We start from the raw sequence: 286,958 nt of genomic DNA on the forward strand, positions 1-286,958 counted from the left end.
TTTTTTTCTTTCTTTCTTTTCTTTTCTTTTCTTTCTGTCTTTTTTTTTTTTGTCAAGGTGATGTACAGAAGGGTTTCAGTTACATAAGTAAGGTAATGAATACATTCCTTTTTTTTTTTTTCTTTTTCTTTTTTTTTTTTTTGTCAGTTGTGGGGCTTGAACTCTGGGCCTGGGCAATGTCCCTCTCCTCTTTAGCTCTAGGCGAGCACTCTACCACTTAAGCCACAGCACCACTTCTGGTTTTCTAGTGAGTGGTTTATTGGAGATAAGAGTCTCATGGACTTTCCTGCCCAGTCTGGCTTTGAACTGTGATCTTCAGATCTCAGCCTCCTAAGTTAAGCTAGGATTGTAGCCATGAGCCACCAGCATCTGGCCCTTCCTTCTTTCTTTCTGTGCTGGTCTTGGGGTTTGAATTCAGGGCCTGGGTACTGTCTCAGGTTTTTTTGTTTGTTTTTCTGCTCAGGGTAGTGCTTTATCACTTGAACCACAGCTCCTGTCCCAACTTTTTAGTAATTAATTGGAGAGAAGAGTCTCATGGATACAAAGCCCCAGCTGGCTTTGAACCTTGATGCTCAGATCTCAGCCTCCTGAGTAGCTAGGGTTATAAGTGTGAGCCACTGGCAGTGCCTGACCACACAAGATTTCTTAAAATGATTTCATTCCCAGGCAGCCAGTGTTGCATGTCCTCTCCAGAGGCACTGAAGGCAACCTAGTTTGGGTCTGTTAAAGTTACAGCAAACGGGAAAGCCCCAACAGTACTGCTCCCATGAGTCCTGGTGATTTTTTTCTGCTCTAAATTATGTGAGTTCTAAATTCCAAAATAACATCTTCGTTTTCTCAGAGTTGGAAACTAAAAATATCATTGTTTGTTTCCATAGTTCTTGAAGACACTAAGCAGGCAGAAATAGATTCTGAAGAGTATCAGCTGGCTACGGTAGAGCTGCTTTTGGGAGGCAGAAATGAATGTTTTCACCAAAAGGAGAATAAATGAAAATACCCTTAAGTTAGGTATTGCTAGCTGGGCACTGATGGCCCACACCTATGATACTAACTACTCAGGAAGCTGAGAGCTGAGGATCATGGTTCGAAACCAACCCAAGCAGGAAAGTCCATAAGACTTATCTCCAATTAACCACCAGAAAACCAGAAGGGGTGCTGTGGCCCAAAGTGGTAGAGCACTAACCTTGAGCAAAAAAGCTCAAAGACAGTGCCCAGGCCCTGAGTTCAGGCCCCACAACCAACTAAATAAATAATGCTGTCCCTGTAAGCTGGGAGCTGTGGCTCATGCGTGTAATCCTAGCCACTCAAGAAGCTCAGATTTGAGGATTGCAGTTTACAGTCAGCCTAAGCAGGAAAATCTGTAAGCATCTCTCCAATTCCAGCAAAAAGCTGGAAGTGGAGGTATGGCTCAAGTAATAGGACACTAGTGTTGAGTGAAAAAGCTAAGAAACAGCTCCCAGGCCCTGAGTTCAAGCCCCAGTAATTGCACCAAAACAAAACAAAATCCCTTCTGCAAAATGATGTAATCTGTGAGGCAATGAGCCACATAGCTTCTAGTTACTACTCGAAAAGTCCTCCCCTCATCCAGGGCAATTAAGTGTGCTGAGTCTCAACCTTCCCTTTCTTACCCTGCTGGCACTCAGAAGGAAAATGGCTCTGCCTCACTTCAATCCTGGAAGTCCTCCCTAAACCCAGTCTCCTCCCACCCCCCATCAGGAGCCAGCTCTGTATCCAAACAAGGCCCTCATGAAATAAGCACCTAGTAGCTAGATGTGGGGAACCACCCAATAGATGAAACTGCCTAGTGCTTGACACGTGCTGTCGACCTCGACTTGCCATGTGGCCTCTGAAGACTGAAGAGGTCCTTGTGAATTGAGAACACTTAACTGTTCTGCATAAGGCTGGCAGATAGCACTTATATACATGAAAGCCTGTGCTCCCAAGACTTCATTTGGATTCTCTGTTTTACTAACAGGCCTGGAAAGTCCAAGTCTCCTACTCACAAGGCATGTTTGACTCTTTTCACTTGTCACAGTTTTTGTTTTTACCACCCCTGGAGCTTGAACTCAGGGCCTGGGAGCTGTCCCTGAGCTCCTTTTTGCTCAAGTCTAGTGCTCCACCACTTGAGCCACAGCACCACTTCTGGCTTTTTCTGTGACTGATTAGAGGTAAGAGTCTTGGGCTTTCCTGCTTGGGCTAGCTTCTAACCATTATCCTCAGATCTCAGCCTCCTGAGTAGCTAGGCTTACAAGCATGAGCCATCAGCACTCCACTGTCATGGATATTTAACAGGAAAAGAAACACTAGAGATAAGGGAAAACATTTGAGCAGCATGTTTAGATGGTAGAAGAGGCGGGGAAGATGTAAGTGGAACGCAGTCAGTGAGTATAGTGAAGACCACATGGAATGGTTTAACATCAAACTGCTCTGGGTCCCAGGGAGCCAGTAAATCAGTTATGAAGCACTGGGTCAGTCTGAAGAATGATTACCTCATCTTTCAGCTTCACATACAGACAGCACCCCTGAATGCCATGCTCCTTGGATCTGGCCCTCTATGATAACCTCTGAACAGGCCAACCCACAAGGTTAGAGATTAGGAAGGACTAGGGATGAGAAGGGATGAGGCTGGAAGCCAACAGAGTTATCATTTAGAAACCCAGAAGTGTAGAGAGAGTTCAAAGGTTCAAGCTTTGATTTCAGGATGGGCCACAGGCATGGTTGCCCAGTTAGGAGAAAAACATGGTGAAACTCCACCAAGAAAGGGTACAGGAGAGAATATGGGCATCTTTAAAGAAAAAAAAAAATCTCAGAGTTCTACCATCTTTTTTTTCTTTCTTTCTTTTGCCAGTCCTGGAGCTTGAATGCTAGGCCTAGGCTCTGTTCCTGAGTGTCTTTTGTTCAAGCCTAGTACTCCACCAATCGAACTACAGAGCCACTTCCAGCTTTTTCTGAGTAGTTTATTGGAGATAAGAGTCTCACGGACTTGCCTGCCCTAGCTGGCTTCAAACTGCAATCCTCAGATCTTGCCCTCCTGAGTAGCTAGGATTATAGGCATGAGCTACTGGCACCTGGCTACCATCTGTTTTATATTGTGCCTGTCCTGGGGCTTGAATTCAAGGTCTTGGTGCTGTCCCTGAGCTTTTTTTTTTTTTTTTTTTTTTTTTTTTTTTGCTCAAAGCTAGCTCTCTACCACTTGAGCCACAGCTCCACTTCTGACTTTTTGCTGGTTAAATGGAGATAGGAGTCTCATGGACTTTCCTTCCCCAGGCTGATTTCAAACTATAATACTTAGGTTTCACACCAGTACCCATCTGTTTTTAGGAGCAAAAAGGCACCTTGTGGACACATTCAGAACTCTCAAACTGGCAGTGATACCCAGTTCCCTCACTTGGCTGCTCCTAGAAATGGCATTAACAGTAACAAACCCATCTTTGTGCTTGCTAGTTTGAGTCCTGTTTTCCATTTGAGTGTGTTCGCCATAACTTAATCAACACTACTTACAGATGGATTTTTTAAAATCTACAATGAGATTGTACATAAAGGGAACACAAATCTGAGTTCTCCAAAACAAAAGGCACTAGTGTGTTTAATGGAGTTATCATTTATTGAACTGAGACAGAGGTTTAGCAAGAAATTAAAAAATACCAGCCAGGTGCCAGTGGCTCATGCCTGTGATCTGAGGATCATAGTTCGAAGCCAGCCTGAACAGGAAAGTCTGTGAACTCTTACCTCCAAACACACACATGCACACACACACAAAAGCTGAAAGTGGAGCTGTGGCTCAAGTGGTAGAGCACTAGCCTTGAGCAAAAAAGCTCAGGGACAGTGCCCAGGCCCTGAGTACAACCCCAGAACCAGCACATGTGCATGCACACACACACACACACACGCCACACACCAAATCAAGTGATAAACGACAGCTGTTTCCTACTGCCTGTGTTTTATTCCCATTTATTACCAAGGCTGAGGAGAATGAAGAGGCAAATCAAGGCATCAGAAAGAGCCTGCCAGAGCTGCCTGAACTTAAATGCTAAATCAGCAAATTGCTGCCTCACCTCAGGCTCAAGCAAAGCCAGAGGAAAAGGAATCCTGGGAGAAATTATCTATTCAAGGCCACTGGGCCTTGAGATGAGTTGAGTTCAGGTCAGCACAGAGCTGGTTTTGTATCCTGTTCCATGGCTTGAGACCACTTGGGCAATACCTTATATGTGTATGTTAGTACTCTAGATTGAATTCAGGGCCTTGGTGCTGTCCCTGATCAGCTTTGATCAACACTAGCACTCTACCACTTGAGCCATAGCTCTATTTCTAATGTGTGTTTTTTAATTTGTGTGTGTGTGTGTGTGTGTGTGTGTGTGTGTGTGTGTGTGTGTGTGTGTGTGTGTGTGTGTGTGTGTGTGTGTGTGTGTGTGTGTGTGTGTGTGTGTGTGTGTGTGTGTGGTTAATTGGACTTAAGAGTCTCACAGATGTTCCTGCCTAGGCTGGCTTCAGATCAGGCTGTGAGTTTCAGATCAGCCTCTTCTTGAATAGCTAGGATTACAAGCATAAGCCATGTGCCTGGTTTCTTTTGAAAGGAAAATCCCAAATCCCATTGTCCTGGAGGCCATAGGTTGTATATGTAGCCATAAAGGTCCACACATAAAAGACAAAATACAAGCCAGGTGATAGTGGCTTCTGCCTGTAATCCTAACTACTCAGGAGGCTGGGGATCACAGTTCAAAGCCAACCCAGGCAGTAACACTCATGAATCTCTTATGTCCAATAAATAACAAAGAAAGCCAGAAGTGGAGCTGTGGCTCAAGTGGTAGAATGCTAGCCTTGAGCAAAAGAAGCCAGGGACAGGACCTAGGCCCTGAGTTCAAACCCCAGGGCCTGGAAAAAAAGACAGTCAGGACCTGCCTAGCAAATGCAGGCCTTGACTTCAAAGTCTTAGTCCTGCAAGAAAGAAAAAGAAGAGGGAAAAAAAGGGGGCGTGGGGGAGAGAAAATACATCTGTTGCTTGGACAGACTATCCACAAAGAAACCCTAGCAATTGTTCCAATGTCCTTCATCTGTGCACAGGAAGTAAAAAGTTTTGTCAACGCTACTCAGATTTCACTTTTAAGCAAAGCATTTGGATTTACTGCTGAATGCAAGTGGAAAAGAGCACAGAATTTTGCCCCTGTGCCTGGCAGTAGATGTATATCCAGGTACCTCAGCCTTCATCCCTTCCACAGAAGACTTAAGGCAGCAGCACAGTGCTCCCTGACAAGTCCAGAGGAAAGCTGATGATGGGAGGTAAGCCATACATAGATGGTGTGTGTGTGTGTGTGTGTGTGTGTGTGTGTGTGTGTGTGGTTTCATCTCCAGGGCCTCTCTGGGCATGATGGGCCAGAGGAATGAAGAGATCATGGCTCCTAGTGGAGATGAGGGTAAAGATACAGGGCTGGAGGTAAGGCCTGATCTGCTTGCAGCTCAGGATCTGGAAAAGAACCTTCCCAGTAAACTCTCAGACTCACAAATTAAACATTAAACTCCCAGGTGCCTGTCTTGGAATTATAGAACCTTTACAACTTCAGCAAGTTGGGTTTTCAGGGGCTAATTTCATCCTACACCTCACACATTTTACCTCTACTGGCTTCTAAATGCTTTGTTTTTTCCATTTATCCACCAAAGTTTTTGTTCATCACTGTAACTTTTTTTTCCCCCTTTTTTTGGTTGGTCTTGGGGTTTGAATTCAGGTCTTGGGTGCTGTCCCTGTGCTTTTTCACTCAAGGCTGGTGCTCTACCACTTTGAACAACAGCCCCACTTCTGGTGATTAAGTGGAGATAAGTCTCACGGACTTTCCTGCCTGGGCTGGCATTGAATTGTGATCTTCAGCTTTCAGCTTCCTGAGTAGCTAGGATTATAGGCATGAGCCACCAGTGCCTGGCTGGTAACTTTATTGGGCCGGACTATTTCTTACTTTCCATTCCTTGTTTTATGACCTTAAAAACATTTTCTTTTTTTTCTTTTTTTAATGTGACGCTTTATTTATTTATTTATTTATTTATTTTTTGGTTCCGGTCATGGGGCCTGAACTCTGGACCTGGGCGCTGTCCCTCAGCTCTTCAGCTCAAGGCTAGCGCTCTACCACTTGAGCCACAGCGCCACTTCCGGCTTTTTTCTTTTTGCTCATGTGGTGCTGAAGAATCGAACCCAGGGCCTCAGGCATGCAAGGCAAGCGCTCTACCACTGAGCCACCTTCTCAGCCCCCTTAAAAACATTTTCTTAAACTTGTGGTTTTACCATACCTTGTATTAGGGGACCTCTCAATCTTAAGCAGGCCACTAATGGTTCACACTTACGGTCCTAGCTATTCAGGAGGCTCGGATTTGAGATTCAAGGTTTGAAGACCCTCACAGGAAGACAGATCCAAAATTTCTTATTTTCAGTTAAACAGCAAAAAAAAATCTGGAAGTGGAGATGTGTCTCAAGTGGTAGAGCACCAGCCATGAGTGAAAAAACACTGGGCAAGAGCTAGAGGCCCTGAATTCAAGCACCAGTACAAGCACCACCACCCCCTGCCCAAAAAAGCCAAGCACTAATAGCTCACACCAGTCATCCTACTACTCAGGAGGCCAATATCTGAGAATCATGATTCCAAAGCCAGCCTAGGCAGGAAAGTCTGTGAGACTCTAATCTCCAATTAACCATCAAAGGGCCAGAAATGGAGCACTAGCCTTGAGCTAAAAAAGCTCAAAGACAGCACTCAGGCCCTGAATTCAAGCCCCAGGACTGGCACCAAAGAAAAAGAGAGTAGAGTAGAAAGAAAGAAGGAAAGGAGGAAGGAAGGAAGGAAGGGAGGGAGGGAGGAAAGGAAGGAAAGAAAGGAAGGAAGGAAGGAAGGAAAAAAGAAAAGAGAAGAAAGAAAGAAAAACATAAACAGAGCCTGTGCAGTCAACTTTCTGTGGCACTAGGAAGATTTGAGAGGAGCTTTGGCTTTCTGGAAAGGAAATACAATGTCCTCAAATGGATCATAATGTCCCCCCTAACACTCACTGTTCTTACCATCGTTAAAGAAATTGCTGACATGGAAGTGGAGCTATGGTTCGAGTGGTCAAGTCTCATCCTTGAGCAAAAAAGCCAAAAGCACAAGGCCCTGGTTTCAAGCCCCAGTACCAGTGTGTGTGCGTGCGACCATGTGCACATGCGCGCGCACACACACACACACACACAGATTACTGACAAAACCCAGTTGGGTTACCTGGTTTTAGAACACTCCCTAACAGCCTCCCTGGGCCTTGGGTGGCTCTAGTTAATCCATTCCTTTCAAGAGAGATGAGAATAGGGTCGTGTGCAAAGCGAACTGGGTCTCCATGCTGCTCATGTGAACAGTTGGGAGTAGAGCGGGAACCCTCCCTTCACCAGCTTTAACCCCTACCTAAGAAAGATAAAGCACTGCTGATCAACAATGGATTCTTCATTTTAGATGGAAAAGACCCAGCCTTAAGAATTAATTCCACCTCTCTCTCTGCTCTTTTCTAGCTCTTTCTCAACTCTTTCCTTCTCTTCTCCTTCCCAGCTCTCTTTCCTAGCTTGCTCTTTCCCACCTCTTTCCCAGATGCTCTCTTTTCTAACTCTTTTCTCTCTTTTCTAGCTCTTTTCTCTCTCTTTCCCAGCTCTCTTTCTCAGCTCTCTCTCTTTCCCAGATCTCCCACCTCTTTTTCCCAGGCCTTTCCCCACCGCGTGGAGGACCAAGATGGCCTGGTGCCAGCCGGAACGATGAATAAACCTACTCCTTACCTGAAAAAAAAAAAGAATTAATTCCAGTGTACATAGCGGCAATAGATGTGTGTTGTGCATTTAAAGAACTATGTAAATTTTTGCAGCTGACTTACAAATTCAAGTGAAAAGCTATGTGCCACATTTGGATACAGGGTTACTAGGTAAATAAGCCACATGGGCACCTGCCATAAGAACCTAGAAATGCATACACATAGATTTAGAGTTGGGCTTTGTTGCTATTACAAGGGGAAGGGAAAGGAAGGATAGAAGAAGACCGTGGAAGGGAAAACATTGGTCAAGATTTAATGTACTCAAACTGTCATGTTGACACCCTTTTGTACAACTACTTTTAAGATAATATAAACAATTAAAAAATAGAGAAAGCTGTGCACAGGTGGTTCACACCTGTAATCCTAGCTGCTTAGGAGGCTGAGATCTGAAGATGGTGGTTCAAAGCCAGCCTGGGCAGGAAAGTCCATGAGACTCTTCAATGAAGCACCAAAAAAAAAAACAAGTGAAGAGGTGGCTTTACTTCTGTGTTTTTGAAACATACCATGTCTTGGGTCACTGCCAGTAGCCTTCAAGCCCTGAGTTCAAGCCTCTGCACCAGAACAGAAAATAAAAATCTACAAAGGAAGAAAAGACAGCACAGTTTGGAGGAGGAAAAAACAAAACAAAAGCCACACTTGTTTTCCATGTATTTTGCCTGTGTCTATATGTAAGATGTTTTACTTAAAACTTCATTTTTTATTCAAAAGCTTTTCATATCCACTTTTCTGTGTACATATGGCTTGCCTAGTCTCCATGGTTATCATTATGAAATAACATTCTTTCTAGTAAATGTACCATAACATTGAGCATTTAGGCTATTTCTGATTTTTTTGCTCATAATTAGGACTTGTTTGAGATTCTTTGCAATGTAGATATTTTCCAACTTGTGGAGTAATGCCAACATATCATTTAAGAAAAAGCTATGTTCTCTAAGGATGGGCATAACCTAATTATAGTGTGAAGCTGTACTTAAATAGTGATTCCCATTCTAGCCAGGACTGACACTTCCAGGCTTTGGATTCAAGAAGGAGGAGGAGAAGGAGGATTCAAGAAGGGGGGATAAAAAGAAAAGAAACAAAGCACTTTCCCCAAACTAGTTAGGGTAGATCCTTTAAAAGCTCTAAGCCAGGTGCTGGTGGTTCACACCTGTAATCCTAGTTACTCAGGAGGCTGAGATCTGAGAATCACAGTTCTAAGCCAGCTCAAGCAGGAAAGTCCCTGAGACTCTTTTCTCCACCCACTAGAAAACTGGAAGTAGAACTGTGGCTCAAAGTGGTAGAATGATAGCCTTGAGCAGAAGAGGTCATGGACAGCACACAGGCCCTGAGTTCAAGCCCTGTGACCAACAACAACCAAAAGATTTCTAGCCCCACAGACTGAGAGTGTCATTGAGTGGTAATGCACTTGTCTAGCAGGCCTGAGCCCTGCATTCCATCCCCAGCATTAGGCCTTGAATTTAGGGCCTTATCTTCTCTCTAGTTTATTCAAGGCCAGCAAGGTCCATTAAATACCCTACCACTTGAGCCACAGCTCCACCTCTGGAGTTTTGCTGGGTAACTGGAGATAAGAGTCTCACAGAATTTTTTTTTCCCCTGGACTGGCTTTGAACAACAATGCTCAGATCTCAGCCGCCTGAGTTGCTGGGATTACAGGCATGAGCCGCAGCACCTGGCTAGATAAAAATATTTTGAAAATAAACTCTAGTTCCATATATATACCCTCTGCTTTACTCCCTCCTCCTTGTCCCCACCCCAATAAAAACATCACAACCGGATTTTAAGTTGTACATTCTCTGTGGCCAGTCCTTCCTGTAAACAGACCCCAGGGTTGGTAAAAGTGAATGCTGGGTAGCTGGGCTGTGACCAGGGCCTCAGGTTTGGGAGGACTCTTTAATTACTAGTTAATGAACATGGAGGAGGGAAGCAGGCATAAAGAAAATGTAACTCCTACCGTCAAGAAAGCAGCTTAGAGTGTGAATACAATCCAGGCTTTGAAGTAAGAACAGAATTTAAAAGCTACCCTTTGCCACTTACTGGCTCTGTGACTTCAAGCTACTTATCTCTAATTGTTTCTTCATCTGTCAAATGAAGAGGATAATCACTGCCTCATAAAACTCAGTTTTCCCAACACAGCCAGTTCCCAAAGGACAACTTCCATTGTTGTGCTGTTATTGAAACATAACACACCTTGGATCGCTGCCTGCAGCCCCAGGTCCCCCTCTCAAGTCCTCCCTTGCCTCTTCCCTACTTACCCATAAGGCTGTCACAGTGTACCATCTTCATCAAGCCTGCCAACCCTGAGTGGACAAAGTGATACTTCCTTTGTTTGCCCTTTAGGACTAAAATCCAGCGTTGGTTAGAAAGTAAAACATTCCCACTACAGGAGAGAGAGGAGAGGACAGAGCAGACCCCAAGAGACCAACCAGACCAACCACCACCAACTCTCCAAAGAGCCACCCCTTCCTCCACAGGGGATTATGGGGGATTGTTTCCAGGGTCAGGTTTCCTTGGTTAGATTTCTCAATGACACTGTGAAAACCCAGCTCCCTTGCTCTCAGACCCTGGTAAGGTTACCTGGGTCATCTGAATGATGTTGTCTTCAAAAAGTACTGCTATAAATGTGCCAGTGGCTCACACCTATAATCATCACTATGCAGGAGGCTGAGATCGGAGGATCACGGTTTGAAGGCAGCCTGGGAAGAAAAGTCATGAGACTGTCATCTCCAGTAAACCAGTAAAAAGTAGAGGAAGTAGAGGTAAGGCTCAAGTGGCAGAGCACCAGCCTTGAGTGAATAAGTTAAGGGAAGAGGGCAAGGCCCTGAGTTCAAGCCCCAGTATCAGCACAAACATAATCATACTGTTTCAATGGCTCCCTGTGGAGCTTTGTGGCTCCTGCCTCTAACTAAAATTTAGCTTTAAAGCCAGGAGTGGGCAGGAGGAAGCAGGCTGTGTTCAGTCAGAACAGGTTGTGGCTATGTCAGAGGATGTAAGGGCTTGAAGTTCTTAGCTATGGCTTTTGCCTAGAGAGCATGTGTGTGATATGGGGCAGGATGCAGGGCTCCCGCCGGCACCAGGAATAAAGCCAAGCGTCTGCTCTGTGCTCTTTGGTCTGGCTAGCTGAGGTATCTGACACCAACACCCAGCTACAGCTCTCATTTCACACACTATTTTTCCTGGCACTTCCATTACATGCTTGACTAGATTGCCCCAGAGTAGGGGACAGTGGGAGACATTTGGGAAGTCCTTAAGACGGTGGCTTACATGTGCTTTTGAGGCTTACCCTTCCTGCCCAGCTATGGTGGGCTTCCAAGTACAGGGGGGTCACAGCCAGCATCCTTATTTTCTAGGTTTTTGTTTTCATGGGTTTTTTTTTCTTTTTTGTTGGTTGTTTTTGTTGTCGTTGTTGTTGTTTGTTTTGCCAGTCCTGGGGCTTGAACTCTGGGCCTAGACACTGTCCCTGAGTTCCTTTTGCCCAAGGCTAGTGCTCTACCACTTGAGCCACAACACCTTCTTTCAGCCTTTTTCTGTGATTAATTAGAGATAAGAATCTCAGGGACTTTCCTACCCATGCTGGCTTTGAACCTTGGTCCTCAGATCTCAGCCTCCTGAGTAGCTAGGATTACAGGCATGAGCCACTGGCACCTGACAACCATCCTCAGTTTTAAGTGCATCTGTTGCAAAGAGAATTTTTTGTGTATGCCAGTCATGGGATCTGTCAGGTCTCAAAGCCTGGGCACTGTCCCTGAACATTTTTGCTCAAGACTGATACTCTACCACTTGAGCTACAGCTCCATTTCTGACTTTTTAGTGGTCAGTTGAAGAGTATCTGCCTGTGCTGGCTTCAAACTGGGCTCCTTAGATCTCAGCCTGAGTCATTGGATTACAAGCATGAGCTACCCGTGCCTGGCTGCAAGGAGAATCTTAAGTTTGATCACCAAGGTTCACCACTGTAAACTGCAGGGTCCCTCCACAAGCTTCTCTTCTGCACCCTTGACTCTACCAAGGTCCTAAATCACCTTCCTCCAACATATATCCACTAAACCCCTGTGTGTGTGTGGGGGGGGGGGGGGTTGGGAGGGATACCAGCATATTTATACCAAACCTGTTCCATTTCCTGTGCTTTGTGAATCTAACACTGGTCAAATTCAGGTTCAATACCTAGTTCTTACCAGGTAACCATTGGGGAATTTGAGGCCTGTCTGATTTTTGGTTTCCTCCTTGGTAAATGTTTGCCCTGTGTGCATGTGCTGAGGAATTAAAGAGAAAGTATGTGCAAGGCCTGGCACATGCTGAGCTGTCATCAAATACTGGGCTGTTAATACTTCGCTCTTCACTTAGGCCCCTACAAGAAGAACAAGTCACAGGGGTCCCTCCTCTAAAAAAGGGGCCATTAGTTAGGTGCTGTGGTTCATGCCTATAATCCTAGCTACTCAGGAGGCTGAGATCTGAGGATTGAGGCTCCAGGCCAACCTAGGCAGACAAATCCAAAAGTCTTATCTCCAATTAAGCAACAAAAAGGTGAAGTTGAGGTATGATTCAAGTGGCAGAGCACTAGCCTTGAGCAAAAATGCCAAGTGGGAGTATGAGGCTCTGAGTTCAAGCACCAGTACTGGCAATTACTTGGTGTGTGTGTGTGTGTGTGTGTGTGTGTGTGTGTGTGTGTGTGTGTGTGTGTGTGTGTGTGTGTGTGTGTGTGTGTGTGTGTGTGTGTGTGTGTGTGTGTATCCACTGGGAATCTTCTAAATCAGAGCTATAACTTGTGGGCCAAACTCAGCCTACCACTTTTTTTTTGTATGATCTGTAAGAAAAAAAAAAGTAGCTTGGAAAATTTCAAATGATTAGAAAAAAAGAAAAAATCCCCAAATTAAGAATAATGAGAGCCAGGTGCCGGTGGCTCATGCCTATAATCCTAGCTACTCAGGAAGCTGAAATCTGAAGATTGCAGTTCAAAGCCAACCTGGGCAGGAAAGTCCATGAGACTCCAAATAACCACCAGAAAACTGGAAGTGGCACTGTGGCACAAATGGTAGAGCACTAGCCTTGAGCCAAAGAGCTCAGAGGCAGTGCTCAGGCCCTGAGTTCAAGCCCAAGAACCAGCGAGAAAAGGAAGAGAAAAAAAAAGAATAATGGTTCAGCCAGGTGGCTCAAGCCTGTAATCCTAGGTACTGAAGAGTCTGAGGTCTGACGATTGCAGTTTGAAGGCGGCATTGGCAGGAAAGTAGGTGAGACTCTTATGTCCAATTAACCACCAAAAAAGCTAGAAGGGGAGCTGTGGTTCTCATGATAGAACTCTAGCCTTGAGCTAAAGGAGCTCAGAGACAGTGTCTAGGCCCAGAGTTCCAGACCCCAGGAATGGAAAGAAAAGACAGAGGGGAGGGGGGGATCATGATATGTGAAAATTATGTGAGCTGTAGATTTTGGTGTTTATAAGGTTTTAAATTGTAGCCCAGACACCATTCATTCATTCACATAATGTGAGTTGTGACAGAGAACTTGTGGCCTATAGAGTTTAAGGTATTATCTGGCACATTACAGGAAGCATTTGTTGACTGTAAAGGGAAGTTGTTTGTGTTCCTTATATTTCTCCATCAATTAATCCTGTACTTTATACTAAATTCTGGATATAAGTTAGAGCTGCATAGATGCCCAGAAAGTTATCTGTACATTGAAGTCTTATGAATAAAGTAGTATTTTCAACATTTGTATCTCTGCATTAAAATTTATTTAGGTTTAGAGAAATGGAAAGAATATGTCAGCAGGAGCTCTGTTAGTCCAAGTCTCTCTCTTCTTTGCCTTGTCTATCACTGTTCATAATTCTTAGAGCTCAGGCTCATGGGGCACCAGTGTCTTCCATACTTGGCCTCTGAGTCCCGCTCAGTGGAGGCAGGCTGCTTGAATTATGTTCCAAGCAAGGCAGAGATTTCCCAGAGGCAGGAAGGAAATTATTTACTCTGGGAAGCTCCAAGTACCTGCCAGGAGTAGGTAGAATGAAGAGGCCTGGATAGGGCTTCTAGCAGTGGTTCACCTCCCATTCCCTCCTCCCAAGGCTCACACCCCAAGCTTATTGGTAAGTGTGTGATTATCATTTTAACTCCTCCCCCTCCCCCCCCCCCCCACCATGTTCTGTCTCTCTGGCTCCTGCTTTTATAGCTGGTCCACTTTAAGGAGCTAAGTGGCCAGCACTGGGCTTTTTCAAATCTGCTCTGGTGTGAACTGGAGATTTTCCTGAATTTGCTGAAGGGATTTTTTTTTTGGTCTCTGCTGTCAGACTTGCACAGAAAGTCCCTTGTCATAGCAGGGGGATGTATGAGAATTCTCCAGGTAGTAGAGGAATTGGGCCCTCTGCTTTGCTCTGAATAGTTGGGCACTTTTTTTGTTTGTTGTTTTTTCCCAGTTCTGAGGTTTGAACTCAGTGCCTGCGAACTGGCCCTGAGCTTGTTTGCCACTTGAGCCACACTCTCTCTTACTTCTGGTTTTTGGTGGTTGATTGGAGATAAAAGTCTCCTGGACTTTCCTGCCCAGACTGGCTTCAAATTGTGATCTCAGTCTACTGAGATTATAGACATGAGCCACCAGTGCCTGACTCTGTGTGTGTGTGTGTGTGCGCGCGCGCGCACACACACACGTGTTCTAGGGCTTTTGAATTCAGAATCTGGGTGCTGTCCCTGAGTTTTTTTTTTGATTCAGGCTAACTCTTTACCACTTGAGCCACAGCTCCATTTCCAGCATATTTGGTTAATTGAAGATAGGAGTCTCATGGACTTTCCTGCCCAGGCTGACTTTCAAAATGTGATTGATCCTCAGATCTCAGCCTTCTGAGTAGCTAGGATTACATTCAAGAGCCATCCCCAGGGTGTTATCTTTTTCCAATGAGCTGCTTTGGGGGAGGGAGGATCCCAGGGCTGGTGATCAGTTTAAGAATGAGCCATGCAAAGATTCTTTGTCTTCTGCTGTACTGTCCATCTGTCCTTCTTGAGGAAAGAATCCAAAGGAGAAAGTAGATAGAACTGGTGCCAACCTGCAGACCACTGTCTAGGTTGTACTTGTTCTGATGCAGCCGTACCTGCTGACTCAATTGGAACTAAAAAAAAAAAAATCTGATCCTAAGGTGGGCAAAGCTATTAGGGTTTGCTGTTATGTCAGATCTATGCTACTTTCCACTTTGGAGTAAGAAACAATCACTACTGTCTGTATTTGGGTATTTGGAACCAGAACATGCTGAGGGACAACCTCAAGCTCCCAGGACACTGCTGCCACCTGCCGTTCACACATTCAACAACCAGCAGCGCTCTCCAACACCACACAGGATGCTCAAGGTCTTCAGCACCATCTCCCCCAGGCCCATTCTGCAGCCAGGGGAATGCACTTCAAGCTCTGCTCAAGTTCAGGTGCTGGATGGACAGATCCTCAGGGGGGTAGAAGGGTTGAATTAGAGTCTGGATGTATATCTGAGCCTGGAACCTCAGGATCAGACCTTTAACTTCCTGGAGTCCATTTCCTCATGGGTAAAACAAAAAAAACACACAATCATTTTCTGGTTCATATTAATTACTGCTTGTCAAGTGAAATAAGATTTTTTTTTGTCTTCTGCAATTTACCTTTCTATGAAAAAAAATGTTTATATGAAAAGGGTAAGCCAGGATGGGCATAAATATCCCTAAATTCACCAAACTGTCTCTGTGTTACATTGGCATGTTGTACAGTGATCTTTCCCTCTCTCTCTACTGTCCCCCCCCCGTATGTATATGTGTACGTGTGTGTACTATCAGACTGTCCTTAGCTTTCTCACTCAAGGCTAGTGAGCACAGCTCCACTTCTAGCTTTTTTTTTTCTGGTTAATTGGGGATAAGAGGCTCATGATTTTCCTGCCTGAGCTGGCTTCAAACCATAGTCCTTAGACCCTAGAATCCAGAGTAGCTGGGATTACAGACATAAAACACCAGCACCCAGCAATAATGGAGCAAAGGTAGCTCAGGGATAGTGCCCTGGCCCTGAGTTAAAGCCCAAGGACTGACAAAAAAAATTTATCAGTTTTCTGATTCCAAGCTGAGCGCCAGTGGCTCAGGCCTGTAATCCTAGCTACTCAGGAGGCTGAGATCTGAGGATCGAGGTTCAAAGCCAGCCCGGGCAGGAAAGCCCATGAGACTCTTCTCTCCAATAAACCACTAGAAAATCGGAAGTGGTGCTGTGGCTAAAGTGGTAGAGCACTCATCTTGAGCTGAAGAGCACAGGGACAGCACCCAAGACCAGAGTTCAAGCCCCACGACCGACTAAAAAAAAATTTTTCATCTAAAAAAACTCTGATTCCTTTCTTTCTTTCTTTCTTTCTTTCTTCCTTCCTTCCTTCCCTTTCCTCCCCCTCCCTCTCTTTCTTTCTTCCTTCCTTTCTTTCCTATACCGGAGAGCCTCATACTCTTATATAGCTTTCTTTCTTCGGTCTGGCACCATTTGAGCTATGCCTCCTGTTCAGTTTTTTGCTGGTTAATTGACAATAGTTTCTTGTGCTTTTCTGCCTAGGGTGGCTTCAGACCTCAATCCTCTAAGTCTAAGCTTCCTGAATAGCTAGGATTACAGACGTGAGCTAGTGATGTCTAGTCCTAGCCTTTTTTTCATTTCTATAAATATTATTTTATATAATCAGAAGCACAGAACCATTGCCCTTTTGTGTTCCTCCTTTAGTCCTAACCTTTTTAGCCTTAGTTATTTTTTCAGGTAGAGTCTCCAGTTTTTGCCCAATCCCTGCCTCAGATCTCTGTCCTCCTACTTAGGCCTTTTATGTAGCTGGAATCACCTATTTGTGCCACTATACCTGTCTTATTGGTTGAGATGTGGTGGAGGGGGGGGGGGTCTCATTAACTTAGGGCTAGCTTTGTATTGAGATCCTCTAGATCTTTACCTCCTCTTAGTTCAGATTTCATACCATTCACTATACCTAGCCTCATTGCATTTTATTAAGAGTATCTGAACCTGACTATCAAATAGTGAAGTGTATCTGTTTTTGGGGAAAAAAAAAAACTTTCCTAATTGTCCCTTCCATCTGCAATAGTCAGACTAGTTCCAGGATTCTGAGTCACAGATTTCTCACCACTACTTTCCAAGCAAATGGGCAACTGAGAATTGAAAAGGAAAAAAAAAATAGCAGGCTTTTCCCACCCCAGTTCCTTTAGGAATAGATACAAATAGTAAAGCTAAGAGGCCTAGCTCCCTCTAAGCTGCTATAAACATCACACCAGATTCTGTTTGCGTGAAAATTCCTGCTGACTGGGTCTACATGCCAGTCTTCAGATGGAAATCAACTTGCACTTTGCTAGGCTGATATTCCTTTCTAGATCCTTAACGTCTGTTGGTGGTTTTGAAATTCAACAACACTGAAACTGTCTGTGGGTGAGTTCCAGCTTATTTTTAATACTATCCATTTAAGCTGGGTACTGGTGAATCACACCTATAATCTTAGCTACTGAAGAGGCTGAGACCTGGAGGAGGACTGAAATCCAAAGCCAGCCTGGAAAAGAAAAATAGAAAGACTCCATTTCCCAATTAGCCAACAATAAAAGCTTGACTAGAGACATGGTTCAGGTGGTAGAATGCTAACTGTGATCAAGAAAGCTGAGCAAGAGCAGAAGGCTCTGATACTCCAGGTATATTATTCTATTTTTAGGTAAGTCTAGTTAGTACAGATAATTGGGTTATAATTTTTGTGCTTTTCAAATAAAATCAGGATAATGGATTCCCTGTGTTATAGGGTGAAGAGCAATAATATTTCAGAGCTGAGCAGTTATCTATGAGTCACTTAGCCTCTCTGAATATTGGTATCCCCAACTGTCAAATAGGAAACAGATTTGTCACTGCTTCAAAAACTGCTGGCCTGGCTCCAGTAGCTCATTCTTGTAATCCTAGCTACTCAAGAGGCTGAGATCTGAGGACTGGGGTTCAAAGCTAGCCTGGGCAGGAAAGTCTGGGAGACTTTTATTTCCAATTAATCAGCAAAATGCCAGAAGTGGAGCTATGGTGAAATGGTAGAATGCCAGGCTTGAGGGCAACAAAAGCTCAGGGACAGACCCAGGCTCTGAGTTCAAGTCCTAGTACCAGTGTGGGAGGAGAGGAGCAAATTCAGAGCACACTCACTAGATTTCATGTCTGAAAGCCTTCAGCCTCAGCCTACCACCCCCACATTTCTCCCCCACTGCCTCTCTGCTGAGCTTCAAGTATAAGATGGGTTATTGGATGGACCACTTGCTTTAACAATAACTTTAATTCGGTCACTTAATTTAGGTAACTTAAGTGCTATCATCAGGAGGCTTCAACCAAAGACTCAAATTTGAAGTCTTAGAAATTCTCTCCCAAGGAAGCAATTCAATGTCTTATAGAAAACTATAGATTCCTACTAAACCAGAGAATGTTTTTAATTTATTTATTTTTAAATTATGATCATTATTATTTTGGTGCTGGTCCTGAGGCTCGAACTCTTGGCCTGTCCTTTTTGCTCAAGGCTAGCACTCTACCAGTTGAGCCACAGCTCCACTTCCACTTTTTGAGGATTAATTGGAGATAAGAGTCTCACGGGTTTTTCTACCTGGGCTGGTTTTGAACCACCATTCTCAGATCTCAGCCTCCTGAGTAGCTAGGATTACCAGCTAAACCAGAGAATCTTGTTCATTAGAAACATCCAGTTTAGGGTTGGGATGTAGCTCAGTGGCAAAGCGCTTGCCTAGCAAGTACAATGTCCTGGGTTCGATTCCCAGTACCAAAGAAGAAAAGACAAAAAAAAAAAAAAAATACAGTTAAAAAAAAAAAAAAACATCCAGTCTGAAGCAGTAGAAAGGAGATTGTTCTGGACTCTTTTTAACTCCTGCACCCAGCGTTATTTGCTTTGACTGACTGCCAAATCCTAAAGTTCATAAGTGGAGAAAGGGGCCCGGCATTCCTGGGGTTGGATTCCCAGAATTCTCCAGTTTAAGTCTCACTTCAAGGTCAGCTTCTCTCCATGGTGGTTTGGTTTTAGAGACAGCCTCTCTCTCTCTCTTTCTCTCTCTCTCCCTCCCTCTCTCTCTCTGCCTCAAAGAATGCTGGTTGATTTTGATGGTAGAATGTTGACCACCCACAGACTTGAACTTTGTATGAAAACTACCCTCCCCCATTCCCCCAGTCACCACTACAGGCATATCTGAGGCTCTCAGGATGAACAATTCCACAAGTTTTTAGGCAGCTGGGTTCTTAAGCCCATCATAAAATACACAAGAGCTGGTATTTCCTTCCTCCTTTTGAAAAATATTGCATTGCAATTAAATGTAAACATCAGTCTAGTTAATAGTAACTTACAATGACTTTGGAATTTAGTTTCTTTTTGTGTGTATGTGTGCCAGTACTGGGGCTTGAACTCAGGCCTTGGATACACTCTTTTATGGTTGTTGTTTTTTTTTTCCCTCAAAGCTTGTGTTCTAACACTTGAGTCACAACTCCACTTCTGGCTGGTGTGTGTATGTGTGTGTGTGTGTGTGTATGGTGTTGTTGTTGTTTTGTTGTTTGGCTGTTAGATGGAACTTAGAGTATCACAGACTTTCCTGCCTGGGCTGGATTTGAAATCTGATCCTTAGATCTCAGCCTCCTGAGTAGCTATGATTACAGGCATGTGCTACTAGCACCCAATTTGAAGTCCTACTCTCTTCAGCCATATTCAGAGTTTTCACTGTGTCCCATTGGGGTTTTGACTCCAAATTTCAAGAAGCCAGTTACTTTTGCTGGGCATCTGTGGATAATCCTGTCTACTCGGGAGGCTGAGATCTGAGGATTGTAGTCTGAGGCTAACTCAGGCAGATAAATATGAGGGACTCATTTCCAATTGACATAAAAGTCCTATCTCTTGGTCCTTCCTCTCATCTTCCCTTTGAACAGTCAGGCTCACCTCCCAGCTCCCCCCAATTCCCTGCCCCTCCCCCCAAACCACAGTTCCTTGGGGGACATTTCCCTTGAGAAACCCAATGTAGAACAAGTCTCTTGTTTCCAGATTTTCTTCGTCATAATTCCTCCTCCCCTCTTGGGGACAATTATCTCCATTTTTTAATTACATGATCATGAATGTAGTTATTTGATAAAGATCACCCTCCTTACTGGTCCCTAGGCTCCCTGAGAACAGAGGCTCACTCTTGAATCCCCAGGGTTTTTTTTTTTACCAGTATCATTCATTTATATTGAATGACTTCTCAGAGATGTAGTCATTGAAGGAGAAACACAGAAAACTAGGAATCCTAATTTTTGTGTGTACGCCAGTCCTGGGGTTTGAACTCAGAGCCTAGGCACTGTCCCTGAGGTTTTGTTGTTGTTTTTTTTTTTTGCTCAAGGCTAATGCCTACCACTTAAACCACAGTTCCACTTCTGGCATTTTTGCTGGTTAATTGGAGATTAATTGGAGTCTCATGGGCTCTCCTACCTGGGCAGGCTTTGAACTGAGATTCTCAGATTTCAGCCTCCTGAGTAACTAGGATTATAGGCATGAGCCATTGTACCCAGCCCAGGAATCCTGCTTTAAAATAATAATAATAATGAAGCTGAAGCCAAACATTTCCAAAACTTCTCAACAATATTACTCATCCAGCTCAACACACAAAGGATGGGATGCTCCATGCACAGAATTCAGAGGTAAACATCCATGTGACCAACATATCAACAAGCATATGACCTACAGTCATATGACTGAGGAGAAAGGTGAGCAGTGTTTGGAACCTTGAGGATGTGGTCAAAAGTCAGAGAAATGGCTCATGCCTGTAATCCTAGCTACTCAGGAGGCTTGAGGTCTGAGCACTGTGGTTCAAAGCCAGCCAAGGCAGGAAATTCTGCGAGACTCATCTCCAATTAACTTTCAAAAAAAGTCAGAAATAGAGCTGTAGCTCAAGTGGTAGAGTGCTGGCCTTAAGAAAAATGTTCAGGGGGGCTGGGAAGGTGGCTCAGTGGTAGAGCGCTTGCTTTGCATGCATGAGGCCCTGGGTTCGATTCCTGTGCACCACATAAGCAGAAAAAGCTGGAAGTGGTGTTGTGATTCAAGTGGTAGAGCACTAGCCTTGAGCTGAAGAGCTGAGGGACAGTGCCCAGGCCCAGAGTTCAGGCACCATGACTGGCAAAAAAAGAAAAAAGAAAAAGAAAAATGTTCAGGGACAACCTAGGCCCTGAATTCAAGCCCCAGGACCTGCACACACACAAGAAAAAAGTCAAAGAGGAAGTTGGGGAGGGAGCTTTGAGGCCTAGGGACAAATGTCAAATCACATGCTGTCTATTCCCAGATCTTACTCTGTCATTAGCCTCTCAGGTAGGTTGCGAGCCACAGTGAAATGGCCTTCCTTCAAGCAGTAATAACAGTTGACTATTATGGGATAGAGTTGGGAGTAAAATACTTCAGGAACTTGACAATCACAGGGAGCCTGACCTAGTACAGGACTCCTGAAAGAAGGGCAGAAAGCCCAAGAGTTAGAAATGCTCACTTCCTGTTGATTGGAGATAGACTGGTATTCAGCTGATTGACAACTGACTGATAACTGTGTGTGGACATCCACAGTCTTGTACTCTCTGGTTTTGGATTTCTCAGGCAGACTGAGAAACAGGGTATCAGAGACAGGCTTCAGTGTAGCTTTTCCTGCTATAAAGGAGACAAAATCTGACTCTCTGGGGAAGGTGGAAGAACAGTTCTTCCAGATGTCAATAGGGACTTTGCAGAAATGATTAAACTAAAGATCTTTAAATAAAGAGATTATCTAGGATTATCCAGATGAGCCAAACAGGAAGCGGAGGGAGGGAGCGAGGGGGGGGGGAAGAGAGAGAGAGAAAGATAAAGAGAGAGAGAGAAAGAGACAGAGAGACAGACCGACAGACAGAGACAGAGACAGAGACAGAGACAGACAGACAGAGACAGACTGGAAGATAGATGCTATGAGGCATATGAAGCTGGGCATCAGTGGCACATGCCTGTAATCTTAGCTAATCAGGAGGCTGAGTCCTGAGGATTACAGTTTGAAGCCAGTCTGGGCAGAAAAGTCTTCCAGACTTTTATCTTGAATTAAGCAGCAAAATGTCAGCATCGCTCAAGTAGTAGAGCACCAGCAAAGGAAAAGCAAGCAAGTGCAAGGCCCTGAGTTCAAGACCCAGTACTGGGTGGGGGTAAGGGGAGCTAGCTAGGATTATAGGCGTGAGCTCCCAGAACCCGACCTTTAATTATTTTTTGGACACAGTCTCTCTTGCTATAGACAGCGATTCTCCCATCTCCTTCTCCCAAGGAGATTACAGGAATACACCATGCTCGCATGTGGTTCTAACACATAAGACAGAGATCCTGTGTGCCCTTTGCCAAGTTCTTTGGGTGATAACATCTTGCAGAAACTGTCCTACAATGCCACCACTGGGAAAGTGACAAGGACAGAGTCAAGAGGCAGAATGTTCCTGTCACCAAGAATGCATGAGGGGTTCCCTCTGAGTTCTAAGTTTCCACACAAAAATCACAGGTCTTTCCTTGAGAACCACTCATGAAAAGCATTTCAGGGTATCTCACCTAAAGGAAGAGGGGAGACGAGAGAGAAAGAGAGGAGAGGAGGGAAAGTCAGGGCAGGGGTAGGGGAAAAGGAGAGGATCGATGCGATCGGCACTCCGACCACCAGGCATCGATCGACTGCACGGGTCTCATCGCGGCCCCGCCCCCGGACGCGGCCCCGCCCCCGGACGCGGCCCCGCCCCCGGACGCGGCCCCGCCCCCGGACGCGGCCCCGCCTTCCCCGCGCCTCCGGCGGGCCGGGCCTGAGCGAGCTTGGAGGCGACCGGAGGGAGCCCCAGACGCCATGTACCGGCTCCTGTCAGCGGCGACGGCGGGGGCCTCGGCCACTGGAGGCCGGGCCCAGTGCTGCGGGCGGCGCGGGACTCACCGGTGGGCTGGGCTGCCACCACTCAGCCACGGCTGGGTCGGGGGCCTGGGGCTGGGCCTGGGGCTGGCGTTGGGGGCGAAGCTGGCGGGCGCGCTGAAGGGCGCCGTCCCCGTTCCGCCTCCCGTGGACCCGGAGACGCCCCCTCAAGCCGAGTCCCCGCTGGAGCCGCCCTTAGCCACCGGGTGTCCGCAGGCCCGGGCCCCGCCCCCCTCCAGGTGCTTCGCCAAGGCCATTGCCAGCAGCCGCGACCTGCTACACAGGATCAAGGTGCGGGCGGACGACGCGGGGAAGGGAGGCGCCCCCGCCCCGCTCCGAGCGGAGCCCCTCGGTCTCTTGGGTCTGAACGGATCCCATCCAGGGTGGGGTGCGCAGGCTGTGGTACTTCTGAGAAGGACTTCCCATTTCCCGACTGCGGGGCCCGCTGTCACACCCTTGGGGTTGCCCAAGTCGGTTGAGGTCACCGTCTCGTAGCTGTGCTGCCCGGGGGCGCGCTTCTCGGAGACCCGCGGGGCGTGGCCTGAGCGAGAGTGGGCGTGGCCCCGAGTGCTGGGTGGGCGTGGTTAGGGGCGGGGCCACGCGGGCAGGGCGGCCCCCAGCTCAGAGCCTTTGAAGTATGGGGTTATGCGAGGTTATTAGGTTCTTATTCCTGTCATTTTTTGTTTGTTTGTTTGTTTTCGTGCCTAGGACTTGAACTCAGTGCTGCCTGGCCGCCCTCCCTGAGCTTCTTTGGCTCAAGGCTGCCACTGGAGCCACAGATTGTTTGACGATTTTTTTTTTAAAGTAATTTATTGGAGACTATAGTTTCCCAGACTTTCCTGGCCCCGGGCTGAGTTTGAATCTCAATCCTTAGATCTCAGGTTCTTCTGAGTAGATAGGATTTACAAGCATGAGCCACCGGCATCTTTTGCCTGTTTTTGATCTGTGTTCTTTTACATTTTGCTCTTAGGATGAGGTGGGTGCACCAGGCATAGTGGTTGGAGTTTCTGTAGATGGAAAAGAAGTCTGGTCAGAAGGTGAGCTCGGGAGAGGGATTTTAGTGACTTATTTTGTGATAGTTGACGTTTTGCTGGTTGAGTGAGTCCCATTGCTGTTGCATTTATATAAACCTAAAGAATGAAGAATCAGGTGTTACTATTATGGATAATGATAATAAAGTTTAAAATGTGGGACTAACAGGGATGAGAGAATAGCTTCGTGGTAGAGCCTTTGCTTAGTTAGCATCTTCAAGGCCTGGATTCAGTCCTTACCACCAAAAACAAAGAATTAAAAGTGACATAAAAAATGGAGTCTTGCCAGGCACTGGTGGCTCATACCTGTGATCCTAGCTACTAAAGAAGGTGAGATCTGAGGATTGCAGCTCAGTACCAGCTTAGGCAGGAAAGTCTGTGAGATTCTTGGCTCCAATTAACCACCAGAAAAACAGAAATCGTGCTGTGGCTCAAAGTGGTAGAGCACTAGCTTTGAGCAAAAGAGCTCAGGGACAACATCCAGCTGCAAGTTTAGGCCCCAGGACAGACAAAAAAAAAAATTGGCGTAAGACTGAATTTGTTGGTCTGAACATTTTATATAGAACCACCCATTAAATACATTATCACATATTGTAAATAATCCTTATGGATATCAAATTGGTCCAGTTGGCCACCCCAGATTTTTGGAGGATCCTACTTTTAGTAAATAACATGTCAAACATTATAAGAAAAATGCAGTGTTAGAAGTTGGTAGGAGCAGAAAGGTTTTGAAAAAAGAATTCTTTCCCTAAGTGTAAGTATAGACTAATCAATATAACTAAAATTTATATATATATTTTTAAATTTTTTGGTCAGTTGTAGGGCTTGAACTCAGGGCCTGGGTGCTGTCCCTGAGCTCTTTTGCTCAAGGCTAGTGCTCTACCACTTTGAACCACAGCATCACTTCCAGTTTCTGGTGGTTAATTGGAGAAAAGAGTCTCATGGACTTTCCTGACCAGTCTGACTTTGAACCATGATCCTCAGATCTCAGCCTTCTGAAGAGCTAGGATTGTAGGTGTGAGCCACCAGTGCCAGGCTTAAAACAACAACGTATAATCAAATGTTTAAAAATGTTACTTTCGTGGGTGAGGGTTTTATTTTTATTTTTATTATTTTATCTTTTTAACTTTTTTTTCCCTCCCAGTCCTGGGGCTTGAACTCAGAGCCTGGGCACTGTCTCTGAGCCACTTTGTGCTCAAGGCTAGTGCTCTACCACTTGAGTCACGGCGCCATTTCCAGCATTTTCTGAGTGTTTGTTGGACATAAGAGTCTCACAGACTTTGTTCAAGCTGGCTTTGAACCACAATCCTCAGATGTCAGCCTCTTGAGTAGCTAGGATTATAGGCATGAGCCACTGGCACCCAGCAAGGGTTTTATTTTTGGGAGGCTGGGAAGGTGGCTCAGTGGTAGAGCGCTTGCCTTGCATGCATGAGGCCCTGGGTTCGATTCCTCAGCACCACAGAAGCAAAAAGAAAAAAGCCAGAAGTGGCGCTGTGGCTCAGGTGGTAGAGCGTTAGCCTTGAGCTGAAGAGCTGAGGGACAGCACCCAGGCCCAGAGTTCAGGTCCACTACTGAACCCCCCCCCCAAAAAAAAGGGGTTTATTTTTGAAAAATATTTTTGCAGTTGAATTGAGGATGTGACTAATGAAATAGAGGACTTACTTTCCCAAGTTCTAACTCCAGTACCACCAGAATATATCTATGTAGGTATATGTATATATATGTATTCATATGTGTATATATTTGCATATTCATATATTCATTCATATATTCATAATCATTTACAACTTAAATCATTGGGAACCAGGTGTAGTAGCTCACAACTGGAATTTCAGCATTCAGGGCACTGATGGTGATTTTGAAGCCAGCCTGGACCACATACCTACTACACCCTGCCTCTCAAAAAAAAAAAGGCACCAAAGTCTCATGGCTGTAATCTTAGCTACTCAAGAGGCTGAGATCTGAGGATCATGTTTGGAAGCCAGCCAAGGCAGAGAAAGATCTGTACACACACACACACACACACACCCCTACACAACTAACTAAATAAATGAACAACAATTGTATTCACACCCCTACACAACTAACTAAATAAATGAACAACAATTGTATTCCCTTTCTTTTTTAGAATCTGTCTCTGATCTGATTTCACACTTTCACCCAATACAGGAGATGCAAATCAAAATTGTCTCTAGAGGCAGTTTTTTTTTTTGTTTTTTTTTTTTTGCCAGTCCTGAGGCTTGAACTCAGGGGCTGGGCACTATCCCTCAGCTTCTTTTGCTCAAGGCTAGCACTCTACCACTTGAGCCACAGCACTACTTCCAGCTTTTTCTGTTTATGTGGTACTGAGGAATCGAATCCAGGGCTTCAGGCATGCCAGGCAAGCACTTTATCACTAAGCCACATTCCCAGACTTCTAGAAGTAGCTTTTTAATAATAATAGAACATTGTGTTTCTTATGGTTTATAATTAATTTGATAGCCGGATTTCATTTGTAGGAGATCTTCCTACACACATTCTTATTGGGTTTTTTGTTGAAAGGAATTTAGTGGAAATTTGCTCAAAAATCAGTAATGAATACCATCTAAAGAATGATAATATTTTCTTTTCCTTCTTTTTTTTTCTTTTTTGGTGCCAGTCCTGGGGCTGTCTGGGCTACTCCAGACCTGGGTGCTGTTCCTGAGCTTGTTTGCTCAAGGCTAGCACTTTACCACTTGAGTCACAGTCCCACTTACAGCTTTTTTTGGCAGTTAACGGGAGATAAGAGTCTCATGGACTTTCCTTTTCTGGCTGGCTATAGATCATGATCCTCAGATCTCAACCTCTTGAGTAACTAGGCATGAACCACAGGCACCCAGCAATTGTGTTTTCTTTAAAGATTGTAATTGATTTAAAATGTGGAATAGCCAAATAAGGTAATCTGGGAAAAACTAAGGTTCAAATCACATGGAAAATTATTGTGTGTAGGATAAAGTTAGGCTTATGTTGTCTGTATACTGAGACTTTCATTCTTGTACATCCTGTTTTCCATAACATAAAAATCAGGGTGCATTTTCCTGTCAATAAATCTACATTATGTTTTCAGATGTTATTAATTCCATTTCTGAAGACTTTTTGACAATGAAGATGTTTTGCTTCATTTCCCCTGAAGGCTTAGGTTATGCAGATGTGGAGAACCGTGTGCCTTGTAAACCAGAGACAGTCATGAGAATTGCCAGCATCAGCAAAAGCCTCACCATGGTTGCTCTGGCCAAATTGTGGGAGGCTGGGAAGCTGGATCTTGATGTTCCAGTACAGCACTATGTCCCTGAGTTCCCAGAGAAAGAATATGAAGGTGAAAAGGTAATGAAACTCACACTTCATTTTTACTAATGACACATTAAATGCTTTATACTGGAGGTCAGATTTAGGATGCTTCGCAGGATTTTGTGGTTTGATTGCTTTGCAGTGACTGTGCTACTGGCTGGGCTAAGTACTTTTATCTCCAGATGATAATCTGCTATTCTCCTGAAAGAGGAGGGTAAGATTTCTTACAGGACATTTCTCTTACAGCCTTTTAAAATGCATAGTTAGTGAGACATTCCTCCAAAGGCCATTAACTTGTGACTATAGGGTTTACTATTGTAATTGTATTTTCATTTTTGACAATTAGGTTTCTGTCACAACAAGATTACTGATTTCCCATTTAAGTGGGATCCGTCACTATGAAAAGGACATTAAAAAGGTGAAGGAAGAGAAAGCTTATAAAGCCTTGAAGATGTTGAGAGAGACCATGTCATCCGACCAAGAAAAAGACTTGAAGGGAAAAGGAGAGAAAAATAATGAAAAGCAAGACTGTGCTAAGACTAAAACTGAGCAGGATAATGAAGCCAAATACCGGAATGCAAAACCTTGCAAGAAAAAAAATGATTTTGAACAAGGCGAATTATATTTGAAGGAAAAGTTTGAAAATTCAATTGAATCCCTAAGATTATTTAAAAACGATCCTTTATTCTTTAAACCTGGTGAGTATTAACACCTTCTCTTAGTGACGTCATTACTGGAGAGTTCCTTTTCAGGAGTCCCAAAATGATAGAATAGGGAGCGCCTTCAGAGAGGTAGATGGGCCACTGGAAAGTGGGCCACTCTGATACCTGCCTTTCTGTCTGCTTAGATTGAGTCTCATGGAAGGCCACTGAGTTACTTGAGGATTCTCAGGACCAAAATATTCATGAAAAATTGTGGAGAAGGTTGGAATGATACCTCTCCATATAAAGCCTGGGACCAAAGTTAGAAAGGATGAAGTATCACTAATATTCTCATGTGTAGTTAGAATTTAAATTGCTCAACTTCATTCTTGCTAGTGTTCATCAACTTAATTTCCAAACAATGATAATCTGTATAATAAATACCATCTTTTTATTTCTCCCTTTCTGATATTGGGCTTCAACTTGGCTAGTACTCTACTACTTGTGCCACACCTCCAGACTAGCTTTTTTTCTGGTTAATTGGAGAGGGAGTCTTTCAGACTTTTCTGCCCAGGCTTTCTTCAAACCTTAATCCTCTGTTTCTCAGTCTCCTAAATAACTAAGATTATAGATGTTAGCGCCTGGCACCTGGCTAAAATATTATCTTTTCATTTAATTTTTTGGCAATACTGTGGTTTGAACTCAGGGATCTGTGAGTACTAGCCAGGCACCCTGCCTCATTTGAGTCACATTCTGGCCTTGAATTCTTGATCATCCTGCCTCAGCCTCCTGAGTACTAGGAGGAGTGCCACCATGCCTGACTCTATCTTTGTTTTTATGATGTTTATTGAAACTACTTTATACCATTATGTTACTACGCTATATGCACTGATTTTTGTTGTTGTTGTTGGTTTGGGTTTTTTATTTTTATTTTTGGTTCATGAGGCTTGAACTCAGGGACTGGGAGGTGCCTCTGAGCTTTTTTGCTCAAAGCTAGCACTATTACCACTTTGAGCCACAGCTCAAAGTGGCTAATTGGAGATAAGAATCTCATAGGGACTTTTCTGCCCAGGCTGGCTTCCAACCTCAATCCTCAGATCTCAGCCTCCTGAGTAGCTAGGATTACAGTTCTGAGTCACTAGTGCCCAGCATTGGGTGTGTAGATGTGGGTGTGGGTGTTAGGCTTGAACTCAGGGCCTGGATCAGTCCCTGAGGGTTTTTGCTCAAGAGTAGCGCTCTACCATTTGAGCCACATCTCCACTTAGGGCTTTTGGTGATTAATTGGAGATAAAAATCTCACAGGCTTTCCTGCCCTCACTGCCTTTGAACTGTGATTCTCAGATCTCAGTCTTCTGAATAGCTAGGATTATAGGTGTGAGCCACTGTCACACCATGGTCTATGTACTTTTATTCCAGTTTCATTTTGAATGTTTTTTTTTTTTTTACTGTGAATAGATGTACAGATATAACTAATAAAGGTAAATAAAATGTAATTATGTATTTTGTCTTTAAAAATTAGGTTTCCACTTTTAAAATTTTTTTATAGGTCAAAATTTTTAAGCTCTCAGAACCCAAAGTGATCTAATGTCATATACTTGAAACTACATTTTTATATATATAGATAGTACATTTGCCTTTATGTATTTGAAAGAAACCTTTAATGCCTACATATGCTTAATAAAATAAGAATTTGTACACCTATTTCTACCTTTCTACCCAGTAGGTGACAGTTCATCAAAGAAATCATATTTGCTTCTCCCACCATTTTTTTTTTTTTTTTTTTTGGTCAGTGGTAGGGCCTGAACTCTGGGCCTGGGTGCTTTCCCTCAGCTCTTCAACTCGAGGCTAGTGCTCTATCACTTGAGTCACAGCGCCACTTCCAGCTTTTTCTGCTTATGTGGTGGTGAGGAATCAAACCCAGGGCCTCATGCATGCAAGGCAAGCAGTCTACCACTGAGCCACCTTCCCAGCCCTCCCACCATTCCTTTTTGATTGACAGCATGAAGGATTTTTGTTTTCTTTCATGGTCAGTCTTAGACTTAAGGAACAGATTTGTTTGAAAATCTAAGTCTGCATACTGACTATTATTTTTATCCTTGCAGCAAGGAAATAGAGTACAAAGCTAACTCAATTTGTTGATATAGTAGCTATGGTCTCCTCAATGTTGAAGTATAAAGTATTATAGTTTTAAAGGTATGCCTATTTGCAAAGTAAAGTATTTTGCATCTTTTTAAATACTAATCAAGCATTTTTTTCTTCCCATCCCCTTTACAATGATGTCTCAAGGTAGTCAGTTTTTGTATTCAACTTTTGGCTATACCCTCCTGGCAGCCATAGTAGAAAGAGCTTCAGGATATAAATATTTGGACTATATGCAGAAAATATTCCATGACTTGGATATGCTGACAACTGTGCAAGAAGAAAATGAGCCTGTGATTTACAATAGAGCAAGGTAAACCAGTCCCTCTGCTGTGTCTAGCTTTCAAGCCCAACACTGCCCTTGTCCATTGAAAATCAGATTTACCTTGTCTCCATGTCAACGTCAACTTGCTGTAATGCGCAAGCTTCTCTCCATGTCTTTGTGTGTTTGTAAAGCACCCCAGATGCTCAGGTAAACAATCACCAGAGTAACCACTCATCAGTTACTAAACCAGGCTTACAGCTCACATGTGTGCCTGCAGTGTGCTCCTACTCATCCCTTCTCTTTCCCTCAGCTCATTTCGTCTTTTGATTTGAGATGTTTATTTGGGGATAATTTCATTCTTGGAGGAAAGCTGGAATAATATCGAAGAGTTCACATCTACCCCGCACCCAGATTCTCCTGTGTCAGGTCACTACACACTTGTGTCCTCTCTCTCTCTCTCTCTTTCTCTCTCTCTCTTTCCCTCCCCTCTTTCTTTTCTCTCTCCTCTCTTCTCTCCTCTCTTCTCTCTCTTTCTCTCTTTGAAATCAAAGGTTCAGACTTGCTATCCATTCCTAATAAATACTTTTACCTTCTAAAAAATCACGAGTACATTCAACAAACTGATATTGACATAATCTTTTGCAGACTTTATTCCAATTTTGCCAATTGTCCCAACGATGTCCTGATGTCCTTCATAGAAAAGAAAAAAGAAAAATCCAGTCTACACTATGGGGTCCCTACTCCATTTAGTTGTCACAGCTTTTTCAGTTGGCTCATCATTGGTGATTGTATTTTGTGGCTTTGTTGGAATAGGGCCTGTCTGCTTGCTTTACCGTAAACTTTTTTCTTTTCCTTATTAGCAAGTGTATTTTGGGGAGATGCCATGTAAAAACTCCTGCTTCTCATCAAGCTTGATGACTAATGACTGAATCAGTTGTTACAATATAGAAATGGTGGCCCGATGGTGACTTCCTCGTTCCATTATATTTTCTCTATTTATTCTAGGAAGTCCTTTGTCTTTTGTGTTTATTTGTTCATTCCAGTATGTACTTCTGGATTATTATTTTAGTCAATGAACTATAATCTGCCACTGCCATTCTTTAGTATCTTGCTATTGAAATAATAAGCATATAAAACACTAAAAGAAAACTAAGTGGTTATTAGATTGCTTACACATAGGTACATATTTTTATTTTCTTTTTTTTGTGTGTTTTGAAACAAGGTCTCCCTACAGAACCCCAGCTGTCCCCAAACTCAAAATCATCCTGCCTCAGCCTCCCAAGTGCTAAGATTATAGGCATGGACTACCATACCCAGCTTTTTTTCTTTTTCTTTTTTAAAAAATCCATCCTGGAGCTTGAACTCAGGGTCTAGGTGCTGTCCCTGAGCTCTTTTGCTCAAGGCTAGTGATCTACCACTTTGAGCCACAGCTCTACTTCTGGTTTTTCTGGTGGTTAATTGGAGTCACACATAACTTTCCTGCCCTGGCTGGCTTTGAATCACGATCCTCAGGTATCAGCCTCCTTAGTAGCTAGTATTACAGGCATGCGCCACCAGGGCCTGACTTCTAATCAACACTTTTTGTTGTTGTTGTTGGTCATGGGACCTGAACTCTGGGCCTGGACGCTGTCCCTCAGCTCTTCAGCTCAAGACTAGCACTCTACCACTTGAGTCACAGCACCACCTCTGGCCTTTTCTGTTTATGTGGTGCTGAGGCATCAAACCCAGGGCCTCATGCATGCAAGGCAAGCACTCTACCACTGAGCCACCTTCCCAGCCCTAATCAGCACATTATTGTTTGTTTTTGCCAATCCCGGGGCTTAAACTCAGGGCCTGAGCACTGTCCCTGAGCTTCTCTGTACTCAAGGCTAGTGCTCTACCACTTGAGCCACAGCACCACTTCCAGCTTTTTCTGTTTATGTGGTACTGAGGAATCAAACCCAGGGCTTCATACATGCTAGGCAAGCACTCTATATTTAAGCCACATTCCCAGCCCTCAGCATATATATATATATATTTTTTTTTTTTTTTGGGGGGGGTCCGGTTGTGGGACCTGAACTCTGGGCCTGGACGCTGTCCCTCAGCTCTTCAGCTCAAGGCTAGCGCTCTACCACTTGAGCCACAGCGCCACTTCTGGCTTTTTTTCTTTTTGCTTATGTGGTGCTGAGGAATCGAACCCAGGGCCTCTTCCATGCAAGGCAAGCGCTCTACCACTGAGCCACCTTCCCAGCCCCTCAGCATATATTTTTTTTTTTTTTTTTTTTTTTTTTTTTTAGCTTTTTTCTTTTTTTTATTTTTTATTTTATTTTTTTTATTGTAAAGCTACTATACAGAGGGTCACAGTTACATGAGTGAGGTTATGAGTACACTTCCTCTTGAACATTGTTACCCCCTCCATTGTTTTCCCCCTACCATCCCCTCCCTCCCTCCCTTCCCCGAGGTTCTTTTTTTTTTTTTTTTGATTGTGATTAAATGATTACATAATTTCAAAGTCACAAGTTCATTCTAACTTCCCTGGAGCAAATTGTCTACCACAGTCTGTAATATATAACAGTGTTCACATGTTATATACCATATTTGTGATCAGCAGCATGAGGATATTTAGTAGTGGTTCAACCAGATGAGCGGGAGTTCTTTGTTTCTTAAGTCCTGTTAGTTTTGTCGTATCACTAACCTTTTGGATTTAGCATCCACTTATGAGGGAGACCATGTACCGTTTGTCTCTTCGTTCTTGGCTTACCTCGCTCAACATGATTCCTTCTAGCTCCATCCATTTCCCTGCAAATGCCATTATTTTGTCATTTCTAATGGCTGCATAATATTCCCTTGTGTATAGATACCACAATTTTTGGATCCATTCATCTGTGGTGGGGCACCTAGGTTGTTTCCATATCCTATCAGCATATATTTTTAATCAGAGTTTGGTATTTGATTTTTTTACATGTTCATAAAGAACATTAAAATACTCTTCTGGTTTGGATTATGTAGACTTCTGCTGCTGCTGCTGCTGCTGCTGCTGCTTTTTTTTTTTTTGTCGGTCATGGGGCCTGAACTCTGGGCCTGGGTGCTGTCCCTCAGCTCTTCAGCTGAAGGGTAGCACTCTACCACTTGCACGTCAGCCCCACTTCCAGCTTTTTCTGCTTATGTGATAGGAATCGAACCCAGGGCCTCATGCATACAAGGCAAGCACTCTACCACTGAACCACCTTCCTGGCCCCCACCCCTGCTTCTTGTTTTTTGACAAAATGACAAAATTTTTTATGTGTTCTAAAAATAATACTAAATAATTAACTATTTAAAATATATCTAGATTTAAGAACTGTTTTATAGGGCTGGGAAGGTGGCTCAATGGTAGAGTGCTTGCCTCGCATGCATGAGGCTCTAGGTTTGATTTCTCAACATCACATAAACAGAAAAAGCTGAAAGTGGCACTGTGGCTCATGTGGTAAGGTGCTAGCCTTGAGCTGAAGAGCTGAAGGACAGTGTCCAGGCCCAGAGTTCAAGCTCCACGACCGACCAAAAAAAGAAAAAAAAAAAGAACTGTTTTATAATTAGGAATCCTTAGGCACCATATTATTATAAAAATTAATATTTAAGGGCTGGGAAGGTGGCTCAGTGGTAGAGCGCTTGCCTTGCATGCATGAGGCCCTGGGTTCGATTCCTCAGCACTGCATAAGCAAAAAGAAAAAAGCCAGAAGTGGCGCTGTGGCTCAGGTGGTAGAGCGCTGGCCTTGAGCTGAAATGCTGAGGGACAGTGCCCAGGCCCAGAGTTCAGCCCCAAGACCGGACCAAAAAAAAAATTAATATTTAAACCATAGTTTCTCTGAGTGTTCTTTGTGGTAGCAGTGGGCATCAGACCAGGATCTTGGCCTGCTAGGCAAGCCTCTACCACTTGAGCCACACCCAGCCCTTTTGTTTGTGTTTGGATACAGCTGGACACAGTGTTAACAAATGGAGTAAAGATTCAACTTCTGTTTCTTCAAAGTTATTTGGAGATTGTTTTGTTTTGAGACATAGTCTTGCTATGTAACCCAGACTAGTGTTGAGCTCTTGATCCTCTTGGATCAGTTTCTCCAGGGCTGGGATTACAGATGTGTGCCACCAGGCAGGGTTCTTATTTGAAGGTTTTTAATTCAGGAAGAATACCAATGAAAGGGCAATTGTGTCAGATCTTGGGAACTTGATAAATAACTTTATTAATTAGTCAGTTTGGTTATTACTTGACTGTTAGGTTAAAATTATTGTTTGTTAGGTATGTTCTTTTCTGTTGTTTTTTTTTTCTTTTCATACCTTTTTCTTCGTAGTATGGCTACAGTTACTGAGTTGAGTGGGTTACCAGCATTTCTTTTTAATATACTTTAGTACATGGCATGAAGCAAGACTAGAAAGTTTCAAGGTAAAGGTTAGATTACTATAGCAAAAGACAGCAAAATAGAGTGACTGGGAAAAACTAGAAGTTCAGTTGTCCCATATAACATTTCCTAGGTGAGCAGTTCCGACTGGGGACAAGGCTGCTGTACACAAGGCTCTGAGGACCTATAGGCTTTAGTCTTAGTGTTCCTCTCTTCCAAGTAGTATTCCCCTCTGCAAGGTAGAAGTTAGATGACAGCCACTGGAGCTAGATGGCCCCTTCATGGTGTGGAGGAGCATGCACACAGCCTGAGCACCAGACCCAAGGTGCACTCCACTCTGTCCTGTTGGCAAAAACTTAGCAGAACAGAGGCCAAGGTATGTGTCTTGCTATCTAATTGTACTATTAAGGAAGAAGAGAAACATTTGAGAAACATCTATTCAACCAGCTATTTCAAACATCTATTTTAAGAAACATCTATTTAACCAGCTGTCTGTGTTACTGTATTATTTCATAAAACTTACATTCCTCATGTGTGTGTGTGTGTGTATGTGTGTATGTGTGTGTGTGTGTGTGTGTGTGTTTTCAGAGTTCTGTGTTCATTTGGTCAAAATGAGAAATATACTCCTTATACTAAGTTGAGGTTAAAAAAAGTTTGAAAGTTACTCAATGAACTATATCAATCAAAATTTGGTTATGATGTTTGTTAGTAACTTGAAAAAGGGGCTTTGGCTAATTGCTGGGTTTTATTGTTGTGATATTTTCTGTTTTATTTTTATTTGATTTCTTAGAAAGTGCACTTTTAACAAACCAACTGCTAGTTTTCCCTGGCGTAGTTCCATTCTACATGCTTTCCAAGTGCCTAAATGGCAGATACTGTGAAGAGACATATGAAATGATGGTTTTTGTTTCTTTTTTTTTTAAAAGCTTTATGTTCCTATGTCCACATTAGTCCTATTCAGCTTTCTATTTAGCTAAATTATCATTACAAATTACTAGCTTATTTAAAAGATTAAATATGCATTGTAAATTAGTCTATGGCTTGAAAGAGACTTGAGGGAGACCCAGTGGGAATTAGGTCAGCATCAAGCAATGCATTTTAATTCTTTAGGAAGGCTTGTTTTTCTTAATCATTTCAGATTCTGTGTGTGTGTGTGTATGTGTGTGTTGAAAATAGTGTTACCTGATTATTATTTTTAGATTTAACATATTCTAGTGGCAATCATAAAAATGGAGAAATACAATGCCAGAGGTTGCCCATTGAGTGTGAGATGTGTTGGGCATAGCTGAGATTTTTCTTCTTTTTCACGTGTGTGTGTGTGTGTGTGTGTGTGTGTGTGTGTGTGTGTGTGTGTTTAGTATAGTGCCATCAACTGAGATGAAGGCATTTGAACATCTAGATCTACTGAGGAAGACACTGGATATGCTGAGCCTCATGTCTAACACAAAGATTAAGGCTCTGAATGCAGACTGTGGAACAGCTATCTTCTGCTGCTTCTTTATAAGTCACTTGCAAAAAAGAAAAACATGGTGGCAAGTTAACTTTGTATTGGTTCTCATTCCTTAAAAAGAAAAGACAATGAGTTTCCATTTCTAGTGTGAAAGGATCCCATTTACTTAGAGGTTTGTTTGGTTTGTTGGTTGGTTTTTGATAGAACCCAATGCTTCCAAGGTGGTTGTTGATTCATTTTAGTTAAATGCTCTGCTGAAGTAAAATAAAACCATAAAGAAGGATATATTGTTTTGCCCACTTGCTTTTTTTTTTTGATTCAGTGTCTATTTGGACCACCATTGTCTATTTTTTTTTTGTAACAGCAATTTATTTTTTATTTTTTTATTTTTTGTTGGTCATGGGGCCTGAACTCTGGGCCTGGGCGCTGTCCCTCAGCTCTTCAGTTCAAGGCTAGTGCTCTACCACTTGAACCACAGAACCACTTCCAGCTTTTTCTGCTTATGTGGTGCTGAGGAATCGAACCCAGGGCCCTATGCATACAAGGCAAGCATTCTACCACTGAGCCACTTTCCCAGCTCAGGAAGTCAATCTTTTAAGAGATAAGAACCTTAAACAAAAAACCTTAAAGTAGGCTGGAAGTATGGTTCAAGTAGTAGAATGTATGCCTTGAGCAAAAAGGCTGAGCAAGAACATGAACATATATATGTATGTATGTTTAGAATAGTGCCAGTTAAGGCTGGATATCTGTAATCCTAGTACTTGGAAGGTGAAGGCCAGAATCTCCCATGTTCAAGACCAGCCTAGGCTACACAGGAAATTCGAGGCTAACTTGGACTACAAAGTGAGGCCTGTGTCAAGAAATAAGTAGCTGGGTGCAATGGCTTGCATTTATAATCTCAGCTATTTGGGATGTAAAGATCAGAAAGATCATCTTAAGCAAAAAACTAGCAAGACTGCATTTTAATAAGCCAGGCATAGTGCCCACGCCTGTATAGGCAACTACATGCGAGGCCACAGGTAGGAAGACCGAGGTTTAAGACCTGGAAACTATAAGAGATCCTACTGAAAAATAACTAAGGAAACAAAGACTGGAGGGGTGGCTTACGTGCTTGCCTAGAAAGCATAGGCTCTTAAGTTCAAGACCTAGTACTGCCCCCAAATAAAATCTAGTGGCTGTCAGCAGGGCTGCAGGGACAAACCAGGGAAGGATTGCAGAGGGAACTAGAAATGCCTGTTGACAACAACGGGACTGCTGTGCAGTAATTGTGGGGAAGATGGTAGATCATAAGGGGTTGAAGAGCCAATGCATGGAGGAGCAGATGTGTACTATGGGGTGCTATTCAGCAGGTAAGGAGACAGGACACTGGTAGGTAGAAACTGTGACCTATTGAGGCAACTGTAGTCTTTTGTGAACTGGGGTAATGGAATGGGCATTCTTAGCACATCCCAGGAAGTTCAACCATAGCTAAAGTAGTTGAAATTGCTGGGATACAGTTCAGGCTAAAACAAACAAAGGTAAAATGAGCCAGAATAGGAAGATGTTAGAGTAGAGGAAAGAAAATAAATGGGAGGGTACAATAGGGGATAGAGCACAGGGTTGATTGGGAGCCATAGTCATGAGCAGAAACTTCTGGAGTTTGAGATGTTAGGAGTCAGATCATTTTAAAGTCATAGTGAGATTCAAGTGGGAGAGAGCATGGGAGAGAGAAGCTCAAAGGAGATTGCAAATCAATGGAGGGAGGCAGTCAGCAAACTCAAAGCCTAGGAGCAACAGTTCATTATGACTTGAAAGAACAGGCCCACAGGAGGGAAGCTTATTGCTTGTTCGGTTATCTGTGATTTCATTGTGCCTGTAGTAGAATAGAAACCCCATTAGGCCAGCGACTTTGTCTCTCCTCAACTCTGTTCCAGCATCAAAGCAATCCCTAGCATATAGTAAGGGATCCATTGAGAATGTGAGATACTTCAGTAAGAAACAAATCATTTACTTATAAAGCACCTGCCAGAAACCAGGCACTGGTGGCTCACACCTGTAACCCTAGCTATTCAGGAGGTTGAGATCTGAGGATCATGTTTCAAAGTGAGCTGGAGCAGCAACGTTTAAGAGACCCTATCTCCATTTAATCAGTAAAAAGTGGAGCTTGTGGCTCAAGTGGTAGCGTGCCAGCCCTGAGGCAAAAAAAAAAAAAGGAGGGGGACAATGCCTAGGCCCTAAGTTAAAGTTCCTGCACTGTGCGCGCGCGTGTACACACACACACACACACAAATGTTAATTAAAGCACACACATGCACACACTCACAATGTTAATTAAAGCACCTGTCAACAATGTGCAATGTTTTATATACATATTCCAAACGCTGCAATACAGGTGTTTTGATTCCTAGATCACAAACTAAAGTGACTAAGATGCTGAGACACACGCAGCATAGGATAGCCATCACTGGCTGTCTGGATTCGATCCCCAAACCCTGTTATTCCCAAGCTGTATGATTTTTTTTTTGCCAGTCATGGGGCTTGAATTCAGAGCCTGGGCACTGTCCCTGACCTTCTTTTGCTCAAGGCTAGCACTCTACCACTTGAGCCACAGCACCATTTTTGGCTTTTTCTGTGTATGTGGTACTGAGGAATCAAACCCAAGGCTTCATCCATGCTAGGCAAGCACTCTACCACTGAGCCACATTTCCAGCCCCTGTGTGACTTTATCATTTGTCAAGTAAGCATGTCCAATAATGCTATAAGAATGGACGAGGTCATGTTAAAACAGTGCCTGATGTATAATAAGAACTATATGAAAATATTTGTCAAATAAAATAAGCATAGTAGTAAGAGTGTCTGGGATTCAAACTGACTTAAACACCATCAAGAAAGTACCATGTTCCAATGGTTCTACATGAAGTTGGAAATTTAGTCTTTCATATATATATGTATATGTATATGTGTATATATATGTATAATTTTGTTTTGCCAGTTCTGGGGCTTGAACTCAGGGCCTGAGCACTGTCCCTGAGCTTCTTTTGCTCAAGGATGGCATTCTACCACTTGAGCCACAATGCCACTTCCAGCTTTTTCTATTTCTGTGGTACTAAGGAATCAAACCCAGGGCTTCACGCATGCTAGGCAAGCACTCTACCACTAAGCCACATTCCTAGCCCCAAATAATCTTGTTTCTAAACATTACATGGCTGTAGTTATGAAATTCACTTGTGGCTCTGACTCAACTTTAAGTCCAAGGGCTAGGAATAGCTACCAACTGATAAATGTTTCCTGTCCATACACAGAACACATGTGTAATGAGAAAGCTGTACCCTAGAAAAATAGTTTCTATACTGTAGTTCACAGATTACCCAGCAGTCTGTCTCATTAGGTTATTTGTGCTGAATGTATTATCATTACATTGAGACGCAACTTGTCTTCTGTATACATTTTTCCTAGTTGTAAGTCAAGAATCGACTACTGAACTTTTAATGACCATTCTTATTTCATTTTAGATTTTATGTTTACAATAAGAAGAGACGTCTTATCAACACGCCTTACGTGGATAACTCCTATAAGTGGGCTGGTGGTGGATTTCTGTCCACAGTGGGTGACATGCTAAAATTTGGGAATGCAATGCTGTACGGTTACCAGGTCAGGCTGTTTAAGAACACCAATGAAAACCTCTTACCTGGATATCTCAAGCCAGAAACAATGGTTATGATGTGGACACCAGTCCCTAACACAGAAATGTCTTGGGATAAAGAGGGTCAATATGCAATGGCATGGGGCGTTGTGGAGAAGAAGCAGACATATGGCTCTTGTAGAAAGCAGCGGCATTATGCCTCACATACTGGCGGTGCAGTGGGGGCCAGCAGCGTCCTCCTGATCCTGCCTGAAGAACTGGATACGGAGGCCTTGAGTGACAAGGTTCCCCCACGAGGGGTGATTGTTTCTATCATCTGTAACATGCAGTCTGTTGGCCTAAACAGCACGGCCCTGAAGATTGCCCTGGAATTTGATAAAGACCGATTTGACTGTTAACAAACACTGACCTTCCAAGATACATGGAATTCTTAAGTTTTTAATAGAGTAAAATACTGAGAATTATGTACTTCTAATTGCTTAATTGTGTAACTATTTTAGAATGAGTTCTTTACACTCAGGGAAGTAACCTATTATTTCTACTTTTTTCAAAGTGTAAGCTCTTGAAATAAAATATTCTGATAGAAATGTAGTATTTGAATATGTAATAGAGAAAAATCACATTCCACAAGAGCCTCTACATAATATGACAGCAGAAAACAAGATCATGAGGAATTGTGTTGCTGTGTGTATGGCAGCCAAGAGAACAGCACTTATACCACCTCAGCACCTGAGGCTCAGGGATGGAGAAAGAATGGGGAAGATGGTCCCAGTGTAGAGTCTGCAAGGAGGCTACAGACAAGGTATTCTAGTTGTGTGACTCTGAACCAGAGGAGATGCTTCCAGTGTGGCTTACTCATGGGCCTGGACTCAGTTCTTCGTTTATGACCACATGGGCTCCTCTACAGAGATGCTTAGCTGCCAGAGCAAGTGACAGAGGATGAACCAGTACAAGCTCAGAGACCGTTTATTTTATAAGGGAGCCTCAAGCGTTACATGATGGCACATGGCCTTTTCCCATAAGTCCAATGGGACCCAATAGTATTGGAAAAAAGTTAGGAATCACTGAAAGACAGCTTGGATGTTTGCAGCCACACTCTGACCTGGATCCTCAATGATTGCTCTTCCTGAGTGTTAAATACACATAGTTCCTTTCAACCCTGATTCAGTGTTGGGGGAGGGCTGTACAAACAAACACATGGATGAATACTGGAAGTGGGGAGTTATGGGCACATGTTGGAGAATGGCTTCACACATTTATTCTAGCGTTGACCTTGCGATATCTGTTGTAGAACTCATAGGTGTGTATTGGAGATTACCACTGTGCCACTGCAGTTAGGAAAAAAATCAAAGTTTTAGATACTCTAATAAAAGTGGGATTTTTGTGTAGATCTGAGACCTAAGCCTGTTTCTTCATGTTCTACATTACAAAAGGATGGATATCCCTGGATTGTATTAAGTATAAAGAGCAGTTCCCTACAGCAAATCCATTTCATGTCTTAGTTCTTGGGTGTTCATGTTCGACAAGCATTACAATCCATGTCCTTTCTGATAAACATAAAAATGTCATGCCTTCCATTTGTGTGTGGCGGGGGGGTTGTTTGTTTTTTGTTTTTGGCAGTCATGGGGCTTGAACTCTGAACCTGGGCTCTGTCCCTGAGCTCTTCAACTCAAGATGAGCACTCTGCCACTTGAGCCACAGCATCACTTCCAGTTTTCTGGTGGTTATTTGGATATGAGTCCCATGGACTTTCCTGCCTGGGCTGGCTTTGACCTGTAATCCTCAGATCTCAGCCTCCTGAGTAACTAGAATTACAAGTGTGAGCAATCGGAGCCTGGCTCCTTTCATGTTACTCTAAAATATAAATATAAACAAGAGTAAATCAAATAACGATTTCTAAAGAAAACAGCTCCTTATTGTGATAAAGAGTGCTTCTTAACTATTGCAGAGACTACAGGCCGAAAGACCAAACACCTAGAGCTACCAGAGAAGCAGCATTTCAGTTGGAAGAGCGTTGTCTGGACATCAGAGACAAGTTCAGTGTGCTGAACCCTAATAAAAGAGGATCACCACAAAGAGCCCTGTGAAGGTAGTGTGTATAATGAACAAGACCCTTGTTTCCAACTAATTGATTTTTTTTTCATTCTTGCTCAAGCTCTGGCAAGAGTACTGAACCTTCTTAAAAATGAGACAAGCCAGATGCTGGTGGCTCATACCCGTAATTCTACCTACTTGGGAGGTCTGAGATCTGAAGATCGTGGTTTAAAGCCAGGCCAGGGGCTGGGAAGGTGGCTCAGTGATAGAGTGCTTGCCTTGCATGCATGAGGCCCTGGGTTTGTTTCCTCAGCACCACAAAAACAGAAAAAGCCAGAATTGGGGCTGATACTCAAGTGGTAGAGCGCTAGCCTTCAGCTGAAGAGCTGAGGGACAGCACCCAGGCCCCATGACCGACCAAAAAAAAAAAAAAAAAAAAAGCCAGGCGAGGCAGGAAAATTGTGACGGACTCATCTCTAATTAACGACCCCGAAAACTGCCAGAAGTGGAGGTGTAGCTCAAGTGGTAGAGTTGGTAGAGTACTAGCCTTTGGTTAAAAAGCTCAGAGACCAAGCCTAGCCTTTGAGTTCAAGCCCCAGGTCCAACACCAGGAAAAAAAAAAAATCAGGCACTGTGGTTCCTACCTATAATTTCAACTATTTAAGAAGCAGAGAAAAGGGGAAAAAAAATTGCAGATATTGGGAGGATTGTGATTTAAAGCTAGACCAGACAAAAGATCCCATCTCAATCAAAAACTGAGTGCAGTAGTGCACACTTGCCATCCTTGCTAGTTAGAAGGCATAAATAGGATCGTGATCCAGGCCAAGCAAAAAGGTGAGACTCTTAAAAAAATAACAAAAGCAAAAGAGATAGGGATGTGGCTCAACTTGCAGAGCACCTGCCTAGCAAGTTGAAGGCCAAGTTCAAACCTGAGTACCACCAAGAAAAAGCCAAACTAACCAATCAAACAAAAACACATACAACTATCAGTGGCTCACGAATCTCCAATTAAGAATTTGACTTAAGGGGCTGGGAAGGTGGCTCAGTGGTAGAGCACTTGCTTTGCATGCCTGAGGCCCTGGGTTCGATTCCTCAGCACCACATAAGCAAAAAGAAAAAAGCCGGAAGTGGCGCTGTGGCTCAAGTGGTAGAGCGCTAGCCTTGAGCTGAAGAGCTGAGGGACAGCGCCCAGGCCCAGAGTTCAGGCCCCACGACCGGACCAAAAAAAAAAAAAAAAAAGAATTTGACTTAAGTTAGCTGCCAGTGTTCAGGCCTGTAATTCTAGTTACTCAGGAGGCTGAGATCTGAGAATTGCAGTTCAAAGCCAGCCTGGGCAGAAAAGTCTGAGATCTCCAATTACCACCACCAAAAAAAAAGAAAAAAAAATGGAGCTGTGATGCAAGTGGTAGAGTATTAGCCTTGAACAAAATGCTCAGTCAGCACCCAAGTCCTTAATTCAAGCCCTGGGGCATGTACCAAAACAAGGAAAAAGATTTAAAAAAAAAAAAAAAGAATTGTACTAGCTGGATGCTGGTGGCTCATGCCTACAAACCAAGATACTTAGGCTGAAAATGGAAGGACTGAGTCAAGGCCAGCCTGGACCAAAAAGATGGTTATGAGACCCTATCTTGGTAATAACCAGCAAAATGTCAGGTCCACCAGACACTGGTAGCTCACACCTGCAATCCTAGCTACACAGGAGGCTGAAATCTGAGGCTTATGGTTCAAATCCAGATCAAGCAGAGAAGTCCATGAGCCTAAACTCTATAGTTTGTATGTATAGCAACACTTTAAAATATCTGGCCCTGACTACAGATAGAATGGATGGAAATCCCAAATCCTTTGGGATTTTTTCTACTGTAAATTTCCCACTTAGTCTGTACTTATTCTGACCAGGAAAAAGAAAGCATTTCTCTAAGACTTGGTTATGGACTAGTTCCTAGGTTAGGGAATGAATAACCATACTACTAAGTATCAGAGTTCTTCTAAAGGTAGTAAATTAATGGCCAGTTTCCTGTCATCCCACTACACATGCATCTCTTCGATGTGATTTTTGCCTCTTCCCATCAAAAGGTGGAGCTGTTCTCTACTCCCTAAAATAGCCAACTTGGCTATGACTTCCTCTTAAGCATAAGATGGGGTAGAAATAATGCTACACAGTTCCTGCTCTTGGACTTTCAGATCTCTAAGCCTGTGCCATGTAAGAAAACTAGAGTAGCTTCCTATGGAACTGAGATGGAACTTCTTGCTGGCTGGCACCAGCTGCAGACACATGACTAAAGCCATCATGGGCTTTCCAACCTAGTTCTGTCTCCAGCTAAGGGAAGTTACAAGCCAGGAAAGTAACTAACCAATCTAATCATGACAAATAAACCATCATCACTCTATGTCATTCAGTGTGGGGGTGCCTTGTACAAATAACAGTTAACACTCAATTATGTTCCTGGAACAACACAGGAAAATATAGAACTCTTAATAGTGCTTGATTTTGAAGACTTTAAAGCCATAGCTGGGAAAACAGGTGTCTATCATCACACCTGGTTTATTGTAATGGCATCTTTTAAATTTTTTTGCCTTGAAATGCATTCCTTTGGATCTCCACCTTTTGATGAATGCAAGCAAAAAAAAAAAAAAAAAAAAAAAAAAAACAAAAACCCTCTTAGCTCTATTTACTGTGTGAATTATCCTGCCTTCCCTTATCTTAGAAAATTTACAAACCTACAAAAGTCACAATAAAAAAATTGCATGAAATTTTATCAATAGTTTAGTAAAAAGGGAGTCACATAAGTTTTAGGGGCTTGAGATAACAGGTTTAGTGGTACAGCACTTGCCACATATATGCAAGTACTGGGTTTAATCCCCAGGGATTTTAATAACTGTAAATAAAACATAATTTTCAAATCAATGCACAAGTAAAACACAGACGACACATTACAGTTATGCTCATATATCTCCTCTGCTCTTACTCAGCTTTCTTGCTCACAGCTGGCATTCTACTATAAGCCAAGCCTCCAGTCCCAAAACACACTTCTTAAATGTTTAAGCTAAAAATCCCATACACAATATAAGTAAATGTATATCTTACACATTTAAAGAAAAACAGGGATTTTTCCATAATCAAAACTTTATTGAAAAACAGACACCAAAATAGGAAATCATTGTTATGTACCTTACAAAATCAAACATAATTATATTATCTTGGTAGAGTCACTGAACTTCTGGTAAGGCTTTCTGTGAGGAAATGTAAATTCAGAAAGTTGTATAGATCATTAGTGTTGCTTTCTTCTAAAGGAACAACCTGTAAAAGAATCATGAGTATGTAGTGAACAAGTTTATTACACTTTTGGTGTTATTTTAGTAGCAGTAAGTACTTCTTTAAGTAAAAAGTTAAGTTTAGGGAATATTCAGTTAACATATACAAATTATATATTCTTTTATATCATAAAATCTGCTATAATGTTATATGAGTTATATTTCAATAGGAGCAAAATTGACACTATAGTTTTAGTCATGATAGAAAGAAACAATTTACTACCATGAACCTGAAAATTCAATGACTAAATAGTTTGAAGACTCACTGAATTTTTAGCAATTATTTTGATTAATTCCCTAGCTTTTATTTTCCTTTTAAAAGTAGCATGTACTAACTGTACAAAATAGGTTTCACTGTGATGTTTTCACATGTAATTTGACCATTCTGGTCCACCTTCCTTTTTCCCAAATAGTTCACTCAAAGCTAAAGAGAACTTAGTAAAGCTTAGTAGAGTTCTAAATAGAACTCTGTTAGGAACTATGAAGAAAACCCTGCTATGGAGAGTCTGTCAGCACAAGTATCCAAGATTCTAGCTTACTAACATAAAGGTTTCACAAATCTTTCAAGTATATTGTGAGAATAATTAAACATCTTGTGCTGATCAAACAGACCATAGATTTATTTTGTCTAGTCCTTTGGCAACTCTCACAGAAAGAACATGGAACCCACAGATCCCCAAGATATCACAGCCTCTTTCAAGTACTTGAAATCTGAAAATATTACTAAAAAAACCCCAGTGCCACTTCCAGCCTTTCCTGGTTATGTGGTACTGAGGAATGGGGCCCAGTGTATGCTAGGCAAGCACTCTACCAGCAAGCCACATTCCCAGCCTGATAAAAAAATTTTTTTAAAGAACTGTCTTAAGTCATATGTACTGAATACATATCAAACAAAATATGAGAAAAATTTAATTATGTTTTTTTAAAAATCCTGTGTCCTAGCCAGGAGTTGGTGGTTCACACCTGTAAATCCTAGCTGCTCAGAATGCTGAGATCTGAGGATAGTGATTTGAAGGCAATTATGGCAGGAAAGTTGGTCAGATTCTTATCTCCAAATTACCAGCAAGATGCCAGAAGTTGTGACATAAGTGGTAGAGTGCCAGCCTTGAACGAAAAGCTAAATGTGTTCAAACCCCAGTACCAGCATGAATAGAAGAGAATAAACTCATGGCTGGGTCAGAAATTCCATAGTCTATACCTTCTGTAAGCCTGGCTTTCCCTCCTGTAGGTTGGCACAGCACTGTGGAACAGCCTACACAAAGAACCACTGTCTGAGCATGGCTGAAAACCGTGGTAATCTTGTAGCAACCTTTAAAAAAAATAAATAAAGGTAACATTAAGTATGAAAATATAGCACCTGTTCAACATACTTCTAATATTACCTCAAAGTCTAGGGTTTATTTTACCCTTAAATATTATCTCTTCTGCCAGGTACCTAAGTACCTAAGTTTGAACTTAGGGTCTTGTTCTTGCTGGGGCAGGTGCTCGATCACTTGAGGCACTTAGCCATCCCTCAGCTCTACTTTGACCAGTCACCTTTCAAGTACACAGTAGCCATATGGCTGGCAGCCACCATTCCGGGCAAACAGATTCAGACAGAAGAGCCAACAGACTTTTCACTGCATTATGAGAAAGAAGACTCATCTGAACAGTGTAAAGACTTAATCTGAAGGTCCATCTTCACTCCCCATCCCCAACAGGTTTCTACTCTGGTTTCATCATATTTATTATTCTGACATGGCTGCGATCTCACTCTGAGTCAACGGAGGCACCATATGAGTTTGAAAGTACACACCAAAACAGCAATAATAGCCAATGTGCACAGACGTTTCCGTAAGGGAAAAAAAAAAAAAATTAAGGTTTTTTTACCTGGACATTTTACATCCATAAAATAAGAATTTGGACTTTGAACTAGCCGTTTCTTTTTATGCTTTTTCTTCTCGTCTTCCAAGGACGGATGGAGTAAATCTCTAGCCAACTGGATTTAAACACAAAACAAAACACTGGAATTAAGCCTCAAAGCTCGAAGGTTTAACCGTATGGAAAAACACAACACAACAAATCATAACAACAGTCCTACCCCGCGGGGGGAACACGTCAGCTATCGAAAGTTACCTTAAAAAAGCCTGATCACTGCCATCCACACTTTTGTGTCCCCCCCCCCCCCCCCGCATGTCCCCCTGCGATGGGGCGCATTATGATGCCCGGGGCGCAGACCGGGAACCGTTAATCCCGTTCTTCACTAAATTGAACCAAATCTCATCTCTGACGAGGAGACTGATTCCAGGCTCGCTGGGGAGGGGAGGGGGGGTAGGGGGGAGCCAAGTACCCCGAGGCCAGGGTACCCCCCACCCCCAATTCCATCCGATCGGACCCGGAGACTGAGCTCGGACGGCCCCCGAATGCCCAAATCATCGCAGCCAAGCCAAACCTGCTGAACCCCGGCAGGAATTCCCCGTCCCCGCCGACTAGGCGCGGTGAGGCCGGGAGGGCGCTTCCCCGTCCCCACCCCCCCCGTCCGCCGCGGGCCGGCCTCCCCCGCGCAGGGCCCCGCCACGAGCACGGAGGAGGGGTGCGGGCAGCCCCGGCCACCCCGCCGCGCTCGCCCGGGAACACCCTGAGACCCTTCGACCGACGGAACGCCCGAGGTAAACAACTCACGGGCATGGCGCCGCCTCTCGCCGGGCTCCCGGCCGCGCGCTCCAGCTGCGGCTACCTCCGGCGAGCCCTCGCACGCGACTTCCGAGAGCGGAGGGGTGGAGCGGAGCGGCGGCACGCGCGTCCGTCCTCTCTAGGCGCTCTTCTCGGTGGTGCGGGAGGTCCGGCTTGGTCAGTGGGGCCCCGCCCAGGGCGGTGTTGAGGACGGCGGGGGCGGGCTGCTCTGCGCGTGCGCGGTGTCCCTTCTTTCGGGTGCTGCTGAAGGTGAGCCCGGGCACCTCCCCGCCTTCTATGGTTTCTAAGTCCTTTGCAGGCCGTGCCTGTGCCTTAGGTTTGCTTTGCTCTGAAGTCATATTTTGTTTGGGTTTTGCAGCAGAAGGGTTGAACCCTCCTTAGCTGTGTCACTCAGCTAACACTGCAGCCTTCCCTCCCCTCCCCCAAATTGAGCCTCTCTCTTTCTAAATTGCCCAAACTGGAAATGCACCGGCCTCAGTTCCCGGAGTAGCTGGGATTACAGGCGTGTTCCACAACACCCGGCCTTGCGATCTCTTTTAAGCAGTAGCCAATTCCCTGCTAGGCTCGGTGCTTTTTAAAGAGACCCTTTGCTTCCCTTCCAGAAGTGAGCTCCCCTTGAGTAAGGAAGGATCCCTCCCAGGATCGTGAACACCTTCCAGACCAGATAACTCCAGCCTAAAACAGTGGCGAATGCCCACATTCCCTGACATTAAAGGCATATCTCATGTGGACAAGTTTGAAGGATGCATATGTGAATGAAAACTGAAAAGCCCTGGAGTCACCTGAGCAGAAAAATGTCCCATTGAATCACCTTTCTATTGCTCTTTGCAAAAGCAATTCACATATAATAATTTTGGAAAACAGAACAGAGAGAAATTAAAATGACCTCCTAGAAATAAACATCACTGTAAGGTTTTAGGTGAAGAAAAAACACGCAGGAAAAGGTAAAAGTGAATAAAAAGAAAAGTTTATTAGAGTGCGCTCCTGGGTAAACTCCCTGGTCAGGATCAGAGAGGTTGCCCCGAGTCTGTTTGTGGCAGGGTTTATATGGCCGAGGTCAGCAGGAACTTTTAGCATGTAACTTGTTTTGCAAGTTTGAGCAATTTCAGGCTAGTGACCCCGAAGAATGATTGGGACAGGTGGTGTATAAGGAAGTGGCTTTTCTTGGCTGCTTCTGCCCCTCAGCAGCCTGACAATCACTACTTTTTTTTTTTCCATTTTCATTTTTTTTGTGCTGGCCCTGGGGCTTGAACTCAGGGGCCTGAGCACTGCCCCCAAGCTCTTTTGCTCAAACCTAGCACTCTACCACTTGAGCCATAGCTCCATTTCTGACTTTTTGCTGGTTAATTAGAAATAAGAATCTCATGGACTTTCCTACCCAAGCTGGCTTCAAAACAAGACCCTCCAATCTCAGCCTCCTGAGCAGCTAGGATTACAAATGTGAGCTACCAGCACTCCCTAATCTTTCTTGATGCCTGCCTTTGATGTTCTTCTGTCTCAAGTTAGTGTGATGAAAAGAAACCAAGGGACTATTGAATTCTGACTCTGCCTCAGCCAACTTATCTCTAAACTTAGGAAGACAACTTGTGTTCATTTGGGGATGAATGAACTTACTGTAGAGAGCCCTGTTTTTCTCCTTGGAACGTGTACACAGGCACACATATATGAAATACTTGTTTTTCCATTTGAAAAAAACTGATTAAAAGGCTAATAGTTAAAGGATTCAGTATTAAGAATAGGGCTCTATTTATTCACACTGGAGAACTTACTGAACTATTTATGGAATGCCTGCTATATACGAAGCAGCAAATAATGTAATGGCTCCTCCCTAAAAGCACAGGAAGTATACAGAATCTCCCTGAATTGCTTCCCCATTTATAAAATTTTAAAAATCGATACCTTTTTCATAAGGTTATATATATGAAGATAAAATAAAACTGTGCATACTTTACCCTAAATGTTCAACCAATGCTAAGTGTAATTTCTTGTGCTTATTAACAATAAAGAAATTAGCCAAGTGCCTGTGGCTCACACCTGTAATCCTACCTACTCAGGAGGCTGAGATCTGAGGGTGCAGGTTCAAAGCCAGTCTAGGCAGGAAAGTTTGTGTCTTTCTTATCTCTAATTAACTACCAGAAAGGGGGGAAAGCCTTGGAAAATGCAATGTTTTAACAACAAGGCTATTGTATCTGCAGAAGATGACTTGCCTTTGATAAAAGCTGAGAGACTGTTCTTTCAAAACCCAATAGGTGGTACAAGGAGCCACTAGTACAGGACTAGTGCTGGTCAAACAAGAGCCTGAACATCCTGCTTGGGGAGACAGCTTTTGGAGCACCTTCCTGGCAGGAGGTTTGTTTGTTTGTTTGTTGTTGTTGTTGTCAGCCCTGGGGCTTGAACTCTGAGCCTGAGCACTGTTCCTGAGCTCCTTTGCTCAAGGCTAGCATTCTACCACTTTGAGTCACAGTGACACTTCTGTTTTTCTGGTAGTTAACTGGAGATGAGTCTTATGGACTTTTCTTTTTCTTTTCTTCTTTTTTTCTTTTTCTTTTTTTGTAGTCATGGGGCTTGAACTCTGGGCCTGGGCGCCATCCCTGAGCTCTTCAGCTCAAGGCTAGGGCTCTACCACTTGAGCCATAGTACCACTTCCGGTTTTTCTGGCGGTTTATTGGAGATACGAGTCTCACAGATTTTCCTGCCCTGGCTGGCTTTGAGCCTTGATCCTCAGATCTCAGCCTCCTGAGTAGCTAGGATTACAGATGTGAGCCATCAGCACCTGGCTCATTAGGAATATCTTTATTATCCATCCATACGGGCACTTCTGAGCTTTTTTTTTTTTTTTTTATTACAAGGCAGGAAACAGTGTAACTCTTCATACATATAGCTCTGTGGCAGTGTTATTTTATTCCCAGAATAAAAGAGAGGGGCAGACAACAGAAATAGAAAATGTGAGAAACAGTTGGACCACCATAGCAGTCTACATATGGCATAACTGACCTTGAGGAAAGAAGAGTTGATCTACTTGATCATTTTACTAAGCTTAATGTATCACATAGAATAAGAGCTCAATAAGGGAGCACATTCTGATATGTGCTCACATTCTGATGTATATGGTACTGGGACTGAATTTAGGACCCCACCTGCTTGCTAGGCAGGTATTTTTTTCCCAATGAGCTATGCCTTTGGTCTTTTAGTTTTTGTTGGTTTATTTCAGATAGGGTCTCACACTAACCAGGCTGGACTAAAACTGTGATCCTCCTACTTCTACTTCCTAAGTAGCTGGAATTACGGGAATGTACTACCATGCTCAATCTGATTTGTTAACTATATAGTAATATAGAATTTCAGGTTAAGAAGGGACAATCTGCTCCAATTTTATAGACAGCTTCAATTTTTCTTTATATTATATCAAGATCTACTTGTTTAAGTTAAATTCAGCTTTTTTGGTTCTGGCTGAGGGATGAAACATAGAAACACAGGTTGTTTTTTCTAAACAAAGCTGAATAAAGATGCTGTTTTTCTTCTTAGGCTGAACTAGCATTATACCAGTGAATTACATAAACATAGCTAACTGAAATCTTGTCTTTTTTAAATGTTACAAAACCTCATATCTTTCCTGCTATATTGGCATTTTAAGAAATCTGAGGAAGACTGGGTACCAGTGGCTCACACCTATAATCCTAGCAACTCAGACAGAGACCAGAAGATCTTGGGTCAAAGCCAGCTCAAGTAGAAGCCTCTTAATTCCAAACAACCAGCAAAAAGCCAGGAGTAAAAGTGTGGCTCGAGTGGTAGAACAGTAAAAAAGTTAAGGAAGAGCATGAAGCTCTGAGTTCAAGATCCAGTACTAACACACACACACACACACACACACACACACAATTCTATGTTAGACCAAATTCTAGTCTGCCATCAATAATGTCATTCACTTTCTTGTTCCACAAGCAAGTGCCCCAGGAAATGACTAAGAAGAATAGTGCTTCAGGGAGACCCATGGATCTATTGCATCCAATCATCATCAGCAAAATTTCCCTGTGTGCTTCTCATAGACCACCAGGTGGACATTAGGCAGCAGACCCTTTCCACGCAAGCCGGAGCCCTGGCCTGGCCCCTCTCCCTGCCACCCCACTGTCTTAGCCAAGGCTCCTTGGGTTTCAAATAACCAAGATATCTCATCCTTGCCTGAGCTAAAGTGGACAGTGCACTGGACATGGGCCAGGGCAGGAAGGGCAGCCAGGCCCCATGGGGGTGGCAACAAAACTCTGAGAGGCCACTAGGAGTGGGGACAGCAATACTCTTGCCCCTCCTTTTGTCTCGCAGGGCGACCCAGTTTCTCATCTCTCCCTCTGACACAGCTTCAGTCTCTTCTTGTAGCCCAGTTTTCTCTGACTTGCAGGGCACATCAGGAAACAGCCATGGCCACTGTTTTAGGCTGTCCTCATTCCACAGCTACTTGTGGCTGGCCAGAGGCCAGTGTCCCAATTCCAAATGGTCTACAGTGAATCTGGTGATCTTAACTTAGGGAAGGGTGACTACCCCTCATTATCCCTGGCCAGGGCAGCTACTTGAATAATGCGCTCTGTACAGGGGCTTAGGAAACACCACAGAGTACCTATTTTTTTCTTTTTCTTTTTCTTTTCTGATCGTGGGACTTGAATTCAGGGCCCAGGCAACTCTGAGATTTTTTTTTTTTTGCTCAAGGCTAACATTCTACCACTTGAGCTCCACTTCTGGCTTTTTTTAATTGGCCAAGTGGAGATAAGACTCTCACAGATTTGGGCTGGGAAGGTGGCTCAGTGGTAGAATGCTTGCCTTACATGCATGAGGCCCTGGGTTCGATTCCTCAGCACCACATAAGCAAAAAGAAAAAAGCTGGAAGTGGCACTGTGGCTCAAGTGGTAGAGTGCTAGCCTTGAGCTGAAGAGCTGAGGGACAGCGCCCCCACGACCAGACCAAAAAAAAAAAAAGACTCTCACAGATTTTTCTGCCCAGGCTGGCTTGGAACCTCAATTCTCAGATCTCAGCCTCTTAAGTAGCCAGGAATACAGGCATGAGCCACTGGCGTCCAGCTGACTTCCTCGGATTTATTGCCACAGCTGCCTGGGGCCTAATAGCTGGTGACTCTAAGTTCTCTTTCCTCCTTCAGGCAGTTTCTCTACTGCTCTACCTTCTCCCTAAGCCGTAGAGCATGAATTAGATGTAGTATGTTCATTGAAAACTATTTTCTCCATGAAGGTTAGCAAACTAGTAATACTACAACAAAAACTTCTTTTTTTTTCATAGAGAATAATGAAACCTGAGGGGAGACACACCACACCTGTGATCCTAGCTACCTGGGAGGCAGAGATCAGGAGATCAGAGTTCAAGGTCAGTATTGGGGCATAGAAATTCATAAAACTCCATCTCAACCGATGTCTGGGCGCAATGGTGTGCACCTGATACCCAGCTATAGGGAAAGCACAATGGCTAGGTACACTGGAGCATGGCTATTATTCCCAGCAATTTGGAGAAGCAGAAGTAGGAAGATTGCAGGCCACACCAGCCTGAGCATAAAATGAAATCCTACATTCAAAAGAACCAATGTAAAAGGGGCAGGAAGGGTGGCTCAAGTGGCAGAGTACCTACTTAGCAGGTACAAGGCTCTGAGTTCAATCCTCATTACTTGCCCCCCCCCCAAGAAGAAGAATTAGAGGAAGAAGAAGAAGGAAGAGGAGGAGGAGGAAGAAGAGGAGGAAGAGGAGGAGGAGGAGGAAGAAGAGGAGGAAGAGGAGGAGAAAAGAGAAGTTACTGATGTTAGGGCAATATAAAAAGAATTAAGACTCTCTCATAGTTTTTAAGGAACCCAAGGTCATCTAATGTTAAGGCAGAATCCGTATAACACGTTCACAACACAATGGCATGCTACACTAGAAATACTAGAGACTAAGAGAAAGCAATCATGTATCAGTCAGCTTTTTGTCCCTATAACAAAACACCAGAGGGAAACCAATGCAAAGGTGAAAGAATTGTTTGCAGAGGTTTCAGTCCATGATTGACTGGCTCCAAGGCCCAAATTGATGCAGAGCATCATGGTATGAGGAGCATGTAGCTTTGGAGACTATCAGTAACTAGAGAAGGGAAAAGAACCTCGGATAAGAGTTAGCCTTCAAAGGCACAGCCCAGTCATCTACTTCCTCAAGCTAGGCCCTTTCTCTTAACAGCCCATCAATCCATAATCAATGGATTAATGAATGAAGTCTGAAGTCAATGATCCAGTACTCTCTCAGTAATTCTCATGATCCAGTAATCTCTCAGTAATGCCACTAGCTGGGGGCTACACCTCAACACAGGAGCCTTTGGGAATATTTTATATCCAAGCTATAATATCCAGGAAATAATACGTTACAATTTGCTACAAGCGTGTGTTGTTAGTGGAACCTATTTGAGAGGCAGAAACCCCACATTACTCAAACTAATCAACAATTCTCTGATGTGATTCGTGTGTGTGTGTGTGTGTGTGTGTGTGTGTGTGTGTGTATGTGTGTGTGCCAGGATCAGGATTTGAACTCAGGGCCTCATGGTCATGCTGGGCTTGCTTGCTCATATTTGGTGCTCTACCACTTAGGACATGCATGGAGTCCAGCATTTTACTAATTAATTACAAATGGACTCTCACAGGCTTTTCTGCTTAGGTTGACTTCAAACCATGATCCCCCAGGTCTCAACCTCCTGAGTACTTAGTATTACAGATCAGTATCCAGCTCCATAGTGTGATTCTAAAAAGCACTAGTATGACTTAATTTGAACTCAAGGCTGCACAACTAAATAGGCAGTCTACCACTTGAGCTACATCTTCAGACCTTTTTCCTTTAACTATTTTTCAGATAGGATCTTGAGCTTTTGCCTGGTGTTGGTCTCCTGCATAGCTGGGATGACAGGTTTCACCAACTTTTTGCTTGGCTGGGCTTCAAACTGAAATTCTAATCTGCCTCCCAAGTAGCTGGGATTATAGGCATGAGTCACCACTCCCAGTATGGTTTCAGGTAAATCATGTAACCATATCTTTTAGTAAACAGTGAAATAGAGCCCATTTGAGTAAGACTCAGACTCCCTTCCTTCCTTCCTTCCTTCCTTCCTTCCTTCCTTCCTTCCTTCCTTCCTTCCTTCCTTCCTTCCTCCCCACCCCCCCACCCCGCTTTTCTTTCTGCTAGTCCTGGGGCTTGAATTTAGGGCCTGGGCACTCCCCCTGAGCCTCTTTGAGCTCAAGGCTAGTAGTCTACCACTTGAGCCACAGCACCACTTCTGGCTTTTTCTGAGTGGTTTATTGGTGATAAGAGTCTCACGGACTTTTTTGCCTGCTGGCTTCAAACTGTGATCCTCAGATCTCAGCCTCCTGAGTATCTAGAATTACAGTGTGAGCCACTGGCACCCAGCAGACTCAGACTTGAAATAAGGAAAGATAGCTTACACAGTGCTGATCTTGTTGCAGACTTTGTATACTGCTATCCCTAGCAGTCTCAGACAGTTCCTCACCTGCCACCAGCAGGACTCAATAGATCTTGGTGCTACGCTCCAGCCAGACATCTGAGACATGCACTGACTCCAGGCTTGTCTCTGCACGTCAGTGCCAAATCCATTCTCTGTCCAGGTATTGGGAGCCCAATTGGGCTCTTTTACATTAGCAAGTCTGCACTCAGGAAACAGAGCCTTAACCACGGTAACAGAATAGAGGATATACTCCAAACTTAGGAAATTTGGGGTTAAAAAAAAAAAAAAAGCTCCAATTCTCCTTTTTCATTTCTGTGTAACTTTACATGACAAAACCTGTCACGGTCATCATTAATTAAAACTGCCTCTCATTGCCCTCTGAAATGGGGCTGAATTAGCCTATTCATTTTACAGCTGACAACACATATAGAAAGGCTTAAGGATTTGCTGAAGTAGAGTTCAATCCAGGAAGTCTGGCCTCATTCCCTTTCTAGCCCATTCTTCTTCAAAGTGGCCAGCTCTTAACTCTAAGCAGCTTAAAGAAGTCAGCTGGGCAGAAGGGTTTGGCAAGGCAAGGGCAGGGACATGGACCAAGGACGCAGCCTGAATCTTTGGAAACAGCCATGTCCTATATTTTCTGCTTTCCAGGAAGAAAAATTATTCACCCTCCACCCTGACTTTGTTCTGTTGAATCAGGGAGCCAAGACTGAGCAGGACATTGGGGCAGAGTTGGAACATTGCTCCATTTGGTCTGATAAGAAAATGGCCTGCCCACAATCCATATTCCAACCTCATTGAACTCAAGGCCTGGTGTTTGCTAGGCAAATGCTCTACTACTTGAGCCATACTTCCCAATTCTTCCCCCCCCCTTCCCTCCCCTCCCCTGCCAGTTGTGGGTCCTGAACTCAAGGCCTGGGCACTGTCCCTGAGCTTCTTTGTGCTCAAGGCTAGTGCTCCACTACATGAACCACAAGATCACTTCTGGTTTTTGAGTGGTTAATTGGAGATAAGAGTCTCATGGGGACTTTTCTGCCCAGGCTGGCTTCCAGCCTCGATCCTCAGATCTTAGCCTCCTGGGTAGCTAGGATTATAGGCATGAGACACAGGGGCCAGCTCCTTTTTTGTTTTTTTTTTTTAAAAAATGCTTTTTGCCCAGGGTTGGCTTGGGGCAGCCATCCTCAAACCTACAGCCTCTTGTGTAGCTGGGATGACAGCCTTATGTAACTGTGGTTGTTCTTATTTTTTATTTTTTGGCCAATCCTAAGGCTTGAACTCAGGGCCTGGGCACTGTCCCTGAGCTTCTTTTGCTCAAGGATAGTTCTCTACCACTTGAGCTACAACACCATTTCTGGCTTTTTTTGTTTATGGGGTACTGAGGAATTGAACCCAGGGCTTCATGCATGCTAGGCAAGCACTCTACCACTGAGCCACATTCCCAGTTCTCTGTGGGTTTTATATCTGCAGATTCAATCAACCACAATCAAAAATATTTGAGGGCTGGGAAGGTGGCTCAGCGGTAGAGTGCTTGCCTTGCAGGCATGAGGCCCTGAGTTCAATTCCTCAGTATCACAAAAGCAGAAAAAGCCGGAAGTGGTGTTGTGGCTCAAGTGGTAGAGCGCTAGAGTGCTGCCTTGAGCTAAGAGCTGAGGGACAGCGCCCAGGCCCGGAGTGCAGGCCCCATGACTGACCAAAAAAAAAAAAAAAAATTGAAAAAAATTGCATCTGTACTGAACTTGTGCTGACTATTTTATTGTCATGATTCTGTAATACACTGTAACAACTATTTGCATAGCATTTACTTTATAGTAGGTATCATAACTCATCTGGATGACTGAAGTTATATAAATAGATGTAAATTATATATTAATACTATATAAATTATATATAAATATATAAATACTATACTATATCTGAAAGTGGTCCTGGAGCCCATTTCCATGAATGCTAAGGGATAGTTGTTCATTAAATAATGATGATTGTATATTAAATATTTCAAAATCAAAGCTGAGTGCCAGTGGCTCATGCCTGTAGTCCTAGTAACCCAGGAGGCTGAGATTTGAGGATCACATTTCAAAGCCAGTCCAAGCAGGAAAGCCTGTGAGACTCTAATCTCCAATTAAAAACCAAAAGAAACTGGAAGTGGAGCTCTGGTTCAAATGTTAGAGTGCTAGCCTTGAGCAAAAGAAACTCAGGGACAGTGCCCAGGCCCTGAGTTCAAGCCCCAGGACTGGCCAAAACAACAACAACAACAACAACAAAAACCTCAAAATCAAAACTATTCTAAGAGTAGACCCAGGCCCATATTAGTAAAAGCCAAATAAGGCTCATGTATCATGTTGAAACACTTAGAAGTTAGGAATGAGCCAAGCACCAGTGGCTCATGTCTATAATAGTAGCTATTTGGGAGCCTGAGATCTCAAGGATCAAGGTCTGAAGCAAAACTTCAGAAAAAGCCCAAAAGATCCCATCTCCAATTAAGTAGCAAAAAGCAATGCCAGAAGCATGGTTCAAGTGCCAACAATGAGCAAGAAAGCTAAGTGAGTGCAAGGCCCTTAGTTGAAACTCTACCACCAGCAAAGCAATAAATAAATAAGGACTGAAGCCAACAAATGTGTTTCCTGCCTTGACTGATAATACATTTATAATGACCTAGAAAACCATCAGAGCACCGCACTAGAATGTGGTGGTTCAGGAAGAACAGTCCTATATATGATACCCCCAAAAAATGGACCCCACCAAACTTTGATCATCCCTATATCCACTTTGGCCTGTGGTGCTATGCCAATGATAAATTCCACTCTGAGAAGGATTGATCGGGGATGGAACCCGCACAGTCCTAGTTGACATATCAAGACCTTGTCTCAAAGAAAAGAAAAGGCAGTTGTTAAATGAGTGAAATATGCAGAACACAAACTATAATTTATCCACATGACTCAATCTTGCTTTGATGACTCACAGGTCCTTTCAAGGATCATGCATTTCTCAGCATTATTCCACGTGTCATCTTGGGGTGTTTACATGTGGCCAAGTGGCTGAAAGGGAGAATTCTACAGTGCCTGGAAGATAGGCTTTGGTATCTACCAACACATTAAGTCTGTGTGTTTAAATGTCAAGTATAGAAATATTACCTTTCATTACCATCTAAAGAGATACATCACAAGGCAGTTGTTTATGAAACCAGAAGATCCCAAATGAGGAGTGTTAAAATGGCCTGTATTTATAAGACTTAACCAGAATTCATGGCCCTTGACCCTCACAGGAGAATATTAGAACAGTTAATGTATTATTGCCATTATTTAATCTTGTTAAAACCAATCATGAGATTATCATTTGCTAATTAATGCAAACATATTTAGCACTGTGTGGCTAATCTATGCCCAGCCCTGTGTTAGTCATGAAGGTAACAATGTGAATATAAGTCATCCTCTCAAGAAATTTAAATAATTCATCTCTAATAATGTTTCATTGTGTAGATCATTTTATAACATTTTAAATGTCATTGGAAATTAGCCTGGGCCCATGTGAGTGTTGATAATTCTATAATTCTCCAACTACAGAACACTACAAAAGAAAAATGACAAATGTTAGCTTGACATTAGTCTTTTTTTCTCCTTCTCGAATACAAAACACACATACATACAAAAACAAAACATACAGAATATTATTGAGAAATCAAGGGTTTGATTCTTTGCATTGTCATAAGTCTGGGTAGATATACTTCTCTTTTTAGGTGATTGATTTGTGTGTGTCCATCCTCAAGCTTGAACTCAGGGCCTGGGTGCTGTCCCAGAGCTCTTTGGCTCAAGGCTAGCTCTCTACCACTTGAGCCACAACTCTACTTCTGGCTTTGGCTTTCTAGTGTGGCTAATTGGAGATAAGAGTCTCATGAGGACTGGGAATGTGGCTACGTGGTAGCCTTGGGTTTGATTCCTCAGTGCTACATAAACAGAAAAGGCCAGAAGTGGCACCGTGGCTCAAGTTAGTAGAGTGCTAGTCTTGAGCACAGAGAGGCTCAGGGACAGTGTCCAGGCCCTGAGTTCAAGCCCTAGTACTGGAAAAAAAGAAAAAAAAAAGAGTCTCATGAACTTTTCCTGCTGGGGATAGCTTTGAACCATGATCCTCAGGTCTCAGCCACCTGAGTAGCTAGGATTACACTGTGAGCCACTGGCTCCTGGCTTCTAGTTGAATTTTATTTCAGCTTAGTATCCCCAGGTAGGGAGGATATAACTACTATACTTTCCCTAAGTCCTGAAGTTATGATGGTGGGGGGGGGGGGTGGGCAGCAGAGGTTCCTGCCCTGGGACTCAAGAGAACCTGGAAGGCAGAGACAGGGAGGCAGGGACAAGTTTCTGAGTCTAGTTTGTCTGGAACTGTGGGAAAAGACCCTGCCAACTTTCCTGAGAGCTTACAGTAAACCTGCTGATTCTGATCTTGACAGCAGGCCTTGTCCATCTGACATCTTTCTACTTAAACAAAAGGGTTTAGATTAAGTCAGCTTCCCAATGAATATTCTGCAGAACACAGGTGCCATAAGACCAAAAAAGGAGTTTGTCATGCCCGGTTGTGGGCAGGCTCAGGCACCTCAGTGTATTAAAGCTTTGGAGAGGTTGAAGAACTGTGTCCAGGGAATGTTTTCCCTTCCTCCCATCACCTCCTCACCGCTGTGTATTCATCGGATGCTCTGAGGCACCCGTACTTTGACAAACACTGGAATAAACACTCTCTCCAGTCACTGGTATGATGGCATCTTAAGCAAAAAATAATCTTCTAGAAAAAAAGAGGTCCCTTACATGAGTCAACTTCTCTTTTTAATCTTTTTTTTTTCTTTTTGCCAGTCTTGGGGCTTGAACTCAGGGCCTGGGCACTGTCCCTGAGCTTCTTTTTTTATGCTCAAGGCTAGCACTCTACCACTTGAGCCACAGCACCACTTATGTAGTGCTGAGGAATTGAACCCAGGGCTTTGTGCATGCTAGGCAAACACTCTACCACTAAGCCACATTCCCAGCCCTCATTAGTCAACTTCTTACATTCTATGTTCTAATTATAGCAGTGAGAGAAATTATAAGGAAAGTTAGAAATAGCATCAGTAATCCAAGTGCTGGTGGTATAAAGTTGTAATCCTAGTTACTCAGGAGGCTGAGATATGAGGATTGTGGTTTGAATCCAGCCCAAGCAGAAAAGTCCATGAGACTCTTGTGTCCAATTAACTACAAAAAAATCCAGAAGTGGAGCCCTGGCTCAAGTGACAGAGTGCTAGCCTTGAGCACAAAAGCTCAGGGACAGTACCCAGGTCCTGAGTTCAAATCCCAGAACTGGCACCAAAAAAAAAAAAGGACAAAGAATTTTAGTATTCAGTTTCTTTACATGGTATTTGCTTATTAAAAATAAAAATTCTTTGATTTAGTGGCTAAGTAAACTACTTCTCCCAGCAGTGAATTGGCTGCCCAAGGTCCCAACTCTAGTGTGGCCTAGTCCCAAAGTAATTAAAGAGCCAGGCAATTTGCATTTCTTTTTTTCACAAAACTACTCCTGAGTAGCAGATGGGAAACACAAATGTTTTGCTCTCGAGACATATGGAAACCTCTCTGTTTCTTTCATAAAAATCTCAATGAATATTAAGCCCCAATGATGCTATTCACGGCAGCAAGATTAAGATGTTGTAATAATCCTTCAAACAGGCCTAATCAGGCGATTGAACTACTTGGATTTCTGCAAGTAATAGGTGGAAAATTACTATGTGATTGGGATTTCATTAGCAGTTTTTCTTAATTTGAATTTTCATCCTGACCCAAAGAAATTCTGTTTGTTTGTTTTTGTTTTAGCATTCTACTAGATTAGCATCATCATTTTCTAATTGTTTAGTCTTTGAAAACAAAGTAAGCAAGCCTGATGATATGGCTCATTCCTGTTATCCTAGCTACTCCAAAGCCTAAGATCAGAAGATCATGGCTCAAAGTCAGTCAGGGCAGAAAAAGAACACGAGACTCATCTCCAATTAGGCAGCAAAAAGCTGAAAGTGGAGCTGTGGCTCAAGTGGTATGGGGCCAACTTGAGCAACCAAGCTAAGTGACAGTGCTTAATCCCCAAGTTCAATCCTCAGTACTGGCAGACACACACACACACACACAAAACAATAATCAAAGCTCTTAGCTTAATTTCATGTTAACTCCTCAGAACTGTGCAGTTCTGTCTAAACAAGCAATGTTGCAAAGAGACAGAACGTTTTATCAGATGTTCTGGAGCTGTTGGACACATTCTCTGATTTAACACTGTTTGTAAGTCTTGGCTGTTTAATTACGAAATAACCTCTCCAAGTTTTTCAAGAAATGATTAGCCATATGAAGCAGGAATCAGAGGCAAGAATCTGGTTGGGTTTGGCTCAAAAGACAAAGCAGACTTTCTTTTTTTTTCTATGTCTTTAATTCAGTACTGTAGTGACTGTAAATCACTGCCTCGGGAAGGACTGAAACTTTGTACTTCTTGGGAAGACAGAAGTACCAATGACTTGAGTCATAAGGGTGAACTAAATGTACCTTAGAACAAGGAACTAGGTGCCTCGGGGCCCCATTTCCCAGAACTACACCCTGTCTGGGACCCCAAAAGTCCTCTGAGGCTACTGGAAAATCCCTCCATCCACCAAGGGATTTTGGTGAGGGCAGGCTTGGGAGACCATGCTGTGAGACCAGAATCTCCAATCCTCAGGTATTTTGTCACGGGAGCATGGATCAGCAACCTGAGAGACTTTACAGTTGGAAAGGAATTTTCTGATCCAGTCCCCTAATATTCATTTACTTGTTCCAGTAATGGGGTTTGGACTCAGAGCCTGTCCCTTAGCTTTTTCTGTTCAAGGCCAGTGCCCTACCACTTGAGCTATGGCTCCACTTCTGGTTTTTTGATCGTTAATTGGAGATAAGGATCTCAAGGATTTTCTTGCCCAGGCTGGCTTTAAACCTAAAGTCGTAGGTCCAGTCTCCTGAGTAGCTAGGATTATAGGTGTCAGCCACTGGTATCTGGCTTATTTAAACTCTCTATTCCAATCTGTTTGAATCTGGAAGCAAGGGACCCAGGAGTTTCAGGAAGACATTTTACTACTGCATACTACTTTGAAGAGCAGAGAGATGGAGATAGAGATACAGATGTGAGAGGTGGGGGTGTGGGGAGAAAACAGCTCTCAGACAGGTCATAAACTCTCTCCTTAATGAACTCTTAATGACCTATATGTGATTCTTTCACATATAGATGATCAAATAAGTCTTTTCACTAATTTAAGTCATAAAATACATTTTATTAATACTATAAGCATCCCGACATCAGTTAGGATTCTGATTGGGACTTTCAGTAATCTGGACTCAGCTATTGGATCAAAGTCCCTTTTAAGGTTGACTAGCAAAGACTTCCTTAGGTAGAAGATAGTAGCTTAGTAGTACAGTGCTTGCCTACTGTGCAGGACTCTGGGTTCTATCCTTACCACTAAGAAAAAGAAAGACTTTCAAAACTTTTTCAAGATGTTCTACCCCAATAACTGGTAATGGCTCATGCCTATAATCCTAGCTACTCAGGAGCCTGAGATTTGAAGATCAAGGTTCAAAGTCACACTGGGAAGACAATTAACCACCTATTAGCTGGAAGTGATCTGTGGCTCAAGTGGCAGAGTGTCTTTAAACGAAAAAGCTAAGGTTCCCAGGCTCTGAGTTCAAGTCCCAGTACCACACCCCACACACAGGCCAAAACTTGTTTACAAGAAGCTCTACCCAAAATACATGGCAATGCCTAGGTTAATGTAAAGGAATGAATTTTGCTAACATTTTATCCTCAGAAACCTTTTTCTGTTGTGACAAGGGCTCTCAATTCAGCAAGTCAGAATATGGGTACAATGCATCTTGATCACTGTCTCCCCTTCACTGTTTACTTATATTTTTATTAGCACATAGTAGTTGTACAAAGAGGAGTTTGCATTGTGACTCTGTGAGATGATTCCTGTCCAGAAGTGGAACCATTCAGAAGAGTTGCAACTTAAGGGCTTCTTTTGGGAGTGGTGTGTGTGTGTGTGTGTGTGTGTGTGTGTGTGTGTGTGTGTGTGTGTGTGTGTGTGTGTGTGTGTGTGTGTGTGTGTGTGTGTATGCAGCACTGGGGCTTAAGCTGAGAGCCTCATGTTCTTGCTTGGCTTTTCTACTCAAGGCTAGCTCTACTCTGGCTTTTTGGTGACTAATTGGAGATAAGAGTCTCATGGACTTTCCTGTTCAGTCTGGCTTGAAACCGTGATCCTCAGATCTCAGCCTCCTTAGTATCTTGAATTACAGGTGTGAAATACTATTGATTAAAAGGGACTTCTTTTTTATTCTGAGTGCCTAGGGATTCACCACTGGCCCCAAGAGAAGAAGTGTCTTCATCTGGCCATTGGCCTTGATCCTTGCCCAAGTTTATGGGGCTTATGGGAGAGGTAGTCTTACCTTGGTCGTGTTCAGCCCTCCTTCACCTTCTTTGCACCATGGCTTTGTCATAGAACCTGAGCTAGGAAAGACTCATTCATCAAGCAGATACAATAATTTTAAAAATTGTCATCCCATATTTAAAAAGTATTGCATCCAGTGGCAATCTACAAATTTTTAATAAGCAGTGTCTAATCAAAGTAGAAGCCTGGACAATCAGGATGGATGGTGAAGTAACCAAGAGACTTCTGACCAATCAGAATAGGTGCTTCAGTGATCTGAATTAAAAACCAGCCAAACAGAATTGGCATTTGACCCCCATCACCCTAAATGCAATGCATACCAGTGAAGTATCTACCTTCCATATTGAACTTTTCACTTGTGTGTGCTCTTCCCTCAATTAGCTGAGAGAAAACAGAGGCCAGGAACCACATGACAGATTTCTCCAGGTGGCTTGCTGATCTGGCTTCATAATGGGAGCTTAATGAATATTTGTTTGAGTGGACATTATTCACTCAGTGATCACTCAGGGACTGTCAGTGGGTGGAAGACTACAGTTCCTCCCTCTCTGATGAGGATAATTATAGAATTCTAACACCAGAATAGCACTAAACAAATAGCATGTCTTTAGACGATGCACAGATGATAGAATAAATTGGTATTTTTAAGGGCTTATCCTTCAAAGTGATCTTGACAAGCTAGAAAAATAACAGATAGGCACACTAATTGGTTAAAGACACAATGAATGGTGTGCTCGCCCAGAATGAATAACATTTGAATACAAGTTGGAATATAAATCAGTGGGTACCTGCCTAAATCTTAACAGCAAATCATAAACTAAATGATCCCATATGCTTTATAAATTTGCCGATGTCTAGTCACTCATCCAACAGTGCCTACTATGTGGAAAGCGTCCTTCCAGAAGCTTGATGGCGATGCCATGAGAAATTCACAAGGTCTCTTTTCTCACAGAGATCAGTGTTGTTTTTGTTTTGTTTTTGTGATACGAGGGTTTGAACTCAAGACTTCACACTTTCTAGGCAGGTACTTCTACCATCTGAGCCATGGGCCCCAGCCACCATTTGTTTTGCTTGAGTTCTTTTCCAGATAGTGTCTTGCTTTTTTCCCCAGGGTTGGCCTTGGATAGCCATCCTCCTATCTATGCCCCGTAGTTGAGATTATAGATGACCATGACCAACTTGTTGGTTAAGATGGGGTGTTGCTAACATTTTACCCAGGGTTGGCTTTGAACCTCAATCATCTTAATTTTCATCTTCCATGTATAGCTGGGATTACAGGCAAAAGAACTCAAGGGTCAAGAGAGAGAGAGAGACAAAGAATAACACATGCCATGCTACAACAGAGAGAACTTATTCAACAGCTGAGTTATCATTCCATGAGGACAAGCACCATGAAGGACATCTTTGTAGCTCACCGGGACAGCTGTGCCCAACAGATGGCTCAGCGCCAGCACCCAAGAATACTGGACAGAAGCATCAAATTGATGGCACAGACCAATGGCTAGGGACAAGTTTCAGGCACAAGTTGATGCCTGGTTTGCTTTTCTTTTTGTGCAGATACTGGGGCTTGAACTCAGGGCCTGGCAGTGCCTGGGTTCTTGATGAATACAACTACTGGGAGGAAATATCCCAATGATGACTGATTCCAGTTTTATCAGCCCTTGACAAGTGGGGGGGGGGGGCCTCCCCGACATTTTTGTAGTTTCACTTATGCAATTTCAAAAAGGTGACATTTCTTGCACTCAAATGTCTTGAAGCAATTTGAGCTTGTTTAAACATTCTAATAATAATTCATAAATGACATGCAAATAATACAATAATTTGCATATGGAACACACAAACCTTCAAGAATATGTTTGTAGAGTCTTCATGGGCTGCCCCAAAATGAACAACTATGTGAGAGGTAAACAGTTCCCTTGGAATTGTACAGCATGGCCATGTTGATTGTGACATTGAAGAAAGCCAGCCTGAAGGCCAAATGAACACAGATAGGTCAGGAAGAAGAAGGTAAAAAATCAACTCAAGGGCTAGGAATATGGCTTAGTGGTAGATTGCTTGCCTAGCATGCATGAAGCCCTGGGTTCGATTTCTCAGTAACACATAAACAGAAAAAGCCAGAAGTGGCACAGTAGCTCAGGTGTAGAGAGCTAGCCTTGAGCAAAAGAAGCTCAGGGACAGTGCCCAGGCCAACTTCAAGCCCAGGACTGGCAAAGAAAGAAAGAAAGAAAGAAAGAAAAGAAAGAAAGAAGGAAATAAAGAAAGAAAGTAGGAAAGTAGGAAAGAAGGAAAGGAGAAGGAAGGAAGGAAGGAAGGAAGGAACTCAAGCTGTAATCCAAATCAACCTAAGCCAGGTTCAAGTGGCTTCTGTATGTAATCCTAGCTATTCAGGAGGCTGAGATCTGAGGATCAAGGTTCACAGCCAGCCTGGGCAGGAAAGTCCATGAGACTCTCCAATTAACCAGCAAAAAGCCAGAAGAGGAGTCATGCCTTGAAAAAGCTAAGGGACAGCACCCACATCCTGCATTCAAGCCCCAGTGCCAATGTGTGTACACGGGCACGCACGCACACGCATGCGCGTGCGTGCACACACACACACACACACACACACACTCACAAACCTGAAGCTCACCTAATCCTCCCATCAAAAAGATGACCTTGGAGTACCATCACCAGAGAGTTTGCTATGTGGGAATCAGACCACTCAGCCTGGCTCCTGAGTCCCCTCCAGGAATAGAAGAGTAAGTACCATTATTCTAAATCACCTGTAGGGAAAAATAGCTTCCTCAAATCAAAGTAAAAATGCACACCAGGTGCCTTGGATTTCTGTAATCAAAGAAGCATGCACAATGCTCTGTAGGGGCTTCAACAGCATTCTTTTAATCAAACTGACTGTGCCTGCCTATCTGCCTAGTGCCTGCCAGGGGTACAGCATGTTGAAGTTGGGTTTTAGCAACTGGCACAAACTCAGTTTGCGATCCAGTAGTTGGATCACTTATATTGTGAGCCAAATGTCTTCAATCAATGGTACCTAGTTGCTACCTCAAATCTATTGTTGCACAAAAGAATTAATGCATAAAAGAAAAAAGTTCCTTTTGAAATAGTATCAATATATCAAAACACCTGAATGGTGCAGAAGTGGTACACAAATCTACCAAAGAGCAAGACTCAATTTACATACACTTAGCATCACAGAAAAGCTAAGGAAATGAAAATAAGACCCAATTAAAAGAAAATTCCTGTCAGTGTACAAAATTCCCCTAAGGAAATTTAGGGGACATTAAAATTCTCTTTTGAACTTAAATTCATATTAGAATGAAACTTTTTTTTTTAGTGGTACTGGGCTTGAACTCAGAGATTTTTTTGGCTCACAATTGGAGCTCTATTACTCGAGACACACCTCTAGTCCAGTTTTTTTTTGCTGGTTAACTGGAGATGTGGTCTTTCAGACTTTTCTGCCTGGGCTGGCTTTGAACCTGCTATCTTCAGATTTCAACCTCCTGAGAAGCTAGGATAATAGGTGTGAGCTACCAGTGCCCAGCTTAAAAAGTTCCTTTAGTATGTACACATCTTAAAAAAAGAGTCCACTGATCTTTGAAGATAATTCTGCTATGCTCCAAGAATGAGGATAAAGCAACTGAGCTTTCTACACCTGAAAAGACTCTGAGAGAAATCAAGTCCAGAGGTTTGCCTGAATATTGGCCTGGGCAAAGAGGCTCAGCCTGTGCTAGAGAGTGGAAACCTTCTTCATTATCATGACTTTGACTTCTGAATAACTTTGTCCTCATCAAGCGGGCTCTAGAAATCACATATTTGGCTAACAGCAGCAGCCAATGCTCTGTGGCCACTGCATAATCAATAAATATGAGTTAATGGGGATGTAGTACACCTTTCGTCACGTAGAGGTGAAAGTCCATGGGCCAACCAAGATTTCTATGAAATTGTACTCAGAATGTAACACCATTGCCTTCTGTGTCCATGTAATCCCAAGCCACTAAGATGTGTCAGAAGAGCCTGATGACTTGTTCAAAGAGCTGCCCAAGTATTTTTCTTGTTGCATCAATGGTTGAATTTATTCGATAACCTGTCTCTTTCAGAAAGGATTTCCTTACATCCAATGTCAATATTTGTATTAGCATCTCTCCAGTATTTTGGTCAAAGGAACTTGTTTTATTTATTTATTTATTTATTTATTTTTGTGCTAGTCCTGGGGCTTGAATTCAGGTCCTGGGCATTGTCCTTGAGATTTTGTACTTAAGGCTACTGTTCTACTATTTTAAGGCATAGCTCCATTTCTGGCTTTTTGGACGTTACCCATTGATACAAGTCTCAGAGATTTTCCTGTCCAGGTTGGCTTTGAACTGAGATCAGCCTCCTGAGTAGGTAGGATTGAAGCTATGAATCACCAGCGATTGGTGCAGAAACTCTTTATTCATTTAAAAATTACTTATGGATCCAAGGAGCTTTTATTAATGTTTAAAAAAATCCTGGGGGTTTTAGCTTTTGGTATTATACATATTACAAGTGACAATTGGGGTGTTGGGTATAAGAAGACATGAGAAAACAGATCAGGGACAGGATGTCTCCTCTGGTCTTCTCAACTATTCCTCCCACCAGGTTACGTAACTCCTGAACCCCACTCTCACAGGAGTTTTATCTGGTTAGATCCTGGGTACCAGCAAATAAAAGGAGGACTGAGCAACACATCCTCAAGACAATGAAGTATTCTCAGGCAAAAAATATCGAAGAATCGAGTTGGATATAACAGAATGCTCCTTCCTCCCTTCCTTTGTCACCTTACTTGAGAGCCTAATTGACAGGCTACAAATACACTGTTGAGACCAGGTGACTGATGTTTGTAATCCTAGCACAAAGGAGGCTGAGATCTGAAGATCGAGGTTCAAAGCCAGCCCAGGCAGGCAAATTCTGGAGACTCTTATCTCCAATTAACCACCAAAAAAACTAGAAGTGGAGCTGTGGGGCAAGTGGAGGAGCACTAGCTTTAAGTGAATGAAGGTAAGCGGTAGTGCCCAAGCCCTGAGTTCAAGCCTCAGTACCAGCACAAATACAAAAATAATAATAATAATTCTGACACTTTCACAATGACTTACTGGTTTCAGAGTGCTTTCACATTCGGTACTTCATTTTTTGCTACAACCAATGAAGGATATAGTTTTATATCTATTTTACAGAATAGAAAGCCGAGGTTTACAGAAGCTGCATGACCCGTCCCAAGGGTTAAATGACTGAGCTGAGACCAAACCCAAATCTAATTTTCTAAATATCCGTGGCCAAAGTTCCAGTGCCAGGTGAAGCTTACTATTTTATAAGACACAGAACCTTAAAAGAGCCTCTTCCTGCTCCTTCTTTTCCTCCTCCTCCTCTGCCTTTTCTTTCTCCTCCTCCTCCTTTTCCTTCTTCTTTTCTTTCCTCCTCCCCTCCCCTCCTTTTAAAAATCCTTTTCTGTTTTTCTTGTCCATCTTCCTACGGGGTGAGGGAAGCCCCGTCTGTGTAGGTGATCCTGTAAGAAAACAGTTGCTGTATTTGGCTTTGGTCTGTGTGGTGTGAAGGGGGTGAAAGTGGGTTCAAGTTGGCGAGGTAATCATCCCTTTCCAGCTCGGTGATGAAAAGGGGGTCTGGGCGGGAGCTGGAGGGAAAGCCGGCAGGTCCCCCCGCGGGTAACGCGAGGCTGCGCCGAGCACCCTCGCTTCGGGATGCAGCAAGTCCTGGGCTTGAAAGGCTCCCCTAAACAAAGAAACAACGAAGTAAAAGTTCAGCAGCAGGTTTAGCAGAGTTCACAAAGAGGTCGCCCATCCCTGCTAGAGCGGAAGCGCCTAGGTCACTCCACCCGGGAACAGAGCTTTAAAAAGCCGGGTCTGGACAGTCCGCGCTGGGCACGCCCGAGACTCCTCAAAATTAAAAAAAAAAAAGAACTACAACTCCCATGAAGCCTGGCGGCGCGGGCGCGGATGACGTAGCCTTCACGGATTGGCCCCCTCGGGGCGGGGCGCGCAGGCCTTCTCCGTGGGGCGGGGCGCAGGGCGGGGCGCGGGCGGCTCGGCGGACACGCCCCCTCTCCCGCGGCCCCTTCGGCGCCTCGCTCCGCCGCCGCCTCCTCCGCGCTCGGCGGTCGGTCAGAGGGCCGGAGCGAGAAGATGGCGAAGACGTACGACTATCTGTTCAAGCTGCTGCTGATCGGAGACTCGGGCGTGGGCAAGACCTGCCTCCTGTTCCGCTTCTCGGAGGACGCCTTCAACACCACCTTCATCTCCACCATCGGTGAGGGAGGGGCCGGGGCTCTGGACGCCGGCGGGGCGGGAGGCTGGGGGGGGGGGGTGACAAATGGGGGGCGGATACTGGGAGAGGGCAAGCTAGGGCTTGGGGCCGGGGGGAGATCGGGGAGCTCGGGGGCCACCGGGAGGCCGAGCGATGGGAACCGTGGGAGAGGGAGAGGCAGAGGGGCGAGGGCGTGAGGCAGAGGGGCGGAGGGGCAACCAGGACTCAGGGGGGCTTGGGGGCAGTGAGGGGGTTCAGGGCCGACCAGGAGGGGGTTCCGAGGGGACCCAGTGCGTATGCCTGTGTGTGTGTGTGTGTTTGGTGTGTGTGCGGGGGGGGTAACGGGAAATCTCAGGGACAGAGAAGGGGATGCGAACATGGTGTGAAAAAGACAGGAAAGAGGAAGGAAGCGTGAAAGGGGGGAAATGAAGGTTTGAGGAATGAGAGGGGACCCCGGAGTCCAGGGACCGGAGGACACGAGGGAGGAGAGAGGCGCGACCAGGCCATCGGAAGGGAGTGGAGGGGAAATGAATGAGAGACGAGGGGGGTTGGGGGGGGGGGGACACTGGTTATAAGAGGTCTGGGCAGAGATGCCACGGGAGAGGACGGGGAAGCGTGTGTGTGTGGGGGGGGGGGGGTTAGGGGGAGCAGAGGACCACCGGAGGCTACTTGGGCAAAGTCAAAAGAAGCTGAGGATGCCCCCCCCCCCCCAAAAGGAAAGGGGAAAGCCAGCATATGTAGTAAAGAGAGGTGGAAAGGGAGAGGAAGTGGAAAGCGATGGGGGGTGCTGGACTTTCCCAGTAACTGGGGAGGGGACAGTGGTGGCTCTTTCCTCTGTACTTTGGGGCTAGGTTAAGTGCTGGAGAAGGTAAAAAGTGACTCTTGGTGGAATAATGTGTATGGAGCGTGGAATTGTTTGGAGGGTTAAATCGGCATGAAGGAGATTGGTGACTTTGGGGGGAAATGATGTTGTCAGGAAGAGATGGATTCACTCCTTTCCTCCCATCTCCGGAAAAGCAACACCTCAATTGTTTAAATTCTTGAACTCGAACGCTTACTAAACTCCCCAAGCCAAGGAATCGATCCTAATTTCTGCTTACTATCCTATACATTTTGCTTTGGTTCTAATTATTACTTGTTAAATGAATCACAACGTGTGACATAACCCCTAATTACTTCCAATTTATTCGAGATTTTTTTTTTTCTTTTCTTTTCTGATCTTGGCTAGGAGCTGCCTTTCCTTACATTTGTAGAGAAAGACATGGTGTTCAGGTAACAAAACCTCTCACTGAGCCATACATTAAGAGCAAATAAAAACTGATTGTAAACCACTTGTGGATGTGATCGTACCATCATTTCCCTTGTTAAATAGCTTCAGTTAATTAAGTACCTCAAGATTTTTAGCTTTTGGTTGTCTGGGTGATATTTCAAGCCTCTCATAGCAGCTTATTTAGACATCTTTCCAATCCCTGTTACAGCCTATTTCGCCATGATTTCTGGTTTGGGAAGTAATTAGGAGCTTGAGATTTGGCAATACGTGTGTTTACATATTTCTGTTGTAAGGATAGTTTGTCTGTTTTTTTAAAAAGGGTATTTGGGTATAGAGCACTTTTCAATTCAAGTATTGGGAAATGCTCTTACTGGTTTATTCTGATCTCTTTCGTGCAGATTGAATGGTTTAAAGCTTCCTGGCTGGCTGTTGTGATGTCTGGATTTAGGGGAAGTTTGAGTTTCAAGTTCTTGGCAGTCAGTCTTGAGTGGGACTTTTTCTTTTCTGAGGAAGCAGATTTTTAAATGTCATCTCTCAAGTGTATTTGTTAGAGATTTGTTGGGAGCTGGTACAGCAGCTAAAAGGACATTGGTTTTTGACACTGGTGGTAATCTCAAAATCCTCAGTAACGCTTCTCCATTGGTGATTGAATACTGAATTACAGATGATAAGTTAGAATTTCTAACAGGTGGAGTGGGTAGCCTTGGTCCAGCCTATGTGTGTCCCTCCCAGAAGTTATCTCTTGCTTTGAAAGTGAGCAAATGTCACTGATCCAGTTTCTGTTAAATTCCATGGATGATTTTTGCTTTTTAATAATAAGTTTGTTTGTTTTTTCTTAATTTTTGTCCCACATTTTCTGTAAAGATATCTGCTACCATATAAAATAGTAGTAAAATAGTAAAATAGCTTTTAAAAATTACTTTTCTAGCCTAGTGCTGGTGGCTCATCCCTGTAATCCTAGCTACTCTTGAGGTTGAGATCTGAGGATCATAGTTTGAAACCAGCCTGGGCAGGAAAGTCTGTGAGATTATCTGCAATTAAGCACCAAAAACGCTGGAAGTGGAACTGTGGCTCAAGTAGTAGGGTACTAGCTTTGGTCAAAATGGTTCAGGGACAGTGTCTAGGCTCTGGGTTTAAGCCCTAGGACCAACACATACATACAAGAAAATTACTTTTCTAAGCCAGGTACTGATGGTTCATTCCTTACAATCCTAGCTACTCAAGAAGCTGAGATCTGAGGATTGCAGTTTGAAGCCACCAGACAAAAAAACTCTGAGACTCTTATTACCAATTAACCAACAAGAAGCCAAAAGTGGAAATATGACTCAAGTAGTAGAGTACCAGCCTTGAGCAGAAAAAGCCAAATAGAGCATAGGGCCTTGACTTCAAGCCCCAAATACCAGCACACTCATCAAAAATTTCTGGAAAAGGAGTATAGCCTAGTAATCTAGCATGCACTCAACATATATAAGTTCAATCACTAGTACCCTTGACAATAATAAAACCATATTTTTTCACTCTGAAGGATTAGAATCTTGCTTGTGGATTTTTAAAGAGATGATTGAAATGAGCTTCTTTGTAGGGTCAAAACTATTAAAATGTGTCCTGCCACAATGTGGAATAGGAGGTAGACATGAATGGGCTGAGTCTCATGGGAGCTCTTGGGCTTTGTACTTCCTGTATGGTAGATGTGCTAAAGAGACTGTGAGCTGTGTCTTCAGTTGACAGGGAGGAGGGGGCATCCCTTACCTCTTATTCAGCCCGAGAGCACCAACCAGAAGTAGTCACACCACCTTCAAATAGTAGAAGAATTTATATACTTGACACTCAATGCCTTAGTTGTTGAAATCAAACCACCTTCAAATAGTAGAAGAATTTATATACCTGACACTCAATGCCTTAGTTGTTGAAATCAAACCGGGAAAATAAGATGAATGTGTGCATCCCTCCACTAAAAAGTTTCACATATTCTTCACTGACAAAAAACATAGACTTCTGTGGTATGCGTATCTCTAGCAGTCATGTCCTTCACCCAATATCTAGGACTGGAAGTTGAAATGACAGTTGGTGGCCCATTTCTTTCCCAGTCATATTGTTTCTCAAATGACTGACGTGTGTAACTTCCTCGTTTTTTTTTTTTGTGACTGGGAGTTGACAAGATCTGACCCAGCATGGCTGACAAAACCTGATAAGCTCTCCATCACTGGAGAGATCATTTCTTAATGCCTGGGTTTGTGTGTATTTGATAAGATGGGTACTTGGTTTGGTTTCTTACCATGGAGGTACATTTTAAATCTTCAGTTTGCCTTTTTAAAGTGGAAGTAGTTTTCTTCAGAAACTGTCAATAGTAGTTCTGTCATGAGGAAAGAGAGACGGTCATTTTGATTCTAGATACAGAAGTCTCTCTCATGGTACTAAGGTCTTACCCCTTGCAGTCCTTTCCTTTCTAGTCTCTGGGGTGGCGAAAGGTAGATCTTTTCTCTGACATATTGGTGATCTTCCAGCATATCAGTTAAATAATATTTGTTAACCATGGAAGAGGGGTATTTTTTTAATGTACTTGAAATTATAGGCCCAGAGTAGGACCAACTGGATTTTCAGTACAAATGTTTGAAAAGTTTTTGAAATCTCTCTAACTCCCCTTACACAATTGTAATGAACATTTTTGTTGTTGTTGTTCAGTGGTGGGGCTTGAACTCTGGGCCTTGTTAACTGGAGGTGAGTTTCATGGACTGGCTTTGAACCAAGATCCTCAGATCTCAGCCTCCTGAGTAGCTAGGATTGCAGGTGTGAGCCACTGGGGCCTGGCTTATTGTTGTGATTTTTTATTAGCATACATTAGTTGTACAAGGAAAGTCTCATTGTGTCATTTCCACACATACCTGCAATGTATGGGGATCAAACTTACCCCCTCTATCAGTTTCCTTTATTCCTTTGCCATTTCTTTAAACAATCTCAGCAGTTTTCATGGTTCTGTTTACATCCATGCAAATAAACTACTTAAACTATATTCATTCTCTCTCACCCTGTCCCTAGTCTCACCCCCTAATTAGCGTTCAGCTAAATGCCTGTAGAATATAACCTTAAAACACTAACAGTGTTCTTTATGGGATATGGACATTTTAATATTGATATGAGGCCATGCTAGTGTATTGAAGTAGCATTGTTTTTAAAAAGAAAAGAAAAGAAAAAAGATAGCCCAGCTCTGCCCTCCAACAGGACAATCTAAATGGCTTCTCCTTGCCTCTCTCCACTGCCCTGCCCCCTTCTTCCTGTTAGGTATTTCCTGAGTGGTTTCATTATTTAGTATAGTCATAGTGTGACATCAGAAAAGAGTCTTAGAAATGATCTACTTTATGCCCTAAGTCACTCTTATAAATGAGAAGGTGAGGACTTCATTGACACCCTCAAAGTCTCATACCCAGCCTCAGGTAGACCCCAGATCAATTTGCCACTTCAGTAGGAGCGATTTCTGATCAGTATGATCATCTCCAGAAATATTAGTCATCTGTCTTTTCCAAAGAGGAACTAGATTTTGTATATATGTCTTTGTAAAGTTAAGCTGTTTCCACTTTGATTAGTGGTGTTTAGGGAAATGTTAGTGTCCTCAGTGGCAGGGAGCCCTATAAGTTTATACTGGGATAACTCAATAAATGGCTGGTGGCCTTTGCCCTTTCTTTCCATGTCTGTAGTTTCAGGTTAAAAGATCAAAGTGCATTCTGCCATTAAAATTCCTTCCACGTGCAAAATAACTAATGTAATCATTTTAATAGCTGCAAGGTGGTAATTATGGTGCAGCTATGTCTCATTAGAACAGTTTTAGATCTTTTATTTGGTAACTAACATTGCATATTTTCCTTGGGTTCACTTTCCTTAAAATCAGGGTTAGTGCACAATGGTCTGTGAGCCAGATGTGGCCAAGGGGTAAGAATGGTTTGTGTGTGTGTGTGTGTGTGTGTGTGTGTGTTCCTGCACATACACATGTCAGTATGGGGCTTGAACTCAGTGCTTGGACACACTGTTCCTTAACTTTTGATGAAGTGTGACACTCTGCCACTTGTCACAGCTCTACTTCTGACTTTTTGCTAGTTAATTGGGAGGTAAGAGTCTCACAGACTCTTTTGCCTTGGTAGGCTTTGAACTGTAACCCTCAGATCTCAGCCTCCTGAGTAGCTAAAATTACATTTGTGCAACTAAAAACACAACTAAACCAACCAACCAAACAAGAACAACAGTAACAACAACAAAATGGTTCCCAGCCTTTGGTTCTTCCATTCTTTGAAAAAAGGTCATTTAGAGTATAACAAAACAATGAAGAGTATGTAGCAGATTGTATGTGTCCCTCAGAGCTCAAAAATATTTACCAACTGTTCTTTGTAGAAGAAGTTTTGTTGACCCTTGCTGAAAATTAAAAACTGTTTTTGGCTGGTAGCTTTTCTCAAGACTTACTGACTGAAAAACAAACTCTGTCATATTTACATTTTTATCCAAGATGATATCAACATTTGGCTGAGCATAATCCAGATATGTAGAGCAAGTTGATTTTAATTTTCCGAGTTGTTTTCCTTGGTTTCAAGTTCTCAAACAAAAATATGCAGGGAACAGGCAAGTTCAAATTGAACATTTTGTGCACCACAACTTCATTGAATGTCATTTAATGTCATTCAAAGCTGTCAGAAAACTTCCATCTAAGTCATAGCGAGGATAACAAGAATGGATCAGAAAACTAATTCAGTACTGGAAGATGAAGGGTTAAAGTCATCTCCATTTGTGTTGCAGTGAATGAAAACGGCCTTTGTGCAAATGAAGGATGGGTGTGGGGAAACTGAGTCTTGGGTACAGATGTGGATCTGTCTTAAGACGTAAGTGTACTTTGATGAAGAGTTTCACCAGCTGTTGGGCGGGCGGACAAGGCAGAGGGGCTTCACTTGGCAACAACAGCAGCATTGTTTGGATTCACTGAGAAAAAGCTAGTGCAGAATAGGTTTGGCTGTTGACCCAGAGAGGAATAAGTCTAATCTTTGAAGACCTGGAGAAATTCAGTGCTTGGTTTTTTGAGTTGAACCTGAAAACTGACTCTGAAAAGAATGCAGGAGGAATGGACGCAGACCAGGCTGCTACGGGCAGGGCTCAGGTCCGGCTCTCCTTTGTGTCATATAGGGAAAATTTATAGGCAAGTACATTTCATAGCAGAGTGAGAAGAGGGTTGGAGTGGGGCTGAGGAAGTGGGTTTTAGCCAGCGAAAGTGCTGTAGTGATCGATAGGATGTAGATCAGCAGCATCTGAAATGTAAGTAGCATGGAAAGATGAACCAGGAAATGCAGGATAAGAGTAATGACTGTTGGAAAATGGGTCAGGACTGCAAAAGCAAATGGGTCAGGTAGGAGCTGTGAATTAAGGAAGAGGGCCAGGTGCTGGTAGCTCACACCTGTAATCCTAGCTACTGAGGATTGTGGTTTGAAGCCAGCCTGGGCAGGAAAGCTGTAAGACTTTTCCAAGCAATCACCCCAAACCACCAAACAGTTGCTCAAGTGGTAGAGCACCAGCCTTGAGCAGAAAATAAAAAATAAAATTTAAAAAGCTAAGGGAGCAAGATGCTGGTGCTAGCTACTCTGGAGGCTGAGCGCTGAGGATTTTGGTTTGAAACCAGCTCCGGCAGGGAAGTCCATGAGACTCTTATCTTGAATTAACCACTGAAAAGCCAGAAGTGGAATTGTGGCTCAAGGGGTACTAGACTTGAGCATGCGCGCATGCGCGCGCTGCGCGCACACACACACACGCGCACACACACACACACACACACGCAGACACTCTGACCCTGCAAGTATTGGCCCAATGAGAGTGGCAGGGGGTGAGGGGGTGGGGAGAGTGTGTTATAGCTCAAGGTAGCCTGAAAATTTCTCATAAAAACCCCAAATTTAAGCCAGGGGCTGGTGGTTCATATCTGTAATTCTAGCTGCTCAGGAGTCTGGGATCTGAGGATCATGGTTTGAAGCTAGTTTGGGCAGAAAAGTCTGTGAAACACTTTTTTTTTTTTGTCAGTCGTGGGGTTTAAACTCTGGGCCTGGGTGCTATCCCTCAGCTCTTCAGCTTAAGGCTAGGGCTCTACCACTTGAACCATAGCGCCACTTCCGGCTTTTTCTGTTTCTGTGGTGCTGAGGAATCAAACCAAGGGCCTCATGCATGCAAGGCAAGCACTCTACCACTGAGCCACCTTCCCAGCCCTGTGAAACTCTTTATCTCTAATAAACTACTCAGAAAAAAAGCCCGAAATGGTACTGTGGCTCAAGTGGTAGAGCACTAGCCTTGAACAAAAAAAGCTCAGGGACAGTGCCCAGGCCCTGAGTTTAAGCCCTTGGACCAGCATATCCAGAAAAAAACTACAACAACAACAACAAAAATCCAAGTTTATGGGCAAGTAAAAGAACAAAACTGAGGGTATTTAATCTGTGCCTCAGAAAGCTACCAATTTATTAAAGAAACTCAATGGCCAAGACTATATGGAGGTTACAGCACCCTTTATCAGAGCTATTGTTTGCATTGTAAAAGAAAAGAAAACTTTCTAAATTCTTCTCATCTTCCAGGTAGATGATCATGTCCTGCATCTACCTGCCTTTCCTGGCTTTGTGGTCTTGTGGGAGTAGTTTGTTCTTTGGAGGTCCTTACTTCCTCCATCTGTGATAGATTACAGTGATCGGTACCTACTGTTCAGGATTGCTGAGAGTTCCCTAAGGGAAGTGTCAAGCCTGCATTAAACAGCTGCATAGTGCATGAATGACTGGATAGTTGGGTGACTTGTGAAAGCATCGTTGAAGCTATAAAGCATTGCATGGCTTCGTTATTCTTTCATAGTGAGTGTGAGAGATGATCAGATCATGTCTGAGTTCAGATGAAAAGTACTTAATTTCAATTGTTAGCCCCCCCCCCCCCCCAAAGCATCTCCCTCAGGAGAAAATGCTGTTTCTCTTCCTATAATTACTTTGCGAGGGTTGTTTTGGAATATGAAAGATATTTCACTTATCTCTCAGTCTGCATAATGAGCTGTTTTAATGTCCTGCTTCTATGCCCCCCCCCCCCAACATAAATAGCAAATAGAAACTGAGTGAAATCACTGGGTTTGCATTAGAAGAACCATTTCAGCTTTGTCTCTGCCCATTAGCTTCCAACAATGCAACAGATGCCTGTTAACAGTCTCATGCCCAGTTTTAATTAGCAGATGGTGCTGTGTTTGTGTCTGTGATCTGTCGGCCCTTGTTTGAGTGACAAGCTAGTGAGTAGAACTGGACTGGGTGTTTGGGCCAAACACAGCCGGATCCTATATTTTCAAAAGATGTGAATAAACATTTTATATATATAGAACCACTCATCTACCTCATGGGAGAAGAGTAAAACTGATTTGTATCATTATATTTTCTACCCTTAAGATAAGAAAGAAATGACAATATAGTTGAAAAGGAATGGCCATTTGATAGTTTCACTTTTGTCTTGAGATTGGCCTGAAGTGGCTTTCATTAAAGACTTGATCTAATATTTTGGCAAGATATATGAAGGGAAACTAGGATAAAGAGACTTTAATAGCAAGCACAAGAATATGCAAAGCTGGGGTGAAAATGTCAGTTTTGGTGGACTGGCAGTGGCTCCCCAAAATGTTGTATCCTAAAAAGCTCAGGTCTTTTCTGAGGGCTGTGATGGGTTCCTGACCTCTTCTATTGGACAAGGAGGTAGCAACATCTTATATACATGTTCACCTCTTCCCTTCCCTCCCCTACTTTGCTCTCTCCTTCTTTCCCTTCTCCTTCTTCTTTCCTTTTTGGTACCTGTACCAGGGCTTAAACTCTTAGATTCACCCTCTGGCTCAGCTTTCTTTCTCACTGTTTATGCTCTACCACTTGAGCTATACTTCCAGTCTAGCATTTTGCTGGTTAATTGGAGATAGAGTCTTTCAGACTTTTTTTTAATTTTTGGCCTGGCCTGCCTTTGAACTTCAACCCTCCAAGTCTCAGCCTCTTGAGTAGCTAGGATTACAAGCAGAAGCCACAGGTGCCTGACTACCTGTGTTGTTTCTAATGTGAACAGTTTGCTCTCCAACATGTTATGACTAAAAAAAAATCTCAGTATTAACAGTATTATTAGATATGACACTCTAGACATATGTCCTTTTCCTATATCTAGTTTTATGTTTTGGATTTTTCTTTTGGATTGAAATGCATAAAAATCTGAAAGGAATTTCACCTAATTCCTGAAGAGGAAGAAAGAAACGTGCTCTTTTTGTAGTTATTTAGTTACTGAGGACTGTCTTGTACAGTGGTAAGAACAGTTAAGAAGCCACCCTGCTAGATATATCCCCGCCCCTCCCTCCCCCATTTCTCTCAGATTGAACTCAGGGCCTGGGTGCTTTCCCTGAGTGTTTTTGCTCAAGGCTAGTAGTGCTCTGGCACTTTGAGCCACAGCTCCACTTCCCATTTTTCTGGTGGGTAATTAGAGGTAAGAGTCTCAGGGACTTTCCTGCCTAGGCTAGCTTTGAACCACAGTACTCAGAGCTCAGCTTTCCAAGTAGCTAGGATTATAGGCATGAGCCACCAGTACCCAGCTATGGTGGTGTTTTCTTGTTGACATACCTGTAGCATTTTAGCATGCTGAATGAAGTGCTTTGTTGTGTGCCTTTAGCTTCACCTTTGACCATTTTCCTAAGAGTTGCTATCCTTCTCAGCCCAGAGTTTTATTTCTTGGTTCCTGGGATAAATGGTAAAGCTCTATGTGACATGTTCACCAAATTGAGACTTGCTGTCAACTAAGGCAGTGCTCATTGTTGTTGGTATCTGGGGACAGCATTGCAGGATTTCAGAACTCATTGCAAAAGTTGGCTTAGGTGTGGAATCCCGCCTGCACGTGCTAAAACCGAACCCTGGAGCAATGAGGCAGTGTGTAGTGTTGCCCAGCTTTCTACTTTCAGAGCTGGGACTGGGGACTGGCAGACCTGCTTATATCACATTCTAGTTTTGCATAGTTTGGCCAAGAATGTGACAGTAATTGTTTGAATATATCATAAATTGCAAGGACACTCTCTGAAGATAAATGGTCAGGAAGTGTGTGTGTGTGTATGTGTGTGTGTGTGTGTGTGTGTGTGCGCGTGTGTGTGTGTGCGTGTGTGCGCGCGTGCCAGTCCTGGGCTTGAACTCAGGACCTGGGCCCTGCCCTTGAGCTTTTTGCTCAAGGCTAACACTCTACCCCTTGAGCCACAGCTCCACTTCTTGTTTTTGGTGGTTAATTGAGTTTCACGGATTTTCCTGCATGGGTTAACTTTGAACCATGATCCTCAGCTCTCAGCCTCTTGGGTAGCTAGGCTTATAGGCATGAGTTACTACCACCAAGCTTGTTTTGTTTTTGTGCTGGTACTGGGACTTGAAGTTGGGTGGGGTCTTGAGTTCTTGCTCAGTTTGCTTGTTTGGCAGGCACTCTGCCACTTGAGCCACACTTCCAGCCCAGATCCATGACAGCTACATCTTTCAGAACAGGGACTGGAGTATACCATGGGACTCTGTGTTGGGCACTTAGCCCTGATCCCTTTCAGTGGTCTGGGAGAGCTATGGAACTGACCCACAAGCCCTTGGGAAGTATGTCTGGTTGGAAGATGAACAGCCCCTTTGGACAGGCCTCAGTAATAGCTAATGCTATTGTCTGTTGGCCCAAGAGGTCAGTGGACTTGTGGTTTTGGGCTGTCTCTTGGCCTGCAACCTAGTCCCTTAGGAAGCCATAGAATATGTACACAGCAGAGTGGGGCCTAAAGGACAGAGCTTAATTATGAATCTGACTCTTGTGAAAAGGAAACTAATTAGATCAGAAGTCTCGGCATTGTCTCCCCACATGGGGCCATTGGTTTGTTATGCTTGTCTGCTCTTGGCCTTAGATACACTGTCATTTTGCAAAGCAGCTCCTTTAATTGTGAGCTTCCTTCCTTTAGTAAATTAGGTTTAATTTTCATGTTAGCCTGTCCTTTTTTGGGGAGTGAAATTATATCTACTGTACCTTCTGTTTCTGAGAGTCTGCGTGGCCAAGTTTCCCTCCCTCTCACAGTGCATTGTCAAGCAGACCAACACTTGTTTTGTTTGTTAACTCCGAAGTCTTCAGAAGGCCACTGTGAGCCAAGAAGAAAAGCCCGAGCTGCTAACTTGATTGGCAAAGTTGACTTGCTCAAAGCTGTGAACTTGGCCCTAGGGCAGGCTCTGGGTCTCGCTCATTCAGCCTCTACTGTCATGATTTCTCCTTTGGCACTGGCTTTTTCTCTTCTGCCCCTCAGACATCGGGGCAGTGCTGAGGGCCTCCTGGAGGCAGCCTGTGGCCTGCTGACAGGAGAATGAGTGTGTGCTACAGTGGAAAAGACACTGATAGATTTCAGCCTTAGCCTGTCATTTCACACACAAATATTCCCTTGAAAACTCTGGTCCTGAGATAACCAGTGGAAAAAGTAGGCACAAGAACTCAACAGATGGCTGAGTGTAGGTGGCTCATGCGTACAGTCCTTAGCCACTCAGGAGGCTGAAATCTAAGGATCGTGGTTCAAAGCCAGCCCGGGCAGGAAAGGCCATGAGACTCTTATCTCTAATAAACCACCAGAAAACTAGAAATGGCAACTGTCTTCAAGTGGTAGAGCACTAGCCTTGAGCTGAAGAGCTGAGGGACAGTGCACAGGCCCAGAGTTCAAGCCTCATGACCAACAACAACAACAAAAGAACTCAACAGATATATACATATTAAAAAAAAGTTGGAGTTTTTGACACAGAAATTGTCAAGTTCAAATACTCATTCTAAGCCAGGCAACTGGTGGCTCACGCCTATAATCCTAGCTATATGGAGGCTGAGATCTGAGCATCAAGGTTCAAAACCAGCCTGGACAGGAAAATCTGTGAGACTCTTTATCTCCAATTAACCAACAGAAAACTGGAAGTAGTGCTGTGGCTCAAAGTGGTAGAGCACTAACCTTGAGCAAAAGAGCTGAGGGACAGTGCTCAGGCCCAGAGTTCAGGCCCTATGACCAGACCCCCCCCCCCCCAAAAAAAAAAAAACAACAAATTGTATACCTTTATTGGCATTATTAATTAATACATAACATTTTTATATTAGACATATTCACAGTTCAGAAAGAACCACAGCCTCCAAAAGTCACAATTATTTGTTGTGTATTTGTCTTAAGGAAACAAAGCTGGTGAATGCCTTAGACAAAGGCATTTGTAGCTATTTAATTTATTTAAAAATTTTTTTTATTATTATGAAAATACCGTACAGAGGAGTTACAATTACATGGGCAAGATGAGTACATTTCTTATCAAGCATTGTGGCTTCCTCCTTTGTTTTCCCTTCCCATCCCTTCCCATATCCCCTCCTCCCCCAAGAGCTGACATTTATGGAGTGCTAGTTCTATTTTTGATGTTAACATTTCTCATGGGCCAACATAGTTCATCATCATCATGTTTTTCCTGCGCTCTTTGGTGGTTATCCCCATTTTCTAGGCAAGACCATTGACGCAACTAATTGTTGAATGTCTAAAAGGGACCAATGTTTCAGTTTATATATTTCAGCTTGGTGCTCTCTGACTTTTATTTTTTCCTTCCTTCCTTCCTTCCTTCCTTCCTTCCTTCCTTCCTTCCTTCCTTCCTTCCTTCCTTCCTTCCTTCCTTCCTTCCTTCCTTCCTTCCTTCCTTCCTTCCTTTTTCTTTCTTTCTTTTTTTTGTCGGTCGTGGGGCTTGAATTCTGGGCCTGGGTTCTGTCCCTGCACTCTTCAGCTAAGGCAAGCGCTCTACCGCTTGAGCCGCAGCGCAACCTCCAGTTTTCTAGTAGTTTATTGGAGATAAGAGTATCACAGAGTTTCCTGCTCGGGCTGGCTTTGAACTGTGATCCTCAGATCTCAGCCTCCTGAATAGTTAGAATTACAGGCATGAGCCACCAGTACCTGGCAGGTCAGTGACTTTCTGAATGAAGTCTCCTGAGTTTTAATGAGTTTGTTTGCATATACTGGACAATATTTTAAATCATGACATTCTTAGTAGCTGATTTTTAATATGGAATAAATTACCCAACTTGGAAGTTAGTTAATAGGTTTGGCTTTATCTAATTATCAAGATGATGATACTTTAATCTTAGAGAAGTCATTAATCATACTTTTATGGTGTCTTGATACATGCTATTTCTTTTTAATCATTAAACTGTCATTAAGAAAATTGGGGAATTAAATGTTGTCAGCATAAGCATAAAACATAACCCTCTTCCCAACTCTTCTTCTTGTGATATTTAGCAATAATCTTCATGGGAGGAAGAAAACCCAAATTTGGTATGATTCTGTATAGTGCTACCATAATCCCAGTACTCATTGGGAGGTGGAGACAGGAGGATTTTGAGTTTGAAATCAGCCTGAGCTATGTTGTTAAGATCCTATCTCCAAAAACAAAAGAAATATGGGTAAGTAGGTAGATAGACAAGATTTTGCAGGACCAAGAGTCATAAAGGGCCTCAAAGGCAGTGGAATAAAGTAGATTTTATCCCAACAATAGTTTTTACCTGCAGGGAGGTAGAACATTTGATTTACAATGGCAAAGGCAGTAATTGTTCAAAAGCACTGAAAAAAAAACATGCTGTGGAACTTTCGGGTCCAGTTATTTCCCTAAAATGATATCCCCCCAAATTATGTTGCTTAAAATGTCCAGATTCTTCCAGATGCTGGTGGCTCACACTTGTAATCCTAGTCACCCAGGAGGTTGAAGTTTGAGGATGATGGTTGAAAGTAATTGAGTCAGGAAAGTCCATGAGACTCTTACCGACAATTAGCAACCAAAAAGCTGGCAGTGAAGATATGGCTCCAGTGGAAGAGCACCAGCCTTGAACAAAACAGCTAAGGGATAGTACCCCAGACCCTGAATTCAAGCTTCAGTACTGGTACACACACACACACACACACACACACACACACACACACACAATGTCTAGATGTTGAGAGTTGTCTATTCTTTTGAAGTTTTAAGATATGTGATATTCACTCAGTACCATAAGAGCAGGAAGAGCAGAAGCTTGCAGGTCATATGTTGGAGGTCAGAAAGCACCGATCGCCTCTGCAGAGTTCACACATCTGTGCTCAGCCACATGGTATCTGTTGTGGAGTAAATACACCCGCACTGTCTCTAACTTCCTCCTGAGAATGGATCTTGGGTCCCCTCTGCAGAAGTGACAGTTCATCCTGAAGCACTTATACACGCTTCAAAGGACTTGTCATTGCCCATCCATGGTCTTCTTCTAGATGAGACATTGATAAAATCAACCTGATTCTTTTCCACCCTAAGTATTCACAGTAATAAATGCCTGCCAACTTCATTTATGCACAGGCGTAAATGTACTGCTCCGGCACGTAGGAAGCCCTCAGGCAACACTAGTGCAGTGGTTCTACAGTTGACTGGCAGCCAGTGGCAGTCTCCGTATGTCCTTCTCATCCCAACAGATGACTCCCCCAACCCCCATTTTCCTGAAATCAGGTGTTTGCTTAGCATCTTTTCTTGCCATCTCTGATTTCTGTTTGTTTTTCTCATTTCTCATGTTTCCTTTACCCTTCTCTCCAGGAGCCTGTGCTTAACTCAATGGAGATTCTTTTTTTTTTTTTGTCGGTCCTGGGGCTTGAACTCTGGGCCTGGGCGCTGTCCCTCAGCTCTTCAGCTCAAGGCTAGCGCTCTACCACTTGAGCCACAGCGCCACTTCTGGTTTTCTGGTGGTTTATTAGAGATAAGAGTCTCTCAAACTTTCCTGCCCAGGCTGGCTTTGAACCGAGATCCTCCGATCTCAGCCTCCTGAGTAGATAGGATTGCAGGCGTGAGCCACCGGCAACCAGTGTCAGTGGAGATTCTTGGTGCAATACCTCCCCACCTCCCGATGCCTGGTTCTGGTGGTTGTTCCCTTTCTTTCCTCCATCGGTCATAGCTCTTTCTCTCTTGGTTCTCTTAGCTCTGCTTTCAATCTTGTTCAAATTGTCCCTGTTGTTTTTGCTTTTTTCTTTTGTATGCTGGAACTAGGGCTTGAACTTAGGGCCTGGGCAGTGACTCTTAGTTTTTTTTCACTCAAGGCTACCACATGAACCACAGCTTCTTTTCTGGCCTCTTTGGTGGTTCATTGGAGATGAGTCTCATGGCCTTTCTTGCCTGTGCTGGCTTCTAATCATGATGCTCAGATCTCAGCCTCCTGACTGGCCTAGGATTAACAGGTGTGAGCCACTGACACCCACCCTGTCCCAATTCTTTTTTTTTTTTTTTTAGGTTGGTTGGTTGTGGGGCTTGAGCTCTGGGCATAGGCACTGTCCCTGAGCTCTTCACCTCAAGACAAGTACTCTACCATTAAGCCACAACCCCACGTCCGGTTTTCTGGTGGTTAACTGGAGCTAAGAGTCTCGTGGACTCTCCTGCCCAGGCTAGCTTTGAGCCATAATTCTTAGATCTCAGCCTCCTGAATAGCTCAGATTATAGGCGTGAGCCACCTGCGCCCAACCTGTCCCCATTCTTTTTTTTTTTTGGGGGGGGGGGGTCCGGTCGTGGGGCCTGAACTCTGGGCCTAGGCACTGTCCCTCAGCTCTTCAGCTCAAGGCTAGCGCTCTACCACTTGAGCCACAGAGCCACTTCCGGCTTTTTTTCTTTTTGCTTATGTGGTGCTGAGGAATCAAACCCAGGGCCTCATGCATGCAAGGCAAGCGCTCTACCACTGAGCCACCTTCCCAGCCCCCCTGTCCCTATTCTTATAAAGCAGTCCTGCAAACTTAATAGTCTCTGAGGTCTCCCATCTTCCCTCCTTGCCTTTGTGAACGAATTTTATTTATTTATTTTTATTTTATTATTTATTTACTTACTGGTCAGTCATGGGGCCTGCACTCAGGGCCTGGGCGCTGTCCCCGAACTCTTTTGCTCAAGGCTAGCACTCTTACCACTTTGAGCCACAGTGCTACTTCCAGTTTTCTGGTGGTTAATTGGCAATAAGAGTCTTATGGACTTTCCTACCTTGGCTGGCTTTGAACTCTGATCTTCAGATCTCAGCCTCCTGAGTAGCTAGGATTATAGGCATGAGCCTGTACCTGCACCTGTCTGCCTTCTCATTCATCAGCCCCTCAGCATCCTGTTCCACCCCCTTAGAACTGTGCTGTCCTGTCCTCATGTCCTCTAGTCTTTGTCTTTTGGCTGAACAGCAGTCAGCAGCCAGTGGTCCTTTCTCAGCTCTGCCCTACTTCGCCGCAACAGCAGTTGGCACCTTGTGATCAGCTGCTCACTCACTTTTAGGAATTGTCTACTCTGACTTCCTTAGTCTCTGGTCTCATTTGACCTTCCATGAAAGCCATTTTCCAAGGGTCTTGTCTTCTTTTTTTCTCTCTCTCTTGGAAATTAGACGCTAATGCAATTTGCAATCATGCCTATCTGTGTGATTCTCACACTACTGCATGTCTCCTGTCGGATCACCTGCCCCAGGAGCAGGTAATGAGTGTGTTACTGTTCTCCATAGCATCTATGGAAGCTAGACCGGCTAGACCTCATAGCTCCAAAGCGCTCAAAAGCCCTCCCCCCCCCCCCCCCCAGTCAGGTACTGGTGGCTCACACCTGTAATCCTAGCTACTCAGGAGGCTGAGATCTGAGGATCATGGTTCAAAGCCAGCCCGGGCAGGAAAGGCCGTGAGACTCTTATCTCCAATAAACCACTCAGAAAACCAGAAGTGGTGCTGTGGCTCCACAAGACCAAAAATAAATAAATAAATAAATAACTAGTCCCCCCCAGTGATGAAGATGTCAACTCCTTCCACCTGTGACTCCCCAACTTTCTAGATTACACCTCTACCCTCTTTTTGTGGTAGTTGTTGGGGTTTTTTTTTTCCCCTTTCGGTCGTGAGGTCTGAACTCTGGCCTGGGCACTGTCCTTCAGCTCTTCAGCTCAAGGCTAGCGCTCTACCACTTGAGCCACAGTGCCACTTCTTGCTTTTTCTGCTTATGTGGTGCTAGGAATCAAACCCAGGGCTTCATGCATTCAAGGTAAGCACTCTACCACTGAGCCACCTTCCCAGCCCAACCTCTGCCCTCTTAAGTGGTCTGAGCCTTTCCAGTCTCACCAGGGCCACGTGATTTGCCCATTCCATCCAATACACTGAGCAGGTGAGTTTTAGAGTGCAGCCCTGATTTTGGTTACTTCCTTACTCAGCCATTAATAATCTTAACTTTACCTTTGCTTAATTGAATACATTGTCCCTTTGCTTAATTGAATACATTGTCCTCAGTGGCTCATTCTATTCCTTCTCTCACAATGTGGCTTTGTTGAAAAATTGATTTCGATTTCAATTCAACAGAGGAGGCCCTGAAAATCGATTTCCCCAAGAATAGGTCTTAGAGCCTGTCACTTGCATTCTTAAATTCAGTTTTTCTTTCTTCTTTGTCTACCTCTACCCTCAGCCTCAAATTCTTTCTTATTTTATTTTTTCCAGTACTGGGAATTGGACCCAGGGTCTCACCCTTGCTGGGCAAGGACTCTACCACTGAGCTACATCAACAGCCCTATGTTTGAGCATTCTTAATTTTGAGACAGGTTATAATCAGATTGTCCAGGCAGGCCTCAAATACCTAATTTTCCTGCATCAACTTCTAAATGAGCTAGTATTACAGGTGTGTACCACTATGCCCAGTTAGAATAAGCACTTGGAGAGATAGATAGGAATACACCAAGGCCTACTGAGATATGTCTGAGGTTACCTTCAGTGCCATCCAAGTACCTTCTACTTCTAGTTCCTGGCCTCCTTTGTAGATATTTTCAGCTTAAAAAAAATTTTTTTTTTACCAAAGTGCTGAGATTGCTTAAAAGATTTCAATTAATTAATTAATTAATTGATGCATGCTAAGCACCTTTGAGTCAGCATCCCAAGCCCCTGAGATCATTCTGGACTTGGGGAAGAAGACAGGTTTCTGCCATGGAAGACCCTAAAAGAAGTAGGAAGAGTATGCCACTGTGCCCCTCCCCCATCTTGTCCTGCCCTCTGAGAAGAGGTGGATGGTTAGAGAAAATATCACCATTTTGGTGCTGATGGTGGGTTACAGCTATGGGCCACTTTTTAATCTTCTTTTTCTAAGGTAGTGGCTGGTTTCATGTCAGGTGACAAGGAAGCAAATAAAAGATGAAAAACTGTATTGTCTCTTGTAGAGAAGGAAGGTCTAACCTCCCAAGTATTTCTTAGCATCACTATACAATCCTGCCTGGTCAGCTTCTAATTAGCTTTGGAGAGCCCAGAGGTCAGCTCAGTCTGAGGTAACTCGGGGCCATATGGTGTCACTACATAAGTGAGCCACCAGATAGTTTTTACAGCATCAAAAGCTAAAAGCAGTAAGAGTGGGGGAGAGCTCTAGTGTTGGTTTGAAAGTGTGTCTTCTCTGCAAAAGCCCAAGTAAAATGGAAAGATCAACTCTGCTTTTAGCCTCCTGTTTTGTGTTGAAATCTTTTTGGCTCTATGGCTAACTTTTTTTTTTTTTTTTTTTAACAAGGAAACAAATAATAGAATATCCTTTGTAGACCAGAAATAGAGAAAGTACTGAGCTCATGGGGAAACACTTCACAGATGGTCTTGAAACATAGGCCTCATTTGGGTGAATTTTTGTCTCCTTACGTGTTGGGAGATTGGAGGATTACTGTTTCCCTTCCTCAAACATCGAAACTGGGATCTACCCCACACTGTACCCACTCCCCACTGGATTACTTCCTCAGCTTTTCTTTTTTCTTTTTTTGCTGGTCATGGAGCCTGAACTCTGGGCCTGGGCCCTGTCCCTGAGCTCTTCAGCTCAAGGCGAGCGCTCTATCAGTAGAGCCACAGTGCCACTTCCAGCCTTTTCCGCTTATGTGGTGCTGAGGAATCGAACCCAGGGCCTCATGTATGCAAGGCAAGCACTTTACCACTGAGCCACCTTCCCAGCCCACTTCCTCATCTTTGATGGGCCTTTGAGCAGGAAAGAATATTTTAAGTAAAACGACTTCAGAGCAAGCCTGAGTTTGAAATTCTTGTCACAGAACTTTTTGGCATTGTACTTAGCAAACGATTCCTTTAAATATGTCTTGCAGGGCTGAGGGTGTGGCTTACGGGGTAGAACACTGGTCTAGAATGTGTGAGGCCCTGAATTCCATCCCCAGTTCTGCAAAAAAAAAAAAAAAAAAAAGTATCTTGTTAAAAGTAAAAATTAGCTGTGTAGAGTTCAAAATCAATCTTCACTTCAAATAATGTGTGTGTGTGTGTGTGTGTGTGTGTGTGTGTTTTGATCAGCTTCACATTTTCTTTCTTTCTTTTTTATTGTGAACATACTGTACAGAGGAGTTACAATTACATGGGCAAGATAATGAGTACATTTCCTATCAAGCATTGTAACCTCCTCCTTTGTTTACCCTTCACATCCCTTCCCAGCCTCCCCCTGCCCCCCCCATCCTTCCCCCCCCCCAAAGTTGTGAAGTTCGTTTTCAACATGACAACTTGTACTTCTCATTGTTGCAACGGGTCCACCTGTATCCTTATTTAAACGACTTGTTTTTCCCCTTCCCCTCCACAAATTATACCGACATCAAATCTAGTGAAAGCAGGGGTTATACTGTGGGGGAGGGACACATTTTATTTAATGTCACATAGTGCGGGATAGTGGAATGTCCTAGTTGAACATTGAATATCATTGACAGGCTGTCTTGCCTCACAGGACATTGGTGTCCTTCCTTGTGAGCTGGTGTAGATCACAGAAAACTACCAACCACAGAAACTGGATCCCCAAGTTGTTCTTGGATAGGGCACCTTGCTTTCAGTTTTGAAAACCTGGGGTTGTAAGACAGAGTTGTTAGAGAGGGATTTCACCAGTACATTTTCTGTTTCAGTTCAATGTGCAACAGTGACTCATTTTGCTTGGAAATTTTTAGTACTAGAAAATATCACTTTCAGCCAGGATGAAAGGAAATAATAATTCTTATTCTTTTTCTTCTTTCTCCTTTTTCTTTTCTTCCTTCTTCCTTTCCTCCTTCTCCTCCTCCTCCTTCTCCTCCTCCTCCTCCTCCTCCTCCTCCTCCTCCTCCTCCTCCTCCTCCTCCTCCTCCTCCTCCTCCTCCTCCTCCTCCTCCTCCTCCTCCTCCTCCACCTCTACCTTCTCCACCTCCTTCACCTCCTCTTCCTTCTCCTCCTTTTCCTCTTCCTCCATACCAGCACTGGGGCTTGAACTCATGGCCTGGGGCACTGTCCCTTAGACTTTTCACTCAGAGTTTTATCACTTGAGCTACACCTCTACTTCCAGCTTTTTGGTGGGTAATAGGTGAAAGGGGTCTCACAGGCTTTCCTTCTGGAGCTTCAATTTGAAACATGTTCCTCAGATCTCAGTCTCCTGAGTAGCTAGGATTATAGAGCCACCAGCACCCAGTTATGGGAAGGGAAATTCTGATTGGGGATCAGAGGGAGCTAAGAGGTAATACTGGTGATTTGCCCTTTCAATTTTGATTCAGATTAAAAAAAACAAAACAAAACCGAATCCTAACAATGGAAAGTCTTATAAAATACAAAGTGATTTTCTCAGTAGACAGGAAAATAGAAAAGTCACCTCTGAGATTGACCAAAGGATGGGGGGGGGAGGGACAAGGAAATTATTATGTATTTTTTTTATACATGGTATATAGCTTCTGGTCTTTCCCCAATGTCTTCCTAGTCACTAATATTTCCAGTGAGTTGCTCCTAGATGCATGTATGAGTAGAGTAAGACCAAGAACGTTGAAACCTGCTCTCGGAAGGCCTGGCCTCATGTCTAACCATTGCCAGCTGTTTGTATATGATTCACTGTCCCTTCAGAGAGGGAGTGACATATGGGAATGAAGCATGATGTCATTTAGCCTGGCTTGCTTGCACGTTTGCAGAATGTAATTAAAAGCACATGTCATTATCAATAGTTAACTCTGACTCTGTGTTAGGTTTTTACGAGACTCTGCCAGAAACTAAATCATGTTTTAGTGTCTCGCTCTCCCTTCCTTCTCCTCCCCCCCTCTTTGGAATCAAAAGGGAACTTTCTAAGTCCTGGCTGCTCTTATTTCAAAACTAGGGACATTTCCAACTTGTACGCAGATCCAATGTATATTGTATCTGAAATTGTAAGTTGTACTAGGTAATTTCTTTCTGACTTCTGCACTCAAATAAAGTTGGGTAGAGAGAAATGTCTTTTAGGTACTAGTTTATTGCAGGTGGGGGTGTGGAGGGTAGCTGTGAGGAGGATTAGCGTGTAGTCCTGTGATTTATGTCTCTAGATTGGTGCCGGGTAAATTATAGTTCTCCACATAGCACCACTGCACTGCCTGAAGAATTCCTTGTCCAGACCAGAAAGGGCTAGGGACGTGGCTCAAGTGGGAAAGTATCTGTTTTGCAAAGCGTGAGGTCTTGGGTTAAAACCCAACATCAGCAACAGGGTTTTTTGGGGTCCAGATTTCTTCAATCGCTAAGTTTATCCTTCACCTGAAATTCAGGCCTCCTTTAAATTCAGCAAGCAGTGTCCTTTTGACTGGAGGTGATAGGGATTTTATTTTAAATATAATGATAACTTGAAGCTGTTATGTGGACATGCACATACCATACACACACACCACCAGCAGCAGCAGCAACAACAACTACAAACTTCCTTTTGGTTATAAAGAATTCCCCAACTGATTTTATTTACACGGTATTAAAGCTGAAAATGGGTAAATCTCTTTCAGGTACTTTTCCACACCTTCCCCCCCTCCCCTTCACACACTTAGTTCCATTTTTCCTATCTTCTTCCTCTCTACCAACATTGTGAACTGTAGAGATTTTTCAGTGTTTCAAAACTTCAGCTTGTCATTTCTTTCTGGATTTCCCATTGTGGGAGGTTGAGGGTCTACTTCTGTTATCTAAGAGCTTAACCTCAGCCCACCGAGGTGTTAGCTTCCTCAAAGATGGGTGTGTCAGTGTCCAGCCCTGTCCAGAGCCCTTGCTCTGACAATGGATGTGACCAGGGAAGTTCTCCAGTTTCAGCAAAGTTCATTTCTCTGCTCTTATGTAACTCTTGAGAGAGGAGTTTCTGCTTTTGAGAGGTCATGTTTCTTATTTTCTTTCCCTCCTGACTGCATACCGTGGTGTTTTTTCCCCCAAATAAACAGAAAAATATTTTTAATTGAACATGCATATGATATCTCGATGCTTTTATTTGTTGGTTGTGTTTTGTGCCAGGACAGGGGCTTGAACTCAAATCCTTGGTGCTGTCCCTTAGCTTTTTCAAAAAGCTCAAGGCTAGTGCTCTAGCACTTTTGAGCCACATCTCCACTTGTGGTATTTTGCTGGTCAACTGGAAATAAGAGTCTCAGGGACTTCCCTGCCTGGGCTGGTTTTGAACATGGAACCACAGATCTCATCCTTCTAAGTAGCTAGGATTAAAGATGTCTCTGTTTACTAAGGATTTTGTAATTGAGCAGAGAGCCTAGAGCTCTTCAGCCTTCAGCATCACTGGGCTGAGTCTACAATCTCCACACAATTCTGAGCTGCTTCCCCATTCCAGACTCCAGGGATCCGGGCTGTTGCTGTGTGGGATGGTTGCAACGTGGGCCAGGGAACCTAGACATCACTTGTGATTACTCAATGCCAGGGCCCAACCTCCCTTGTGTTCCCCCTCCCCGTCCCTGTCTTAGACTTCTTTCCTCTCTGTGAGGTACTTTCATGCTAAATCTCATCAATGCACTGATCTTATTTTAAAATTCATTTGGATACTTCTATTCTGTTGATGTGAGTGTTCCAAAAGTTGTCTTTGGATTTCTTGCACTTGAGTTTAAAGCCATCAAATATGAAACTGCTTATGGTTAGTGTCAAGTTTGCAAAGATGAGGAGGTAGTTTCCATGATCGTGTGAAACTGTGCTGGATTTGACTAATCCCTTTGCTGTATTATATTTCTATGTAATCTCAGAGATGAGAGCTCCTGTGTGATCGACTCTGATGTTTGTGAAATGAACTATCAAAAGGAATGTTCTTTGTAGTTTATTCTGAAAACTACCCTAGATCCTCAGCATTTTCCCTCCCTCCTTCCCTCCATCCTTCCCTCCCTCCTTCCCTCCCTCTTTCCCTCCCTCCCTCTCTTCCTTCCTTTTATGCTAGTGCTAAAGTTTGAACTCAGGGCCTGGGCACTGTCCCTTAGCTTTTTCATTCAAGGCTCTACCACTTGAGCCATACTTCTACTTCTAGCTTTTCTAGTAGTTAATAGGAGACTGGACCATGAGCCTCATTTTTCAGCCTGATGAGTAGCTAGAATTGCAGTTAAGCCACCAACCAGCACTTGGCAATCATTTTCAATTTTTATTAAGCACAATGAGTATCAGAATTGTCCAACCTAATTATTATTTTTTGGGTTTGGTCGTGGGGCCTGAACTCTGGGCCTGGGCACTGTCCCTCAGCTCTTCAGCTCAAGGCTAGCACTCTATTTGAGTTACAGCACCACTTCTGGCTTTTTTTTCTGCTTATGTGGTGCTGAGGAATCGAACCCAGGGCCTCAAGCATGCAAGGCAAGTGCTCTACCACTGAGCCACCTTCCCAGCCCGAACCTATCTTATTTTTAAAATTACATTTTTATTATCTTTTTGTTGTTGTTGCCAGTCCTGGGGCTTGAACTTAGGGCCTGGGCACTGTGCCTGAGCTTCTTTTGCTCAAGGCTAGCATTTTACCACTTGAGCCACAGCACCACTTCTGGCTGTTTCTGTTTCTGTGGTATTGAGGAATTGAACCTAGGTCTTCATGCATGCTAGGCAAGCACTCAACCACTAAGCCACATTCTTAGCCCTATTTTTATTATCTTTAAGCAGTTGTACAAAGGGATTACCATTAAACAAATCAGTTGATAAGTACACTTCATCTTGATCAACCATCTTATCCCTTTTCTCATTCCCCCCACCCCCCATCCCAACTGATCTTACTTTTACAACTCTTTACTTTGTAATGAAAGCTGAAGTGTTAAATTGGCAGATGAAGCAGAGGAAAGAGGAACCATGTTATCTCTTCACTTAGAACTTTACCCTACCAGAGCCCATACAGAAGCCAGCATCTCTAACCAAACACCAGGATGTGGTTTCCGGCTCTGCAGTTTTCATATGTGTTATCTACCCCAACTTCTCCTTTAAATGTCCATATAAGTATTAGAGTCTACTTTGTAAGTACTGAGTTCTACTGATCTCAGTAGAACTGACAAGGATGCTGGTCCAGTATCTTTTCTCCTTCAGTCTTGAAATGGTAGACTAATGATTGTGAACATGTCTAAGTGATTTCAGTTTGATTCTGTAAAGTTGCTTGGTGTGCCAGTGGATTCCCCAATGGAAAATTAAAGCATTGCATTTAATAAGAAGCACTTTGTTTTTTTTTTTTACTTCACCTTTTAATCCCTCCCCCCAATTTGAAGAAAAAAATATTTAGTTTATAAACAATTTAAAATCTCATAGAGTTTTTTTTCCCCAGAGAAAAGAGGGACTAGATTCCTATATTTGTGCAACTTAGTGTCAGTATCCAAAGTAACCTCCCATTTTGAAATTCCCCTTCCTTCTAGTGAGATGCTTTTCCCCGTGGACAGTGTAGAGCTCAAAAAGTAATCACTGACAGTAACATAGACAGGGTAGCAGTCCTTAAAACTGATCTCCTACCTTAAGGTTTTCTGAAATAATTTAAAAGGAACAATTCCTTTTTTCCCCCCTCTTTCCTTCCCTTCCTATTCTTCCATGTAAATTGTGCATTTGGTTATCAATAATATTATTATTATTATTTATTTGTTGTTGTTGGTTGTGGGGCCTGATGCTGTCTCTGAGTTCTTTTGCTCAAGGCTAGCACTCTACCACCTAGAGCCACAGGTCCACTTCCAGTTTTCTGGGGGTTAATTGGAGTTAAGAGTCTCACAGACTTTCCTGTGCAGGCTGGCTTTGAACCTTGATCCTCAGATCTCAGCCTCCAGCATAACTAGGATTACAGGCATGCGCCACCAGTGCCCGATAATATTACATTTTATACTCATACTCCTTATGTAGGCAAACAAATGTGCCACTGGGGGAAGACAATTCAGACTATCATAGTTGATCTGCCAGCTCTGTAACTTTCTAGGTGCATCTCCTGGGTACAGTGTGGACAGTGTTCTGCATGCAAGCTTGCTTGTTTAGAGAATAGTGACAAGTGTATTAAGTATCTAGCATGGCGCCTGGCACTAAATGGGCTCTGGAGAAGTGGTAGTTACTTTTATTAATGAGAACCTGTTCTATTGTAGCCATTAGCATCATTCTGTGCTGAGCTCAGAGGATATTATTTGATTTCATTATACGAGGCTTTCTAAAGTCATGCTCATTTTGTGTGGTTACGTGTTCTTCGTACAATCTGTACTCTAACCATTCTGGACTGACTGAAGCTGAAGTTCATGGTTTTGCAGGCAGTCATTCCCTTACTTAAAGGGTCTGGTCCCATTCCATTCATTTAAACAAGGTCATTTACCAAACTCTTGAATTCTTTAGCCTTTTTTTTTTTTTTTTTTTGATAGGTTCTCCTCACTCTTGCTTCTGGGCCTCAAGGTTTATATAGTAAGGCATCGCAGGTAATGTAGGAAGCAGACCTAGGTACTATAATGTCATACTCAGAACCCTGAGCCTGTTTTCAGGCAGTATTTCGAATTCCGGAGTTTTTAAACTTTTAGCCTCCCAGCTGCTTTCTTGGTTACTTCATCACTCACCAAGTGAAGAGAGATATGTTGTTGAATGACCTCTTAAGTTTGAAGTTTGACAGATACGCTAGTGCTTACTGGAATTGTTATTCTTTGTGATCTCTTACCCCTCCCCCGCATTGAAGACTTAAGCTAGCATGACCTTTCTTTTTCTTTTCTTTTTTTTCCTTTAGTTCTGGTCTTGGGGTTTTGAACTCAGGGCCTAGGTGCTGTCCCTGAACATTGTTGCTCAAAGCTAGTCTTCTGCCACATGAGCCATAGCTCCATTTCTGGCTTTTTCCTAGTTAATTGGAGATAAGAGTCTCATAGAAATTTTTGCCTGGGCTAGCTTAAACCCTTGATCCTCCTGTGTCAAGCTCCTTGAGTAACTAGGATTATAGGTGTAAGCCACTGGCAACCAGTTTAGCATGATCTTTCTTTTTTATTATTATTATTATCTTTAAGTAGTTGTACAAAGCTCCCATTCAACAAAACAGTATAAGAGTATGAAGTGTCTGACAACATTGTCATCCAAGCATGATCTTTCTTGATCAACAATGCATTCTTTAAAGCTGACTTCTGGCTGACTTCTTTAGGCCCTTTTTAAAAAAAGAAAATGTGATTTGCAACTCATTATTGGGTTATGAAGTCAACTTAGTGATTTCAGATCAAGTTTTTTTTTTTTTTAATCGAGGGGAAGAAACTAAACCAATACATAAAAATAGGAAAAGTACTGAATCCACAGCATATACAAGAAGAAGTGTCAAGTATGATGATAATAAAACTTTTGGTTTAGGCCGGGCACCCATGGCTCACGCCTGTAATTCTAGCTACTTAGGAGGCCTAGATCTGAGGATCGCCGTTCACAACCAGCCTGGACAAGAAAGTCTGTGAGACTCTTATCTCCAATTAACCACCAGAAAACGGGAAGTGATGCTGTGGCTCAAGTGGTAGAGTCCTTGCTTTGAGTCCTTGCTTTGAGCTGAAGAGCTCAGGGACAGTGCTCAGGCCTAGAGTTCAAGCCCCACAACTGACAAAAAAACAAAACAAAACAAAAAAACACTTTTGGATTAGCTATGTAAGAATGTACATATGTGCAAGGAATTATGATATAATACCTTTGGCCACGGGTTTTAAAAAAGCTAGAAAGCTACTTGGTTTGCCAATGAACTCTCTCCCTCTCTCTCTCTCTCTCTCTCTCTCTGTCTGTCTGTCTGTCTCTCTCTCTCTCTCTCTCTCTCGCTCTCTCTCTCCCCCTCCTTCTCTCCCTCTCCCTCTCCCTCTCCTTCCCTCCCTCCCTGTCTCGACAGACTAATGCTATAGGCTGCCTTTGACTGGACAAATCCCTTTCTCTCCCTGAAAGAAAACTGTGCATGCATTATTGATGGAAAGCCTATGTTTTTTGTTCAGGTCTCTTGGGTAATGAGTTTATTCTCCCTCTTTCTCTCTGTTTTCAGTTTCTTGCTTTTTGGTCTTTCTCCATGGGCCTGACAAGCCATTCTGGCTGTTGACGTGGTAGCAGAAGTATGGTCATGGGATTGTTTTTCCAAGTGTTAAGAAAATGATGGTTTCTGGGGAAAGTAAAACTTCCTAACCCACAGGAATTAGCCCGTTATTGTTCCTCCCTGGTGGCAGCACTGATGTGTCAGTACTAATATAATTACAGACTTGGCATTTACTTCTTTGCATGTGGCGTTTTTAAAAATCGCCCAATCCCCTAAGCCTGTGTAAATCATGATTTTAAAGGTTGGAATTGACTCATTGATAGCAGAACCTTCCATTCCATTCATTTACTCTAGAAGAGACTTCCTGTTGTCTTTTCCTTCATTCTTAAATGAAGACGTCTGCTTTATGTATATTTCGTACTGGGCTCTGATCTGTGCTTTTTCTGAGAATTTTAATAGCCTACTGGCTTTTGTATGTATTTTACTTGTTGAAAGTGTATCTCTCTTAGAGCTGTCCAAATGTGTGACTTCAGTTGAGTGCATCTTTGAGATGCATGCAGTGGAAACCTGATTGTATTCCAGAGTCATTAATCAATGTCAAGAAGGATTTATTGAGGGCTTGTTACTCTCCTGGCAGACAGAACTGAGGCTGCAGAGTGCTGTAAGTAAAAGATGAGGCACTTGCTTTTCTAGGACTCGTTTTTCTATTCACTCCTTTAAACAAATATATCAGGTAGCTACTCAGTCAGCCAATCACAGTGCTGGGTTTCTGCTCAGGCTTAATTGGGAAGGCGAAACTCACCACAGGAAACAACAGAAATGATTGTCATCTGTGATTCAAGCTTTTATTGTAAGGTGTCTAGGATTAGGATTTGAGAGCAGCAGCCTGGCATAGAATAAGAGGACTAGAGACACTGTCAGGATGCATGCAGGAAGGATGAAGAATATTCCACACAGTGGGAGGTTCCTGTGTCTCCACAGAATAGAGTATAGAGTGGGTATTTCTGAGGCTGTGTATTAAGGAATCTTGAAAGATAAGCTTGGGCTCATGCCTGTAATCCTAGCTACTCAGGAGGCTGAGATCTGAGGATCATGGTTCGAAACCATCCCAGGCAGCAAAGTCCTTAAGACTCGTATATCTTCCATAAAACTACTCACAAAAAGCTGGAAGTGATGCTGTGGCTCAAGTGGTAGAGTGCTAGCCTTGAGCCAAAGAAGCTCAGGGACATTTATGCCTCAGGATAGGCCAAAAAAAAAAAAAAAGTCAGTGTCTATGGTGCTTACAGTCTACTTTGGGAGCAGGAAGGAAGTGAGAAGAGCAGAGGAGGCCGTGCGTGAGGACGATGAGGGAAGCTGGTACTCGGATGGAAGTGGTGTAAGCAGAAAGCTTGGAGTCATACCCACACCCCACCCTCTTGTCAGTGGCTGCAGTGAGCTATATTGGTTCCGCTCTAGCTTAGAGTGTGGCCACATCGCTGACTCAGTGACAGACTTCCTTTCTGGAAGGCTGGCAAATGACACTCCCAGTTCACTAGGTCACCCTGTCCCAAATTGCCCAGTTGTGTGCCAAGGGGCAAGACATGGTGGCCAGGGCTTCTTCTCACCTCCCTTTGAGGATCCCACCACATTCCTAGGTTCCTGAGTGGGCCTCAACTTCAGCCTGGTTGAGAGAGTGTCTATGTGTTGGCCCTCTACCCTGGGGTCGCGAATTAATATGCAAATGTTTTCCTCAAAGCAGTTACTGAAAATAATTATTCCTTAAGATTCTATTTATTTCATTTTTCTTGCCTTTATGTCTGTACCTTCGTGCTGTTCATGGAGGCCTGCATCTCAACTTTTGCTTGCGTGTGACAACCCCCAATCTCAGGAGCCTATAACAGTAGCACACATACAGCACACATAGGACAAGTAGCAGAGGGTCCTTGGTCAGTCTGCCCTAAATCCATTCCTTTTCCCTCTTCCCCTACCCAGCCTCCTGGGGAGCTGGCCTCAGACTGGCCTCAGCTGATCTGAGATACTGGCAGGAGATTGTGCAACAGGAGAACACCAGAATCCAGAGTTTCTCTTCCCTTTTTGCCTCAGGTGGTTTCTTCTGCAGACACTTTAGTTCTGTGTGGCTCCAAGTGCCACTGGACATGGTTCTGTGCTTCTATCCAGGCAACTATGCCTTCAGCTGCAATGATAACATCTCCTTTTGCGTCTGTAGTGTCCATAGGAGGGGCTTTCTCCTGATGCTGAAACCTTTTACTGTTCCTCATTTTACTCTGTTACTTCTATAGCCAATTCCCTCTATTCAATTCCTTCTTTTGTGGACTGAGGATGGAGCTCAGTAGAGAACTTGCCTAACTCCCATGAGGCCCTGGTTCTGTTCTTAGCACCACAAAATAAATAAAATATGCCTATTTCAAAATAAATAAAGTGTATAAACCAGTGGCTTAGAGGATACATATAAATTCCTTTTTTTTTTTTGTCTGATTAGACCTTCACTGAGGTATCCCTCTAAAGAGACTGTTCTTTTGCCTTTGAAGTTTTTCCCAAAGGCATAGCCTCAGAAGCAACCTGCTTTATTCATGCACAAAATGTCTGAGAATGGAGCAGCATGCTGCTGTTGAAGCACTGGGTTTAGAGCCTTCATACCAGGTTAGGAACCTTGCCCTGCTACTTACAACATTGTGGCCTTGTTCTTAGTCTCTCTGAGTGGTGCTATCCCTGAGCTTTTTTGCTCAAGGCTAGTGTTACACCACTTCTTTGAGCCATGACACCACGTCCGGTTTTCTGGTGGTTAATTGGAGATAAGTTTCACAGACTTTACCACTTGCACAGGCTTCAAACTGCGATCCTCAGATCTCAGCTCCTGAATAGTTTCTATATTTGCCATTTGTGAAAAACACATGTCACTTGTTTATCATCAGTCTTCGGGGAGAATTAAATTCTTGGTGGAATAACAGAATTAAAACAGTTTCATAATCTAGAAAGTCATATTTTCTGATGGTTCATGATTGTCTGTTTCTGTTCCTGAAGAATGAACCTTGGAATATTATCTTTAATCGAAGACCTGGGAGAGAGTAGGCACTTTACATTCTGAAATTCTAATGCCTGTAGATAGCTCAGGAACCCCTTAAAGTCCATGTCTGCGTCTCTATATTCCTCAGTTAAGGTGCCAGGTGGATGGAGGTGCACACTAAGTCTTTGTCACATTTATCCTTCCAATAGGAAGTTTGATTTTCACTCACGGTGACTTACATTCGTACACTGCATTATACATTTGTTACAAGCATACTAAATACGCTGTACTTATCATACATGGTCAGGCAGTCTTTTTTAACCATAGCTAGTGTGAAGCTAAAATGAAAACAACTTTGATCAGTTCTCTATTGTATGATTTGACACACACCAAGGAAGTGGCTGGAAAAGCCTGAGAAGGGTCAAGGCTGCCACTTGCCCGACTTCAGTATCATCATCTCCAGACATATCCTTAGGCCTCCATGTTTGAGGCCTGTAAGAGCGTATTGCTTATCCAAAGTAGAATAAATTCAATTTGTTAGAGTGTGCACATTTTCTCCACTTTCTTCTGTCTCTCTCAGAAATTCATGCAAAGACCCAGGCACAGGTGGCTTGTAATGTAATCCTTAGCTACTCAGGAGACTGAGTTCTCAGGACTGCAGTTCAGAGCTAGCCCGGGGAAGAAAGTCCATGAGACTCTTACCTTCAATGAACCACCAGAAAAGCCAGAAGTAGTGCTGTGGCTCAAGTGGTAGAATGCCAGTGTTGAGCAAAAAAGCCAAGCTAGAGCTTGAGGCCTTGAGTTCAAGCTGCAGAATTAGCATGTGCGCGTGCGCGCATACAGACACAGATACAGAATTCATGTCAAGAATTGCCATAATAGCTGTGATCTCCTTCATTCCCCAAATGTCCAGTGGGATTTTGTGTGTTTTGCCTCATGCTTCTCATTCTGCTGACAGACTGTTTGGGGTTAAAAATACCCAGTCATTGTGTTTCATGTTTCCTAACTTTTGTGTAACATTATTGTGCACTTCCTGACTGATGACTAGGACCACTAAAATTGTGACCATCCAGTGTGGAAATCCTGCACGGGATGGCGCTTGAAATCACATGCTCACGTGAGTGAAGAGTTCTGTTTATGTGGTTCATGGTAGTAACTTAGGGTCACAGCTTTAGATCTGTCACAAACTGGGGGATGAATTGAACATTGGAAACCATCACCCTTTCATTCATTTACAGAGGCAAACTTTGCAACTTGATTGTTTATTTTAACCTATTGTTTTCTTCTTCAACTATATATGACAACATTCTGGTTATGTTTGTGCTTCTATATACCCAAGAACAACTCAGCACCCCTGAATTGACTTTTGAAATACTCTATGTACATTTGCTGGTTTCCTTTTCTTTTTCTTGTTCTTATGGCTCACACTTGTAATCATAGCTGCTCAGGATGCTGAGATTGGAGGCTCAGAGTTCAAAGCCAGTCCATGCAGGAATCTATGAGATTAACCACCAAAAGCCAGAAATAGAAATGTAGCTCAAATGGCAGATCATTAGCTTTGAGTGGAAAAAGCTAAAGGAAAGCACCCAGACGCTTGTGCTGGAACTGTGCTCCACTTCTGAAACACACATACAAAAACACCCCACTACTGTATGGGACCTTAGGACCACAATACAGTACACAAAGTTAGCTGGGCATGGTAGCACCATGATCCTCAGCTGAGCAAATTTTAAAATTGGATGAATGGGGCTGGGATGTTACTCAGTGGCAAAGGCTTGCCTAGCGAGTGTGTGCAACGTCCTGGGTTCCATCCCCAGTACCAAAAAAAAAAAAAAATTGAATGAGCTCACTTTATTAAAGCTTGAACTATTGCCCTCTCCTGTTTTGTAGCTGATTAGATTAATTTGCTATGATTAATAAATTATAGTCCAGCAAACTTTGAATTCTGTACTTTAATTAGGGACAGGAATCACATGGGCAAATGACATCTGTGGATGATGGCCGGCCTCCTGAGTTTGTTTCTGCAGATGCCACAGAATGCATCAAGTGAGAGACGTCCCCATGTCTCTGGCCCATTTGTTGTGGCCACATTTTCTCTTGCAGGCGACAGCAAATAAGCTGGATCTGTGGGATTGGAGAATGAAAAATGAATTTTCTGGACTGTTTGACCAAACTATATGGTCAGTCTCATTCGAGGTAGTCTTTGTAGGAAATAAAGGCATTGCTGCCCCCCGCTACCACACTTCTTTTCTCTTCTCCTTGCTTCTGGTCTAATTAATTATGTATTTTCTTCTTCTTCCTTATTTGATTTTTATTAGCTATACTTATATATTAGCCATCTAGTTTTCTCAAGCACAATAACAATAAAAATACTAACAAATAAAGACCTAACAACTCCCCAAATAGCATTCTCTTTTAGATGGCTTATGTGAGCTTGCTGTTTGATGTGTTTTTTTATGCTTTCTTTTGACCGCCTGTGGAAAATAATTGTATATTCAGTTCAGTTCAGATCCTGTAAGGGTAGTCCCTTGAAGTTCCTGGAATCCAGAATTTGAAGTGTTATTTATAGTCAATACAGCTCCTTTACCACTTGGCTTTTTTTTTTTTTTTCCCCCTACCCACATGTGCTTTCTTCTTCTTTGGAGACACAGTTCATTTTATATCATGCTACTTCTATAAGGCTAGAACAAATAACTTTCAAGTTTCTGTCTGACCTTGGTAGTGATCAAGGATCATTTGTGTGTATGTGTGCATGCATGCATGTGCATGGGTGCTTGTGTCAGTACTGGGGCCTGAACTCAGGGTCCTTGCACTCTTGCTTGGCTTTTTTTCAAAAGCCCAAGGCTGGTGCTCTGCCGCCTGAGCCAGCATAAACTATTTCTGGCTGTTTGCTAATTGGAGATAACATTTCATGGGCTTTTCTGTCCAAGCTGGCTTCAAACCTCAATCCTTAAATCTCAGTCTCCTGCGTAGCTAGGATTACGGGTACAAGCCACTAGCAGTGACTTCAAGGATCACTTTGAATCACTCAAAATATTATTCATGGTGGATTAAACAGTCTTCAGTGGCAAAGCCATTTTCTAGGAAGTATGTCTGTGCTTGCTAAGAAAAGACAGAGTGCTGGCTTAGTTGTTCCAGGTATTTTGTAGGAACTAAAAGCCATTGTTCTCTGCAACTCGAAGTCAAGAATTCCACCTGAGTCTTTTATAGCTTACATTCCTATCACCTGGGTCATCATGACCTGTTTAAAAAGCATATTTTGTGGCTGAAGAACCTGCCCGAGGCTCACACATGCTCACAGATACTGATAAACTTTGGCACACTTCTCCAGGATTTGGGAAGAATTGTCCATTCTGTAGGACTGGGTGAAGGGGAACAGGTGAGTCATTTTGTCCACTTCTGGGGACGGGGGTGAGGATGGGGATGAGTCAGGAAAAATGGGTTTGTTGAACTAACCCCTGAGGGCTTCTTGTCATCAGAGGGGAAGGAGGGCCTCTTACAGGATGTTCTACTTCTAATTTGGTTTTGTAAAAATAAGTTGAACAAATATTAATTTAAAAACACTCTTCAAGGCCAGCTGCTGGTGGCTCATGCCTGTAATCCTAGCTATGCAGAAGGCTGAGATCTAAGGATCATGGTTCCAAACCAGCCTGGACAGGAAAAGCCCATGACACTTTTATCTCCAGTTAACCATCAAAACCCCAGAAATGGATTTGTGGTTCAAGTGGTAGAGTGCCAGCCTTGAGGGAAAAAACTAAGGGACAGCATCTACACCCTGAGTTCAAGCCCCAGTACTTGCACAAAAACAAAGTAAAAAGACTTTTAACTGTTACTTTTTGTTTTGTTTTTTTGTCTTGTCTTTTTTGGTATTGGGGATCAAATGGAGCACTTGCTTGGCAAGTGCTTTGCCACTGAGCTATACATCCCAGCCCCAGGGGGAAAGAAAGTCCTAAAGAAAAATTATTCTATGTAGTACTGAATGGTTCTTTAAAGCATTAAGATATGAGAATGGCTTTGTAAAACTTGTCTCTTGTGAACATCCTTTAGGTTTTATATTTTCCTTTTCCATTGCCTCTTAAACACAGGATCTAGAAGAAGGAAGATAAGAATTAAAAGTGAAATCACCCTCACAGGAATTGACAAGCCCTTTATTTTATGATTTGAATAAGTTGTTACCAGTTTATTGTGTATTGAAAGTTTCCAGAGGTATTTGGCTTGGTTACAAAGGAAAATTAGTGTCCTTCCTTCTTCTTGGTCTAGACTGGATCCCTAGCACTACAATTTGGGATTAAGATCTTAGGTTTTGTCAAGTCAGTTATAACATTGTATTGCTTTCAAAACTTAATTGTTCTAAGGTGAATGGCTACCTATATATAGATAGGCGAGATTGGTTTGTGTAAGCATTTACTGTGTGCATGGAAGTTATATAGTCAGGTTTAAACTGGTACCATGGGACATTTTTACTTACAAAATAAGATGATACAGTTGTATATGTTTGTGTTTGTGTGCATGCATGCTGGTATAAGACTTAAACACAAGGCCCTAAGCTCTCATTTAGCTTTTCATTCAAGGCTGGCACTCTACTACTTGAGCTACAGCTCCATTTCCAGCTTTTTGCTGGGTAATTGGAGATAAGAGTATCATGTGTTTTCTTGCCGAGACGGGCTTCAAACTAGAATCTCCAGATCTTAGCCTCCTAAGTAGATTGGATTACAGGCATGAAACACCGGTGCCTGACTGTTTTTTTTTTTTTTTTAAACATTGAGAAAAACATATAGGCTGTTTGTGCCACTTTTGTTTATTTTTGTCTCATCTTCTACTTGCATATATACTCTCTATTTGTTTTAGCTTTCATGATTTGCAACAGCTCATTACAATTAGCCATCCATTGCACTGGCTGCATTGAGCTATAAATGAACTAAAGATCATATGTGCAGCATGGATTTGTTTTTTGGTAAATAGAAGGTCCTTGCTACCTCCATTCAGAACACTGTGAGTTTTTCCTGTAATCTCTAGTCACTTTCCATTTTATTTAGAGAAAAGTTGGGTGAAAGAATGGATGGGGCTAGGCGTCAGTGGTTCATGCCTATAATCCTAGCTACTCAGGAGGCTGAGATCTGAGGATCATGGTTCAAGGTCAGCCCAGGCAGGAAACTCCAGGAGACTCTTAGAAAACCAGAAATGGTGCTATGGCTCAAGTGGTAGTGCGCGTGCCTTGAGCTGAAGAGCTGAGGGATAGTGTCCAGGCCCAGAGTTCAAGCCCCATGACTGACCAAAAAAAGAAAAAAAGAATAGGAAGACAGGGAGAATGTTTCCAGTAATTTGGTAAAGACCTTCCCTCCTTACTCTCTCCCATTTGTTGATTGGTCCTAAATTTACATTGTATACTCATACAACCTGAAATCCTTCTAAAACAAAAATTATAGCTAACGTTTATTTCAGGCCCGGTTCTGATCTATTACACGAATAACAATATTTTTTCCACCCCTCTTGTTAAGAACTTATTCCAAAAGGGAACAAAGGGATCCTTTGTTTTTACTTAGTTGCACCATCGAACTTTGTGACTAAGCTCTATTACTTCCTAATCTTTTTCTCTGCAGCTTTCACTTACCTCTTAATGAATGGAAAATGTGATAGTGGTCAGTACTGGGGAGGATCCAAGGAATCAGTGTGCAGCATCATTGGAATGTAGCAGTAACTTTTTCCAGTAATAATTCCAGTGATTGGGTGGTATGATCTTCTCATAGCAATCATGTGTAAAAGGAGGGCTTTGCTTTTTTCCATTCTCTCTCTCTCTTTCTCTCCCCCCATCTCTTTTCCTTCAGTGACTACAGTTTTCCCTTCACCCTTAAGTGAAAGGGCTTGACTCCAAGTTGTCAGAGTTCAGACAAGGAATTCCAGGCTTAGGATAGTGATGATGATACACACTGGAATCTGTGTGTAAGTGCGCGTGCGCACTAGTAATGGGGCTTGAACTCCAGGCCTTGTACTTTTTTTTTTTTTTTTTTTTTTGGTCGGTTGTGGGGCTTGAACTCTGGGCCTGGGTGCTGTCCCTCAGCTCTTCAGCTCAAGGCTAGCCCTCTAGCGCTTGAGCCACATTGCCACTTCCAGTTTTCTGAGTAGTTTATTGGAGATGAGTCTCATGGCCTTTCCTGCCTGGGCAGGCTTTGAACCAAGATCCTCAGATCTCAGCCTCCTGAGTAGCTAGGATTATAAGTGTGAGCCACCAGAGCCCGGCTCAGGCCTTGTACTTTTTTGCCTTTTTCTGCTCTGCTTTTTTCACTCACAGCTGCTGCTCTACCCCTTGAGCCATGCCTCTACTTCCTGATTTTTCTGGCTAATTGGAGATAAGACGCTCTCAAGAGTTGTCTGCCCTGGGCTGGCTTCAAACTGAGATCATCAGATCTCAGTTTCCTGATTAGCTAGGATTACAGGCAGGAGCCACTAGCACCTGGCTTACATACTGGAGTCTTTTTTTTTTTGGTCGTGGGGCTTGAACTCTGGGCCTGAATGCTGTCCTTCAGCTCCTCAGTTCAAGGCGAGCGCTCTACCACTTGAACTACAGCACCACTTCCGGTTTTCTAGTGGTTTATTGGAGATAAGAGTTTCACGGACTTTCCTGCCCAGGCTGGCTTTGAACGGAGATCCTCAGATCTCAGCCTCCTGAGTAGCTAGGATTACAGGTGTGAGCCACTGGCGCCCGGTTCTGGAGTCTTTTCTTGCTGCAGAAGTATGTTTTTAGCAACTACAAATGGACTGATCAGAGAAGATGGATTTGGTCTCATGTAGGAACAGTTCTTGAAATGATCATGAACCATAGTGAGGGGAACATGGACTCTTAGAGGCTTCTGAACTGCAATGCTTTGAATAAGGTTAGTTCACAAATCAGGCCCTTGTTGAACACAGATTTTTATTGAAGACAAAACGTATCATTGGGAATCTAAAGTCCACAAGTTCATTGCTATCTGCAAATTGAGTAGCACTTAAGACACAGGGCCTTTGGAAAGGACAGGATTTTTAAGAGCCTTGTCATTCCTTCACTTGGCCACTCTCCAGTGGTGAATTGAACACTGGGTAATTTCTTTAATCAAATTATAATTTCTCAGCACTTCCTAGATGTTTCTGCATATAGTATCTGAGTTGTATGCTTTGTTTGCTATTTCAGTCTTTCTTGACATCAGTTATTTGGTTATGTCTGATTTGTTCTTTATCTTTTATTTCCCAGAAACATTTGAAGAGTTAGATTTTTTTTTTTCTTTTGGTACCAGTATTAGGGCTTGAACTTAGGGCCTGAGCACTGTCCCTTAGCTTTTAAACTCAAGGTTGGTGCTTTAACATTGAACCACATCTCCACATCTAGATTTTTGGTAGTTAATGGGAAATAATAATCCTCATGGGCTTTCCTGCCAAGGCTGGCTTTGAACCATGATCCTGAGATCTCAGCTTTCTGTGTAGCTAAGATTACAGGTGTGAGCTACCGGGCCTGGTATTAGATGATTATATTTTGATCTTACATGTTACAGACCTTTGCGACTCTCAAATATAAACATTATTTAAACCTAAACTAAACTTGGACTGAGGATGTAACTCTGTGGTTCAGTGTGCTTGCCTAACATGTACAAGGTTTAGGATTTGATCCTCAGTATCCCAAAACAAACAGATGAATCTATACTTAACTGTAGTATTTTTTGTATCTGTTGTGCGTGTTCTGGCGCAGAGGAAAAAAATTCAGTAATTTTTTTCCCCTAATGCTTGTAGTTCCTGAGTTTATGAGTTCATTACAGTGTATGGTTAGACCTTATGGGATAGGAAGGGCTCTCCTGAAGAATGTCATTAAATTTGACAGTGTAACCCAGTGACAACTAGAAAAAATTCTACAACAGTGGAAGCTGTGCACCTTTTTCAGCAGGAAGTGGCAATGTGTGTCACTGTTAATTTTGGCAATAAATAGAGGTGTTTTTTTTTTTCTTTGCCACTTCCTATTCATAGGTTAGAGAAGAAATCTGAAGTTCTACTTTATCTTCTCAGTATATCAGACCATTTTTTTTCCTACCACCCTCCACCCATCAGATGTCTTTTTAAAGGGAAAATTACATTTGGAACCATTTGTGATTGTACCTTAAAAAAAAACTCCTGCTTTTTACTGGAGTCTATGGCTTATGTCTGCAATCCTAGCTACTTAGGGAGCTGAGATCTGATGATCACAGTTCAAAGCGAGTTTGAGAAGGAAAATCTATGAGACTCTTATCTTCAACTAACCACCAAAAATTCAGAAGTAAAGCTGTAGTTCAAGTGGTAGAGCACTATCCTTGAGCAAAAAAAGATTAGAGACAGCACCCAGGGTCTGAGTTCAAGCCCTAGGATTGACCCAAACAAACAAACAACAAATTCCTGCTTTTCCTTTGTTGGATTCACTGAATTCATAGAAACTGATTTGGCTGTCCATTGTTTTTTTTTTTTCCTTTTTCTTTTCTTTTTTTTTTTTTTTTTTTGCCGGTTGTGGACCTGAAATCTGGGCCTAGGCGCTGTCCCTCAGCTCTTCAGCTCAAGGCTAGCCCTCTACCACTTGAGCCACAGCGCCACTTCCGGCTTTTTTCTTTTTGCTTACGTGGTGCTGAGGAATCGAACCCAGGGCCTCAGACATGCAAGGCAAGCACTCTACCACTGAGCCACCTTCCCAGCCCTTGGCTGTCCATTGTTAAATTACATTTGATTATCTAAAATTACATTTGATGTTTTCCTCTCAAACTTCAGGATCATAATTTTTAATATAAATAAACAAAATTAAATAGGAAAACACTAGTCAGAAACTAGCTTTCACATTGACAGAACACGTATTTCAAAAGAATAATACCCTTCTCACTCTTCTCTCTCAGTTCAAGTAATATTCTTTTTTTTTTTGTCAGGACAATATTGCTATGCTTTTATTTTCAATAATGTAAGGAAATACCAAGTAATATTCTTAATTTTAATTCTACTTTCATATGTGTTCTCCACATTTTTATTTATTTTGGAAAAAATTCAAATTTCAGAATATAACTCATTTTTCCTACTTGGATAATCTGTTTTTCTAATTAGAGATTTCAACTAAATTATCCTGAAGTCAGCTATTCAAAAATTTAATTATTTTCCATGTTTAAAATCATATACTCACACACACAGACTGGGCGCTGGTTGCTTACACCTGTAATCCTAGTTACTCAGGAGGCTGAGATCTGAGGATTGCGGTTTAAAGCCAGTCCAGGCAGGAAGGTTGGTGAGACTCTTATCTGCAATTAACTACCAGAAAACCGGAAGTGGCACTGTGGCTCAAAGTGGTAGAACACTAGCCTTGAGCTGAAGAGCTGAGGGACAGCACCTAGGCCCAGCGTTCAAGCCCCATGACAGACCAAAAAAAAAAAAAAAAAGCACCCATACATGACATAAGTGTGTGGTTATCATTGAAAATTTCAAAACTGGCAGTATCAATTTATACCATGTATTCATTGTTAATAACAAAAGCCTTTTATAATCCCAGCAATCAGGAGGCTGGGGAGGAGAATTGGGAATTCAAGACCAGCCTGGCTTTCCTAGTGAGACTGTCTCAAAAAAGAAAACCAAACAAAAATGGGGGGAAAAAAAAGAAAAAAGAAAAAAAACCCTTGAGTAGGAAGTGAACGTAGCATTTTTTTAAAAGCATTTCAATAGTTGGGATACTTCTTTTTCTATTTCTGGAGTATCTCAGAAGTGTAAATAGACAAACCACATAACCTACATTCAGATAGCTTGGGACCACAGATGTTTCCAAGTGTACTTTAGAAACAAAGAAAATCTTTCCCTGTTTTAATTGTAAAAGCACAGTGTTGACTTCTTGCTACTTCATGTGGGTCAGAGGGGGATAGATAATCCATGTAGGAAAAATGTGCAGTGATCTGAATAAACCTAGCCTTGAAATCATGTGTTGGTGGCATTCACTGGAAGGTGGAATGATCCAGAAATCAGAATTTTTTTTTTTAATATAGTTTTGTGACTGCAGCCAAAAGAACTTTTTGAAGAACTTCAGTGGTCATCAGATGTCAAAAAGTGGCTTGATGGTCCTTTAGCACTGATTTTCCTGGGCCAGGCCACAGGCTTCCCCAAGTGACCCTGAAGAACTTGTGTGTTGTTCTAAGCTGCAGCACCCAAAGGGCAAAATACATCAGGTCACAGCTCAGACTGAAGGTCGGGAGAGTTGGCCAGCCTGAGAAAGCGTTCCCAAGGCCAGGAAAAGAAATGTTTCCCACACTCAGGCAATGGTATCTCTGCACCCATTCACAAACCCCGGGGCCAACCTCCCCATTCATTCTCTTGGGAGAAAAATAGTCATGTAATTCACATCTGCTGATGGACTAATTTGACTGTAGCATATCTGAGTGGTGTCAGTCTGTGCCTTGTCCATGTGAAATTTCCAACTGTGGAATGAAAGGTGACACAGTACTTGCTCATTCAAGCTTTTCCTTGTGTGTTCTGTTCACTGTGGGTTTGGGCCAGGCCCAACATTCCCTTTCTTCTGTGTTCTGTCCTCCAGATACCTTACTGCCCCTCTGGTTTCTGGGAATCGCCGTCTAAACTGTCCTCTGGATAAGTGCTTGTCACATGTCTCTTACTAGTGCCTCATTGACAGGTGTCCCAGATGCTCCACACTGAAGCAAGACCTGCTCCCCTCTCATACTAAAGTTTCTAAGGTGCTTGCCATGACTAAACTTCAGCTGGATTTTTCTACTACTGTTAGTGAATGCGTGTCTCCATATCCTACTTATCCATATAACAAATACTTGCTTTGAAAAATGTCCAGCACATAAAAGTATTGTTAACAGAAAACATTCTCCTGTAATCCTAGCTACACAGGAGGCTGAGATCTGAGGATCGTGGTTCAAAGCCAGCTCACGCAGGAAAACCTGAGATGTGAGACTCTTATCTCCAGTTAACCACTAGAAAACTGGAAGTGGTACTGTCTCCCAAAGTAGTGGAGCACTAGCCTTGAGCAAAAGAGCTCAGGGACAGTGCCCAGGCCCTGAATTCAAGCCCCATGACTGACCAAAAAAAAAAAAAATTCACTCTTATGTCCATTTGATGTTAGAAATGACAAATTATAGGTCGAATCAAAGTCTCCTGTTAACAGGAAAGTTCTGTTTCTCCCCAGAGGTAATAGTTACTCTTGTTAATAGTCATTCTTATACATGTTGTATGCTTCAATTATATGGAGATATACGTATAGATTTTAATTATTTACACTGGATAGATTAGTAAATGTTGCACACTGTAGTTTTGGCTTTTTTTCTCAATGCTGGCACTTTACCACTGTACCACAACTCATTTCCTGCTTTTTGTTGGGAAATTGGATATAAGAATTTCATGGACTTTCTTGCCCTGACTGGCTTTGAACAGTGATCCTAAGATCTCAGCCTCCTGAGTAGCAAGGATTATAGGCCTGAGCCATTGGCACCCAGCTTGGTTTCAGCATTTTAAAATACTTTTCAGAAATGATGTCTCCTTCTGATTATTGTGCAGGTCCTGGGGCTTGAACTCAGGGCCTGGACACTGTCACTGAACTTTTTTGCTAGCGCTTTACTGCTTAACCACAGCTCCATTTCTGGCTTTTTGGTGGTTAATTGGAAAGAAAGAGTTTAGCAGACTTGCCTGCCTAGGCTGGGTTTTAATCCTGATCCTCAGATCTCAGCCTCCTGAGTAGCTAGGACTACAGGTGTGAACCACCAGCACCTGGCTGACTTATTATTTCTGCAGTGTGTTCTTTTCTCTTGGATTCAGCTATGTTGATCCTCGTGGCCCTCTTTGTATACCAAAGTGCCCTCCCACTGGTGGGCATTTCAGTTGTTGCCACAGTTTTTCTTTGACCTTTATAGAGCAGGCTTCCCCCGTGAGACCTGGTTCTATCTCCTTGAGAAAGCAAGATTTTTAAGTGCCAACATTTTAGTTTAACCCTTCTTGTGTTGGTCTTTGTGAATCTGAGTTCATTGCGGACTCTATCTTGGCGTCAATTTTCTTAGCTCCAAAGGCAAGTCGTGCTTCCTGTCTATAATTCTGTGACTCTCTTTCATACTTCCTCTCCAGCCTTCCAGTAATAAAGAAAAGACAGCAGTGGTGAGCAAACCATTAGCATAAGAACCAATTCTCAAAAACAAAAAGACCCGTTACAATGAATGTATGTAATTGTGGACTTCAATTGCAAATGGAAATGGAGATAATCCCCCCTTGGTGATAATAGATTCAGGAATTTGGCCTGGCCACCAGCATGTTATATTCCCATGGGTCTACCCTACACTTGAAGGAACAGCCAGAGGCTTTGGGGGAAAGGCAGTGTCACTGTTAGACACAGGAAGACAATCTTTTCTCAATAGTGTTGCTGTTGTGGTCAGAACCTGCTATCAGTCGGAGGAAGAAACTGATCCTCCCAGAAGGGCGGAGACAAGGGAGGTGCAGGGAATTGAGCCAGAGCCATTACCCAGCCACTCCTAAACCCCAAGTCACCACTGGGTTTCTTGGGTCAAGAAATTACCTTAAACTAGTTTGCTTTGAGGTTTCTGTTCTTAGCTGTTGAAAGCACCCTAATTGATGTAATTCTCAAGTAATTATTCTTTTCACCCCAGAATACATGTAAGAGTAAATGTCAATCTATTGCATATTCCTACGAATATAATTGTCAAGTTAATTATGCCCGTATCTCCATTTTCTTCTAGGAATAAGATTTCTCATCAACGTAACTATTGCCACTTGTGCCCATTAAGAAAACCGAATTTTGTTGTTTTGTAGAATTTCTCCACTTTGTAATAACCTTTTCCTAAACATCTAAGAGTACTTGACTTTGAATTTAGAGTGTGCTGTATACATGCTTCTGTGTCCAGGAGGATGGACCTTGGCTTGGTGTGGAAGCGGGAAGTTCACAGAGCTCACAGGCTTACATTGATGTGCAGAGCCAGACCTTGTAGTCCTAGGCACAGCCGATGGGATTGAGGAAAAGGGAGAGAGCTAGCTACGTGAGGGGAGGTAAAGAAGGCTTCAACGTGATCTGGTCACTTGAAAGAGAAGGGATGTATGGGGCCAACTGAGGCACAGAGCTGGAGCTGAGGGTACAGTGTCTAGAAAAGGTTGAAATCGCCGGGCTAGAGAAATTGGATATTCCTCCTTCTCTTTCTCCTCCCCTTCTCCTTCTCCCTCTTCTCTCTCTTCCTTCCCCACTCCTTTTTCTTCTTTCTGCTGATAGTGGGGCTTGCGCTTAAGTCCCCAAGTACGCTCAGCTTTTTCACTCAAGGCTGGCCCCACTTCAAGCTTTTTTTCTTGTGCCAGGCCTAGGGCTTGAACTCAGGGTCTGGGCTCTGTCCCTGAGCCTCATGCTCAAAGTTAGAACTTTACCACTTGAGCTACAGCTCTACTGCTGGCTTTTGAGGCAATGAATTGGAGCTAAGAGTCTGGCAGACATTGCTACCATGGCTGGCTTTGAACGTGATGCTCAGAGCTCAGCTTCCTGTGTAACTAGGATTACAGGCATGAGCCACCAGTGCCTGGCAGTTCTAGCTTTTTGATGGTTAGAGTCTTGTGGACTTGGTCTGACCCAGGCTGGTTTCAAACTGAGTTCCTCACATCTGAGCTTCCTGAGTAGCTAGGATTACAGGTGTGAGCCACCAGTGCTCAGCTTCGTCTTCTTAAACAGTACACTGTTTGCAACAGGAATTGTTGAAGTTATTCTTACAGAGCTACATGGGAGAAAGGTTTGCAGTGTCCTAGGAAGGAACCACACATAATAATAGAATCAGAATACCTGATCTCTTCGATTACTATGAAATTACTATTCCTGAATCTTGTTCACACACAGTATATATGTTTTGTTTGTTTTTGTTTTTGTTGGTTATGGGGTTTGAACTCAGGGCCTGGGTGCTGCAAGTTGAGTGATACATTGTGGCTCTTATCTTCCCAGTTCAGTGCTGTTCAATAATATTAATAAGATATTAATATCCTTTTAGCGAACGGTGCCTGCTTGCATTTCCCCCCTGTGTATCTACAGTATTTGCCTAATCCTCTTGACAACAGCATAAACAAAAGCCTAAGAAATTTGTTCACATCTTTAAAACCACTGAACACTCCTGAATAGTGAAAAGACGCTCAAGTGTCACCATCTTGTAAAAGTTCCACAGATAACAGAAAGGTAATACCTCTCACCAGAACAAGAAAACCCAAAGAACAAAAGACTAGGTTCAGTAGCAAGTTTCTGCAGCGTTTTGAATGAGAGTCAGGCTTAGGAAAGCTCAAAACTGCTTTGTTGAAGGCAGGTTGGCAGGTGAAGTCTCAGAAAGCGCTGGAGTTACTGTGCCAATAAAGCCAGAGTAGGAAGAGAGGTCATTTCAGCAGTTTTGTTTTGTTTTGTTTTGTTTTTGGGGCTCTAACTAGGGCTTGAACTTAGGGTCTGGGTGCTGCAATCCCTTAGCTTTTTTGCTTAAGGGTAGTACTTTCCCACTTGAGCCACAGCTCCATTTCCTGCTTTGTGATTGTTAAGTAGAGATAAGAATCGAGATTTCCTGCTCAGGCTGGCTTTGAACTGTAATTCTCAGATCTCAGCCTTCTGAGTAGCTAGGATTATAGGCCTGAACTGTAGCCACCTGGCTGAATAATTGCAAGTAATAGATCCTACCCTTGACCAGCTAAGTCAGGTACTCAGAATTTGGGGGAGGAGGTAGACCTAGTCATGAGATAGTTTTTTTTTTGTTTTGTTTTTTAAACATCTTTAATTCTGAAGTATAGCCACGGCTAAAAGCCATTCTAACATTTTGGTTCCTGGCAGGAACTGCAGGGATTAATATACATTTATTAAAATGTATATCAAAGACTTGCTACGTGTATAAACCACAGGCTTTTCCTCCCCTGCAATCCCGCAGACACGTTCTGAGAAAACAAATGGAAAAAGATGGAGGAAGATGTTTGGCAAAAGGCCTGTGGCCTTTGGATGGGGGGCGGTGGCTGGGGAGTATTGTTCATATGTATTTCAGGAAGTAGCAAATATGGTGTGCTCTGGAGCCTTCCAAATTATGTAACTTTGCAGGATGGCGGGGGGGGGGGGGGCCATTTGTGCCAGCATAATGAGGCCTGTAATACATGGCATTTACCGTGTGGGAATTCTTCGCCCGGTCATTAGCATTCCTTTCTTGGGTCTGCTTGCAGAGGAAGTGTACCATTCACACCCTCCCTAGCCTCACATTTTCCAGTGCGTTGGAGAGCTTGTTTTCAATAGCAAGCTTTGTTCTCTTCCTAAGACTTGGATTCAATTTGAAGAAACTTAGCCTATCTCTTTTTTTCCCCCCCTTTTCTTTTCTTTCTGGCAGGAATTGACTTTAAAATCCGAACGATAGAACTCGATGGAAAGAAAATCAAGCTTCAGATCTGGTAAGTAAAATAAAACACACAGAGCTTCTCCTTGAGTTGAGAATAGAGTGGGAATTTGAATGTGAACCTGTGGTAAGGTTAGAGACATTCTGTGATAGCTAAAGCATCTCTTCTTTCTCAGAACTTAGGAGAAGTGGTAAGTCTGAGCATCCTTCAACGGTATCTCTCACGAATGAGCTGGTGGCGAACGCTCAATAAGACTTGGAGCCAGAAGAGCTCTGGTAGCCCATTCAAACCCATCCATAGCTCTTAATTTTACATAGGAAGAAACATCTTCATTGGTACTTGTTGCAGCTCATGAGATCATTAACTTATGGAGAGAAAAGGGTTGGTAGACTCATAGTTTCGGGTCATCCAGTCCAAGATTAGGTGGCCCTGTTGGTATAGGCCTGTGAATGGTAATGCAGGGAGCATGAGGCTGAGAACACTGCTCATCTCCTGAGTCAGGAAGCAGGAGAGAGGTAGGAAGGGGCTGGGGGAAGGGGCCAGGGTACCACAATCCCCTGCAAGAGCATGTTCCCAGGGCCTCTACTGGGCCCTCCTTTTTAAAAGTTTCCACCACCTTCCAGCAATGCCATCCTAGGAAGCAATCCTTTGACACCAGGATCTCCCAAGCAGATCTCTGGTGCTCTCATTCTGTTTTTTGTTTTTTTATTTCCTTGTAGATTAATTCTATTGAAAACCTTGGACTTCCCTTCTAGCTCTGATATTGAGTAATTTATTTGCATATGTCTTCTCATTAAGTAAAAAAATGAGGACTATTGAACTGGGCAATAAAAGAAAGAAAAAAAAAAAAAGAAAAGTCAGGCCTTGTCTTAATTGGAGCTACTCTGTATACAAAAACACAAGTTTTATTTTTATTTTTTTCTTAGCACAACACTTTTTTGGTGCCAGTCCTGGATCTTGAACTCAGGGCCTGGGTGCTGTCCCTTAGCTTTTTTGCTCAAGGCCGGTGATCTGCCACTTGAGCCATAGATCTACTTCAGGCTTTTTGGTAGTTAATTGAAGATAAGAGTCTCACGGAATTTCCTGGACTTTCCTGCCTCGGCTGAGCTCAAACTTTGATCCTCAGATTTCAGCCTCCCAAATAGCTAGGGTTATAATCCTCCTGTTCTTCCTTTGTGAGGAGGGAAATAGAACTTAAGAGTAGTTAAGTTCCTTGAGGGAATGTGCTTGGGCTGAGACCACCACCCAGATTTCCTAGAACTTCGTGTCAGCTTCCTTCCTGTATTAGCCTAACCTAATGTTCCCAGTGGTTTCATTAGAAAACATGTGAGGATTCCTGCAGGCCGCCCTTTTCACCTCCTGGCGTTTGGTAAGAGATTGGAAATGAAAATGATGTTTAAGGGGAAAGCAAGAAGGATATCTGGCTGTGCCACACAGTCCTGGCCATAGCATTAACGTGTAGTTTTGGAGCCTGGTGCTGACCAGCTTTAGAACGAACATGGCACATGCAATCTGTCCAGGATCTATGTGTAGGAAGCTTGTTCCCCAGGGTAGCATTGGGAGATGTTATGGAATCTTTAAGAGGTGGAGCCTAGTGGGAGGACCTTAGGTCATGGGGGAGAGCTATCCTAGGAAGGGATCACTGGTCTCCTGCAGTGAGTTCTCACAAGAATGAGTTCTTACAAAATCTTGAGCCTGACCCCTGGGTCACTCTTTGGCTTCCTGTCTTCAATGTGAGCCCTTCCGCTCGCACCCATTCCCACCACTGCCAGCCACCATGATGTGATGCAGCCAGAGGGTTCTCACTAGAACTGAACTGATGCCAGTGCCATGCCTTTGAGCCTCTAGAACTGTGAGCTGAAAAAGGCTGTTTTTCTTTATAAAGTAGCCTGCCTCCAATGTTTCATCATCATACTGTCCAACGGACTAATGCAGTATCCCAAACACCATGGCCCTATCATTACTCTGAGAAGTAAAATAGCCTCTGTTTACTTCTCACAACCTTCATATAGCGTCCAAAGGTTTCTTCTCCATCCTCACTGCAAAGCTGGTTTCTAAATGAGCAATGTATTTGAATCAAGAAAACACGATTAACCTGCTTGGAGGTGTTTTGGCCTCTGCTTTTCCCATGATTAGTTTGCTAAGCACAAAACAAGAACCGCCAATATCTTAACTGCTGATCAGTGCGAAGGACAAGATAAGGCTTTGGGGTAAGGCTTGGCCTTGTGTTGAAAAGCTAAGATCTGGGGTGCTCAAGTTTCTTTTAAGGCTATGAACTGTTTAGGGACAGAGCTGGGACCACAGCTCTCCCGTGCCTGTTTTCTGCTTTGCAGAATGAGGATGGTAGGTAGTAATATGATCACCTGTCACTTAGCTGTGGTAGACACAGTGTGAAAGGGTTTTGTGGGGACAGCATTGTTAAGGTGTTGATTGCTTTTAATCAACTCTGTATCCCTTAGGTCCTCATCCTGTAATGGTTTAGTATATATTAGATTTCTAACCAATTTCCACAAATGCCTCTTTCTCCTCGGCAATTAAATTGCACAATTTAGTTTGTCTTAGTAGCATAGCGTGTAAATTAGTTCTAGCTGACACTAGTAAACTGATTTCCCCAAGTATCAAGAAAATTTGTCTTCCTTTGTAGGATTGCTGCTATAAATATAATTAGAAACTTTTGTATTTTGAAGAGTGCAGAAAAAGAAAAAGATAACACATATATGTAGATGAGAGAGAGAAAGAGAAAGAAAGAGAGAGAGAAAGGAAGGAAGGAAGGAAGGAAGGAAAGAAGGAAGGAAGGAAGAATTTTCTAAGCCATACCCCCAGAATATATTTTAATGGTACACCACCAACTACAAAGAGACGTGAATATATGAAAAAATGGTTTAATTTTGAGGTATTCCTGTTTAAAAGTCTTTGGAATCATGGACAGTGATAGACTGACCCCCAGGCCCTCATGTAATGGGGGAGAGGGGAGCTGGCTTCGCTGGTTGAAAGCATTGTAGAGGAGATGGATTCCTCCACTGTGTTCTGCTGGCTACAATGAGCACAGCAAGTCTGGCTCCATTGTTTGCTTGGTACAGTAATCCCACACTCAGTCAAGAAGGCAAAATGACTTCTTTAATCATAAAGCACTTAGAGAAAGGACTATGTCTACCTCTGAGAGTCCCTCCCACAAGCCACCTCCTCGCAGGACTTGTGTTGCTTTTTGTCATCAAGGTCCAAGTTTGTCACTAAGCGATTGTGAGCATCTGACAGGCTCCTGTGGCCACCACCGCCTCCAGCTCAGGAGGAACAATGAGCATCCTCTGAGTCTCCTCTAAATTCCCCTGCTCTGCTGTGCCAGGAGCAGACTAGAATTTTCTCTCCTACAGCTTGGACCTCTCCTTACTGATGCCGGTGATGATTTTCAAACTGTTCTCTCCTTTGTTTCAAATTTTAGGGACACAGCAGGTCAGGAAAGATTCCGAACAATCACGACAGCATACTATAGAGGAGCCATGGTGAGTGTGGGTTTTGGAACTCTCCAGGTGGAAGTCAAACATGAATACTTATTAACCAGATCATAGGACCAAGCTGGAGTCTTGTATAGTGGGGGAGAAATGCAAGTTTTCAGTGTGAGAACAAGAGCTTTTAAAAGGGCTCTTGGATTATGTTTTATTTTTAGAAGCTGTGTCTTGCCATTGGTCTTGCCTGTAAATAAGCAGGCAATTAACTTTTTTAAAATTTAAATTTAAGCTTTATTGTATAGGTGATGTACAGTGGGGTTACAGTTACATAAGTAAGGTAATGAGTACATTTCTCTCTCCTTCCTTCCTTCCTTCCTTTTTTTCTTTCTTTATTCCTTTTTTTTTTTTTTTGCTAGTCTTGGGGCTTGAACTCAGAACTTAGGCACTGTCCCTGAGCTTCTTTTGTTCAAGGCTAGCACTCTACCACTTGACCCACTGTACCACTTCTGACTTTTTCTGTTTATGTGGTGCTAAGGAATGGAACCCAGGGCTTCACACATGCTAGGCAAGAGCTCTACCACCAAGCCACCTTCCCAGCCTGAGTACATTTATTTTTGAACAGTGTTACTCTCTTCCTCATTTTCTCCCACTTTTCCCCCCAGCAATTAACTTTTAGATGTCCTAGAATTCTCACTCTTCTTTTTCTTTTTTTTGTGTCATTGTTGAGGCTTGAACTCAGGGCCTCCCAATCTCACTTCATTTTACCATTTGAGCTACATCTCTACTTTCAACTTTTTGTTGTTGTTGTTGTTGTTGTTGGTCAGTCATCAGGCTTGAACTCAGGGCCTGGACTCCGTCCCTGAGCTCATGGCTAACACTCTACCACTTTGTGGCTCAAGTGGTAGAATGCTAGCCTTGAGCTGAAGAGATCAGGGACAGAGCCCAGGCCTAGAGTTCAAGCCCCATGACAGACCAAAAAAAAAAAAAAACCCACAAAAAAAAAAACAAAAAAAGGCTGTTGAGATGTGTTATTTTATTTAGACTGAGGACTATCTGTTTTTTCATATATCTACTGCCTTATCTTTCCTCAGCTTACTTGTTGAATGGATGAACAGTTGTGTAGACTTTGCACATAGTACCAAAATGAGGGCTTAGGGTGTAACTTATGAAATAGCGAACATGCAGGTGTTAGTTGAAACATTTGGAAGATGAACCTTTTAGATATATCAGATCTGAGGTTTTGAAAACATGGCAATACCACCTTTAAACCCATCACCAAATGTATTATATTTCAGTTTCTGTGATTTTAGATAAATGGTGACATTTTGATCAGCATATATGTATATATATATATATATATATATACACACACACATATAATTGTGTGTGTGTGTCTGTCTGTGTGTGTGTGAGAGAGAGAGAGTGAAAGCGAGAGCAAGCGCAGTGTAGCCTCAATCTCAGTGGAGGTATACTAGGTAGGCATGGTGGTACACACCTAAAATCTCAGTTTTCAGGAGGCTGACCCAGGAATGATAATGGGTTTGATACCAGTCTGGGCTACATAGCAAGATCCTGTCTCCAAAAGAAAAGGAAGGGAATGGAAGGGAAAGAAAGAAGAAGAAAAATAAGGGAAAGGGAGAGAGGATGAAAGGGAAAGGAGGAAGGAAGGAAGGAGAAATGTAGAAATCTTGGTAGAGGAGTACAAACTGAGACCGTTTCTGCTTGGAGAGAAGTGCGCAGTTTAAGTGATACCTCCTCCCCTCAGTGTTATCTGTGCTTTAGCTTAAACTGGTCCATAGCCGCAGTGGGTATGATTGTAATCTGTGAGATCAGGTAGAGAAGGACATATTATCTTTACCACCATGACCAGTCCGTTAAAGGTTAACAGAGAGGATGCTAACAGACTTTTTACTTATTTAGTGTCAAGACAGTGAAAGGCTTTATTTTGCTTGTCTGTGTTTTTCAAATTTATTTCAAATCTTTTTTTCAAGACAAAAAGGGCTAACCAAAGGGTTCTGGAGGTAAGAGTGCATGGCATTTGTAGACTATCACTTTTGATGTATAATGTCCTTACATGAAGTCCATTGTTTCCTCTTGTAGGGAATTATGCTGGTTTACGACATCACAAATGAGAAGTCCTTTGACAATATTAAGAATTGGATCAGAAACATTGAAGAGGTATGTATTCAAGGCGAGAGTTGGAGGAGGTGGCCAACTGTGAGAGTGGGGCATGGGCAGGCCACCTCTCACACCACTCCGTGAAGGGAAAGAGGTGGCTGGATCTCTCTTGCTGTCGGTTTGGACTGTGGACACTGGGGAATTTTAAACTTGGGCCAGGTATTGGAAATAATTTGATCCAAGTCCCCATTTTATCTATGAGGAGGCTCAAGTCAGAAAGAAGTGACTTGCCAGTGTTGATGCAGCTTTAAATAAAGGTTCCAGAATGAAGAAATCTGCATCCCAGATTCTGTCTATTAAATTATACTGTTTGGCTGTCAGAAATATGTCTGCTTCTGCAACTTTCTGTCCTGCTAAAGGGTTAGCCATCTTACATAGTTGAAATTGGGCTGTAGTTGGGCATTAATAGTTCATACCTGTATTCTTAGCTACTCAGTAGGCTGAGATCTGAGGATCTCTGTTTGAAGTCAGCTCAGGTAGAAAAGTCCTTGAGACTTTTAACTGTAATAAAGCAGCAAAAAGCCAGATGTATAGCTGTGGTGCAAGTGGTCATGTGCCAGCCGTGAGCAATAAAAGCTAAGGGACAGTGCCCATGCCTGGACCTGAGTTCAACACACATATACACGGCAGAATTTCAGAATGATTGATCCTAAGTTTTCTTCAAAATATCTTTGAAAGCCAGGAGTCAGTGGCTCATGCCTGTAATCCCAGCTACTCAAGAGGCTAAGATCTGAGCCAGCCCAGGCAGAAAACTCCGAGAGACTTTTATCTCCACATAACCACCAGAAAACAGGAAGTGGTGCTGCTGTGGCTCAAGTGGTAGAGTGCTAGCCTTGAGCTGAAGAGCTCAGGGACAGTGCCCAGGCCCAGAGTTCAAGCCCCATCACACACACACACACACACACACACACACACACACACACACACACACACTTTGACATTTCAGAAAGAACACACACACACACACACACACACACACACACACACACACACACTTTGACATTTCAGAAAGAAATCTGACCCTTTAATAACTTTGTTCACGTGGATATTAGCCCAGTGAACTTGTGTTTTAAATAGTTCAGAATCCAGATTGCTTTCTCCACTGGGCCACTCAGTACTGTTTTTATGTCTCTAAGCCAAATGGGGAAGTTTTGCTGATTTTGAAGTTTTGCTAACTTTCTTTCTTTCCTTTCATTTCTTTTTTTTTTTAATATGTAAAAGAAGAGAGAATGATTATGAGCTGTTGGGTGAGTTAGCATAGGCTCAATAAAGGCTCCATTTCTCTATTGTAAACTTGTCTCTGAATTGGGCCTTGTGTGGAATGAAAGATTGTCTCATCACTAAATGCAGTGATGTGTTTCTGACAGGTTAGGCTTTTCTATTGAGTCGCTGTGATTTTTCTCAGGCTGTTAAGTGCACTGTTTTCTCTCTCCTCCATGCAGCATGCCTCTTCAGATGTGGAAAGGATGATCCTGGGTAATAAATGTGATATGAATGACAAAAGACAAGTGTCCAAAGAAAGAGGGGAAAAGGTAACTTGCCGAGTAGATGAAGGTTGCAATCTGCTCACATTAAGCAATCATTTTTGCTGCTATTGTTTCTTGATTTAAGTTTTTTAAACTAGCCATGTTTCTAATCCTGTACAGTCGGGTGTCAGCAACCCAGAGGTCAGCCATGCTTGAATTGGGGGTGTATGTGTGATTAGTATTCAGGAGCCAGCCCCAGATACTCTGTGGGCATGACTCACCACTAAAGAATTTGCTAAGAATGTTTTTGGGGAGACACAAATTGGTCCTTTTTAAGGTTTCTTTGGCCTAAGAGTTCATTCAGGCTGATTCTTGTAGAGCTGTATGAAAAGCTCAGGTTTGAAAGTAAAATGATTAATCCTTTGAAAAAAGGTAATAAGTAAAAGTGAAGTTTCAAATAATCATTTTCCAATTAATTTTTTCCCTAGGAATATTTTACTACAGGTGATTGGGATAAACGCTTACAATTGATCATTTATAGACTTATCTCAAACTATGTCCCATGAAGCAAATCTATTTATATATATATATATATATGTGTGTGTGTGTGTGTATATATACATATATATATATACATATATATATGTATATATATACTTCTGTGGCATTTTCCAAATTGACTTAGAGGCTTCATTTTTTTAAAATTTTCTTGGAATTTTACTTTGGTGTTCCCCTTCCCCCCAGTGGTACATGCAAAATGTATTTTTCATTCTAATTATAATCTTTGACTTAAAAACATTCACTTAATCTCAGGAACTTTTAGCACAGATGGAAAGATGGAAAACTTCAAATTTGTCTCCACCAATAGAAATGAAAGCAGTGGGTGCTTCAGTGTTTTTGCTTTATTATGGACCAATTCACTCAGAAATAATTAACTGTCAGCATAAGAGCTGTTGGAGAATTGTACATTGGGAGCAGATAAAAAGGATGAATGAATCTCAAGTTAATGGAGGAATGGGCATCTATCTCTTGATTTTTCTTATATGTGTATTAGGGCAAAAAGAAGTACTAAAGTACTAACAAGTATGTAAAGGGGAAGCCATTTTTAGATTAAACTATTGAATTTCAAATGTGGTAGAAGAAAGCAATTGGAGTACCTCAGGAGTCCTGATCTAGACACTACTATGGGAGGCTCTGAAATGCTTTAAAAACACAAGTGCTTTGTTTGTGCAAACCAAGGCTGGCTAAATTTAATGTTTCTGTTTGCCTTTCAGTTAGCAATTGACTATGGGATTAAATTCTTGGAGACAAGTGCAAAATCCAGTACAAATGTAGAAGAGGTAAGAAGAGGGACTATGTGGCAGTAACTTGGTAGGCAGGGACACCACTGCATAGGGGGCTTCCTAGTACTCCAACCTAGTGAAAATCTGTTGTGGAACCAGAGAGATGGATGTTTCATGTATACTTGTGTCTTGGCCTTTCCCATGGACTCTGGCCTCCCCAAGGCTCAGTTCAGATGCGCCAAGCAAGACATAGAAGCTGAGTTTCCAATCAGTGCACCCTTTGGGAAGCTGGAAATCAGACTAGCTGGACTAGTAGTGGTCCTTGGATCATTTGTCATCATTCCTGTCATCCTCTAGCATCCTGTGTACTCTCAAGAGAGAATTGAACTGTTAGCTTATCAAGCAGGTTGCCTTTGTGTATTATGAATGATACATTGTAACACTATGGCATTTAGTAGTGTTTATCAGAAAAAGAAAACTGGATCATCTAAAAATCTTCAAGAACAGTTTCATCTTTCACCAAGGGCAGAATTGTTGGTGATACTTTTTAATTTTTTTTTTTTAAACCTAAACCTGGTGCTAGTGGCTCACATCTGTAATCCTAGATACTCAGGATCGTAGTTTGAAGCCAGTCCAGGCAGAACAGTCTCTGAGACTCTTATCTTCAACTAACCAGCAAAAGCCAGAAGTGGAACTTGAATAAAAAAGCAAAGTGAGAGCACAGTGGCACTGAGTTCAATCCCTAGTACTGACCCCCTCCTCCCCTCCCACAAAAATGCTTAACCTCGTCCTAAAAATAATACATGTAATATATGTTAACACATAACTCATTCAAGAAAGGCTTACAGTTGATTTCTTAGGTTACTTACTGTCCATCATAATAGGAGGCTAAAATCACCTTATTGGCCAGTGGGAAATGAGTGGGAATTGATGTTGTTTTTGTTTGTTTTAAATAACATTCATTTTTCAGGTTGTCTAAGGGCTGTTGGGAAACAGGAAGTGGTCCTTGATTTATTTATACAAGCATATATAAACAGGAACATGCTTCCTTTTGTACAAAAAGAGTCTCCCTTTACCAGAATGAGAGGAGCCTCATGTCGGCTTGGGTGGTGGGACAGAGTCCCTTCCGCACAGACAGCTCCATCCCCTGGCTCAGTTTCCACAGCACAGCTGTGGCATCGGGCTGTGGCTGGCGTTCCTTGAGCTGAATACTCAGGTCAGGTGACCAGTAGAATCTAGTAGTTTCTACAGAGCTTTACATTGGTGAGGTTAGCTTAAACTCGGATGGGATTACTTGGAAACCTTTAACTCATCGGAGATTGGTGAGACAGCAATAGTTGTCCTATGGTTTTATTTCAAGGACCGCACAGCTGTGGGGCTCAGGAATAGTCTAGAACAGCGAGTGTTGGGCTCTCAGCTCACTACAAACAGAGTGAAAGTTTCAATGATAGGTTTAAAAAATACCGTTCTGGGTCAAGAGATATTTATGGATAAATTGTCACCAATGTTACTAGGAGCCCTTTGTCCATTTGAACTGATTTCCATGGGAAGGAATTTAACCAAACCCAGGAACTGGGGATTTTGGAGTATTAACATGTGTAAGATTGTACATGCTTAGGTCTGACCTCTGAAGAGGTAAGAAATAAAAGACTGAGATTTTTGTAGTGCTAGATTTTATGCTGTTATGCATTCACTTATTAAACAGATATTTTAGCATCTTCTGTCAGGTACTATGCCCTCCTCTGAGGAAGAAGGGTTGGCTTAGAGAGGCTCTGCCCTGTTCTTAAAACTCAACATGTCATACTGGTGGTAGATGCTTCATTATAGTATTTGGTGGAGGAATTTGGGCACCTGTGGCTCATGCCTATAGTCCTCACTAAATGAGAAATCTAGGCAGAAGATTTCAAGACTCTTATCTCAACTGAAGAATCTGGGCATGTGCCTGTAATGCTAGCTATGACAGCATATGCCAGCTATGAAGCATAAAATAGATGGCCAATGTCCAGGCAGGGGCCTAGGTAAAAGGACTGGAGGTATGGTTCATTGATAGAGCAGGTGCCTATCAGTTACAAGGCCCTGAGTTCAATCACCAAAAGATGCGTGAATGACACTCGGATAGCATTAGAAAATGTTAGTAATTGAAAAAAATAGGCCACATTTAATGTGTATACTACAATTACAATTATGTTCTTTTTTTTTTTCAGTTAACTCTAAAGTAGACACACCTGTAATCCTAGCTATTCAGGCTGAGATCTGAGGATCTCGATTCAAAGCCAGTCTGGGCAAGAAAGTCTATGAGTCTTTTATCTCCAGTTAACCACCAGAAAATTGGATGGTGGTACTGTGGCTTTACATGTGGTAGAGCACTTAGTGTAGAGCAAAAGCTCGTGGATAGCATCCAGGTCCTAGCCACCCCCCCCCCCCCAAATCTCTAAAGTAAGATAATTATGGTTAAATAATGCAGAGTACCAAAATACCATATTTCTGTTTTGAAATATACCATAAACATGTAGTAATTCATTTTCTGTTTTATCTTAGGCATTTTTTACACTTGCACGAGATATAATGACAAAACTCAACAGAAAAATGGTTTGTATCACTTGCAACATTTATTTCCATGATATAGTTTTTTCTAATAAGGATAGGCATGATTATAATATTAAGCTTCTCAGCTGGGTGTCAGTGGCTCATGCCTGTAATACTAGCAACTCAAGAGGCTAAGATCCGAGGATTGTGGTTCTAGGCCAGCCTGGGCAGAAAAATCCATGGCATTTTCCCCCCAATTAACTACTAAAAACTAGAAGTGGAGCTATGGTTTAAGTGGTAGAGTACTAGCTTTGAGCAAAAAAGCTAAAGGACAGTACACAGATCCTGATTTGAAACCTCAGGACTGGTAAGGAAAAAAAAATTAGACTCTAAAATATTAGCTAAAGCAAAAAAGGGGGCTTGGGCATGGCTCAAGTGGTAGAGTGCCTACCAAGCAAGGCTGAGGCCGTTCTTTCTCCTACACAATTCATATAGCATGTAGTTTTTACTTTTTTCAATAATGGGGGTAAAACCATGAGTTTCCCTTCCTTCCTTGATAACTCTTGTCTTGTTTTCTAGAATGACAGCAACTCATCAGGGGCAGGCGGGCCAGTGAAAATCACAGAAAACCGGTCCAAGAAGACCAGTTTGTTCCGCTGTTCGCTGCTCTGATGAACTCTTCCTTTCTGAGAGACTGCAGCGCACCGAAGGGCCCTTTCCTGCTTTTCTGAAAGCACAGGTCATCCAGCCGCAGAGCCACCCCGCCCGGCTGTTTCTGAGAGCATCACGGAACTTCCCTCTCCGGACAGATCGCCAAGTGGATTCAAGCCTTGCTTGCAAGCAAAAGGCCAGGCTCCTCTTTCCAAGGCCGGAAGCAATGATGTGGAGACATCCCAGGACCTAACTGGTTTCCCTTTGTTTTATTGCCTATTGCAGACGCTGCTTACCTGCCTTTTGTTTTTGTTTTTAACTCTGCACCTCAGTGTTAGCCTTTCCCCATTATGGTACAATCTCACACTCATCCTGGCATACTTCTGTGTGTCAAACTTCAACACAAATTTGTACAAATTTGTATGGGGATACTTAAAAGACAACAGAATAATAAGCAGAGGTGGGTATACTAAAATGAGTTTGGATCACAGGGCCAAATGTTACTGCACTGGTATCATTTATTGAAGGGCTTTGATTTGTGAATTTAAGAATCACTAAATTCTTATAAATTTTATTTTAAAAATCCATAACAATGTCCATCTGGCCATAGCATCTTTGTTGCTTTGAGTTGGGAACAGCTTTTCTTTACTGCTGATCTTTTGGCCAGCATCTAAATAGCTGAATGAATCACTTTCTGATTGATTATCTCTGCCTAATCTATGCAGTTGCATTTGGAAGTCACTCATATCTCACTTTCCCTGAGGTTTATATTTTCTATTATTTCCCTTATTTGAGTTTCCATAATTACTTAATTCTCTAAAGCTAATTACATATTCAAACGTGGTTGTCTGTTTCTGTTTGTGAACTTCTAGAGATAAAATTTTACCTAGGGGGAGGAGAAGTACATCATTTAGGGTTTTACATCAGCTTCTAAATGTGGTTCTAAATGTGGTTCAAAAATATAATTTATTTTTCCTTAGTATCACCCTTTAGTTTGTAACACCGACGTCTACCACTATCCCTGTCTGTGAGTGTTAAGCAAACTTAGGTTTAGATTGCAGGAAGTATGCCTGCCTGCAAGAGAGATGAACTTGTTGATATATGTTTAAGAGTAGCTCTTAGTAATAGTGAAAATAATGATTTTTTGGGGAGCGGGGTTCTGTTGTGGTGTTTTTACAACAATAAGATTAGCCCTAGCATATCTCCTAGGGAACCTTTGCCTTTTCATTAGCAAAAAAAAAAATGATCAAGATGTCAGCAGCTGTGGTTGGTTGTGTAGACTCCCATCTGCTGGGTTCATTGTGACAAGGACTTGGTTCAGTCATTCAGAGCCAAAACTAGCGAAAAGCTTAGTTGTGACACACTGTACTACTACTCCTTCTGTAAATAAAACCATCACACGAGAGAAGAGTATTTAGTGTTAACTCACGTGCCAAATTCTGCTTCTAATGGCCCTCTAGCCTTTGGTGTCACAATGCAGGCTGATGACTAAGGAAATTAATTCTGTTAGTCATCTGTCTCCTTGATAGTCGCCATGGAGGCTCCTAGCCTAGCAATGGAAGTAGAAATGGACTGACTACTCTCACAGAGAATTCTGCTTCACATTAAGACATTGTGTTTCAGTGCTTGGACCCGTCAGCCTTTGATCCTTATCCGAAGACTCAGTTCAGGGGCTGCACTATTTTTGGTAGGTATGCTGAACTTACTTTGGACATAATTCAGTCTCCTTGTTTTTTTTTATTTTTTTATTTTTTAATGCTTACCTGTGGGTTTAAAGCTTACCTGTTGCTGTCCCAATATTAATTGTAGATCTGTTATTGAAAGCTGGTTGTCAGTTGACCATCTTCAAGTTAGATACAGTTTTGAAAAAGACAAAGTAATTTCTTTGAAAAAAGAAAAAAAAAAAAGGCTTGTATTCATTAATTTACTGGAGGAAAAAAAAAACAAGCAGTTAGGCTTTCTGGATGGTAATGAAATACTTGGCAAAAGGTGTGTGTGCTAAGACACCATTATGAATGTAACTCTTAGTATTTTTACCTCTGACTATTTTGGTGTCTTAACACTTTGGTTTCTATCTCAGGGCTTGTCTTGCAAACCAAAACTGACATATTCTGTGGTTCACTTTTTCTTTCTCAGCAGAATGCTTTGCTTTTGTTTCATTTCTTTGCTCTTCTTTTGTCTTATGGCTTACTAACTAGTCTCCGTGAACTTCCCTTTGAAAGAGCCTGTGAAAAGTTAGATGAGTCTAAAACATGCTCTTTGAAGTAGCAGCAAACTGGGAGTGTATGCTCTGTTGTACAGAAATAAATTGTCTTTGCTATTTTCTTACATTTAGCTTTGCTAAATTGTACATAATTTGAGCTAAGAACATAGGAAATTTACTTTCTGCATGGTGAAATGACCCAATAAATATTCCACTTTGCATAATAATGTACATAGAGTGCATTTTTTTCTACTCGTAGATGAACTTTGTAACAGATCATTTTGTCTGTTCCCTGCTGAAACAGAAAAAAAAACTGGGAAGCTTTTGTAGACATTTTGTGGTTTCATGGGTAAAGGTACATAGATCAGCAGGATTAGTGACTCAGTTGCTGTACTTCATTATCAATGTGCTCATGTTGACACTGATTGAACTAAACTAGACCTTTTCAAATAGAGTCTGGGGATGTCAGACAGCCCAGACATGCTGTAACTAAAGTAGTGTGTAAATCAATTGATTGTACGTTGTTTTGCTGGGAACTGATTTTAGATGTATTTTACTTCCAACAGACTATGTGCATCCATTAAGAGGTGCCACAGGATTCTTACTGTTTCCAAGAACATTTTATGTAGTCTTTGTTATAAATTTTCAGAGGACCATTCTCTCTACTTTGAAGGACTATTTTTTAAATTATACCTCATTTAGCTAACTAGTATTCTAAGACCTGGTAGAAAAACAGTGAGCCAGTCTGTAAGTATCCAGTGAACTTTAGACTCTATGTGTTGTTTTTTTCTTCACTTGAACTCAAGGCATCCTTGGGAAAGGTAGGTGAAATCTTAGTTTAGAATAAACTATACATGTCATATTCTATAACATAAATATATGCATTATTACCCATCTCCATTAACAAATTTAGGTGTGCAATAGATACATTTTTGCAAAACTTTCTAAATAAGAGATTATGGCTGCATTTTATAGGTACTAAAGCTTATAAAACTTTTCTTGTAATCAGTGAGGGATACATTTAAACAGATCTGTTTTCAAATTTGTGATTTAAATCCCTTTGTAAATTTAGTTCTTTGTTTTTAAAGATGAACTTCCAAACTTAAAAACTTTAAAACTACATCTCATTACATTGGTTTACTTATCTCAAATTTCAAGCACTCCTTTGTGCAATCAACTTGTTTAAAAACTTTAAAAAACAAAATAACAATAGAAAAAAAAAAACAGAAAAGACATTCTTTTTTTTTTTTTCCTTGTTACATCTGGGGACAAAGAAATATCCAAGAATGAAATTCCTTGATGGAGGGGGACCCTAGAAGGACAGAATATGCTACTAAAATGTCAAATTCTAGAAAAATTAGAAGCAGTCCTTTCTTTAGGATGTCATGTTCACTATATAAAAAAAAACAAAAAACCAAACAACTGAAAAGTACAGAAATGGAAACTTTGCACTTAGGGATATTTTCAGATTTTCTTTCATTTCTTGAAATGTGTGCCATAGGTAACAAATCTTGTTGCCAAGAACTAATAGAACTTCCTATGTCATTGCTTAGCTTTAAAATACATATATAAGTTGAATTAACTATCACTTGTTCATAGGGCCTTAGGGATGAATTTTGTTTGAAACTGATACTTCAGTTCCTTTAATGCAAAATACCATAAACTATTTGACTAAACCCATTCCCTTTACAGGAATTATCTACTTTTTCCATACTGTGTCTGTTTAAACTTTTCTTTTTTTTTTCTCCATTGGCTTACTGTGTAACACTCTTGTAGATGACTTGGACCTGTCAAAGTTAACCTTATTTAAGCCAATCCATTAACTGTGTACTGATAACTGATGCTGTGTTTTATTTTTTAAAAAATAGATTTTATTCCAGGTGAACTTTTTTATATATAATAATGTTCATCTAAAATAAAAACTACATAATGAAAATGTTTATGGCTTCTCACAAGTGTATTGAACATTTAAAACTGTCTCTGCAAATCTGGAGAGGAAACAGATCAAACCGTGGTAGAGTTGGTGATACATTAGCCAATTCTATATCTCACTGGTAGGTGTTTAAGGACTTGGGAAAAATAGCCACGTCCCTCACTTGGATGTAGTTTACAATGCACTGAAAGCTGAGCATTAGTGGCCCACACCTATAATCCTAGCTGATTATAGGCTAGAGATCTGAGGCTGAGATCTGAAGATCATGGTTCAAAGCCAGCACTCTTATCTCCACAATTAATGAGCAAAAGACTCAAGGGAAACAGTGGCTCAATAGGAAGCTCCAGCCTAGAGTGAAAAAACAAAAGGTCAGAGCCCCATGCCCAGAATGGCCTCAAAGTCACAAAATCACAATCCTCTTGCCTCAGCCACTTCAGTAATGGGATTACAGGCATTCACTACCATAACTAGCTTTTCCTTGCTTGCTTCTGATGTCCTTGAGAGAGCTTTAATCAAGGTCCAAGTTGAAACGGGTATGACAAGTCATTAAAATAGTGAGCCGGGTGCCAGTGGCTCACACCTGTAATCCTAGCAACTCAGGAGGCTGAAATCTGAGGATTGTGGTTCAAAGCCAGCCCAGGTAGGAAACTGTACGACTCATCCCCAGTAAACTAGAAAAAACAACAACCCAGAAGTGGTGCTGTGGCTAAAGTGATAGAACTCTCTCCTTGAGCAAAAGAGCTAAGGAACAACCCAGGCCCTGAGTTCAAGCCCCAAGACTGGCCAAAAAAAAAAAGATAATGGAAGAAGCCCTATTTCTAAGTCATGGAAATAACCGCAGTTTTAAAAAAGCTAGAATAGTTGCTATTCTTGAGTGTTAAATTTAGCTCAGAGCCTCCTAGAAGTCAGAGGAAAGCCTGAATATGACCAGTTAGCTCTCCATCTGAGTGTATGTCAAGAGAAAGGCCCAGATCCAAAGCCATGGTGTCATGGTATTAGAGTTTTAGAAAACAAGCAGGAATTGGGGGATCAGTACTGGAGTTTGAGTTTGTGAGGCAGGCTCTCCCTCACGAGCCACATCCCCAGTTCTTATGTTCCCAATCGAATTTTGTGGGTTTTGCCCAGAACTGGGACGCAGCATGATCATGTTTCACCTGTAGCTAGGATTACAAGCATGGTACCACCACGTCTAGCTAGTAAAACTGGTTACACCAAAGACATAAGTACATTATGCTTTTTCCCACTCTGGATTTTACATGTTCCCAAAACGATGCAAATGGAAAAAAAAATGTGCTTTATAAAAGCCTCCTTTATTTAAAAAAGGAATCTTGTCTCAGTCCTGTTGTTTTCTCAACTTGACCTAGAATCTCTCCTCCTCCGGGGTGCACGCTCTAAAATGCACCAGGATCTCCCCTTCTCCAAGCACCACCCACACCAGTGACCCCCCCCCTGAACCGTTAGCACCCTGAAGGGTCCAGTGATCCCAGTCCAGGAATAAAGACCTGCGGTGCACCGCGGCCTAGGCGGTCCCAGATGCTGCAGATCCGCACCTAACGGCCTGGGGGGGATCTGCATCCTCGGTCGCCACGCCCACTGTACCCAGCCCGGTCGCGGGGATAAGCGCTTGCGCGTCTAGTGGCCCCGCCCCCAGAGCCCCGCCCAAGCCCCGCCCCATCCCTGCAGTGCGGTGAACGTCTCCGATCCCCGCCCCCAGGAAAACCTCCCGACCACAGGAGCTCCGTCCCCCAGCTCTGGAGAGACCGAACGCCCGCTTCTAGCTCCGCCCCGCTGCCCCGAAGACCACGCCCCCGGGGCTCACCCGACTACCGCCCAGGCCGCACCCGACTCTGAGACGCACACTTCTAGGCCCCTCTCCGCCCGACTCTGCGACGGTAGCATTTAGAGACCACGTCTGAGCCCCACTTGCCGACAGAAGCACTTCGAATCCTGGCTCTCCACCCCCTACCCTTCCCGCGCCCCGTCTCACAGACCGAACAGCCTCCCCCCCCCCCTCCTGGCTACGCCCCTAGGCCCCTCCCAGAGCGAGGCCTGACTCCTCCCTCCGGCCGCGCCCTGTCTCCACTTCTAGGGCACGCCCCCTCGAGACCCCGCCCACTTCATTTCAAGGCCACGCCCCCACGCCCCGCCCCGCCCCGACGGCGCCCAGCTCGCGACGAGGCCTGCCTCCTCCACCTGGCCTCGCCCCGCCTACCCTCACGCTCCTCCCTCGCCTCAGACTGCGCCCCGGCGCTTGTTGCGTCGTCCCCCTCAGGGTCCCCGGATGGGCTTCGGAGGTCCGCCATGACCGCGGCGGTGTTCTTTGGCTGCGCCTTCATTGCCTTCGGGCCTGCGCTCGCTCTCTACATCTTCACCATCGCAACCGACCCGTTGCGCGTCATCTTCCTCATCGCCGGGTGAGGCGGTTACGCAGGGGAAAACCTGGAAGTCCGGGGCTCGCTTCCCCTCCTCCCCCCCATCCCTCCTTCCCTCCCCTCTTCCCTCCCCACCGCCCCCGGGGCACCTGCGACCTTTGGCGGGCTGCGAGTTCGAGCTCCTTGGGCTCCCGGGAGGCTGAGGAGGGCGGAGCGGAGACCCGTTCCCGCCGAGGCTCGTAGCCCTCGGCTGCGGGGAGGGGGAGGCCCGGGGCGGGGAGACCCCGGCGGGGGCCCCGAACCCCTGGTGTTTGGCAGGCTTGTGGGCTGCGAAGCCTCTGAAGAGTGATACGTGTGAGTACATCCATATGTGTACCTCCCCCCCCCCCCCCCGCTTTTTTGTTCCTGTCAGTGGTGGGCTTTGAACTCTGGGCCTGGGCGCTGTCCCCCCCCCCCCCCCCCCCAGCTCTTTCTGCTCAAGGCTAGCACTCTGCCACTTTGAGCCACAGCTCCACTTCCGGTTTCCTGGGGGGGTGGGGGGGATATTTGGAGATGAGTATCACGGACTTTTCTGCCAGGGCTGGCTTTGAACTGCCCATCCTCAGATCTCTCAGCCTTCCCGAGTGGTCAGGATTACAGGTGTGAGCCACTGGCACGCCCAGCTACCCTTTCATTTTTGTGGAGGAAGAGGTGGTCTCCTATTTCCCTCAGTTCTCAATGACGTCTGTAATTCCCCACCGGGCGAAAGAGCCATGTAGAGTCTTGGGGCAGTAGTTTTCCTTCTCTGCCAGTGAGAATCACCTGGGAACCAGATGGTGCCAGCATCTGCCCGTGGCCTACCTCAGATCCTCTGAACTACAATGGGTAGGGGGTGAGGTTCAGGCTCAGATTGTCTTCAAACCTTCCAGGTGGCTCAGGTGCTCCTCTGATGGGTGGAAACCTAAGAAAACACTGACATATCTGATCCTGCTTTGCAAACACTCAACTCTGATGGTGAATGTGGTCACTGTCTGAGCTTTCAGGCAAATGAGAGCATGCCCCTTCTACTTACACCCCAACAGGCTGGGTGGCTAGCTGTGATCCCGGTATTTTTGAGCTGCTTCACCTCCCACACCCCTGTAGAAAAGAACTATACCTGGCATGTGTCATTTGAAAAAGCACTATGAGATTTGGGCTAATGGTTTATAATACTATAACCATTAAAATCCATCCTGGATTGTTAAAAGAATTGAGCCCAGAAAGCTGTTTGGTTGTGGGGTAGGGCTAATGCAGAATGTGAATGAGGATGAATGTGGTTGTTGTAGGTCATTTGCATGGATGAAAATAGATCAATGAAATCTGTGGAAATTGTTCAAAGTGGAGCTAGGCTCCTGTGGCTCACACCTCCTAACTACTCAGGTGACCTGAGATATGAGGATCTCAGTTTGGAGCCAGCTATTAAGACTTAATCTCCAATTAAGCACCAAAAAGCTGGAAGCCGTAGAGCATTAACTTTGAGCAGAAAAGGCTAAAGGATGGCACTCAGACCCTGAGTTCAAACCCAGTACCAATGCAGAAAGTGGGGGGAGAGAGAAGGTGGAGGGCATAGGGAAGAAGAGAGGGGAGAGAAGAGAGAGGATGGGGGGGGGGGCGTAACAGTAGGTGAAAAACTGATTAAGACACATGTATACATTCATAAAATATCATGAAACCTACTTGTTGCACAAACAAATAATATATGCTAATTAAAAAGAATTGGGATCTTTGGGTTGAGAAGGTGGCTCAGTGGTAGAGCGCTTGCCTTGCATGCATGAGGCCCTGGGTTCGATTCCTCAGCACCACATAAGCAAAAAGAAAGAAGCTGGAAGTGGTGCTGTGGCTCAAGTGGTAGAGCACTAGCCTTGAGCTGAAGAGCTGAGGAACAGTGCCCAGGCCCAGAGTTCAGGCCCCACGACCGGACCCAAAATAAAAAAAAAAAAAGAATTGGGATCTAGAGCAAAGTGTAGGGTTTTAACTTCTGAATTTTATAGCACACACTAATTTATTTTTTCTGGAAAAGACACAGCTTTGTGGATACCTGACCTTTATAACTTCTGGTAGGTTTTAATAGTCACAGATTGTGTACTTCATTGTTTTGGCACCACAACAAGCAAAGCATCAGGAAAAGTAAGTTTCCAGCTAGATGCAGGTAGTCTGCCCTTGAACATCCCCTGGTCACTGAGAGCAAGAAATTATTGGGCAGGCCTCACATTTCCCTTGGACCACATGTTTCTCACTGAGAAAAATGTATCATTGGTTAAGGGCAACTGATCAAGAACACCACTATAAGGATTTTTTTCCTCTTATAGAAAAATCTAAGCTTGGCACTGTGGCTCAGGCCTATCTTCCTAGCTACCCAAGAGACTGAGATCTGAGGATCAGAGTTTGAAGCCCAGACAGAAAACTCCTCTAGACTCACCTCCAATTAATTGTCAAAAACCAAGAAGTGGAACTGTGGCTCAAGTGATAGAGTGTCAGACTTGTATGGAAAAGCCAAGTGAGAGTATAAGGCCCTGAGTCGAAGTCCCAGTACTGACATGCATACACGTGCAAAATCTATTCTTTCTCAAGCAGAGTTTTGCTCTTTTGAGTCATTATTAATACTGTTAGTTCACTTGTAACTTTTGTTTTTCTTTTAAGAGCTTTCTTCTGGTTGGTCTCTCTACTTCTTTCGTCCATTTTTTGGTTCATAGCAAGACTCACAAATGACAATGAAGATGGCCCAGTACAGAAATATCTGCTCATCTTTGGAGTGTTACTTTCTGTCATTGTCCAAGAAATTTTCCGGCTTGCATACTACAGACTTTTAAAGTAAGTTCAGTGCTTTATCTTACCTTTTTTTTTTTAATCAATTAGATTTGAATTGTGATTTGATCACTTTAAAGATTAAATAGCCTGTGGTATTTCAGGGTTTGTCCTTTCCGATATAATTCTAAACAAAGGCATTAGCACATTCCCAACTCCAAAATACTATTTTAACTTAAAGAAATTCTTTGCCAACTTCCTTTCAAAAATATTGAAGAATTTACTTTCTTGGAGTACTTGGGATTGAACTCAAGGCCTCCCAGTTGCTAGACAGGTGCACTTGAGCCATACATCCAGATCCTTTTTGCATTGGTTATTTTTGATATAGTCTCCCTTCATGAGCAGGTAGCCTTGCTGAGATCTTTCTACTTACACTTCCCTGTGCCAGTTGGGATAACAGGTGCATGCCACTGTGCCAGCCATTTTGCTTCCCTATATAGCTGGGATGACAGGGGCATGCCACCATAAGCATTGATTGGTTGAGATGGATTGTCATTACCTGTTTGGCCTTGAACTTAGGTCTCTCAAATCTCTACCTTCCCAGCAGCTAAGATTACAGGCTGAGCCACTGGGACTGGATACAATTTTTTTTTTTTTTTTAAATACAGTAGTGCCAGGGCTTGAATTCAAGGCCTTGCACTCGCTCTACTTGCTTGCTGCTATTCTACCACTTGAGCCACACCTCCAGTCTAGTTCTTTGCTGGTTTTTTCAAAGTTACAGTCTTTTGGACTTTTCTGCCTGAACTAACTTTGAACCTTGTTCCTCTAGATCTCAGCCTCCTGAGAAGCTTGGATTATGAGCCATCAGTGCCAGTGTAGGTCTATGTTTTCAGTGAGGAAAATAAACAAGTAGGAATTACAGCTAATTTTTCCTGCTAACTTCAGAGAAGCCTCTTTGGCTGCCAAGGAAAGCATGTTTGGCCCTCTTAAAAGACTTTTAGAAATAGACAAACAGGTGTTAGTATAAACATGTATTAATAAGGGCCTTGCATTTGCAGAATATATCTTTAATTATAGCCTACAAAATATACTGCAAAAAAATTGCCAGCAATTGTTTTTAACAAATATTGAATACTTTATAGTTAAGACATGCTGGAGAGGTTAGATGCTGCTTGCTCACACCTGTAATCCTAACTACTCACACCTGTAATACTAGCTACTCAGGAGGCTGAGATCTGAGGATCTTGGTTCAAAGCCAGCTCAGGCAGGAAAGCCCTTGTGAGACTTTCATCTCCACTTAATCACAGAAAAACCAGAAGTGATGTTGTGGCTCAAGTGGTAGAATGCTAACCTTGAACAAAAAGGAGCTCAGGGATAATACCCCAAGTCCAGAGTTCAAGTCCCAAGATCAGCAAAAAACAGACAAGCTGGAGAATTATTGTACTTTGTTGATGATTTTGCACATGAATACACTGAAATAGCTTTTATTTAGGCAGTACTTGGGGTCTGAACTCATAGCCCTCTACTGCATTCAAATATAGTCTTTAGTTTCATCAATATTTTGTTTATCTCTACTGCCAAAGTTACCTTTTAAGTTTAGAGGATTGCCTCAACTCAATCACTTTTTTTTTTTTGTCGGTCATGGAGTTTGAATTTAGGGCCCGAGTACTCTCCCTGAGCTTTTCTGCTCAAGGCTAGTGCAGTACCACTTTGAGCCACAGCTCTACTTCAATTTTCTAGGTGTTAATTAGAGATAAGGATCTCACAGGGACTTTCCTGCCAGGGCTGTATTTGAACTGGGATACTCAGATCTTAGCTTCCTAAGTAGCTAGGATTACAGGCCTGAGCTACCAGCGCCCAGCTTTAATCATATTTTTACTGATTAAAATGTAAAGAGTTTAGGCAGCTCTTGGATGTTGCCTAAAGTAGATTTACTAGATTTTTTTGTTTCGATTGAAACTTTTGTAACTTCATTTTTAAAAAAGTCTAATAAAGGCCAGTTTTAAAAAGGCATTAGTCTGTTCTTTTTAAATTTCCAAAATGATGTATTTAGTATGTATGCAGATTCCTTGATACATTAAAAAAACAAGAACAAACGAAAAAGTCTGATTTATCAGGAACTTTGCAAAGTTTTTTTCAGTTATTTGGAATTATAATTATCTGTTTAATATAACTATACATCTAGTATAATATATACATCTAATGTAGCTATAGCATCTAATAATTTAAAGAATGACAGAGCTGAGATAGTTACATTTCTATGCAAAGCTGAAACTAAACTACCCTCTACATACTACATTTTATCCCCCTTTTATAATTATCTCATCTGAAGGTATACAAACATTATTTTACTATGTGACCATAAAAATAACAATTCTACTGCCACTAATAAGGGATCAATAATTGTTTCTATGACTGTTTGTTTCTATAATTGTTTCTATAAGTAAAATTTTGTAAAAACTGTCACAATCTTAAAATCACAATTCCAGGATCAGCGTCATCATGCCTATAACAGATAAAACAAGTCCAAGAACCTCACGGGCTTTGTTGTACCAAACAAATGAAAAACAGATTGATTTTAGACTGTAGGTCTATGCAAATAAATAAGTAACAAAAAAATCCCATACTTTTTTCCTCTGTGTATGCTTAATTTCTTACACAAATAACAAAAACACTCACTTCAAGAATAAACTCCTTAAAAAAAGTCCAAGAGTTGATAATCAACTCCTAAGTTTTATGCACTTTTTTTTCCTACTTCGATCAAATTCCAACATATTTAAGCAAGAACGTCTTGTTAGTGTGAGTATGTGAGTCTGTAAGTGTTCTGAGCTCTGCAAGGTTACGTATGTCCCATGTTGCTTTTGGTTTCCCATCTCTTCTTTGCTTCAAACCCCCATGCCAGCTGCTGCTGCTTTCTAGCAGCTTGTGAATTTTCAGCTTCCTTTTTGGCTTCTACAAACTTGTGGCAGGCAGTTGCTTTGGCAATTTCAAGACCTGACTTTTCAACTTTTTTCTTTTTCACAGGAGGTTCAAATCTATCATTGGCTCCAAAATACGGAGTAAGCTCCTTCCACTGGGCTTCATTTAAGGACTGTTCACTATGAGAGTCTTTTTCATTCTTCAACTTACCTTTCCTGGAGCGCTTTCTTTTTCTTCCTCTGAATCTTGAGGCTGAAGTTTTCTGCTCAGAATGTTTTTTAGGCAATTCTTGAAATTTATTCCACATATTTATGGGAATTCCAGAAGGGCACTCTTCATATGCTTTTACCTGGACCTGGGGCTCAGTTGCTGGCTTATCCTCTGGGAAATCTGAAGCATCTGATTTCCTACTGGTCCCATCCTCTTTTAACTTCTTGTAAGTTAAATTTGGAGTTCCCAGGTATGGCTTCATCTTCAGGATTTGACGCTATCATTTTCATTCAGGCCAGGAGGCAGTAGCCCACTCCACATCCTTTCGGCCAGTAAACAGCTGCCCGGCAGCCATGTTAGGACCTCATCAACATTGTGCCTTCTCATTGGCTGCGTCATCCCAGCCAAATCCAACGTTTTATATTTAAAAAATGGTCAAATTTTTTTTCTTGCAAATACAATAATAACTGCAAACAAAGAATTTTCCACTTCAAAGCTGGGTATGGTGGTACTCACCTGTAATCCCAGCACTTAGGAGTAGAGGGAGGAGGGTGGCAAGTTCCAGGTTAGCCTGCACTGCTACCTAGCAAGATCTTGTCTCAAAAAGCAATAAACAGGGCTGGGAAGGTGGCTCAGTGGTAGAATGATTGCCTTGCATGCCTGAGGCCCTAGGTTCGATTCCTCAGCACCATATAAGCAAAAAGAAAAAAGCCGGAAGTGGTGCTGTGGCTCAAGTGGTAGAGCGCTAGCCTTGAGCTGAAGAGCTGAGGGACAGCGCCCAGGTCCAGAGATCAGGCCCCACGACCAGACCAAAAAAAAAAAAAAAGCAATAAACAAAGAAGAATTTTCCACTTCATACTGAAAACACTGCCCCTTGCAGGAAGGGTCATATGTTCTGCTAGCGGGGAATACAGAAACTTTCTCACTTCCTAATATTGACACTGGGGACTGTCAAAGTGGGAACATTTCCTCCCATAAACATCCATAAGGGAAAATAGGGAAATTTACTGCTTGTTAGAATCCAATGAGTTCAGTAGATTAGTGGTGGCAGTACTTTGCTATATCAGGTAGAGCAATTTACATGAAAGAGAGATCCTTCCCCGCTTGAGTCTTCTTGCTATGTTGAGACATTTGCTGATGTTATTACCATCATGTGACAAATTTATTTAGGAAAACTGAACAATTTAGTTGGCTGTTGCTTCCAGGAAAGAAGACAAAGTTGGCTTATGCTAAGTGTTGGTAACCCCCAACTGTAATCCTACCTACCTATGAAGCTGAGACCTGGAGGATCCAAGGTTGAAGGCCCAAGCAGAAAAACCCATCTCCAATAAAATACCAGTCTGGAGGCATGAATCAAGTGATAGGGCATCAGCCATAAACAAGAAAGCTGGGTGTAAAAACTTGAGTTCAAAGCCAGGCACTGGTAGCTCATGCCTGTAATCCTAGCCACTCAAGAGGCTGAGATCTGAGGATCACAGTTCAAAGCCAGCCTGGGCAAGAAAGTCTGTGAGACTCTCATCTCCAATAAACCACTCAGAAAACTGGAAGTGGTGCTGTGGTTCATGTGGTAGAGTGTTAGCCTTGAACTGAAGAGCTGAGGGGGCAGCACCCAAGCCCAGAGTTCAAGACCCACGACCCACCAAAAAAAAAACAAAAAAAACTTGAGTTCAAGCTCCTATCCCACACCAGCACAAAAAGAAAAAAGGAAAAAAAATTCTCCTAGCCAATATTTCTAAACAGAGATTACTGAAATAGCAAATTGTTTCTTTTGAGGCTAGACAAGCAAAGGACCCTTTTCATTATGTATATTACTGTTTTGGTTGAATTCTTCACCGCCTTAATGCAATCAATGATGTACATTTATGTACTGAATAGACAGCTATAATGAATATTCATGCCTTGAAATTTAAATTAACACAATACCCAGAAAATTAGGATGTTCTGGATAATTGAATTGTTTTTAGAGTTAATCTAATTCCTTTTGGTTTCAGCACTTGGTGGCAAATTGTTCTGTTTTTTGTTCCTTTATTATTTTAATAAATGAACTTAATAGTAAATATAATTTAAATACTCTTTTTGTTGTTGGTGGTGGTGGTTGTGGGGCCTGAACTCTGGGCCTAAGTACTGTCCCTCAGCTCTTCAGCTCAAGGCTAGCACTCTACCACTTGAACCACAGCACCACTTATGGTTTTTGTTGCTTATGTGATGCTAAGGAATTGAACCCAGGGCCTCATACATGCAAGGCAAGCACTCTACCACTGAGCCACCTTCCCAGCCTTTTAAACACTCTTTGTGTACAGATCTTACACTGTTAAAGTTTCTAGTCAAAAAGGATTTTGTGTGTGTGTGTGTGTGAAAATACCGTACAGAGGGGTTACAATTACATGGGTAAGGTAATGAGTCTTACCAAGCATTGTTGCCTCCTCCTTTGTTTACCCTTCCCATCCTTTCCCATTCCCCCCCCCTCCCCAAGAAGGATTAGTGCCACGCGTTTGTTGGTGGCTCACACCTGTAATCCTGGCTACTCAGGAGGCTGAGATATGAGGATCTTAGTTCACAGTCAGCCCAGGCAGAAACTTCCATGAGATTCTTATCTCCAATTAACCACCAGAAAAAGGGAAGTGGAGCTGTGGCTCAAAGTGGGAGAGCACTAGCCTTGAATAGAAAAGCTCAGGGACAGTGCCCAGACCCTGAGTTCAAGCCCCATGACCAGCAAATAAAACAAAAGAGGGATTAGTAACAAGTACTGGTCACTGATGGCTCACATTTGTAATCCTAGTTACCTAGGAGGTTGGATCTGAGGGTCATTGTTTAAAGTCAGCCTGGGCAAAGAAGTCTGTGAGACTCTTATCTCCAATTAACCACCAATAAGATGGAAGTAAAGGTGTTACTGAAGTGTTAGTGTGCCATCCTTGAGTGGAAAAAGATAAATACTCAGGCCCTGAATTGAAGCCCTAGTAGACACACACACACACACACACACACACACACAGCCATAGCAACATAACTGACAGTAGAGGACTTGTTGGGCACAACATCCTGATACATCTGCAGGGGGAGAGGGATCATGGTCAGTCTGTGAATCTGTGCTTCATAACAGAAGCATAGATAGCATCATTCTAAAGATCGTTGTCACCCAAGTATTCATTTAGCTCCTGATCTGCTGGTAACATTCTGTTCTACAAAAATGCCATCTCTCAAGGTCTAGTTGGGGATATGAAACAAATATAGATAATGTTTTAAAATCCAAAGACCTGTGGTTATCATGTGAGAGTTTAGGTCAGTATTAAAACATTTAAGAGTAAGGAAAGATTAGTGTTTTACAACCATTGGTAGAGGCTGTTTGAAGAAATTGCCTGAGGATTAGGGTGTCAGTCCGTGGTACAACATGTGCTTAGCATATGCAAGACTCTGGGGTCAATCCCAGAGCACTCCCACAAAAAATCATACAAAGAACAACTTTGGTTCTGTGGAGAAGGGAGCATAAATATAACCCTAAATATAACCCTGGTAGAAAATACAAGGAAGTACCAACTTAAATGAAGATGTATTCTGGGAAGAGAAAGAAAATTCAGAAGAGCTATATTTCTCCCAGGATATTGGGATCTGAAATGGATCTCAGAAACAAGTCTGAATATTGCTATTTTACCTATTCAACTAAATCCTAGTGACTTGTTTGCATATATATACATATATGTATTATTATTTCCTTCTTTATGAACACCAGATAAAAGGCAGACATTTAATTGGAAATGTCTTAATGATTTCAGTTCATTGAAAATGGGCTGGGTTTTGTTTAAGTGGATTCTAGAGTTAGTGATAACCTAATCACAAGCCTCCAATAAGTATATAGTTTCTACTGCTTTTTCTTAAAAATACATAATACATGTGTGTGTGCTTGTGGTTTTGTTTTAGAAAAGCCAATGAGGGTTTGAAGATCATAAACCCAGAAGAGACAGCACCCTCTATGCGATTGCTGGCCTATGGTAAGTAGGAACTGGGAAGGTAACTCAGTGGTAGAGTGCTTGGCCTTGCATGCATGAGGCCCTGGGTTCGATTCCTCAGCACATAAGCAGAAAAAGTCAGAAGTGGCGCTGTGGCTCAAGTGGTAGAACGCTAGCCTTAAGCTGAAGAGCTGAGGGACAGCGCCCAGGCCCAGAGTTCAGACCCCATGACCAGACCAAAAAAAAAATCAGACTTGACAAAGAAACCATTTTTATCTTTGTGGATTTCTATTTCTCTTTTATGAACATACATCAGTTGTACAAAATTGTTGCCCTGTGATATCTCCAACTATCTTTGTAGGTTTCAAGCAACATTTCATCCCACCTCAGCCTATTAGTATACATTATTTCCACAGATTTCCTGTTCCTTATAAAATGAAAGTGATTGCTAGTAACCCTTACATGTTTTCCCCTTAAATTCTAACCATTTTTTTTGTCAGTTGTGGGCTTGAACTCAAGGCCTGGGTACTGTTCCTGAGCCTCTTTGTGCTCATAGCTAGTGCTCTACCACTTGAGCCACAGCACCACTTCCAGTTTTTGAGTGGTTAATTGGAGATAAGAGTCTCATCCGGGGACTTTTCTCCCTGGGCAGGCTTTGAACCCTGACCCTCAGATCTCAGCATCAGCCTCCTGAGTAGCTAGGATTACAGGTATGAGTCCCAAATGTTAAATAATACCAATTTCAAAGTGAATGTGATTCACTTTTCTGTGGATATTTACCAAAACTTTGTAACGAGAAAGACTCTGCATATGAATGCAGTTAATACTCCTGTGATCAGATCTAGGTCCCTAAGTTGAGTCACCTCAATGTGGTCCAGGGATCACACCTTACAGTATTACCCTCCATCTCTGTTCTGGTTCTAAACCATCGAACTTAACTTTGTAGACTCTTTTCAGAAACCAGAATCAGAGGTTCCATAATCCTCTGCCTCCTGTACTGCTTCTGTTTCTTGATCTTTATCTTCTCTATTTCATTTCTCTGCTACATGAACCTTTTTTCTTTCCCTTTCTCTCTTTCATTCATCACTTAACCAAACATGAGCCTTTCCAGAGTGAGCTGTCCAATATATCAGCAACAGCATATGTGTTGGGGTATAGCTTAAGTGGTAAAGTGCCTGCCTAGCAAAGCGCAAAGCCCTGAGTTCAAACCCCAGGACCACCAAAATAAACAGAACAGTATAAGTTATTTTCCCCTTCAAGGAGATAGTATTCCCTAGTCCTTGGACATTTAATTTAAAGACAAATTTAAAAAAGAGCAGAAGGAGGGACACTTTATTTGAAGAGAAGTCATAGCAGGGTCTAACTGATTTTTTTCTTTCCTCTTTAGTTTCTGGCTTGGGCTTTGGAATCATGAGTGGAGTATTTTCCTTTGTGAACACTCTGTCTGACTCCTTGGGGCCAGGCACGGTGGGCATCCACGGAGATTCACCTCAGTTCTTCCTTAACTCAGGTATGTGTCCAACAGTATGCCTACCTCAGGCTTCTGTCCCAAACTGTTGGAATTCTCTGGCTTAGGACTTTAGGTGGATTGAGACTTACCTTATACCTTTCAAAGATAAAATACTCTCAGGCACTACAAACTGAAGAAATGAAGAATTGTGGTTAGAGTGTTTAGGATTTTTGAGTAATATTTAGCTTCCATAAAATTTATTACTATTTGGCTATCCTAATAATGTTACTGTACAGTTAAAATATTAGAAGTTAATTTTAGTAGGTTATGTGTGCTTTTCTGACTTTATATTTATTTTTAATTGATATTTCTTATTAATTAATATCAGTGGTTTTTGGAGCTAGGCAATAGATTTAATCTCAAAATTGAGAGGAAATAATAATGGTTGTTCTTTGGGTTGGTTTTTTTGTTTTGTGTTAGTGTTGTTTTGTTTTGATGGTCCTGGGGTTTAAACTTGGGGCCTCACAGTTGCTAGGCAGGCACTCTACTACTTATTTTTGCTTTATGCTGGGCTAGCCTGGACTATTATCCTCCTATTTATGCTTGCCATCTTGCTGGGATGATAGGCCCCTCCATCACACTCAACCATTGAGTGTGAGGTGGAGTTCTATGAATTTTAGGTTTTTTGTTCGGGATATTTTGGTTGTTTTGTTGTTGTTGTTGTTTGTTGGATTTTTGGCCCAGTCTGGCCTCAGACCACTATCTCCCTATTAAGTATTAAGTGTGAACTATTGTGCCTGGCTGAATTGCTCTTTTTGTCTAAAGGTTCAGCTAACAGGTCCACAAACTCATTTCATATCACCAGCTAAAAATTGTCATCTCAATGCAGTGACCACAGATTTGAGTTAGTACTATATATGTAATTAACAAAGGATACCTTTAAAGTCCTCAAGTAGACTATAAATAATAGAGGGCGAAAATACATTGTAGTTGTCTACACAGCTGTTATACCACTGAAATAAGTTGACCCCACAACCCAACTTTTAATTAAGTCATCATTCACATGTAGGCTAAAGCTCTGAAAGGAGCTTGCCTCTAGTGGGAGGAAAGGAAAAGCTTAAGAAAGTAATAAAAAGGTATAAAAAGGTGGGAACAATTTAAAAACCATTGCCACCGTAGTTCAGAGACATTCCTCATATAGTAGCAATCCCTAAACCCAGCACGCTGTCCCCATTCTCAGTGGACCCTCTGTCCCTCAGACTGTGATCAGTTCAGGTCTTGCAGCTCCTATCCAGACTGATGACACTGACCCCAACTTTATCAGGGAATCCATCCTGCAGGCAGCTACCTGCAGGCTGAAGAGTTTTTGACTTTCAAGGTCGATAGGACCAAGTGGTGGACTTTTAACTGGCTACAAGTCAGAGGTCAGGGAACAGTGAACAGGTCATAGTTATTTCATGCACATTCCTTTTCTAGAAAAGTTCTAGAAAGATCTTTTGTCTTTATAATAATGTTTACTTAATCCTACTGAAGGGTTTAACATTGAGACTTAAGTTTTTTAAACAGCAAACTGATTTTTTAAAATTAAAATCATGTTAACAGCTAAAAAATACCCTTACATTCTAGTCAAGAGAATAAGTTTAAGCTAGGCTCTGGTGGCTCACGCCTGTAATCCTAGCTACTCAGGAGGCTGAGATCTAAGGATCATAGTTCAAAGCCAGCCCCAGCAGGAAAGTCCATGAGACTCTTATCTCCAATAAACCACCAGAAAACAGGAAGTGACCCTGTGGCTCAAGGGTAGAGTGCTAGCCTTGAGCTGAAGAGCTGAGGACAGCGCCCAGGCCCAGAGTTCAAGCCCCACGACTGATTAAGAAAAAAAAAAAAAAAAGGAGTAAGTTTAATTTCTGAACTGGAGCTATAGTATATTCTTAGCACTTGGCTTTGTTAACTACTGCCTGTCTTGTTGGAAAGAACTGTACAAGTAAGAGCTATTCCAGCAATTAAGTCAGACCTTAAAACCATAAAGTTTTAGTGTAACACATAATTCTAGATTTTATTTTTAAATTCAAATCAGTTTCCTTCAGTTTGATGATTGGGACCTGATAAACCAAACATTTTCTTTTTGAATAAAAGCAATTTGGCTCTTTGCAGATACACTTTCACATTTCAGATAATCTAGGGATACAAGCCAAGGTAAACTTACTGGCAAACTTTTAAATGATTACACTGAGTGTAAGATTTTTAAAAGAAATATAATATTAATAAAGTCTTTTGGAGTCATAAATGAATAAAGTGTACTCACTAGGGGTGTTTACTTCCTACATTTTCTGTATTTTCTTTCGGTGGTTACATTGCTACAACTGTTCTACCAGTTTCTTCCACTAAGTGGTGCTAATTCTCTTCAGTGAAGTAGGCTGTTTTCAGAAAGCTAGTTTAAAATGATTCTTTTAGGATAAAGATTTGCTAGCACTGTGGGAAATACATATTATATATATATGTAATTTCCATTAATTTAAGTAAAAATACTGTATTTGATAGATAATCTTTTTTTAATTATTAAGTTTTTTTGATTGTGAAAATCCGTACAGAGGGGTTACAATTATATGAGCAAGGTAATAAGTACATTTCTTATCAAGCATTGTTGCCTCTTCCTTTGTTTCGCCTTACCATCCCTGCCCTCCCATCTTGCCACTCCCCCATCCGCCCTCAAAGTTGTAAAGTTCATTTTTCGATATAACGTCTTGTACATCTCATTGTTGCAATGGGTCCACCTGTATCCCTATTAAAACAATTTGTTTTTTCCCTTCCCCTCCACAAATTATACCAATATCAAATACAGTGAAAACAGGGGTTATAGCCTAGGGGAGGGGCATACGAAGCAACAAAAAAGCATCTTATATATATATATATGTTAGAAACAATCGCAAGAAAGAAAAACCGTTTGAATCCTTAGATAGATATCTTTTGTGTGGGAGAGGGAATACTGGAGCTTGAACTCAGGGCCTGGGTGCTGTCTATCCCTTAGCTTTTTCCCTCAAGGCTGGTGCTCTCCCACTTGAGCCACAGTTCTACTTCTGGCTTTTTGCTAGTTATAAATAAGAGTGTCTTCAGTTTGTCTTCCAGCTGGCTTTGATCCTTGATCCTCAGATCTCAGTCTTCCTATTTAAGGATACAAATATGAGCCACCAGCACCCATCATTGATATCTTAATGTCTATAGTAAGGGTGAGGATGGCAGCCTGTGAATAGGCATCTGTAGAATGAAATAAATATTGTAAATTTATGTAAGTTTCTTGTTACAAAATCATTCTTTGTAGTATCAACTTTGAATTATACATGTAAGAAATTAATTTTAGGGCTGGGAATGTGGCTTAGTTGTAGAGTGCTTGCCCAGCATGCATGAAGCCCTGGGTTCAATTCCTCAGTACTACATAAACAGAAAAAACTGAAAGCAGTGCTGTGGTTCAAGTAGTAGAGTGCTAGCCTTGAGCACAGAGAGGCTCAGGGACAGTGCCCAGGCCCTGAGTTTAAGCATCAGGACTGGCAAAAAAAGAAAAGAAAAATAATTAATTTTATTTAAGCATACCCTGTATACGTGTGTGTGTGTGTGTGTGTGTGTGTGTGTGTGTGTGTGTGTGTGTGTGTGTGTGTGTGTGTGTGTGTGTGTGTTGCAGGCCACTGTTGGAGTCACTCGTGTCTCCTTTCTCACAGAAATGAGGGGCTCATCCCAGCTGTCTACCTCTCAGCTAAGGCAGCCTTCATTCCTTTGTCTTTGTTGGCCTGTTTCTTCCATGTGTGTGAATGGTTCTTACTATATTCTTCATCCATTGCAACAGTACATTTAGTGTTTAGTGTTTTTCTTCACCGGATTTCACGTGGATTTTTTTTTAATAGCCACAGTAGGCAGGGGGCTACTCTGAAAAGATGATTAGCATTGAACCAAAGTCATACTTTTAAAAAATCATCCAGGGTGGTAACTTCATTCAGCCCATGGGAATATGATTTTTGCCCTTTAAGTCCTGCATGAATGATTTGAAAGGGCAAAAACATAGTCTGTCTCACGCTTTCCTCATCAGTGTCAGCGTGACCTGTGGCTGTCAGATACGCAAAAAATCTTGGCACACAATGTTCTGTTCTAGCCCCTTCCCTGATGGTACACTTCCTTGGTACAGCCTCTGCACCAGTTCATTCTTCTGTCTCTTCATGACTCTGCTAAGGAGGGTCAGAGTGTCGACATCAGCCCACTGCATTGCTCAGCTTCTAGGGAAATTGCTCCCATTTTATTGGTATACTCAGATTTTCAACATTATTCCAGGAACAAGGTTTTGCCAAATTCCCCAGAACCAGACTTTTCTTATATGCATAACGTGTTTAGAAATCTTGGCAATTCTTTTGATGAATTAGTCAACCTTAAGGTTTCCCTGAAGGGGTAGGTCTATGAGATTTTATTGCTTCTCTATGATTTTAAAGTTGTCACCGAAGACTTAGAAATGGAAATGTTTTTTGAGGCTGAAGTCTGATTCAGGTGGTAAGCTGCATTTCCATCTCTAGTTGGGCCTCTCTCCTTCCATTCAGTAGAGGCAGTTCAGAGTACTGCTGACTTGCCTGGAACAATCCCTGATGGTTTTTCTCATAACTCATACCCAGTCCGACTGCTGATCTCTTCTCCAGCTTTCATTTCAGTCTTCAGGCCTCAGGAGTTGGTAGATTTGAGTGCCAATTTGGAGCAAATATATTTAAAGAAAAGAAAATCCGGCTGGGCATGGTGGCTCATGCCTGTAATCCTAGCTACTCAGTTGGCTGAAATCTGAGGATCTCAGCTCAAAGACAGCCTGGGCAGGAAAGCCTGAGACTCTTATCTCCAATTAACTACCAGAAAACCAGAAGTGTGGTGCTGTGGCTTAAAATGGTAGAACACTAGCCTTGAGCAAAAGAGCTCAGGGACAGCTCCCAGTCCCTGAGTTCAAGCCCGTGACTGGAAAAAAAAAAAAATCTTATGGTGCTAATACTGTACTAGGGCACACTTTCATTAGAAAGTCGGTGAAGCATTTTTGAACAGTAGTAGAACACTTCCTGCTACTGAGCATACATCTTCCATTAAGACCTGTGAGCACTGCCTTGGGCCCCATGTTCCCAGGGCACTTTCAGCCACTGAGATCTGGCATGTCTGTGTAGAGCAGAGTTCTCAACAAAGCCCTGCTGACATTGAGGGGATTTCCCAGGTAGCCAAACTCCAGGACATGGTTTTAGCAGCCTACTTGGATAGTCTCAGTATTCATGGTGATGCATAGAGTTAATAAGATGCCAAGCAGGTTAACATGTTGCTTTCTCTTGATGCTTGATTGATGTTTAGGTTTTAGAATATCCTTTGAGTATGAATACTTCATGATTTAAAAAAAAAGATAGTGTTCTCTTGTGCCAGTTTCTGCCTTCCTTGATGTATAGAAACTTTAAATCCCCTACTTAATGCCTTGACACCTTCAGTGGCCACAAAAATAATCACTGGGATGATCGGTCTTTGCCTGGAAGTTTTCATAACTATTCTTCTGCTTCTACTTTAGTTAAAGTATTTACTGTTGCTTACTAAAATTATGACACTAATACACAAGGATATAACAGCTTGCTTTCTCTAATCACAATAGATATGTCCTTTTAATATTATCTTATATATATGTATACATATATTGCTTCATGTAGATAAAACAGTAGGTTATTTTTTTACAATGTGTTTTCATTCAGTGTTATGTTCTGGCATTTATTTGGTGAGTTATGCATAGTATTTATATTGGAAATCAGCATTTATGTTAGAAATCATATATGGTAATCCTTGTGTAGATATACTGTGGTTTATGCATTCTGGTTATGATGGACATTTTTTGTACAAACTGCTGAAATGAATATTCTTGGCTGTACATTGTAACTCAAGTGTAGAATCCCAGCTACTTGGGAGATGGAGAACAGACACAAGGATAGTAGTCGAGGCAGCCCAGCCTGTCAGGCACAATGGTGCATACATACCATAGATAGGAGGATTGAGGTCGAAGGCTAGTGCTGGGCAAAAACAGAAGACCCTATCTGAAAAATAACTAAAGCAGAAAGAGGCAGGGAGAGTGGCTTAAGTCATAGAGTGCCTGTGAAGCAAGTCCAAGGCTCTGAATTCAAACCCCAGTACTAGCAGTATACATATACTAGCATGTGTGCATACATATGCGTACATGTGATACATTTGTATATATCACCTTGGACACAATTATACGAATGTCTCCAGAGCAGGACTGCTAAAGCCTGACCAAGCATCAGAACCACCCTGTTGTTTCTCGGTCGGTGTAGGGTACATCCTAACAATTTGCATTTCTAACCAGTTTCCAAATGCTGGAGACTTACTGGTTGAGACCTGTCGAGGGCATCAGTCTAGCCTGGAATCGCTTGAGTAAAATTAAGATGTAAAATTTTCACTTTTATTAGTAATGGTTGTTTCCCTTCAAGCTTTGTGAAAGAGTTCCCAGATATGAATTTTTCTATGTGACGAGTGCTTATGATTTCTTTATTATGTGACAAGGAAGGGAAATCTCTATTCCTTCTTTTTCATGTCAAAACTTGTAGAATATATGGAATTTTCCTGAAGAATTTGAATGTTCCCCAGCACCGTGCCAGGATGTGTTCGTACAGCACACATCACACGGAAGCAGTATTCCACAGAGACCTGTCGGTGCCGGTCTTATTGCTTAAGAAAAATCTCTGATAATCTTTTCCCACCCCCAAAAAAAATTTTAATGAGGAGACTTGTTTCAACAGAAAATCCTCCTTTTCATTGAGAAAAATCTCTTAAGTAGGATGGAATGCTAGTTGGGAAAAGCTGTTAGATTTCACAATAATCTTATTGCATTCCATGGGAAATGCTTGAAACCTAGTAGACTTTTTATTGAGCAGATTCCCATCTGAGAGGAAAAGTTGCCCCAGAGGCTGACCCTCTCTCAGAAGTGCTACTTTCCAAGTTATCCATGGAACATGTATCAAGGCCTCTGTTGCTGTGGGAAGGGTCAGACTCTACCATTGCAGTGCGGGGGAGGGGGGGGGGGGGGGGAGACGGCCGGCAGGGAACACAAAGAGTCCACGCCTAGTGGCTGGGCATTCAGAGGGCTTTGATGTCTGTTGTAGGATACGGGCATTAATCATTGTTGTCCTTTCAGCTTTCATGACGCTGGTCATCATATTGCTGCATGTGTTCTGGGGCATTGTGTTTTTTGATGGATGTGAGAAAAAGAAGTGGTACATCCTTCTAATAGTCCTCCTGACCCATCTATTGGTCTCTGCCCAGGTGAGTGCTGTCTCTGTGCTCACACACTCTGGAGCTCAGAAAATTAGGGACAGTCAGAAAAGCCAGACGAATGAGTGAATGAATCACCTGAGCATCACTGTAAAAGAAGACAACCAATACTAATTTTTGGTAGGTTTCATTGGAGTCTTCTTCATGGTTTTCCTGACAGTGTGGCATATGCTTCTGTTAGGAAGCACTTAGTAGTTCCCATTTTACTACAAAGTGGAATGCTTTCTATCCTAACATGAGAATTAGAATTTAATTTGGATTTTTACTTTTACCCTGATTATCTGTATAGATAGAACTTTTTCTATACAAATTTAGATTCAAAGCATGGTATTAGGAAGTTCAAATGGGGTTGATAGCTACATAGTTATATCTGAAAGGATGGAGTTTCTGTCAGCTGAGATGGTGAACTTGAAAAGAGAGGTCAGGAGTTCTGTTTGGGAGTCCAGTTACTTTACATGTGCCAAGTGGAGATGTCAGGTAAGCAGCTGGCTGACCATCAGAGGTTGGGAGACGATCTGGTTTAGAAAAGACAATTACAAGGACTAAGTATATAAAGAAAGGAAGATGCTCAAGGTCTGAGCCCCAACATGCTTCATCACTGAGGTTAGGGAAGAGAAGAGAAGGAGCCAGCAGAGAAGACTGACAGGGAGTCCCAGTGAGATAGGAGGAAATCTGGGGAAACCTGAGAACCAGATTCAAGAAGCCAAGTGCCCCAGGTGAGCTATTACCTCCACAGAAAGTCTGCAACTCTTTGTTTGACATTAACTACTTATCAGTCTTGCTTCTACAAAGCCAATGCTGGCTGCCCTCCACAGCTGATCTGGTGTGGCCCCTCAGCATGCATACATTTAGGCAGTGATTTGTTTCCCTTCTGACCTAAGTCAGTTTGAAATATTATTCATTCTTTGAAAAGCCTGCTTGGAAAAGTTGTATATTCCAAACTGAGCACAGTCATTGGGTTTTATTCATTGCTCTCTTCCAGTTCTCACCTTTGGCTGGCATTGTTTTATTTAATAGTTTTCCCATCTCTTTCCATTTAGAAGGGTGATCATGAAAGGATCAGATTTTGTCACTCATGGTATCCTTAGACTTTGGCACAGTGCTGACCAATGGATATTGATTGACTATTGAATGGTTGACACTAACAATTTAAAAAAGATCCAAGGAAGTGTGAAAAGTTATTTTCCAAAATGTTAACAGTAATTCTCTTCTCAGTAGCAGACTTCATAGAGTGACTAATAGTTTTATTAAAATGATACCCATGCAAAAAGCACACAAATCAAAAGTGTACATCTTTGTGAGTTTTCGGTGAACACACCTGTGTAACTATTGCCTAGATAAAAACCAAAACATCACAATCCCCAGGAATGTCCTGTGCCTTCAGTCCCTGTCCCTACCACGTGCACCCAGTACCCTGGTTTTCATGGAGGCTCTGCCTGTGGGTATTGATGTAAATGGGATGGTATGATATTTGTTCTTTTATTCAACATCATGTTTGTGAGATTTAGCACCATCTAGCAATAGATGTCTTGCTCATTTTTTTGCTGCACTGCCTTCTGTGTGCATTTCATAATCCTATTCTGTGGCTGTTTGCAGTTCTCAGTTACCATGAGGATCACTGATGTGAACAGTTTGTTGGTGATCATGTATATGCACTTCTTTTGTCTATATATGTGTGAGTGGATTTATCCATGTGTCAGTTTTTCATGGTGGCTGTGGACAGGATTCACACCATTAACACAGGAGCCAGCACTTGGCTAGAAATGCCCTGGTATCATATTAGACTTTGATTTTAACTCCTGTGATGAATAACAGAGCTACGCATATCTTCATATATTTATAGGCCACTTGGACGATTTGTAGTGAAGCTCTTTTTCAAATATTTTGCCTGCTTATTGAGTTGTTTATCTTTTTTTAAGAGTTATTCATATTTTCTATTAAAAAAATTGTCAGGTGAAACCCTTTGACAGGTAAATTCTATGGCACGGTTTGTCTTTACATTCTTTTAATGCTGACTTTGGGTGAACAAAGTATTATGGTGCTGGTTTGTTTTGCAGTGCTAGAGATTGGGTATGCTAGGCAAGTGCTCTTCCACTAAACTCTACCCAGGCCCAGTTTTTCACTTTAATGTATTTGTTATTAACCTTTTTGTGGTATTTAATAAAGATCAATCTAGCTGAATTTGTTTTTAAGGTTATTCTCATTTTTTGTGTTCCAATTTTCTATGGCAATCATGTATTACTTTTGAAATTGTTTAAAAGAGATTAATGTCTTTTAAAAAGTAAGGAAATGCACAAAAGAACATAGCACTCCACAATATAAAATAAAATTGAATGGGCTTGAGTATATAGCATTATTCTAAAACTGATTCCAGGAAATTCTTGGTGCCTGCCATGGCCTCAGATGCCTCTTGAATAAAGCAGTTTCCAGAACCCGTTTCCTGAACCAGTTTGGTTCTATTTAGTGGCTAAAATTCCAGGGTTAACCTGTGAGTCTAGCAAAGGACACAACCACAGAAGAGTCAGTCATTAGGCTACTTGCACATGGCCTTTGGGGGTCCTTAACACATGACAGGCATCCTGTGTGTGCTGCAATAGCCTGCTGTGGAAAGCATGTTCCTCTTTTGCTGTCCTACAAGTTGAATAAGCCTGTGCTGATTCACTTTTTCTTTGCAGACTTTCCTAAGTCCTCACTATGGGATAAATCTGGTGTTGGCGTATATTATCTTGGCACTCATGGGCATCTGGGCATTTTTTGTTGCTGGAGGCAGCTGTCGAAGCCTGAAACTCTGCCTGCTTTGCCAAGATAAGGACTTCCTTCTTTACAACCAACGCTCCAGATAACCTCCGACAGTCAGCACCTCCCGAACAGCAGGCTGCATCTTTAGAGGAAGCATACTGTGCCTTTTTCTAAGAAAAAAAAAAAATCCCTTTTTCTCATGGAATTTAGAAAAAAGCCAGATGATCGTGGTTGGAGTTCCATTCGTGTGGCTTTCAAGAGCTGGTCTCTGCAGTGGACGCAGCTGTGGTCTGCAGTCTGGTTGCACTGGAGAGTCACCAAGGAAACAAAAAATGCTGAATTTAGTTGATCTGGGCATTTGGTTGTTTTTGAAAGCTTCCAGGTGATTCAGATGCGTGGCAAGGTAGCCATTGATGTACAAATGGGAAGTTCTGAGAACACCCAAAGTGAACAAGAGTCTGATGTGTAACTATTGCCTATTCCAAGTTCTGCTAAGCAAGTAAATTTGTGAATGCCAAAACCTGATTAGCCTTGGTCTTTTTATGTTCCATAGTCATAAAAGGCTGAAATCCTCAACTCTGTGTGTGCTTTCCACGTCCTTTCCCTGGTAGCATCTTAGAAAGTAGGCCAGACTTCTAAATGCACTAAGTTACACCACTCCGCTGTGATTATTTAACCATAATTAATGATTAAGGCAGCTGTATTTTTCTGAAGTACTTCCATTCTAGGTTTCCCATTTTAAGGTATCGCATCATCGTCGTGGTCATTATATCATCCTCCTCTTCCTCACCATCATCATCACTGTTATTTTATTGTAAATTCAGTTTCTTTAATATTGATAGGGCCAGGAACCAGTAGCTCATGCTTGTAATCTTACCTACTCAGAAGGCTGAGATCTGAGGATTGCACTTCAAAGCCAGCCCAGACAGGAAAGTCCATGAGACATTTAATTCCGTTTAACCACCAAAAAGCTGGAAGCTGTGGCTCAAGTGATGGAGCATCAATCTGAAAAACTAAGGGACTCAGGCTTTGAGTTCAAACTCCAGTATATACATACCCCACCACCACATACACACAAAGATTGATTTCCTTCTGACTTAGGAATATAGAAAGAATTGTCTTCTCCTCAATTTAAAGCTGCAAAGATTACAGTATGAGAACCAGACCTCAGGCTGATTGACTTGCCTTGCCACTCATTCAGGTATCTCTGAGCCGCTGGAATAGGTGCTGAAGGATGTTTTAGATGGGTTTCACTGGACCTGGTAGAAGGGTAATCAATAGCATGAGGAAAACAAGCCCAAAGGGTGATATCAACACTTTCCATTGGCTCCCATGATGCTAACCACAGCTTTCACCCAGATGGCAAAAGTGGAAATCTGTATTAAGCTACCAAATGTCATGCTATTACATAATCATAATTCATGTAATTTTTAGATCTAGTAGGTGCACCTGGGCTCTGATAACAGTGACACAGCGCTTTCCTTGTAAGAAAGCCCAGGTGTGTGCTCAGCCTCCAAACAGCCCTTGAAGAGGAAACAGCCAGTGAATCATGACTTTACTAATTGGAAATTGTTTCTGATGATGCCCTTGGGGGGCTGCTGGTGTGAACTGGAAATGATCTGGCCGTTATGGTGATGCCTTGGTGAGTCCTGTATGTGTCCCGGAACAGCCAGAAGAAACAACTCAGCTGTGATTTGACAAATAGGTTTGTCATGCCATCATGGGAGGCGAGTGAACTGCATGAACTGGAGCTGCAGCCAGATTCTCCACTAGCTGCACACCATTCCCTCTCCTACACTTGAAATACCAGGATTTCAAGCTAGAGAGTCACTAAGAGTAGGGCTTCTAGCAAGGCAGGCACGGTCTGATAAGCAGCTACAGTTATGCCCCCGAATGTTTTCTCCGCAATAATCCTAGTGCTTCTGCCAGAGTTTTCAGTTTTCCAACCTCATGTGAGATTTTCCTTGAAAAGTCAAGGACATGGAGACTGAACATGAAGTTGGACAGAGTTAAGGGCACTATGATGGCCATAAAACAGGGACTTATCCATAGTGTAACATATCGTATTCTTTGATAAACTCAATACTAACAATACAGAGTTAATGCCCATAATCCCAGCTACTCAAAAGGCTGAGATCCAGAGGATCAAAGTTAGAAGCTAACCCATTCAGAAAAGTTAACCAGCTAGGAACAGGGCTGGAGGTATGGCTCAGGTGGTAGAATGTCATGTGCAAACAGGCAAACATGAGTTCAAATCCCAGTACCATATCTAGCCAAATGTATGTGTGTGGCAATTACCACGAATTTACAAATCTCTCTCTTTTTTGTTTTTTTGGTCATGGGGCCTGAATTCTGGGCCTAGATGCTGTCCCTCAGCTCTTCAGCTCAAGGCTAGCACTCTACCACTTGAGCCACAGCACTACTTCCTGTTTTTTCTGCTTATGTGGTGCTGAGGAATCGAACCCAGGGCCTTATGCATGCAAGGCAAGCTCTCTACCACTGAGCCACCTTTCCAGCCCCTACAAATATGATAATCTGATAATCAGATAAGCTGATAAGCTATTTGCTGATCTCCAGTGTTAGAAAACCCAAAAAATGTTATGCACTCTGAGCAAGTTTTTTGTATACAAATAGTTTAATACTTGGAAGCTGGGATATTATAAAAGCTCATGTAATAAAATCAGATCAGAAGGAAACCTTTCTTAGTGAGATTGATGTCTTAGTTTAGGAAATTATTTAATAATCCTTAGTTACCTATGAATAAGGCACTGTTGTTTCAAATAACCTGCCAACGAAGGCCATAGAGAAGGTATAGTCATAGACATACACAGAAAAAATATGTATATGCACTACATTTTCATTTGTTACAATAAGCTTTTGTCTTTGTCTTTTTGAGACAGGGTCTCACTATGTAGTTCAGGCTGACCTAGGACTCATGATCCTTCTACCTCTCAGCCTCCTGAGTCAGCTTCCAGGGTCCTGATAAAAATTGGAATGAGTAGATAATGATGTTGAAAGCCTTCTATGAAGTATTGTGCAGTGGGAAATGTACATATGGTTGTAATGCTTGAATAAATGCCCAAGTAATAGAGACTGATACTGTTTCTCTCTACTGCAAGCTTTAGTTCACTTGAACCAGTAGTTATAACTAGAGATCTCTTGCTACCTGAATCCTGGCCTGCCTTACTGGCAGTGTAGTGACCCAAGAGCTTTTTAGAGCACCAAGATTAAAAACAAAACAAAACAGGTGCTGGGAAGGTGGCTCCATGGTAAGAGCGCTTGCCTTGCACGCATGAAGCCCTGGGTTCAATTCCTCAGCACCACATAAGCAGAAAAAACAGGAAGTGGCACTGTGGTTCAAGTGATAGAGTGCTAGCCTTGAGCTGAAATGCTCAGGGACAGTGCCCAGGCCCGATTTTTTAAAAACTGCCAGGCGCTGGTGGTTCACGCCTGTCTGTAATCCTAGCTACTCAGAAGGATCACGGTTCAAAACCAGCCTGGGCAGGAAAGTCTCTGAGACTCATCTCCAATAAACCACTAGAAAACCAGAAGTGGTGCTGTGGCTCAAGCGGTAGAGTGCTCGCTTTGAGCTGAAGAGCTGAGGGACAGTGCCCAGGCCCAGAGTTCAGGCCCCACGACCGACCAAAAAAACATGTTTTAGCTTAAAGGAAGTAAGGCTAATATCCACCGACCACACAGAAAATGTTAATATAACCTGTTGTGAGAGAAGAGTCCTGGTATTCTGTCCAGTTGTTTCAGCCTGAAACATGCTTTCTCAGTGTAGACATCAGCACAAAACAGCAGTCTCGCTGCTCACCCATCCCATGTAGCAGCACACTTTAAGGAACAGCTCCTAGAAGGTGTTAGCTTTTGGTTAGCAAAGTGCTGTGCTAGACCTCACCATTCCTAATCGAAGAAGACAGGACAGATGTCACACAATCTTAAAATGCTTTGTTTAGAGTATGTAGCCCAGACTCACCACCAACTGTGATTCTCTTGCCTTGGTCTCCCAAGTGCTGAGATTACAGGCATGTTCCACCACACCTTGCTAGAGCATTTTATCATGTTTACATTTCTCATTTAATATGAGGCTTTAGTCCAGCAATTTTCAGCATTTAGAAAATATTGGTATGGCCTCTATAAAATGTTATGTAAGTTATGCCACTAAGGCCTAAGTAATTATAAAATAGTGAAGTTATAAAACATCCCATGGTAACCAGGCATCAGTGGCTCATGCTTATGATCCTAGTGACAGTAGGCTGAGATCTGAGGATCTTGGTTCAAAGCCAACCCAGGCAGGAAGTCCATAAGACTCTTCAATTAATTACCAAAAAAGCTGGAAGTGTAGCTGTGGCTCAAATGGGTTCTAGCCTTGAGCACAAGAGCCATGGGACAGCTCCCAGGCCCTGCATTCAAGCCTTCAGGACCAGCACAGAAAACAAAAACATCATATCACAGTGGCCAATGATTAAAGTCCGATAAAGAAGAGGGTACAGATGGGTTCCTGCCTGGTGACCCAAGTAGCCTATAGTCCCTTTGCTTTTCCTCTCCTTGGAGAGAAGTCCAAGGGGTCAAACTTGGCCTTCAAGCTCGGACAGGGCATATTGGGAACTGGACAGCCTATTACTCAAAACTCCATGGGTGCAGTTCACTCTGGTTTGAAATCAGGCCCTTCCAGGGTGATGTTGATCATATTACTGGATGCTTGTAAGCCAGGGAAGAGGCTCGCATTTCTCAGGTGTCGTTTCCTTGGCCCTTCCACACTGCAATCATGGCTCTCATTCAATTGTTGTTTGTTTGGCATTCAGTTGGGATGGAGATTTTCCTGTGACCAGCCTGAACATGTGAGAACCCTCCAATTGGAAGAAGTACAGGTTACTCCACCTCACTGAAAATGCAGAATAGAAGAACCATTCTGCTCACTGGCTCAGGGCCCAGCTATGTGGAGTTAGGAGTCCCCTGCAAGTCCTAGTTCCAAGGCTCAATCATCTACTGTTGTTTAACAGTGGATTAGTATGTGGGTTCCCTTTCTACCTAGTTGTAAAAGTATGCTTCTTAGTGCTTGTGCAGAATAGGGATGGAGTTTATAGTATAGTGTATAGTACTTATTATATTATTACCACCATCCCCAAAACACCAAAAAACAACAACAACAACAAAACCAAGATGCCAGAGATCTTTATCCTTGGGGGCCATATAGTAAGCCACATTGATTAGAACACACAGGTATTATACAGATGCTAGTAGTTCATGCCTAGCTACTTGGGAGCCAGATCTGAGGATCAGGGTTCAACATCAGCCCAGGCAGGAAAGTCTGTGAAACTCTTACCTCCAATTGTCACCCAAAAGCTGGTGATAGAGCTGTGGCTCAAGTAGTAGAGCACCAGCCTTGAGCAAAAAAAGTTAAGTGAGATTATAAGGCCCTGAGTTCAAGCCCTAGTTACCAACACAAGATACCATGTACTATTTTAAGACTATTATAAAATGTATGAATAATATAAATTACAGCTCAAATACGTAAGAGGATGCTTTTGGTTTTACAAGTGAATGAAGGGCACCTGGGTAATGTAGCTTCAGATCAGTAGTGACAATATGTGTGTGTGTGTGTGTGTGTGTGTGTGTGTGTGTGTGTGTGTGTGTGTGTGTGTGTGTGTGTAGTTAGTCGCTTCTGGTTGTATTCTTATGAGGCTGGGAGCTCACTGAAAATAAAGGTCCTGCCTAAATCATACTGGAGTCCCCACCACTTAATCTATACCAAACAGATCATAGTTGTTACTTAAGTCTTTGTTATATTCTTTTCTAGTACTAGGATTTGAACTCAGGGCCTCACACTTGTTAGGTAGCTACTCTACTACTTGAGCCACTCCACCAGCCCTAAATCTTTGATTTTTGAAAGGGAGGTATGAGAAAGTCAGTTGGAAATGACTTGGATAATGATTATCCAGCTTGTACCCATTTATGGCTGCATGGTCCTTTATAGACAGGAAGTAGCTTATGCAGGAAAACCTCTCAAATGGTTACATGTTGTGTGGTTGGGAAGGAGAAGCACTAAGAAACATGAGATCTTTTATGGTATATCTAAATTTCTAGCTTCAGCACATGAACTAGCTAGTTAGCTTTTGGACTGCACTAGAAAAATCTATGCTTCTTCCAGAGAAGACTATTGTCACTGATACATGCATTGCTCTAGAGATCTGTGTCTGCCCTTGAACCCAAGGGCTCTGTGCCTGTTGTGTTCATGGTAATTAAAAGTTAATATTGGAAATGAATGAACTCAAGCAGAAATAATGGCTTTGACTTGCTGGCCATGTGAATAGAGATCTCACCCCTCCTTGGGCTACCACCTTCCATAGGGTGAGCCCTAGACAAGGGTTATACCAACCCCAGCCAAGCCCCTCCTTCCGGGGAGCCAGGAAGAGATGGACTATTGGTGGAAATACTAGGGACCTGGTGTGGCTTGGGAGGTGGGGGGAGGGGGGAGCCACAGTAGTGTGTGTGTGTGTGTGTGTGTGTGTGTGTGTGTGTGTGTGTGTGTGTGTGTGTATGTTCTCCAGTTTTCTCAGATTTATTGGGGAACAACGGATGCAAGATAAATGGTACATAAAAAGTATAAGTCTTAAATACTTTTCACATACATGGAGAAACTATCACCACAATCAAGACAATGAGTATGTGTGTGTATGTGTGTGCACGCACACATCCTGTTACTGGGGCTTGAGCTCAGGCCTTATGCTGTCTCTTGGCTTTTTCACTCAAGGCTGGCACTCTACCACCTGAGCCATGTACATGATATACACATACATACATTATGGATATTTGTACTATGTGTGTGTGTTTCCTTTTTCCAGCTTAGACTTGGCAAAAGAGAACGCTCAATGAATATGTCCTTGGAAGTGGTTTTGTTTTATTGGTTGCGAGGCTTGAATTCAGGGCCTGGGTGCTGTCCCTTTTTGCTCAAGGCTAGAGCACTCCAACACTTGGAGCTACAGCTCCACTTTCAGTTTCCAGTGGTTAATTGGAGATAAGAATCTCATGGGTGGCTGGGAAGGTGGCTCAGTGGTAGAGCGCTTGCCTTGCATGCCTGAGGCCCTGGGTTCGATTCCTCAGCACCACATAAGCAAAAAGAAAAAAGCCGGAAGTGGTGCTGTGGCTCAAGTGGTAGTGCGCTAGCCTTGAGCTGAAGAGCTGAGGGACAGCGCCCAGGCCCAGAGTTCAGGCCCTATGACCGGACCCCCCCCCCCCCAAAAAAAAAAAAAAAAGAATCTCATGGGCTTGCCTGCTCCTGCAGACTTCGTACTACAGTCCTCAGATCTTAGCCTCACAGGTGTGAGCCACCAGTGCCTGGGGAATTGTTTTTTGTTGTTGTCTTTTAAGAGATAAAGGCCAACCCCCTAGATGCTGAGCTGACTTCCATGCCCAACTTCAGTTGGTGATTCTGGGTCAGACTTTATCTGAGTAAAGGCCAAAGTTTTAAGATGTCCAGGCAGAGTGGATGCAGGATGTTATTGTTGACTTGATCATTGACACAGGTGTGTTTAGTGTTTAGTTTGTGGAGGTTTATGGGACCCCTGCATGACTGGGGTAAGCCTGGTGCCTTCTACTGCAGTGGAAAAGACCCCAGTTCTGGCAACTGGGCAGCTTGGTGGTACTGTCTCTGTGTGAGCTGGGCTTGGCTAGCCAGGTTCTTGTTTTCTTCTTCCAAGGTAGGACTATCACTCAACATCTCCTTGCGTAGTTGCACAGTGGAGTGAAGGTACACTGAGTCAGGACTGCTCAAGCAAGAGTCATTACAGCTGCTGGTTGATCTACCGTCCATAATAGGCTCGCCTGGTGGCAATCATTTTTTATGGTGAATTATTTGGTGCTGCACAGTACTTTGTCCCGTCATTCTATACTCATGAAGCGTGGGTGGGGCAGTGGGATGCCCCTCCCTCCCCTGGCATCGTCTAGGCCTCACATCTTCCTTGTGAGACAGTTGAATATGAACTAGGGGGCCCACCTTGTGTCCCTGCTGGATGGCTTCCAGAGTGCTTGACAAGTGGAGGTAGTCCCACCTGACTCAACCCTGCTAGTGCAGACTGATGCTAGTGCCTCTACTTCCCCATAGGTAGCTCCAGGGGCCAGCCACCTTTCCTCTTGAAAGTGGATCCTAGGATTCCTGACACGAGGTGGGAATGGGACTGGATGAACCATGCAGGCCCCATGGAATTCAGAGGTGGATGACTTTGCCAGAACCTACCCATTTTGATCCAGCAAGCTCAGGAAGCCTAGAAACACCTTGTGGGTACGAGAACTTCAGGGTTTTGAAGTCATCAGAGATGAGAGTATGTGCGTGGGTATGTACTTGCGTGATGGAGAGTCACCTGGCAGAACTCTGCAGAAACTGCTTCTGCCTACTGATAACTATGTGCTATGTCTACAGTGGAGAAAAAGCACTAGAGACACCCCAGGCCTGAGTCACTTCTGAGCACCTAAATCCCCAGGCAATAATCAGGATAGGGAGGGCAAAGCAGCTATGGGTACTGAAGAAGTGGCTCAGGGAGAGGAGAAACTGAGGCCAGGATCCACTACCTAATCCTTTTATTTTGGCTTGATATCCTTCTTCCCCTTTATCTCCTCTCTCTCCCCAGCCCATGTCCCTAGTCCCTATCCCCTCCCTCTCAACCACTAAGACAGTCTTCCAGGGTTAAGTCCTCCCCTCCGGGCTTAACCCTTCCTTGTACTGTCCACATCTGCACAGTCCACTGAGGTGAGGCTGTCCACAATGGCTATCCAGCACTTGGAAATATGGTTAGTGGAAATGAGAAACTCTTATTTTAATATATTTAAATGTAAAAACGGATAACTGATTCAGTAATTTGGGAAATTTTTAAGTATGCTTGGAGCAATTGTTTTTTCAACTGTAAATCTTGTGAAATCTAAGCTTGGAGCAATGTTTACAGGGAAAACATAGTATCAGAATCCAGATTGTTGCAACAGTAAACTACACACCAGATTTTCAGGAGTTCCTATGGGGAAACGAAAATACCTCATTAAAATACTGAGTATACAGGGACAGGAGGGGAAAACTGTGTTAGAGCAAAGGAAGGGGTGACACTGTACCAAAAGATGTGTGCTCATTACCTGGCTTATGAAATGGTAGCCCCTCTGCACATCACCTTTATAATATATATAGATATAGATAGATAAGCAGAAAGAGAGACGGACAGACAGACAGACAGAGACACAGAGAGATGAGCCATGCTACTGGTTTCTTTGATCCATTTTAGTATGGCCACTAGGAAGTCTGAAGTATCTTGTGCTTAGCATTATATTTTTTTTGGGGGGGGGGGAGGTCCAGTCGTGGAGCCTAAACTCTGGGCCTGGGTGCTGTCTCTCAGCTCTTCAGCTCAAGGCTAGCGCTCTACCACTTGAGCCACAGTGCTACTTTCGGCTTTTTTCTTTTTGCTTATGTGGTGCTGAGGAATTGAACCCAGGGCCTCATGAATGCAAGGCAAGCGCTCTACCACTGAGCCACCTTCCCAGCCCCCATTATATTTATTTTTATTGGACTGTGTGCTCTACATTATTTTTTATGTGGTACCAAGGACTCGAACTCAGGGCTAGGCAAGCTAGGCAAGCATTTTACCACTAAGCCACATTCCCAGCCCTCTACATTGTTTTAGCTGCATTTAGATGAGGTAAAAGCCAAGCTGAAGGAGAGCCTGAATTCCACCATCACCTCATGTTTCTTACCAATGAATTCCAAGCGTCTCACATCAACCCAGGCAAGCATTGAGTTCAGGCAATGGGGAGACAGACCATGGAGAACAGAGGAGCTCACGGCTCACTCTAGGAAGTGCCCTCCCCAGTGTTCCATGTTGGGCGGGGAGGGAAGGGGGGGAAAGCCCAAGGCATGAGCATTTCAGAGGAACTTTTCTGTCTTCTCACCTCTTGCCATGGCTTCAGGGGGCCATGGCACCTGATAGGATGCCAAAGGGGAAAGGAGAGAACTGAAGACTCTTTTAGAGTTCTAGTTGAAGGGACCGGAGGGGTCCGGAGGGCTTGCTATTGTTTCTTCTCCAGAGATGGGCCAGCTGCATCACCTCCCAGAGCAAGGTACTTGTAAGCGGTACACCTGTGTCTGTCTTAGGGCTATTAAAGTGAAAATGGGAGGCTTCTGTAAATAACTCACAGAATGATGGCGCCTACTCGTAACCCACACAGAACTGCCTCTTTTAGCAAACCGGGATTTGAAATCTGGTTTTAGACAAAAGACTATAGAGAAGGTGAGATAGTATCTTTTGCAAAAGGATCCAAATTGAAGTACCAGGCAACCAGGGGATTGGGGGCTGTGTACCTGCCACATACAATCCAGGAGAAAGGAGATTCATGGGAGGTGTCCCCCATATTCATATCCCTTTGGGTTCCAGCAGCTCCCTCTTTTCCGTCCATCTATTCATTCAAAGATGACTTGTTTGGTTATTGCTGTTTTTGGAGACAATCTTGCTGTGTAGCCGTACTCACAATCCTCTTGGCCTCACCTTCCTGAGTGCTGGGATTATCGGTATGAACCACCACATCCAGCTCTGAGTTGTACTTCGAGGTGGTACCCCATCTCCCCCCTGAGCCTTGCACTACTTACTCTCAATTTCCCACTCAGTAAACAGCTGTGTGGCCTGGAGCCACTTACTCCAAAGATCTGCACCCCAAGTTAAGTGACTTAAGTCATATCCTTTTGCAGATTCTAAGCCCTGGACACAGGGACAAGACTTTGTTCTTCCTGGTTGCCATCACCCTATCAGAGAGCTTACAACTTCCCCTCCCACAAAATCATTCTGATGTCAAAAACATTTTATTATCATTTCCTGGATTTACAGTGTATGTCTTCATTACAATCATTGGTGCAATAAATACACAAGGGCAAAACAGACCATCATCACAATGGCCTCAATCCAAAAGGCACAGGGCCCGAGGGGTGCTACCAACCCCAGTGCTTCCCCAAGATTAGTGGGGGGGAGTTTTCAGAGTGTAGGCCCTTAACGTGAAACAGGACTGAAAATCTATACAGCAAATCCTAGAATATTTCTTAAAGTGACAGCTACAGATTTTCATGAATGATACCAGAAAATAGTAAGCAGAATCAAGAGGCTCAGGAGGCTCTGTGAGAGGCAAAGGGAAGATTGCAGTAAGACAGGGCCCTCCCTAACCTTTTCACTTCTGGGCAACTCTCTCCTCTCTCAAAACGTATCCAGGAATAGAGAGTGTTTAGAAAGGCAGTTTCATGGCTCCGGGGCAGTGTATGCTGGTTTCTGAGTGATGGCGTTGGACCATGGCCAAGAAGCTACTTAAATCATGTTGCCTGGAGGTGGTCCTTGCTGTCTCCCCAGGCTGTCATCCCAGATATACATATGAAACCCCACCAGCCACCCATAACTCTGCCTAGGGAAATAGACCACAAAGACATAGGGCTTCAGCACTATGAAAAAGTTGTAGCAGCAGAAGAGGATTTTTGTTTTTGTTTTTGTTTTTTTTCAAGTTACAGGGAAGACTAGATTTAAAAAAATAGATCTTATAATGTATACTTCAGAGCCAAGTGTCTCAGGTTTATAATCCTAGCTACTTAGGAGGCTGAGATCTACAGAAGTACAGCTTGAAGCCAGTCCAGACAGAAAAGTCCGCAAACCTCCATCTCCAAAATAATCAGCAAAAAACAAAGCTGGAGGCATGGATCAGGTAGTAGAGTGCCGGCAGAGCAGGCAAGCCAAGCAAATGTGAGGCCCTGAGTTCAACCCCAGTACTAGCAAAAAAAAAAAAAGAAATTTAAGCTTCAAGAGAACATTCCATGCTGTCAAAATGAGACGGAGAATCAGGAGATTTCTGTAAACTGCAAGGAACTAGCAATTAGGGTGGTCTCTACAGGGTTCTCCTCTCTTTGAGAGGGAAATGAAGAAGGAATCAAGTCTCAGAAACTACCGTGTGGCTGAGGAGGAAGAACTCAGAGAATCTTAGTAACATTCTATGAACACTGATCCTTCCATTACCACTGGACTATGCCAGCCCCTGCTTGTATAGACGTCCTCACAGAGGAATGAAGTCCTGATTCCAGGTTGGCAGTAAGGACCCCACAGAAGTCGCAGAAATGAACATTCTGGTAAAAGAGCCAAGGCTCTACAATCATTTTTACTTCTGCCCATTTCCCATTGGCTCAAAAGCAGATTGGGTCATCTGAGAACTCATGACTCCTGTCAGAAAAAGAAAGCAACTCATCTTCAAGGAATGGCCCAATTCTAAAACAGGAAATACTACAACTGCCTGTAGACAGTTGACTGTGGCTTGATAAACAACTTGTAATTCCAGTTTCTACTCAAAGGAGTTTCCCTATTCTCTCTCCCTTCTTCGTCTCCTCTCTCCCCACTTTCTCTCTGCCTCCCTTCCATTACCAACAAGAAACAGAACTTGAGGCCACCTTGCTCTAAAGTCCAATCAGTGTGTCTGACCCAAAGGTCAGACTTGGACAAGCCCAATATATTCAGGTCATCTTGTGTTTTCATTTTGCTTTCTGATACCCTGATCTCTTCTGTCTGGTTAAGACTGAAGAGTTGGAGAGAAAAGATGGAGATTCAAGGGAAATGATGACTGCTGAGGAAAGTGAGTTTTGAAAGTATCACCTAAGCAGAGAGTACACATTCTAGTCGGAAAACTTGGAGAAGATGCAGAATTTCAAGGACAGTCGAAAGCATACCCACCGAAGTCCTGGACCGAGGTATTTTCCAAACGTAACCACCACCTACCAGAAGGTGGCTTGGTTTGTGGCCGTCAATCAAGCACTTTTAGCCATCTCTCACCCAACAATCAAGCTGTCCTATCTGTGGCTCACACTGGGGTGACTGACACCAGGGTAAAGGGGCAGCCAGCAGAAAGCCTCCCCACAAGGGTCTGGGGTGTTTACAGGTGGAACTCCAGGAAACATCTTGAGGTATGTCAAGTGTCTGGAGAGCCAATGTGTATTGTCCAAGGCAGGGTCCTTCCTTGGACTTTCAGGAGTGCCACGGACCTCAGGCATGGGCCTCCATCTCCTTCTTGATGGCTGGTTTGTAAATGACTCCTTTGCTGTCACCTTTTTTGTTACTAGGACACAAAGAACACATGGATTGTGAGTCACAGAGGAGCCAGAACCCAGAGCAGCCAGACCCAGGCCTAGAATGAGGCAAACTCCTTTCTTTGGGGCCTTTTTTAATTCTTCAGTTCTTAGAAATATCCTCCCTCAGGGCTGGGAAGGTTGCTCAATGGTAGAGTGCTTGCCTTGCATGCCTGAGGCCCTGGGTTCGATTCCTCAGCACCACATAAGCAAAAAGAAAAAACCCGGAAGTGGCGCTGTGGCTCAAGTGGTAGAGCGCTAGCCTTGAGCTGAAGAGCTGAGGGACAGCGCCCAGACCCAGAGTTCAGGCCCCACGACCGGACCCAAAAAAAAAAAAGAAAAGAAAAGAAATATCTTCCCTCCCCCAAGCACTAATCAAACAACTTGTTTCTTTAATGCCTACAACTTGTAGACCTGCACTTTGAAGAAAATCTCAAACTGTTAACTCCCATAATTCCCAGAAGTCTTTTTTTTTACTTTTTTTTTTATACAAGGAAAAAAAAAAGTTTGTCTGAGAAGAAGTTACATGTGATAATAAAGCCTGAACAAAAGGTATTAATAGCTAATGTGAGGGAGAACTCAGGTTTTCCTCCATTTTTATTTACGCTTTTTCTTAGTAAGAAGATAGCTTTCCTGCCAGGTACTGGTCACTCATACCTATAATCCTACTGCTCAGGAGGCTGAGATCTGAGGATCACAGTTCAATGCCAGCCTAAGCAGAAAAGTCTGTGAGACACTTTATTTCCAATTAAACCATCAATAAAGCTGGAAGTGGAGCTATGGGTCAAGGAGAAGAGTGTCCGCCCTTTGGGGTATAGGAGAACTCTAGCTCAGGGCCCTGAGTTTGAGCCCCAGTAATGGCACCAAAAACAACAACAAAACAAAATCAGTTTTTTTTTAAAACCCAGTTTTGCTGCTCCTATTAGGCACAAATCCCCAAACCAAGAGACTTGTCCGTGCTGCAGGGTAATTAGCAACAGCTCATTAATGAGGCTTCTACGCACATCTCCAAGGCCTGGGCAGTGACCTTGACTGACCAGTGTCTCATGGAAGGAGTCTGAAGCCCTGGTGTTTGGGAGAACAGCTTGCTAGGGGAGGCATCCAGACGATGGAGGCTCTTTCTTCCCTTAGTCTGCCTTTCCAGGCATGCCATCATGGGCCCATGAATCACCCCTTCCTGACCCACTCACCTCTTCTTCCTTCTGAAAAGCCAAATGGACACTGCCAGGACAATGCAGATGCCGAGAACACCAGCCAGGGCCACGGAAAGGATGATGCCTGGTGAAGAGGCAGGGGGCACATGTTACGTTCTTCTCTCCCCCTCATCTCTTCCCACAGTGGGCAGGGGTAGGTGGATCATGTCCTAGCATCCTTGGTAAAAGATCATAGCCCCATCTTGCTTCTCAAGATTCTAGCCTTTGGCTTAGTAGACTGGCTGGAGTAGGCAGCCATTTGCAAATTGTAGTGGCTTTTCCAACAGGGCTTCTCAAAGATGCACAAAGATCAGCGGAAAGAGCTTGCTCAAAATAGAGACTTTCCTCAAGCCTAACCCTCAAAAGAGACTCAGATTCCATCTGTTTGATGTGGGACTCATGAATCTCTATTTTAACCAAACACCTCAAGCTGATGGTGGTGCATGAGGTCTGTGAGCCACACTTTGAGAAACCCTGGGCTACAGAATCACCTACTTAATTCATCTTTGCTCAATGGGTTGAAATCCCATTGGGATGCCTCTATCAGTTTGGCCTCTAAATTGCATTGCACAGTCCTAAACAGTGCTCCAAACCCTAGCCATCACCCAGGCCACATGGCCAGTCACCTGACTTCCACACTGGGCTGAGGTATGTTTTACAGGTAGTGTCCCCCTCCCATGACCTAACAGAAGGCCTCCAAATAGGCTGGGTGTACACATGCTGTAGAGTGATTAGACTTTTCATTAGCAGAACATTCGACTGGCAGTTCATCTTTGAATTAAGAGGGTAAGACTGATAGTAAAGAGGGGGACCAAGAGCCAGAGCAACAGCCAGAGAAGCAGAGAGGATTGGCCAGAAGGATCACAGACCCCAATCACACTGAGAATCACCGGTTCACCCATTGGAAGCATGCACAGCCTGCCGGCCACGTACCCACACTCAGTCCTGTGTCCGGAAGCATTCCCACTTAACAAGGGGAGGAAAGATTGGAAATTAATCCGGGGTCAAACCATACTGCAGGTGACTAGCATGGTGAGAGGCTCGCTCTTTTTTCATTTGGTGGGTGGTCACCCTTGGCTCCCAGATGGGGAGCAGAGGCTGCCTCCGCAGGGATCTCCACTGTGACACCCCAATCCCTTTGCCACTGAGATCCTGTGAGAACTCTGGCCAAGTGTGAGATGCCAGTAGAGGGCAGAGGCTCAACTCAATGCTTGAGCCATTCTACACCTGGGGAACCAGCTTCTCTTCTATCCTGTGGATAGGAGAGTCTAGCTGGTTTCTCAGGAGCTATCAGCCCTCTGTCCCTGGGCTTCCATCCTTCTATAATCTTATGTGCATCCCTGGCCAGGCTTCCCCAGGTGGACTCAGGCTGCTGTGAAACATGAGCACCACCAACGTGGAAAGGACAGGGTAGCCTATGGCGGTCCTTGCTGGCCATTACCAGTAGATCATCCTCCCTCATCCCCATCCCAAGTGGCAGATAAGAGTGGCTCCCCAGCTCAGATTCCCTGCCCCAGGTCTCTTATAACCTGAACTCGGAGAGCAGTCTGTGACTTAGGGAGGTGCTGGGGTCTAGAGTCTTCCCCTGGGGAAAGCATCATGTATTTGTATAGCACACACTCAGTCCCTGCCTAGCCAGGGGCCTCTGCAGAGTACAACATGGTATTAGGTTTTTGGTGGTGGTTGTTTTTTTTTCCTCTTGTTTGTTTTGTGCCAGTCCTGGGGCTTAAACTCAGGGCTTGGGTGCTATACCTAAGCTTTTCGGCTCAAGGCTAGGGCTCTACCACTTGAGCCACAGCTCCTCTTCTGGCTATCTGGTGGTTAAATGGAGGTAAGAGTTGCATGGACTTTCCTGCCCAGACTGGCTTTAAACGTGATCCTCAGATCACAGCCTTCTGAGTAGCTAGGATCACAGGCGTGAGCCACCAATGCGTGGCTTTGGGGCTTGATTTTGTTTAAAATACTCAAGACCTTGGGCCTTGGCATAGTAAACAAACAAAAAGAAAAGGCCTGGCCATGGTTTCTTTCCCAAGCTCTCTGATAAAATACCCTTTGGTTCTTTCTTCTTAAATCTCTAGACCCTTACAGTGAACCTTTTCTTCCATATCTGAATAGCTGAGAGTCATCGAGGGCCTCCACGGTTAAGCAGCCCTCTTCCGTGGCTGGAGGTAGTACTTTTGTGCTGTGGTCTTAAGTTTGCTGAGCAAAATCTGTGGGGAGCGAGGTCCCTGGATGGGATTCTCCTCTAGGCTACAGAGCCAACATGGTGGCTTCTTTGAAGGGACAGTCCGATTCCTCCCATCCCCTGTGCACTGCTTTAACTGGACTAGGTCCTGTCAACAACTGCACCGTTTAATCCAGTACTCTAGCCCAGGCTTGTACTTCTTGAATTCAATGAGATGAGCCCAAGCAGACTAGGAAAGCTCCAGAGATGGGCACAAGAGTCATTTTCAGCTAACACTTTGATGCAGCCCAAATAAAACAGCTTGATCGAGCAAGCTAGGTGCCTAAGCTGCTACCGGACAGGAATGCTAGTAGAATGTCATCTAATAATCATGTGAGTGCCTGCTCAGATAGGAAAATGTGGATGGAAAACTGCCCTGCCAGTGATGGCAGTGCCAACCATCAAGGAAGCAAGGGCCTCTCTGCATAGGGGTTTGGGTCCCACTGGAGGCAGAGTCAAAGCATCTGCTAAGAAAGGGGGACAGGGAAATCCCACGAGAGCACAGAGAGAGCTACCAGGGCGATTGAAGGACTACAGCCAGGAGAGAGAAGCCAAGCCCGTAATTCATAGCATCAGCCAGGGAGGACCTGGGCTGCCATAGAGAACAGGCATTCAAGATGACGTGGGGAGGGGCAGAGCCAGAGAAAGTTATATATTCACATCACACAGAGAAGTGGCGTTATTTCTAACCAGGGATGAAGACAGGCAGTTCCTGCCAAAGAACAATGGGATAGGAAGAAATGGCAGCAGGCTGGGGAAGAAAGGGGTCTCCTGAGCTTCCTAGTGGGTGGGGGGGGGGGGGTACTGCTGGGCACACACAGCATCCCTGGGTGAGATGCAGCACATGGATGTACAACACATAAAGCACAGACATAAAGCACAGAGACCTGGGCTGTCACACACCTGGTCTAGAAAGGTACAGACACCTGGAGAAGGTGGGAGCTTGCCTCAAGAGCCTTGCTACCTGTTCTGGCTGGCTCAGGAGCTGCTGTCTTCACTGGCGTCTGGCTGGACCAGGGATGCTGGTTCACTGGTTTTTGAGGTCTTCTGAAGCCTCAAGTATAAACACAGACAAGTCCAGCCCGAGGAACAAGTACTCATTAACACATCTTGGGGGTACCTGGAACAACAGTCTAGTATTTTCTAGCTCTGTTTTCAAGTCTGATGGTGGAATGTACTCCTTTTTTCCTTTCAAAGTCTTCTTTGAAAAGAGGGACTGTTTTTGTAGATGCCAGATTATATAGCAAAAACATATACATTCGTGTATGCGTCTTTGACAGGCTCATAAATAAGAGAGGCTAGGAGAGTTTAGGATTACTAGGGTTCTAAGTACCTAAGATACAATTTAGGCTGGTAAGAACTCTTATTATGTGGTTACAAACCATAGAGTCAGTAACAATGCTGGTGTTCTCTTTGAATAATGCTTCAGTTAAAAAAAAAAAAAGAAAAAGAAAAAAAAAGAAAAGCCAACACGGACCCAAGCTCCAGTGGCTCACATTTATAATCCTAGTTACTCAGGAGGCTCAGATCAGCGGATCAAAGTTTGAAGCCAGCCCAGGCAGAAAAGTTTAGGACACTTACTTCCACTGAGCCAGCAAAAAGCCAAAGTAGAGGTGTGGCTCAAGTGGTAGAGCACCAGCCTTGAGTAGAAAAGCTAAAGGGCAGCACTAGGCCCTGAGTTCAAGCCCCGGTATTAGGGGGAGGAAAAATAAAAGACATTACCAGGCGACACAAGGGAATTAATTTCATGTAATTATCATAGGGCTTTGTCTCCCAAATTGCAGCAATGCAGGCCCAGAACACAGAGTTACATTGTTCTGAATCCTTGAGCCAGCAGGACGCGTACAGTGCCAGCCCCTGGTGCCATCATCTGCCTTTGGTGGCTCAGGCTGCCTGTGCTGAGGGAGGGATGGGCAGTGGGAATGGAGCTGTAATCCCCGTCAAGCCAGAGTGACAGCACCATAGTGTCACTAGGCAACGTCCTCCCATGCCTTGAAATCTTCACAGGAAGTCTGATCTTTTTCATTTCTCAACGTATGATTTTTAACACTATTGGAAAAAAAAAGCGATACATAATAACTACAGTTTGACAAATGGCTAGGCCCAGGAGAAAGTCATTCGACAGAAATGACACTGGCGAGAGGAGAGATGCAAGTCAGTTACATGCTTTCCGCAAGTTCTTAATGAGCACCCAGCAGCGCCAGGCATACAGATTGAGATGTCAAGACTCCCTTTGGAAGGAGCTCCAGCGTGTGTGTTTAATGTATGCCTTTGCTTTGCCTTCCCTTTCCTCCTCTTCCTCCCCTCCTCTGCCCTCCCCTTCTCTCTTTTCCTTCCTCCCTGCCAGATACCCTTCCTCCCTCTCTCCCTCCCTCTCCTTTCCTTCTTTCCTCTCTTTCCCTCTTCCTCCCTCTCTTTCCTTTTCTCCCTCTGTCCTTTCCTCTTCTCCCTTCCTCCTATCCTCCCCCTTCCTTTTCTTCATTCCTCTATTCCACTCTTCCCTTTCTTAACTACATGGTAATAAAAACAAAATTACCCTGGTGTGTGCTGGGTCCTCCAGCAGAGATGAATGAGGTAGTCTGGCTACACTAAGGGGACTGTCATCCTCTCCAGGGGAACAGAGGGGACTTCTGGGAAGATGTGATTGGAAGGAGGAGAGAACCACTCCTTCAAAAGGACTAGAGCATACACCTGCCCTGCTGGGGAGGCCCTGCAGTTTGTGGAGGCTGAGGCCAAAAGGAAGGGCAAGTCCAGCCTCTGCCCGACCTCTTTTCCCTGCTCTTGTTTCTGAACATGGTTGGCTGTGGGCCAGAGGCTGGTCATCAGAAGCAGAGGAACACACATAGTCTCTCCACCCATAGTGCTTGGTTGCGCTGGGCTCAGGACACGTGTGCACTGGGAAAGACTGGGGCATGACTTCTCAGCCCATCTGACCAATACTGTGGGCTCTTCAGTTCCTCCCCCCCCCCCCACAACCCAGCTGTGGGGATTTGAGGGTAGCAACTTCACTGGTTACTCACTTGGATACTTTGGAAGAATTGATGATATTCTTCCATCGACTCCCTTTTATTTATAAATAGAAACTTAAAGAAACACAAGGTCAATAACCATAGCACATATATTCTTATCTCAAAAAAAAAATTAATTAGCCATCTTAGCTGGGTAAGAGTGCTTTCTCTTTTCAAGGGTTTCTAAAACTACGCAGGTCCCTCAGGGACAAGCAGATTCAAACCATGCTCTTCTACACAGGAGCCCTCCCTCCCCGGCTTGCCTGTCCAGCATTCTTGTTCTAAGTGCACTGCCACTGGCACTGGCTCTAGCTGCGCAGCGGGTGACATGCAGTTGTTTAGAGCAGTTCTGCTAGAGACATGATTATAGAAACTTTTGGCCTTCTGACCCTCCAGCTTTCTTTGTCCTGCTATGTTGAAAAGAGGCTCCAGAAGCCAGGCATGGTGGTTCATGCCTGTACTCCTGGCTCTGTAGGAGATAGAGGGAGGAGGATCACCATCCTTGGTTGGAGAAGGCAAAAGAACAAGACATTGTCTGGAAAATAACTAAAGCTGAAAGGACTGGGCTCAAGAAATAGAGCACCTGTCTAGCAAGCCTGAGGTCCTAAGTTCAAACCCCAGAACTACCAAAAAAAATAGTATTTATGGTCTTGAGATCAGAATTGTGGTGCCATTGCCTGGGAAAAGGTCAACCTAAGCAAACTCAGAATTAAGCCAGAGCTGTAAGTCTCAGCTCCCAGGATTGATATCTGTTTGGGTGGCCTTTGCTCTGTCTTCACCTAGCTCACCAGATTCCATGAAACCTAAACTGGTCCCCCGGTGAGGCCCCTCTCCAGGATCTCACCTTGGGGACAAGCACAGGTGTTGCTTGGAAAAGCTACTTTTCAAGAGTCAAAAAAAAAAAAAAAAGTGTCCATCATGACTTGTACCTTAGGTTTGCCGAGTGCCAGTAGCTCATGCCTGTAATCTTAGCTCTTCAGGAGGCTGAGATCTAGGGAATGTGGTTCAAAGCTACCCCAGGCAAGAAAGTCTGTGAGGCCCAAAAGATCAGTAATAACAGGCATAGGCAAACCTGCTGTAGGGTGTGGCTAGACTGTACTCTGTTTCTGAGTATAGTCAAAGGAAGTAAAGGTGAACAAATGCATCTGGTGAGACCTCAGATCCTCTCCCCAACCTCTTGAACTCTCTCCTAGAGCATTTCCTGTCTGTTACTTTTCTCATGGCACAATGTTTGGACTCCATACTTCTTGTAATTTCCTAAGGACATCCTAAATAAACAGAGACCCTCGTTCCAAAGTTGACTCAGTGGCAGAGTCTGTACATAGAGCCTCAGTTGCTCAAAGTTCATGCTGACAAACAAGCTCCACCATAAACCCGCGATGTGAGGGCACAGAATGGTGGGATTCACTCCTTAGAGACTGCTTTTCCTTTGCTCCTTGGAAAGCATCCTTCTCTTCTCCCCAGGTGTCTAGGAAGAAGGAGGGGAGTACTCTGGCCACGTTTCTATAATCAGCCTCCAAATGAACAAGTTTGTTTTGGGATTGTCATGTCTCACCCCAAGGAGAAAGCTGAGCCCAGCCTGGGCTCCCAAAAGCTGCATCTCTGGTTGCATCATGCAGGAGAGCCAGCAAAGCTGCTGGCCATTCAAGCTCTGATTTTAATGTCCAAAGCCCGCAGTTAGTCTGCAAGCTTCTCTCTAGAAGCCTCTTGATCTACCCCAGCTAGTGTGGAGAATCTACTGAAGCACTCTGCTACAAACCTGCCTGTGCTGACCAGCCTACAAGCAGCTACTTAGACCCGAGTCAGTCTAAGAAGATGGCTAATTATTCCCAAGACCGTGGTCCATCGTTACAAGTGGGTGTTACTGTTAGATGTCATAATCAAGTTCCTGCCAGGTTTCTTCCGATCCTCTGTAACTGCCCTCAAATATTGCCCCTGCAATGTAAAGTCAGGATTGGCAGTTGTTAGAATCATGACATATCACCACTGAAAGGACTCTTCTATCACTTCTCCAGCCTGGCACGTTGTGGCTAAGAAAACTAAGGAGAAAGGAAAGATGATCTTGCACACATCATACAGTCAGGATAAAGCAGTGAGGCCTTGAACCCAGATCTCCTGACTGCAGAGACAGGATGTGTAAGTTACCCTGCTCCCAGGGATGTACACAGGCTCAGAAAACAGCTGATACTAGAATCAGAGGTAAAATTCTAACTCATCTTTGTGGGCAATTTCCCTCAATTTTAGGCAGACTTGAGTGTTATTTAAGAATTGAAGTAGGGCTGGCCTAACAGGCTCATGCCTGTAATCCCAGTTATTCAAGAGGCTGAGACCTGAGGGTCAAAGTTTAAAGCCAGCCTAGACAGAAAAATCCATGAGACTCCCAACTCCACATAACTAGAAAATAAAACTGGGCTAGAGATGTGGCTCAAGTTAGAGTGCCAGCAATGAACAAAGAAGTCAAGTGAAAACCAGACACCCTGAGTTCAAGCCTCAGTACTGACACAAGAATATAAGAATCGAAGAAGCTCCTTTTAACACTAAAGATGTCACGTTCTACTTAAAAGAATAGGAGAGAGAACGCTGTATCTAGATCACATCAGGGAGGATCCTGGGAATTTGGATCATTTCCGAGAAAAGCAGTGGGTAGTTCTGATCTTAGAGATTCTCAGTTTTTAAGAGAGGCTGCTTCACAGATTCAATTTTCAGATTGAGAAACTGAGGGAAAGAAGGACAAGGACCTTGAGTAGTGCTATCTGGAAGGAAGACAAAACAGACCTTTGGGGCCAGTTCTTAAGTAATTGACAGAGGACGTAATTCAGATCACATGAATGGATTGAGTCAGAAGAGTAAGTTTCTAACCTTCCTGACAAAGGCCTGGAAGCAGTCTTCATCTACACAACTGCTTTGTGTAGGTGGTGGTTATAATATAACATAATAAGAAAGGAACAACAAGGAAAAAACGTTTACCCGGTAAAAGGAGGGGACATGGATTTCCAATAGGTGGGTTAATGGGCTGTCTTTAAATCCAAATATCTGACTCAGTTGGTCCACAAGTGGCATGAGAAGAGGAAATGAGACTTGCACAGACCTGGTCTGCTTGGGGCCACTGAAGATCTCCCATGTTGGGAAAGGCACAAGAATCACCAGTGAGAAAGTTAGCTCAGAGTCTTGAAGAAGGAAGTGGGCTCTGAGAGCCCCCACATCCCTTTCCCCAAGCCCGGGGTTCCAGCAGCACTGAGGAGGCACTGAGCAGATAAAACTCTATGCGCTTTGGGGAGTCCCAGAACTAAAAGGAATGATGAGCCTGCGTAACAGTAGAAGTCAGTCAAACTACTAAGCTTTGTTCCCTCTGAAACGTGCATGCTCATGCTTATGAACTCTCCATGAGGGTTAAACAAGGGTATGAACCTAGGTGCTTTCTTGCCTGCGGGCCCAGCTTCATTAGCCCTGGAGCTTCACTGGCCATAGTCTCAAGTCATACCCATACTCTTACAAAGAAACATCACTGGACACTGATGGTCCTAGCTAGGCCCATGTGCGTGGCAGTAACCCTCCATGTCAAGAAAACCTAGAGTAAGCTGGGCAGTGGTGGCTCATGTCTGTAATCCTAGCTACTCAGGACACTAAAATCTAACCATCACAGTTCACATCCAACCCAGCCAGACAAATCTTCAAGACTCTATCACTACTAAACCATCCGAAGAAAAAAAATCTGGAACTTGGAGGCATGGCTCAAGTGATAGAGTGCTAGCCAAAAAGGCTGAAGGAGAGCTTAAGAACCTGAGTTTGAGGGGCTGGGAAGGTGGCTCAGTGGTAGAGCGCTTGCCTTGCATGCATGAGGCCCTGGGTTCGATTCCTCAGCACCACATAAGCAAAAAGAAAAAAGCCAGAAGTGGCGCCGTGGCTCAAGTGGTAGAACGCTAGCCTTGAGCTGAAGAGCTGAGGGACAGCGCCCAGGCCCAGAGTTCAGGCCCCACGACTGGACCAAAAAAAAAAAAGAACCTGAGTTTGAGCCCTTGTGCCAGCACACACAAAACAAAAAGCCTAGAGTGAGAAATAAGCTAGTGTGATTTCATCCAGAGGGGCCTACCACATGTCCTGGACTCATTCTTCAGGGCAGAGAACTCCCCAAGAACATCTGTTCCCCATCTGTGCGAGAGCTCTGGTCCCAGTGCCCTGAGGTCCTTGCCTGGGCTCTCTTACCAAGGCTCAGGGAAGCGGGGAGCAGTGCCCCCCCACACACACACACCACAGTTCCTCAGTGCCCTGGTTCCTTTGACAGCCACAAGCTTTTAGCCAACCTGCTAAGGATACTGGTGTCAAGAGACTGGTTTGCTTGAGAGTACACATGGCTCCCGGTCCCCCTCACCTTGTCGGAAGGAAATATACACCAGCCGCTCATCGAACTTCTGTACCTGCCGGAAGTTGTTGACCATTTCTCTGGGGGAAGGGTCATCCATGTGTGTGAAATACAGTGCTGTCTCCAAATCCAGCAGCTGAGGGGAAAAACGGATACATACCATGGAGGAGAATAATGAATGCTCTCTACAGGAGGCAACCGGGAGAAGCCTCTAGAGCCTGCGGTGTGTGGTGAGAGATGGTAGAAAACTGGGAAAGCCAGAGAACTGCATCTCCCCACCTCCCTAACTCCAGGACTTCATAATTGGATTCCATTCCTGCCTGCCAACCTGCTCCTATTGATCATTCCAGAATCTGGACCCATAGAGGGCAATGACACCCATCTCCCAAAGCATTGGGGCCCACAATACAAGGTCACCTCCCAGGCCCACCTGCCTGCCCACAAGAAGGTGACGTAATTGGTTGCCAAGGCAACTGGGTTAGGATGTCTGCAGTTCCCCCCACCTGTCACCACGCCCTCACTCCTGTCCTCCCACAGGCTGCCACTCATCTGGGATTTTTCCAGCTCAGAAGCTTGTAGTAAAGAGCCCGAGTGACGGTGAGGAGGATGAGGCAGTATGGGACACATTTAGATGATGGAGTAGAGAGGGATGGGCCATGACTTGGAACTCAGAAGATCTGATTTGGGGTCAGGTCCCAGTGGGGTAATGCCATGGGCGTCGAACTCTACTTTTATCACCTCTGAAATGAGGGGTTCAGCAATGGCTCCTGAGGACTTGGTGGCCCAGTTGGCACTAGACTCTGGGATTCCTAAGGGCAGCAGTTCTCTCTCAGGGACTCTGCTATTGTTCTAGCACCAGCTCATTATGTGGGTTAACCTGATACAGTCTATATTCTGCTACCAGGCTCTCCCCCACCTGGGAAGTTAATACTGTCCAATCACTAGGAGTGTGTGTGTGTGTGTGTGTGTGTGTGTGTGTGTGTGTGTGTGTGTGTGTGTGTGTGTGTGTGTGTGTGTGTGTGTTCTGGGGCTTGCACTCAGGACCTGGGCTCTGTCCCTGAGAGTATTTTCCCCCTCAAGGCTAGTGCTCTACCACTTGAGCCAAAGCTCCATTTCCAGGTCTTTTTTTTTTGGCAGGGGGTGGTTAATTGGAGCTAAGAGTTACACAGACTTTCCTGCCCAGGCTGGCTTTGAGCTGTGATCCTCAGATCTCAGCCTCCTACCTAGCTAGGATTACTGGCATGAGCCACCAGGGCCGGGGTTCCTTCCAACTCGTTTAAAAGCACTATGAGACAAGTGCTCATTTTCCTAGCTTGAGCTGATAGCATCTTTTAAAGCTCAGCCTGTAATCTCTGCAGCATTTTCAGGCCCAAGTCCTATTGTGTTAGGATTTGAATTGTTTTTCCAACAAAACTCTTAAGGGAAGAAATCAAATCACGGATTGCAACACAGCAGATGACAGAGACCACAATGCCACATAGACTCTAGCATGGACGGTTACCTGCTTCTGGGAAATTTGCACAGGGTTTCGGAAAACTGTCCAGAGCACAGTGGGGTGGCAAGGAGGGGTGGTCAGGGATCCTTCATAGCGGTAGTACTCATCCGGCTTCTCTGGAAGCAGTTCTTCAATGTTGAAGCCCGGGATGAGCATCTGTTGGCCTGGAGAGACATGGTGGGGTGACAGTGTCAGCCTTGCTGTCTCTAGCACAAGTGTAGCTGACAATAGTGACTGAGCCTCCAATGGTGAACTTCTTTCTGGCCTATCTAGCCCAAAGACCTTGCAACAACCCTGTTCTACCCTCAGCTGCTCTTAGCAGATAGCACAGATACACAAACACACACACACACACACACGGTATAGGTGACATCCTTATTCTAATAGTGAATAAGCAAGTAAAGACCCTCACCTTTGTACTTTACATGTTGAAGATGGCTGAAGATCTTGTCATATGATGGGTTGAAGGAGCCCATCTGCAATGGAGACCAGGCAGGTTGAGCTGGGATAGAATCGCCTTGCGGCTGAGCCACACTGACATTCACTATCAGAAGGGGACTGGAGGTATGTAGCCACCACTGCTGAGATCCTCCCCAACGGGCCATCTTATGAGAACAATTAGGGTGGACCTGGAGGCCATCTGGAGTTAGAGGATGGTTCTGACCTCTGACACCACATGGCACCCAGATTTCAGCTTAAGGCATCAGGCTTGAGTGTCCCAGGGCCATAAGCATAGGGTGTAGGATGTGTTCCTGATTATATAAGAAGCCATCCTGAAGGCCACAGTCAGCATGTAACACAGAACTTAGGGGAGGGCTGGGAATGTGGCTTGGTGGTAGAGTGCTCCCCTAGCATACATGAAGCCCTAGGTTCAATTCCTCAGTACCACATAAACAGAAAAGGCCAGAAGTGGCACTGTGGCTCAAGTGGTAGAGCACTAGCCTTGAGAAAAAGAAGCTCAGGGACAGTGCCCAGTGCCCTGAGTTCAAGCCCCATGACTGACCAAAAAAAAAAAAAGCAACTTCGGGAAGCTCTTATCCCACAAGCCAGACAAGTGAGCAAGCACCCTGGGAAATGAACTATATGCTCTCTTGGTCAGTGGAGAAAATGCAAGCTAAGCAGGAGTCATTCCTGATTTCTAGGATTAAAGAATGCACGCCCATCCACAGGATGGAGCTTGGGTACTAGGAACTCAGGTACTCAGGAACTTCATGGGGCAACACAATGGTTCCCCGAACCCCTTGCTGGTCTTTTGCAGCAGCTTGAGCTACGATCATACAACAAGGCTAAGACTTGTGTTTCTAATGTCAGACACGCCCTGGTGGCTCATGCCTGTAATCCTAGCTACTCAAGAAGCTGAGGTCTAAGGGTTGCATTTGAAGCCAGCCCAGGCAGAAAAGCCTGTGTAACTCTTCAATTAACCACCAAAAAGCCAGAAATGGAGATGTAGCTCAAGTGGTAGAATGCCAGCCTTGAGCCCAAAAACAAGAGTTTAAGGTCTTGAGTTCAAGCCCTAGTACAAAGAAAGATGAGAAATATAAGAAGAAGGAGAAAGAGGAGGGGGATGGGGGAGAGAAAGAGGAGGAGGAGGAGGGGGTAGAGGAGGAAAAGCCATGGAGAAGCCAAAAGAGAACATTTCCTTCAAGATATGGCCCTTATTACTAAGGGGTATGCATAGAACAAAGTGCCAAACCCAGATCTCACCCCTGCTCCAAATTTCACATTAAAAAACTCCTCAAGAATTTCTTACCTCAATGAGAACCGCAAGGACAGCGAGACCTTCTGACTTGTCACTGGCAGTGCTGAAGTTGGGGTACAGATCTGAGTTATAGTGGACAATGTGCAGCTGCAGTAGGAGAGAAGCCACCCATCAGGGGACAAGGGACTCACACCAGGAGACTTAGACCTCTGTCCCTCTCCTCCCCATCAAAACAGACCCAATTTCCCCTTTCCCCCTAATCTGCAGATAGCAAGTTCCACCAGGACTGTGTCTATTTGATTCACTCATTGATTCCCCAGTGTCTGATAGGCTGTCTGGAAAGTTCCAGAGGGGCAATAGACTTGGATGGATGGATGGATGGATGGATGGATGAATGGATTTTGTATTAACCATGAAAAGACTTGCATACTTTGGAGTTCTTCCCTTGTATGAGTTTTCCCAATTAGTTTGGAAAAGCTTTTGATCTGGAAACAGTATATCAGGGCAGGAAACCTCTAGGCATAATTTAATCGTAATTAATACAGCCTAAGACACATGTGTCTAGTCCTCTAGTGGCAAAAGTCACTGCCAGCATTCCATTTATTTATTTGCTTGTTTATTATGCCAGTACTAGAACTTGAGCTCAGGGATTTGTGTTTTCTCTGGGCTTTTTTGCTCAAGGCTGGTACTCTACCCACTTGAGCCACACCTCCACTTCCAGCTTTTTGGTGGTTAACTGGAGATAAAAGTGTCACGGACTTTTTTGCCCAGGCTGGCTTTGAATGGAGATTTTCAGATCTCAGCCTCCTGATACAGGTGTGAGCCACTGAGGCCCAGCTCAACATAAAGATTTTATCAGCCTTAATGTAAAAGGTCACAAAACAAGAATGGTATACCATGAATACAGACTTTTTTGTTTTTTTTGTTTTTGGGTCTGGTAGTGGGCCTGAACTCTGGGCCTGGGCGCTGTCCCTCAGCTCTTCAGCTCAAAGCTAGTGCTCTACCACCTGAGCCACAGCGCCACTTCCGGCTTTTTTCTTTTTGCTTATGTGGTGCTGGGGAATTGAACCCAGGGCCTCAAGCATGCAAGGCAAGCGCTCTACCACTGAGCCACCTTCCCAACCCCATGAATACAGACTTTTAACTTCACAAAAATAAAAATTTAAATTGTGCATTTTTCAGAGAAGTAAGTAGGTATTATTATTATTAAAGCTAGTCCTGGGGCTTGAACTCAGGGCCTGGGCACTGTCCCTGAGCTTCTTTGACTAGGGTAGCACTCTACCTCTTGAGGCAGAAAGCCCACTTATGGCCTTTTCTTTTCTTTTCATTTCTTTTTTCTTTTTGTCGGTCGTGGGGCCTAGGTGCTGTCCCTTAGCTCGTCAGCTCAAGGTGAGCGCTCTACCATTTGAGCCACAGCACCACTTCCAGTTTTCTGAGTGGTTTATTGGAACTAAGAGTGTCATGGACTTTCCTGCCCAGGATGGCTTTGAACCATGATCCTCAGATCTCAGTCTCCTGAGTAGCTAGGATTACAGGCGTGAGCTACTAGTGCCTTGCTTATCTTGCTTATATGTGTTATTATCAAAGAGAAGTTTTTTTTGTTTTGTTTTGTTTTTTGGGTCCAGTCGTGGAGCCTGAACTCTGGGCCTGGGCGCTGTCCCTCAGCTCTTCAGCTCAAAGCTAGCGCTCTACCACTTGAGCCACAGCGCCACTTCCGGCTTTTTTCTTTTTGCTTATGTGGTGCTGAGGAATCGAACCCAGGGCCTCAGGAATGCAAGGCAAGCGCTCTACCACTGAGCCACCTTCCCAGCCCCCAGAAACTCTTTTTACTAAGTAGGTCTCCATGTTTTTAACACATGAATTTTTATCTATACTTTGCCTTTCAGACTATGATACCTGAATATTTTTTCCTATTTTCTTATCTTGTTTGTGGAATGATTTTTTTTTTTTTTTTTGTCTGTTGTGAGGCCTGAACTCTGGGCTTGGGCGCTGTCCCTCAGCTCTTCAGCTCAAAGCTAGCGCTCTACCACTTGAGCCACAGCGCCACTTCTGGCTTTTTCTGCTTATGTGGTGCTGAGAAATCGAACCTAGGGCCTCATGCATGCAAGGCAAGCGCTCTACCACTGAGCCACCTTCCCAGCTCTCTCTTTTGTTGAATACAGCTTAATACCTTCATTTTTTTTTTGGAGGGGGCAGGGCCTTGTTGCTTACTTAACTTCCTTGCTCACAGCTGGTGCTCTACCACTTAAAATACCCTCTAGCACTGCTTTTTGTTGATTATTGTAGAGATGGAGTATCTTGTACTTTTATGCCAAGGCTGGCTTCAAGATCCTCCAGATCTTAGTCTCTTGAGCAGTTAGGGTTGCAGGCAGGCATAAGCAATTGGTGCAAGGCACACATTTTAAACTTTTTAAGTGGCTCTTTTGAATTTTTTAAAACTACATCAAATTACTCCTTCCTTTTAGCTGTTCTCTAGTAAGGACTTTTAAGAGGCCCTTACCTCACCATCTTTCCCCCTACAGGATGAAGCCTGCCATTCCCACATCATCGTGTATGGCATGAGTTTGAGAAACAGGAATTCTGCCCTGGGTACTTGTCTTTTTTATAGCAGATCTTTGAGCTTGTAGTCTATCTGAGCACTTAGTGTATTTAGAATAAATCAAGGAGTAAAGATTAATCCAGGCTGATGGGAATTCTCTGGAATGGAGTTTTATGGCTTTTACTGGGTAGTACAATATTCCTATAATACCAGCTATTCAGGAGGTGAAGCTGGTAAATCAGAGTCCAAGACCAGCCCTGAGCAAAAAGCATGAGACCCTATCTGGAAAATAAATGAAAGCAAAAACATCTTGGGGGTGGGGCTCAAGTGATAAAGGGTTTGCCTAGCAAGCACAAGACCCTGAGTTCAAACCTTAGTCCACCTTAAAAAAAAAAAAAGTCTTCTATAATTCTATAGTCGCCTGGTGTGGTGGCTCTCGCCTGTAATCCTAGCTACTCAGGAGGCTGAGATCTGAGAATTACGGTTCAAAGCCAGCCTGGGCAAGAAAGTCCACAAGACTTATCTCCAATAAACTATTCAGAAAAGGAAGTGGCGCTGTTACTTAAATGGTAGAGCGCTAGCCTTGAGCTGAAGAGCTGAGGGACAATGTCCAGGCCCAGAGTTCAAGCCCCACAACTGACCAAAAAAAAAAAAAAAGTTCTATAGTCTCCATCCTAAAGAGCCACTGTTTACAAAATGTCTCCATAGAGAAATTGCCACTTATGGTCACCCCGATGTCTTTTCTCTGGTATGAGCATTTATGGCTAATGATCACCAGGCTCCTGGTCTGATCATTGGCTTGATAGCAGAGATTTCAATAACTAGAAATATTTTTAAATGTATGAACCTTCCTAGTCTACGCCCTAACTCTTTATCCCCAATGAGGGAAACAGAATCCTCAACATTGCAATTAACCTGGAAGAAATTGCAGTTGTTGAGATTCAGGGAAGGGCCTGCTCTGAACTGTGTGAGCCTCCAGTAATGCCAATTGACTGGGCCAGAATGCTATCGCCTCCACACTAGTAACCAGACCTGTAATTAGCCTGAGACATTAAGCAGTTCAGCAGTTATGAACAGAAGAGAATGGCCATGCCATAAACCTATCATGGGCTGTGGCTGGCTGATCAGTAGCACTTAACTCCTTCTGTTTATTTCCCTGTAAACACTCAGAGCACACTCCCCCCCTTCCCGCCCCTCGCCCCCCTCCCTCCTCTCCCGCCCCCAGCTCAGGGCCACAGGTCTGGAATGGAGCAACTCAGCAGCCTCCCTACCTCGCCCCATTGCATGCTTGTTTTTCTGTGACATAGCACAACAATGCTGTGCTGACATTCCAAACAACCTTCAGCGAGTCTCTGATAGCTGTGAAATCCTTTACCTTATAAAAGTCAGTCATCCTTTGATTTGTGGCTAAGTGAAAAAGTGGCCCTAGACTAAACTACTGTCCCTATGTTCTCAAGCACAACCCCCTGGTCCAGGGACAGGAGAGAGAGGTGGGGCAGATATTTGTAGACAGCATAACATGTGAATAAAGACTGCATTGGGAAGCCGGGTGCCAGTGGCTCACGCCTGTAATCCTAGCTACTCAGGAGACTGAGATCTGAGGATCATGGTTCAAAGCCAGCCCGGGCAGGAAAGTCCATGAGACTCTTATCTCCAATTAGCCACCAGAAAACCAGAAGTGGCGCTGTGTTTCAAGTGGTAGAATGTTAGCCTAGAGCTGAAGAGTTGAGAGACAGTGCCAGGGCCCAGAGTTCAAGCCCCTCGACTGACCAAAAAAAAAAGGCTGCATTGGGGTCCCACTGGGCCATCTGGGGAGCCTAGTCTTCTCAAAAGCATCACTTAGTAAGAGATAGAGACAAACTGAGAACGTTCAAGGGAAGGAAGGGTCCAGGACACCACAGATGAGCAGTAGAGTGGTTGCTCCCAACAAACCATACATGGCCAGATACAAGATTATCCACAGCCTTGCTCACTCACCTCGGCAGCGAAGTGCTTCCCACTGATGGTATGCTCAGAGCCGTGGGGGTCATTGCGCTCTCCCCAGTGCAGATGCAGCTGCTCGGCTCTGTACTGGTGAGAGTGGAGGCCCTGGATGTGCATGTCTGAGATCAAGTTCAGTCTCACTGTAGGGAGGGAAGGGACAGCTGTTAAGAGTTCTGGCCAGCTGAACACTGCCAGAGAGCTGTCAGGTAGGCAATGCCTATACAGGACACCGACAGGAAGATGCAGATCAGAGAGATGCAGGTCAGCAACCCACTTTCCTAGCACTAGACCAATGATGGATGGTTTGGGGCTTTTTGTTTTGTTTTGTTTTGGTTTTGGTTTGTTTTTTTAGTACCGGCTTTAGGGCTTGAACTTGGGGCCTTGTGCTCTTGTTTGACTTTTTTGTTCAATACTGGTATTTTGCCATTTGAGCAATGCTTCCCTTTGGCTTTTTGCTGGTTAACTGGAGATAAGAGTCTCTTGGATTTATCTGCTAGGCTAGCTTCAAATTATAATTCTCAGATCTCAGCCTCCTGAGTAGCTAGGATTACAGGTGTGAGCCACTAGTGCCTTGCTTGAATGTTTTATACACTCATGTATCAGACATCTGTTTTGTTTTTGTCAGTTGTGGGGCTCAAACTCAGGGCCTGGGTGCTGTCCCTAAGCTCTTTTGCTCAAGGCTAGTGCTCTACCACTTTAAGCCACAGTGCCACTTCCAGTTTTCTGGTGGTTAACTGGAGATAAGAGTCTCATAGACTTCCCTGCCTGGGCTGGCTTTGAACTGTGATCCTCAGATCTCAGCCTCCTAAGTAGCTAGGATTACAGGTACAAGCCACCAGCACTTGTCCAAGACATCTGGGTTTTGAAGGTAGAACCTTTACCTCCAAGTTTGAGAACTATATGACTAATAACAACAGTTGCTGGTTAGGAAGCATTTCCTGTATGCCAGACCCTAATAGAACCGACCTCTGGTCTTAATCATATTTATCAATATGACCATTTTCCCAGATGAAAGCTTGAGTTTATTATCCACACTCTGCTGGCTCATAAGTAGTTAAGCCATGACTCAACCCCAGGTATATCAAAGTTGAAAAAATCAGCAATGGAGCTGCATCCCTTCAGTTGCTCTTGATGACCCAGAAGCCACTCTTACCATGGACCAGGGGGCTGGGACCTGATGCCTGCCCCATCCTGAGAGATGTGCTTTCTCTCAAGCACATCTGGAAAAATGAGCCAGGCCTGCCTCCACAGCCTCTCCTCTGGCTAGCTCCAGGGAACTGTCCCCCTACCAGATGGAAAAGGGCTGAACAGGAGATCTCTCCCTCACCTGAATGGCCATCATTGGTCAAGTTCAGCAACTTGTCAGCTGATATGTTGTAACCATGGAACTGGAGAGGCACAAGGCTGGCATCATACTGGAGGATGTCACTGTGCAGGTCTATTGGGGACTGCAGGAGGCCCCCACAGGATGGGTACTTCTTGGACCAGCTCTTCTCCCCAGTTGGACCTAGAAGGAGAGATCAAGCCTAAGACTAAGTCAGTTTCTCCCCCAAGGGTATTTTCTCTCACCTTCTAATGCTGTGTTCAATACGATTAATCTGAGGAAACTTGTTCAATATACAAAGACTTCTGTCTACAGAAATCAAATCCAGAAAAGGCCTCAAGACCAGCTGCCGTCCTCTCCACATGAAGATGGTTCACTTTTGGGCACTCGCTGCCTTCACAGAGCCAGGAATTCCTCTGGGTTTTGGATTATCAGGTCAAACATCATCCAGGCCCTGCTCACGCACGCTGGCATTCCAGGCTGTGCCAGGTCTGGAACATTGGTCCAAGGGAGTTCCCTCCTCCACAGAGAGACCTTTGATGGATCCACAGGTATGAACATCTTGATATAAAATCCTGAAGACATTGACTCTTGATACCTACATCTAGAAAGCAGAACTCGACCTGTTGGGAATGCTTGAAAAATGTCAAATAATTATGGGAATCACCCAACCAAGTGCAGGATTTCATGTAGGGAAAAGTATGGCAATACTCCCAACTCATTATTACAACGTAATTGACAAACTGTCAGGAAGAATGACTTTAAAAATGAAAAACCCCTGGGGCTCAAGCTTCTTGCTAACTACCAGATAGCAATCGCTCTTCTGGAAAATGTAAATAAACACCACATATTCAAATAAACTATCCTACTCCCACAGAGGGGAAAAAAATCCTTAAAGAATGTAAATCTATATTTAAAAGATTATCTCCCATGGTAATTAAACCAGATTTTCAGGCTGAGGTTTTCTCCAGAAAAGCAAATAATCGGCAAGTCATAGCTCGTTACAGTTAAAACCATGATGCCCCGGTGGGTGCTAACAGAACTTGGAATCCAGCTTCACCATCTGGGGTTCATTCATCAGGAGGTATGTAGGTGCTAACTAGAAAAAGAGGAAGGGAACAGAAATATTGGGGGGGGGGTGCTGGCCCCATAGAGGGTCCCTGCCCCCTACATCTTGCTCTCCAAGGAGAAGACTTCTGAGAGACAAGTGAATCAGAAGTAATACTTGGTACCCTCATTTATGTAAAACACGATGAAGTCAGGCACCAGTGGCTCATGCCTGTAATCCTAGCCACTCAGGAGACTGAGATCTGAGAATTGTGGTTCAAAGTCAGCCCAGGCAGGAAAATCCATGAGACTCTTTATCACCAGAAAACTGGAAGTGGCACTGTGACTCAAAGTGGTAGAGTGCTAACCTTGAACAAAAAAGCTCACGGAGAGTATCCAGGCTCCAAGTTCAAGCCCCACAACAACAACAATAACAACAACAAAAACAGTATGAGGAGTTGGTCTCGTTTTTTAGTTCTTTGAGATTCCGACACATAACAGAGCTTTTCGGGCTGTCAAACTTTGCACCTGCCTTTTGGGAAATGGTAGAAAATAAAGGGATTTCAGACACTCCAATCCAGCCCCTCCTGGACCTGCCAGTATCTCTACTGAACTATACAGTTTGTATTTGCAAAGCTTCAATGCCCTAGAATCAAAGCAATTCAAATACATTAAGATGGAGATGGAGACAGAGAGACATAGGACTATACCCACACAAGTCACTCCAGATGTCAGAGTGAGACAGTTACTCATCTGGGAGCAGAACCAGAGAGCAGAGTGGGACCACCAGGATGCCTCATGTTGACCCCAGGGGTCACAAGGAGACACAGCACAGGCTGGCAGGATTTCCCAAGGAAAGCTGCCCACAGTCCCTCCCAAGCCCATAGCCAGGGTGGCAGAAGTTGGCAGCCAGACAACTACCTAAGAAACTCAGGAAGCAAAGAGATGCAGCAATGAGAAGACTTCTCCTTGTACATGTGAATAAAGGGAACCAGGTTAGATGGACTTTCTTTTCCCAGAGTAAAAGTAAAGGATTTTTATCAAGAGAGTGTTTTGAGGTTTGGAGATGTAGCTCAGTGGTAGAGCACCTGCCTAGTATCTGCAAGGCCCTGGCTTTGATCCCTAAGCACTAGGAAAGAAAGAGAGAGAGAGAGAAAGAAAGAAAGAGATAGAGGAGTGACATTGAAATGAAGATGTATTTTACTCATAACTTGAAAAGTTGAATTGAAACCCATTTACCACTACTTAAAGACAACTAAAAAATTAAACTGAAGCCGGGCGCTGGTGGCTCACGCCTGTAATCCTAGCTACTCAGGAGGCTGAGATCTGAGGATCGCAGTTCAAAGCCAGCCCGGGCAGGAGAGACCGTGAGACTCCTATCTCCAATAAACCACCAGAAAACCGGAAGTGGCGCTGTAGCTCAAGTGGTAGAGGGCTCGCCTTGAGCTGAAGAGCTGAGGGACAGCACCCAGGCCCAGAGTTCAAGCCCCACGACCGACAAAAAAAAAAAAATTAAACTGAAAGCAGGGTACCAGTGGCTCATGCTTGTAATACTAGCTGTTCAAGGGGCTGAGATCTGAGGACTGCAGTTCAAAGCCAGCCCGGCCAGGAAAGTCCATGAGACTTAATCTCCAATTAAACACCTAAAAAGCCAGAAGTGGGGCTGTAGCTCAAATGGTAGAACACTAGCTTTAAGCCAAAGAAACTCAGAGTTCAAGCCCCAAAGCTGTGATGCGCGTACACACACACACACACACACACACACACACACACACACACACACACACACACACACACACACACACACACACACACACACACACACACACACACACACACACACACACACACACACACACACACACACACACACACCCAAAAGAGAAAAAGGAAAGAAAGGAGAAAAAAGTGGGGGAGAGCATCAGTAAATACTGAACAAGAGCTCTTATAAAGACAAGGATCCCTTATTTCCTTCTTTGTAAACCACATCCTGACAGGCACTTACCTAGTAGATATTCTCAAAGGACAGAGAGCTTGGAAGAAGGTTATCAAGGGAATTTTGTTTACAGCTGTGCTAGTCCTGGGGCTTGAACTCAGGACCTGGACATTGTCCCTGAACTTTTTTTGCTCAAGGCTGCTGCTCTACCACTTGAGCCACAGCTCCACTTCCAGCTTTTTGCTAATTAAATAGAGGTTAAAAGTCTCACAAACTTTCCTGCCTGGGCTGGCTTTGAATCATGATCCTCACATCTCAGCCTCTTGAGTAGCTAGGATTATAGGCATAAGTCAGGAATGCCTGGCTGAAATTTTTCTTTTTAACTGTACCCTAAACATTCTTTATTGGAAGTCAGAGCTAAGTCAGGTATTTGGGGGACAGGAAAAACTATGGATAGTAAAGACAGAAATAGCTATGTTGGTAAAAACCTTCCTCAGGAAAAACAAAAAACAACTACATTACAACCTAAAGAGTCCAGGAAACAATAGTCCAGCAGCACTGGCCCCTCCACCTGGGCGAGCAACCTGGAGCATGCCTTATTCCCTGCTGGAGCCTCCAGAGCCCCTGGCATAAATGGGAGAGTTGGACATTGCTCTGGAAGGTTCCTTCTGGCTCTCCAGCTCTGAGATTTATAAAGATCAGGACTAAGTACCTTTGCCCTGCACATCAGGCGAGTTTGGACGAGTTGAGGAGGGGTTGTTCATGCCAAGAAAGCTGCTGAGCAGGGTGATGAGGTGCCCGGTGGGAAGCAGCTTCAGGAAGGAGGGCACAGGGCACGGGTGCCCCTGCCCTGGCCAGGGCATGAAGACTGTCCTGGCTGCAATCCAGGAGCAAACTAGTGCTTTTTCATTTGTCACAGGCCCTTGGGCAGAAACAAGAACCTCTTATTTTTTTTAAATTTTATGTTGGTACTAGGGCCTGAACTCAAGCCCTTGCTTAAGCCTCACTCAGCTTTCTTGCTCATCACGGCTGGCATTCTACCACTTGGACCATTGCTCCAATCCAGCATTTTGCTGATTCATTGGAGATGGCATCTTTTCTTCTCCCAGTGGCATTGAACCACAATCCTCCAGATTTCAGTCTCCTGAACAATCAGAAATACAGTAGTCAGCCACTGGCACCTGGCTTTAAAGAAGCCTCTTCTATTCTTCCTGCTTCTTCATCATGATTGTTATTAGTACTATATTTTAAGAGGTTTGATCCTTACAATTTTATGGTGTAACCAGATTAAGATTACGTAATTTGTACAAAGTTAGACTTTGGCTTAGTAACAGAGTTACTTTACTTGGGATAGAAAAGGCGTGTCTTCTGTTTCAGTCTTTATCTAGGGGATTTGGGTCATCTGTTTCCTCCTGCTCCCACACTCTCCCTGGAGGAAAGAACTATGTCTATGTTTCATCCATCCCTGTATTTCCCACCATGCTTGGCCCAACAAGTCCTCCCATGTTGGCTGAGCTGGATCTTCACACCTCTTTCCTGCTTATTCTTTTCCATTGAATCAAGAAGGCATCCACTCCAACTCCTCCATACGTTTGCTTCCCTCAAAACAGAGAAGCACATAGGATCACTTGCTTAGAATGTACCTCAGAGCCTTCAACTTAACAAGATGTGAGGACTGCGGAAAAGAAATGGGGAGCTGGCTTGCAGTCCTAGCTACTCGGGAGGCTGAGATCTGAGGATTTCGATTCAAACAAAGCCAGCCCAGGTGAGAAAGCACATGAGACTCTTATCTCCAACCAATCACTGCCCCCCACCCAAGAAAAGTAGAAAGTAGAGCTCAAGTGGTAGAGTGTTAACCCTTGAGCAAAAAAAAAAAAAAAAGCCAAGGACACTGCCCAAACCCTGACTTCAAGCCCCAGGACTGGTGACAAAACAAAAATTAGTTTGTTTGAATCAATGTTCAAATAAGGCTCACGTAGCGTGATTGATTGAGAAATATTTTCTAAAGTTCCCTCTTTCATCTCTAACACAAATATGCTTAGTCTATAAGATTATGAATGTACAGTCTCCTTCTTGCCCTGGGCAAGTAATTTATGCAAGTAAATGAAGGATAATTTTATTTATTTTATAGCCTGTTTATAGACATGATATAGGCGTAAGTAAAAAAATTTATGGGTTCAGCCGTTTCTGATGTTTACATACCTGGAACGTATACATTATGCATAGAGCAATAAAAGCACCTCAAGTTCTTTAGGAGACAAGCAATATGCAATTACCCATACAGTTTGATTACTATTTCTCACTGTGTATCCTATGAGCTCACATTCATAAAAAATTTTAATGAAAATAAGTATTGTTCATGATGTGGACAGGATCCCACAGAATCTAAGCCCAAAATAAGAACAAAAAGAAAAAGAATGTTCCATGTCATTTAATTTTGAGGTTGGTTCTCTTGGCCTTTGGAAATAGGTCCCTCAGACCTGCCTCTGCCCAACCTGTCCTGGTGGTCTTACTTTCTGAGTAGCTGCCCTCCATTTGTGTAGAAGTAGAAGGCAGGTAACTACCTGGGAGCTAGCTCCAGGGTAGCTCTTTGAGCTGACTACCAAAACAGATCAGAACTTGCCCCAACGGATAGGACCATAGTGGTAAGGTTAACACAGTGTAGCTGTTGGCACACCTTATTTTTTTCTTCCTCAACCAACAGTCAAGATTTCAGTACAATAACAGCTATGGGTTAATCCTTCAAATGCTTTGGGTTAGATTGTTTTGTACAGAGATCTGACCATAGTAAACTTATACCTAATCTTGGCAGGTATATTTGTATGAAAGTGATCAAAAATTGTATGTCAACTCTGAACAGATTTATTAAAAGAGATTCATTTGTAATTTTTTAAAAAATGAGCTGGGCACCAGTGGCTCACGCCTGTACTCCTAGCCACTCAGGAGGCTGAGATCTGAGGATCACGGTTCAAAGCCAACCCGGGCAGGAAAAAGTCCATGAGACTCTTATCTCCAATAAACCACCAGAAAACTAGAAGTGGAGTTGTGGCTCAAGCGGTAGAGTGCTTGCCTTGAGCTGAAAAGCTGAGGGACAGCGCCCAGGCCCAGAGTTCAAGCCCCACAACTGACAAAAAAAAAAAAGGGTATTCAGTTGGGTGCCAGTGGCCTATGCTCCTAATTGTAACTACTTGAGAGACTACAAAGAGAGGTTCATGATTTAAGGCCAGCCTGGGTAGAAAAAGTACTTAAAACTCTCTTCTCAACCCAGAGCTGGGTTCAATGGCTTTGATGAGGAGTCTAAAATAGGTGGATCGCTGTCCACCTAAGCAAGACTTAGTGTCAAAAGTAACCAGTGAAATGTGGGGCTGGAGGTGTGACTCAGTAATATCACACCTGCCTGGCAAGTGACCTGAACTCAAACTCCAGTACCATCAAAACAAAACAAAACACAAACCAGAATTCATAAGTTGAGAAAAATCTCTATTCTCTCTCTCTTTGGACTCTATTTAAATTTGAAGCTCATTCATTCATTTCGTCAACAAATATCTACTATGTGTCGGGTACTGTACTGGGTGCTGAAGACCCTGGAGAACAAAATGAATCCAGTCTCTGTCCCTAGGGAGCCTACACTCCAGGAAGGAGACCAACAATGAGTCACAAGCAACAGGTTCACCAGTACACAAATAAAGGTATCGCCATGTGCAATCATCCACTAGGAAGGAATTAAGCAAGGGCTGCCGTGGAGAAAAATGTAGACAGTACTGTTGAGTGTGATACCGAGGGCTCCCTGGAGGAGGTACCAACAAAGTTGAGCTTTTAGGATGAGATAAAATGCATCATGAGCAAAGGCTGAGGAGTGCCATTATTCATGGAGGGCACAGGGAGCAACCAAGCCTGCTGCAGCAGATAGCTGGTATACTTTAGAGGGATGGGAGGCATTCACTCGGAAAGAACCTGGAATTCATCAGGCTTCCCTTCAACCGAGGCCGGGCTCTGCTATGTGATACGGCTCAGCAAGAATAAGAACCTGCTTAGAGCCCTCCAACCTTTCCAGCTGGAAAGGTCTTCCTTCTAGGAGACTGGTGCCCAACGCTGGGGGTCAGGGTCATCCATTAGTTCTATGGCTAGAACCACAGAAAACAGGGCAAAGCTGCAAGACCCCATTCACAGGGGAAGGCGGCCTGCATGTGCCCTGAAATCCAGCTCAAACCCACACATCCTCCATTACAGAAGTTAGGTGTAGTGAGAACATGAGGGTATTTAAGCCAGGCACTGGTGGTTCACACCTGAGGTCCTAGGTGCTCAGGAAGCTGAGATCTGAGAATGACAGTTTATAGCCAACCTGGGCAAGAAAGTCCATTGAGAAGCTTATCTCCAATTAACCACACACAAAAAAAGTCAAAAGTGGTGGCGGCCAGGAAGGTGGCTCAGTGTAGAGTGCTTGCCTTGCATACATGAGGTTCTGGGTTCGATTCCTCAGCACCACATTAACAGAAAAGTCGAAAGTGGAACTGTGACTTAAATGAGCTCCAACCTTGAGTGAAAAAGCTAAGAGACAGTGCCCGGGCCCTGAGTTCAAGCCCCAGGCTTGGCACAAACAACAACCACCACAAAATACATTTCGAATATAATGTACTCTATGATATAATTTATCCTGTAGTTCCCTCTGAAACTGACTAAAAGATACAGATGTCTCATCAAAATCCTTGGGACTCACCAGTTAGCCACTTGAGCTGCATTCTGATCACCTAACTCTACAATCTGTTGCACTCCCATTTCCCCACCCACCAAACGGAAAGAGACAGCTATAAAGTCAAAGATCCCACTAGTGGCTTCCCAGAGTGTGGGTTAATGGTTGTTGACGGCTGAGGTCTGCCTGTGGTGTTATTCACAGAGGTCAAGGAATCAGATACGAAAGCTTTTCCTTTGTTAATGTTACGGATGAGTCAGGCCTGGACTGGGGCAGGGAGCAAGGCCTAGGGGACAGGGGTTATTCATTACCTACAAAGTCTGAAGCTGACGGCAGTAGCTGGTCCACTCTCCCTTGAATTTTGCCTAACCATCAAAACTAGATCTGTTTCCTAAAGCTACTGTAATCCACACTTTATATCAAGGATTTTTTTCTTCTTCTTCTTCTTCTTCTTATCTTTATTTTTGTTTTGGGGCCACTTTAGGAGGAGAAATCTGCTTAGACTCTTATCAAATTTCCCAAGTCATTCCAGCATCATTTCCTATTCTGTTGTAGTGGAAGGGGGTCAACCAATCATCTCTCTACCATCCACCAGAAGTCCCTCCACCCTGCCAAAAATGCTCTCCATATTGCTCAACAGTATTGCTGGGGCTGGGGACGAGAGGGCTCCACAGTTGTTCTGACTCTGGCACCAAGGAATGATTTTTATGGGGAAGAGGGTAGGCTTGTTTATTCCAGGACACAAAGGTAAATGGTTGACTTCTGCTGTTCCCTCGCCCCCTTGGGTTTTCTCATGACCTGTTGCCTTAAGAGTCTGTTTATGGTGGAGAAGTTCCATCCACCTCCCTGGACTGTCCTCATGGGGTGGGGTGGGGGTGGCATTTACTCAGGACCTCAGATTCTCACTTGACTTTTTCACTCAAGGTTGGTGATCTACCACTTGAGCCACACCTCCATTTCTGGCATTTCGATGATCAATTGGAAATAAGAGTCTCATAGACTTTTCTGCCTGGCCTGGCTTTAAATTGCAACCCTTGGTTTGCAGCCTCCTGAGTAGTTAGGATTATAAAAGGTGAAGCACCCACACCAAGCTCATCTCTCCTTTTTATTCCGTGGAGCTGCTTCACAACTCCCTGAGACACCCTCCCGCCCTCTAAAACGGGACAGAGTGCTTCCCCTACTTTGTGCTCCCCAGGCCCTATACATTCTCTTTCTTTGAGGTACCTACACTTGTCATAATAATCCTTAGTCATTTTCTCCCAATAGTCCAGGGGTTTTCAAAGTGTGGCGCCAAACAAGCATCATCATCATCATCATCACCATCATCATCAAGGAAATACAGCATCATTAGAAATATACTCTCTCTAGGAAGTGACACTGAGGACCATCAAGCTGATTCTGATGCTCAATTCAGGTAAGAAATACCGGCAGCTTGCTTTATTCATTGGTATTTATCTAACTCCTGCAGAGCCTGGCACTCTGCAATGTTCAGCAATTGGTTCTTGAATGAAGCAAGATAAACAAACCAGAAACGAATGAAAGGAATTGCTAAAATGTAATGATCTGTCCCTGATGATGAAAATAAGGCCAGTCTGAGTCACCCATGCACATTCAGGGCATGCTATTTTTTTTTATTGTGAAAATACTGTACAGAGGGGTTACAATTACATGGGCAAGATAATGAGTACATTTCTTATCAAGCATTGTAGCCTCCTCCTTTGTTTCCCCTTCCTAGCCCTTTGCATCCCCCCCTCCCCCCTACCCAATCCTCCCCCCCCATGCTATTTTTATAGATCTTTTTTGGCTTATTGACCAAGGAATTGTGCTGCCACCATGCTAGCTAGATATACTACGCTCTCATCCTTCAAAGCAATATTTAAAATAAAGGGGTTCCAGACTCAGACAAGGACCAGTAACCATCTTTAGGGAAAAAGGACTCAAGATGCCATCTGCTTAATATACTATAAATGTGTGTAACATTTATATAATTAAATAGAATGCTTGAGGTCATTCTCATTCAGTGTTGACTATGAGGGATATGGTTTTCGTTCCCATCCCTATTTTTATGCCTCATTTCCTTAATCTTTAAAGAAAATTGTGGTAGAATATATAGTTTCTTTTTTATCATGTCCACCACACATTATTGCTAGTGGGAATGTAAAATGGTTTGATAGTTCCTCATAAAGCTAAACAGATGTAACCACACAATCCAGCACTTCTACTGCTAGGTATATAACCCAAAAGAATCGAATCAAGGCCTCAAATAAATGAATATATGCCACATACATAGCAGCATTAATTGTAGCAGGCAAATGGAAACAGCCCAAGTGTCCATCAACAATGGATAGGAAAATGGGAGTCTAGACATAAAATGGACTGTTATTCAGGGCTAGGAAGGTGGCTCAGTGGTAGAGCGCTTGCCTTGCATGCATGAGGCCCTGGGTTCGATTCCTCAGCACCACATAAGCAAAAAGAAAAAAGCCAGAAGTGGCACTGTGGCTCAAGTGGTAGAGCGCTAGCCTTGAGCTGAAGAGCTGAGGGACAGTGCCCAGGCCAGAGTTCAGGCCCCACAACTGGAACCAAAAAAAAAAAATGGACTGTTATTCAGTCATCAAAAGGCTTGTCTCAGCTGGGCATCAGTGGCTCACACCTGTAATCCTAGCTACTAGGAGGCTGAGATCTGAGAATCACAGTTTGAAGCCATCGGGGTAGGAAAACCCTTATCTCTTATCTTCAATTAATCACAGAAAACTCTGGAAGTAGCATTGTGACAACTCAAGTCTTAAGAGTGTTAGTCGAGCAAAAGAGCTCAGGAACAGTCCCTAGATCCTGAGTTCAAGCCCCATAACTGACAGGAAAAAAAAAAGTTTGTCTTGTCAGGCACTGATCACGCCTATAATTCTAGCTACTCAGGAGTCTGAGCTCTGAGGATTACAATTTGAAGCCAACCTGGGCAGGAAAGTCCATGAAACTCTTATCTCCAAAACTGAAGTGGCAATATGGTTCAAAATGGTAGAGTGCTAGCCTTGAGCAAAAAAATAGCTCAGGGATGGTACCTAGGCCCACGACCAAACCCCCCAAAAAGTGGGGAGGGCTTGTCTTAATGCACACAATCCAATCTACTGGATTGGAGGGTGGGATATTGTTACCATAGCCATTGTGGTGCTCAGGGGCTGAGGAAAGCTATCTGTAGTTTGCTTGGTCTAGGCTCAGAATAATAGTTGCCACTTTTTGTTATGCAGAAGAATACTCCTGGAAGAAGATTGTTAAAGCAGACTGCAGGCCCTGCCCTCTGAATTTCTGACTCCATACTTTGGGGGATGGAGCTCTGGAATCTGCATTTTCCCGTACGTTTCCAGGTGAGGCTGCTGCTGCTGCTAGTTTGGACATCCCATTCTGAGAACCACTGGTCTCCAGCAGGATTTCCCTAGCTTGGCTGCACACAGAAATCTCTGTGAACCCAGGCTAGGAGATCTACTTTCAGTGTCTTCAATGGGAGGCTTTTCAAAGCTGTGTAGTGCAGCCGAAGTGGAGAGAGGAAGTCTAAGGCCTTCCTCTGACCCAAGGCTTACTGCTGGAACAGTGGCTTTTTCTTCTGTGTCAGGGAAAGGTTGCTATTTTGGTTGTGTGTGTGTGTGTCTGTGTTTGTGTGTGGTGGTTGTGGTACAGGGGCTTGAATTCAGGGCCTCAGACTCTTGTTTAGCTTTTCCATTCACTTGAGCCACATGTCCACTTCTAGCTTTTGATGGTTAATTGCAGATAAGAGTCTCAAGACTTTCTTTACTGGACGGACTGGGTTCAAACCATGATCCTCAGATTTCAGTTTCCTGAGTAGCTAGGGTACCCAGGTAGTAGCTGAGCACTCAGGTACTAACTTTTTGTTGTGGTAGAGTAAGCAAAATATCAAATCTACTGTGAGTACAACCATGATATTTAGTTTCAGAAAATTTCAATCACCCCAAAAGGAATCTCCAAACCTGGTAAATACCCATCCCCTACTCTCCCTCCTTCCAGACAAGGCTGTGGCACTCACAAATCTACCTCTGGTCTCCATGGAATTGCCTATTATGAGCATTTCATGCAAATAGAGTGGTATAGTGTGTAGCCATTTGTGACTGAGTTCATTCACTTAGCATCATGTTTACAAGGTTTATTCTTATAGCATGCATCTGTACTCTCTTCTTTTTTATGGTTGAATAATATTTCATTCTTTACATATGCCATGATTTGTTTATCCAGTTCATAGGATTGCATTTTATTTGACACTGGCTTAAATCGCTATTGATTCTCTTGTGTGAAATAGCTGTTGATTGAAATAAGTCATTAGTGTTTTTCCCTGCTTGAATTCTAGAAAATAAGCTTTGAATGAAGCAGTTAACAGGAAAGGAAGAGACTATTGAGCCTGGTTTCCAGGGAACAAGGGCCTGGGGTCAGTGGAGCTATTATTTATCACACGCTCTAGAGAAAACTTTAAATAATCTGCCATTGAAGGCGTATTCCGTACAAGGCAATGTAGCAGTGTTCTAGCCTTGAAAGGAAGCAGGTGGGAAGCAAACACTGTGGGCAGAAGCCACCTTCGTGACCACCTCTTCCTCAGCAAAAAGCAATTTGAAAATGTCACAGGTGCTTGTGGTCGTGAGTCCAGCTGTCTGTCCTGCTGACAAGAATCTGCTCTTCCCTCTCCGGCCCCCTCACCCCTTCGCCCATCTTCCTGTTCCACACTCATCTTTGTGAAGCCTCCAGACTGCAGGGGAGACGCCACTCTTGATTGGCATTTCCACAGAGGTTGGGAAACGTGGCCTTGAACCAATTATTAGATGTAGATTCTTAATACCTGTCTACAGGGCGAGTATCTCCCTTTGGGCTCCTGATCGGGGGTTCTCTCCTCTCTACATCTTGTATGAATCCTCTGCCTGCATCTGTACCTTCCAGGCAGATCTGTCAGCTCAGCTAGGTTGAATTCCACACTCACATCTCTTACACACACACACACACACACACACACACACACACACACACACACCCTGCCACATCCCACCTAAGCCAAACAGATGATTCTGCCCCTCTTTACCAGGCAGACTTGACCCCTACAGTGCTCGTCCCTGCCCACCCCTTCCTGCCTGCCTCCCTCCCTTCCCCCATCCATTCCTTGCTGGCCTCAAACTTACAATCCTCCTTCCCAGCCTCCTCAGTGCTGGGATGACGGGTGTGCATCCCCATAGATAGCCCCCCATAATTTCTAAAACCTCTCATCTGTGTTTTCAGGACACTAATTTGTCTGACTTGTCCTCCTGTTTCCCCTGAGGAACATTTGCCTCCGCCCTCCCTCCCTCTCTCCCTTCCTCCTTTCCTCCCCCCCCCCCACCCTCTTGCTTTCAAGAGAGCAAGTTACAAATATGGTGCCCCTCATACAGCCAGTTTCAAAAGATCTTCCCACAGATTGCCTAGCATTTATAAAAGGGAGATGGCAACATTAAAACAGAGAAGGCCATCGGGTTATTATCTTACCCATGTGATCAAAATGGTCAGAAATAATCAAAACCACCTGATGGGGGTGGCACTGTGTGGTTTCCTCTCTGCTATTCATGTCAAAGTGTGTGTGTGTGTGTGTGTGTGTGTGTGTGTGTGTGTGTGTGTGTGTTCTGTCTGTCATGGGGCTTGAACTCAGGGCCTGGGCGCTGCCCTAAACTCTTTTGCTCAAGGCTAGCACTCTACCACTTTGAGCCACAGTGCCACTTCCAGTTTTCTGGTGGTTAATTGGAGATAGGAGTCTGACAGACTTTCTTTTTTTTTTTTGGCCCAGTCATGGGGCCTGAACTCTGGGCCTGGGCACTGTCCCTCAGCTCTTCAGCTCAAGGGTAGCGCTCTACCACTTGAGCCACAGCGCCACTTCCGGCTTTTTTCTTTTTGCTTATGTGGTGCTGAGGAATCGAACCCAGGGCCTCAGGCATGCAAGGCAAGTGCTCTACCACTGAGCCACCTTCCCAGCCCCTGACAGACTTTCTTGCCTAGGCTGGCCTTGAATTGTGATCCTCAACTCTCAGCCTCCTGAGTAGCTAGGATTATAGGCATGAACCACCAAAACTCAGCTTTGTGTTCTGGTTTTCATCATGAGAAATCTCAGCCAACCTCTGCGGGGAGATCTTCTATAAGAAGTCTACAGACTTCAGAAATGTCAAGGCATGAATGGCATGAATGATCCAAAGACACGCCACAAATAAATGTGGGTGTTCTGTATTGAGTTCTGGATGGGGGGGGCGGGGGGAGGGTGGGGAATGCTCTCAGGAGAATGTGAAGTTTGATTGAAACTTGGCCTCCATCTCTCCCCGCTGGCATAGCCCCTATCCAGCACCAGAAGGCTCCACGGTGACTCCCCCATTGACTCCCCAAGTCCCCCAGTCTGACACAACCCCCCACTACCATCTGTCGAACACTGAAGGGCAGAAGATTTTTTTCTCCTAGTTGCAAGCTAAACGGGTGAGTCAGCCAGAGTTCCACAGGCACTGAGAAAAAAGTCACGAGATTCCTGGGTCAAGAGACTCAGGGCAGCTTGATACTCAAAGCAACGACTTCAAACTCAACCATCCTCCTCCTCAGCCTCCTCATGCTGGGATTACAGGTGTGCACCCCTGTGCAAAGCCTCCCTCGCAAAACAAAACAAAACAGAGATAAGATGTAGAGTCACACCACCCTGATCATGCAATCCACATGGCTCAATGGCTGAGAAACTTGGAGCTCAGGAAGCCTCAAGCTTTTAAAGGGAGCAGCTAGCCAACCTGCCCCACCCCCAGGGACACTGTCTTTATTAGAACAATTGAGTCTGCTGTCTGCCCTGTGGGGAGCCATTATCTACATCTTCCCAACCGTTTGCTATATAAAATCCTTCAAAAGAAAAGTCTGGAATACCAGCTGTCACAGAGGTGCTGCAGGAGAGGTTGGTGGAGGACTGTCTCCCTCCCACAGCTGCCCTCCCAGCAGGCTACTGCCCTGCTCGGCCATCTGCTGCCCACCCCCACACGATCACGTGCTCTATCCCTGTACCACGTGCTTTCTCTCCCGGCACCTGGTATTCTCCCTGCATCAAGTGCTCTAGCTGGGCCAAGAGCTCTCACTGGACCCCATGATCTCAACGGACACAAACTGCTGTACCACATGCCCACCGGCCTCTGTTGCTTACCACAGGATGCCATCTCTAAATCACATACTAACCAGGCACATAGACATTCCCAGTCCTCATCCCACTAGGTCCTCTGTCTTTCCAGATGAGCTCTGTTAACAGCACCCTGGCCCCCCCGCACTGGGGGATACTGTATTCCCTCTGTGTTCCAAAGCACTAGGGTACCCTATCATAGCATTTAGTTATCAGGTCTGTTCATCCCTCAACTATCAGCCCATGGCATGGCAAAGCTGAGACTGAGGCCCGATAATCAGCCCCCATAGGGGATCATCTAGAACCGGGGGGGGGGGGGGGGGGGGGGGGGAGGGTGGAGAATGAGAAATCCTGATCAGTTGTCTTAAAGCTGCCAACAGTTTCTTCCTGTTACTGGAGGTGGAGTTGGACTTTAAGATGCTGATGCTGGAAAGCTGGCATGGGACAAGAGGTGAGTGGGGACTCATAGCACGCTCGAGACCCTCCCTCGGTTCATTTTCTGGGGCACAAACTCCAGCTACAGAGTCCAGACGCTGGTCTGGTGTTTGGCATAATCATTCAGTGCCACAAATCAGATGTGTAGCAGTTCTGTGCCTTTTAGAGAATGTGGTTCCTCTACATATGAATTGATTGGTGTTACCCCAGTGATGATGTTGGTTTACATTAAGTGGTTTGCTTTGCTTCTTTGTGGGACTGGGGTTTGAACCTAGGGCCTTGATCTCTTTTCTTTTTTTCTTTTCTTTGGTTGGTTGTGAGGCTTGAACTCTGGGCCTGGGTGTTGTCCCTCAGCTCTTCAGCTCAAGGCGAGCACTCTACCACTTAAGCCACAGCGCCACTTCCAGTTTTCTGATGGTTAATTAGAGATAAGAGTCTCACAGACTTTCCTTGTCTTTGAACCATGATCCTCAGATCTCAGCCTCCTCAGTAGCTAGGATTACAGGCGTGAGCCACCGGTGCCCAGTAAGGGCCTTGATCTTTCTATGCAGGTGCTCTACTATGAGTCCCATTCCTTTATACTTTAGTTTGTTTTGTTTTGGTGCTGGTCCTGGGGCTTGATCTCAGGACCTAGGTGCTGTCCCTGAGCTTTATTTTGCTCAAAGCTAGTGCTTGACCACTTAAGCCACAGCTCCACTTTAGCTTTTTGCTAGCTAATTAGGGATAAGGGTCTCATAGAGTTTTCTGGTTTAAGAATCTTAATTCTCAGATCTCAGCCTCCTGAATAACAAGGATTACAACTATGAGCCACTGGTGCCCAGCTCTGTACTGGTTTATTTGAGAGAAGGTCTTACTTCCTGCCAAAGCACTTAGACCTTCAGGCATGTACCACTAGTCCAGCTATTGGTCAAAAAAGGGTCTTAAACCATTCTGCCTAGACTGGCCTTAAACCACGTTCCTCCCTGGCTTGGTCTCCCACTAATCTAGGCTAACAGGCATGAGTCATTGGCACCTGGCCCTCAGTAGTTTTCAATTGGGGCAGTTTTGCTCCTCAGGGGACATTTGTCATTGTCAGGAGACATCTTGTGGGGGATGCTGTCAACATCCAATGGGTAGAGGCCAGAGATGCTGTGAAACACACCACAACACACTGCCCTACAACTGCGAGACCCTGGGTCAGACTTGCCATTGCCCTGTCTGGACCGCATGGAAGGAGGGGACCCTGTAACATAGAGTTTTCCTGGAAGGAATCGGTCAATGTCACTTTGGGCAGGAAGGGGAGTGTGGGCTTGGGCTCGGGGAGGAGAGCACATAGTTGCATGAGGAGTGAGGAACTCTGGTCCATGAGGGGTAAGTTGATGCCTGCAACAAGAGACACCATATTATGCAATCAGGCAGGGCGTGATTGCTGCCCTCAGGAGAATTGGAAATGAGAGTATCTTCTTTGGTTTCAAGTGTCTCTTCTTCTTGAGTTTCTCTTTAGGTTTGTCATTGCCAAGTGCCATGCCAGGCTCTCAATCAAATTGTCTTTTGAGTTTGGAGTCCTCTCTCTTCTATTAAGTTGCCATTTAATGAGCACTGATGTGTGTTGAACATCTTTCTTTTCCTCCATATTTTTATTAGCATCAGTTAGTCGCACAAGGGGATTTTTATTTTGACATGTCACACAGATGCACATAACATACCTTAACCAGACGCGTCTCTCTACCTTTGTCACTCTGTCCTCCCTAGTCCCTCCTTCCTAAAATAACCACAAGTTAACAGGGGTGGGTGAGCATGTTGAAAAGGGTGACATTAAGCAAGATACAGTGTATTCATAAATTGCTTCCGTGAATTGACAATTCCTTCATACAACTACTTAAAGATAATTTTTAAATCTTCCCCCCAAATAAATGAGTATTAGGGAAGAAAAACAGGTCCTGTCACATCTGGGGTCTGGTTACTAATGGGAGAAGGAAGGCAAATGTCGAGCGTCTTTCTTGATCATAGTTGGTTAACGTTTTCTGAAAAAGGCCAGAGCCTGTGTATTTGGGGCTTTTGCAGGCAGTCCAGTGTGGGATATGAGCCAGCTCTGCTGTTGCCACTGTGTGAGCAAATGAGGATGCCAGTACAATTGTCCTAGAAGAGGAAACCACCCAACCAGTGGGCTGGATTTGCACCATTTCAGGGCAGCTATTGGTGATGTTGATTTGCGTAACAACCCCGTGACAAAGGGACCGTGCTCGCATGTAATAATGAATTAACTGAGCATAGAAATGGAATACTACTCAAAGTGACATTGCCGTTCAACATGGAGGCTAAGCTGAAACCATGTGTCCTCTTGTTCCCCACCACAGCAGCCCCTCAACACACTCAGCGAATCTACTCATTAGTAGGTAGTGACCCTACCTCCTCCTAGCTGGGTGAGGTGGGCGCATTTCTTCCCGTCTCTGAGCCTGTCTTACAGCATGGAGGTGGCCACAGGTGCTCTCACAGGTCAGCAGCGAGGCATCAATGTCATCCTTAAGAACAGCGTGGGCACTCCGAACACCAGTTCCAGGCCGTTGTGAGCTAGGCAGACTCAACTCTCCACTCCCAAACAAATCTAAGGCTCCCTGAGTGTCTCCTCTTACTTCTAATGAGATATGCACGGTGACAGAGCATCTCCTTTCAAACTTCTCCTCTGAAATCCTACATCCTACATTCTTCACCCTGCTACCTTCTCTGAACCCAGAGCCAAACCATGTGGCCCCCATTCACTCAGCAGATGTTCCTGAACATCTGCCCTGGGCCAGGAGTGGGCCTCACCTGTGCAGCCCCTGCAGGAGGAGGCCACCATACAAGCTGCAGAGTCGCCCCCCCCCCCCCCGCCTTTTCTGACTAACCCAAGGGTACAAAAGGCTTCTTGTTTACTCTCTCTCTCCACCACGTCCTGCCTGCAGCAAGGTCCAGCTCAAAAACTGCCCCTGATCCAGGCACCAGTGGCTCACGCCTATAATCCTAGCTACTCACAAGGCTGAGATCTAAGGATCGCAGTGTGAAGCCAGCCCAGGCAGGAAAGTCTGTAAGACACTCATCTCCAATAATGTACTCAGAAAAGGCCAGAAGCGGCTCTGTGGTTTAAGGGGGAAAATGCTAGCCTTGAGCTCAGGCACAATGCCTTAGGCACTGAGTTCAAGCCCCAGGACCGGCACAAAAACAAAAACAAAACCCTGCCACTGAGGGAAAACCTGATCTCTTGACTAAGCAAAGCCTCACTGAGATACTAGGAAGCCCCACAACTAGGTAGAAGCATGACAACCAGTTCCTGTAGTTCTTGGTTGCTTTCCAGAGTATAAACTTGTTTTCTGACCAGACATCCCTGCATACTTAGACACCAAGGTCTTCCCCTTTATCCTTGCCGATCAACGACCAATGACACAAAGAGGTTCATCCTGAGTGTCCGATTCTTCAAGAACTGCCAGCAGGAGGCTCAGAAGAGTCCCTTTAAAACTTTGTCTAAGGCCAGGTATGGTGGTGCATACTGTAACCCCAGAACTTGGAAGGCTGAGGTAGGAGGATCATGAGTCGGAGACCATCTGAGCTACATAGTAAAACTCAACAACATCAAAACTTTGCCTGGGAATAGCTCCGAACATCTAGATGCACATATGTGCCTAGCTCAGAAATCTGCTGAGGCTGAGTTAATTGTGCAGGAAACAGAGGCGGGGATGTGTGTGTGGGGAGAGACAGAGCGAAGAGTATAGGTCACAAATGCACAGAAGTGGGCGTGCCAGCCCAAAGTTTCTCTCCCCACCTTCACCCCGGGCAGCTCCCCCCCACTCCTTACTGTAGAGAATGTTAATTCACCCCCTCACTCTTCCTGCCATCCTCCCACCCACCCTCACCCTGTAGGCCAATCTTAGCAGCTTTGATGTCTTCCCACCCCCTGCTCTGACACTCACCCACGGTCCTCTACATTCTCCTTCCCATTCCTGCCACCACGCTGCTGCCACTGTCCATCCTGTACTAGCCCACATCTCTACGGATAGTAACGAGGGCCAGATTTTACTGATTCCCGCCCCTCCCATTCTCAGCAGCCAAGCTGGGCTCTGCCTCCCGTTTCCCACGAGTGTATCACAATGCCTCCCATCAAATGCTTGTTTATATCCACAGGTATGAAGTCGGTTGCATTCTCTGTAACTGCCAAGCCTTTAATCCTGAAGGAAAGCAAGTGAACTTGGCAGGATCTGTCCTCTGACAAATCTGCATTGTTTTCTTTACGAAAACTCCCTGCCATTTCCGCCACGGTATGATGTATGGCATGGGGCACATGCCCACTGGAGCGAGCACTGCGGGCTGCTCAGCCCCTTAAGCTCTACTGAGCTTTCCTGGCCACCTCTGTATATGGGGTAGGGTTTAGATGGCAGTGATGGCCATTCATCCCAAATGCCCTGTCCTCTTCCTGGCTAGCTCTTCCATAACCCAGCATACCACCTCTCCCACGAACCTCCTTCGATCCTTTCCCCAAAACACTAGGGGGTGAGGGAGTCCCTCCCCTTGTCTTATAAGGACCACCTCCCTCAAATTCCCAGCTCCATAAGGTAGGCACTGTGCCTTGATCTCATGTTGAACCCTTAGTAGTCACTCAACAAATATTTGTGGAACCAGTTGTCTCAGGTGAACTGAAACTTTTGGTTGGTTTTTACAAGTTCCTTTGGTTAATAAATGGGAACTTTTACATTATTTAATTTTTTTTAAATACACATGCACCCAAGTTGGTACTACAAGTTTGCCTTTGAGCTTCCTGGTAGCCAAAGCCAAAAGGGCAACCATTGCTTGTCTGACTGCCTCAGAGCCCATACAAAACATCTGTGTCCCACAACCCCTGGCCTTCCCCTTTTCTTATTTTTCCACTTGTGGATACAGCTCCCCCAGAGGATCAAGGGCCATGGAGGGGCTGCCCTGCAAGAGTATCAGGCCTCATTTGCCAATGCCACCATGGAAATCTCACTCTCATCCTGATCAAGGTGCCTTTGTGAGCAGCCCCCGTGTCCGGGAAGGAGGGGGAGCAGGTGCTCTTGCTCTGAATCTGCAGGTGTCCTTCTAAGGTCTCTCCCGTTTTCCCCAGACATCCTGCAGCTGATCTAGTCACCTGTAAGGGATTACAAAAATCCTTGAAAGTACTGTAAGATGAGCTAAGTGAGCCGTATTATTTAGCGTTATGCCAGTTCTGAGTCAACTTTTATAGACACAAGGAGGTGGCAGCTGATATTTGTTCCTTCCTGGTTGGCATAAATCGGACACTTGGCTGGTAAATGGAAAACGTGCTCCTTAACGGGATACTTTTGTAAACTAAAAGAATAACGCTTCCACTGTGGCTCAAAATGGTAGAGTGCTAGCCTTGAGCAGAAGGTATCAGGGACAGCGCTCAGGCCCTGAGCTCAAGCCCCACAGCCACCACCAACAACAAAAATAGTACGTCCATTACTTGGTCACAAGAACTTGTAAAACGAACCCAACACAACCCAACACTGTGTGTGAGTTGTGAAATCAACTGAAAGTTAGGGAAAGCTGTAGTTCCACATCTACTGATTTCTTATTACATCTAATGGACTGGTGTACATGAGCTATTATTTTTTGTCTCTGTTTTCACTATTTAATTGTTTGCATGAATTACTTCATGCTGTTGGTTCTTAGCATGTGAGTAATTGTACAACAGCTATCATTTTATTCATTCCATATGCCATTGATTCTCAAATCTATCAAGATCTATCTGCTCAGAGATGCTAAAATGTAGAAACCAATCCATTAGTTTACCACTTGCGCTACACCTCTACTTCTGGCCTTTTGGTGGTTAATTGGACATAAGAGTCTCACAGACTCCTGCTTGGACTGAATTTGAGCCTCGATCTTCAGATTTCAGCCTCCTGAGTAGCTAGGATTACATGCATGAATCACCAGCATCTGGCTCTAAGAGTTACCATGGCAGATCCTCTTCTTCTCCTTCTCCTCCCATGGAGTGACCTCTAGAAAAGGTTTGACAGGGGCTCCCAAGCTCCACAGTACTACCTGTATCCACACTTCAGAAATGCCTTGCAGAGGAAAACAGTAACCCACCAGCAAAGAAGGCTGAGGATACTCTCTGATCTACTGTCATTTTCATGGTTGTGGTTTGGGAAGCAAATGGCCCCCAGAGATGCTTATGTGCTAGAGACTTGTTGACACTATTGGCTGGTAACTGGATTGAGAGGGCACTGACTCCATCCATGGATTCACCCATTACTGAAGACATAGCTGAATGGGCTTCCAGGAGGCAGGGCTGGTTGGAAGAAGTAGGTCACCTGTAGGAGTGGGGTCTATGAAAGGTATGTCATCTCCCAGCCTCTCTGCTCCCTGGCTTCCATGGGGTGAGCAGCTTCTGTTCCATCACACCTTCTCCACCGTGATGTTCGGCCTTAGCTCAGGCCCAGAGTAACAAAGCCAGCCAAGGACTGAAATCTCTGAACCCATGAATCCAAACACATCTTTCCTCCTGTAAGTTGTCTTTCTTAGATATTTTATCGCAGTGACAAAAACTAACTAGCAACTTATGGAAAACCAGATTTTTCTGGTTCCTCGAGCTGCCTCATAGCTGCTTTGAATTCAACCCTCTGCTTTAAGAGATTTCTTTTTGTAAGTTCACAGGAAACCACAGATTCTCCCTCCCCCCACCTTGCAGTGAGGACCCTGGGGATAGGCATATGCAACTCAGAGACCTAACTTCCCAGCCCTGAGTTTATTCACAAGCTCAGGCCTCCATGCCTGAACTTTAATCCAAGGCTCAGATCCAATGGCCTGGACAGGGGAGAGAGGATGGGCCTGATCTCTGGGAGACAGGCCAACATGGCTGAGGTGTCTGAGGTGATGGAATGAGATCCCTGGTCCCCAGATGCCAGGAAGATAACCAGAAAGATTAAATCCCACTTCACCCCGGTGTAAAGCACCAAGCCAGAAAGAACATTCTAGCCATGGAGTTCTTAGGGTAGAGCTTTGTGCTTATTCCTTTCTTTCCCCAAAGGAAATGTCTTTTGTTTCATCAGAATATAGGAAAAGTGCTGGGTTTCGGTGGCTCATGCCTGTAATCCTAGCTACTCAGGAGACTGAGATCTGAGGATTGTGGTTCAAAGCCAGCCTGGGCAGGAAAGTCCATGAGACTCTTTATCTCCAATAAACCACCAGAAAACCAGAAGTGGCACTGTGGCTCAAGTGGTAGAGTACTAGCCTTGAGCTGAAGAGCTGAGGGACAGCGCCCAGGCCCAGAGTTCCCCATGACTGACAAATATATATTTATATATTTATATTTATTTATTTTTATTTATTTATTTATTTATATAGAAAAAGTAGCTCCTAACTAAAAACTCACAGCTCATGCTAGGTATCAGTGGTTCATGCTTATAATCCTAGCTACTCAGGAGATTGAGATATGAGGGTGGTAGTTTGAAGCTAGCCTGGGCAGGAAAGTCCATGAGACTCATAAACTGCCAGAGGGTAGGAGAAGCCCAAAATGGAGCTGTGGCTCAAGTGGTAGAATACTAGCCTTGAGCAAAAAAAGCTTAGGGACAGCACCCAGGCCCTGAGTTCAAGCCCCAGGACTAGAGCTTTGGGTATTGTAGGGGTTTGCTGTATGAAAGTGTTTTCCCCCTTCTTAGTTAATCTGGTCTGTACCACAACCCTGCATGGTAAAGGCAGGGGAAAATGGTCTTTGTGTCCATCTCTTTCTGTGGATTACCTTATTTGATTCCCCACCCACCCACCACAGCCCTATGAAGCCCAAAGTGCTTCTCCAACTTCTCACATGGAATCATCAAGAAGGCTTGCTAACTAGGATGGCTGGTCCCACTTGCAGAACTTCTGCTTGTAGGTAGACCTGGGATGGGGCTGAGAAATGGCAGTTCTAACAGCCACACGTGCAAGTCCCAAGGATCCCACTTCAAGAAACACTGGGGTAGATGTTATGGCTTCCGTTTTGTAGCTGAAGAACAGGCATCAAGAAGCCAAGCTATATTCCAATGAGTCACCAGCTAGAAAGTAACCTAATTGATATTCCCACGGAAGTCTGCCTGGTTCTGGAACCGCTGTACATCTGACTTCTTTCTCCTGCTCTTCTGCCACACCATACCCCCTCCCATGCCTCCGCCTGCCTTTGGGAACTAATACTGTATCCTCATCTTTTACTTAGCTGGCCAGGCCAGCTGTGGTCACCAACATTCAGGTGCTTGAACAGCTGCAGGCCAAGATCTTTTCAGGGCACCCCCAAGCCCCAGTTCTGCAACTCAAGAAAGATGAGAATAATTCAAAGTGGGGCCAACCACACCACAGCCAAGCAGACCCCAGATGGCACAACTTTAATTAGAAGTGACTGGAACTGTAGCCCAGATTGAATAAATGAGGGAGATCAGATTGCTAGCCTCAAGGGAAATCCCCAAGATTTAGGGATTAAAGCATAACAGGCCGTTTCCAGTTCTCCTGCATGTTTTGGGTCTCTTATGCATCCTCAGGTGGCAGCTGGAGTCGGGGAGAGAGGGTTGGAGGGCTTTTGAGTTAGCTGAGCCTCTCCACAACTGAGAAAGACAAGAGTCCTCCTCAATTAAGCCAATCTTTTAATCACACACATTCCCTAACTGCTGTTTTCATGCTGCCTTTGGATCTTTATTCCACAGACTCCTGTATAAGATCCCACAGGGCTTCTATCCCTGCTAAGCAACAGGAAGTACATTTGACTTCTGGCCTCTATCGTAAGAGTTTGGGAAGGTGCTAGAAACTGCAGAGGGCCCCAGGGCAAGTTCACTGGCAGCACCTTCTTGCAGCAGGCACAAGACAGGACAGAGGCAGGTAGAGGCAAGGGCTGCAGGATCTGAGCAAGCGGGAGCTTTGCCAGGATGGATGATCCCATCCTGATTTCCAATTGAAAGTCTTGAAGATGGACAAACTGTTGTCTCAGACGAGAAAGAATAGCAGTGTGAGGAGCACAGGCCGTACCTAGCTGGCACCGACTTCTACCAAGGCTGAGGCTGTTCAGCCACCTGCTGGGCAGGGGGACTTGTGAGCTACTGCAGCCTTCCCCCTCTAGCACCCCCAGATCAGGCTCCACCTTTCCTGAGAGTCTGGCATCTGGATGGAGGTGCTGACCTTGCGCATGCTCTGTGGGGCAGTGACTCTCGGGGAGAGGTGGAACCTACTGTGAGCATCCATGTTCCCCTGCTACCCTTTCACCCTTAAGGTCTGCCTTGCTTGTCTCTAATCTCTAGCAAGCAGTGTTTTTGTCTGTTTCAGAACCAGCTCCCATCCAATCCACCAAACCACTGCCTGGTACCATCAGGCCCACAGAACTGCACCTGCTCTCCGCCACGTGCTGGGCCCTGGGCCATTAGTTATTCAAGTCATTCTTCTCGGTAGCTCTTTTATAAGACCTTAATGTACATACAAAACAAGGGCATGTATCATAAGGCAACAGTTTAGCTGCACATGGGACCTCCTGCCTGTAATCTCAGCATTCCCTCAGGAGGCTGAAGCAGGAGGATCATGAGTTCAAGACCAGACTGGGCTACATCACAAGATCCTGTCTCAAACAAAACTAAAACGCTAACAAACTGAACACAGCACCCATGTCAAGGCCCTGACCATGACCAGCTGGCACTCCTGCCACTTTTCCAGCCACCCCATCCGGTGCACCCACCCCTCTGCCCGTCAGCAGCACAGTCTGGGGTCCGTGCTAGCTCACACGACAAGCTGATGCAGTCAGTCACCCTGGCAGGGTCTGGCAGGGGTGACTCAGCACCGGCTTGGGGGAATGAGTGGTTTTCTCTGAGCCACATCATCATCCTTGTCCTCTTGTGATGGAACCTCAGAAATTCTAAACCCAGACAAGATGTAGCATCTGCTTCAGCACCCTGGAAGAGGCAAGGGTCAGGGGGTGCCACTATGAGGTCAGCCGGTGACTCAATGCTGGGGGGAGGGGGAAGGGAGGGGGGAGGGGCATAGAATTGACTTTCCACCTACTTCTAGAACTCTTGCCATGTGTTCCAGACAGCAGGAAGCCTAGCACCCAGTGACTCAGCAGTGTCTACGTGCAGAGAGGCTGAGTGCTGGCCCTGGGAAAACCAGCACGTGGCTTTGGTTGGCCCTTGTCCCATCCACGTAGCCCTTTACTGCTAGGAATCCATATCCCCAACACCTCTGCAGGACCAGAGCGCAGGTGCCAGCTGCCAGCCTAGACCTGTTACATCCTGAGCTAGCTCCCATCCATCCTCCCCCACTCATCCCCGCTGACGGCTGACTCTAGGTCTGTCCACGCATCCTTAGACTCTGCCCTCAGCAAGGAACACACACACACACACACACACACACACACACACACACACACCAGGGGCAGGGCAGGGCAGAGGGCTGGGGTAGGGAAGAAATGTGCTGGACTGGCACCCCTGGGCTGTGTGGTATCAACGTCAGCAAGGCTTCCTCCACTCTTCACCGCAACTCTGGGCTCTCTAATGGCCTCATTTGGCCTCGGGCAGCTGAGACTAAGAGGCTGCGAGCCCTGCAGAGACTTGATTTCGCTTCCACTAGACCTAAAGAGCCGGGAGGAAAGCAAGGACAGATTCTCTGACTCTGGCTAGAAAAGTTCTTGCCAGCCACGTGATCAGTGGGCCTTTCACAGATGTTCCAAAGAATCTCTTGGGGCCTGAGGGTGTATCTTTGAGGTAGAGCGCTTGCCTATCATGCTTGAAGCCTCCATTTCCTCCCCCACCTTCACCCCTAACATGGCCAGTTTGGGACATACATTAAAAAAAAAAAACAGGGTCTTCAAGCTCCTTCCCTTCCCCAAGTCCAGACTGAAACCCAGAAAGAACGCTGCATTTTATGAAAGTATTGATCTTGATCTAGATGGTCCCTATCCTCCCAAGTAGACCCCCCTCCCTGTTACAGGTGGGGACAGCCAGGACCAAAGGGCTCAAGCAGCCCCCTGATGACCACTCTGTCTCCACTCACCCAAGGCCTGGCCCTACTCACAGCCTGACCCAGGGCCCTGCGGCCCAGCTGTATCTATTCTTCCTGCCTTCCCACCTGTCCAGCCCTCTCTGTACCCCCTGTAAACGAACCCATTGGGGTCTCTACAAAGGCCAAATGCTTCCTTTCTCCCTCCCTCCTGATGCCCACCATGACCAACTTACTCTCCCCCAAACACAGATTTGGCTGGGCACTGGTGGCTCATCCCTGAAATCCTAGCTACTCAGGAGGCTGAGGTCTGAGGATCACGGTTTAAAGCCAGCCTGGGCAAGAGTCTGTGAGACTCTTATCTCCAATAAAAGTGGCACTGTGGCTCAAAATGGTAGAGCATTAGCCTTGAGCAAAAGAGCTAAGAGCCCAGGCCCTACACACACACACACACACACACACACACACACACAGAGCCAAAACACAGTTTTGCTCTCTGCTCCATCCCTATCTGTACAAGACACAGTGGCCCTGCTGCCCTCCATCTTTCTGACCCCAGAGCCCACGACTCTCCTACAATCCCTTCTCCACGTGCTTCCTTCAAATCCCACCTTGCTCTACCCACGTGATGCCATTAGCACCTCCCCCAGCTGCACTTCCTCCCCCTTCCTTCCTCCAAGGCCCAGGAAAGTCTGCTTCCCCCAGGAAGACTTCCTTAATGGTCCAGCCCAAGCACACTCTTCTCTTCTGAGCTATCGGAGCACAGAATCCTGTGTTTGACTGTTAGCCTTTATGTTTTGCTTTGAATTGTGCATGTTAGTAATTCCCAGCTCAACCAGAGCCTGCCCTTCGAATTACCTACCCACTCAGCAATGTTCCTTGCCCAGAAGTACATGGGACCCTGGTCTTGGAGGTAACTGGTTGGTCTATTCTGTGACTCTTCCTTGCAAACCTTCCAAGGCTAACCCTTGGCAGGTCACTAGCCTGTGCTTCCACCCACCCACCTAGCCACTGAGTCTCTTGGATTTGCTCTGCTGTCTCCAAACGCAACCCAGGCCAGGAAAGTCATGCTCCTCCTCCCACGTTCCAAAACAGTCTCGTGCACATATTCTCTGATTCTGCCCCAGATGATCAGGTACCTGATTTCCAGTTCCTCTGCCAGTCAGTGGCAGCAGTGCCAATTCATTACAACTGTGCAGCTGAGCCAATTTAGAGCTCTCTTATCTTGTACATGGCGGCTAATGGGTTCTTGATCCAGCTGCCCCCCACAAACATCCTCCTATCTCTCTGTATAAGAACAGGGTGATCATCACTTCCTCCTTCATCGCTTGCTGACACACATGGCAGCAAGAGGTTAATTTACAGATACTCTGACAGTTTTAGGTTCTAGGACTTGAGCCAGATTTGTAGAAAGGAGCCCATCCCCCCCCCCTTTTTTTTGTTTGTTGTGCAATAAGTGTCCTGGGAAGAGGAAAGGCACTCTCCTGCCCAGAGTCCTTGCAGTGTGGAAATTTCTGGAGATGTTAGAAATCCTTGCAGGAATCTGAAAGCCTAAACCCTGGGGTTCTATTTCAAGTGCAGAGCAGACTTGTCAGCCCAGCTGGGAGACATGCAGAATGCTACCCTCAGATGGGAGCATTTCACCGAAAGACTTTTGTCCCTTCTCTCCACAAGACCAGCCCAGCTTTGCCTCCACAGAGCACGAAATTGCTGGCTTTCCCATCAAATACTGTTGTCTCCTAAAAAAAATAGATTGAAAAGCTCTACTTACCAATATAAGTCCACTTGGATCCTACAGAAAACAAAAAGGAAACAAATTAGTACAATTGAGCTGAAGGACTTCAAGAAGATAGAACTTGAGAATGGCTAGGGGAGAAAAGAACCCAAAACTTAAAACTTCAGAGTCTGACTCAGAGCCATAGGAGCTCATGTGGGCTTCTTAGAGACCATCTAGATGGGTGATAATTTTACATGGCTCCAAATCCCAAAGCAGCCCAAGGATCTGTTCCCTTCCCCTCCCCCTAGCATGCTCAAACCCCCTCCCTTGTTCCTCGCTCAAACAAATGCTGACCTGCAAACAGAGTTCTGCCTCTTGCTTTTTCATTCTCATCTAACAGAAGTCCCGCACACCCTCCTCCCTCCCTCCTCCCCTCACATCGTGTGGTGTGAGCAACAAAAATGTTTGAAGACATCACAGGGCTACCACCTTGTCACCTGCCTGCCCACCTCTGGATGGAGGCTGAGACCTGGAGACATATCTCCCCTAACATCTCTCAGTGTCTCTGAGATTGGCAGGCACAGCTGGAAGAGGTCTCTAGGGAAGCCATTAACAGTAAAACTTAACTCACTATCTGACCAGCAACCTGTCAATTTTCTACTTAAACCAAGAGTGACTTCCAAATGCTTTGGGCCTGGCACTTCAATCAGTGTGGGGTTTACCTTTTTTTTTTTTTTTTTTTTAAGGTTGGTTTAATCCTTATTTACCTTGGTTCTAATTTCTTTGCCCCCTGTTTCTAATTAAGTTTGTGTTTCATTTTTAAAATTTAACTGATCATTTTTATCAAAGAATACTGCACAGTCCGATGGTTCTCTAAAGCTTTTTTTAGGTTGATGTTTTGGCTCTACTAGGGTTTTAAATTCAGGGTCTCAGAGCTGAACAGGAGCTCTACCACCTGAATCATATCCACATGCCCCTGCCATACCTCCAGTTCTACACAGCTTTTTAAAGAACTATTCCCTGAGAGTCCTTGGCCATTTACCTAGGGGAACTACTTTGAACTCGTTTTAAATGACGCAGTATTATCTCCATACCTTTACAAAAAAAAAAACAACAACATGCTTATGTCATTCTTGGTTTTTCTGGGTTTATGCATTATTTATTAACATCCTATTCTGGAAGAGGGTTTAGGGTTCTTTCACATTATCTCCATTTCCTCACTTCTGACATGAAGTAACCTCCCTGAGATCACATGCTGGTTAAGAGTCTTAGCACACTGGCCACAAATACACCACTAGTTCCCCTGAACTTCAACCTTTTTTTATTTTCCTAGTGGTGGTACTTGATGAGGTTTTGAACTTAGGGCCTGATACCTGTTGGGCAGGTGCTCTACCACTTGAACCACCCTCCAGGCCCTTTTTCCTATACCTTTTTTTCAGATGCTGTCTGGTGGGTTTGTTAGCCTCAGACTGTGAGTCTCCTACTTATGCCACCCCCCCCCCGCCCCCATGGTTGAGGTTACAGCTAGAAGCATAATAAACACATTCTGTGAGATAGGAGTCTCACTTTTATTTTTTTCTGAACTGGCCTCAAACTGTGGTCCTTCCAAAGTTGGCCTCCCAAATAACATGCTCCCCAAATCAAGAATTTTTGAGTCAGTCTTTAAAGCAGCAAGCAGAGAAGTTAAGACATCTCAGAGTATCTGATGACTGCCCACAGCTTAAACACACAAAATTCAATCATATTCTTCCCCCACTCCCAGCCCCAAACCATCAACTCCACAAGTGTCAATAATCCCAATACCACCTCCCCTAAACTGGCAATTGGATGAAGATATTCAGAACCATAGGGAAATCAACTTCCGAGTTTACTTTTAGCCCTTTTACTAAACAGTAGTGAAAAAAAGCATTTCTATAGAAGACACATCAAACATCTGTCCATTTCTGGACACTTATTCCTTCACTGCCTTTTGTGCCAGAGGCTCACAACCAAAATCCAATCATGGATTTTCAGAAACCCAGGAAACCCAATTATGGCTCCTTCTCCAGGTAGAGCACTGACAGGCTCAGGATGTCAAATCCCACCAATCAGAGGGGAGGCTACCCTCACATCTTCCCCAGGGAGATCCTGGAGGCCCCCAGAAGAAAACTGCTGGCTCTGAGCAGTCTTGCCTTGGCCAGGAAGTTTGATCGCACACTGAATAATCAAACCCCAGCCCCACCAGAATAGGTGCCTCTTATGCTATCAACCAGAAGCTCACTGAGCTGCCCTGGGACTGTGGCTCTTGACTGAGGCTTAAAGCTTTAAGCAAAGTTCAGGAACAAACATGGAGGAGCCACCTGGAACTGTGAGGCCTCAGGCAACGAAGGTGACTGAGGTTGAATTGAGGAGGTATTTCCTGCCTTCCTCTCTCTGAGCAAGCCTGCAAGGACCTGGTGCTTTGGGTATAAATGGCATCATGGGGAGGGGCTCCAGGGCTGGAGAGGAGCAGTAAGGTTAAATGGAAGGGGAGGATGAGGGTCAATAAGCTTCATTGGTAGATCAGAGTCCACTCAGCTTCGTCTCTGTGTGTGTGTGTGTGTGTGTGTGTGTGTGGTGCTTACAGATACAGAAGAGTGTTTGCTTTATTCCAGAATGGTCCAGTTCTCCTCCTTTGGCCTTAGAGGCAGGATTCTTTTTTTTTTTTTTTTGGGTCCAGTCATAGGGCCTGAACTCTGGGCCTGGGCACAGTCCCTCAGCTCTTCAGCTCAAGGCTAGTGCTCTACCACTTGAGCCACAGCGCCACTTCCGGCTTTTTTCTTTTTGCTTATGTGGTGCTGAGGAATCGAACCCAGGGCCTCATGCTTGCAAGGCAAGCGCTCTACCACTGAGCCACCTTCCCAGCCCCCAGGGGCAGGATTCTTAACTGGATGAAACTGACCCCATATGGGTTCCATGGCTTCCTTTATAGATGACAAGCATGCTCTTCAAAAAAAAAGAAAAGAAAAAAAAAAGGTTATCTGATCTTCTAGACTTAGGCAGCTCAGAGACGCCCATTGGAACCCACAGTCCCACTGGTGCTGGGCAGGAAAATGTCCTGAGAAAACGATATTTACTATGATATAAGCCAGGGGTTTATGCTTTATGCCCTAGGTGCTAGAACCTTCCATGACTGCCCAGCTGTCCATACCAGGTTGAGGCAAAGGAGGCTCCAGAGTTTAGTGAAATACCCTTTGGGAATAAGCAACCAAGAGTACCATGGTTTTCTCTAACTGTGGGGGGGGGGCTCCCTTCCCAGACACCAGGGGTGTTCTTGGACATTTGCTAGTGCCAACTGCAGGAGGTCCCAAACAGGGGCGGATCAAACTCTGACCCCTTGCTCAGTGAGCCCTCCCATCCCCAAACTCAGCTTAATACTGACATTCTGTCCACTCAGAGTTTTGCTTTGACCTTGTCCCCTGTAGCTGTCAAAAAGCCAAGAAACCTGCCCAGTAAATTACAGAACAACATCTGTATTCATAGACTCTAGGGGAGCTGAGCTGGCTGGTCAGTGTGAGGTGAAAAGGGGCGGGGAGTTTCCTTACTACAAGCTTTTCTCCACTTCAATTTACAGAACAGGGAGGGAGAGGGTCGAGGAAGAGGGAAGAGGAAGGAAAGGGGAAGAAGGCCAAGAAGAGGTGGGGAGTAGCTGGCCCAGGGGCCGGGAGGCACAACTTTCAGGAAAGAGGGCAATCAACAGCCTTTCTCTTTTTTGGCTTGGCTAGTTTAGAACCCAAAGGGAGATACTAGTTAACTAGTCTCAGTGTCACTCTCTTGAGAAGGGATTGCATGCCGCAGTTTTCCAAATTCATGTCCACTTTTATGTAACTCCTCTCTCCTGCCTTTCCATGTCTCCCTGACCACACAGTTCTTAGCAGATGGTGCCAGGATTAGAACTTAGTACAAACCAGCCAGGTGCTAGTGGCTCACATCTGTAATCCTAGCTACTGAGAAGGCTGAGATATGAGGATCACAGTTCAAAGCCCAGGTAAAAAAGAAAAAGCCCTTGAGTCTCTTATCTCCAATTAAACACTCAAAAAGCCAGAAGTGAGGTTGTGGCTGAAGTGGTAGAGTGCTAGCCTTGAGCAAAAGAGCTCAGGGACAGTGCCCAGGCCCTGTGTTCAAGCCCTGAGACCAGCATAAAAACCTAAGAACAAAATGAATTCAGCACAAAGCAATCCATAGCCATTCACACCTGCGCCCCACCCCCACGGCCACAGTGACCTCTGGTCTCCCAGAGGACAGCCGTGCTTCTCCACAGAGCAGGCCAGTTTCAATGCACCCCTGTCTGGGGTGGGGGGGATCTCTCTGCAGCCACCATAGTCGCCCTTCATCCTTGGGGTAAATGTTTCGATGTAGCTTGGCTCTAAAAGCTCTAGCAACCCACAAGTGTCTCCTCGACAAACTGTCAAGGGCAGGAAGGTAGGTCCCCAGGAAACACCCTCACCCCCAAATCGCCATGTGGTCTGCGTCCCTGGAGAGCGAGCATAGCGCATCATCCGTCCTGGTACGCACCACTTCTTGTACACACTTCTGGTACACACCCCAGGTACCAGGTGTGTGTGTGTGTGTGTGTGTGTGTGTGTGTGCAAGACTTGAAGTCCGGGTTAGCAAATTCCCAAGCCCCGGCCCAGGGGTGCCCAGGAAAGAGACACCCAAGTGAACCCCAAGTGCGAGCCAAGCACCCCCTATAAATAAAAGAGGACAGGCGTCCCGCCCCGTGCCGCCACCGCGGACCCCGCGCGCGCGCGCGTCTTTCCCTGGAAACCTGCGGCCTCTCTGCCCTTTCCCGCTCCCTTCTTCTTCCACGCGTCTCGGCGCCCGGGAGGGGAATCCTTTTCGCCCAGGTGTGGAGCAAACCTCCCGGGAACCTCACCGTTCAGCGGGGCCGGGCTGGAGGGCTGCGCCCGTAGGATCAGCAGCAGCAGGAGCAGCCGGGGCAGGGCGGGCGCGCGCGCGGCGCCGCGGCGGGGCATGGTCGGCGGCTCCGGCGGGGCGCAGCAGCGCGAGGCCCAGGCGCACGGGTCGGCGGGGCGGACCGCGCTCCCTGCCCGCCGCTCTTATGCAGGGACGAACCCCCGAACCCGTGATGTCACGGTGCAGGGGAGGGGGAGGGAGGGTGGCGGGGAAGGGAACGCCCAGCCTCCGCCGGCGCCCGCGTCCCGGGGGCGAGGCGCCCGTCCTGATTTCGGAAGGGAGCGCGGGCTCTCGGTGGGATCGAGCCGTCCGCGGGAACCGGGCGACCCAGCCGCGGGCCTCGCCGGCCAGGCGGCATCCCGGGCTTCCCCTTTGGAGCGGGCCCCCCCAGGTTAGCCCAACGGCGGGGAACCTGGGCGAATTGCGCCGTGTGCCACCCGGGTAGGGAGAAGCAGCTGCGCGCTGCAAGTGGAGCGAACCCCCCCCCCCCGCCGTCGTCCGTGGGGCGAAGGGGTCCCCGTCGGGGTGGGGGGTGGAAGAAAGGATTAGTTTTGTATTACTTCGCGCGCACAGCTCCGTCCACGTGGGCGCGGGCGCTCCGCCGCGCGGTCCTGCCCGCCCCCCGAGCCTCTGCGCGCGCTCCCGCCTCCCGTGCATCCCCCCCACCCACCCCCACCGTCTGCTCCATCCGGCTGTTCCACCCGTGGGGTCCTCCGATCGAGCCGCCGGTTCTCCGGGAGAACCACCCGAAGCAGGTGCCACCACATCTGCAGGGGTGTTTGTGGGCAATAAGGAAGTTGTTACAATGGCAATCTTGTCACAGCACTTCCAGACCACACCCGGCTTAAAGATGACCTTTTTCTGTTTGATAAAGAATCAGGGAGGGGGGGGGGGAGGAAGGGGGCGAAGGGAGTGCGTGTGATGTGGCTCTGATGGTAGAGCCCCTGCCCCACAAGGCCCTGGGTTCGATCCCCAGGAATAGAAAAATCAGAAACTCTTGGGTGAGCTCTGGAGTGTCAAGTCACTGCTCAAGAGACTGAGAGGGAGGCCTGCGGGTCAGAGCTAGCCTGGGAAGGATGGTCAGTGAGATTCTTACCTCTCACCACCAAAAAGCTGGAAGTGGAGCTGTGGCTCAAATGGTAGAGCACTACCCTTGAGTAAAGAAAGCTCAGGGACAGCTCCCAGATTTTGAGTTTAAGCCCTAGGATCAGCAACTATACATACATACATACACACATACATACATACAAACATATATATGTATATATACATATATATGAAATGAACAGGGGAACCGTTGTCTCCCTGGGGGACCCTGCATTTCAGAAATACAGATACTGAATGCCATGCAGGTGAAATCACTTGCCGAAGGAGAAAGTTCCAGGTCAAGTGGGACGTGTACACACCTTCTGTTACTCCCATGCTCCGTGAGCAAATGTTGCATTCCATTTCTCCTCAGATGTGAGCCTCGGAGGGGTCACCAAAGAGTTAAAAGAGAAAGGGCCCCCATGCTGGTGGCTCAGGCCTGTAATCCCAGTGACTCAGGAGGCTGAGATCTGAGGATCATGGTCCAAAGCCAGAAAAGTCTGGGAGATTCTTTTTTTTTTTTTTGGTCCAGTCATAGGGCCTGAACTCTGGGCCTGGGCGCTGTCCCTCAGCTCTTCAGCTCAAGGCTAGCACTCTACCACTTGAGCCACAGCGCCACTTCTGGCTTTTTTTTTTCTTTTTGCTTATGGTGCTGAGGAATCGAACCCAGGGCCTCAGGCATGCAAGGCAAGCGTTCTACCACTGAGCCACCTTCCCAGCCCATGGGAGAGTCTTATCTCCAGTTAATTACCAGAAAACTGGAAGTGGAGCTATGGCTCAAAGTGGTAGAACACTGACCATCAGTTAAAAAAAGAAAAAAGAAAAAAAAAAAAAAAGCTCAGGAACACCACCCAGGCTCCAAGTTTAAGCACCACGACCAAGAACAAAAAATAAAAGGGGAAAGAGATGGATGTAGGAGGCCAGTAAAGCTAGATTGTGAAACTGCATTTCCATCAGAAACTGAGATCTGAGGATCACAGTTTGAAGCCAGTCAGAACAGGAAAATCCATAAGATTTTTCCCCCCCAGGGCTGAGGACCAAACCCAGGGCCTTGCGTACGCTGGGCGGGTGCCCTTCCGCTGGGCTAAACCCTCAGCCCCCCATAAGATTTTTTTATCTCCAACTAAGCACCAAAAAAAATCAAGTGGAGCTATGGCTCAAGTGGAAAGAATTCCAGTCTTGATCAACAAAACAAAGGGAGAGCACCAGCCCTAAATTTAAGCCCAGTACCAACACACACACACACACACACACACACACACACACACACACACACACACACACACCTAACAGCCTGAGCTCCCAATTCTGGGAGTCCTTTCCCTGCTTCTTGAATTGTGTATGGGTGAACATGCAAGAACTTGACTTGCCATTATCAGACAGGGCTGTGTGAGCCAATGTACAGCACAGCATTCAATGAGCAAGGGTGCATACAAAGGGTGCCCTCCATATGGCCACCATATGACATACCCAGGCTGCAGGGACCAGTGCCCTGGAGCATGTCACCATTGGAACTGTGAGTCAGTGCAGAGGAGAGCTGAAGAAAGAACACAGATTGGTGTCAGGGGTGGACTGAAGTGTCTCTGAAGTGCATGCTTTCCTCATCCTGCATCACTGCATTACTCGCAGGGTTGATATGTCCAGAGGGGATCAGGAGGATCATGGTTCCAAGCTTGAGCAGAAAGGCTTGCAAGACTCCCATCTCAAAGGAGGTACACAACCGGAAATACTTTTGTTCATTCATTCATTCATCTTCTAAATTCCAGGCATTGTACCAGCCACAGCCTCTGTTTCTAGAAAAATGCACAATTATGCAATTGCATGCGCAGGCTAGTGCCAGGCCAGGTTGCAGGACCTAATTCCTCTGCCCGAGACAATGACAGAAGACCATGCAGTGTCAGATGAGATTCTGTGGCTTCGTAAAGCTTCTGAAATATCAGCTCTGGTCAGGCACCTTCAACACTGATGCCACTGGCAGTGCTTGACCATCCCATAAGCTGATGGCTAGCATTTCCAATAGGAAGGTTAGGTATAGAAAATGCCATTGAAGATAGGAAGGAATTCTTCAAATAGTGTTACTCAACTGGAAAAAAAAAAATATTCCTTTAATCATAGTTGTAATCCCAGCTACTCCAGAGGTGGAGATCTGGAAGATCAAAGTTCAAGGCTAGTCTTGGGGCAAAAAGCTTGCAAGATCCTGTCTCAACCAGAATACCTGGCATGGTGGTACATGCCTATACATTTCAACTATGCAGGGAGCATAAATAGAAGGTCTGAGATCCAGGCCAGCAGAGGCAAAAATCAAGACCCTATTTTAAAAAAGAAGAGTGGGGGACATGGGTTAAGTGGTTGAATCCCTACCCAGTATGTTTAAGGTCTTTCATTCAAATGTCACTAGGAGGAAGAGTAAAATTTACTGAGGCTCTTCTGCTTCTCTGACCATGCACAGTACTTCTTTCTCTTTCTTTTTCTTTTTCTTTTTTTGTTTTGTTTTGTTTTTGGTCAGTCAATCTTGAACTCTGGGCCTGGGCGCTGTCCCTCAGCTCTTCAGCTCAAGGTGAGCACTCTACCACTTGAGCCACAGCGCCACTTCCAGTTTTTCTGGTGGTTAATTGGAAATAAGAGTCTCAAGGGCTTTCCTGCCTGGGCTGGCTTTGAACCATAATCATCAGATCTCAGCCTCCTGAGTAGCTAGGATTACAGGCATGAGCTACCAGCACCTGGCCAGTACTTCATTGTTATACCCTCTGGGTAGAATGCTAGGTTTGCCTCTGTCCAATCTTAGACTTGAAGAAGTTCCCTTCTTTACTGGCACCAAGTCACAAGGGTTTTGACTGAATTCCCAACCTCACCCAGGCATTCTGCCTCCAAGACCCTGATGAGCCCTTTATATAGCTACAGATCCTTAGAATGGGAAATTTTTAGGACAGAACCCCTCTGAGAGGGGGATTCCCTGATGTTCTAGATGCTGCTTCTCTTGATCAGAGATCCCGTGTGACAATTCTGGCTCTCAAAGAAGGTTCATGACATGGCTGTGACCGCTCTCCAAGCCTCACAGGGTTATTGCAGGACTCTGGGCTCTGATTGGTCACAGAGTGCATCTGCCGAAATGTGATTGAAGAAACTCCAGACCTCAGGCCTTTGATCCCACCAATTCCCCAGAGGAGGGGAGGGAGAATGTGAGTTCTAATACATAGCTCTTTCTTATATTGATGAGATCTACTTGGACTGAGGAAAGAGAAGAGGAGGCCGGAAGGAAGAAGGAAGTCAAGGACCAAACTGTGTCCTGTAGGTGCTGGCTGAGGTGACCTCTAGCTAACACTCAGATGGACCCACCGATCTGGAATGGATCCTGAAACCTGATCTTGGGGCCTCATGAGTACTAAGGCAAGCACTCTATCACTTGAGCCTTTAGTGGTTTTTTTTAGTTTTTTTTTTTTCAGCTAGGGTCTCGCAATTCTGCCCAGGTCAACACTGGAGCTTGAGCTCAATCACCCTTACCTCTGCCCCCCAAGTACGTGGGATTACAGGCCTACACCACCGCACCCAGCCCCAATAGCATCGATTTTATATTGTCATCTTTGCAGCCATGGCCTGGAGTCCTAACCTCTGTGTGAACCCCAGTCACCCTGCTCAGTTTCAGGCAGGATCAGGTGGAGGACAGTGTGACTTGGGGGAAAGAATGCCAGGCTCCTGGCAGTGCCAGGAACCAGCTCTGGGATCACAGCAGGCCTCTTGTTGTGTGCATGCCCGTTTCTCTGATCTGCAAGTCAGATACGAACGTCTAACCCCACACAGGCTTGGGACTGTGCATGTGAGCACTTGACACGCATAAGTGAGCTGGGAATGAAAGAAAGCTGGTTTCGTCTCAGCCTTGGTTTACTAATTAAGCAAATGAAAACTGGGAATAATAAGGAAAATAAGGGAACTCTCACCCCCTTTGCCCCACCCCCTCGCCCCATTACCATGGTGACCGTGGTCCAGTTTCTCAGTCTGATGGGTAAGAAAGATTGAACTTCATCAAGACTTTGATGATTACCAAAAATCACCAACACTCCAAATTCTTGCACAGGCAGTATTTTTGGGAAAATAAGTCTTGATGAATTCTCTGGAAAACTATGGTGAGCTGACACCCGCCCAATTAGGAGATAAAATTAAACTACAATAGCTGAAGTTTTCTCCTGGCAACCTTCCTCTACCCTGGTTGCCTAGATCCATGCTCCTGTAGCTTCAGGGGATTTGGGTCCCATCCTGAGGTACTGTCCTCTCCCTATCTTCAAAGCCACAGTGCGGGTACAGACCACATTCCAGCAAGTTCCAGTGTCAACAGAGGGCCAATATGTCTGGTAGTAAATCTACGTGAGTCGGGCAGGCAGGACAGGACAGGGGCAAGAGCTTTGCCACCACATGAACTTAAATTTTGAACCTCAACGCCTCTACTCAGGGAGGTGACTATGGGTAACTATGGCTCTGGTCTGAGTTTCTGTTTCATCCTGGTTAAAGAAATAGGAGCAAGCCAGGCACCAGTGACACATGTCTGGAATCCTAGCTACTCAGGAGGCTGAGATCTGAGGATCACAGTTCAAAGTGTGAGCCCAGGCAGGAAATTCCATGAGACTTTTATCTCCAATGAACCATCAGTAAACCTTAAGTAACACTATGGCTCAAAGTGGTAGAGTTCTATCCTTGAAAGAAAAAGCCCAGCCCTGAATTCAAGTCCAAAGACTCACACTGAGAGAGAGACACACAGAGACAGAGAGAGAGTGCAAGGCTGCATGATCTGCATTACCTCACTGGGTATGGGGTACTGGGAACACACAGTGTATCTCTACTTCTCCAGCTGGATGGAGTTGGTCCACTGAGCTGGGAACCATGATACGTGGCTTGGGCTCAGTGGACTGGGAACCTGGTACCATTTGCCTTGCAGGCTTGGTAACAGGGATAGATAAGGCCGGCTCCTGGAGCCTCTTCCACTCCAGACCCAGAATCCATTCCTAGCTGGAGTCCAGCTTCCTCACCAGCTTTGAGAGAGGACCGGAGGACAGCTGGTGGTTGGTTCCGTAGGCAGCCACAGCCCTCTCACGCAAGATGACTCAGCCACACACATCCCCGTGGACATGGCATGGAAAGTCCACTGAGATGACCAAAGCCCTCACTTACCAGTGCTCGGCCATTGTGCTACACAGGTAACTCAGGATGACAGATGCACCCAGCCATTGGTATGAGATGGAGTCACTCAAACTTCTATGTCCAGACTGACCAGGAACCAAGATTCACAGATTTGAGCCCCCATACCTAGCTTGGAGCTACTTCTTTATACCAACCTCATATGAAATACGAGCTTGAGGCCCACTTTATGATGATCACAACTGGGTAGTTTACTTCTAACAGTGTTAGGTTTTGGTGGGTTTGTTGTTGTTATTGTTGTTGTTTTGCCAGTCTTGGGGAATTAAACTCAGGGACTGGGTGCTAGTGCTCTACCACTTGAGCCACAGCTCCACTTCCAGCTTTTTGGTAATTAATTGGAGATAAGAGCCACGTGAACTTTCCTCCCCAGGGTTGGCTTCAAACCACAATCCTCAGATTTCAGGCTCCTCAGTAGCCAGGATTACAGGTGTGGGCGACCAGCATTCAGCTATGTTTTTGTATTCTGGATTTTTTGTTGTTTTGTACACTGATAGGAAAAACTCAGTTTTGATATTAAGTATTTTGGTTTATTATCCAGGATTTTGTGGGTGGCAGAAATGAGGGCAATTGGGGTTCTTAAAGGATGTTAAAAGAATTGAAAAGTTAGGATCTCTGAAACTTGGAGTCTCGCTATAAATGCAGAGAGAGGGCAAGACAATGCTTCAGTCTTCCCATCTCTGTGTGAGGACTGTGCCCGTTAATCCCACTGGGAAATGTATAAAATCCACCTGCAGTACTTCTGCAGGACATCACAGTCCCCAGCTACCAGGCCAATTGACTCTTGCAACTAGGAAGTTGTTTGGTGGTGGTGTCTGCTAGGAGGGCCACCTGGACTCATTCTGAGAGGAAAAACAAGTTCACACAGACCCAGCTCCGAGGAAAGACATCAATCCAGACACAGTAAACGTGAGAAATCCCACAAAAATAGCAGATAGATCGATCAATAGATAGATCGATCACAGATAAATGATCGTCTTGCTGTGTAGCCCAGGCGGCCATTACATTCATGATGCTCCTACATCAGCCTTCTAAGTGCTGGGATTACAGGTAAGCGTCACTCTGCCTGGCTTGTTGTATTCTTGCATAACTAGCAAGAAGCAGAAAGGAAATGGTAGGAACTGGGTAAGTGGGCAAAGAAGAGTTCTGAAAGGAGCAGTGTTCTTCCATTGTGGAAAAAGGAGAGGTGCAGGTAGGGGGATAATTCCTGAATTCTCCACTAGAGGGGGCTAGTGAGAAACATGATGCTTTGGTGCCGATTCAATACCCAATGTGATGCCAGGCAAAGTATGTGTGGTAAAGACTAGAAATAGAATGTCCTACTTGAAACATCTATTTGGAAGGAATTTTTAAAGAAAAAGAAACCTGCCCAGTGGACCTCTAAGGGGCAACTGAAGAACTGTTTTTGCTGGACCCATAAGTTAACTGAAAGCTGGGTGCTCAGCCCCCTCTCCGCTGTCACTCCTGCATTTTGGGATGGAAGGTTAACATTTCTTCCTCCTGAGACAGACTGGAGTAGCCGTCACCCAGCCACACCTGTGTCTGTGAGCATCCCGTGCGCCTCTGTGCCCCTGCCCAGCCCCCTGTCTATTCAAGGATAGCACTCTACGTCTGGCTTTTTAGTAGTTTATTGGAGGTAAGAGTCTCACAGAGTTTCCTGCTCATGCTGGCTTTGAACTGTGATCCTCCAATTTCAGCCTCTTTTTTTTTTTTTTTATTTGTCAGTTATGAGGTTTGAACTCTGGGGCCTGGGCACTGTCCCTCAGCTCTTCAGCTCAAGGCTAGCATTCTAGCACTTGAGCCACAGCTTCACTTCCAGTTTTCTGAGTAGTTTATTGGAGATAAGAGTCTCACAGACTTTCCTCCCCAGGCTGGCTTTGAACCACAATTTTCAGATCTCAGCCTCCTGAGTCACTAGGATTACAGGCATGAGCCACCAGCACCTGACTCAGCCTCTTTTTGTTTTGTTTTGTTTTGTTTTTTCCCAGTCCTGGGGCTTGAACTCAGGACTGTCCCTGAGCTTCTTTTGCTCAAGGCTAGCACTCTACCACTTGAGCCACAGCGCCACTTCTGGCTTTTTCTGTTTATGTGGTACTGAGAAATTGAACCCAGGGCTTCATGCATGCTAAGCAAGCACTCTACCACTAAGCCACATTCCCAGCCCAGATTTTAGCTAGTGGCTAGAATTACAGAGCCACTGAAGCCCTGCTTCCCCCAACCTCCTTCCCATACCTTCTTCTCCTCCTCCACCTTTTTTTTTCTTTTTTTGCCAGTATCATAGTTTGAACTCAGGGCTTCCCACCTGCTTGACTTGTTTGTCTGGCTAACACTCTACCACTTGAGCCATTTCTCCAGTCCAATTTTTTGCTGGTTAATTGGAAATGGGGATCTCACAGGCTTTTTCTGCCTGGGGTGGCTTTGAACCTCAATTCTACAGATCTCAACCTCCGGAGTGTGACCTCCACCTTTGTTGAACCCTCTCCCCATCTCTCCTCTTCACACCTCCTCTGGGAGGGTTAGTTCTCCAGGTCAGCTGCCTTCCATTCACAGCAGCTCACTAGGTGCTTTCTGCTTCCAGTATGTTATTATGTAAATTCATCCAGGTGACCTTGCTGGGCTGAGTACAAAACCCTATCACCATATTGGACAGTTTATTCAAGACAATGACATCCAGCATATTGTTTACAAGCATTATTATGAATCAAAAAAATTTTAAACTGAACACATCATTTAAAATGATTATTCCCTTTTTCTTCCTTTCTCTTTAATCCCCTGGTTTCTACCTTTTTACCTTGTCTGGAGTTAAAATAGTTTTCAAGTTAAACAGTGAGTCTTTTTTTAAGTCTGTAATACATATTTTATGCATAGAATAGCTCTGAAGTGATACAAAGGAAATAGGACAGATTGATATTTGGCAGGAATAAGACATTTGCTTTTTTGTTCAATGCCCTTTAATAGCATTTGAATTTGGACTAGAAATGGGTATGTGGGATGGGTGTGGGAACATATGCCTGTAATTCCAGTGACTCAGGAGGTGGAGATCAAGCAGATCACAGTTCAAAGCTAGCTTAGGCAAATAGTTTAAAAAAAAAAAGATCTCATCTTAACCAATAAGCAGAGCATAGTGACTCACACTTTTCATTCCAGGCTCACTGGAGGCTGGGAAGATCTAAGGCCAACCCTCAAACCCCCCCCCCCAAAAAAAAAAACAACAAGTTCAAGTCTGTATCTGAAAAAGTAGCTAAAGCAAAAAAGGACTTGGGGTGTGGCTCAAGTGGTGGGTGGCTTGCCTGCCTTCCAAGCATGAGGCTCTGAGTTCAAATCCCCTACCACCATAATCAATACAGTAAAGAGTGAATTACAATTGTGCCCAGGGACAATCTAACAAGGACGCAGGATCTGAAGGACCCCTCCTAACTGCTGGTGGAAATTTGTGTTACCAAGACGGCCTTTCTCCAACCTGGCTTAGTGCCCACTGCCAAAGGGACCTTGGAAGATGCCAGGAATCCAGTGGAACCTTCCCTCCTCACTCAACAAGGCCTAGGGACCAAAACCAAAGTGGCCATTTCTTTTCCTTGGGGCTCCTGGGCCAGTCATGGCCGCCTGCCTTCCCTAGCCTGGCTGAATCTTGAAGCGGGTGCTCATGGGAGAGGGCAACGGAGCAGAATTCCTGCCTGGCTTCAGGGCCTGTTTCAGATTAGGGCCTCTTGAAGCCTTGGGTTTGTTAGGACTTCAAGTAAAGGCACATGTTTCTTTAAGACAGGCTTTGAGAGGCTAGGATAGAATCATCATCCCTTACAGGGAAATTGAGTCAAGGCACAAGTCAGTTTGGTGTGTGCCAGATTTACAGGCGCTCCTCTTGACTTCCCGTAAGGCCACAGATACCACCACCATATAATCATGTGCCCACACCAAACTGTAGCATCCCTGTGTGGATTCCTCTAAATAAAGCAGCGCCCGGACAGGGCCACCCAGGGGAGCTGGCTTGTGGCTCTTCCCGGCTGTGGACCTCTGGGGTGCCAGTCTAGCCTCAGGCCAGGAATTCTGGAGCTCAACGAACAAAGCTCTCCACTCAGGTTCTCAGTAGGCATCAGCTCCTGATGCGGGCACCCTGGCACCTGGGAAAAACAAACAGAAGCCCATCCCCCCCCCCCCCCACTGCCCTTGACCTTGAGCCCAGACCTGGTACAAGGATTCTTCAGAGAGAACCTAAGGCCCGTAGAGCCTAGGAGCTTAAGTGACCGTCCCAAGGTTATAGGAGAGAGATACCAGGTGAAAAGAAGGGAAACTGAGCCAGGTTTACAGTCCATACTGTGTCTGCTAATCCATCCCAGAGCCCTGGACAGCCCCCCCCCCCCCCCCCCGCAAAAGAACCTCTCCCCTTCATGCACAGATCCTTATAGTTTATAGAAAGATCTGGAGACCTTACCGTGGTCATTTTTCAGTGCGATGATTGTAATGCCCAGCTGATCAGAGTGTGTGTTTTTAAGTCGGACTTAAAAGACCCATCTGGGTCTTTGGGTCTTTTAAGCTGGAGCTGTGACATTCATACCCTGCTTACAGAACTTTGTAGACTGTCTCAGTAATAGCTTTTTTTTTTTTTAATTTAATTTAATTTTATTTGTGAACATACTGTACAGAGGGGTTACAATTACATGGGCAGAATAATGCATACATTTCTTACCAAGCATTGCAGCCTCCTCCTTTGGTTTCAGTAATAGCTTTATCCTGATTCCATATTGAATATATGGTTGGCAAGGCTGATAATTTAGGCATATTGAGTTAGGAGAAGGATATTGAGAATCAACTTACCAATCTCTTTTCATTTTTTTTTGGGGGGGGGGAGGGGGGGCTCGGTTGTCGGGCCTGAACTCGGCCTGGGCGCTGTCCCTCAGCTCTTCAGCTCAAGGCTAGCGCTCTACCACTTGAGCCACAGCGCCACTTCTAGCTTTTTTTTTTTGCTTATGTGGTGCTGAGGAATTGAACCCAGGGCCTCAGGCATGCAAGGCAAGCGCTCTACCACTGAGCCACCTTCCCAGCCCCTCGTTTTTCTTTTTGTGTGTGTGTTTGGCAGTAGTGAGAATTGAACTCAAGGTTTAGATAAACCCTCCACTTGACCCACACCTCCAGCCCCTTTTTATGTTGGTTATTTTTCAAGGTAAGATCTTATTGTATGCCTGGAACAATCTGATCCTCCTACTTGTGCTCCTCATGTTGTTAGGGATGATGAGTCCACACCACTGCACCCAGACAGTGCTTAAGATGGAGTCACAAGAAATTTTTGTTGTCCAGGCTGGCCTCAAACCTTGATTCCCCATTTTCTGCCTTCCAAGTAGCTAGGACTACAGGCTTGAGCTACTGTGCCTGGCTCTTGACACATTTTTTTAAGTGCCTACTGGAAAACTTAAAATTACATGTAATTCACCTTCTTCTTCCTCCTCCTCCTCCTCCTCCTCCTCCTCCTCCTCCTCCTTCTCCTCCGCCTCCTCCTCCTCCTCCTCCTCTTCTTCTTCTTCTTCTTCTTCCTGGTTTTGTGGCTTAAACTTAGGACCTAGGCACTGTTCCTGAGCTACTTTTGCTCTACTACTTGAACCACAGCTCCACTTCTGGCTTTTTTTTTTGTAGTTTAGTGGAGATCAGAGTCTCAAAGATTTTCCTGCCTGGGTTGGCTTTGAACTGTGATCCTCAGATCTCACCCTCCTGAGTAATGAGCAATTATAGGCATGAGACACTGGTGCCCAGCATTAAAAAAAATGTATTAGCATAAATCAACTGAACTGAGACTTTTCATTTGTGATGCTTACAAATTCACTCCATCTATATTACTTTTCTTAACACCCCTACCCATCCCTTTACATTTCAGTTGTAAAGTATTTCAACTGGAAAGTGGGAAGTACTGGAGCCTGAACTCAGGGCCTAGTATTCTCACTCACTTTTCCACTTAAAGCTAGCACTCTTCCATTTGAGCCACACCTCCACTTATAGCTTTTTGCTTAATTGGAAATAAGAGGCTCAGATTTTTCTGCCCTGGATGGCCCCAAATTGTGACCTTCAGATCTCAGCCTCCTGAGTAGCTAGGATTACAGGTGTGAGCCACGGGTACCTGATTCAGAGCTACACCTTAAAGCTAGGTATGCATGGAAAGGGTACCCCATTTAGGGACAGAGAATCCTCTGGGAAGGGTAGAAGGAGGTAAGGGGAGGGGTCTTCAATGTATGTATTCTTCCTTTGGCTAGGCAGCAGTGTACAGTTTGGTTTGCTATTTATTTTCTCTCCTCTGTGAATGCTGGAACTACTAAAGAGTGATTGGAGATGCATGTTTTTCACACACACACTGGCTATGTACTAAAGAGGCAGCATATATCTGGATGCATGGGAAATGTATTTGCTCAATATTGCTATTGTGGATACCTAGACTGTGCCCTAGTTAGGTCCTTACAAGTTCATTTCTATTCTGTACCTTGCAGACAGAGAACATCTAAAGAAAGCAATTGCCTTTGAGCTCTGAGAAAGTGCTTTTCTTTAAAGTGAGAGAGGCACCGTCATCTGGGAATGCCACATGGTTCCATTTCCTGCAGCAGAACAAACCACCCGGACACTTGGTGGCTCAGAGCAAATGTGGGTGGCTGTGTGCACATTGCTTTCCGTTGGAGCTCAGTTGAGCTGGAAAGTCCAACTTGGTATCCTTCACATCTGGTAGTTGGTGCTAGGCATGGGTTGATCCTCCAACCGACCATTTGGTCTCTTATTGGATTTTTTTTACATGATGTCTGAGATAAGATTCTAAGGGAACAAAAGCAGAAGCTGTACATTCTCTTAAGGTCTAGGTTCCGGACTCATAAAAGCTCCATTCAGCCACATCACTGATCAAAGCAAGTCACACAGCTAACAAATTCAGAGCAGGCAAATAGACTCTTCCTCTTGGTGGGGAGAGCTGTTGAAAAGAAAAATCTGCTGGGCACCAGTGGCTCACACCTATCATCCTAGCTACTCAGGAGTCTGAAACCTGAAAATCAAGGTTCAAAGACAACCCAGGCAGGAAAGTTCATGAGATTCTTATCTCCAATTAATCACCCTCCTCCCCCCCCCCCCAAAAAGCCAGAAGTGGAGTGTAGGTTCAAGTGCCAGAACACTAATCTTGAGCAAAAAAAGACCATGGAACGTGCTCAGCACTGGGTTCAAGCCATAGGATCCATGAAAGAAAGAGAGGAAAGGAGAAAGTGACAAAAGATTATGCAACACGTGGTACATTGATATTATTTAATTTTGAAATATACATCATATACGGAAACAAATTTTTAAAGATCATCTCAATGTCCACAACTTCCTTCAGTTGGCTAAAAAGAAGAAAAGGTCTCTGCCATTAAACTGTGCCCTCCTCCCAAATGCAGAAGTTTAAATCTAGACAAATTTCCTTTTTCTGTCTTGTAGAGAGAATAATGAAGCCCAGGCTTGAACCGTAGCTCCATCAGGAGAATCTGGCACCAGTTCCTTCCAGCTGTATAAGCCCCCCTCCGAGAGGGTGACAGGGTTTTGAGGTTTAACTAAGCACTGTCTATTCTCTAAACTAAATTTCAGTTACTGTAGAATTTTGTGTTTTAGGAAGGTAATCTCAGGGTCAGGGGAAGGAAATAAAGTTAGAAAACACCAGATGCTGGTGGCCTATGTCTAATCCTCGCTAATCAGGAGGCTGAGAATGGAGAATCAAGGTCTAAAGCCAGCCTGGGCAGGAAAGTCTGTGAGTCTCCATCTCCAATATAACCAACAAGGGGCTGGGAAGGTGGCTCAGTGGTAGAGTGCTTGCCTCACATGCATGAGGCCCTGGGTTTGATTCCTTAGCACCACATAAACAGAAAAAGTGGCACTGTGGCTCAAGTGGTAGAGCGCTTGCGTTGAGCTAAAGAGCTGAGGGACAGCGCCCAGGCCCAGAGTTCAAGCCCCACGACCGACAAAAACAAAACAAAACAAAATAACCAACAAAAAGATGGGCTGGAGATGTGGCTCACGTGGTGGTAAAGTGCCAGCCATGCAAGCAAGTCATCTAAGCTCTAGGTCTTGAGTTCAACTCCAAGTACAGCACACATGTGTGCATGTGCACATGCATGCACACATGCACCCACACACACACACACACACACACACACACATTTGAAGAACATAAATAAGCAAATGGAAGTCAGTTATGACAAGACAGCAAAGGGGGACCATCAGCTTCTGCTTGCCAATGGACATTAATTAGAGGCTATAGTCACTTGCATTAAGAGAGGAAAATGTCAGCTTTCAACCATCGACAAACTATGTGATAGAAAATGTGTGGTGATTGCCGGGCGTCGGTGGCTCACGCCTGTAATCCTAGCTACTCAGGAGGCTGAGATCTGAGAATCGCGGTTTAAAGCCAGCCTAGGCAGGAAAGACCGTGAGACTCCTATCTCCAATAAACCACCAGAAAACCGGAAGTGGCGCTATATAGCTCAAGTGGTAGAGTGCTCGCCTTGAGCTGAAGAGCTGAGGGACAGCGCCCAGGCCCAGAGTTCAAGCCCCATGACCGACAAAAAAAAAAAGAAAATGTGTGGTGAGAGGCACAGCTAGGAGTAGTAGAACGTTAATTTTTGTTTGTTTGTTTTTTGGTTTTGGTTTTGGGGGTTTTTTTTGACAGTGGTGGGGCTTGAACTCCAGGTCTGGGCACTGTCCTTGAGCTCTTTTGCTCAAAGCTAGCATTCTACTACTGAGCCACAGTTCCACTTCCAGTTTGGGTGTGGTTAATTGGAGATAAGTCTCACTGGATTTCTCTACTGGGGCTGGCTTAGAACTGTGATTTTTAGATCTAAGCCTCCTGAGTAGCTAGTATTACAGTCATGAGCCACCAGTGCCTGGCTTCATTGACTTTTTTTTTTTTTTAAATCCGTCATGGGGTTTGAACTCTGGGCCTGGGCACTGTCCCTGCGCTCTTCAGCTCAAGACAAGTGTTCTACCACTTGAGCCACAGCGCCACTTCTGGTTTTCTGGTGGTTAACTGGAGATAAGAACCTCACGGACTTTCCTGCCTGGGCTGGCTTTGAACCTTGATCCTCAGATCTCATCCTTCTGAGTAGCTAGGATTACAGGCATGTGCCACCGGCACCTGGCACAACTTTTAAGTAAAACATAATCCTAATTCATTTAACAACTAATTGTTGAACTTTCAGTATGCTGCAGGCAAATTACAAATCTCTTGGTGAAAGGAAAATAAAACACAGTTCTCATTCTCGAGGCATATCTGCCCCCAAAAAACAAAATGTGTATACAAATAATTATATACAGAGCAGTATGTACTAAGAACTGCAGACCAGCCTGGCACTGGTGGCTCATACCTGTAATACTAGCTACTCAGGAGACTGAGATCTGAAGATCACAGTTCAAAACTAGCCTGGGCAGGAAAATCTGTGCAACTGTTATCTCTACTAAACTACTAGAAAAGATGGAACTGGAGCTGTGGCTCAAGTGGTAGAATGCTAGACTTGAGCAAAAAGGAGCTCAGGGACAGAGCCTAGTTCAAGTTCCAGTACTGGCACCAAACAAAACAAAAACAACCAAAAAAAAAAAAAAACCCCACCAGATCTACAGAAGGTAGATCAGTATTTCAAAAGAAAGCATTTTAAGGAGATTTCAACAACATTGCATCAGCAATATTCTTATAAATATAGCTGCCTAGTAAATAGTGTTTCTCAGTGTCTTCTCAAACATCTGTATCCAGACGTGTCTGTGATTTTTTCAGTAGCGTCTCAGTAAGCTTTGTGTCCCCCTAAACCATTACATGATACGCACGTCCTTTTGCTGGTTTTCTTCATCATAATTTCCCTTGGTTGGTAAATGTAATTGTCTTCAGAATCCCCTGTCATGAGGTAGTTTTCACAGTTAAAAATTATGAGGTGAGGAGTATCTTTACGCATGTCGTGCTTTTTTTCCTCCTTAAGTATTGTTTTTGTTTAGCTCAACTCCGCAGAAATAAAATTGATGGGACATCAAAGGACATAAACATTTCGACCTCGTGTGTGTGTGTGTGTGTGTGTGTGTGTGTGTGTGTGTGTGTGTGTGTGTGTGTGTGTGTGTGTACAGGTCCTAGACCTTGAACTCAAGTCCCAGGTGTTGTCCCTGAGCTTTTTTGCTCAAGGCTAATGCTTTACCACTTGGAGCCATAGCTCCACTTCTACCTTTTTGGTTTTAAACTGGAGATAAGAGTCTCACAAGTATTTCCTGCCAGGGCTGGCTTTGGACTGTGATCCTCAGATCTCAGCCTCCTGAGAAGCTAGGATTACAGATGTGAACCACCGGCACCCAGCCATTTCTACCTCTTTTGAAATCTAGTACTCCTTGGTTTCTCTTCAAGAGAGTGGGTCCATGTTTGGGGTGACACAGAACTCATGAGACATGGGGAGCTAAATAGAAAGAGGCTGATGGGAAGGAACTGGAGGCTGAGATGTCCCATTATCTGTCATCTGTAAGCTGGAGGCTGGGAGAAGCTGGTGCTGACACTCATCCATGTCCACAGTCCCAAGATACACGAGCGTGGATGTGTACGGGCAGGGATGATGTCCCAGCTTACACTGAACAAGTCCACCCTTCCTCAACATGTCTGCTCCATTTGGACCTCAAGAGATTGGAAGGAGTCCACCTGCAATGGTGAGAGTGCTTCATTCTCACTCAGCCTTCTGATTCAACTGCTAAGCCTTACCACATGCACCTGTCACCCCACACCAAAGTCCTGAACCCTTGGCTGGAGCCTGATGATTGCTGTGACTCATCCATCTTCAGTTTCTCATTCCTGGAACCCCTGGCCCATCCTGGCCCATCCTCAGGGGCCCAACTGACCCAAGTCTCCTGATATGAGTTCTGCCTGCTCTAGCATAGACAAATTGAAGAGACTTTTATTTTGTTTTGTGTTTACCAGTCCTGAGGCTGAACTCAGGGCCTGAGTGCTGTCCTTAAGCTCTTCTGCACAAGGCGAGTGAGCTACCTCGTTGAGCCACAGCTCCATTTCTGCTTTTCTGGCGATTATTTGGAGATAAGAGTCTCACAGACTTTCCTTCCTTGGCTGGCTTTGAATCACGATCCTCAGATCACAGCTTCCTGAGTAGCTAGGATTACAGGCATGAGCCACCAGCACCTGTCTCTAAGAGACTCTTGTGTCCAGCACAAAAAAGAGCTAGAAGTGGAAGTCTGGCTCAAATGTTAATGTGCTAGCCTTGGGCAAAAAGAAATCCAGGTAAGAGCAAGAAGCCCTGAGTTCAAGCCCTGGTACCAACATACACACATACACACAATCACTACTGGAGCTCAGGAGGAATTCAGAGTCTTTCTCCTGTCAAGGAAAAGCAAAGAGCCTGAAGCAGAGCCGTAGAGGAGAGCTGTCTGCTGCTCTTGGAGGAAACCCCTCGCCTTGGCTCCTAAGCCTGAGGTAGGCCCTGCCTCATAGCACTGGTGGGCCTGCAGGAGAATTGTTTTTCTTCTTTCCCATGTGCTGCTGAGAGACAGAAACTGACCAGCAAGCATGCTTCCCCGCCCCATGGAGAGGAATTTGAGCATCTTGCTTCAAGCTTTCAGAGTTACTCGGGTGCCCAGGGCCACATCTGTAAACCGGAGATGGTTTGCAGACCTCTGTGGCTCAAACCACAAGTCTCCTGATGTTCAGACTACGTGAGGAATAACTGTGGGCCAAAGCAGGCAGCACAGAGGCAGCCCCTCAGCCATGGAGTCGAGCCCTGCGGCCTCTCCATCAGTGGGGGGTTGGTGGGAAGGGCTGCAGCCAGGGCTTTAGAGGAAGAGGAATGGGATTGGGTAAACTGAGGCCCTGGAGCCACCCGTGGTTTCCAGTCCTCTTAGAGGTCTTGCAGAGCGTGGCAGAGCTGAACCCCAGGATCACCTGAGAATACAGTGCTCTGCCCAACCCACAAAGCCAGTGTCATTCTCCCAAAATGCCCTTCCAATGGAGGGGGGGGGGGGTGCTGGGACACACAGAGCTCTGCCTCCGAACAAAGATGGTGTGAAATCATGTCTGGCGTGGCCTTTGTAGACAGACAAGAAGGACCCGGAGCAAAAGGAATGACGACTGAGAGACAGCACTCACCACTTCCCTCCCCGTTTCCCAGGCCGCGGGAGCTATCCGCAGAGAGATAGTGGGGTTTGCTATGGAGGCAGATTGCCTGGCTCATCAGTGTGGTTTTTCCTCGCCCATCCTTTCTTCTCAGACAAGACTAGATTAAGTCACATCCTTATGAAACTAGGTAGATGCCTCAGCTAAGGTCCCAACCTGGACAGTGACAATAATGCCATTCAGATTCTGAGCTCTTCCTCACATCTACCCAGTGCACCTTCAAAAGAATTTTGGTAGTTCCAAAAAAGAAAAAGGAAAACTAAACTTTTTGATCCCGCACTCCAGTTTTGTCTCCTCTCCTAGGAAAGTAATTACTAACTTGTCTTGACTTGACATTTAGAAACTTAATATGGAGCCAGGTACTCGTAGCTCATGACGATAATCAACCCTAGCGACCTATCTGAAGGACTATAGTTCAAAGACAGCTTGGGCAGAAAATTCCAAGAGATTCCATCTCCAATTCACCAGCAAAAGGTGGACTGGAGTCATGGTTCAAGTGGTAGAGTGCCATCCGTAAGCAAGACTATGAGGCCTGAGTTCAAGCCCCAGTACATCTTAGTATCTATTGTAGTTTTAGTTTGTTCATTTTTTTTTTTAAATTAACTATAGCACAGCAGAAATGCAGGGCAAGTGATGGAGGAAACAAGCAAAGCTTTGAAAATTGTCTTAGCAACTAGCTGGAGAAAAGTAGAAGAACAATTATCTTAACATATATTGAGTGCTTCTGTCCACTAGACATTGTATATGTTCTCATTTTTATCCCAGTAGCATCACCATTTTAAACACAAATGTTTTAGACATCCCAACAATATTTCATCAGAAAAATAAACTAAGCTTTACAATCAGGTTTATCAATGCAATAGCTTGGGGAATACTTGCCTTCCCTCCAACACAGGAATGCTAAGAAAAATGTGCCCGTTTTATGACGTTTATACTTTTTCTGCATTTTTCTTTTTCTTTTCTCTTTTTGTGCCAGTACTGGGCTTGAACTCAGGGCTTCATGCTCTCATTGAGCTTTTTTCTGCTTAAAGCTGATGCCATACCACCTGAGTAGATAAGGGTCTCTAGCGTTTGTGTACCCAAGCTGACTTCAAACCATGATCCTCAGATCTCAGCCTCCTAAGTAGCTAGGATTATAGAGATGAGCCATCAGTGTCTGTCTTCTCTGGAAAATGCCTATCCATTTTTCCATTGGCAGGCTCATCCCTAAGGTTTGCAAGGGGCAGACCAAGAGTTTAAATGGGGCTCCTTAGCTCAGGGCCCAAGCTGCTTCCCTCTGTTTCTTTGGTTCTGTTCTATACTATTATGAGCCTTGCAGGCATATGGCCATCAAAACAACCCCATCCAAATTACATCCATGTGCTCCCACCAAGCAAGCCCTCCTCTTGGCCACTGGAATAGGAGCATCAGATGCCCTGCATATCTTTGGGAGGAAGGATTTGGGGAGGAGTTTACCAAAACCCACTGCAATGAGAATTGAAGGCATTTCAGCCAAGAGTTCCAGAGCCCCAGACACCAGAGCCTGGTCTGGCCTGTGTCCTCTGGTTTGTGTATTCTCCCTGCATGGAGAGGGGTCCAGCCAGACAAAGGCCTGAGCAGAGAGCACAAGACAAGGTTGTCAACTGTCCACCTATGGGAGATGCCGCTTTATATTTAGTCTGTCTACCAATGCCAAGTCATATTGGCTTGGAAGCCAAGAACAAGAAGGTTTGGCCCAGAGGACCAACAAACACAGCTTTGGGCCCAGTAAAAAGCCTCCAGGTGGTCAGAAGGCCTAATACCTTCTCTACCTAAAAATTCTTCCTCTGAGGCTAGAACCTTGTCTGTTCTGTGTTCCAAGAAAAGAAAGAAATCCCTAAAACTGAAATGCCCCCATTTTTACTGCACATGAACAAGGATGCATTCAAGTAGAAAAATCTCAAAGCAAATTCAAACCTGAAACAGAGGACAGCATTCATTTAAACTGGCCACAAGCAGCCATGCTCCATGCTGGACGTGCATGCTGAGAATCCCAGGCAGCTGTACTGAACTCCGGACTTCTCAATGTTTTCTACTGAAGTACCTTGAATGACAGAGCCTGCACCCACACAAGCCCAGGGCTCAGAGCACCCCTGAGAAAATGCAAATTTTCTTCCCAGTTTTCTGTTTTGTTTTCCATACACACATTGCAAGCATTCAGTCATTCTTATTAAAATCTTCATTCCAACTGGGCACTGGTGGCTCACACCTGTAATCCTAGCTACTCAGGAGGCTGAGATCTGAGGATCACGGCTTGAATCTAGCTCAAGCACGAAAGTCCATGAGACTCTTATCTCCAGTAACCAGCACAAAAGCTGAGAACAGAGTGGTGGCTCAAGTGGTAGAGCAACAACCTTGAGCAAAAAAGCTCAAAGGACCACACCTAGGCCCTGAGTTCAAGCCCCAGGACTGGCACACACACACACACACACACACACACACACACACACACACACACACACACACACACACAAATGCCTATTCCATTTTGGATGGCTTTAAGTCTATGAAGTTACTTGTGTCATGCATTAGTAGGCTTCTACTTACAAAGCAGAGGAGTGACCCAAATTCAGGAGCTTCAGACTAAATATTGTAATTGATTGATCATTTGTCTTCAGCCAGGACACTTGGGAGACAGAGATGGCTGCCATTTGCATGGAAGGGTTTTTTGTTTGTTTTTGAGCTGAAACCCTCTTGTGTTTGAATGTCTAGCGCCCCTACTGGCCCTGTCTGAGAAGTGCCTTGGGACCAGAGTGCCTGTTCTACCCTGTGGCAAAGGAGATCAGGCAGAGCAGCCCGGGGAACCGGCCAATAGGACCGGTGGAGGGGAGCAGGTCTTCATCTTAGAAAACAGAAGTTATTCCATAGACCCCAAAAAATTCTGGAAAAGGAGACCGAGCCACTGGAGCCAGGTGCGACGGAAGTATGGAGGTTACTACCATAGCCTGTGTGTTAAAGGCTTGGGCCCCAGATCCTGACACTATCGGAGGGGGTTGGAACCCATTGGAAATGGCGCCCACCAGGAAGAAGTTGGTCGTGGGAGGTGTGGGCTTGAGAGGGACTGTTGGGACTCCAGCCTCTTCCCAGCACCAGGAGCTAAAATCACATTTCCTTCAAACCACCTAATCATATCAGCTCTAGTAGATCCGAAGTCAGCAAGCTACGGCAGCAAGATCAAATCCACCTCAGCACTTGGTTTGGTTGGGGAGATGAAGTTTTATTGGAATGCAGCAGCCACATTCATTCATTCAGATCAAAGCTGAGTCAGGGCCACAGAGACCCTGCAGGCTGCGATGCTGGAGTATTTACTAGCTGCTCCTTCACAGGAAATGGTGGAGGAAGGAACTTAGTTCTAGAAGGAGACACATGGCCTTCCTGAGGCTTTGGCAACTGCTGAGTGATTCTGGAAAAGAACTGTCACCAGGCTTGGAAGGCCCAGATGGCCTGGGGGTCCCTGCTATGGGTCCTAAACCATATGGGCTGGAGAAGGAGGAAAAAAATGGCTTCAGGGAATTTGACTAGAAACCATTAACTTCCCGTCTCTCCGTTCCCCGCCCCCCCCCCCCCCAGTACCCAGTGCCTATGGCTTTGTATTGCATATAATTTATGCATATTCCCTCATATTACTGCAAATCTGCTATCGATGACTTATGACACCTGATATAAAGTGACCGTCATATAAATGGTTGTTGGACTACATTCATGAGGAAAGAATGACAAGAAAAAGTCCATACATATTTAGTAGAGATGCAGTTTCTTAGATTTGTGTTTGTTTTGTGGGGGATTGTGGTTTGTTTGTTCTTTGTTTCAGAGACAGGGTATTGCTGTGTTGACCTCAAACTTGAGATCTTCCTGTCTCAGTCCCCCAAGTGCCAGGATTACAGGTGTGGTAGAACACCTACCTAGCAAGCATAAGAGTTCAAACCCCAGTACTGGGGTGGGAAAAAAACAGTTTTAAAAAGGTGTTATTTGGCCAGGTGCTGATGTCACATGCCTGTAATCCTAGCTAGTCAAGAGGCTGAGATCTGAGGATCATGGTTCAAAGCCAGCCTGGGCAGGAAAGTCTGTGAGACTCTTACCTCCAACAAACCACTAGATAAACCAGAAGTGGCATTGTCGCTCAAGTGGTAGAACACTTGCCTTGAGCTGAAGAGCTCAGGGACAGCACCCAAGGCCAGAGTTCAAGCCCCACGACCAACAAAAAAAAAAAAAAATAAGGTGTGATTTGAATACCATAAAACTACCCATTTTGAGCTAAATCTTTTTTATTATTGTTGTTTGTAAAGTAATAGAGTCTTTCTCCTCTTCCTCGCCTCCTTTTCAGTCCTGCAATTTGAACTCAGGGCTCTACAGCTTTAAACCATACCCTAGCCTGTTTGGGGCTTCAGCTATTTTTCCAATAGGATCTTTTTGTTTTCTATCCAGGGCTGGCTTCAGGCCATGATTTGCCTGTCTCTGCCTGCCATACAGCAAAAGGACTCAGGACACAAGGAGGAATGAAAACTCTCTCCTCTATTGCCATGAGCAGGGTGTTCTAGAAACATCTTTTTTTTTTGGGTGGGGGGGAGGTCCAGTCATGGGGCCTGAACTCTGGGCCTGGGCGCTGTCCCTCAGCTCTTCAGCTCAGGGCTAGCACTCTACCACTGAGCCACCTTCCCAGCCCCATATCTTTGAAGTGAGAAAGCTCCTCTATGTGCCTAGCTCTAGATCAAAATTCACTCATGCATATACTATTCACTCATTTAATGGAAGCATGTCATGACCTATAGTGGCTAAGCTTGTGTTCCTGGCCTGGTTCACATTACATCAGAGTCTCTGAGGCAGGTGCCAGGATCTCTGTCATGTGTGCATGTGCGTGCATGTGTGTGTGCGTGCGTGTGTGTGTGTGTGTGTGTGTGTGTGTGTGTGTGTGTGTGTGTGTGTGTGTGTGCTGATCCTGGGGCTTGAATTCAGGGCCTTGGTACTGTCCCTGAGGCTAGTGTTCTACTACTTTCGGCTTTTTTTTGGTACTTAATTGGAGAAAAGAGTCTCACAGACTTTCCTGCCCAGGCTAGTTTTGAACCATGATTCTCAGCTCTCAGCCTCCTGAGTAGCGAGGATGACAGGTGTAAGCCACCGGCTCCTGGCAGAATCTACCATTTCTAATGAGCTCCCCAAGGGATTCAGTTGCACGGTGAATCCGATTCCATAGAATGAACAAGGGCAGGCGTCTCTCCACTATGGCTAGGCACAGGTCATGGAAGACTCTCAGGGAGGAGAAAACTTCAAACTGACATAACAACAACTACAGTCAAGTGGCTACATTACCTTGGCATCCACTGTCTTGTTGCTATTAAGCCATACCCAAGATGGTAGCCTGGGAAACTTGACACCCACACATGTATTATTTGACCTTCCAGCTACCTCTACAAGGTCACTATCACTCCCATTCTACAGATGGGAAACACCAAGACTTGGAAAATTTCAGTGGTTTCCACAAGCTCATGGAACTTCTAAATGTTAAAGCTGGGATTAGACTGCAGGTGCCTCAAGACCCCCAAGGCGGAGGTTCTATTCAGGGCTACAATTTGCCATGAAATAGGCTCTATTCCAGCATTTCTAGAGAATTCCACGCCACTGTCAGCAAGGCTGGCTGGTTCTTTAGGACCCTATTTTGTTCCTGGGTTGGTGGTAGGGGAGACAAAAGCAGGCGGAGGGATGGGAAACACCCAGAGGGAAAGAAAAGAACTTCTTTCCACTGCTTCTCATCCTCCCCCCTCCATAACCCAATCTACCTGTGTCGCTGTCTACTCTGCCCTAATTCCTGGCAACTTGTTTTTTGGGGGCCTGATTTGAAATGGCTCAAATTGACTGGCTAGGCCATGGTTCAGGCAACAGAATGTCTGTTATTGCCAGGGTGACCCCATGAGACAATGAGACCTGGGTGTGCCTTGATGGTAATTTTCTCTGAAAGCAAATGCAGGATGAGGTCTCAATTACTCTAATTTATGGTGTTTACATCATTTCTTTATCTGTGATTGAAGTCATTCAGAGAGGCATCTAGAACTAGGCTTAAAAGCAAATTTCCCCTCAGTCATAGATTGCTCTCAACTGGATTTCACACATGGCTGTGATCTTAGAGTCACAGTTCAAAGTAGCCTGGGCAGGAAAGTTAACCACCAAAAAAAGCAGGAAGTGGAGCTATAGCTCAGATGGAAGAGAGTCAGCCTTAATTAAGCACAAAACCTTAGGACAGTGCCCAGGCCCTGAGTTCAAACCCCAGAACCCACACGTGCACGCACACACACACACACACACACACACACACACACACACGAAAATCCAAAGGTTCTATTCCAGGTCATTCTGTACTAAACAAGACTTCTCCTGGGGCAAAAATCTGTAGACTGTTTATTACACAAAGAAAAAGGCTGATAGATGGTGGAACCAGAAATCCTTTGTCCTAATTGTGGTTAGTACTAGGAGAGCTTCGTGTTGACTATAAACACTTCCCTTCCTTCAGCCCCTGTTGTGGTTTGAATTTGAAATACCTCCCACAGGCTTGTGTGAAGGTCTGTGTCCCCAGCTAGTGGGGCTATTTTGGGAGGTTCTGAGACCTGTAGGAAGTGAAGTTTAGGCTGAAGGAAGTAGGTAGGTCACTTGGGGGTGGGCTCTTTAGGGATAATCTTGTCCCACCCCTTCCTGTCCACAGCTTTCCATTTCCTGTCTGTGATGAGGAGAAGGAACTCCCCCTCCACACACTCCCATTGCCAGGACATTCTGCCCCAGATCCTGGGGCCAAGCAACCATGGGCTGAACCTAGAACCATGAGCTTAAACAAATGTTTCCTTCTTTTAGGTTGCTCCCTGAGGTATTTTGTTCACAAGGATGCAAAAATAATGAAAACACCACCTGAGTTACGGAGTTCATGTCTGATTTCATGTTTTGCCATTCACCCATTCCTGTACCTTCCATTTCAATGCACTGGAACCACTTGGTTTGATCATACATCTTTTTGTTCTAGCAGTCCTTAAGACAGAGACTTTATTTTATTATTATTTTTGTCAATTGTGGGGCTTGAACGCAGGGCTTAGCTTTTGTGCTTGATGAGCACTCTACCACTTTGAGCCACAGATCTACTTCTAGTTTTCTGGTAGTTAATTGGAGACAAGAGTTTCATGAGCTGGGTACTGGTGGCTCACACCTGTAATCTTAACTACTCAAGAGGTTAAGATCTGAGGATTGCAGATCAAATCCAGCCCAGTCAGGAAACCATGTGAGACTCTTATCTCCAATAAACTATTTTTTAAAGAAAAGCCAGAAGTGGCACTGTGGCTCAAGTTATTGAGCACTCACCTTGAACAAAAGAAGCTCAGGAGGATAGTGCCCAGGCCCTCACTGAGTTCAAGCCCCAGGACTGGCACACACACAAAAAAAGAATCTCATGATTTCCTGTCCAGGCTGGCTTCAAACTGTACTTCCCTCAGATCTTAGCCTCCTAAGAAGCTAGGATTACAGGTGTGAGCCACCAGACTGAGACAGAAACTTTAAATCTCACACAATCTCTGTGGATTTGTCTATTCACCTCAGTCCATTTTGCTTTGTATATTTGAAAGTTCCATGATGAGTCAGAGAAATAACTAATCTTCACAAACTATTTCTTTTGCCATTACAAAACTACTCTATTTTATCCCTACTAAGAGTCTTTGCTCTAAAATCTGCTTTAGTAGTAATAAAACTACTTCAGTTTGTTGTGGGGTTTTTTTGGTGGGTTTTTATTTTGGTGAAATGTTATTTCATATCTTTCCCATCCTTTTACTTCTAATCTATTTATGTTTTTATGTTTTATTTGGTTTTGTAGGTAACTTATATTTGAGTCTTTTGTTGTTGTTGTTAGGTTTGGGGGGATTTTTTTAGTCATGGGGCTTGAATTCAGGGCCCGAGTGCTGTCCCTGAGCTTTTTTGCTCAAGGCTAATGCTCTGACCCTTTGGGCAACAGCTATATTTCCAGTCTTCTGGTGGTTAATTGGAGATAGGAGTCTCACAGACTTTCCTACCTGAGCTGGCTTTGAACCGTGATCCTCAGATCTCAGCCTCCTGAGTACTAGGATTACAAGCATGAGCCACTCACACACCTGGCCAGTCTTATTTTTTTAAATCCAGTATGGCAATGTCTGTTTAATTTGTGTATTTAGTCCATTTACATGTATTATGATTATTGGAATGGTTGGTTTAAATGTTACATCTTGCTATGTGTTTTCTTGTATTTCTATCCATTTTTATTACTTTTCTCTGTTGCTATTGTCTCTATATTGCTTGAGTATCTGTTATGCTCCAATTTTCATTGACATATGAACTATAGTTCTTTGTTGTGATATTTTCCTTATTTTTTTAGATTTATAGTCATGCTTTTGTTAGCTAGAGTCTCACTATGTAAGCTAGACTGGCCTCAAATCCAGGATCCTCTTTTCTCAACCTCTTAAGTGCTGGGATTAAAGGTATGTGACAGCTATGGTGTACATTTTTAATTTATCAATTTATTTTCAAGAGACACATAAGTCACATATAATAATATTACAGCATTGCACATATATTTCTGTCCTCCTACCTGCTGTATTATTTTTGTCATACATTTACCTCCTCATAGTGCATTAATATTTTTGCTTTAAACAATCAGTTTAAAAATACTTGGCTGAAGGGCTGGGAAGGTGGTTCAGTGGTAGAGTGCTTGTCTTACATGCACAAGGCCCTGGGTTCAATTCCTCAGCACCACATAAGCAGAAAAAGTGGGAAATGGCGCTATGGCTCAAGTGGTAGAATGCTAGCCTTGAGCTGAAGAGCTGAGGAACAGAGCCCAGTCCAGAGTTCAGGCCCCACAACCAACTAAATAAATAAATAAAGATACTTGGCTGAAAAGAAAAAATACTCTAAATATTTGACATTTCTGACACTAACATTTCTGTTAACATTTCCGTCTGATACTATTTTACTTCAGGGACATTTCTTGTGGAGTAAGTGTGTTGAAAAGGAGTTCTTTCAGCCTTTGTATAGCTGAAAAAGTATTGCAGATTCAATTCAGGTATAGACTTCATGTTTGACAGAGCTTTGCTTTTGTTTCATTTTTTGGTGGTGGTGGTGGTGATGGTTGTGGGGCTTGAACTCTGGACTGGGCGCTGTCCCACAGCTCTTCAGAACAAGGCTAGTGCTCTACCACTGGATCCACAGCACCACTTCCTGTTTTCTGAGTGGTTTATTGGAGATAAGAGTCTCATAGACTTTCCAGCCCAGGCTGGCTTTGAACCATGATCTCAGATCTCAGCCTCCTTAGTAGCTAGGATTACAGGCATGAGCCACCAGCGCCCAGCTCATTTTGTTTTTATTTCATTACTTACCATTGTAACACATAGAATACTTGCCTAGAAAGCTTATGGCCCAAAGCTGATAGCCCCAAGTTCGATACTTGACAACACAAAAATCTGTCACTCCACTATCTTCTGACTTGCTTTGCTTCTAACAAGAAATCATCTGTCCTTCTTACCTAATTCTCTGTATATGATGATCAGCTGCTCTAATTTCCTGTTTATCACTAGTTTTAAGTAATTTGGTCATTATCCACCTTGATGTTTCCTTCCTGTTTCTCTGCTTAGAATTTGTTACACTTCTTGGATTAGTGAATTTGTAGTTTTAAAACCCATATGTAGGGAAAAAAATGTCCATCATTTCCTCTAAAATTATTGTGGGCCCATCAGCCCTCTGTTCAGGAGATTCCCATCTCTAATTACACCTAGATTAAGCCACTTGAAGTTACCCTACATTTCACCAACTTTCTTCTTCCCCCACCCTCAGATTCATTTTGGATAGTTTCCTGGCAGTACTGAAGTTTCAAACTCAGAAACTTGTGCTTACTAAGCTGATACTCTACCATTTGAATCGCTCCACTAGTGTTCTTTGCTTCTGTAACATATAATTTGATATTAGTCCTACCTAGTACATTTTTCATTTCGGACATTGAAGCTTTCATGTCTTAACAGTTCAATTTGAGTCTATATTTAGAACTCCGCTTGTCATGTTTAGTCTGTCCCCTAGCTTTTTGTTTTGTTTTACGGTTTCTGAGGTTTGAACTCAGGGCCTTGTACTTCTTTGCTTTCTTTTCTTTCCTTTTTTTTTTTTTTTTGTTGTTGTTGTTGTTGTTGGTCTTGGGACTTGAACTCTGGGCCTGGGCACTGTCCCTGAGCTCTTCAGCTCAAGGGAAGTGACCTACTACTTGAGCCACAGCGCCACTTCTGGTTTTCTGGTGGTTAATTGGAGATAAGAGTCTCACAGACTTTCCTGCCCAGGCTGGCTTTGAATCACGATCCTAAGATCTTACCACTCCTGAGTAGCTAAGATTACAGGTATGATCCACCAGTGCCTGGCTTTTTTTTTTTCTTTGCTTTCTTACTCAATTGGCACTCTACCACTTTAGCCATGCCTCCAGCACAGCCTTTTGGACTTTTTGGACCCTTTTGCCTAGAGTAGTTTCAAACCATGATCCTCTGGCTCTCAGCCTCCTGAGTAATAGGATTATAGTAGGCATGATGTAAGCCACTGGCACCCAGCTAATGAAATTCTTAATTTTACTGCAAGTGATCTCAATCTTTATCTTTTTTGAAAATTAAACTTAAGCCAGGCGGTGGTGGCTCACGCCTGTAATCCTAACTACTCAGGAGGCTGAGATCTGAGGTGCAAATCTAACTGAGGCAGAAAAGCCCCCCTGAGACTCTTTTCTCCAATTAACCACTTAAAAACTGGAACTGGTGCTATGGCTCAAAGTGTTAGAGTGCTAGCCTTGAGCAAAAAGAGCTCAGAGACAGTGCCCAGACCCTGAGTTCAAGTCCGCTGACTGACTAAAAAAAAAAAAGTTAGCTTATGCTAGCTGTCCAAAGTAAGAAGTGTTACTGTGACATCTCTATGTGTGGGTATAAGCTACTTTGATTATATTCACCCACTCTCTTATCTCCTCTCATTCCTCATCTACACTCAGAGATCCTCAGTGCTTTCTATAATTTCATCTCTCATGTACCCGTAAGATGAAGGGATGAAATATAATGACTACAGAAAGAAATTCGCTACAGTCTAGAAGCAGCTCACTGCTTGAGTAGCCCATTTGGCGTTGTGTCTACTGTTGAGTGACGTTGGCCAATCATGAAATCTTCCACCTAAGAGATATCATCTTCATGCATGACCAGTGGGTGAGCCAGGAATTTCTAGAACACACAGTTCTCCATTGAGAGATAAGACCATGGCTAGTATCAGTTTTCAGTCTAAACATTCAGACATAATATTTATGAGATGCCTACTGTACAAATGTCCCCAGGCTGGGCCCAGATCTAGAAATAAAAGACCTCAGCTCAGTCCTTGGGGAGCGCAGTGTGCTGAAGATGCCAATTACAGAACTGTTGACACAAGTTAATTCTAGGGAGAAAAAATCATATTGAAGAACAGAAAGGAGTGGGGGTGGATTTTTGCTTTTTTTTTTTTTTTTTTTTTTTAATCGGGCCTGGGCACTGTCCCTGAGCTCTTCAGCTCAAGGCTAGTACTCTACCACTTGAGCCACAGCATCACTTCTGGTTTTCTGGAAGTTAATTGGAGATAAGAGTCTCACGGACTTTCCTGCCTGAGCTGGCTTTGAACTGCGATCCTCCTATCTCAGCCTCCTGAGGAGCTAGGATTACAGGCGTGAGCCACTGGTGCCCGGCTGGATTTTTGCTCTTTATTCTATTTCTGCATCACTTATATTTTTGAAAAGCAGTCTATTCTCCATGTTTTCCGTATAACAACAACAACAAAAAGCAATATGAAACAGCACCAGTAGCTCAAACCTATAATCCTAGCTTCTCAGATCCTGAGGATCACAGTTTGAGGTGTTCTCAAGTAGCCTTCTACTACTTTTTTTGCTGTTTTTTGTTTTTTTTTTTTAATTAGGACTCACTAAACTTTTTGCCTGGATTGGCCTCAAACCATCTTTACTTCCTGTGTAGTTGGGATTATAGGCATGTACCACTATTCCTGGCCTCTTGTGACTCCTTTCCTCTTCAAGGTCAGCTACAGAAGATCTTTCTCTTGATCTCTCTCTATATGTCTGTATTTCTCTCCGCTTCTCTCTTTCTCTCCCTCCCTCCCCATCCCCATCTGTCACCTCACATCATCCTCACTATCACTTTACGATGATATTGGGCCTGCTTAGACAATCCAGAAGAACCTGCCATCTCTCCATCTTTGGATTAATTCTCATATGCAACGTCCTCTTGCCTGTGAGAAACCATCTTCATGGTGTCAATCTCAGGACATAGACATCTGAGCTAGGAGGGTTCTATCTGCAAGAGTCCATCCCATGATTCTTTTGTTTGTTTAAGACAGGGTCTACTTTGAGCCTGGGTTCGACCTGATACTCACTATGTATGTCAGGCTAACCTCAAATTCAGATTAGCCTGCCCCTAGCTCCTAATTCTGGGATTGCAGGCATGTGCCACTATACCAAGCCTCCATATAATCCATAATTGATCATCAGTTATGGTTCCAACACCATAGCACAACCTGTTGATTTTCAATTTTTTGTTTTCCTTTTGGTGGTACTAGGGGTTGAACTCAGGGCCTCATGCTTGTCAGGCAGGTGCTATAACACGCATGGTGTCTGGCCTGCAGAGCCTATATTCTGCCCCTCACATCACATCTTTTTTTTTTTTTTCTGTCTGTCGTGGGACCTGAACTCTGGTCCTGGGCTCTGTCCCTGAGCTCTTCAGATCAAGCCTAGCGCTCTACCACTTGAGCCACAGCACCATTTCCAGCTTTTTCTGCTATGTGGTGCTGAGGAATCGAACCCAGGGCCTCATGCATGCAAGGCAAACACTCTACCACTGAGCCACCTTCCCAGCCCCTCACATCACATCTTATGTCATATAAAATCCCTGAGAAATGTTTTTCTTGTTTTTGTTTGTCGGGTGCTTAAGCTTGAATTCAGAAGCTTGAATGCAAGGCCTTTATGCTCTTGCTTGGCTTTCTCTGCTTAAGGCTGGTGCTCTACCACTTGAGCCATACTTCTGGATTTTTTCTGGTTAACTGGATATTAAAGAGCCCAGGCAGCACCAGTGGCTCACACCTGTAATCCTAGCTACTCAGGAGGCTGAGATATGGGAATCATGGTTCAAAGCCAGCCCCGGCAGGAAGTCCATGAGACTCTTATCTCCAATAAACCATTCAGAAAACCAGAAGTGGCACTGTGGCTCAAGTGGTAGAGTGTTTGCCTTAAACTGAAGAGCTGAAGGACAGCACCCAGGCCCAGAGTTCAAGTCCCACAACCAACCAACAAAAAAAAAAGAGAGAGAGAGCCCAGGCAGAAAAGTCCATGAGACTCTTATCTCCAATTAACCACCAGAAAGCCAGATGTGATGCTGTGCTCAAAATGGTAGAGCACTAGCCTTGAGCAAAAAGAGCTCAGAGACAGTGCCCAGGCCCTGACTCCAAGCCCCACAACTGACAAAAAAAAAAAAAAAAGAGTATTGTAGATTTGTCTGCCTGGGTTGGCTTCAAACCACAATCCTCATAGCTCAGTTTCCTGAATACCTAGGATTATAGGCTGCTGGCACTTGGCTGGGCTTTTTGTCATGTTCCCAATCTTCTATAATCATGAATTTTTCTTTCTAGCCACCTCTGAGAGTGTTCTCTCTTATTCTGGAATGTAAAGGGATGAAGACCTCAAAATAGAGAAAGATGTCCTGTGGAACGGAGCAGCAATCCCAGAACAGGAACTCTGTGTCCCCATCTGGAACTCTCCACACTGGCTGACAGTTGTCCTTGGGATCCTGGGCATTGGGCCAAGGGGAAGCAAGTTCTGGAAGAGTGAAATCTCATCTTAAAGCCTTGTTGAACCTGTTGGCCAGACAGGTAAGGAAACTGAGGCCTAGTTCTCTGTCTAAGACAAAATGACTAACAGCCCCGGTGTTTCTGGTAAACAATGGTTGAGGTTTCGCAGCAATGTGATTGACCATCTATGAGCCCATGGTAGGCTGGGAAGGAAATTACCACCTTCCCCAGTGATCTCTGTTTGCCTTGGGCTGCTGCTGGAGCCATTCAGTGCCCGCACTGAACATCCACTGTCCTGTTAGAACCCAAAAAGTTGTTTGCCTTTGTCAACATGGATTAACTTCTTCGTGCATGACTTAATCTCTGGCTTTATGACAGGGCTGAGACTGGAGGCTGGATCTCAGCAACAGCTGTGAATAAGAATCTCCAGTTCCTCCAGGGAGTGAGGCTGGAGGCCTCCATGTCTAAGCTGTGTTTGGAGTGCCAGGACTGAGGATGGTAAATACTGTTCTTGTTTTTCTAGTTCAGAAAAAATGTCTTAAAAGAATGAAGCCTGGCCGGGCGCCAGTGGCTCACGCCTGTAATCCTAGCTACTCAGAAGGCTCAGATCTGAGGATCGTGGTTCAAAGCCAGCCTGGGCAAGAAAGTCCGTGAGACTCTTATCTCCAGTTAACCACCAGAAAAACATACGTGGCGCTGTGGCTCAAAGTGATAGAGTACTAGCCTTGAACTGAAGAGCTCAGGGACAGTATCCAGGCCCAGAGTTCAAGCCCCACAACCAACCAAAAATTTTATATATTAAGGCACTGGTCTATGGCTTCCGTTCCTCTGTTTGTACTCATGCCATGCACATGTTCAGGGGGGTGTGCCCGGGACAGGCCTGATGCTCTGGCCAACATGAACTACGTAGCAAGATCCTATGTGTGCTGTGTGTGTGTGTTGGCGGGGGGGAATCAATGCCTGGTTCAGACTGAGGACCATCACATTCCTCAAAGTTCCAAGCCCAAATATGGCAGCAGGAAAGAGCCCCCGAACTGCATGTTCCCCCTCTCCCATCTCCTCTTCACTCTGTTCTGTCTTCTGCTATGAGGGACATCAGGTGAACGTACCTCAAGACACCCCACTCCCCACAGACCTCACAAACCCATCTGGGGTACCCCTCAACCAAGCACTAACCCAGCAACAAGATGGTCTGATCTTGGCTGAAGTGGAGGCAGGAGAGGCCCCACGGGACCTGAATGTGAGTGGAGGAGTTGCTTGTGCAGGGAATTTGAGTGAGGAAACGGGGGGGGGGGGGGGGGGGGGGGAACAGCAGAGCCGCTTTCCTGGGACCCTGATAGCAAGTTAGCTACTGACAGAGCCAGAACGAGGAAGAGCCCAGGTTTCCTGCCTCCAGGTCCTGTGTGCTTGCTTGTTGGCGTCTCTCCCTTTCATCTTCCTCCATCCTTAACGCTGAGAGCCGGCGCTTTTGACCAGCCCACGTCGATTCATAGCATTCTCCTGTAAAAACTCTAATATCTTGGTCAAAAATAGACCTGATCAAATACTCTTCATGCGTGTGTGTGTGTGTGTGTGTGTGTGTGTGTGTGTGTGTGTATGCACACATGCATGCATGGTGGTCCTGGGGCTTAAACAGCCTGGATGCTATCCCTGAGCTTCTTTTGCTCAAGGTTAACTACTTGAACCATAGCTCCACTCATGGGTTTTTTTGGTTGGTTTGTTTGGTTGGTTGGTTGGCATTTTGCTTTTGTTTTTGGCCATTTAGTGGAGATAAGAGTCTCATGAACTTTTCTACCTAGGCTGACTGCACACTGTGATCCCTAGATCTCAGCCTCCCGAGTAGCTAGGATTACAGGCGTGAGCCACTGGTACCCAGCAAGACAGGACTCTTGAAGTCATTTGTGTGTCATTTCTATAAAGTACGTGGCTCAAGGTAGGCCCCTGCTGGTATAATTAGTAACATACCTGGAAAGTGGCTACGTTGAGATCAGGCCTAGTGTCTGGCCTGCAGAGCTTACATTCCACCCTTCACATCACATCTTACATGATACAAAATCCCTGGGAAATATTGTTCTTGTTGTTGTTGTCGTTTTCCCAGTACTCAGGGCCTTCATGCTCTTTCTTGGCTTTTTCTGCCCGGGGCTGGCACTCTACCGCTTGAGCCACACCTCCTCTTCTGGATGTTTGCTAGTGAGCTGGAGTTTAAAAAGTCTTGCAGATTGCTCTACCTGGGCTAGCTTCAAACCATGATCCTCATATCTCAACCCCCTGAGTGTCTAGGATTATAGGCATGACCTGCCAATCAGCTCTTAGCCTGATCAAATATTCTATCCAGAGGTCCTGGGGATGTCTGAAGTCCCAACACCAGGGCTCACGTGATCTACAGGCAGGCAGGCCTCTTTCTGGGCTCTCCTTAGGAGGCACAGGAATATAACAGCTGTGTATAGCAGGGAAAGACTCAACAGGCTGCTCTACAAGGATCTGTTTCTGAGAAGCAAAGGAAAATTGGAGGCCATTAGCATCTCAAAATTAAATACATGGCATCCAGATAGCTTTAATGTAGAAATGAACTAAGCAATGTCTGTGGAGGGGTATGCCATGTTTAAGGCCCAGATCAAAAGCAAGGACAGAGGATGACCAAGAAGGGACCACACAGATGTTTCTAGCCAGGGTCACCCTGTGGGGAGAGGCACCAGGGCCGGTGTCCCCGAGATCCACAAGTAGTTGTCCTAAGGGCCACCCACCCGGAGAGTGAGAACTCGGTAAATAATGGCTAAGAGAGAGCAAGGATGTGTATGTAGATGGGCAAGATGAAGGGCTGGAAGGAAGAGAATGAAGGAATCTAGCCTGTGGTTGTCCATAGACCAGCAGAGTTCTGGTTGCATTTGCGCCTATACTTCTGGAACTGTTTTCAGTTTGGGAATATTAGATACCACTTTGAACCCAACCCTTTCTTTCTTTGTTTGAATTGAAACAGGTATGATGTAATCAGGACAGCCAAACTCTTAACAAAGAAAGCCCCTCAGAGTCGGGTGCCCGTGGCTCACGTCTATAATCCTAGCTACTCAGGAAGCTGAGATCTGAGGATCGCCATTCAAAGCCAGCCCAGGCAGGAAAGTCTGTGGGACTCTTATCTCTAATTAACTACCAGAAAACCAGAAGGGGCACTGTGGCTCAAAGTGGTAGACCGCTACCCTTGAGCAAATACAGCTTAGGGGCAGCGCCCACGCCCTGAGTTCAAACCCCACAATGGACAAAAAAGAGCTGGTTTCAAGAAGCCACCTGACCATCCCTCTCTCCATCTCTCTTCTCCCTACCTCCTCCCTCTCATCAGCCCCAAATGCTGCGTAGATGCTGTCACACTGCAGTGTTGCAACTATCAGGGAGACCCAGCTCCCCCAAACCACATCTAAACCTTTCCTCACCAATGGCTCATGCTTGTAACCCTAGCTCTTCAGGAGGCTGAGAGATGAGGATCGTGGTTCCAAGCTAGCCTGGGCAGGAAAGTCCATGATCACTCTTATCTCCAACTAACCAACAAAAAGCCAGAGCTCAACTGTGACTCAAGTGGTAGAGTACCCACCTTGAGCCAAAAAGCCATGCAAGAGTGCAAGACCCTGAGTTAAAGCCCTAGTACAATAGTTAGCTGTGAGTTAACTGGGATGAAGCTTTGCTGTTTAGCTTTAACAGGTCTGTGTCTGTGCAGCAGAGAAAACAGAAAACATGCTTGTTTGGAAGTCAGGGGAAAAAAGACTGGTGATGCCACGCACAATGGCTCATGCCTATAATCCTAGCTACTCAGGAGGCTGAGACCTGAGGATCAAGGTTTGAAGCCAGCCTGGGCAGGAAAGTCTGTGAGATTCTTATCTCCAGTGAACCACCAGAAAATCGGAAGTGGTGCTGCGGCTTAAAGTGGTAGAGTGCCTTGTGCATAAAAAGCTCAGGGATAGCGCCCAGGCCCTGAGTTCTAGTACCACAGCAGATGAGAGAGAGAGAAAGAGAGAGAGAGAAAGAGAGAGAGAGAAAGAGAGAGAGAGAGAGAGAGAGAGAGAGAGAGAGAGAGAGAAACCTGAAGCCCTCAGAACTACCTAACTTAAAAGGTAAAATTTTTAAAAATTAAAACGAGGGTAATACCAGTGCCTGCCTCATGGTGTCACTATAGAGACTTACTGAGTTTTAGGGCAAGGTGGTAAGAAAATAGGCATTAGCACACCCAGTCAAGGTATGGCCAAGTTGATCATTATTTCAATCCTGGCTCTGAGAGAGGTTCTAGAGAAGTTGTTGTCACTGCCATGACTTGAGAGGAGCAATCTAGTCAGAGTAAGCATTGTTGCCTGGCAGGGAGCAGTCTTTTCTTGGTTCCCTCCATCCCTCCTCATGAATGTGTCCTACACTGACCCTCTCTCTCTTTTTTTGTCAGTGGTGAGGCTTAAACTCTGGGCCTGGGCACTATCCCTCAGCTGTTCAGCTCAAGGCAAGTGCTCTACCACTTGAGCCTCGGCAACACTTCCAGTTTTCTGAGTGGTTTATTGGAGATAAGAGTCTCACGGACTTTCATGCCCTGCCTGGGCTGCCTTTGAACTGTGATCCTAAGATCTCAGCCTCCTGAGTAGCTAGGATTACAGGCGTGAGCCACCGGGGCCTGCTGACCCTGTCTCTTTAGGATCTCAAGGTGGCAGCAAGGTGAATGGCTCAGAGGAAAGACTGCTGCAAGAAATGGAGGCAGCAATGCCAAGCTTTTATTCCCCTCCTGTTCTTAGTTAATTCATAAGTAATTTTTTGTAAAGTCTAGCCTTTTTAGCAAAAGCAATTTCTAAGTACTTGTTATAAAGACATACTTCTCTTTGAATGAACAAACCCATGCCACATCCTTCCTATTTAAAACCATTCCTTACTTGGCAATACCAGTAAGCTGGATTCCCAAATACCAGTGCATTTCATCCTGGCTTTTCCTACCCACCTCAAAAAAAAAAAAAAAAAAAAAAACCAGGAGGACATTTCTAAAAGTGGTATCCACCTCACACTATCTAAAGACCTTGCTCAGAATAGCCCCAGACAAGACCCCAGCGGAGCATTTTGAGCAATTTGAAAACTCAACTGATTCACAGTTTTTCTTTTTCTTTTTAGATCAAGACTGTGTCTAAATAAAGCACAAGAGAAGCTGGTGTTTTAAGCCCTTTGGAACAAGATGAAAATAGCTCCCAGACTCCCTCCCTCCCCAACTTTTCCACCTCAAACACCTGACTTACAGGAGCTCCTGGGCCAGTGGCCAAGGGACTTGTAATTCCAACTATGGTTAAGGGACTGTCATTTAATGAGGCTCCATTGTTAGCTTGGGACGGGCAAGTGGGGATGGGCTCCTGGCCACTGGGCTCTGGCTTATCTGACCCTTAAGAGATGATGGAGTAGGGCTCTGATCACCAGCTCTTCAAGGGGCCAAGCAGACCACCCTCTGGCACAGCTCTGGCCTGGGAAAGAAGCTGCCCTATACTGGTCTGATGGGCTGAGCAGCTGCCTCTCCTGGAGCCTGGCTCCAGTGGAGATGTGCTTTAGAAACTCCCTGCCCAGGACAGGCTAGAAAGGGCATGTGTCAGATAAGTACTACTAGGGAGTTTCAATGCACACTTTCCTGAAGCTCCCCTGCCTTTCTCCCAAGTTCAGTGGGATCTCTTCCTCTCTGCTCTGTGAGGATGAAGTTTAAAATCAACTATGGGACTGGGAATGTGGCTTAGTGATAGAGTGCTTGCCTAGCATGCATGAAGCCCTAGGTTCGATTCCTCAGTACCACATAAACAAAAAAGGCCAGAAGTGGTGGTATGGCTCAAGTGGTAGAGCTCTAACCTTGAGCACAGAGAAGCACAGGGACAAAGCCCAGGCCCTAAGTTCAAGCCCCAGGACTGGCAAAAATTACATTAAATTAAATTAAATGAGCTAGAAGAAGTTAGATGCTGGTGGCTCACATCTGTAATCCTAGCTACTCAGGAGGCTGAGATTTGAGGATCACTATTTGAAGCCACCTAGACAGAAAAGTCCATGGAACTCTTATCTCCAATTAACCATCAAAAAGAAAAGGCCAGAAGTGTAGCTGTGGCTCAAGAGGTAGAGTGCTAGCCTTGAGCAAAAGAAACTCAGGGACAGCGTCCAGGCCTTGAGTTCAAAACCTAGGACTGGTGCATGTACACGCTTGCATACACACAAGCACGGACACACACACACACACACAGCAAAAGCCTGGAAAAATGTAGGTGTGAATATTTTTTTTGGGGGGGGGTCCAGTCGTGGGGCCTGAACTCTGGGCCTGAGCACTGTCCCTCAGCTCTTCAGCTCAAGGCTAGCGCTCTACCACTTGAGCCACAGCGCCACTTCTGGCTTTTTTCTTTTTTGCTTATGTGGTGCTGAGGAATCGAACCCAGGGCCTCAGGCATGCAAGGCAAGCGCTCTACTACTGAGCCACCTTCCCAGCCCTGAATATTTCTTTTGATCACAAAACACAGTACCATTGTCCCTTGGTACCCACAGGAAATTGGTACCATTAATGCCAAGTTCAACAGATGTTCATGTCTCATTTTAAATGGCATATTTACAACATCCTATTGTATCCTTGAAATCATCTCTTGATTATGTCTACTGACTACTCCAATGGAAATACAACGTAAATAGTTGTTTAAGGAATGAAAAACAGGCAGTAGTCTACATGTTTAACTATGATGCAATTTCATTGAATGTTTTTTGTGTTTTTTAGTTGTTGTTGTTGGTTGTGGGGCTTGAACTCAGGGCCTGGGTGCTGTCCCTGAGCTTTTGTGTTCAAAGCTAGCGCTCTACCACTTTGAGCCAGTGCACCACTTCCTGTTTTCTAGTGGCTAATTGGAGATAAGAACCTCATGGACTTTTCTGCCCAGGCTGACTGAATCATGAGCCTCCGATCTCAGCCTCCTGAGTAGCTAGGATTACAGGCGTGAGCCACCAACACCTGGCTATCCGAATGCTTTTGTTGCCAGATTGGTTAAAATGGAGGATGCAGGGGTCTGACTTGAAACTGGCATCTGCCTTCTGTTACAGCATTGAAATGTGGCAGCCACTGAGGGAACACGACCTGTCTCAGGTGAGTGGCTCACGGTGGTCTCAATCAACCACCTCTCACAGAGAAGAAAGGACAATTCCTCATTCTCCTCCACACGTTAAAATAGAACCGGCTGTTACGGATTCCTCTTGGAAAATGTACACTATGATAAAGGTCCTGGTAAGTCCTGTAATGACAGCCCTGGCCACTGGGAAGACAGCATCAGCTGGTTCAGAGAGTACATCTCCTGTGAGCAGGGCTGGGCCAGCCATTTGATGCACATCAGCTCATTCATTCCTTTCTTCTGTGCAATGAGGTATTATCCCCAACATTTTCTTGTGCCAGTACTGGGGTTTGAACTTAAGGCCTCTTACTCTTGCTCAGCTTTATTGATCACACCAGGGACTCTTTGACCACTTGAGCCACACCTCTAGTTTGGCTTTTTGCTGGTTAATTGGAAATAAATTTGTACAAATGTATACACATTTGTACAAGCTGGCTTTAAGCCTGGATCCTCAGATCTCAGCCTTCTGCGTAGCTAGGATTATAGGATGACCAGCTAAATATAATTCTTGGTGGGTATGTGTGTGATAGTACTGAGGCTTGAACTCAGGGCTTTGAGCCCTCAACTTTTTTGTTCATGGTTGGTGCTCTACCACGTGAGTCATACCTCCAGTTCCAGTATTCATTTCATTTTACAGAGGAAAATATTAAAGCCCAGAGACCCTAAGTTACTGGAGATCAGAGACCGACCCTAGGATTTCTCCAGCAGCAAAGATAAAGAGGCAAAGAGAGTTAAGCTTGAGGGTAGCCATTTGGAATGACTGAAGAACAGGTCTGGTTAAATGGTTTCCTTCCTCCCTTGCCCCTTAAGGTGTGTACCAAGCTGAACCATCTAGAAATAAATTATCCACAACCATCCCATCATGGCACAGGGTTTAGCTGTGTCTTGCCTCCTGTGGGGTAAATGTGAGCAACTCTCTTAACCTGGGCCCATGGGAATCACCTGGCGAGTTTGAACAATTCTGCTGAACACCCTAGGCTGCCACTGGCAGGCCGGGTCTGGGCGTTTTCCCATCTCACCAGGTGATTGGAACCCACAGAGGACCCCAAGGCCTTCTGGGAAGGCTTCTTGTAGAAAGGCCCTCAAGTGTGGGCGGTCTTCCCCTTCGGACATCATCTCAAAGGTAGACTGATGTTTACCAAGTGGCTAAATGTCACTCAGAACTGACCCCGCCCCTTAGGACCAAACACCAAAGGACAATGCCCTGGCCCTGAATTCAAGCCCCATGACTGAATACATAGGAGGGGAAGATGAAAAGAGGTGAGTCTCAAGGTTTTTCCCAGCTTTGAAATGCTGTGATGATAAAATATGATAGACCTCGCTGGGTGCCTGGTACCTGCCTGTAATACCAGATTCTCTGGTGAGATAAAAGAAGTAAAAGTTCAAGGCCAGCCAAGGTAACATAATATAGCTGGCCCCTGACTTAATTAAAAAAAAAAACTAAGCCACTATATCCTGAATTTTATACAATTCAAGAACAATTTTGTTCTTGTTGTGGTCATGGGGCTTGAACTCTGGGCTTGGACACTGTCCCTGTGCTCTTCAGCTCAAGGCGAGCGCTCTACCACTTGAGCCACAGCGCCACTTCCGGGTTTCTAGTGGTTTATTGGAGATAAGAGTCTCACAGAGTTTCCTGCCCTGGCTGGCTTTGAACCATGATCCTCAGATCTCAGCCTCCTGAGTAGCTAGGATTATAGGCATGAGCTACCCCCACCCAGCTCAAGAGCAATTTTAAGAGAAGTTGATTACAGCTCTCCCCAGTGGAGAATAGCAATGGATGGACACAGAAGCTGAACGGGGCGCGCACATGCACGCGCACACACACACACACACACACACACACACCAGGACAATGGGAAGGAGCTACCTTTCTCTGCTGCCATCATGTCTGAAGGGCTGAAGGCTGGGGCGGTCCAGAGCTTTGCAAGGTATTCCCTCTTGGCTTGATTGTCTGGGAAAAGAGGTAAGGCTTGTATCTGGGCCCTCCCATCTCCTGTCAGCACAAGGAAGGTGCTAGAACAATCCCGTGGGCCTTAGGAGACTGTGTAGCGTGGTGCTGAGTGTAGATTCAGCCTGCCCTGAGTCTCCATCTTGGCCTTACCACTGTCATGCTATAAATTAGGCTGTGTCATTTTAGGGCAACTTATGTCACCTCTCTGTTTCATTGTGTGTGATACTGGGATTTGAACTCAGGGCCTCCTGCTTGCCAGGGTGGCGCTTCATTGAACCTCTCTGAGGCTTCGCTGTAAGAGTGGAAGGAAGCATAATTCCCACCTCACAGAATGCAGAGCCCGTGAAATGGTGTCCTTGAGGCACATGACACCTTGTGGGTGATCAACACAGCTCCCAGAGCTCTGCCACCGGATCCAGAGACTTACTGTACTCTTGGTCCCATGGCCTACCCAGCATGCCTCACTGCAGGTAGAACCTACCACAGAAAAGCTGGAAAAGCCAGGTACCAGTGAATGGCTCACACCTCTTATGCTAGCTACTCAGGAGGCTGAGCTCTGAGACTCACAGTTCAAAGCCGGCCCGGGCAGGAATGTCATTGAGAGTCTTATCTCCAAAAACTGCAAGTGGAGCTGTGGTTCAAGTGGTAGAGCGCTCTTCTTGAGTGAAAAAGCTCAGGGACAGTGCATAGGCTCTGAGTTCAAGCTCCAAGACTAGTACACACAGAGAAATTAAAAAGAAAAAAAAAGGTCAGGGGCTGGTGGCTCACGCCTATAATCCTAACTACTCAGGAGGCTGAGATCTGAGGATCGAGGTTCAAAGCCAGCCTGGGCAGGAAAGTCCATGAGACTCTTTTTTTTTTTTTGGGTCCAGTCATGGGGCCTGAACTCTGGGCCTGGGCGCTGTCCCTCAGCTCTTCAGCTCAAGGCTAGCGCTCTACCACTTGAGCCACAGTGCCACTTCTGGCTTTTTTCTTTTTGCTTATGTGGTGCTGAGGAATCGAACCCAGGGCCTCTGGCATGCAAGGCATGCGCTCTACCACTGAGCCACCTTCCCAGCCCCAAGTCCATGAGACTCTTATCTCCAGTAAAGCACTAGAAAACCAGAAGTAGTGCTGTAGCTCAAGTCATAGAGCACTTGACTTGAGCGTTGAAGAGCGCAGGGACAGTGCCCAGGCCCAGAGTTCAAGCCCCATGACGAACAACAACAAAAAAAAAGCTGTCCCAATGCAAACACAAGGCGGGAGAGAGGGATCCCAGCAACCCAGCCTGACCTCCACCCCGGACAAAGCAGGGCCATCTTTGGAGACAGGAGCATTAAATTATAGCCAGTCCAAAAAAAAAAAAGCCAGCCAGAAGGGAGCCTAGACCCAGTTCATTGTCACTCCCAAGCCCATGTTATTCAAATGTGGGCCAGGGAACGCCTGGCTTGCCAAAGGCCCCCACGTGGTCTTCTAGAAGCTTCTCCCTGACAGCACAGCACACCCCTAGGATGACAGGGCTCAGCCTAACCCCAGGTTAAATGCATAATGTGCTTATTATACATTTAAATATATTGTTGATGTTTTGAAGGGGTAGCTTCAACCTTTGGGTATATAACTATCATTAAGGAGATCCTTTGTACTCGGTGAGGGGGTGGGGCGGGAGGGGAGGGCGGCGCCATGCTATAATTTGACCGTTTTAGCCTTCACATGATGTCACTTAACAACTTGGACCTAAATACACTCAAGAAACAGCCTGACGCACAACGGCTTGAATTTGAAGGATTCTGGAAGTCAGTTCTGAAGTACTTTCTCACCACCTTGTTCCCAGGCTGCTAATGTTATCATTATCATTACTATTACTACTACTACTATTAATAAGTACTTGTACAAATGGGTTTCAATTCAACACCTCAGTTTAGGACTATGATGCATCTTGACATTAGTTTTAGTCAAGATCCCAAAAGTAGAGGAGGGAGAAGTCATGTTTGTTAGCTCCTGGGACTCACCAGCAAGCTTTTAAAACAACTGACATAAGCCACGCACCAGTGGCTCACACCTGTTATCCTTACTAGTTAGGGGGGCTGAGAGCTGAGGATTGCAGTTCAAAGCCAGCCCAGGCAGGAACATTTGTGAGACTCTTATGTTCATCAGAAAACCAGAAGTGGCACTGTGGCTCAAGTGGTAGAGCACTAGCCTTGAGCAAAAGAGCTCAGGACAGTTCCTAGGTTCTGAATACAAACTCTGGCACCAAAAAAAAAAATTATAATTAAAAATAATTCTCAGTTCATGACAAAATATAGGAACTATTGTGAAGGGGTATTACAAGACAAATCAAGGATAATCTGGACATCAAGATAAAGAGGCTCATCCCCCTGATCTTAGCTACTCAGGAGGCTGAGATCTGAAGATTGTTTTGAAAATTGAGTAATCTGGAGATTGGCAGTTTCAAAGCCAGCCTAGGCAGGAAAGTCTGTGAGACTTTTATCTCCAATTAACCACCAGGAAACTGGAAGTGGAACTGTGGCTCAAAGTGATAGAGTTCTTCCTTGAGTGAAAAGCTCAGGGACAGTGCCCAAGCCCTAAGTTCAAGAAAAAAAAAAAAAAAAAGAGGCTGGGAAGGTGGCTCAATGCTTGCCTTGCAAGCATGGGGCCCTGGGTTCGATTCCTCAGCACCACATAAGCAAAAAGAAAAAAGCCGGAAGTGGCGCTGTGGCTCAAGTGGTAGAGTGTTAGCCTTGAGCTGAAGAGCTGAGGGACAGTGCCCAGGCCCAGAGTTCAGGCCCCACGACTGGACCCCCCAAAAATAAAGGTTTTAACATAATATCTATCAAAAGAATCTATCAAAAAATGCGGCTCAGTCGGGCACCAGTTGCTCACGCCTATAATCCTAACTACTCAGGAGGCTGAGATCTGAGGATCAAGGTTCAAAGCCAGCCCAGGCAGGAAGGTCCATGAGACTCTTATCTCCAATAAAGCACTAGAAAACCAGAAGTGGCACTCTGGCTCAAGCAGTAGAGGGCTTGCCTTGAGCTAAAGAGCTGAGGGACAATGCCCAAGCCAAGAGTTCAAGCCCCATGACCAAAAAAAAAAAAAAAAGGTGTGGCTCAAGTGGTGCACACTTCCCTAATAAGTTTGAGTTCTTATTTAAATCCTAGTACCACCAAAAAATACTATTAACCTATACTGATACTTTTAAATGCAAATAAATACATATGGATAAAAGGAGAGACAAAGGAAATGCAGAAATGATAGGTAAAGGGTGTGTGTTGTGTGTATGTGTGTGTGTGTGTGTGTTGTGTGTATGTGTGTGAGAGAGAGATTCTGGACCCCAAACCCATGCTAGGCAATGCTGTGTACCCCTGAGCTACAGCTGCAGTCCCTGAAAAGTGAGTTTGTAACCATCATGCAACAAATGATTTAGGCAAAATCGTCCATGGATGTTAGAACCATTGGGGACGAATTTATTACAGAGTAGAATATTTATAATCTTGTCTTTCCTAATTTAAAAATAATTTATTTCAAATGGAAAAAGGTTTCCTTTATAATTGAGAAGCTGGAGGACACAGCCATAATGCAATGACCAGAGTTCACATCATCAATGAGCCAGCCAACCAAGCTGGGCATCCTGGCTTGAGCCTATAACAGCAGCTACTTGGTAGGCAAAAATAAGAGGGATCGAGGTCCAAGCCAGCCCAGCAAAAAGAAGTATGTGGGACTCCACCTCAACCAATGGCCAGGTGTGGTAGTGTGTACACCTGTCATCCATAAGTACATGGGGAACACAAGTAAGATTATAGCCCAGGAATAGAGCAAGACTCTACTTTGAAAATAAGCAACACAAAAAAAATGCTAGATGGGGCTGAGAAGGTGGCTCAGTGGTAGAGCGCTTGTCTTGCATGCATGAGGCCCTGGGTTCGATTCCTCAGCACCACATAAGCAGAAAAAAGCCAGAACTGGTGCTGTGGCTCAAGTAGTAGGGTGCTAGCCTTGAGCTGAAGAGCTGAGGGACAGGGCCCAGGCCCAGAGTTCAAGCCCCACGTCCAACCAAAAAAATGCTAGAGGCATGACTCAAGTGGTAGGTTTCCAGCCCCATTACTAGCACACACACACCAAAGTTGGAGGAGTGAGGGTTAATAAATTGGGGTAGAAGTACCCTCTACCTGCTAAGTCCAAGAGCATGTCAGGAGTCATAGGCCAAAGCTGTTCAAAGCAGTATTCTCTGTGCTGGAGCTGTGGCTCAAGTGATAAAGCATCTGCCTAGCGAGCTCAAGGCTCTGAGTCCAAACCTTGGTACTGGAGAAAAAAAAAAAGTTACTTTTTCCAGTTAAAAGTGTGAATAAAAATAATTACTTAGAACAAAAATAGAAAAGTTAGAATAAAAATAGAACTAAGAATATTCTTCTATAAACTTTGCCAGACCATTCAAGAGTTCTCACTTACTTATCGGGGCTTATAATGTAATGGCAATGAAACTACGCATGCTCTATTACCATGTTAAAGCGACAACACAATAGAATATATCTGCTTTTAATTATGGGTTCCATAAAATCCCATGGGAATTTGTGTTCTGAGATGTAGGTGTGAGCCCTGTAATTAAAAAAAAAAAAAGTCTTAGAAGTGGAAATTTCTTAAATATACAGTTCATTGTAATCTTCTTTATCATAAGGAAGCAATGTATAAGAAAAGTCCAAATACAACATGTCCTGTTGGGTCACTATCCTGCCTAAACACTCTCAAGTGTCCCCATGTTTAATTTCCTTGGACTTTAGAGACCTCAGGGCTGGTGTCACAGTATAATTCACTGTCCTGGGTCACCTGCTTCCAGTGCCAGCCCTTTCCTGAACAGCCCTGACCTTTCAGCCAGAGAAACTGAGCACATCTTCTCTGGGCCAGAGGCTCCTCCCCTTTTCCTTCTTCAAATCCTAGCCCCACCTCTGCCCCTTCCCTGGCCTAAGCCCCACCTCCTTGTAATGAGGCCCCAGGAGGAGAAGGCTGGCTCTTTTCTTGCTGGAATTGCCTGAGAACCCAGGACTGGAAACTTGGGCCATTGTTTAGAGCTCCTCCAGTACTGAGACCATCTACCCTTGCAACAACTTCCTGAAATAGTCCCTCGTTTCCCCCACTTACAAACCCCACCACGGCTGGGCTAGCGCCTGTCATCCTACCTGCTCAGGAGGCTGAGATCTGAGGATCGAGGTTCAAAGCCAGCCCAGGCAGGAAAGTCCATGAGACTCTTATCTCCAATAAAACTGAATGGCGCTGTGGCTCAAGCAGTTAGAGCTCTAGCCTTGAGCTGAAGCGCTCAGGTACACTGCCCAGGCCCAGAGTTCAAGCCCCATGACCAACAAAAAAGAAAAAAAGAAAAGAAAGGAAAAGAAAAGAAAAACTGTCACAGCCTGGAACGCAGTGGCTCACGCAGTAATCAGTCCTAGCCACTCGGGAAGCTGAGATCTGGAGATCACAATTCAAACCAGCTTAGACAGGAAAATCTAAGAGACTTTTATCTCCAGTTAATCATCCAAAAGCCAGAAGTGAAGCCATAGCTCAAGTGGTAGAACACTAGCCTTGAGTAAAAAGTAGCTCAAGGACAGCACCCAGCCGCTGAGTTCAAGCCCCAGAACCAACACACACACAAACTCACACAAAACTTTTGTGCCTCCAGCCATTATGTTCACACTACAGTCCCACAGCAGAAGGGCTCAGTGTGCCGTTTACCTCAGGAGGCTGAGACAGGAGAGTTCTGAGTTCCAGGATGACCCAGATTGCATGTAATACAAAAAGAAAAAGGAAGAATAAAACCATTTTTCGCCAGGCGCCAGTGGCTCACACCTGTAATCCTAACTACTCAGGAGGCTGAGACCTGAGAATCACGGTTCAAAGCCAGACTGGGCAGGAAAGTCCATGAGAATCCTATCTCCAATAAACTACTCAGAAAACCTGAAGTGGTGCTGTGGCTCAAGTGGTAGAGTGCTAGCCTTGAGCTGAAGAGCTGAGGGACAGTGCCCAGACCCAGAGTTCAAGCCCTACATCTGACAAATAAAATAAAAAATTCAAAACCTATCCATATTCAGTTCTGCATTTCAGAGGTTAGAATTATGCCAGATACCTAAACTAGTAGCTGGTTCCTGCCAAGGTCTAGATCCAGCTGTGATTCATTCTCTTCTGGCTTCAGCCTTCCTGCGTTCCTGTAACACAAGAAGGCAGGATGATAGCAAGGTGGTTAAGATCCCAAACATGTTTGTTTTAGGGTAGACAGGGCTGTGACAGTTTAAAATCCTGAATTGTAAAGTGGAGCCAAGAAGAGGAAGGGTAGAAATAATACAACTCTTGCCAGTGCTGGTGGCTTACGCCTGTAATCCTAACTCTTTAGGAGGCTGAGATCTGAGGATCGTGGTTCAAAGCCAGCCTGGGAAAGAAAGTCCATGAGACTCTTATTTCCAATTAACCACGAGAAAACCGAAGTGACACTGTGGTTCGAGTGGTAGAGTGCTCCCCTTGAGCTGAAGAGCTTCAGAAACAGCGCCCAGGCCCAGAGTTCAAGCCCCACGACTCCCCGTCCCCCCCCCCAAAAAAAAAGTTGGACATAGACGTGTAGTTCAAGTGGTAGAATATTAGCCTTGAGCCATAAAACCAAGCAAGAATACAAGGCCCAGAATTCAAGTCCCAGTACTGGGAGAAAAAAAGTAATCAACTTTGAACCCTTATGGAAGGTTGTAGATGCTTCTGTGAATACTTCAGAGACCTTTGGGGAGTCAGACTCTGAAAGTATGTTAGTCTGTTAGACATTTGCTTACAGCTTGTGGAAGATTCTGGAACCCATTCTACCTCAGCATCTCCAGTGACTGACTGAGACTCGCGTGTCCGAGGACTCAAAGACCAGAAACAATGGCGCCAGACTAGGAAATTCTTAGAAATGCAGAATCTTGCCAGGTGTGGTGGTGCATGCTTCTAATCTCAGCACTAGGGAGTCTAAGGCAGGAGGATCGAGGCCATTCTGGGTGATATACCAAGACCCTGTCTCCAAAACAAAACCTCAGGCTCCCTACTGGACGTGTAGAGAGCATAATTTTCCTTTCAACAAGATCCTCTCATGAGGCTATTTTTCCCCCAGTGTTAGTAATTGAACCCATAATTGCAGACCTCTTTGGGGGAATGCAAGCACCCCACTATTACCCAAGTGACTCCTGAGACTAGGAAGAGAAGAACCCAAAAGGAACTAAATGGTGAATGCTTGGCAGTGTGCATCCCTGTGAGAGAGATATTAGCCCATTTGGGGGGAAAGGAGTGGTACTGGGGTTCAAAACTCAGGATGTCAAGCTTGCTTGGTTTGCTTGCTCCACTGGTGCTCTACTGCCTGATCCATGCCTCCAGTCTAACTTTTTGCTAAATAATTGGAAATGGAATCTTGTGGACTTTTCTGCCCTGGCTTGCCTCAAATCAACAATCCTCTCAACCTCAGCCTCCTGAGTAGCTACAATTACAGATGTGAGCCACCAGTACTGGGCCTTATTATCTCTCTAGATGGAGGAAGAAAAAAGGGTGAAGGGTTAGGAAACGTCTTGACTCCTGTCATCTATCTGGTTCGCAGAAGGCCTGGGATTCTGGTTAGTACCTGAGGAGCTATTTTGTAAGGCAAGAATGGACCTGCTCTTACCCGCCATTCCAGCTCAGAGTCTGGCAGAGGGGAAGATACTCACCTTACAACTCCCTCCCTCGGTGCTGATTGCCTCCCATTTCATTTTGTTGTTAGGTTTTAGGCCATCTTTTCAGAGGATATAATTTACAAACTTTAAAATTCACCCTTTTCGAGTGTACAATTTAGTGTGTGTGTGTGTGTGTGTGTGTGTGTGTCAGTATATTCACAGTGACGCAATAATCACCACTATCAGATTCGAGAACATTTTCCTCACCCAATAAAGATACCTTTCCTCCATTACCTTCCCTCCCCCCAGGCCTGGGGAAACCACTAATATACTCTGGCCTCAATGAATTTGTCTACTTGGGACGTTTCATATAAATGGAATCGCATGATCTTGGGTGATGGGCATCTTTCATTTAACATGGTATTTTCAAGGTCCACTCGCGTTATAGCAAGTATAGTGCTTTATCCTTTTTCATTGCCAAATAATATCCCGTTGTGAGTATATAGCGCATGGATGAATGGATGTATTCCTCAGTTAATGGGCATTTGGACTGTCTCCTCTTTTTTGTTCATTTGTTTTTCTGCTGTTCTGGGTAATGCCATTGAACATTCGAATGAGTGTTTAATATTTTTAGTTCTCTCGGATATGCGCCAAGGAAAGGGATTTCTGGGTCATATGATAACTGCATTTAGTTATTTTTAACTTTGTCAGTTCTAGGATTTGAACTCAGGGTCTCTTGCTTGCTCAACTTGCTCGCTTGGCTAGTGCTCCACCACTCGAGTCATACCTCCAACCTAGCTTTTTGCTGGTTATTTGGAGATGGAGTCTCACAGACTTTACTGCCCCGGCCAGCCTTGAATCATGATCCTTCAGCCTCTTGTGTAGCTAGGATTACGGTCATGAGCCATCAGTACCTAGCTGCATTTGAGGAACTGCTTGAGAGTATTTTCGCCAATATGCAGCTACCATGTTGGACTTGAGCAAGAGGAAAATCTAGTCGGAGAAAACCAGGGGAAGTGACCAGAAGTCAGATGACTCAGGGACCTTTAACCCCAAACCACAGCTGACAGCATAGATGCTAACGAGAAAGCAACGATGAATTTGACCAGGATCCAAGAAAGCCTGTTGTCTGGGCTGGGAAGGTGGCTCAGTGGTTGCACGCTTGCATTTCATGCATGAAGCCCTGGGTTCGATTCCTCAGGACCACATAAGCAGGAAAAGCTGGAAGTGGCAGTGTGGCTCAAGTGGCAGAGTGCTATCCTTGAGCTGAAGAGCTGAGGGACAGCGCCCAGGCCAAGTTCAAGCCCCATGCCCAACAAAAATAAAAAGAAAGAAAGCTCATTGTCCAAGGGCCTGGCATGGTGGGAATAAGAAGCCCAGACTTGCCCTGGGTTCATGTCCATATTGCACTAATTCACCATGTGACCTTGGACCAGTGCCCTCTTTCCTCAGGGCCTCCATTGTCCCATGATGGAATGGGAAGTCATGTCTGGATGTGTTTTCCATATTCTCCGACTCTTCACTGGCTCTCAACACTGCTTGGGCTCAAGCAGGGTGTCTCAGGGCTATTTTGGTGTCATAGTTGCCTTTAGAAATTGCTAGAGTGAAAGATGTGCTCAAAGATGACGTTTTTCCCTTCATCTGAGCAGTGGCACACAGGGCCTGGGATCCCAGGCCCAGGCAGTGCCCAGCCACTGTGGGGACCCAGTCCTGGGACCCTACGAAACTGAGAACAGAATTCACTGGGGGAGAAGGGAAAGAAGGAAATTATAGCACCAAGTGCTGGGACTCACTCCTATAATCAAACCTAGGCACTCGGGAGGCTGAAATTCAGAGGATCTAGGTTTAAAGCCAACTCAAATTTTAAAAAGTCTTTGAGAACCCCTGCCCCTCTTCAATTAATCAGCAAAAAAAACCTGACTAGAGGCGTGGCTCCAGCCAAGGAAACTTCGTGAGAACATGAGGCTCTGAGTTAAGTCCAAGTGCCACAAAGTAAAAAGAAGAGGAGGTAGAGGAGAAGGAGGAAGGGGAAGGGGAGGAGGAGGAGGAAGAGGAGGAGGAGGAAGTAGAGGAGGAATGCTTTTGCAGTGGCAACCCCAATGCTACCACACTATATTTAAATTTTTCTTTAACATTTATTCAAAGGGAGAGACAGTGATGTTTTGCTATGCTAGCTCCTCTTGGTACACACGCTTCTTTTACTCTGCTGTGGCTCCCTAGTGCTTTGATCCTTTGGTGACCCCCAAAGCCACATCAGCTGCATGCCACAGTGGTTTGGGCCTCGCCTTGAACCTGTCCTGATCTATCACAGAATGCTGACTGGAGTCCCCATAGACAAGAAGGAACTCAGGGATTCCAAGAAAGGAGTTATACCAAGAGGTGGAAACAAAGGAAGAGTTGCTGCTGAGGGCTGGTGGCAGCTGCCTGGACCCCATAGGCAGCTTCTGTGGCCTGCAGAGAGGGGTGGGCACCCAGGCAGGAGCTGAGCACAGGGGAGCTGGGATGCATCCTTGTCTGATGCTCACTTCGGTGCAGAGGCTCCCCCTTGAGGCTGGAGGCCGTGGCAGCACCCAGGAAATGCTGGCTCTCCATGGAGGGAGACAGAAGAGAAAGAAGGTCCAGTGGCATAAAAGTAATCTCAGACTGCCAGAACCATCGTGTGCAAAGATTCTGAAATCCCGCCAAAAGAAAAGTCCTGGGAAAGACAGGTGGAATGTTTAAACTTTGGGGAAAATAAAATCCAGGAAGTAATCTTTAGCTTCTACACAACAAAAAGAAGCAATTCATAGTAAAGAGAAGGCCTACAGAATGGGAGAGAAATTTCTGCTGGTTAACCTCCATCAGACGATGAAAAGAAAACAAGGACAAGAAAGAATAAAATTATGTCATTTGCAGGGAAATGGATGGAACTAGAACAAATCGTGGTAAGTGAGGTAAGCCAAGCTCAGAGAGACAAATATTCTCTCTGACAAGTGGAAATTAGATCTAAAATGCACAAGGATACAACAAATTATACAGGATTCTAGGTACATATATAGTCTTAGGAGAGAATCACAAAGGTGCAATGCCTAAGTGCTTCTTCATCTTAGTATAAAATAATATACACACTGAAACGAACTCCAGGAGAGGGAAACGAGACCTCTTTTTTCTTTTTTTCTCCTTTAATTTCTGATGATTCTGTCTTCTTTACCTTGTGTATGGTGTATTCAAGTGTGTATCCTCTGAAGGATTGGAGGAAGGTACAGAACTCAAGGGGAAAAGGGTGAAAGGTACAACAGGGGAGCTCACTTGGACACTGATAAAAGTGAACTATACAACTTGTGGGTGGAGTCAGGAAGGAGGGACTGGGGGAAAGTTAGGGACACTGTCTGAAAGGAAATGTACTCATTACCTGACTCATGTAATTGTGATCCCTCTATACATCACCTCTACAGTAACAATAAAGTAAATTAAAATTAAAAAAGAGGGGCTGGGAAGGTGGCTCAGTGGCAGAGCGCTTGCCTTGCATGCCTGAGGCCCTGGGTTCGATTCCTCAGCACCACATAAGCAAAAAGAAAAAAGCCAGAAGTGGCGCTGTGGCTCAAGTGGTAGAGCGCTAGCCTTGAGCTGAAGAGCTGAGGGACAGTGCTCAGGCCCAGAGTTCAGGCCCCACAACCGGACCAAAAAAAATTAAATTAAAAAAGAAAGAACACAAGGAAATTAAATGCCAAAAGAGTAAATAAATCGATCAATAAATGGAAGATGAACTGAGCAGTTTTCAAATGAAGAAATACATGAATAGCCAATAAGCACATGAAAACTGATCTGCGTCTTTATCTATCGGTGAAATGCAAATCAAAACCACATTGCAATTGTATCCACCCCAGTCAGAGTGGTCATTGTCAAGAAAAGTCAAAGTGAAAGGCATGGCCCAAGTGGTAGAGCAAGCACAAGGCCCTGAGTTCAAACCTTGGTTAAAAAACAAAAAACAAGCAGCAGCAGCAAATGCTGGTAAGGAAGCGATGGTGGCAGGGAACCTTTTTGTGCTTTTGGGGAGAAAGTAAACTAGTGCATCCACTGTGAAAATCAGTATAGAGGCTCAACAAAAAATTTAAAATTGACCTGTCACATAATCTACTATCAAAACCACTTCTGGGTAAGACTCAAAGTCAGTTTCACATAGGTATACCTGGGCTGGGAATGTGGCTTAGCGGTAGAGTGCTTGCCTAGCATACATGAAGCCCTGGGTTCGATTCCTCAGTACCACATAAACAGAAAAGGCCAGAAATGGCACTGTGGTTCAAGTGGTAGAGTGCTAGCCTTGATCACAGAGAGGCTCAAGGATAGTGCCCGGGCCAGATAGATAGATACAGAGAGAGACAGACAGAGAGAGAAAGAAGGGTGTGTATGTGTGTGTGTGTGTGTGTGTGTGTGTACCTCCATGTTTATCACTGTGTTATTCACAATAACCACTTTATGACGTCAGCCTAGGTGCCCATCAATGGGTGAATAAAGAATGAATTTGTGTCATTAGCAGGAAAATCGATGGAACTGGAGATCCTTATGTTAAGTGAAATAAGCCAAGTCCCACAAAGACAAATGCCACAGCCTTTCTTTTACCTGTGGAGTTTACATGAAAGTAAAATGAGGTTATTAGGAGTATGGAAAAGGAAAGATGGAGGGGCTGGGAAGGTGGCTCAGTGGCAGAGCGCTTGCCTTGCATGCTCGAGGCCCTGGGTTCGATTCCTCAGCACCACATAAGAAAAAAAGCCGGAAGTGGCGCTGTGGTTCAAGTGGTAGAGTGCTAGCCTTGAACTGAAGAGCTGAGGGACAGCGCCCAGGCCCAGAGTTCAGGCCCCACGACTGGACCCAAAAAAAAAAAAAAAAAGAAAGAAAGAAAAGGAAAGATGGAGAACGAGGGGAAATAGGAGAGGGTGATAGAGGAGATGACTTTGATCAAAGTACATTATGTGCAAGTATGGAAATGTCATAATCAAATTCCTTACTTTGTACAATTAGGTATAAGCTAATTTGAAAGAGGAAAAGGTTGAGGTCAACTGCAGTAAAATTAAGAACTTCTATTTATTAGTTGGGTGCTGGTGGCCCACACCTATATTTTATCTACTCAAGAGGCCGAGAGCAGCTGGGCACCAGTGGCTTATACCTGTAATCCTAGCTACTCAGGAGGCTGAGATCTGAGGATCGTGGTTCAAAGACAGCCTGGGCAGAAAAGTCCCCATGAGACTCTTAACTCTAATTAACTACTCAAAAACTGGAAGCAACACTGTGTCTCAAAGTGGTAGAGCGCTAGCTTTGAGCAAAAGAGCTCTGGGACAGCGCCCAGGTCCTGAGTTCAGGCCCCACAACCAACATTAAAAAAAAGAAAAAAAAAGTCACTAAAATGTTTTCGGTAATTATCAAGTGGCCCAAACTTCCCTAGATAGACAACCCAAGAGTTCCAGCCCTTCTGTAGCTTGAACAAATTTCCACTTGGCTAGCTACGGCCTTCTCACCCAGCAACTCACAGCAACACTAGGAAACAAACTCACTCTCATTGCATTGGTTTTTGTTCGTTGTTGTTGGTTGTCGCTTGTGAGGCCTGAACTCTGGGTCTGGGCGCTGTCCCTCAGCTCTTCAGCTCAAGGTGAGCGCTCTACCACTTGAGCCACAGAGCCACTTCTGGTTCTCTGGTGATTTATTGGAGATGAGTCTCACAGACTTTTCCTGCCCCGGCTGGCTTTGAACCTGGATTCTCAGATCTCAGCCTCCTGAATAGCTAGAATGACAGGCGTGAGCCACCGGTGTCCAGCTGTATTGTTTTTTAACCTAGGTTAGTGACAACCCTTGCTCACATGCACTGGAAAACTGTCATTTTCGCTATTGAGTGGTGTTCACCAGGGTGACAGAATCATTTTTTTTCTTTCCTAGGAGTTCTAAGCAACACAACAGACTTGCACTATAGATGCTACAACAGAACGTTATTGGGAAGATTCCAGAAGGAGTTATCAATCCATCAAGTAAGAGTGAGTACCATTCCTACCCTCTGGGCTGGAACCACACTATTTCTTCTCTTCTCTCTTTTAAGGACAGACATCCAACAAGAGGCTCATTCATATTTTTGACCACAATGTAAATAGACATGTCATGCAATTATAAATAATACATTTATAAAGAAGAGCCTGATAACCAGGCACTGGCAGCTTATTGGTAATTCTAGGTCCTCAGGGGGCTGAGATCTGAGGATCAAGGTTCCAAACCGGCTTGGGCAGATAAAGCTGAGAAACTTGTAGTGCCAATTAAGTAGCAAAAAGCCAGAAGGAGAGCTGTGGCTCAAGTGGTAGAGAGCACCAACCTTGAGCAAAAAAGCCAAGCAAGAGAGGGTGTAAGGCCTTGAGTTCAGGCCCAAGTATTATCCTCCTGCTACACACAAAGAAACTTCTAACCAGTACCCAAAGAAATCCAGATAAAGCAAGTTTGGGACCCTATTTGGTTGTTGTTTTGTTTTGTTTTGTTTGTCACGAGGCTTGAACCTGAAGTCTTTGCACTGTCCCTGAGCTCTTTTGCTCAGGACTAGCTCTTTACCACATTCAGCCAGTTTTCTGGTGATTACTTGAAGCTAAGAGTCTCTCAGACTTTCCTGCCTGGGCTGGCCTTGAACCATGATCCTCAGATCTCAGCCTCCTGAGTAACTAAGATTACAGGTGTGGGTCACCGGCTCCAGGCCCCATTTTTAAATATTCTCAAAGACAAGTTTTCAAATGACAACAGTCACTGTGTACCCAATATTGCAACAAAATGGACTCACTAGTATATTGGTGGCATTGTAAATTCCTAATAGTTCTTGGGGAAAGCAATATGGCAGCACATGGTCCTTGAAAAGATGCAGTAAAAGTCTAAAAACCAAAATGTCAGAAGTATCTATTATAGAAAAAAAAGGGGGCTAGGAATTTGGCTTAGTGGTAGAGGGCTTGCCTAACATGGATAAGGCCCTGGGTTCAATTCCTCAGTACCACATAAACAGAAAAAGCTAGAAGTAGCACAGTGACTCAAGTGGTAGAGTGCTAGCCTTGAGCAAAAGAAGTTCAGGGACAGTGCCCAGGCCCTGAGTTCAAGCCCCAGGACTGGCAAACAAAAGGGGAATGGGGCGGAGAAACTGTACTTCTAGACTTAAGAGAATTGCTACCTCTATAAGGATAATTCTGAAGATTAAGTAGCAACTTGAGAGATGTTTATTATGAAAAAAAATTTAATAACCTCCAGCATAGCATATGTATGATGATTGATTATAGCTCTGCTGTTAGGTGCGTGGCAGACAAGTAGGAAATTAAAATGTCTATTGTGCTTGACAGGGCAACCTGCTGTGCTTTAAATTATTTTTTTAAGTTTTCTGTTTAGATGCCATTTTACCTTCAATTCAGGAAATAAAAGAAAGCATGTAGCTAGGTGCTGGAGGCCCATAACCCTAGCTACTCAGGAGGCTGAGATCTAAGAATCACAGTTCAAAGCCAGCCCAGGTAGAAAAGTCCTTCAGACTCTCATCTCCCACTAACCACCAGCAGGAGCTGTGGCTCAAAATGGTGGAGCACTATCCTTGAGCAAAAGAGCTCAAGGACAGAGCCCAGGCCCTGAGTTCAAGCCTCCCTACCCCCCCCCCCAAAAAAAAGAAAGCATGTCAGTTTAGAAGGAAACAACCTGACCCTCAAGCTTCACCACTAGACAAAGAGGAAGAGGCAGAAATCCTGAGGATGGCGGTCAATGAGATTGGCCACAGAGTGTCTGGCTCACACTAGGTGCACTGCGCATGTCTTCCCAAACCCAACTTCCTTCATCTAACAAGCCACCAACCTCTTTTTACCTGCTGGAGTTTCATAGGCAGAAGGAGAGGTGACTTGGAGGCCCCCAAGGCTCTGGGCCCATCCCACTTTCTCTTGAAGCCTCACCATGGGGCAGATCCTCCTAAAGCCATAAGGGGGTGCTGCTTGAACCTCACGAACATGGACAGTAACGTTTTCCACCAGAAGGTGGCAGTGTGCGCGCCATAAATGAAATTTAAAAAACAAAAAAAAAACAAAAAACTTTCCCACCTGTGGGTACTTAAGAAAGCCTGAGTCATCATTGTCTTCCTGACCCATACACTAGAATCCTCTAGAATATTCCCTGGCCCACAAGTACATGGTAAATGCATATAAGGAATGGAAGAATGCTTGTATTTGTAAGTTTCTAAGAATCTAGGGGATGGATACTTGGTAAATGAATGCACAGGAAATGTAACAATTATCCACATTTGCTTACCAGCAGCTGCTTTTCCTTTCCTTTTTTTTTTTTGTGTGTGTGCCTATACTGGGGTTTGAACTCAGGGTCTGGGCACTGTCTTTTAGCTTTTCCACTCAAGGCTGGTGCTCTACCACCTGAGCCACACCTCTACTTCCGGGTTTTTGCTGGTTAACTGGAGATAAGGGTCTCTCAGATTTATCTGCCTGGGCTGGTTTCAAACTATGATCCTCAAATCTCAGCTTCCTAAGTAGCCATGACACCCTACTCTCTTTCCTTCTGAAAAGAAAGCAATGGGGCTGGGCAGGTGGCTCAGTGGTAGAGTGCTTGCCTCTCATGCATGAGGCCCTGGGTTTGATTCCTCAGCACCACAGAAACAGAAAAAGCCGGAAGTGGTGCTGTGGCTCAAGTGGTAGAGAGCTAGCCTTGAGCTGGAGAGCTGAGGGACAGCGCCCAAGCCCAGAGTTCAGTCCTCACAACCAACAAAAAGAAAAAAGAAAAGAAAGCAACAACTTTTGTTCACTCTTCTGCTTTTGCGATGACAAATGACAAACGTCAAATTCCCAGAGGGGAACCTGAACAACAAGAGTGTATCTACATTACCTAAGCCAGGCCTTGTAGTCTCTTCTTGCCAAGTAGTAAAGTAATTCTGGCCAGTGAGGTAGACAGGAAATCAACAGCGAGAATCAGAACCAAACTGTCTTTGCTCCAGCAAAGAGACAATGGCAGGAATGTGCACTTTGTTTCATTTTAGGATGTCTGAGCGAAAACTCAATCAAGCATCTTGCAACTCTCAGGGGAAAGCTAAGAGACTCTCAGAGAACCCACACCTTAGTGATGACATCTTTGAGCTTCAAAGTTGACCCACCTTGAAATTGCTCTTCACATAGCTGCTTCATTATTGTTTAAAGCACTGAAGGTGAATTTTCTGGTCTGGTACATGCAGCTAGTGGGCTGGCTGCTCAGTCACTATTTTGTCCATATTATCTGTATCTGTTAACTGATGAGTGCATGGACTTTTCTGCCTTGGGCTGGCTTTGAGCTGCAATCCTCTGATCTTAGTATGATCCATATTACTTAAAGGATAAAGGAACAAAGAGGTTTTTTGGTGGTCTTGGTGTTTATGTCTGTGTGTGTGTGTGTGTGTGTGTGTGTGTGTGTGTGTGTGTGTCCGTGTCCTAGGGCTTGAACTTAAGGCCTGGGTGCTTCCCTTAGCTTTTTTTGCTCAAGGCTAGTGCTCTACCACTTGAGCCACAGCTCTGCTTCTGTTTTTTTGCTGGTTAATTGGAGATAAGAGTCTCATACACTTTTTCTGCCCTAGCTAGCTTTGAACTTCAATCCTCAGATCTTGGGCTCCCAAGTAGCCAGGTTCATCAGCATGAGCCACCAGTGTGTGTGTGTGTGTGTGTGTGTGTGTGTGTGTGTGTGTGTGTGTGTGTGTGTGTGTGTGTGTGTGTGTGTGCGCGTGTGCTTGCAAGCATGCCAATCCTGGGGCTTGAACTCAAGGCCAGTCTGAGTACTGTCCCTGAGCTTTTTTTTTTTTTTTTTGTCAGTCATGGGACTTGAACTCTGGGCCTGGGCACTGTCCCTCAGCTCTTCAGCTCAAGGCTAGTACTCTACCACTTGAGCCACAGCGCCACTTCCAGTTTTCTGGTGGTTAGTTGGAGATGAGTCTCACAGGCTTTCCTGCCTGGGTTGCCTTTTTGAACTGTGATCCTCATATCTCAGCCTCTTGAGTAGCTAGTATTACAAGCATGAGCCACTGGTACCGGCTTTTTTTTCCCTCAAGGCTAGTGCTCTACTACCTGAGCCACATTCCGCTTCTGTCATTTTTTGTAGTTAATTGGAGATAAAAGTCTCTCAGAGTTTTCTGCCCTGGCTGGCTTCAAACTGCAATCCTCAAATCTCAGCCTTCTGAGCAGCTAGGCTTACAAGTGTGAGCCAACAGCACCTGGCCAGTGTTTTTGTCTTTAAACATTCATCCAAGGCAATAATTCCTGTAGCCTGTTGGCTTCAGTGCATTAATGTGGTAGAAAGGAGCAGACAGACCTAGATTTGAAGTTGACTGCCACTTACCCGTCCAGTGCTCCTGGGTAAATTACTCATCTGCAAAAACACTCCTATAAAATGAATGTAACCATCAGTAAATTATAGACTTGCCATCAGTTTTATAGGTGAGGAACAAGAATGGAACAGGCCCTAGAGTAGGGGGGGGGTGAGGTTCAGTTGGTATTTAGTCCCCCAGCTATTTGGGTCTCCAAGGACTTGGGGCCAGGATGAATCTACTAAGGCCCTCCTTCACCTTGAGAAGGTCAAGAAGCCAACCAAAGGACCAACATTAGCATTACTACATTGTGAACTGACATCCCACAACCCCTCTCTCACACACCAAGATCAGCCAGGGATGCTCCTGGCAATTTGGAACCACATGAACCGTTACCAGGAAACAGCAATTGAGCTCCTTCCTATAAAATAATGAGCCTAACATTCCTGAAATGGTCATTGTCATGAAATACCAAAAAAATAAAATAAAAAGCCTTTAAGAACTGTTTCAAAAATATTAAAGGAAGCCGGGTGCCCGTAGTTCATGCCTAGCTCCTGAAGAGGCTGACATCTGAGGATTCCAGTTTAAAGCCAGCCTAGGCAGAAAAGTCGATGAGATTCTTACCTCCAATTAGCCAGCAAAAAGCTAGAAGTGGTGGTGTGGCTCAAGTGGTATAGAGCACCATTCTTGAGCAGAAAAGCTAAGCAAGGGTGAGAAGCCCTGAGTTCAAGCCCCAGTACTGGCACCAAAAAATAAATAAAATCTGTTTTTGTTTTTGTTTTTTTTTGTCATAGGGCTTGAACTCTGGGCTTGGGCGCTGTCCTTCAGCTCTTCAGCTCAAGGCTAGTGCTCTACCATTTGAGCCACAGTGCCATTTCTGGTTTTCTAGTGGTTTATTGAAGATAAGAGTCTCATGGACTTTCCTGTCCAGGCTAGCTTTGAACCATAATCCTCAGATCTCAGCCTCCTGAGTAGCTAGGCATGAGCCACCAGTGCCCGGCAGAACAAGTGTTTTGTGGATTTTTTTATTTTATTTTATTTTATTTTTGTTGGTCGTGGGGCTTGAACTCTGGGCCTGGGTGCTGTCCCTCAGCTCTTCAGCTCAAGGCTAGAGCTCTATCACTTGAGCCATAGTGCCACTTCCTAAATAACATCTTAAAAATAAAGATTCAAGAATACAAGAGAGGGGCTGGGAAGGTGGCTCAGTGGTAGAGCGCTTGCCTTGCATGACTGAGGCCCTGGGTTCGATTCCTCAGCACCACATAAGCAAAAAGGAAAAAGCCAGAAGTGGCACTGTGGCTCAAGTGGTAGAGCGCTAGCCTTGAGCTGAAGAGCTGAGGGACAGCGCCCAGGCCCAGAGTTCAGGCCCCACGACCGGACCCAAAAAAAAAAAGAATACAAGAGAGCAAACCATAATAACTAACTATGATGCCTGACCTCTGCTTTCTCTTGGCTATCTACTTTATTGGGCAGTTAATGAAATCTGCTAAGACCTGGGCATTAAATGACAGTGGATAGTGAAGTTAATTTTCCTAATCTTGATAATCATCTATAATTACATATGAGAATATCTTTGGTTATAGAGAACAAACATTGAAGAAATGGGGGTGGGGAATAATGTCTATTAACACACAGCAATCTGGATACATAAACATATTAAAGCAAATCTGGCCAAACATTAAGACTTAGGAGATCTATCTATCTATCTATCTATCTATCTATCTATTCTTTGCACTGGTCTTGGAATTATAAGTCTGAAATTCTCTTTCTTTCTTTTTTACCAGTCCTGGGGCTTGAACTCAGGACCTGGGCACTGTCCCTGAGCTGCTTTTGCTCAAGGCTAGCACTCTGCCACTTGATCCACATCGCCACTTACAGAGTTTTCTGTGTGTGTGGTACTGAGGAATTGAACGCGGGGTTTCATGCATGCTAGGTGAGCACTCTACCACTGAGCCACCTTCCCAGCCCATATCTGAAATTATTTCAGAGATTGGTTTTTGAAAAGTTTCAAGGAGACAGTTGTGCAGACATTTGTGTGAGGAAGAGGAGGGAAAGGCTGAGTGAAGACAGAAAGCATGCAGTCACTGGGGACTGATAGGTTTGTCCCACAAGCCATATATTCAAGGAGGTAAAATGGTAGGCCAACTTTTAGGCATTGATTCCCAATTGCTCTTCATGGCCGAGCCCACGGGACAACTGGCTGATCGATACAAGTGGACATGTGTAGCTGGACATGGTAGCACACACCTAGAGATTCCAGCACTTGAGAGGCTGAGGCTACAGGATGGAAACTTGGAGGCCAACCTGGTCTCCTGCAGGCTCTCCCGGGTCTGATTTCTAGCCCTCAGAGAGGACCACGTGGGTTCTGTGGCTAGTTGTGCCCTTGACCCCAAATTGGGTTCTTTAAATTGCACAATAGCCGGGCATCAGACAGCAAGCAGAGCCAATCCCTTCATTGGATGTTAAACAAATATTTGCTGGGTGCTACTGTGTGTTTAAGAGACCTAGGTGGAAGGAAACGGGAAGGGGGTAGGGCGGGGAAGAATGGCCCTAATGTAAATATTACAGTGACAGTGGATTCTCTCAGTTGGGTCTCATTTGAGCCAGCCAATTAGAAAGGGATTTGTTTCGCATTACATTTAGAAAGGAAATGGTATCTTGAAGCACTGGACGATTAAAGAGGATGTACTCGGGGTACAAAATAGCATCCTGCGTTTTAACATCCACACCCCAGCCTGATGACAGCACAACTAGTTGTGGGTCTGTGGCCCTTCCTCTCCTGACCTTCAGGACCTAAAGCTCATCTTATTTTGGGCCTTCACTGTGTCATGATCAAGAATTAAGAGAGAGGGTGCACATGCCTTTAATCCTAGCTACTCAGAGGCTGAAATCGGAGGATCATGATTCGAAGCCAGCCCCTGCAGTAAAGTCCATGAGACTCTTATTTCCAATTAAACATCAAAAAGCCAGCTGGGCGCTGGATGCTCACGCCTGTAATCCTAGCTACTCAAAAGGCTGAGATCTGCTGGATTGCGGTTCAAAGCCAGCCCGGGCAGGAAAGTCCGTGAGACTCTTATCTCCAATAAACCACTAGAAAACCGGAAGTGGCGCTGTGGCTCAAGCAGTAGAGCACTCGCCTTGGGCTGAAGAGCCCAGGGACAGTGCCCAGGCCCAGAGTTCAAGCCCCACGACTGACAAAAACAAACAAACAAACAAAAAGACAGAAGTGGAGCTGTTGCTCAAGTGGTAGAACACTAGTCTTGAGTGAAAGGGCTAAGCAAGGGTGCAAGGCCCTGAGTTCAAGTACCAGTACCTAGGGCTGGGAAGGTGGCTCAGTGGTAGAGCGCTTGCCTTGCATGCATGAGGCCCTGGGTTCGATTCCTCAGCACCACATAAACAAAAAGAAAAAAGCCAGAAGTGGCACTGTGGCTCAAGTGGTAGAGCACTAGCCTTGAGCTGAAGAGCTGAGGGACAGCGCCCAGGCCCAGAGTTCAGGCCCCACAACCGGACCCAAAAAACAAAACAAAACAAGTACCAGTACCTATACAAGCAAACAAAAATAAATGGGTTATCTAGCTAACGAGTGATCTCCAGTTTTATTCTCTCTAATGGCTCCAGATCACACGTTCCTGATGCCACCCATGACTACCTAATCTGTTTGCTGCACTCACAAAATCAGAGAGAGAAACAGCAAAGCCATAGGCTAGCAGCTCTCATACTTTGGGTCCTTTCTCCATACAAGTCCCTTCCTCTACACGGCTTTCCCATTGCCAGGGTAACAGGTGGAGCTGCATGTGGTGCAGCCTGTACTTTGAACTTAACTCTATTTTGTTAAACTCCCACTGAGTTCTGAGCTCCCTTCAAATGTGTGGTTGTAGGAATTGTAAACATTTTTCCATTCTGAAGGGTTTTTTTCCTCTTCATCTCGTTTGTCTGTGTACGTGTATGTGTGTGTGTGTATGTGCACACGTGCACGCATGTGCGCATCAGTACTCAGGACTTGAACTTAGAGCCTGGACACTGTCCCTGAGCTTTTTTTTTTTTTTTACTCAAGGTTGGCACTCTACCACTTGAGTCACCCCTCCACTTCTGGCTTTTTGCTAGTTCATTGGAGATAAGGGACCACCCAAACTGTGCTGGCTTTGAACTTCGATCTTCAGATCCCAGCTTCCTGAGAAGCAAGGATGACAGCCGTGAGTCTCCCGTGTTTCGTGTTTTGTCTCTCTTTGTCAGATCTGTAGGATGTGTAATTTCCTAGCTTAACTTGTTTGATTTTTACCAGGTCACTTTGATCATCACTTCCTCTTCTCTGCTGCTCAGGGTCATGTATGCTCGCTGAAAAAATATAAATGAATATACTTGTGAATGGATTAAGAAACGGAATATGGTCACTGGAAATGTCCTTAAGTAGACAGCTTTAACTATACTTAGCTTCCCCCTTGTCCTGTTCCACTTGATTCTTTCCCTTTGATTTCCTGCCCCAGCTTCCTAGCACCTACATTTCTATCACCACTGGGGGACCCGGGTGCTGTAAGGTTAGACTTGTTCCTCTTCCTGGGGAAGCCCACGGGGCTCAGTGAGCCAGCGCCAGCGGGGTACAGCGCTGATTCCTCAGCACAGCAAACCCGTCTCTCCCTCCTCTCGCCCCAGTTTACATACCTGTTAATTAGGCTCTATTTCTGGAACCGTCACTAGCAAAGTTGTTTTCTGGGGAGCTGGACTTCAGCAGCTGTCAACACCTTGGTCTTCCACAGCTCCTGACACCTGGTTATTGGAAGAAATTCTCTCTTTTTTTTTCTTCCTTTTTTTCTTCCTTCCTTCCTTCCTTGCTGCTGCTGCTTCTTCTTCTTTCTTTCTTTCTCTCTCTCTCTCTCCCTCTCTCTCTCTCTCTCGCTTTCTTTTTTGTCAGTCGTGAGGCTTGAACTCAGGGCCTGGCCACTGTCTCTTAGCTCTTTTGCTCAAGGCTAGCACTCTACTACTTTGAGCCACAAAGCCACTTCTAGTTTCCTGTTGGTTCATTGGAAGTAAGAGTCTCACAGACTTTTCTGTCTGGGCTGGCTTTGAACTGAGATCCTCAGATTTCAACCACATGAGTAACTAGGATTACAGGCATGAGCCACCACCCCACCACCTCCCAGAAGAAGAAGAAGAAGAAGAGGAGGAGGAGGAGGAGGAGGAGGAGGAGGAGGGAGAAGGAGGAGGGGGAGAAGGAGGAGGGGGGAGGAGGAGGGGGAGGAGGAAGAAGAGGGAAAGAAAGAAAGAGAAAGAGAAAAAGAGAGAAAGAAAGAAAGAAAGAAAGAAAGAAAGAAAGAAAGAAAGAAAGAAAGAAAGAAAGAAAGAAAGAAAGAAAGAAAGAAAGAAAGAGAAAGAAAGACAGACTACAGATAATTACAATTGACCAGTTAGCCCTAAGCTTCAGCCCAGCTAGAGCTAGGGATCTCTGGTGTCTGAGGTCACACCGCCAGTGCCTTCTCTAGTATGCTGGGGTATTTTCCCTCTCTGCACATTGTTCTGTGGGTCCACGCTGGTGCTGATTCTTCAAAGTCACTGCCTGTTTATATGTGTTAAGTTCTAGATGATTTTTCTATTTACTGAAAATGAAGCAGGAAAGTATTTCTCTCCTCACGAGGTTCCCAGTCTGTTGAATGTGAGTGGAAACCACATTCCTTTTGTTTCTAAGGTTTACCCAACTGAGAAATAGACCCAAGGGTTAGATCAGCCCAAACAGTCAGCTCATGTCAGGCATGGTGGTCCAAGCCTGCCATGCTAGTTACTTGGGAGGCTGAGCTTGAGGGAATTGTGGTTCAAGTCCACACCAGACAGAAAAGTTTGCTAAACTCCATTTCTCAATCAGTGGGTTGGCTTAGTGGGCAGGTGCCTGTCATTCCAAACTATGGAGGAAGCATAATGGCTAGGTACAGTGGTTTGTGCCTATCCCCCCGGAACAAAGGGAAACGGAAATAGGAGGATCACAGTCCTGTTCCATCCAGGCATAAAGTGAGACTCTATGTGGAAAATCATCACCACAGAAAGGGACTGACAGCGTGGCTCATGTAGTAGCATGCCTATCTAGCAAGTGTGAGGCCCTGAGTTTAAACCCCAAAATAATATTGCCAAAATAAAGTATCTGTTTGTTATTCCCAAAGCTGGTCAGGAGAATGGAGAAGCCAAACGGTTATCTCTTCCTTTCTCATGGGACCCAGTTGATCTGTGCCGACCAGAGAAGCCTTGGGTCATCAGTTCTCCAAGGGGCAGAGAGAGAGAGCTGAGGCCTTGCTTCCTGGGGAATACAGTTCCCCAGATGAAACTGCTCCTTCCTGCCTGTCAACCAAGTTATTCAGGAGGCTGAGAGCCAGAAGATGGATGTTTGAGGCCAGCTCAGGCAGGAAAAAAAAATCTGCAAGACTCCATTACCAAGTGACCAGCAAAAAGCCAGACTAGAGGCATGGCTCAAGTGGTACAGCACCAGCAGAGAAAGCATGAAGTCCCTAAGTGCAAACCCCAGTACTGCTAAAAACTAGAAAGAACATGAAGAGACATCAGTAAGTAGAACAGGTAAAGTTGTACACAACGTACAGGATGAGCCAGATGAACAAAGTAGGTAGAGAACACTTTGCCCATGGCCTCTCCAGTTGTTAGAATATCCGTTCCCACGGCTGATTCCTGGCCAGGCACAGGGTGATACAAGAAGGCTCGGCCCCAAGGAGAACAAGCCAAGATGCATGACCTTCAGGTGACGGGGTTGTGACCTTGTCACTCCAATTGGATGCTTGATCAGGGACAAGGAGGAAGATGAATCACATGCAGTGAATATCTCCCTACTGCGTGTCAGTACCATGCTTTCTATGCATTGTTCACACAGTGCTTTGATGGTATTTAATCCTCACAACCCTGCAGGGTGGGCATTAATATGTCCAATTTTTTTGTCAGTCATGGGGCTTCAACTTGGGGCCTGGGTGCTGTCCCTGAACTCTTTCGCTCAAGACTGGCACTCTACCACATTGAGCCACAGTACCACTTCCAGTTTTCTGGTGTTTAATTGGAGATAAGAG

At 44.5% G+C, this 286,958-nt stretch overlaps 5 protein-coding genes, 1 long non-coding RNA gene and 1 pseudogene across 8 annotated transcripts; 3 read left to right on the forward strand and 4 right to left on the reverse strand.

The window, feature by feature from the left end:
• Positions 1 to 22,560: 22,560 nt before the first annotated feature.
• On the forward strand, positions 22,561 to 40,068 carry Lactb (lactamase beta). Of its 2 annotated transcripts, XM_042687802.1 has the most exons (6): positions 22,567 to 22,964; positions 23,644 to 23,710; positions 26,856 to 27,046; positions 27,357 to 27,708; positions 29,938 to 30,103; positions 39,349 to 40,068. In XM_042687802.1, exons 1-6 carry the CDS (start codon positions 22,614 to 22,616, stop codon positions 39,875 to 39,877), a joined length of 1,656 nt encoding a protein of 551 aa, XP_042543736.1. In that variant the 5' UTR covers positions 22,567 to 22,613; the 3' UTR covers positions 39,878 to 40,068. The 2 variants fall into 2 exon arrangements, with proteins under 2 accessions (XP_042543737.1, XP_042543736.1); XM_042687803.1 differs by lacking the exon at positions 39,349 to 40,068 and having other exon boundaries at positions 22,561 to 22,964; positions 29,942 to 30,081.
• Positions 40,069 to 44,619: 4,551 nt separating this feature from the next.
• On the reverse strand, positions 44,620 to 47,590 carry Rps27l (ribosomal protein S27 like). The gene is made up of 4 exons (XM_042688008.1): positions 47,487 to 47,590; positions 46,695 to 46,803; positions 46,024 to 46,134; positions 44,620 to 44,811 (listed from the first exon to the last, which is right to left on the reverse strand). The coding sequence occupies exons 1-4, from the start codon at positions 47,490 to 47,492 to the stop codon at positions 44,783 to 44,785; spliced, it is 255 nt and encodes an 84-aa protein (XP_042543942.1). The 5' UTR covers positions 47,493 to 47,590; the 3' UTR covers positions 44,620 to 44,782.
• Positions 47,591 to 69,484: 21,894 nt separating this feature from the next.
• On the forward strand, positions 69,485 to 131,166 carry Rab8b (RAB8B, member RAS oncogene family). The gene is made up of 8 exons (XM_042687949.1): positions 69,485 to 69,687; positions 115,471 to 115,531; positions 118,917 to 118,977; positions 121,024 to 121,101; positions 122,544 to 122,633; positions 123,842 to 123,907; positions 126,389 to 126,439; positions 126,956 to 131,166. The coding sequence occupies exons 1-8, from the start codon at positions 69,564 to 69,566 to the stop codon at positions 127,046 to 127,048; spliced, it is 624 nt and encodes a 207-aa protein (XP_042543883.1). The 5' UTR covers positions 69,485 to 69,563; the 3' UTR covers positions 127,049 to 131,166.
• A 2,200-nt stretch (positions 131,167 to 133,366) lies between these two features.
• Aph1b (aph-1 homolog B, gamma-secretase subunit) lies at positions 133,367 to 155,411 on the forward strand. Of its 2 annotated transcripts, XM_042687947.1 has the most exons (6): positions 133,368 to 133,577; positions 136,194 to 136,364; positions 143,343 to 143,413; positions 144,759 to 144,881; positions 152,011 to 152,138; positions 154,823 to 155,411. In XM_042687947.1, the coding sequence occupies exons 1-6, from the start codon at positions 133,465 to 133,467 to the stop codon at positions 154,988 to 154,990; spliced, it is 774 nt and encodes a 257-aa protein (XP_042543881.1). In that variant the 5' UTR covers positions 133,368 to 133,464; the 3' UTR covers positions 154,991 to 155,411. The 2 variants fall into 2 exon arrangements, with proteins under 2 accessions (XP_042543882.1, XP_042543881.1); XM_042687948.1 differs by lacking the exon at positions 136,194 to 136,364 and having other exon boundaries at positions 133,367 to 133,577.
• On the reverse strand, positions 138,446 to 146,382 carry LOC122114641. The gene is made up of 3 exons (XR_006148590.1): positions 146,371 to 146,382; positions 146,119 to 146,126; positions 138,446 to 138,707 (listed from the first exon to the last, which is right to left on the reverse strand). It is a non-coding gene; the product is annotated as an uncharacterized LOC122114641 (long non-coding RNA).
• On the reverse strand, positions 138,748 to 139,776 carry LOC122114640 (annotated as a pseudogene).
• An 11,618-nt stretch (positions 155,412 to 167,029) lies between the features above and the next one.
• Ca12 (carbonic anhydrase 12) lies at positions 167,030 to 220,732 on the reverse strand. The gene is made up of 11 exons (XM_042687608.1): positions 220,633 to 220,732; positions 215,793 to 215,813; positions 187,835 to 188,014; positions 186,502 to 186,647; positions 182,037 to 182,132; positions 180,699 to 180,762; positions 180,293 to 180,450; positions 178,801 to 178,927; positions 170,133 to 170,165; positions 169,197 to 169,284; positions 167,030 to 167,996 (listed from the first exon to the last, which is right to left on the reverse strand). The coding sequence occupies exons 1-11, from the start codon at positions 220,730 to 220,732 to the stop codon at positions 167,924 to 167,926; spliced, it is 1,086 nt and encodes a 361-aa protein (XP_042543542.1). The 3' UTR covers positions 167,030 to 167,923.
• Between the last annotated feature and the right edge of the window lie 66,226 nt (positions 220,733 to 286,958).

This window comes from Dipodomys spectabilis, unplaced genomic scaffold (genome assembly GCF_019054845.1).
Source record: "Dipodomys spectabilis isolate Male_0828 unplaced genomic scaffold, ASM1905484v1 ptg000108l, whole genome shotgun sequence".
Taxonomy (NCBI): domain Eukaryota; kingdom Metazoa; phylum Chordata; class Mammalia; order Rodentia; family Heteromyidae; genus Dipodomys; species Dipodomys spectabilis.

Bases quoted from the DNA above. Each gene is read 5' to 3' on its own strand.
- Lactb (XM_042687802.1), top strand. From the start codon at position 22,614: ATGTACCGGCTCCTGTCAGCGGCGACGGCGGGGGCCTCGGCCACTGGA. The intron at 23,711-26,855 runs GTGAGCTCGGGA...TTTCCCCTGAAG, and splicing joins AAAAGAAGTCTGGTCAGAAG to GCTTAGGTTATGCAGATGTG. The intron at 27,709-29,937 runs GTGAGTATTAAC...TGATGTCTCAAG, and splicing joins TCCTTTATTCTTTAAACCTG to GTAGTCAGTTTTTGTATTCA.
- Rps27l (XM_042688008.1), bottom strand. The intron at 46,135-46,694 runs GTAAAAAAACCT...TTTTTTTTAAAG, and splicing joins TATGGATGTAAAATGTCCAG to GTTGCTACAAGATTACCACG. The intron at 44,812-46,023 runs GTATAGACTATG...ATTCTTTTACAG, and splicing joins GAAAGCCAGGCTTACAGAAG to GTTGTTCCTTTAGAAGAAAG.
- Rab8b (XM_042687949.1), top strand. From the start codon at position 69,564: ATGGCGAAGACGTACGACTATCTGTTCAAGCTGCTGCTGATCGGAGAC. The intron at 121,102-122,543 runs GTATGTATTCAA...TCCTCCATGCAG, and splicing joins GGATCAGAAACATTGAAGAG to CATGCCTCTTCAGATGTGGA. The intron at 126,440-126,955 runs GTTTGTATCACT...CTTGTTTTCTAG, and splicing joins CAAAACTCAACAGAAAAATG to AATGACAGCAACTCATCAGG.
- Aph1b (XM_042687947.1), top strand. From the start codon at position 133,465: ATGACCGCGGCGGTGTTCTTTGGCTGCGCCTTCATTGCCTTCGGGCCT. The intron at 136,365-143,342 runs GTAAGTTCAGTG...GTTTTGTTTTAG, and splicing joins GCATACTACAGACTTTTAAA to AAAAGCCAATGAGGGTTTGA. The intron at 152,139-154,822 runs GTGAGTGCTGTC...TTTTCTTTGCAG, and splicing joins ATCTATTGGTCTCTGCCCAG to ACTTTCCTAAGTCCTCACTA.
- Ca12 (XM_042687608.1), bottom strand. From the start codon at position 220,732: ATGCCCCGCCGCGGCGCCGCGCGCGCGCCCGCCCTGCCCCGGCTGCTC. The intron at 182,133-186,501 runs GTGAGTGAGCAA...CTCCTACTGCAG, and splicing joins GGAAGCACTTCGCTGCCGAG to CTGCACATTGTCCACTATAA. The intron at 170,166-178,800 runs GTGAGGGGGACC...CCCCTTGTTAAG, and splicing joins GTATATTTCCTTCCGACAAG to TGGGAATGCTTCCGGACACA.